Genomic DNA, 288,358 nt, shown 5'->3' with positions numbered 1-288,358 from the left:
AGTATGTTTAGTGAATTGGTCACACTGCAGATTAGGATTGCTGAGAGAGAAAGGGAATGCGTGACCAAAAGGCAGAGAAAGAGCAGGAAGGCAGTGCAGGTGTCCTCTGTGGTCATCTCCCTCCAAAACAGGTGTACTGTTTTGGATACTGTTGGGGGAGATGGCTCACCAGGGGAAGGCAGCAGTAGCCAAGTTCATGGCACAGTGGCTAGCTCTGCTGTACAGAAGGGTGGGAACAAGAGTGGAAGGGCTACAGTCATAGGAGATTCAATTGTTTAGATCAGAGTGGTGCTGGAAAAGCACAGCAAGTCAGGCAGCATCCGAGGAACAGGATAATCGATGTTTCGGGCAAAGGCCTTTCATCAGATGCTGTCTGACCTGCTGTGCCTTTCCAACACCACTCTGATCTAAACTCTGGTTTCCAGCATCTGCAGTCCTCACTTTTGCCATAGGGGATTCAATTGCAAGAGGAGTAGTTAGGCATTTCTGTGTTCGAAAACGAGACTCCCGAATGGTATGTTGCTCAGGTCAGGGATGTCTCGGATCGACTGCAGAAAAGTCTCAAGGAGGAGGGTAAACAGTCAGTTGTCATGGCGCATGTAGGCACCAATGATTATAGGTAAAAAACAGGATGAGGTCCAAAGTAAAAACATAGAGAGTGAGGAACCAAGTTAAAAAGTAGGACATCAGAGGTAGTAATCTCAGGATTGCTACCAGTGCCACGTGTGAATCAGAGTAGGAATGATAGAATATTCAGGATGAATGTGTGGCTTGAGAGATGGTACAGGAAGGAGGGGTTCAGATTTTTGAAACATTGGAACCAGTTCTGGGGGAGGTGGGACTATTACAAATTGGATGGTCTACACCTGGGCTAGATTGGAATCAATGTCCTTGGGGGTGCTTTTGCTAATGCTGTTGGGGGGGTGGGGTTAAACTAATGTACAGGGGGATGGGAACCAAATGAGGAGGTTAGTGGACACAAAAAAAGTAATAATTAAAGCCTGTAAGGAACTAGATAATGAAGTTAGCGTGACTAAGATGAAGAGTAGGCAGGAAGTGCAGATGAATACAGAGGGACTGGTGGTCTGAGGTGCATTTGTTTTAAGTATGTACAATAGGTAAGACAGATGAACTTAGGGCTTGGATTATTACCTGGGAGTATGATGTTATTGCTATTACTAGGACTTGGTTGAGGGAAGGGCATGATTGGCAACTAAATGTCCCAGGTTATCGATGCTTCAGGCAGGATAGAGAGGGAGGTAAAAGGGGTGGAGGAGTTGCATTACTGGTCAGAGAGGATATCACAGCTGTGCTGAAGGAGGGCGCTATGGAAGACTCGAGCAGTGAGGCAATATGGACAGAGCTCAGAAATAGGAAGGGTGCAGTAACAATATTAGGATTGTACTACATAGAAAGATGTAGGAGCAACAGCGTGCTGGTAATAAGAAATTGTAATTTTCCCAACATTGACTGGGATTCACTTAGTGTGAGAGGATTGGAGGGAGCAGAATTTGTAAGGAGCTTACAGGAAGGTTTTCTAGAGCACTATGTAAGTATTCCTATGCGTGAAGGGGCCATTCTGGACCAGGTGTTAGGAAATGAGCCCGGCCACATGGTTGAAGTTTCAGTGGGGGATTACTTTGGAAACAGTCATCACAACTCCATAAGTTTTAGGATATTCACGGACAAAGAGAGATTGGTCCTAAAGGAAGAGTGCTAAATTGGGGGAAAGCCAACTCTACCAAAATTTGGCAGGAGCTGAGGAATGTAGATTGGGAGCAGCGGTTTGAAGGGAAATCCACATTTGATAGTGGGAGGCTTTTAAAGAGAGGTTGATTAGAGTTCAGGAGAGCTATGTTCCTGTGGAAAAATGAGGGATAGAAACGGCAAGATTAGGGAACCATGGATGACAGGTGAAATTGTGAGACCAGCTAAGAGAAAAAAGAATGCATACATAAGGTCTCAGCGACTGAAGTCAGACGAAGCTTTGGAAGAATATCAGAATATAGGATTGATCTGAAATGAAGAATTAAGACGTCTAAAAGGGGACATGAGATATCCTTAGGGGGCAAGGTTAGGGAAAACCCCAAAGCCTTTTATTCATATATAAGGAGCAAGAGGGTAATGAGGGAAAGGGTTGGCCCACTCAGGACAAAGGAGGAAAGAGTCAAGGTTAGAGTGGTGCTAGAAAAGCACAGCAGGTCAAGCAGCATCCAAGCAGCAGGAAAATTGACGTTTTGGGCAAAAGCCCTTCATCAGGAATAGAGGCAGGGTGCCTGCAGAGTGGAGAGATAAATGAGAGGGGGTGGGGGTGGGGAGAAAGTAGCATAGAGTACAATAGGTGAATGGGGGTGGGGGTGATAGGCAAAGAGGAGGGTGGGGGAAGGTAGCAAAGAATACAATAGGTGAATGGGGTGGGGATGAAGGTGGTAGGTCAGAGAGGAGGGTGGAGTGGATAGATGGAAAGGAAGATAGGCAGGTAGGACAGGTCATGAGGATGGTGCTGAGCTGGAAGGTTGGAGCTGGGGTAAGGTGGAGGGGGGGAGGTGGGAATGAGTCCACATTGATGCCCTGAGGTGAAGTGTGTCAAGGTGGAAGATGAGGCGTTCTTCCTCCAGGCGTCAGGTGGTGAGGGAGCGGCGGTGGAGGAGGCCCAGGACCTGCATGTCCTCGGCAGAGTGGGAGGGGGAGTTGAAACGTTGGGCCACAGGGCGGTGGGGTTGCATAGAGTCAGAGAAAATGGGTGATATTCTTAATGAATACTTTGCATTGGTATTCACTGAGGAGAGGGACATAGCGGATGTTGAGGTTAGGGATAGATCTTTGATTATTCTAGGTCAAGTCGGCATAAGGAGGGAGGAAGTGTTGTGTAATCTGAAATGCATTAAGGTGGACAAGTCCCCAGGACCAGATGGGATCTATTCCAGGTTTGTGAGGGAAGCGAGAGAGGAATTATCTGGGGCTTTACCAGATATCTTTGCAGCATCCTTGAAAATGGGGGAGGTCCCAGAGGACTGGAGAATTGCCAATGTTGTCTCCTTGTTTAAGAAGTGTAGCAGGGATAATTCAGGTAATTACAGCCTGATGTGAGCTGATGTCAGTGGTAGGGAAGCTACTGGAGAAGATACTAAGGGATAGGATAGATACCCATTTGGAAGAAAATGGGCTTATCAGTGATGGGTAGCATGGTTTTATGCAGGGAAGGTCATGTCTTACAAACCTAATAGAATTCTTTGAAGAGGTGACAAAGCTGATTGATGAGGAAAGGGATGTAAATGTCATACACCTGGACTTTAGTGAGGCGTATGATAAAGTTCCCGATGATAGGCTGATGAATCCAAACAAATGCAAGGTGAAGCATTTTGAAAGATGCAATTCCAGAGTGAACTGTATAGTAAATGGAAAAGTCCTGGGGAAAATTGATGTACAGAGAGATCGAGGTGTTCAGGTCCATTGTTCCCTGAAGGTGGCAACGCAGATCAGTAGAGTCATCATGAAGGCATACGGCATGCTTTCCTTCATCGGAAAGGGTATTGAGTACAAGAGTTGGCAGGTCATGTTACAATTGCATAACACTTTGGTTCGGCCACATTTGGAATACTGCATACAGTTACATTACCAAAGGATGTGGATGCATTGGAGAAGGTGCAGAGGAGGTTCACCAGGATGTTGCCTGGTATAGAGGGTGCTTACTATGTCGAGAGGCTGCATAGATTAGGATTATTTTCATTGGAAAGAAGGAGGTTGAGGGGTGACCTGATTGAGGCCTACAAAATCATGAGAGGTGTAGGCAGGGTGGATAGTAAGAAACTTTTTCCCAGAGTGGAGGACACAGTTACTAGGGCTCACGAGTTCAATGGGAGAGGGGAAAAGTTTAAGGAAGATATACATGGAAAGTTCTTTACACAGAGGGTGGGTGTCTGGAAGGAGTTGCCAGCGAAAGTGGTGGGGTGAGAACAATAGCGTCATTTAAGATGTATCTAGACAGAAATATGAATGGGCAGGGAGCAAAGGGATACAGATCCTTAGAAAATAGGCAGCGGATTTAGATAGATTATATGGATCGATGCAGGCTTGGAGGGCTGAAGGAACTGTTCCTGCCCTACAGTGTTTTTTATTCTTAAACATGATCAGTTGTTGCTCCTTAATGAGCGAACAGTTTATGATCTGGTGGGGTTATGGAGACTTTAATTTTTCTACGTGCTTATATCCTCAAGCCATTTGTCAATGTTACAGCTCATTTTCCTACACAGAGATCTTTATTGAAGTCTTGAGTTGGTTTAGAGGCAATTATTAATTAAATAATATTTCTTGAGAGCTCCCCTTCAGAAAAGATGTTCTCATTCCTTTTATTACAGCATCTGTTAATAAACTGATCAGTATACTCTTAGGGTTGCTGCTTGTTTGAAATGAAGTGAAGTCTGTTCGCCCTGAAGTTCATTTTCATCTGGAGCTGGACTTCAAATGCCTTCAAACATCTTTCTTGAGTTTTTCTGATCATCCACAAACTATAAGAACTAGGAACAAGAGTCAAAAATTCAGTCCCTCAATCATGCTCACTGATGACTGATCTCATCTCGGCCTCAGATCCTGCTCACTTACCATAACCCTTCAGACCATTACTAATTGAAAAGCTATCTCCTCTTAAATTTACTCAATGTTCCAGCATCCATGGCTCTCTGGGATGGTGAATTCCACAAATTCATGAAAGAGATAATTTCCCCTCATCTCTGTTTTAACTCTCCTACCCCTTGTTCCAAACTTCTCATTTTAGATTACCCCACAAATGGAACCATTCTTTCTACATCTACTTTGTCAAACCCTTTTAGCATCTTCTCTGCCTTAATTAGATCTCCTCATTCTTCTAAACTCCAGAGAGAGTATTGGCTTAAACTGTGCAATCTCTTTTCATAAGACAAGCCCCTTATCTCTAGAATAAATACAGTAAGCCTCCTCTTAACTGCCTCCAAAGCAACTACATTGCTGGTCAGGTAAAGGGACCAAAATTGTATGCAGCACTCCAGGTGCAGTCTCACTAATGCCTTGAACAGATGCAGCAATACTTCCCAACTTTTATAAACTATTCCTTTAGTGATAAATTCCAAAATTCCATTTACCTTCTTCATTACCTGCTGTACCTGAATTTTTCTGCAATTCATGGATGAAGACACCCAGTTTCCTCAGCACCAAAGCACTCTAAAGATTCTCTATATTTAAATATAATGATAATAATTTAGAATGACCAGATGTATCAATTCTATGAAGCCTTTCATGCCCACGGCAAGCAAGATTTTCAAATTAAGATTATATATTGTTTAATCTATTAATAAAACTATATGTGTGTTGCCATATTTAGAATACAATAAAGATATCAATGGTTGCCCAGTTCATAATTTAGTGTTTGAATTCCATTTTTTGTTGAAGGTACTTGCTTCTTTTTAAATGAAGTAGAGTGCAATGATTTGTTTGTTCATTCCTTTTCCTGGTTTCACTTCTCTTTTTTTTCTTTTCCCCTGCTCCTCTTTCCATTTCTTGTTTTAGATTAGATTACATTACAGTGTAGAAATAGGCCCTTCAGCCCAACAAGTCCACACCGACCCGCCGAAGCACAACCCACCCATACCCCTGCATTTACCCCTTATCTAACACTACGGGCAATTTAGCATGGCCAATTCACCTGACCTGCACATCTTTGTGACTGTGGGAGGAAACCAGAGCACCCGGAGGAAACCCACGCAGACACGGGGAGAATGTGCAAACTCCACACAGTCAGTCGCCTGAGGTGGGAATTGAACCTGGGTCTCTGACACTGTGAGGCAACAGTGCTAACCACTGTGCCACCGTGTTGCTGTTACATTGCTGGATTTGGTCCATTCAAGAGTGTTGTTTTGAGAATTCAGTCCCAGAGTTTAAAAATTACAGACTAGTATCTTCAGATTTCAGCTTCCAGAGGGCAATTGTGCCACATAAGGAGTGATGATATCAAATAGGCTTCCCTCTGCTTTGGTGCTGATTTGGAAAAGAAATGGCAGATTTGACTGTGTATTAAACAACTTTTTCAGTCTTTTAAAAGCTGTGATTTGTAGATGCCGGTGAGGGACTGGGGTAGACAAAGTTAAAAATCACACAACACCAGGTTATAGTCCAACAGATTTAATTGGAAGCACTAGCTTTTGGAGCACTGCTCCTTCATCAGGTGATTAAACCTGTTGGACTATAACCCGGTGTTGTGTGATTTTTAACTTTTAAAAGCTGTGTCTTCTTTTCAAAAACCTCTCCAGCTATGCTATCTTGAGCATCTATTGGACTTTTTCTAAGTCAAAACTACAGGCACTCAGGTTATTTTTTTAAAGGTATACAGATCTTCTAAACTGAAAAATATTTTAGATTTTAATCAGAAGGAAAGTAGCACTACCTTCTTGCTTGCATGTGCTCTATTTACTAATCTGTACTCACAGGAACTGATTTTTCTATTTATCTGGATATTTTTATGTCCAAGGCTGTTGTCTAATTGATCGTTAGTGAGATTTCAAACATCTACCTTGGAGGTATTGGAGTTTTGTTTTAATAGATGAACACCACTATTAACCAAGATAGGGGTTTTGCCTCCAGCAGGGTATCTTGTGGCAATACAAATTTTATTCCTGGTAACATAAGAAACTAAATTGTATGTAATGTGGTACTGAAACATCCAATAAGCATTTGTTATGGCTCACTAATATATACAAATATACACACAAACACATCCGTGTCTGGGCTAACATTAAGCTATTCAGTTACAAAGAAGAACAAGCTTTTGTCAGCATGTCATGCTTCATGTGGCCCAAGTTAAGATAGAGTTTGTGACTTCTATATCTGAAGGTTACATACTACGATACAGTGATGATGTCATGAGCATGTCTCATTAAGGTATATATTGAAGGTATATGAATTGTGTGATATAACATAGCAATCACAGGAAATGCACAGTTTCTGGAATTGCATTAAATGAGTCTCTATAAAAGTAGGGAACGCCTCACTTAAACATCAAAAGACGAATTTCATCCTAAAGTGTTGTCTGATTGTCAAAATCAACAGCTTAGACCAAAGTAATAAAACAGAGCTGCAGCGCCATCTAGTGGTGTCTGAATATCAGTGAAATGTCATCACTCAGAAAGACGTGAGCAAAAAGCAACACATTAGTATCCACATAAATGATTCAAATGATCCAGAAAAACACTTGCATATTTAATTCTAATTGCTGCCTTCTGGAAGGTTCTTATTTGTACTGCGATTCAAACAATATTATAAGGACATGGTGTAATGGTGATATCCCTGGACCAGGATCACAGAAGGCTATGTTTGTTGACATCAGTGCATTTGCAACTAAACAGGTGTGGGTTAAGGTTTAAAAGGGATGCAGCTTGTAACAAAGGTGGGGCTGGGCAATGACCAGGAGATGCAGAGCAGGGGAGGGATGGGTTAGGGTGGAACCAGGAACCAGGGGCCAGGGACTGGGTTGAAGTGGAGTGGTAAGCTGGTGGAGTGCAATTCGAGCTTTTATCATACATCTGAGAGGCCAGACAGAGTCCCAGTTTAAGTCTAATTCAAAGACGACACCTCTGACAGCACAGCCTATCCTTGTGTACTGCCCTGGAACCTTCGAATGTTGTACTCAAGTTCTGGAGTGGGATTTAAACCCAAAAATAGAGTCATAGAGATGTACAGCATGGAAACAGACAATAGACAATAGACAATGGATGCAGGAGTAGGCCATTCAGCCCTTCGAGCCTGCACCGCCATTCAATATGATCATGGCTGATCATTCCCAATCAGTATCCTGTTCCAGCCTTATCTCCATAACCCTTGACTCCATTATCTTTAAGAGCTCTATCCAATTCTTTCTTAAATGAATCCAGAGACTGGGCCTCCACTGCCCTCTGGGGCAGAGCATTCCACACAGCCACCACTCTCTGGGTGAAGTAGTTTCTCCTCATCTCTGTCCTAAATGGTCTACCCCGTATTTTTAAGTTGTGTCCTCTGGTTCGGCACTCTCCCATCAGCAGAAATATGTTTCCTCCTGCCAGAGTGTCCAATCCTTTCATAATCCTATACGTTTCAATCAGATCCCCTCTCAGTCTTCTAAACTCAAGGGTATACAAGCCCAGTCGCTTCAGTCTTTCCATGTAAGGCAATCCTGCCATTCCAGGAATTGACCTCGTGAACCTACGCTGCTCGAGGTCAATTCGGTCCAACCCGTCCATGCCGACCAGATATCCCACCCCAATCTAGTCCCACCTGCCAGCGCCCAACCCATATCCCTCCAAACCCTTCTTATTCATATACCCATCCAAATGCCTCTTACATGTTGCAATTGTGCCAGCCTCCACCACTTCCTCTGGCAGCTTATTCCATACGTGTACCACCCTCTGCGTGAAAAAGTTGCCCTTAGGTCTCTTTTATATCTTTCCCCTCTTACCCTAAACCTATGCCCTCTAGTTCTGGACTCCCTGACCATTCAGAGGCATAAGTGAGCACTAGTGAAATAATTGGTGAACTTGTTAGTAGCGAAGAATTGCTGATGCTTGGAGGAAAAGCTGAACAGAAATTTCCAGGAACATTATTACTTCAAATGTTAAGTTTAATCAACTCCTTGAGAAACTCTCAAGTACAATCTTTTAAAGAAGTCATTAAAAATAAATCAATTACAACTTTTCCTCTTGGGTTTTGCAGCTCATGTGTTTTAGTTTTACATCTTTCAGTTTACATTAAGAAAATTCTGCAATAATCATTTCCTTTTTTCATCAGGTATGATAGGTTGGGTGGAAATCTCTGTTACAGAAATGGCCCTTGCTGGCTGCGAAGAGGGCAAGAAATTTCTGCAAAACATTTGAGCACAAACAAAACCTATGCACTTTCCTGAAAAGCTGTTTCAAGTGAAGATTAGTGTTGCCTCATCTGGCCTACACATGCACCAGACACACACTTCTTATTATTCACCTCTGCTGCCCAGAGGTCCCACCTAGTTCCATATAATTTGCTGTATTTCCTTTAAAACTGAAGCAAGACTTTTGAACTCAATAATATTTCAGAACAATTTAAATCCAGTGTCACATGAGTTACCTCTGCTTTGTTCTGACTTTTTGGTTGATTTTTCAGTTGACCAACTGTAATTAAAAAGACAAGAAAATTATAAAAAAAAAGATCCTCACCCTCATGGAAGCACTCTTCTTAGATAACAAATATGTCCCTTGCACTTTTCTTCCTTTCACGGGAAATAATTAGCCCCAAAAAGAAAATCAAATTAACCAGGTTCCTGCTCTTGATTGTCCTTTCTGTAAAGTTATCACAATGTCATAGAATTCAACAGCACAGGAATTCATTCAGGCCTATTCTAACTCATTAAAATAGCAACTCAAGAGAGTCCCTCTCTCTTTTTTGGGCCGAAGGACCTGTTTCCACACTTTGGGGACTCTACAGTGAAAGAGAAAATCCCCCCTAAGAGTGCTTAACCTTGATGACTGTTAAAGCTGAGTTTGATCTTGCTATGCTATTGTTTTTATTGTATATAAATACCCATGATACTGGGAATGGAGTAGAAATTCAAAATTTACCAGTGAATCTGAGCTAGGAGGAGTCAGAAACAGTGAGAACATAGCGTCCAGCAAATTTTGACTTTTCTAGTATAGATCTAAATCCTCTTTGAACTATTGAACAATGCCATTAAGTCTATAGTTCCTGTCAATATCCCTTCTGGCAAAACACATCACATCAAACCTCTCTATGTTACATGCCATCTGCATTCATAACTGGCCCATCAATGTTGTGCTGCAGGTGATAACATTCGCACTGTTTGTGACTCCTCCTAGCTCAGATTCACTGGTAAATTTTGAATTTCTACTCCATTCCCAGTACCATGTGCATTTATACACAATAAAAACAATAGCATAACAAGATCAAACTCAGCTTTAAAATTCATCAAGGTTAAGCACTCTTAGGGAGGATTTTCTCTTTCACTGTAGAGTCCCTAAAGTGTGGAAACAGGCCCTTCAGCCCAAAAAATCCATACCGACCCTCTGAAGAGTAACCCACTCAGACCCCTTCCCCTACCCTATATTTACACCTGACTAATGCTCCTAACCTACACATCCCTGAATACTATGGGAAGTTTGTCATGGCCAATTGACCTAATCTGCGCACCTTTGAATTGTGGGAGGAAACCATGGCACCAGGGAATGAATATCATCCTTCAAAACTCACCTCAGTACTAAGAACAGAAAAGTAGAGCTAATAGACAGATTTTAATGATAAAATGTAATTGTCTGTTACTAGCATTGTCCCTCTGCCACCATACATAGTGCAAATAAATGCACATCTGTCAAAAATAAGTTCAGGACTTCAGTATTCTAATTGCTATAACAACCCATCATCTTGCAATGTTAGCATCACAGTACTCTCCTGCATGTCTTCTAGTAAACTACTTCTCTCAGTAATAAGCAGGAAATATAATAATTTAAAGCATTTTATTAGCACAATAACTCCTGCTGTGGTCTCTCTCCAACTGAAAGCATCTTCCTAAGGTGAAATATTTGCCTCCCTGCGTTTTGCATTTTACGAGATAAAAAGTAACTTGCAATTAATTATGTAGCACCTTCATGACCTCTAGACCATAGGCAATGAATTGCTTTGGAAATGTTCTTGAGGGTGAGCACAGTGCCCAACTTGCATAAAGCAAGCTCTCAGAGATCAAGCAATTACACTGATTGAGAGTTAAATATTGACCAGGACATTACTCCATTTTCTGCTTTTAATAAAGTTACAGGCTCTTTCACACCCACTGAGAAGGAAAACATACCCTCAGACTGACATCGGATCCAAAGGCAGTGCTGCCAACAGAGAGGCCTCCGTAATGTGATCAAGTCTCTAGTTTGAATCTGCAATCTTCTAATGCAGTGACAAGAGTGTGGCAAAATTGACACAATGTGGGCAACAGCACTTTGTACAATCATATCATATGCATCTGTAGACAAAAACAAATTATTATCTTTGTATGTGTGATTTAAAGGCTATTCCTGGCACATAAAATGAGTAACAAAACGTTCAAACCTAGGTTGCTATGAAATTGTGTATAAATGTCATATTGATGGATTGACATGTATTTGGTGCTCCCATTTAGGAGATATAACTGGACACATAACATGCCAAATGTCAAGACTAAGTATATTCAAACAAGTTGAATCAAAGAGTAAGAAACAGAAACGAAAGTACAGCTGAACTAATTATGCCTCCTGCTTCATATTGCCAGGTTGTGGCTTCAATAATGCACATTGCTGTGGCTTGATCACTCCTACCATACTTGCTCCATTGGTTTTGATTGGTTAGAAAATGCAGAATCAGAGCAAAACCATAGATATTCACAGCTTTGGGCTCTATGGAAGAGGAAAATGAACTGCACCAAGATCCAAAAGGGAGCTGATACCTGTGTGGGCATTTGTGTTAAAATCCATTGACACTTTACATCTGAGCCAGGTGACCAGATTTCAAGTCTCACCTATTCCAGAGGTATGTATTAACATCTCTGGATATATTGATTAGAAAATATCTGGACACTGGGCGCAACCTTTTTCAACCTATATTCTCTAGATGTTGACATAATTAGAAAAGTGGTCATATTGACCTGCTGTCCTGTTGAGTTAAAAATCAATCTTATTTAAGTGTGACTGGACTCACACATGGAACTTTCTAGATAAAGGCAGCAGGATGGCATCCCAACATAACCAGTAACCTTCAAAACAGGAAATGGAAATACATTCCTGGACAACAGTTTTAGGACTGTTTGACAACTTCTTGAGGCGTTCTGTCTTACAAAACCTGAGGCAAGCTCTTCACTTCCTGATATTGTTTCAAACTGAATTCAAACATATAAGATCCTGAGTGGATTTGGAAGGTTAGATGCTTAAAGGATGCTTTCATTTGAGGTATAGACCAGACTACGGACATACAGTTTAAAAATAAGATAATTTAACGGAAAGAGGATATATTTTCCTGTCATTGAATTCTCTTACCCAGATGACAGTGGAAGTGGCCTCATTCAACATCGTTGAGGCTGAGATAGCTGGATTCTTGATCAAAGAGGAATCAGGTGGTAAATGGGTTCATTCAGGAAACTAGAGTTGAAGCCATGGTCGGATTGTCCATAATCTTATTGACCTGTAGAACAAGTGTGAAGAGCCAAATGGACCACTTTAGCACTGATGGTTCTGAACTCTCACATCAGTCCAGTCCTGTACATCACCAATCTAGTAACCAAAGATTGATTTTTAAACAGTTAAGGCACAGAAAGAGGCATCCAGTACACTGTATCTGCACATTATCATCCCATCATGCAGGACTGAGTGCACTACATTTACATGGCATTCTTTTTGATTGCGAGCTTTATCTATTAAACCTGAAAAACCTAATTAGTAGCGTGTGTACTATTCACTTTGTCCCTGAATCTTCACCACTTCCTTCTTGATTTCAATCATTTCCAGCTTAACATGGTTCCACCTTCTCCTCTCCTCTCCAACTCCAAAGGAATATTTAATCCCTTCCTAATTTATTACAGTTCTCGCTGATAAACTTGGTGGGAGGGAAGGATAATAACACTGAGCTTCATGGATAAAAGGCAAGAATGAGTTGAGGAAGTCAGCCCGAGACAAAGTATTTCCTCTCAAACACTTCAAACAAAAAGCTTCCTGAGTTAGAAGTTTATATACAGTATAAGGACAATGCCGTGGATATATGTTATATCAGAAATGGCAAAGGCTTGTAAGCTTCTAACTGTTAAAGCAGTGAATCCCACAGATTCACCTTCCCAGTGTTCAGCAGTCAGATCGCAACAATTCGTCATCGAACTCTTAAACAGCCTGTTGCCCAAAACAAGTTTTCTCCTCAATGCAGTAAATTTCTTGTGTTTAGTTTCTAATATCCAGCAGCGTTATCTTTCACCAGGCAACTGGTGTGGCCAAAGCTGTGTAATCAGTTGCTTGGAGTTGGAAAGTTTTTTTTTATTTGATGAACAGCGGGTATCAGGAGGAAACAATGCAAGGACCAAATACGTGGAACTTAAATGTCAGAGCTTTTTAAAACCAGGGCACAGAGAGGTAACCTCTCACCTACTCCCACCCCCAAAGTGTAAATATCAGGCAAATGACCTCAATAAAGAGAAACAAAGGTGTCTTTTCACTGCAGATTTTAATAATTGACAAGTCTACAGGATAATGGCAGCAATGTGACCAGAGCTGGATTGCTGTGGCTGATGGAATTAGCTCCAGACCGGAAATAAATGAGTAGCGCAACAGAAAAAAAACTTCAACGTAGAAATAAAGCAGTGAGTAAAAAACATGAACAGTACACTGCACAATACAACAAAATATTTAATTCAAAACACTCCAAAACAAATTGTCATAGTTTAATATTCTTAAGCATTAGAAAATACTACTAAATACGGACAACAAACAAAGTATTTTTGGATATTTCCCAATTTTTTTTGTTAATTTTAAAACTGTTCAGATATTGTTACGGTCTCATGTATACAGATTGCTTTGGATCTTATTCATATCAACGAGCTGTTTCAGTATTTCTGCACTTCGGGAGGTATCCTGCAAGGAAACAAAGAAACCATTCAATAATGCTGGAAAATGCCAAAGCATTTTAGACTTGAAGAGTTCCAGGACTGTGCACGGTTACTCAGAGTGGAGGACAGAGAAATCGTCCAAGGTTCCCATTCCCAGTGACCCTTGCCCAAAAACTGTAGTGTTCTGTCCCACAACAAACCCAATTTATCCAACACCCATGTCCTCATTGATTAACACTGGCAAGTGCCTGTGCACTAACAGCCCAAATCTACAACTCATCGCCTGATGGGTTTCCCTCATGGCTTTCCACTTCCCGATCTCTCTAACTGCCACCACTGCTGCAACTCATCAAGCCATCACGCCCAAGTCCTCTGCTTCCAGTCCCATATTCAACCCATGGCAGGTTTTTCTCAGTAGTCAAGATTATACAATTAAATCCTCTCCTGCTGCCTCTCCACCTTTAAGACATTTCTTATGGCCACCTACTTTTAAGCAAACTTACAATTACTCCACCCAAAACTTGACTTCAGATCCCTGTTACCTTTATGCCTCTGTGAAGCTCCTTGGGATGTTTTCCAACATGTGAAGTGTAAGATTAACACATGTTACATGGAAATTGTAGCACCAAAATAGGCCATTCAGTCCAAATGCTCCATTCTGCACCGCGTGAGTTAGATGTTGTTATGTCTGCCAGGTCAGGTTTGAGTCTGATCCTTTCTATGGTAAAGTAGCTTATTAATATTCATTCTCTGAACTCACCCTGGACAAACTTCTTAAGGAAACAGTCAGGTCACTGTCAAGAGTCCAATCTTTCCTCAACAAAACAAGGACTGTCGTCAACTTTAAGAAGCAAAATGGAGGAAATGCCCCTTTCTGTATCAATAGAGCTGAGATAGAGATGATCAAGAGCATCAAATTCCTAGGAGTAAATGTCACCAACAATGTCCTGTCCCTTTCAATTCAATGCTACAGTCAAGAAAGCACACCAACATCTCTACATCCTCAGATGGTTAAGCAAATTTGGCATGTCCACAATGACTCTTATCAATCCTTATAGGTGCGCCATAGAAAGCATCCTATCTAGATCCATTACAACTTGGTATGGCAACTGTTCTGCCCAAGACCGCAAGAAATTACAGAGTTGTTAATGCAGTCCAGTCCAACATGCAAACCAGCCTTCCAATCATTGACTCAGTCTACACTTCCCACTGCCTTAGGAAAGCAATCCTCTCAGCCCAGGTTTAGTCTCTTCCACTCTCTTTCATCAGTAGGAAGATACAAAAGTTTGAAAACACATACCATTGGATTCAAGAACAGCTTCTTCCCCACTGTTATAAGACCTTCGAACAGATCCATCACGTATTAGGTAATATTTCACTGCACCTTCTCTGTAGCTATAACACTATATTTTGCATTCTGTTCTATTATCCTGATATACTTATATAAGGTATGATTTGACTGGATAGCATGCAAAACAATACTTTCCACTGTATCTCAGTACACGTGACAATAATAAATCAAATCAAATCAAATCAGAATATGATACAATGACAGGCTGCACTTTGTTGAATAGCCTGTTGGAACACCTTCATAATCTCACACAAACAGACTGATGAGCTAGCCTGTTTTTACAGGACTGCAGACTACACAACCATAACCCTCCAACAATCAATTGGATTGATTCAGTCCAGCAGGATTAAGTAAGGGAGAAATGGGATCAAATTCTGGTTTTGAAGTTAAGTAATGAAGATGAACTTTACTTAATTATTTGAAAATGGATCACTAGTCTATTGCTATAAATAAAAAAAGGAAATTAATGCCATGATGTACATACGTACGTATATACGTACACACACACACAAAATTGTCCTTACTTTCACAAAGGAACTCAGACCCTTGCAGGCGAGCACTGGCCGAAAACCTTCTATCGTCAGAGAATCTATTGTAGTCACATCACTGTAACAGTGATAGAGGACAGCAGGTATTTGCTTAACCTGGCAGTAACTGAGGACTGGAACAAAGCAAAAGAAAATTCACTCATTAAAGCAAGCAATCTCTAGTGATGATGTATGTATATAAAGATTTTTTATGAATGAAGTACACTTTTGAAATTAAAAAACGGACATGATTCGTGAAGTAAACTCCCACCCCTCAGCCCCACCCCCATCCCAAAAGTTTGAAGGTTCAGGTACATTAATGAAGCACACAAGCCAGAACCTTTCAGTTCTTCATTGTTTCATGGGATGTGCGGATCACTGGGAAGGGTGATCATTTATTACCTATCGCAGATTGTTCTTAAACTGCATGCCACAATGGCAGAGTGGTTAGCATTGCTGCCTCACAGTGCCAGAGACCCACAGTGTTCAGGGATATGTGCAGGCTTAGGTGGGTTAACCATGGCAAATGTGGGGTTATAGGAATGGGTGGAATGCCTTTCAGAGGGTCAGTGCAGACTCGATGGGATTCTATGAATGGCTTGCCGGGCCATTTCAGAGGGCAGGCAAGTCAACCAATTTCTGTCGGTCTGGAGTCACATGTGGGCCACTGCTAAACCAGATTAGTGACCAATTAACAAGTTATCATGAGACTGGTACCTGCACCTTCATGGGATTTGCACCCTCTTTCCCAGGGCATTAGTCTGGGCAGTTAGATTACTAGCCCAGTGAGGTTACCACTCCACAAGATACCTTCCCACATTTCTATACTACATCCTGGTCTGAGTTGACTGAGCTCACACAGGTTGGTGGTTTATGGTCACAGTTGGCCTTCGTACTATTTCCTGGCGAGGCTAATACATGAACAACAGCCACATGGTGGAAGTCTTTCAGGAATGCACCTGTTTCCTGAAATCAAACCCTTTGAGCTACAGCCCTTTATCTGGGGAATTATGAAAGAAAACTATGGAGTCTGAGAAAAAAGAAGAATATATGTGAAACAAGTTTTGGGGTGGGAATATTTGTCCTTGGGGAGTTCCCATAAACACAGGATTTAAATAGGAACCAAACTGAAGCTAAATCCAATTGCAAAGAGAAGCAGTAATTTTCTGTCAACAAAGAATGGTGATAAACTAACACCAAGATTTTAAAGGATATTATGAGTTCAGAAGGTTAGGCATGACAGACAGAAACACCTCATCCAAATCTAAACTCCATAACCTGAAAAACTGGCATTGGTTATGAGTATCTAAATCTTACTTCAGACCAGTTCTAAATGTGCTTTCAAAGCCTGTTCAGAATAACCTCACTGTGAAAGTGATGCCAGTGCTTTAATATCATACACAGGTCCCTGTGAGGAAGGCAAGTGACAGCAAAAGGACCAGGTAATAGTACGGCAGTTCCATAAGGAAAAATTTTACAATTCTTAGATAAAAAGGGGCTTTGTTGATGCTTAACTAAGAAGAATTAAGGTTTTAAAATAGACAGCATAAGGCGAGGAGAAATGTTTATCAGGATGTCAGAACACAAGCAAATCACTTCACCCAGCGTCAGTGTTCATATTGCAAAAAGGCACAGAATATAGCTACAAGAGGAAGCCATTTAGCCCCTGAAGATTGTTATGTGATTCAATGAGATCAAGGCTCATCTCTGACCTAACTATGTACCATTTTTCAAATATCCCTTAATACATTTGGTTAACAACATGTTATCAATCTCAGTTTAATTACTAACAATCAATTTATTATCAATTGCCATTTGTGGAAGAGAGTTCCAAACTTCTACTTCCTTGTGTATATTTTCTACTTTCACTTCTGGATGGTTTAACTGAGTTTTAAGTTATGCCCCCAATTCTAGACTCTCCAACCAGCAGAAACAGTTCTTCTATCTATATCCTATCCATTTCTCATCAATATCTTGAAAACTTCAAACAAATCATCCCTAATCTTCTAAATTCCAAGGATTACAGCCCAGGTTAGTGTGATCTCTCCAAGTAACATAAATCTTAGATGGTGATTAATGTCATAGAGTCATAGAGATGTTCAGCACGGAAATAGATACTTCAGTACAACCGACGTGTCTTTTTGAACAAGTAGAAGGCAGTGCTGCTGGAGGTCATCCCTACTGACCCACTGGCACAAGATCCAAAATAAAGGGGGGGAAAATATTCTTGGGATGAAAATATAAAGAAAAACTAAGGGCAAAATGATCAATAAATTGTAAAAGAGTCAGTAGGTATCCTGGTTGAAGAGTGCGGTGCTGGAAAAGCACAGCCAGTCAGGCAGCAGCTGAACAGCAGGAGAATCGACATTTCGAGCATAAGCTCTTCATAGTAGGTATCATGACTATTTATGAATTAACCACTTGTGAAAGGAAAACGAAAACTAATCCATCAAAAATGGAAATACTATGCCTGATGTAATAACAAGAATTTGTAACTTCCAAGCCTGAAAATTTAATTTAAACCCCTTTTACTATGCAACTCTAAGACATTTCAGCATCGTTTGGGATTGAAATCCTATAAATATTGTTCTTTGATAAAGATAAGGTTATCAATTGTTAATTCATGGAACTTCCTCCCCCTCTCTTACAGAAACACTTACGGCCCATACCTGCTGCAGGGAGACCGGAAAGTACATTTGGCTGCTCAAGTAACACACAGTGGGGTGTCTCCTGGAATGCACTGGTTTTCAAAGCTCGGAGGAAAGGCACAGAGATGTTGGAAGTAGACCTGGGTGTTTTATATTCAGTCACAGAGCAGCTTGATAATACTATCACATTTAGGTTCCTTTTCTGGATATTTCCAAAAACCTGTAATGGAAAACAAACATTCATTTCCTTTAGTCAACCAAACACACAAGAAAACTAAATGAAGCTCATATTGAAAAAAGTATGGTTTCTAGCAGAGCTCATTACCTCATGAGTTGTCAACTGGGCGTATACCTACGTCTCATGACCTGGGCTTTCCACACAGCAGATTGTGACCTACTTTCATGTGGCACAAGTTCTTAGAAACATAGAAATACTTACAGCAGAGAAGGGGGCTATTTAACCTATAATAACTGTTCTAGCTGACAAACAGCCATCCTGTTTAGTCTTTGTAGACAACCATACCTCAGAAGCAAAACCAAGTGACGCAAAAGCTTGTGGTTTTTAAACTTTGACTCCATCACTCCTGCATTTTTGTTTCTGATTGGCTAATCATCACTACCACTTATTGATACATCAATCCAATGTACTGACAGCTTTGACTGACAAACCAGTAGCAACAGAGATCCCCAGCTGCAATAAAACAGTGTGAAGGGCTTTGTGGTCACAACTAAGTGACAGTATAGCTCAGCTCACATATGAACTGGGAATATCATCCAGTCATATTACTTTAAGAGCAGACAAGATACAGTTCATACTAAATGTCAAGATCTGTTTATAATCTTAGATAGCCTTCTTCACTGTCTACTATACCACCAATCGCTGTCTCATTTGCAAATTTATTAACCATGTCTCCAATATGCTCATCCAAATCAAGCAGAAGCAGAACCAGTTCAGATCACACCACTGGTCTCAGGCCTCTAATCCAAAAAAAGACTTCCACCACCACCCTCTATCTCCGACCATCAAGCCAATTTTATATCCAATTACCAAGCTCTCCCTGAATCCCATGTGATCTAACTTTACTAATTAATCTACCACATGTAACTTTGTCAAAAGCCTGACTGAAGTCCAAGTAAACAACATCTACCACTCTGCCCTCATCAATCTTTTTGGTTACCTTCTCAAAAAAACTCAACAAAGTTTTTGTGAGGCACGATTTCACTCGCACTAAGATGATGTTCCCTAATCAATCCTTGCCTCTCCAAATGCATATAACTCCTCTTTTTCAGAATCACCTCCACAAATTACCTACCACCAAAATCAGAGAACTAAAGTTCTCCTTCTCCTTACTCCCTTTCTTAAATAAAGACACAATATTAGACACCGTCCAGTCCTCCCACACCTCGCATATTGTTATAGACGATACAAGTATCTCTGCTAGGGACCCGCAATTTCTTCCCTAACTTCCCACAACATCGTCGAATACACTTATGGACCAGGCCGGACCCCCTCAAAACATTTCAAGAAAGTTGCCCAGACCCTAACTCTGCTAGCTGTTTTATGCAGGTGTAAGACGGATAGGCCAGGAGCGATGCTGCTGGTCAAACCACTTAGTTTCAAACAAAGCAAAATTGACTTCCAAGATTACCAAATGAAATACAAACAAAAGAGAAAGGAATACTGAACAACTTAACCTATCCGAAAACCCAACAGATCATCCCAATTCAATGATGTTGTTCCAAATACTTGCAACTTTCCCCACATAAGACCCCTTGGAACAAAAGGAAAAATCAAACACAGGTTAGAATCATAGAGTCATAGAGATGTATAGCATGGAAACAGACCCATCGGTCCAACTCGTCCATGCCGACCAGATATCCCAACCCAATCTAGTCCCACCTGCCAGCACCCGGCCCATATCCCTCCAAACCCTCCCTATTCATATACCGATCCAAATGCCTCTTAAATGTTGCATTTGTACCAGCCTCTGCGTGAAAACGTTGCCCCTTAGGTCTCTTTTATATCTTTCCCCTCTCACCCTAAACCTATTCCCTCTAGTTCTGGACTCCCCGACCCCAGGAAAAAGACTTTGTCAATTTATCCTATCCATGCCCCTCATAATTTTGTAAACCTCTATAAGGTCACCCCTCAGCCTCCAACGCTCCAGGGAAAACAGCCCCAGCCTGTTCAGCCTCTCCCTGTAGCTCAGATCCTCCAACCCTGGCAACATCCTTGTAAATCTTTTCTGAACCCTTTCAAGTTTCACAACATCTTTCCGATAGGAAGTAGACCAGAATTGCACGCAATATTCCAACAGTGGCCCAACCTATGTCTTGTACAGCTGCAACATGAACTCCCAACTCCTGTACTCAATACTCTGACCAATAAAGGAAAGCATACCAAATGCCTTCTTCACTATCCTATCTACCTGCGACTCCACTTTCAAGGCGCTATGAACCTGCACTCCAAGGTCTCTTTGTTCAGCAACACTCCCTAGCACCTTACCATTAATTGTATAAGTCCTGCTAAGACTTGCTTTCCCAAAATGTAGCCCCTTGCATTTATCTGAATTAAACTCCATCTGCCACTTCTCAGCCCATTGGCCCATCTGGTCCAGATCCTGTTGTAATCTGAGGTAACCCTCTTCGCTGTCCACGACACCTCCAATTTTGGTGTCATCTGCAAACTTACTAACTGTACCTCTTATGCTCGTATCCAAATCATTTATGTAAATGACAAAAAGAAGACAGCCCAGCACCGATCCTTGTGGCACTCAACTGGTCACAGGCCTCCAGTTTGAAAAACACCCCTCCACCACCACCCTCTGTCTTCTACCTTTGAGCCAGTTCTATATCCAAATGGCTAGTTCTCCCTGTATGCCATGAGATCTAACCCTGTATTCCATGAGATCTAACCTTGCTAATCAGTCTCCCATGTATCATTGTCTCAAACACATTAGTGATAACATAAACATTGGAATGTTATAATGCCAACACCAAGCTTGTCGAATGTCTTACTGAAGTCCATATAAGAGAGAGGTCAGAGAGAGAGAAGACCAGCATGGGCCTGCTTCTTTGCGTCCAACAGCTTCAAAACTGACTGCCTGCTTTCAGTGAATAGCCAGACTGCCTAAACCGAATCAAATCAGAGAAAAGCTGAGCTGGGAGAACTGGCCACTCCCCTTTCATTGTACAAGTGTTTTTTTCTAAAAACCTGAAAGCCTTTTTTCCTGAGGCAGTATCTGTTAGCTATAATCAAATTGGTCCTAAAACTCTTCAAACTTAGACTTTTCGGAGTCTGTGACTTTGGATATTGATGGTTCATTTTCATTACGCTGGCGTTGGGGGGGGGGGGGGGGGGGGGGGTGTTTGTGGTGATGCTGCTCCTTTAACAAAACCGTGCTGCCCTTGTTTTTTTTCTGAGAGGTCGTAACAGACACAGACTGCAAAAGGTCTACGTTTGAAGAGTTTTAGGGCCAATTTGATTATAGCTAACAGATATCCAAAGATGGCTTCATTTTAAAACTCCGTAATCTTAATCTGTTAGTACATGACAACATCAATATACATTACATTGACTACAAACACGCAAACATGTACAACTACATTCTGTTTTACTCCTGCTACCATACACCTCCATTTCTCATTCAAGCCTCGACAATGCATTGGCAAACATGTTTTCTGGTCCTGCCACATGCACAACTTTCACATTGAATGGCTATAACAACAAGCTTTATCTAAATTTTTGTCCTTAAATCTCTCCATAAATCTCAATGGGTTATGATCAAAGTGTATCATTGTCTCAAACACATTAGTGATAACATAAACATTGGAATGTTATAATGCCAACACCAAGCTCAAAACCTCCTCCTCCACTCTTGAATATTTCTGCATATGAATGTTCAATTTCCTGGAGAAATACCCAACAGGTCTTTCTATCTTCTCGCTGTCTTCCTGCAAGAGCACAGCACCAACACCCACATCACTCGTATCGACAGCCACCTTGAATGGCTTTGCATAATTAGGTGTGGCAAATATTGGGGCAGTGGTTAACACAGCTTTTAGGCTGTACAATGCCTTCTGACAGTCCACTGTCCACTGAAACTTCTTGCCTTCCTTTAGCAATTCAATGAGTGGAGCAGCCACCCTGGTAAAATTTGTTACAAATTTTCAATAAAATCCACTTTATCCCAGGAACCATTGTACTGCTCTTTTTGTCAATGGGGTTGGGAAACTCACCAACTACCTTTGTTTTTGCATTCTGTAGGACCATCTGTTCATGTCCAATAACATGGCACAGGAGAGTGACTGGTCTTTGGCAAACTGACTTTCAACCAGGTTTATCACCAAGCCTGCCTTCCGAAGTCGATTGATCAAGTCTGATAAATGTTGCAAATGTTCCTTCTATGTGTGACTAAAACTCACCAGGTCATCAATATAGATGACATAATTCAGTAATCCGACAATGACCTTGTTGGTTAATCTCAGAAAGGTGGCTGCCGCATATTTCATACCAAATGGCATAACTTTAAACTGATACAGTCCATTTGGCATCGCTCTTTCTGACAAAGGTACCTACCACTATCCTCTGAGTAAGTCCAACTTAGAAATATAAGTTGCTTGTCCCACCTTCTCAACACAGTCTTTCAAACAGGGAATCTGATATGGATCAATGTTTGTAACTGCATTGACTTTGTGAAAGTCCACACATAACCGTTGGGTATCATCTGGTTTTGGCCCGTTACTATGGGTGAGCTCCAGTCACTTCAATTATGTCGTCTTGGAGCATGTGTTCACAGTCCATTTGAACCTGTGCCAACTTTAGAGGATTATGCCTATAAGGATGTTGCTTAATCTGAACAGCATCTCCTGTATCTACATCATGCATAATTAGGTTCACAGCTTATTTCCACATATCTCCCTACTTGATAGTAATAACTCTCTCAGGTCATTTTTACTTTCCTCTGGAAGGTGACTCAATAATTTATCCCAATTCTTGATACCTTCCTCATTGTCCAATTTAGTTTTGAGGAATGTCCAATTCAGATTCCTCTGAACTTAGTTCTTCCCTGTGTGTTGTAACCAATAATACATTCTCCTTTGGCTTTCCTTCAAAGTCAAAATACCTTTTGAGCATATTCCCATGACACACTGTGAGATTTCTTTTTGTCTGGAGTCCTTATCAAATAGTTCACCTCACTCAATTTCCTGTTGACTTGATGAAGTCCACTAAACCTTACTGTTAACAGTTCACCTATCACTGGAAGTAACACTGACGCCTTATCTCTGATAACAAAATTGCGAGTTTTTAATTTCTTGTCTACTTCCTGTTTCAATGTACGCTGTGATACTTTTAAATGCTGTCCGGCCAACTACCACGCTCTGTTTAATCATTCCCAAAAATTTGGCACATAGTCCAAATATGTGCCCCTGAACTTTGACTTATCAATTTCTCCTTAATCAATTTCAGTGGTCCTCTCACTTCATGCCCCAAAACTAATTCAAATGGACTGAATTTGGTTGATTCATTTGGTGCATCTCTGATTGCAAAATGTACAAACAGAATTCCCTTCTCCCAAACATCTGGATAGACTTGACTATAAGCCATCAACATGGCCTTTAATGTCTGATGCCACCTTTCTAGCGTGCCTTGTGATTCTAGATGGCACTCAGTAGATTTGAATTGTTTTATTCCTAAGCTGTCCATAACTTCCTTGAATAGTTTTGATGTAAAGTTTGGCCCTTGATCTGATTGTAACTCTGTGGATATTCCATATCTAGTCAAAATTTTGAGTAATTTCTCTACAATCTTTTTAGCTCTGATTGTGCATCGTGAAATGGCCTCTGGAAATCTTGTGGACACATCCATTATTGTTAACAAATAATGATTCCACTTTTTGTTTTAGGTAGGGATTCTATGCAATCAGTTAAGACTCTTGTGAAAGGTTCCTCAAATGCAGGAATAGGTATTAAAGGTGTGAGTTTTATTACTGCCTGTAGTTTTCCAATTACCTGACATATATGACAAGTCTGGCAAAATTCAACTGCATCCTTGTGCAATTCAGGCCGGTAAAAATGTTTTTGTATTTTAGCTTGAGATTTTCTTACTCCTAAATGAGCCCCTAGTGGAAGTTCATGCGCCACTTGCATCACCTCATTCTATAACCCATTGGCAATATGACTTGATGATCTCATCTGCCTGAATATGTGATGGTCTCCATTTCCTCATTAAGACATCATTTTTAAGATAATAACATGCAGGGATACATTCCAATTCTTTTTCTGTGTATGCCTTTTGATACAATTGTTTTAAATTTTCACCTTTCTGCTGTAACTCAGTTAATTTATCTGAAATGAAGATGTCTGCTGTGTAATCTATCTGCTCCTGGTTTGTGTCAACCATCTGTTCAACAGAGTCTCTGCTAATTCCACTTCAACTTTCTTATCTGTACTCTATGATCTCTCCTGTTTCAACTGGTGACTTTGTGACCTCATTACCACCCAGTCAGGAAAAATCCCAGGATGTGCGTCCTGCAATAGTTCAGTTGCCTGAGTTTCCACAGGCTTTTCAACCACAGTAGGCAGCACTCCTACCTGTGAACCAGCTATATCATTAGCAAGGACAAATTGTGCTCCTGGAGCTGAGAGTTTGTCCAGTACTCTTACCATGACTTCTCTACTCTTCATTGGACACTGTAACCTCACTTTATATGGTTGAGTGCTTATTTTGTCTTACTGTGAATTCCTGTTACTAGTACCTTTTCTGGCAATAGTCCTTCAGAGGTAAATATCTCCTCATCTTTCACCATGACAGATTGAGAGGATTCTGTATCTCACAATATTGTATCCACTTTACCTGCTGCTCCTGGCCTATGCGTATAAACTTTACCTTCACAGGTTTACGGTTTAAGAAGATCTGGCACTTCCTCCTTAACCAACCTCCGACCAGGTTGTACATTCTGGTGCAGCTTTCTAGCCTCCACTGTACTTCCATTACCACTCCAACTAAATTCACTGGCTTATCCTGTTTTCCTACATATGGCTTCCCAGCGCTTTCCCTAACTCACCAACACTGTGATTTCATGTGGCCCCTTTCATTGTAGTGAAAACACCGGAGCTTTTCAACTTCTCTTTCCCCGTCAAGGATTTCTTTTTTATCCTGTGGTAAGTTACCCTTAAGAACTTCACCGAGATCTAACTTTCCTTTAACATGTGAGGATTTCTTTTTCCCCTAAATTCGATCCCTCACAGACTGAAATTTATTTTGGAAGCCAAACTTTGATTTATGAACCAACTCATAATCATCAGCCATTTCACTGCTAATCTCGCTGTTCTAACTCTCTGCTCTCCCAAAAGTTCTCACTACTTCAGAGAGTGAATTTTTGAACTCCTCCAAAATAATCATCTAAGAGCGTCATAAGTTTGCTCTATTTTTAATGCTCTTATCCACCCATCAAAATTATTTTGTTTGATCTTTTCAAACTCAAAGTAGGTTTGACCAGGATCCCTCCTTAGATTCCTGAAATGTTGTCTGTAGGCTTCTGGCACAAGCTCATCTCCACTTAAGATGGCTTTCTTCACCTCCTCATATGCCCCAGGTACCTCCTCTAATAGTGATATGAATACCTTACTAGCTCTACCTACAGGTTTTGTTTGGATCAACACAACCCACATGGTCATTGGCCACCGCATTTGTTAAGCCACCTTTTCAAATGAAATGGAAAAGGCTTTCACATCCTTTTCATCAAATTTAGGCAATGCTTGAATATATTTAAATAGTTTCTCACCAGGCCTTTGGCTATCATGGGTTTGCTCATGCTAACTTTCTTCCTCACTAAGCTTACCTCAGCCTTCATCTCCATCCTTTTAAGCTGACTTTGCTGTCTAAGTGCCAATTTCTGAAGTTCAAACTTTTTCTCTTTCCTTTCCTCTCTTTCCTTTATTATCTCTTTCTCTCTCTTTTCCTTTTTGTCCTGCTAAAGCAATTCGTTCTTTTTCTCTTACCTCTGCTTTTAATCCTAATTCAAATTGTTTCATTTCTCTTGCCCTTTGCTTGTCTTCTGCCTCGAACTCAAGCTGCTTCATTTTCAATTGAATTTTACCCAGCTCTAAAGATTCTGATGGCATTTCCAGCAAATTTTAATTCTGAGCTATTGCTGTAATTATCTCTCCTTTCCTCACAGAAGGGCAACTCCAACTCCAGTTTGTGTGCTAATTCCAGCAGCTTGGCCTTAATCACATTTTGTAAAACCCCCAAAGTCACTTCTTCCACCCCAAGAAAACTCCTGGTGATTGAAAGAGCCATTGCTATCCCAAGCACTGTTTAAACCAACCAAGTTCAACACCCAGAACAAAACATACTAACACCTACCACTCGCTGCCTTTGAATCCAACAATCCAATCCCAATTTGGAATTATAGAGCAAATCCCAGACGAGCTCCCAATCTGTTATAGACCAGGCCAGACCCCCTCAAACCATTTCAAGAAAGTGGCCCAGACCATAACTTTGCTAGTTGTTTAAATCAAGTGTAACGCAGATATTCTAAGAGTAATGCAGCTGGTCAAACCACTTAGTTTTAAACAAAACAGAATACTGAATAACTTAACCTATCCAAAAATCCAACAGATCATTCCAATTTAATGATGATGTTCTAAATACTTGCAACAATCACATAAACACCCCTTGGTATTAAAGGTCTCAGATCATGTTTTTGGGATCCTTGAGGGGGAGGGGAAGCAGCCCCAAGTCGTGGGCCATGTAGGCACTAACAACATGGGTAGAAAAAGGGATGGGTGTTTAAGGCAGAAATGCAGGAAGCTAGGGTGGAAGCTTGGAGCTCAAACAGAGTTGTTATCTTTGGTTTTTAGTCCGTGCCACGTGCTAGCGAGGCAAGGAATAGAGAGAGAGAGAGAGCGAGCAGTTGAATATGTGGCTACAGGGATGGTGCAGGAGGGAGGGTTTCGGATACTTAGATAATTGAGGCTCATTCTGGGGTAGGTGGGACCTCTACAAACAGGACGATCTCCACCTGAACCAGAGGGACCAATATCCTTGGGGGGAAATTTGCTAATGCTCATTTGGAGGGTTTAAGCTAATTCAGCAGGGGGATGGGAACCTAAATTGTAGATCCAGTGTCTAGGAGGTTGAGAGCAGTGAGGTCAGAAATATGGTTTCAAGGTCACAAGAGTGCCCCGGCAAGCAGTAAAGTGGTTTGAAGTGTCTCTACTTCAATGCCAGGAGCATCTGGTATAAGGCGGGTGAACTTGCAGCATGGGTTGGTACCTGGGACTTCAATGTTGTGGCCATCTTGGAGACATGGATAGAGCAGGGACAGGAATGGCTGTTGCAGGTTCCAGGATTTAGATGTTTCAGTAAGAGAAGAGAAGATGGTAAAAGAAGGGGAGGTGAGACATTGTTAGTCAAGGACAGTATTACAGTGGCAGAAAGGACATTTGAGGACTCGTCTACTGAGGTATTATGAGCTGAGGTTAGAAACAGGAAAGCAGAGATCACCCTCTTGGGAGTTTTCTATAGGCCTCCGAATAGTTCCAGAGATGTAGAGGAAAGGATAGCAAAGATGATTTTGAATAGGAGTGAGGCAACAGGGTAATTGTTATGGCGGACTTTAACTTTCCAAATATTGACTGGAAATACTATAGTTTGAGTACTTCAGATAGGTCAGTTTTCGTTCAACATGTGCAGGAGGGTTTCATGACACAGTATGTAGATAGGCCAACAAGGGGCAAAGCCACATTGGATTTGGGACTGGGTAATAAACCTGGCCAGGTGTTAGATTTGGAGGTAGGTGAGCAAAGTTTGGTTATGTTTAATTTAGCAATGAAAAGGGATAGATATATACCGCAAGGCAAGAGTTATTGCTGGGGAAAGGCAATTATGATGTGATTAGGCAAGATTTAGGATGCAGACGATGGGGAAGGATGCAGGTGATGAGCACAATTGAAATGTGGAGCTTATTCAAGGAACAGCTACTGCATGTCCTTGATAAGTATGTACTTCTCACGCTGGGAGGAAGTGGTTGAGTGAATGGGCGATGGCTTACTAAGGAAGTTGAATCTCTTTTCAAGAGGAAGAAGAAGGCTTATGTTAGGATGAAACGTGAAGACTCGGTTAGGGCGCTTGAGAGTTACAAGCTAGCCAGGAAAGACCTAAAGAGAGAACTAAGACAAGCCAGGAGGGGACATGAGAGGTCGTTGGCAGATAGGATCAAGAAAAACCCTAAAGCTTTCTGTAGGTATATCAAGAATAAAAGAATGACGAGAGTAAGATTAGGGCCAATCAAGGACAGTAATGGGAAGTTGTGCATGGAGTCCGGAGGAGATAGGAGAAGTGTTAACTGAATATTATTCGTCAGTATTCACACTGGAAAAAGACAATGTTGTCGAGGAGAATACTGAGTTCAGTCAGGTTACTAGACTAGAAAGGATTGAGGTTCACAAGCGAAGATCAATAAGTCACCTGGGCCAGATGGGATTTATCCTCAAATTCTCTGGGAAACCAGGGAAGAGACTGCAGAGCCTTTGGCTTTGATCTTTATGTTGTCATTGTCTACTGGGATATTGCCAGAAGTGAGGATAGCAAATGTTGTCCCCTAGCTCAAGAAGGGGAGTAGAGACAACCCTGGAAATTATAGACCAGTGAGCCTTACTTCAGTTGTGGGAAAAGTTTTGGAAAAGGTTATAAGTGATAGGATTTATAATCATCTCGAAAGGAATAAGTTGATTAGGGACAGTCAACATGGTTCTGTGAAGGGTAGGTCGTGCCTCACAAACCTTATTGAATTCTTTGAGAAGGTGACCAAACAGGTGGATGATGGTAATGCGGTTGGTGTGGTGTATATGGATTTCAGTAAGGTGTTTGATAAGGGTCCCCACTGTAGGCTATTGCACAAAATACGGAGACAAGGGACTGAGGGTGATTTAGCAGAAATTGGCTAGCTGAAAGAAGACAGAGGGTGGTAGTTGATGAGAAATGTTCATTTTGGAGTTCAGTTACTAGTGGTGTACCACAAGGATCTGTTTTGGGTCCACTGCTGTTTGTCATTTTTATAAGTAACCTGGATGAGGGCGTAGAAGGATGGGTTAGTACATTTGCAAATGACACTAAGGTCGGTGGAGTTGTGGACAGTGCTGAAGGATGTTGAAGAGGATCTTGAACAAGTACTTCTCTTCAGTATTTACGAACGAGAGGGACCGTATTGTTGAAGAGGAGAGTGTGAAACGGACTGATAAGCTAGAAGAGATACCTGTTAGGAAGGAAGATGTGTTGGACATTTTGAACAACTTGAGGATAGACAAGTCCCCCGGGCCTGACGGGATATATCCTAGGATTATGTGGGAAGCAAGAGAGGAAATTGCAGTACCGTTGGCAATGATCTTCTCGTCTTCACTGGCAACTGGGGTGGTACCAGGGGACTGGAGAGTAGCGAATGTTGTGCTCCTGTTCAAAAAAGGGAATAGGGATAACCCCGGGAATTACAGGCCAGTTAGTCTTACTTCTGTGGTAGGCAAAGTAATGGAAAGGGTACTGAGGGATAGGATTTACGAGTATCTGGAAAGACACTGCTTGATTAGGGACAGCCAGCACGGATTTGTGAAGGGTAGGTCTTGCCTTACAAGTCTTATTGAATTCTTCGAGGAGGTGACCAAGCATGTGGATGAGGGTAGAGCAGTGGATGTAGTGTACATGGATTTTAGTAAGGCATTTGATAAGGTTCCCCATGGTAGGCTTATGCGGAAAGTCAGGAGGCATGGGATAGAGGGAAATTTGGCCAATTGGATAGAAAACTGGCTAACCGGTCGAAGTCAGAGAGTGGTGGTAGATGGTAAATATTCAGCATGGAGTCCAGTTACAAGTGGAGTTCCGCAGGGATCAGTTCTGGGTCCTCTGCTGTTTGTAATTTTTATTAATGACTTAGATGAGGGAGTCAAAGGGTGGGTCAGTAAATTTGCAGATGATACAAAGATAGGTGGAGTTGTGGACAGTGAGGAGGGCTGTTGTCGGCTGCAGAGGGACTTAGATATGATGCAGAGCTGGGCTGAGGAGTGGCAGATGGAGTTCAACCCTGCCAAGTGTGAGGTTGTCCATTTTGGAAGAACAAATAAGAATGCGGAATACAGGGTTAATGGTAGGGTTCTTGGTCAGGTGGAGGAACAGAGGGATCTTGGGGTCTATGTACATAGATCTTTGAAGGTTGCCACTCAGGTGGATAGAGTTTGTAAGAAGGCCTATGGAGTATTATCGTTCATTAGCAGGGGGATTGAATTCAAGAGTCGTGAGGTGATGTTGCAGCTGTACAGGACTTTGGTTAGGCCACATTTGGAGTACTGTGTGCAGTTCTGGTCGCCTCACTTTAGGAAAGATGTGGAAGCTTTGGAGAGGGTGCAGAGAAGATTTACCAGGATGTTGCCTGGAATGGAGAGTAGGTCGTACGAGGATAGGTTGAGAGTTCTCGGCCTTTTCTCGTTGGAACGGCGAAGGATGAGGGGTGACTTGATAGAGGTTTATAAGATGATCAGAGGAATAGATAGAGTAGACAGTCAGAAACTTTTTCCCCGGGTACAACAGAGTGTTACAAGGGGACATAAATTTAAGGTGAAGGGTGGAAGGTATAGGGGAGATGTCAGGGGTGGGTTCTTTACCCAGAGAGTGGTGGGGGCATGGAATGCGCTGCCCGAGGGAGTGGTAGAGTCAGATTCATTGGCGACCTTTAAGCGGCATTTGGATAGGTACATGGATGGGTGCTTAATCTAGGATAGAAGTTCGGCACAACATCGTGGGCCGAAGGGCCTGTTCTGTGCTGTATTGTTCTATGTTCTATGTTCTATGTTCCAGAGGAACACAGATAAGCTACAGAGCTGGGTGGGCTGAGAGGCAGCAAATGGAGTTTAATGTGGAAAAGTGTGAGCTGATCCACTTTGGAAGGAGCAACAGGAATAAAGAATACTGGGTTAATGGTAAGATTCTTGGCATTGTAGATGAGCAGAGAGATCTTGGTGTCCATGAATAAATCCCTGAAAGTTGCCACCCAGGTTGATAGGGTTGTTAAGGAGGCATACGATGTGTTAGCTTTTATTCGTCAAGGGATTGAGTTTCGTAGCCACGAGGTCATGCTGCAGCTGTACAAAACTTCGGTGCGGCCGCACTTGGAGTACTGCATATAGTTCTGGTCACCGCATTATAGGAAGGATGTAGAAGCTTTGGAAAGGGTTCAGAGGAGATTTACTAGGTTGTTGTCTAGTATGAAGAGAAGGTCTTTTGAGGAAAGGCTGAGGGACTTGAGGCTGCTTTCATTAGAGTGAAGAAGGTTGAGAGGTGACTTAATTGAGACATATAAGATAATCAGACGATCAGATAGGGTGGACAGTGAGAGCCTTTTTCCTCAGAGAGAGAAGATCAGCATAGGCCTGCTTCTTTGGGTCCAATAGCTTCTAAAGTGCCTGACTGCTTTCAGTGAACAGCCAGACTGCCAAAATCAAATCAAACCAGAGAAAATCTGAGGTGGGGGAACTTTCATTGTACAAGTGTTTTTTAAAACTTTTTCTAAAAACTTGAAAGCCTTTTGCCTGAGGCAGTAACCATTAGTTATAATCAAATTGGCCTTAAAACCCTTCAAACTTAGACTTTTCGGAGTCTATATCTTGTACAATCTCTCTGAAAAAAAACCAAGGACACCATAACCTTGTTAAAGAAGCAGCAACACCACACCAGAGATGTATCCACTTTTATGTTTTCTAAGACCTCTCGCACTTTCTCTTCTGTAATGTGAACGGTTTTCAAAAATTCAACATTTATTTCCCCGAATTCTCGAGCCTCTATTTCTTTCTTCACAGTAAAAACTGATGTGAAATATTCATTCAGTATCTCTTCCATCTGCTGAGGGTTCAGCACATAGACAACCTCGTTCATCTTAAGGGGTCCTATTCTCTCCTTACTTGTGCTTTTCCTCTTAATGGAGTTGTAGAATCTCTTTGTATTATCCTTAACCTTATCTGCCAAGGCTATTTCATGTCCCCCTGCTGCCCTCCTTATTTCCCTGAGAATATCCCTACACCTTTTATACTCTTCAAGACATTCACTGGATCCCAGTAGTCTATATCAAATATATGACTCTTTCTTATTCTTGATCTTTATTCATCCATTGTTCTCTACTTGTACCAGCTTCACCCTTAACTCTAACAGGAACATAATGCTCTGAACTCTCGTCATCACACTTTTGAAAGCTTCCCAATTGTTAGTCACTCTGTTACCTGCAAACAGTCTACTCCATTTAACTTTTGGCAATTCTTCTCTCATGCCATTAAAATTTGCCTTATTCCAATAAACTTTCATATGGAAGGCCTTTCCTTTACTATAACTATTTTAAAACTAATAGAATTATGATCACTGATCCCAAAGTGTTCTCTTAATAACACGTCAGTCACTTGGCCTGCCTTATTTCCCAGGAGCAGGTCAGGTTTTGTTCTTTCTCTAGTAGGTACATTTACATATCCTTCTGCCATATACAAAAATTAAAAATTCAGCTTCACAAAAGAGGCAGTGAAAGGTGTCTATTGGTATTTTGTTTCTTTATTAGTATACAGGATTTGGGTGTCAGTGGCAAGGTGTTACTTGGATTTCTACTTTGTAGAATTCAGTGGAAGACAAATAAGCAGCTCCACATTAATATGGAACTAGAGTCACCCAGACCAAGTAAGGACAGTAAATTCTCTATCCTAAAGGTTATTAATATACTATTTAGGGCTTTCTGACAATCTGTGTATTTCATGATCACTTTATAAACATCAGCCTTTTCTTCTGAGATTAATTTAAACTGAATTCAAATTCTCAAACGGCCCCAGAGAGATGCACACTCAATTTGTTCTAGATTATCAGCCAAACTCCAGGATAACGCTACATATTCCCAATCTGTTGCTGTTCCATGAACAAAAACGTAAACCAATATATACAGCATTAGTCTTGTGCCATGCATCTTACAAAAATTCCAGTGACACTGCTGCAAAAGTAGAACAGTCAAAGCAACAGTCAAAAGTACCTTTTCAGTCCACTGGAAGAGTTGATCCTCAGCCACGTAACAGTTACAATGGCAGGTTAGAATCTGTAAGAAAAGAGACAGCGCATTAAAAGACAATACCTGGGCATTGCTGAAAAATGACACATTTTGTGGAAGATTTTGTCTTGCACTCAGGACCTTCACAAAACCACTACTTTAAAGCAAATAACATTCTATACTATATGACACTCTGTTCATCCTGTTGTAAATATCCTGATGAGTGCAAGATGAAAAGCTTTGACAAAATAAATATTTTTTCAGCAATGTTTCCTGAAGTATAGAATTTGAGCAATGTACATTTCTATGGCACTTTTTAAGATCTTAGGATCTGTTTTGAAAGTGTAGATACTGCTTCACCTTGAGGAATTTTAATAGCTTGATAGCAGGAATTACTGCAAGACATAAACATGAAAAACAGCAACATTCGCAGACAAAACAGGAATCGATACTGATGAAGATATTAGTTCATTCACAACTTTGACCAACTTAGGACCGAACTGCTGAGTAGGTTTTGGGATTCTGCTACATTTATCAAAGAGCAGAATAGTGCAGCTTCTAATGAAAACACCACAGAATAAATCTATTACCCTGGGGTGACATGGGATTCTGCACTCTCTGTGCCTTACTTCCATCAACTTGCAATATCCTTCACATAGAACAGGAATGAGAGTTTGAAAAGGTAAATTGTGGCACTGAACCCAGGCAAACATCAATCATTGTTCGCCCAGTATGTGGTTCACAGGACTATTCAGACTGAAGAAAAAGCCACCAGGTCTCCCACTGCTCATCACCATCTGTGATGGCGACATGTCTAAATATTTAGCAAGGTTCCGATCAAATTGCACTATGATTCTTGAAGGAAGCCAGTCTGGCAGCATCACGGTCAGTCCACTTGCAACAGTCTTACCCATCAGGTCAGACTGAGCTTGTGAAGGCTGAATTTGAAGTTATATAATCATACAGTACGAAAACAAATCCTTCAATTCAATCAGTCCATGTGGACCATAATCCCAAACTAAACTACTAATACACTGGCCCATATCCCTCCAAATATTTCTTATTCATGCATGTCAAAATGTCTTTTTAATGTTGTAACTGTACCTGCATCCACCATCTCATCTAGAACATCATTCACATATAAACCACTCACTGTGTAAAAGACTTCCTGTCAGGTCTTTTTAAACTTTTTCTCCTCTCACCTTAAAAATATACCCCTTACTCTTGAAATCTCCCCACCCTAGGGAAAAAACACCTGCCATTCACCTTATCTATACTCCTCATAATTTTATAAATCTCTATAAGGTCACCTCTCAATCTCCAATGCTCTAGTGAAAAAAATCCGAGCCAATCCAGTCTCTCCTTATAATTCAAACCCTCCATTCCTGGCAATATCCTGGTAATTCTTTTCTGAACCCTCTCCAGCTTAACAATAATAAGCACTTGAACAGGAATGAGAAACGAGTCAGTAGCTGGGGCAACTGTCTCTTCCACACACATTTTAACAGATTGCCAGATATCCAGACACACTCAACAAATCAGTGAACAGACCATTGGATTGGATGTCAGCCGGTAGAGAAGACATGATGTGTCAGTGGGAAACTGCTGATTTATGGTATCTGTGCCTTTAACTCTCTCATTCCACAGTGTAACTGCTCCAATTATTTCCCAGCTCCCCGAGCATTGAACAAAGGAGTTCAGAAAACCTGTTAAAAGGAACAGCAGAAGTCAATAACAGAATTAATTTACTCATTGCTATATATTGAATCACTGAGGGTACAACAGCAAAGTAAATGGAGAAGCAATCAGGGAAATCAGCACTTACATTTTAATAAAGAGAGGAGTGTAGTGGTTCAAGAAGGCACCTCACCACCACCTTCTTATTTAGAAATAATTAATAATTAAATATTGGAAACAATTCTAAGGTATAAATGAATGTGCATTTGGAGAGGCAGGAATTAATCAAGAACAGGCAGCACAGCTTTGTTAAGGGAAGGTCATGTCTGACCAACATGACTGAATTTTTCAGAGATGTGTAGATGAGACCAACGCTTTTGATGTTGTCTACTCGGACTTTCGATAAGGGCAAGACCTTTGTTAAGCTCCCACACAGGAGACTGATAGTGAAGGTAAAAGTCCATGGGATCAAAGGAAATTTGGCAAATTGGAATTAGAATTAGCTGAGTGGCAGAAGGCAGAGGGGTGTTGTTGTGACTGGAAGATGGGGCCCTTGCTCAGCCAGTTTATGAATGATACAAAAATTGGTGGGGGTGGTAAAGAGTGAGGAGGACAGCCTTAGGTTACAGATGGATATAGACTGGCTGGTCAGATGGGCTGATCAGCGGCAAATAAAATTCAATCTGGAGAAGTGTACTGTGATGCACTTGGACAGGACAAACAAGGCAAAGGAATGTGTGGTGAACAGTTCCACCTCGAGAAGCGCTGAGGATCAAAGGGACCCTGATGTGCATGCACATCGGTCATTTCAGGTAGTGGGACAGGAATATAAAGTGATGAAGGAGGCATATGAATATGAACCTTTATTAGCTGAGGCACAGAGTTTATGCTGGACTGATCATATCAGCTTGGTTTGGCTACAGTTGGAGTACTATGTGCAGTTCTGGAATCCACATTATAGGAGGATTGTGAGTGCACTAGAAAGGGTGCAGAGATTTACCAGGATGTTCTCCAGGCTGGAGAGTTTCAGTTATGAAGAGAGATTGGACAGATTGAGGTTATTTTCCTCAGAGCAGAGGAGACATGATAGTGATGTATACAATTATGAGGGACACAGATCGGGTAGATAAGAAGAAACATTTCTCCTTGACATAGGGATCAATGACCAGGGGCACAGCTTTAAGGGAAGGGACAGAAGGTTTAGAGAGGAGGTAAGGACAAATGTTTCCACACAGAGGGTGGTAGGAATCTGGAACTCACTGCTTGTAAGGGTGGAGAGGCAGAAACCCTCATCCCATTGAAGTAGTATTTAGAGGTACACTTCCAACGCCAAGGCATTGGTGGTTGCTTTTGATCAGTTTGATGGGCCAAAAGGGCTACTTCTGTAGATCTCTGTGACTCTAAATGCTCAGCCAGCCAGTTTGTGGATTAATAAATACTAATAAGATTGTAAGAAAACAGACCAGGAGAGACAGACCAAGGGAAGAGTTAGGGACAGACCTAGGGGAGAGAGAGTGACAGACCTAGGGGAGAGTGAGGGACAAACCGAGGGGAGAGGGACAAACTGAGGGGAGACAGAGGGACAGACAGAGGGGTGAGAGAGACAGACCGAGGGGAGAGAGAGGGATAGACCAAGGGGACAAAGAGAGACAGACCGAGGGAAGAGAGAGAGAAACACAGATTGAGGGGGGAGAAAGAAACAGACAGACAGACAGACCGAGGGGACAGAGACAGGCAGAACGAGGGGAGCTGAAAGTTTGCATTGTTCTGGAGCTACTTGAATTCTGAGAAAGCCTGGCCATGTTTGATTGCAGTAGAGCAAGGATACAGTACAAGGTGGAGGTGCATGCAATGTGAAATGTTTCTTTTAAAACGAATGGAAGACAATCATACAGATCAGCACATAAATCAGATCATCAACAACGTGATATTCAAACAATGTGATCCTAGACTGAAGGAGAAACATCATCTGACAACAGTTCCCACCTGGAGACCCCATCAGCACCTTCCTCACTCACCTACAGCATTCTGTCCAACAGCAATCAGAAATGTAGAGCAAGGCAATCTCTGCTCTGTTGTGCTTTCAGTTGAAGTTCTGCTCTCTGGACTCCACTGAATATTTATCTTTCTGGTGAAGAAGACACAAATACAATTAAACTTCAGTCTGAAGAAAATCCACATCACAGGGAAATGTTTTATCGAACTTCTGGTTAGTTCCTGAATAAATACCAAAACTATTAGTGACAAGTTGAGGAAAAGATCATCAGGAATATAAAGTCAATGCAATTCATCCGCATGTGAAGAAAGCTGGCCAAGTCTGGTTGATAAGGGTGCTCTGGCAGTTCGGACTCCCCCAGACAGAGCTGATCAGAAAGCAGGAAGAAACAAACTGGCAGAGGCTTGTAAATCAGCAAAAAACATAAAGCTAGAAAAAGTGAGCATCTGAATGGGAAGAGACGATTAAGTGATTTCCATGTGTAATCTGACTCAGTCTGCCAAAGAGTTGCCAGTTGAAATGTTAACCTGCTGTTATTTTTTCCAAATAAACTGTATCACCTGGAACTGTACCAATGGAACGCTCAGAATTTCTGATCTCACCCCATCTAACATGAGTTGATACTTTACCACAGAAACCATCCAAAAGATGTGCAGATCCTGAAGATTCAGAATGTTGGTGTTTCACCTCCGATAGGCAAGCTTCAACTAAATGTGTTGGTAATCCTGGTCGTTGGTAACTCCCCGTGCTTTGTGTCTTGCCTTTATGACTGCAAACTTGCTTTTGGTATTACATTAGGAGAAAGTGAGGACTGCATTGGTATTACATTGTGCATTATTGTGAATTATAAACCCCCAACCTCATTATGGCATCCAATAAACCCAAGGGAAGTGGAAGAAGATGCACATCAGAGTTGTGTTTACGTTAAAATAGAAAAATGGCACTTCTGGAAGTACCGCAAAGAATAAAAATTGAAAAGTTTGATGAACGAATGTAATGTTGCCTCATCCACAATAAGGCCCCAAAAGAATCAATGCTGAAGCCTGAATCAAACAAAGCTGTTAAAGGCATTCTGCATTAAATACACAATATTAGAGAAGCTAAATTACTTTGCTGGATAACTGATGAGTTGACCCAGTGAACATAACCTCATTAATTCAACTGATGGACCAGGGTGTCAACCAGAATTATGAAATGTTATTGAGCAAGAAATTTTACAAGAAAGTTCATCAAGCATGAAGGCACCGCACCTCTTTATTAGAGAGTTATAGATATATCCCCATGTAGATCAGTGCTCACTTGCATATATTAACTCTAGAATTACCACAGATATCCAAGTAATGTTTGGAGTGATCAAAGGTACCATAACTGATTTAATGAGCCATTTGCAGTTTCACTATTATCAGCCATGTGTACTCAGACATGGTCAAGCACATGCTACTGGTAGGATCAATCAGGTAGGTGAACCAAAGGCAAGTGGGCAATGAGGGAAGAACCAGCGCAGTGGTTGTGTGTGTGGGGGGGGGGGGGGGGGGGGGGGGGGGAGAACTGCCAACAACAAAGTGGCAATATCTCGGCAGAATACAGGCAGAGGGAGATACGCAGTATGCACTGGCGTCACACAATGCACTGTACCACCCAAACACACACCACCGATCACTCCCTTTCATTGCGCACCACGAGAGTACAGAAGTCCCGGCCTGAACCTCAGGTGGGATAGACGATGGGGTACATGGATGTGTGTGGACTGGCTGCAAAGTCAAGCTACCATTACCACCAAACTTGGAACCGTTGCCCACAAACTCATGCCTGGCCTTCCCAGAAAGGGAATCCTGGCACAGCGTCCATGTCCCTTCTTGTCTGACCAAAAGCAAGTCCTGAACTTCTTAATGTCTTTTCTATTTTAACCTGTTCATAGATGCTATTACACACTCTCTAGAGCAGGGGGACTTGAGCTCAGGCCTCCTGGTCCACAGGAAGGGACACTACCACTGGGCTCCTAGCAGCGCTTCTTAAACAATTTCTCCCTGACTCCTTTCAAGTTCATCTCAGAGAAAGAGCTGTGGGTGCTGACTGTCGCTGAGAGAAAACCCGTCAATCTGATTTTCTGAAACCTTTCTCAAGAGTCTAGAAGACCTTCCAGGAGGTAATGAGATAGGTGTTCCTTGGTGGCAGTCCAACAAGATGACCCACTGCTAGAAACATAAACTTAGAGAGCACACACCAAAGCCAGGGTAATGGCAGCCCCTGAATGCTACTGTGTTAAAAGTGGTGTGCTGCTGAACAAATGGAGACACCCCAATGAACCCTGCAAATGAGGAATGGGCAGTGATCTACCAGGTAATGACTCTGCTGAGGAAATATTGCAACTACACCTTCAAATTTCAACAGCTGGCCATGATGCGAACCAACTTCATAGGAGAGTTGGTTAGCTCAGTTGGTTGGATGGCTGATTTGCAATGGAGAGTAATTCCAACAGTGTGGTTCAATTCCTGCACTGTCTAAGATTACCATGAAGGACTCTCCTTCTCAAGCTCCCCTTTGTCAAAACTGTGGTGACCCTCAGGTTAAACCACCACCCGCTATCTCTTCTCCAATGAGAGAGCAGCCCTGTGGTCTGGTAAGACTAGAGCGACTTTACCTTACTTGATGCAAACTTGCAGAAAACCTCACTAAAGTCCCCTCACAATCTTATACACCTCAATCAGTCCCCCCTCAGCCTTCTCTGCTCTAAAGAAAACAACCTGAGCCTATCCAGCCTCTCTTCTGAGCTAAAATGCTCCATCCCAGGGAACAGAGAGTCATAAAGATGTACAGCATGCAAACAGACCCTTCAGTCCAACTTGTCCATGCTGACCAGATATCCCAACCCAACCTAGTCCCACCTGCCAGCACCTGGCCCATATCTCTCCAAACCTTTCCTATTCATATACCCATCCAAATGCCTTTTAAATGCTGTATTTGTACCAGCCTCCACCACTTCCCCTGGCAGCTCATTCTAATCACCTGTTGCCTGAAAAAGTTGCCCCTTAGGTCTCTTTTATATCTTTCCTCTCTCATCCTCTCCAGCTCTGGACTCCCCCACTCCAGGGAAAAGACCTTGTCTATTTACCCTATCCATGCCCCTCATGATTTTATAAACCTCTATTTTATAAACATCCTGGTGAAGCTCCTCTATATCTGCTCCAGGGCAACTACATCCTTCCTACAGTGAGGCAATCAGAACTGCACACAGTATTCCAGCTAGTCCAAGAGTGTGGTGCTGGAAAAGCACAGCAGGTCAGGCAGCAACCAAGGAGCAGAAGAATCAATGTTTCAGACATTAGCCCTTCATCAGGAATTCATCAGATGAAGGGCTTATGCCTGAAACATCAATTCTCCAGCTCCTCAGATGCTGCCTGACCGACTGTGCTTTTCCAGCACCACACTCTTGGACTCTGATCTCCAGCATGTGCAGTTCTCACTTTCTCCTATTCCAGCTGTAGCCTGTCTAGAGCTCCAACATAACCTCCTTATTCATAAAATATATCAGTCATGGCACAGATTAAAGTGTCCCATATGCTTTTTAAACACCCTATCAACCTGTCCTAGAAGACACATACAACACAGGAGCAGAACTCTGCCATTTGATCATGGCTGATAGCTTTCTCAACCCCTTTCTTCTCCTTTCTCCCCATAACCCTTGATCCCATTACTAACCACGCACCTCTCTATCTCTGTTTTAAATACACTCGATAATCTGGCTTCCACAGCCTTCTGTGGCAGTGCATTCCACAGATTCACTACCCTCTGGCTGAAAACATTTGTCCTCATCTCAGTATTTAAGGGTCGTCCCTTCACTCTGAGGCTGTGCCCTCAAGTTCTAGTCTCTCCTGATGGAAACACTTTCTCCATGTCCACACCTTTTGGTATTCTAGAAGTTTCAATCAGATTCCCCTTCATCCTTCTAAACTCTATTGAGTCCAGACCCAGAGTCCTCATCTGCTCCTCTTACAACAAGCCCATTCTCATAAACTCCCTCTGGACTGCTTCTAATGCCAGCACATCCTTCCTTAGATACGGGGCCTAAAACTGTTCACAATATTCCAAATGTGGCCTGACCAGGTCCTTACACAGCATCAGCTGTATATCCTTGCTCTTCTACTGTAGCCCTCTTGAAATGAACACTAACATTGTATCTGCCTTCCTAACTACCAACAGAACCTGCATGTTAACACTGAAAATATCCTGAACTCAGAGTCCCAAGTCCCTTTGTGTTTCAGATTTCTGAAGCCTTTCCCCATTTATGCCTCTATTTTTCCTCTAAAAGTTCATAACCTCACACCTTTCAACATTGCATTCCACCTGCCACTTCTTTGCCTTCAGTTTCTTCATCCATATCGTTAATGTATAATGTTATAACTATGAATAGTTGTAGTCCCTACACTGACCTCTGCGGAACTCCTCTAGTCACCAGCTGCCATCCTGAAAAAGACTCCTTTATCTTCACTCTCTCCCTTCTGCCAGACAGCTAATCCTCCATCCATGCTAGTAACTTGCCCCTAACACCATGGGCTCTTATTAAGAAGCCTCCTGAGCAGCACCTTGTCAAAGTCCTTCTGGAAGTCTAAACAGATCATGACTGTTGCCTCTCCTTTGTCTAATTTGCTCGTTACCTAGAGTCACAGAGATGTACAGCATGGAAACACACCCTTCGGTCCAACTCGTCCAGATTTCCCAACCCACTCTAGTCCCACCTGCCAGCACACGGCGCATATCCCTCCAAACCCTTCCTATTCATATACCCATCCAGATGCCTTTTAAAAGTTGTAATTATACTAGCCTCCATCACTACCTCTGGCAGCACATTCCATACACGTACCACCCTCTGCGTGAAAAAGTTGCCCCTTAGATCTCTTTTATATGTTTCCCCTCTCACTCCTAAAACTATGCCCTCTAGTTCTGGACTCTCCCCGCCCCCCCCAGGAAAAGACTTTGTCTATTTATCTTATCTATGCCCCTCACGATTTTATAAACCTCTACAACATCACCTCTCAGTCTCTGACGCTCCAGGGAAAACAGCCCCAGCCTATTCAACCACTCCCTATAGCTCAACTCCTCCAACCCTGGCAACATCCTTGGAAATCTTTCCTGAACCCTTTCAAGTTTCACAACATCTTTCCGATAGGAAGGAGACCAGAGCTGCACACAATATTCCAAAAGTGGCCTAACCAACGTCCTGTACAGCCACATGACCTCCCAACTCCTGTACTCAATACTCTGACCAATAAAGGAAACCATACCAAACGCTTTCTTCACTATCCTATCTACCTGTGACTCCACTTTCAAGGAACTATGGACCTGCACTCCAACCTCTCTTTGTTCAGCAACACTCCCTAGGACCTTATGATTAAGTGTATAAGTCCTGCTAAGATTTGCTTTCACAAAATGCAGCACCTCGCATTTATCTGAATTAAACTCCATCTGCCACTTCTCAGCCCATTGGCCCATATGATCAAGATCCCGTTGTAATCTGAAGTAACCTTCTTCGCTGTCCACTACACTTCCAATTTTGGTGTCATCTGCAAACTTACTCACTATACGTCTTATGCTCGCATCCAAATCATTTATATAAATGACAAAAAGTAGAGGACCCAAGAACGATCCTTGTGGCACTCCAGTCTGAAAAACAACCCTCTACCACCACCCTCTGTCTTCTACCTTTGAGCCAGTTCTGTATGCAAATGGATAGTTCTCCCTGTATTCCATGAGATCTAACTTGCTAACCAGTTTCCCATGGGAAACCTTGTTGAATGCCTTACTGAAGTCCATACAGATCACATCTACCACTCTGCCCTCATCAATCCACTTTGTTACTTCTCCAAAACACTCAATCAAGTTTGTGAGACATGATTTCCCACACACAAAGCCATGTTGACTATCCCTAATCAGTCCTTGCCTTTCCAAATACATGTACATCCCTCAAAATTCCCTCCAACAATTTGCCCATCACCAATGTCAGGCTCACTGGTCTATAGTTCCCTGGCTGGTCCTTACCACCCTTCTTAAACAGTGGCACTACGTTTGCCAACCTCCAGTCTTCCGTCACCTCACCTGTGACTATTGATGATACAAATATCTCAGCAAGAGGCCCAGCAATCACTTCTCCAGCTTCCCACAGAGTTCTAGGGTAAACCTGATCAGGTCCTCGGGATTTATCCACTTTTATGTGTTTCAAGACATCTAGCACTTCCTCCTCTGTAATATGGACTGTTTCAAGATATCACCATCTACTTCTATACATTCTATATCTTCCATGTCCTTTTCTACTGTAAATACTGATGCAAACTACTCGTTTAGTATCACCCCCATCTCCTGCAGCTCCACACAAAGGCCACCTTTGAGAGGCCCTATTCTCTCCCTAGTTACCCTTTTGTCATTAATGTATTTATAAAACCCCTTTGGATTCTCCTAAACTCTATTTGCCAACGCGGTCTCATGTCCCCGTTTTGCCCTCCTGATTTCCCTCTTATGTATACTCCTACTTCCTTTATACTCTTCTGAGGATTCACTCGATCTATCCTGTCTATACCTGACATATGCTTCCTTCTTTTTCTTAACCAAACCCTCAATTTCTTTAGTCATCCAGCATTCCCTATACCTACCAGCCTTTCCTTTCACCTTAATAGGAATATACTTTCTCTGGATTCTCGTTATCTCATTTCTGAAGGCTTCCCATTTTCCAGCTTACCTTTACCTGCGAACATCTGCCCCCAATCAGCTTTTGAAAGTTCTTACCTAATACCATCAAATTTAGAACTTCAACTTTTAGGTCCAGTCTATCTTCTTCCGTCACTATTTTAAAATGAATAGAATTATGGTCACTGGCCCCAAAGTGTTCCCCCACTGACACCTCAGTCACCTGCCCTGCCTTGTTTCCCAAGAGTAGGTCAAGTTTTGCACCTTCCCTAGTAGGTACACCCACACAAAGAATGAACTGAAAGAATTCTAACAGATTTGTCAGGCATGACCTCCCCTAGACAAAGCTGGGCTGATTCAGTTCTATTTTATCATGCACTTCCAAGTATTCCACAGTCTCAACCTTAACAATGCACTCTAAAATCTTATCAATAACCAAGGTCGTGCTAACCAGCCTATCATTTACTGGCTGCTGCCTCCTTCCCTTCTTAAACAGAAATGCTACATTAACCATTTTCCCGTCCTCTGGGATCCTCCCTGACTCCAACAATTCCTGAAAGATCACCACCAATGCCTCTAAAAAATCCTCAGCTATCTCTTTCAGAACTCTGGGGTGCAGTCCATCTGGTCTGGTTGATTCAGATCTTTCAGCTTCCCCAGCACCTTCTCCTTAGTGATGGTTACTACACTCACCTCTGCCCCCAACTCTCTTCAAGTTCAGGTATGCTGCTGGTGGCTTCCCTGTGAAAACTGATGCCAAGTCCCTATTCAGTTCCTCCACTGCTTCTTTGTTCCCCATTACTACTTCTCCAGCCTCATTTTCCAGCAGTTAATCTTGCAATTGTCTGTTATATTATGTGGTAGCTTACCCTCATACTTCATCTTCTCCCCCATTATTTTTTTTTGTAGTTCACGTCTGCTGGTTTTTAAAGGCTTCCCAATCTTCTGGCTTCCCATTAATATTCATCACATTGTATGCTTTTCCTTTTGCTTTTATGCTGTCCCTGACTTCCCTTGTTATCCACAGTCACCTTGTTCTCTCCTCAGTATATTTCTTCTTCCTTGAGATGAATTTCTGCTGGACCTCCTGAATTACCCCCAGAAGCTCTTGCCAGTGCTGCTCCATCATCTTTCCTGCTATGCTCCCTTCCAATCGACCACGCCAGCTCCTCCCTCGTGTCTTTGTGGTTACTTCACTCAATTGTAACACTGTTATATCTGATTCCTGCTTGTCCCTCTCAAACTGCAGGATGAATTCTATCATATTATGGTCACTGGCCCCAAAGGTTTCCTTCATTTTATGCTCCCTAATCAAATCTGCCTCATTACACATCACCAAATCCAGAACTGCCTGTTCCCTAGTGGCCTCGACCACAAGCTGCTCCGAAAAACCATCTCATGGACATTCCACAAATTCCTTGGAACGTAATATCCTGCAGCCTTCGGGAATCTGTGGAGAAGAATCCCATAATCCTTCAGTTCCTCTGAGCTTCATCGTGTCCTACCATTCATTGAGTGTTCACTTGTCTTGTTACTTTTTCCAAAGTGCATCACCTCACACTTTTCAGGTTACATTCCATCTCCCTCTGATCTGCCCATTTGACCAATACATGTGTATCTTCTTGTAATGGCCTTCCTCACCATTAACTGTTCAACCGATCTCCTTGTCATCCACAAACTTACTTATCATAACCCGCCCCGACACTCTCATTTATATTGTTCAATGAACTCCAATAAATTAGTTAAACTTGATTTCCCTTTGACAAAACTATGTTGGTGCTTCCTGATTAACGTAAACCTTCCCATATGCCTTTATGTAAAATCTTTAATAACAGGTTCTGAGATTTTGCTTTAAATGTTCAGCTAACTGGCCTGTAACTTCCTGCTTTCCAGCTCCTTCCCTCTCTGAATAAAGGAGTTACATTAGTTATCTCCTAACCTAAATGAACATTCCCTAAAGCTGGTGAGTTTTGGAAAATTAAAGTCAATGCACTAACCTTCTTACGAATGACTTCTCTGAAGACCCTCGAATGAGATCCAGCAGGACCCAGGGACTTGTTTACTCGCACGTCCAATAATTTGCTCAGCACTACTTCCCCGGTTACTGTAATTTTCTTGAGCATTAGTTATTTCTGGGATGCTATTGTACCGTCTAGATTGAGGATCAATTTTAAAATTGTTCAACTTCCATCTCTTTATTCTCCATGACTAAAGCCCCAGACTGTTTTCAATAGGACTAACACTTACTTTGTTAACTCTTTTCTTTTTGAAATATCTGTCAGTCCCAAAGTCAAACCAGAATCAACTGAAATGTCAAACCAGAGTCAAACTGGAGTCAATCCTTGAGTTAGTCCCAGTGTCAATCAGAGATAGCTCCAGAATGAATCTTGGATCAACCAAGTCAGTTCTCAAGTTAAACCAAACACAATCCCAGAGTCCAAGCACAATCAATCCCAGTCTCAAACGGGAGTCAGTTCCAGAGCCAATCCTGCAGTCAGTCTTGGAGTCACACTTAGTGTCAAACCAAAGTCAGTCAACATCAATCCAAACTCAATGCAGGAATCAGTACAGAGTCAGTCCAGAGCCAACCTAGAGTTAATTCAGAATTAGTCTCAGAGTCAATCCAGAGCCAGTGCAAAATCATGTCCGCAGTCTACCCCAGAGACATTTCAGAATCAGTCCAGGAATCAATCTGGAGTCAGTCCTGGTGTGCATCTGGAGTCACTGAACATAGGCCCATGATGCTGTGCTGAACATGACCCCAAGTTAAACTAATCCCTTCTGCCTGCCCTTGGTCCAGATCCTTCTATTCCTTGCATATTGATGTGTTTTATCTAAAAGCCAATTAAATGCCCCTATCGTGTCTGCCTCCATCATCACCCTGGCAGCACGATCCAAACTCCTACCACTCTGTAAAAAAAACTTGCCCCTCACATCTCCTTTGAATTTCCCCCTCTCACCTTAAATGCATACTCCAAGTTTTAGATATACCATCTTCTTCCTCTTGTCAAGCAAATGTTGTTCCCTTGTTCAAGAGGGGAGTAGAGACAACCCTGGAAATTATAGACCTGTGAGCCTTGTCAAGAGGAAAAAAAAAGGTTTATGATAGGATGAGATGTGATGACTCAGTTAGAGCGCTGGAGAGTTACAAGTTAGCCAAAAGAGCAAAAGACCAAAAGAGAGAACTAAGAAGAGCTAGGAGGGAACATGAGAAGTCATCGGCATACCACGAATAAAAGAATGACTAGTGTAAGATTAGGGCCAATCAGCCATAGTAGTGGGAGGTTGTACATGGAGTGAGAGGAGATGGGAAAGTGCTAAATGAATACTTTTCATCAGTATTCTCACTAGAAAAAGACAACATGGTTAATGAGAATACTGAGATACAGGCTACTAGACTGGATGGGATTGAGATGCAAAGGAGGGCGTATTAGCAATTCTGGAAAATGTAAAAATACATCAGTCCCCTGGGTCGGATGGGATTTATCCTAGGATTCTCTGGGAAGCCAGGGAGGAGATTGCAAAGCCTTTGGCTTTGATCTTTATGTCATCATTGTCTACAGGAATAGTGCCACAAAACTGGAAGATAGCAAATGTTGTTCCCTTGTTCAAGAGGGGAGTAGAGACAACCCTGGAAATTATAGACCTGTGAGCCTTCCGTCGGTTGTGGGTAAAGTGTTGGAAAAGATTACAAGAGATAGGATTTATAATCATCTCGAAAGGAATAAGTTGATTAGGGATAGTCAACACAGTTTTGTGAAGAGTAGGTCGTGCCTCACAAACCTTATTGAGTTCCTTGAGAAGGTGACCAAACAGATGGATGAGGGTAAAGCAGTTGATGTGGTGTATATCGATTTCAGTAAGGCATTAAACTTAAGGTTCCCCACGGTGCGTTATTGCACAAAAGTATGGGATTGAGGGAGAGTTAACAGCTTGGATCAGAAATTGGCTGGCTGAAAGAAGACAGAGAATGGTAGTTGATGGGAAATATTCATCCTGAAGTTCAGTTATTAGTTGGGTACTGCAAGGATCTGTTTTGGGTCCACTGTTGTTTGTCATTTTTATAAATGACCTGGATGAGGGCGTAGAAGGGTGGGTTAGTAAATTTGTAGATGACACTAAGGTAAGCAGAGTTGTGGATAGTGTCGAAGGATGCTGTAGGTTACAGAGAGACATAGATAAGTTGCAGAGTTGGGCTGAGACGTGGCAAATGGAATTTAATGCGAAAAAGTGTGAGGTGATTCACTTTGGAAGGAGTAACAGGAATGCAGAGTAATGGGCTAATGATTAGCTTCTTGGTAGTGTAGATGAGAAAAGAGATTCAGTGTCCAGGTACATAGATCCTTGAAAGTTGCCACCCAGGTTGATTAGATGCCCTACAGAATGAAAACAGGCCCTTCAACCCAACAAGTCCTCACTGACCCTCTGAAGAGTAATTCACCCAGACCCCTTCCACTTCCTTATATTTATCCCAGATTAATGTACCTAACACTAAGGGCAATTTAGCATGGCCAATTCACCTGATCTGCACATCTTTGGACTGTGGGAGAAAACCCATGCAGACACGGGGAGAATGTGCACACTCCACACAGACTGTCGCCAGAGGCAGGAATCGAATCTGGGTCCCTGGCGTTGTGAGGCATCAGTGCTAACCATTGAGCCACCATGTCACCCCAAAGGTTGATAGGTTTGTTAAGAAAACGTACAGTGTGTTAGCTTTGATTGGTAGAGGGATTGAGTTTCAGAGCCATGAGGTCATGCTGCAACTGTACAAAACTCTGATGCAGCCACATTTCGAGTATTGCGTACAGTTCTGGTCACCACACTATAGGAAGGATGTTGAAGCTTTGGAAAGGGTTCAGAGGAGGTTTACTAGGATGTTGACTGGTATGGAGGGAAGGTCTTACCGAGGAAAGGCTGAGGGACTTGAGACTGTTTTCGTTAGAGAGAAGAAGGTTGAGAGGTGACTTAATTGAGACATATAAGATAATCAGAGGGTTAGATAGGTTGGACAGTGAGAGCCTTTTTCCTCGGATGGTGATGGCTAGCACGAGGGAACATAGCTTTAAATTGAGGGATGATAGATATAGTTGAAAAATGTGGTGCTGGAAAAACACAGCTGGCCATGCAGCATCCGAGGAGCAGGAGAATCGACGTTACAGGCATAAGCCCTTCTTCAGGAATGAGGCTGGTGTGCCAAGCAGGCTGAGATAAAAGGTAGGGGGGAGGGGAATTTGGGGGAGGGGCGCTGAGAATACAATAGGTGGAAGGAGGTGAGGGTGAGGGTGAGGGTGAGGGTGATAGGCCGGAAAAGGGGTGGAGGCGGAGAGGTCGGGAAGAAGATTGCAGGTCAAGAGGGTGGTGCTGAATCCGAGGGTTGGGACTGAGATAAGGTGGGGGGAGGGGAGCTGGAGAAATCTACATTCATCCCGTGTGGTTGGAGGGTTCCTAGGCGGAAGATGAGGCGCTCTTTCTCCAGGTGTCGTGTGGCCAGGGTCTGGCAATGGAGGAGGCCAAGGACCTGCATGTCATTGGCGGAGTGGGAGGGGGAGTTAAAGTGTTCAGCCACGGGGCGGTTGGGTTGGTTGGTCCGGGTGTCCCAGAGGTGTTCCCTGAAACGTTCCACAAGTAGGCAGCCTGTCTCCCCAATGTAGAGGAGACCACATAGGGTGCAGCGGATACAGTAAATGATGTGTATGGAGGTGCAGGTGAATTTGCGACAGATATAGAAGGATCCATTAGGGCTTTGAAGGGAGGTGAGGGGGAGGTGTGGGAGCAAGTTTTGCACTTCTTGCGGTTGCAGGGGAAGGTGCCGGGAGTGGAGGTTGGGTTGGTGGGGGGTGTGGACTTGACAAGAGAGTCACGGAGGGAGTGGTCTCTCCTGAATGCTGATAGGGGTGGAGAGGGAAATATATCCCTAGTGATGGGGTCTGTCTGGAGGTGGCGGAAATGACAGAGGATGATACGATGTATCTGGAGGCTGGTGGGGTGGAAGGTGAGGACCAGTGGGGTTCCGTCCCGGTGGCGATTGGAGGGGCGGGGTTCAAGGGCGGAGGTGTGGGAAGTGGAGGAGATGCGGTGGAGAGCGTCGTTGACCACGTCGGAGGGGAAATTGCAGTCTTTGAAGGAGGAGGCTATCTGGGTTGTACGGTATTGGAATTGGTCCTCCTGGGAGCAGATGCGGCGGAGGCAGAGGAATTGGGAATATGGGATGGCGTTTTTACAGGGGGCAGGGTGGGAGGAGGTGTAATCTAGGTAGCTGTGGGAGTCAGTCGGTTTGTAGTAAATGTCTGTGTTGAGCCGGTCGCCCGAGATAGAAATGGAGAGGTCTAGGAAGGGGAGGGAGGAGTCTGAGACGTTCCAGGTAAATTTGAGGTCGGGGTGGAAGGTGTTAGTAAAGTGGATGAACTGTTCAACCTCCTTGTGGGAGCACGAGGTAGCGCCGATACAGTCATCGATGTAGTGGAGGAAACGGTGGGGTGTGGTGCCAGTGTAGCTATGGAAGATGGACTGTTCCACATATCCGATGAAGAGGCAGGCATAGCTGGGGCCCATGGGGGTGCCCATGGCTACTCCTTTGGTTTGGAGGAAGTGGGAGGATTGGAAGGAGAAATTGTTAAGAGTGAGGACCGGTTCAGTCAGTCGAAGGTGGGTGTCAGTGGAAGGGTACTGGTTGGGTCGGCGGGAGAGGAAGAAGCAGAGGGCTTGGAGGCCTTCGTGATGGGAGATGGAAGTGTATAGGGACTGGATGTCCATCGTGAAGCTAAGGTGTTGGGGGCCAGGGAAGCGAAAATCATGGAGGAGGGGGAGAGCATGTGTGGTGTCCCGAACGTAGGTGGGGAGTTCTTGGACTAAGGGGGACAGGACAGTGTTGAGGTATGCAGAGATGAGTTTGGTGGGGCAGGAGCAGGCTGAGACAATGGGTCGGCTGGGGCAGTCGGGTTTGTGGATTTTGGGTAGGAGGTAGAAACGGGCAGTGCGGGGTTGTGGGACTATGAGGTTGGAGGCAGTGGATGGGAGATCTCCTGAAGTGATGAGGTTATGGATGGTCTGGGAGATGATGGCTTGGTGGTGTGAGGTGGGGTCATAGTCAAGGGGGCAGTAGGAGGAGATGTCTGTGAGTGATAGATATAGGACAGATGTCAGGAGTAGTTTCTTTACTCAGAGAGTACCAGGGGCATGGAAAGCCCTGCCTGCAACAGTAGTAGACTCACCAACTTTAAGGATATTTAAATGGTCATTGGATAGACATATGGACGAGAACAGAGTGGTGCTGGAAAAGTACAGCAGATCAGGCAGCATCCGAGGAGCAGGAGAGTCAATGTTTCAGGCAAAAGCCTCATTCTTGATGAAGGGCTTTTGCCTGAAACGTCAATTTTCCTGCTGCTTGGATGCTGCCTGATCTGCTGTACTTTTCCAGCGCCGCTCTAATGTTGACTCTACTCCAGCATCTGCAGTACCCACTTCTGCCAAACGAACGAGGATGGAATAGCGTTTGGCAGACGGGCTTCAGATTCCTCACAGGTCGGTGCAACATCGAGGGTCGAAGGGCCTGTATCGTGCTGGCATGTTTTGTGTTTTATGTTCTAACCCTATCTATGAATCTCATCACTTTATATTTTTCCATCAAGGTGGTAAAAACAATGACTGCAGATGCTGGAAACCAGAGTCTAGATTAGAGTGGTGCTGGAAGAGCACAGCAGTTCAGGCAGCATCCGCGGAGCTGGAAAATCAACGTTTCGGGCAACAGCCCTTCATCAGGAATAAAGGCAGTGAGCCTGAAGCATGGAGAGATAAGCTAGAGGAGGGTGGGTGTGGGGAGAAAGTAGCATAGAGTACAGTGGGTGAGTGGGGGAGGGGATGAAGGTGATGGGTCAGGGAGGAGAGGGTGGAGTGGATAGGTGGAAAAGGAGATAAGAAAGTAGGACAAGTCCGGACAAGTCATGGGGACAGTTACTGAGCTGGAAGTTTAGAACTAGGGTGAGGTGGGGGAAGGGGAAATGAGGAAACTGTTGAAGTCCACAGAGGCAGCCCTCAGCCTCTCCTTTTAGCTGATACTGTGTAATCCAGGCAGTATCCTGGTAAACCTCAGTCTACCCTCTCCACAACATCCCTGTAATGTGGTGGGAACCACAACTTACCACAATCCCCCCTCCCCCTCCCTGTGTGTGTGACCTGACTGACCCTGCTGCTGCTGACCTCTAACCTCACTGACCCTCCCTACAATCCCCAATCACCCCCTCACCCCGGCTACACTCCGGAGCTCACCCCCTCCCCCCTCACACCAGTCTCAAGCGGCCCGGCCTCACCTCTGGCCCTCAATCTCCCTCCGGATCTCCACATCCTCATCATCAGCGTCGTCGTCTTCCACCGCCCGCGAGAAAACCGGCACAACCTCCCCGAAAAACGTGGCCATCACCGAGAGGCCTGTCCTCACACTCCCCCCCGGGCTGCACCGATCCACTCCCACCGTCAGAGGGAGCTCGTGTCCATCTGTGCTGCACCGATCCACTCCCACCGTCAGAGGGAGCTCGTGTCCATCTGTGCTGCACCGATCCACTCCCACCGTCAGAGGGAGCTCGTGTCCATCTGTGCTGCACCGATCCACTCCCACCGTCAGAGGGAGCTCGTGTCCATCTGTGCTGCACCGATCCACTCCCACCGTCAGAGGGAGCTCGTGTCCATCTGTGCTGCATCGACCCACTCCCACCGTCAGAGGGAGCTCGTGTCCATCTGTGTTGCACCGACCCACTCCCACCGTCAGAGGGAGCTCGTGTCCATCTGTGCTGCACCGATCCACTCCCACCGTCAGAGGGAGCTCGTGTCCATCTGTGCTGCACCGACCCACTCCCACCGTCAGAGGGAGCTCGTGTCCATCTGTGCTGCACCGATCCACTCCCACCGTCAGAGGGAGCTCGTGTCCATCTGTGCTGCACCGACCCACTCCCACCGTCAGAGGGAGCTCGTGTCCATCTGTGCTGCACCGATCCACTCCCACCGTCAGAGGGAGCTCGTGTCCATCTGTGCTGCACCGATCCACTCCCACCGTCAGAGAGAGCTCGTGTCCATCTGTGCTGCACCGATCCACTCCCACCGTCAGAGAGCTCGTGTCCATCTGTGCTGCACCGATCCACTCCCACCGTCAGAGGGAGCTCGTGTCCACCCGGGCTGCACTTACCCTAATTTACCATCAGAGGGAGCTCCTGTCCACCTGGGCTGCACTGACCCTAATTCACCGTCAGAGGGAGCTCCTGTTCCCTCCCGTGCTGCACTGACCCTAATTCACCGTCAGAGGGGGCTCTTGTTCACCTTTGCCGCACTGATATACTCCCATCGTCAGAGGGAGCTCCTGTCCACCTGTGCTGGACTGATCCACTCCCACCGTCAGAGGGAGCTCCTGTCCACCTGTGCTGAGCTGACCCTAATTTACCATCAGAGGGAGCTCCTGTTCCCTCCCGTGCTGCACTGACCCTAATTCACCGTCAGAGGGGGCTCTTGTTCACCTGTGCCGCACTGATATACTCCCATCGTCAGAGGGAGCTCCTGTCCACCTGTGCTGGACTGATCCACTCCCACCGTCAGAGGGAGCTCCTGTCCACCTGTGCTGCACTGACCCTAATTTACCGTCAGAGAGAGCTCCTGTCTACACGGACTACACTGACCCTAACCCACCATCAGAGGAAGCTCCTGTCCACCTGTACTGCACTGACCCACTTTCACCGTCAGAGGGAGCTCCTGTCCACCTGTACTGCACTGACCCACTCTCACGGTCAGAGGAAGCTCCTGTTCCCCCGCCCCGGGTTGCACTGACCCACTCTCGCCGTCAGAGGGAGCTCCTGTCCACTCGGGCTTCACTGATCCACTCACCGTGGCCTACACCTACCACCAGAGGGCGAACCTGTCCGTGCTGCACGAACATGATGTGGAGGAGCTGGTGTTGGACTGGGGTGGACTAAGTTAAAAATCACACAACACCAGGTTATCGTCCAACTGATGTATTTGGAAGCACTAGCTTTCAGAGCAATGCTCCTTCATCAGGCTGATAGCCAGGTTTGGTACCCATGAGGATGGCCTCAACCGGAACATTGGGTTATGTCACACTGCAGGTGACATACAACTGAAACAATATATTGAAGAAACCAAAATTGCTGTTATGTCTTTGATCTTTAAGAATGGATTGTGGGTTTCGGTTCATTAATATGTCAATCCCAGAACCTCTTTTAAGTCACATTTTCAAGATAACTTAAGGTTTTATAGAAAACAGCAACATCTCAGCTCAGACAATGCATTAAATGTATGAGATGAGAGTCTGTCCGTATCCAAATCTTGAGTTAGAGTGGTTCTATTTCTAAAGTGGAATTTACAAAATGTTACATGGATTGACTGACTGCATTGACTGCCTGCAAACTGTGTGCTTTTTGAGCAAAATAAAATGTATCTAAAAATATAATCCTGTAAATACAAATTCACCCAAAATTTTGTGTGTCCATGAAAGAGAAAGTGTTTGCGTTTGAGTGTGAGTGTGTTTGCATGTGTGCAAGCTTGGTAAAGTGTATGTGTGAGTGTAATGGAGTATAGGCCTGTGAGAGTTAGTGTGGGGGGTACTGCTTGTGTTTATGAAAGAGCATTTCCCACCTTGGGCAACCGTCTGTGTGGAGTTTGCACATTCTCCCCATGTCCACAAGGGCTTCCTCCGGGTGCTCCGGTTTCCTCCCACAGTCCAAAGATGTGCAGGTCAGGTGAATTAGCCATGCTAAGTTGCCCGTAGTGTTAGATAAGGGGTAAATGTAGGGGTATGGGTGGGTTGCGCTTACGGCGGGTCGGTGTGGACTTGTTGGGCCGAAGGGCCTGTTTCCACAATGTAATGTAATGTAATCTAATCTAATCATTCAAAGCATGTGTATGAGAGAGGTCTGCAGGAGTGTGTGAATTTCTAAGAGTGTGTGTGTGTGTGTGTGCATGCGCGAAAGAGTGTACAGTGCAGTGGGGTCACCTGCAGTGTGACATAACCCAATGTTCCGGTTGAGGCCATCCTCATGGGTACCAAACCTGGCTATCAGCCTCTGCTCAGTCACTTTGCGTTGTTGCCTATCCCAAAATCTGCCTTGGAGGATGGTCATCCAAAGATACAAGACTAAATATCCCTGACCCCTGATGTGTTCCCAGACTGGAAGGGAACATCCCTGCCTGGTGATTGTTGAGCGATGTCTATTCATCCGTTGTCGTAGCATCTGCTTGGTCTTGCAAATGTACCATGCCCCGGGGCAACGTTGCCTGCAGAGTATGAGATAGACCACGTTGGCAGAGTCACATGAGTACCTGCCATGTATATGGTGGGTGGTGTTCCCATGTGTAATGGTGGTCTCCATGTCAACACTCTGACATGTCTTGCAGTGGTTACTATGACAGGGTTGTACGGTGTTGAGATCAATGTTGTCCTGAAGTCTGAACAGTTTGCTGCGAATAATGATCTGTTTAAGGTTTGGCGGTTGTTTAAAGATGAGAAGTGGAGGTGCGAAGTGGTCTTGGCGAGATGCTCATCCTCATTGATAACATGTTGCAGACTACGGAGAACATGGTGTAGTTTTTCGGCTCTCAGGCAGTCAGGGACATTCACCCTCGGACCTTCAGGTGACCATCCTCCAAGGCAAACTTCAGGATATGCAACAACACAAAGTGGCTGAGCAGAGTCTGATAGCTAAGTTTAATACCCATGAGCATAGCCTCAACCGGGACCTTGGTTCATGTCACACTACAGGTGACACACTCACACAGACCCTCACACACACATACATCTCCCACACCCACACACAAACTACCAAGCTCGTGCACATGCAAACACTCACTCTCACACGTACACTCACAAGCACACACTTATTCTCTCTCTCTACTATGCCTGCACACACAGATAGAAGTCTATGAGATGAATTTGTATTTACAGATTTATATTTGTAGATACATTCTATTTTGCTCAAAAATGCACAATCTGCAGCCAGTCAATGCAGGCAGTCAATCCATGTAATAGTTTATAAATTCCTCTCATTATTAGGTTTCTGGGTGATGAGGAATGAACTGGCTCCTCTTTTTGTGAATCTGCCCACTCAGTTGGATGAGGGGGGCAGATTAATAAGATTAATTTTTAAAGGATCTGTTCATTGGTGGATACCTTTCTCCCAGAGCACATGGATTAATGTTTGCTTTCACTAATCTTTTTCTTTTTACATACTTATGGAGGTCTTACAACGCACTTTTATAGAAATGTAGAAACTAGGAGCAGAAGGGTCAGTATGGACTCAATGGGCCAAATAGCCTGCATCCACACTGTCAGGATTATAAGATACTAAATGGGGGACGATAGTTATCAGGGCTGGAACCAATGCTATTCACTACATATATCACCAATTTGAGTGAGGGAATCAAGTGTAATATTTGCAAGTTTGCTGATGATGCAAAACCAGGATGGAATGTGAGTGGGGAGGATGTAAAATTTGGTGGGATGAAGAGAATATAACCAAGTTGAGTGACTAGACAAATGCATGGCAGATGCAATTTAGCTATGTTATATGTTAGGGTGTCCTTGATAGTAGGACAATAGAATGACAGTATTATTTAAATAGTGATAGGTTGAGAAATGTTCATGTACAAGGCACCTCTGTGTCTTTGCACAATGATCATTAAAAGGAATAATGTAGGTATAGCAAACAGTTCAAATGTCAAATGGCATGTTCACCTTCATGACAAGATTAAAAATCTTACAACACTAGGTTATAGTCCAACAGGTTTATTTGGAAGCATTAGCTTTCAGCGTACTGCTCCTTAATCAGGTAGCAGTGGAGCAGGACCATAAGACAGAATTTATAGCAAAAGATTAGTGTCATACAAATGAAACAATATATTGAACAAACCTAGATTGCTGTTAAGTCTTTCATCTTTTAGAATAGGTCTCAGGTTTTGGTTCATTAATATGTAAACCCAGAACTTCTCTTAAGTCATATCCTCGTGATAAATGAAGGTTTTATTTTTTAAAAGGTGACATCTCAACTCAGGCAATACTTTAAAGGTTCAAAGTTTGTGAGAAGATTTGTAGCTTGGGTGCTCGTTGTTGTGGTTGTATTCGCCAAGCTGAAAATTTGTGTTGCAGACGTTTCGTCCCCTGTCTAGGTGACATCCTCAGTGCTTGGGAGCCTCCTGTGAAGCGCTTCTGTGATCTTTCCTCCGGCATTTGTAGTGGTTTGAATCTGCCGCTTCCAGTTGTCAATTCTAGCTGTCTCTTTTATATTTTTCCCCTCTCACCCTAAACCTGTGCCTTCTAGTTCTGGACTCCTCCACCCTAGGGAAGAATCTTTGTCTATTTATCCTATCCATGCCCCTCATAATTGTATAAACCTATAAGGTTACCTTCAGTCTACGATGCTCCAGGGAAAACAGCCCCAGCCTATTCAATCTCTCCTTATAGCTCAAATCCTCTTACCCTGGCAACATCCTTGTAAATCTTTTCTGAATCCTTTTAATTTTCACAACATGTGTCTGTACGAGAGAGAGGGTGTGTGAGAGAGAGTGACAACATGAGTGTGAGAGTATGTAAGAATATATATTATGTGTGAGAGAGAGTATATCGTGTAGTCGGGTAACCTATAGTATGACATGAACCCAAGGTCCCAATTGAGGCCATCTTCATGAGTACCGAACCTGGCTATCAGCCCCTGCATGGCCATTTTTCGTTGTTATCTTTCCCAAAGTCCACCTGGAAAGTTTGGTCACCCATAGATTCAAGGCTGAATGTCCCTGACCGCTGAAACTTTCCCCAACTGGAAGGGAACACCCCTGCCCAGTGATAGTTGTGCCGTGTCCATACATCCATTGTCGTGGCGTCTCCTTGGTCTTGCCAATGTACCATGTATCAGGGCATCCTTGTCCACAGCGTATAAAATAGACAACATGGCCAAGTCACATGAGTACCAGCCATGTACATGGTGATTGGTGTCCACACGTGTAACGGTGGTATCAGTGTCGACACTCTGACATATCTTGCAGTGATTGCCATGACAGGGTTGTACAGTGTTGTGGTGGATGTTATCCTGAGGCTGGGTCGTTTGCTGCGAACAATGGTCTGTTTAAGGTTTAGCGGTTGTTTAAAGGCAAGTAGTGGAGGTGTAGGACGCTACTTCGACTGGGACAACACATCCATCCTAGGATAAGCCAAACAGAGACACACATGAGAATTCCTAGAAGCATGGCATTCCAACCGGAACTCTATCAACAAACACAGTGACTTGGATCCCATTTACCACCCACTGAGAAAAATAACAGGAAATGACATCACCATAGGAAATGATGTCACCACAGGAAGTAACATCACCAACCCAAAGCAACCTAAATTTATAAATAGAAAGCTGGTTTCGCCACCAGTGCTTCAACTGGAGGCTCACTGAAGATGTTACCTAGTATGGTGATGAAACGTCTGAAAACAAACCTTCCAGCTCAGTGAGCAAACTTACATCCATAGGAGGTATAGTTAGTAAGTTTTCAGATGACACCAAAATTAGAGGTGTAGTGGACAGCAAAGAGGGCTACCTCAGAGTATAACAGGATCTTGATCAGAAGGGCTAAGGGGCTGAGGAGTAGCAGATGCAGTTTAATTTAGATAATTACGAGGTGCTACATTTTGGAAAAGCAAATCAGAGCAGAACTTATATATGCAATGATAAGATCCTAGGGAGTGTTGCTGAACCAGGAGACCTTGGAGTTCAGGTTCAGAGTTCCTTGAAAGTGGAGTCGCTGGTAGATAGGATCATGAAGGTGGCGTTTGGTATGCTGTCCTTTATTGGATAGAGCATTGAGTATAGGAGTTGGGAGATCATGTTGCAGCTGTACAGGACATTGGTTCAGCCACATTTGGGATAGTGTGTGCAGTTCTCATCTCCTTCCTATTGGAAGGATGTTGTGAAACTTGAAATGGTTCAGAAAAGATTTACAAGCATGTTACCAGAGTTGGAGGGTTTGAGCTACAAGGAGAGTCTGAATAGGCTGGGGCTGTTTTCCCTGGAGCTTCAGAGGCTGTGAAGTAATCTTATAGAGGTTTATAAAATCATGAGGGGCATAGATAAGGTAAATAGACAAGGTCTTTTCCCTGGAGTGGGGGGAGTCCAGAACTAGAGGACATAGATGTAGAGTAAGGGGGAAAGATATAAAAGGGACCAAAGGGGCAATTTTTTCACAGAGGGTGGTCCGTGTATAGAACAAGCTGCCAGAGGAAGTGGTGGAGGCTGGTACAATTACAGCATTTAAAAGACATCTGGATGGGTATATGAAAAAGGAAGGGTTCAGAGGGATATTGGCCAAGTGTTGGCAAATGGGACTAGATTAGGTTAGGTACGCCTCATCTTCCGCCTTGGAATACTTCAACCCCAGGGAATCAATGCGGACTTCATCAGTTTCCTCATTTCCCCTTCCCCCCCACCTTACCTCAGTTCCAACCTACCAGCTCAGCACTGTCCCCATGACCTGTCCTACCTGCCTATCTCCCTTCCCACCTATCCAGTCCACCCTCCCCTTCCCTTTGACTTATCACATCCATCCCCACCCCCATTCAACTATTGTACTCTTTGCTACTTTCTCCCCAGCCCCCCCCCCCCCCAATTTATCTCTCCACCCTGGAGGCTTCCTGCCTCTATTCCTGCCCGAAATGTTGATTTTCCTGCTCCTCATTTGCTGCCTGACCTGCTTTCCTTTTCCAGTACCACTCTGATCAAAACGGTGGTTTCCAGCATTTGTAGTCCTCACTTTTGCCTAGATTAGGTTAGGATATCTAGTCAGCATGGACGAGTTAGACCTCAGGGTCTGTTTCTGTGCTGCTCATAGATACACATATCAAGTCTATGGGGTGAATTTGCATTGCAGATTTGTATTTGTTGATATATTCTATTTTTGCTCAAAAAGCACACAATCTGCAGGTAGTCAATCTATATAACATTTTATGAATTCCTACTTTGGAAAGAGAACAATTTCTGATTTAATATTTGGATACAGACAGACTCTATCACTTTTTAAAAATAAAACGTTTAAGTTATCTCAAGAATGTGACTTAAAAGCAGTTCTGGGATTTACATAGAATGAACCTAAACCTGCAACCCATCCTAAAAGATGAAAGACTTAACAGCAATCTAGGTTGTTCATTATATTGTTTCAGTTGCATGACACTGTAATCTTGTGCTATAAAGTCTGTGTCCCCTGATCCTGCTTCACATCTACCTAATGAAGTAGCAATGCTCCGAAAGCTAGTGCTTCCAAATAATTATAACCTGGTGTTGTGTGAGTTTTAACTTTGTCCACTCCAGTCCAACACTGGCACCTCCACTTTATTACAAGAGAAGTCGAGTACAACAGCAATGAAGACTTATTGCAGCTCTATAGGGCCTTGCTGAAACTAAGCCTAGTTTGCTGTTTTTGTCTCATTAGCTAAGATAAGTTATATTCACCACAGACTGAGTGCAGCAAGGTTCACCAGACCGATTTCTGGAATGGCAGGTTGTCCTATGAGAGGAGATTAGGTTTACTGGTCCTGTATTAATTGGTGTTTAGGAGATGGAGAAGAGATCTCATTGAAATGTATAAAAATCTGACAGGCTGGACAGACTGGATGCAGGGATGATATTTCCTCTGACAGAGAGACATATCCTCTTGCTACAGGCCAGTTTGGACTGAGATAAAGAGACAGTCATTCATCCGTTCCACCATCCTCTCCGACCTATTACCTTCACCCCAACTTCATCTACCTATCATCTTCTCAGCTACCTTCCCATCAGTCCCACCCACTCCCATTTCTCTCTCAGCCCCCTTGGACCACAAGCCTCATTCCTGATGAAGGGCTTATGCCCGAAACATCAATCCCCCTACTCATTAAATGCTGCCTGACCAGCTGTGCTTTTCTCGCACCATACTCTTCAACTCTCTAACATAGTTTACTGCATCAGGAGCTCCTGATGTGGTCGTCTTTACATCGGGGAGATCAAACTAAACTTTAGGAAATGGTTCAACGAACATGTTAGCTGGGCCTGCAGGGGCTAACTGGTCCTCCCAGTCACTGCCCATTTCAATTCCCCTACCCACTTCCTTCCGCCATGAGCACCCTCTGCCTCCTCCATTGCCACAATGAACCAAACCACAAATTGAAGGAATACCACTTCATCTTCTGTCTGGGCAGCCTACAACCCAGAGGACTCAAACATTAGTTCTCCAATTTCAAATAACCTCCCTTCCATCCCCTGACTCTCCAACTCCTCTCCCTCCCTTCCCACTACTGGATTAATTCTTCCCATTGACCAACCAGGTCATACCCTCTCCATCTTCACCTATCCCCACTTCACCACCCTGCCCCCATCACCCCTTTATCTGCTGCTCCCCTGACACCCACTCCTGGTCCCCAAGAAGGGTTACACCAAAACCTTGACTTCTCCATCTCCTGATGCTGCCTGGCTTGCTTGTTCTTCCAGCCTCCTCCTTTTCAGCCAGCATTTGTTGTCCATCCTTCATTTTCCTTGAGAGAGTGATCACCTTCTGTTCTAGAGATGTGGGTGTTGCTGGGAAGGCAACCTTATTGTCATCAGATTTTTCCCAACCCAACCTAAAAGGCACAGTCCAAACCTGTAATCTCTTGGCACTGAAGGACAAGGACATTAGATCCTCGAGAATCCAGTATCTGAATTTCACTTTGAGTCATGTTCAATTCCTGACATGGACCTCTACTGCCTTTCATTATTGTTGGATCAAAATACTGGATTTCCCACCCTTACAGTTCAGTAAAGTGAACCTACAGCAACATCCATGGGGCAGCATGGTGACTCAGTGGTTAACACTGCTGCCTCTCAGCATCAGGGACCTGGGTTCAATTCCATCCTTGGGCGACTGTGTGGAGTTTGCACATTCTCCCCACATCTGCGTGGTTTCCTCTGGGTGCTCCGGTTTCCTCCCACAAGCCAAAGATGTGCAGGTCAGGTGAATTGGCCATGCAAAATTGCCCATAGTGTTAGGTGCATCAGTCAGGGGTAAATGTTGGGGATGAGTCGGTGAGTTACTCTTTGGAGGGTCAGTGTGAACTTGTTGTGTCAAATGGCTTCCTTCCACACTGTATGGATTCTAATCTAAAAATAAAGAATAATCAAAAATGAGCCAAGGTGAGAGGAGAAGGTTTTCTTCTAAACAGCAGGTTATGAAGAACAGGAGTGGATTGCTTGGAATGAGCAGAAGAGTTGCTTTTAAAAACAAATAGAATAAGCACCTGAAAATGAAAGATCTGTGGGCCAATTTGAAAGGGGGGGGGGTGTAGTGGGACTATCTGGATAGCACTTTCAAAAATATAACAAAGACATGAGTAGCCAGATGGTCCCCTTGTGCAGAGTATGATTTGTCAAATAATACAAATCACACACAATTCATTCATGTATACTACCATATACATGACAAGTGTCAAATCAGCAAACCATTTCCCCAGTTAAAAGACTGCCATTATAGCTAAAATTCTTTCAAATATTCTTTCGAGCAAAGGCTTAATCTTTATCAGGTAATAACTGACAGAATACCAAGACAAACTCATATATATTAATAACAAAATGACTGAGTGAACCATTTCCAATTCTTCTTCAAAGCTGATCAATTTTTCACCTTTGGTTTCCCCATTCACAGAATCTCAATTGTTACAGCACAGGAGGCCATTTAACTACGTGCCTGCATTAGTTCTTTAAATTCAATTAAAAATGCAAAACACTTTCATAAACTTCTGTTTCCAATTTCAATAACCAGTTCTTCGACTTTTGCTGTTAGCCTCAGCACACTCAAGGTTCAACAACCTCACCTTGGATTCTGGAGGGTATATTGATAAACCCTATTCCCAATACTCTGGCACGGTGCTTCAGTGCAGTTCTAATAGGAATGCTGCACAACCAGAGATCTCACTTTTCAGATGAAATGCTAAACCAAGCCTTTTCCCATTTTCTCAATTGGGGATAACAAAAGAGGTTGGATGCTCTCCTGGTCAAAATTCATCTTCGGCCAACATCACCAAAAACTGAAATCAATGAGCATCTTACTGAAACTATATCCTGCAAAACTAATGTTGCATACCAAATGCCACAGTTACATTTCAAACAGGTCATCTTTCAGTAGGATTAAATGCACAATTTGCACCTCAGCACAATTTGTAACGGCTTTCATCACTAAGGCTGTAAGAAAAGAGTGGCATTTTAAGCTGCAGAGATTTATTTTGCATGAAAGACTAAGCTTGATAATAAGGGACACCCCTGCTGGCCTCAGTGTAGAGAAGGCACATTAAATCATGTAGACATTAATGAGTAGATTAAAAATACTCAAACATACATGCCATTTTCTGGTTAAAAAGTGTCTGGGAGGTAGCATGAGAAAGGAAGTGACTGGCAGGATACCTATTTTGTTTCACAGATGTTACTCCCAACATAGTAGAATGACCATCACTAGGTTGGAAAGGTGGATGGGACCTTCCAAAGAAATCCTGGTGAAATTCATTTAAACAGAACCTTCAAGAATAGGACACCAGCAGGAGATGGAGCCAAGGAGATTGTGATGGATAGGTTAGTTGGCAGAGTATTGCAGTCCATCATAGCTCCAGTTCCATGTGGTATAAAGTCTGAGTAACTACATGCCAACTTAGAATACAAGCCAGAATGTTTCTAGCTGTTGAACAGCTTTTACAACTGCAACTGCTACAGCAAAAGGAGTTTGAATTGCTTTATGGTCATTGCTGCTAGAGTTGTGAAGACGTGCCTCTTAAATGTACTGGGAAACATTTGTTCTTTTTATAAAGGAATTCAGTTAAAAAGTAAATGCTGCACAATACCAATTTACTTGAGTTCCTCGCATGTGGGGAGTACTTGTTCATTAGGTACTTTGGTCTGTGAGAGAAATGTAAAGACAACAAGTCCAGCAGGTACAGCAGGGAAGGAGAGGATGGAAGACACCTTCAATCTTCTTATAGGTACAGAAACTTCCTGATCCATACTTCAATATGAAACAAAGACTGTTACCTGCTTAGATTAGAGCACGAAAGGAGCATACACATTCTGCTTCACAAAAGTTGTGTTTGATTATGAATTTTCTGGTTTAGCTCAAGCAAGGACTTTCAAATCATGACATTCATCAATTAATCCCAAATATTGCATATTAAATTCAGACTTACTTTTTTTATTCTCTTGTGAAATGTGGGTGTGACTGGCTGGCCAACATTTATTGCCCATAGTGAGTTTTGAGAAGAAGATTTGTAGCTCAGGTTGAGGTTCTGGATGTAGATTTGCTCGCACAGCTGGAAGGTTTTTTTTAAAGACGTTTTGTCACCATACTAGGTAACGTCATCAGTGAGCCTCCGGATGAAGCACTGGTGACATGGCCTACTTTTTGTGTGTGTTTCAGTTTCCTGGAGTTGGTGACGCCATTTCCTGTGGTGACATCATTTCCTGTTCTTTTTCTCAGGGCATGGTAAATGGGATCCAAGTCAATGTGTTTGTTGATAGAATTCTGGTTGGATGCCATACTTCTAGGAATTCTCGTGTATCTGTTTGGCTTGTCCTCGGATAGATGTGTTGCCCCAGTCAAAGTGATGTCCTTCCTCATTTGTATGTAAGGATACTAGTGAGAGTGAGTCATGTATCCTGGTGGCTAGTTTTCTGCTTATTTGTCCAATGTAGTGTTTGTTACAGTTCTTGCAAGGTATTTTGTAAATGGCTGCAGAATGCTTAGAGAAATGATTAAAGATGTCCACAACAGATTTTGTAAATACAACTGGGAAATTTCATGCCAAAAATCTTTACTCACTAATGCAACAGAACATGAATGGACAGACAGTACTTCAAGCCATAGACATTAGACAGCAACAACACTAAAAATGAAAAAAACTAGACAAACTACACAAAATAACAACACAGAAGCATGGATAAAAAAAACTTATCTGACCGATCCTTAACAGACACCGAGAAAGCCGTCTTAGTAAGAGGGCTAAATTACAACTTATAGGATGTGGACAAGAAAGATTTCTTAGCACTTTAGAAACAACACTGAAAGACAACCAACTCACAGAAGAAACCCAGCAAACCATCAACCATTAAACAGGAAAAAAGGAACGAAACACACTTAATACACAAGAAAGCACTAAAAAAAACATTGTTATCCTACCTGCAGACAAAGGACGCTTGACAGTGATGTTCAATCAAAGAAACTACATTGAGAAAGTGAACCCATTACTTGCAGATTACAACACTGATCAATAAGTGGCAACAAATCTGACCCCACAACTAGAGAATGGAATCACAGCTCGACTCAAAACACTTCAGAAATCTGGAGAAATAAATAAGACCGACTTCCAAAAAAATGAAACCAGAGGGATCCAATACACTACGCTTCTATAGATTACCCAAAATTCATAAACCAGCAGGTCCCCTCAGACCAATAGTCACGCTACCTGGAACACCAACGTACAAGATAACCAAGAAGCTACACCAAACACTAAAACACTTAGCAGAAGACTCACGCCACTCCATCCACTCAACCCAAGAATTCTTGAAGACATCAAGACAGAAGAGGATGAAATAATGGCCTCCTTTGATGAAACAACCCTGTTCACATCCAACATCAATCTGGCCAAGGAAACACTGATTATATTATTAGAAGAACCAAAGACACATACACCAAACACCACCAACTTCATCAGCAAGGGCAATGTCGTCAAGCTAGTGGACCTATGCCTTACCACTCACTTCACCTTCAACAAAACCTACAGCCAAACCATGGGTTTTCCGATATCAAGGTTCTTTGCAGACGCTGTAATGCAGAGACTCGAACAAACAGCTCTGCCAACCATCCAACCTAAACTTTGGGTCTACCACATGGATGACACCGTTGTCATCACTAAATAAAACAAATTAGAGGACACCTTCAAGACCATCGATAACACCCTTACTGGCATAAAATTCACTCAAGAGGAGCAAAACAACAAACTGCCATTCCTAGATGTTGTAGTAGAGAGAACAGCCAATGGGGAACTTCAAACCAGTGTCCAGGAAAACACCACATACCGATTAAAAACTGAACTACAGAAGCAGTCACCCACAAACGAAGCTGCATTAGAACATTGTTTCAATGAGCCACCACACACTGCATCACAGAGGAACTATGCAGAGCAGAGAAAAATCACCTATACAATGTATTCAAAAAGAACGGGTACCCAATGAACACAGTCCACCGATTTCTCAGCAACAAATCCAAACAAGCAGACAAAACATGGCCAGAAACTCTAGCCACTCTCCCATACATCAAACACATCTCAAAATGACTGGCAGACTACTCAGACCTCTTGGCATCATGGTAGCCCACAAACTGACCAAGACACTAAAACAGCAGCTAATGAACTTGAAAGACCCTATACAGACAACAAGCAAAACTAATGTCATTTACAAAATACCTTGTAAGAACTGTAACAAACACTACATTGGACAAACAGGCAGAAAACTAGCCACCAGGATACATGAATACCAACCAGCCACAAAAAGACATGACCCACTCTCACTAGTATCCTTACATACCGATGAGGAAGGGCACCACTTTGACTGTGACAACACATCCATCCTAGGACAACCAAACTGAGACATGCATGAGAATTCCTAGAAGCATGGCATTCCAACCGGAATGCTATCAACAAACACATTGACTTGGATACCATTTAGCACCCCCGAGAAAGAGAACAAGAAATGATGTCATCAACCCAAGGAAACTGAAACACAAATAAAAAGTGGGCCATGCCACCAGTGCTTCATCCGGAGGCTCACTCATGGTGTTAACTAAGTATGGTGACAAAACATCTGAAAATGAACATTCCAGCTCAGCGAGCAAATCTACATCCATTTATTGCCCATTTCTAGTTGCCAGAGAAATTGGTGATGAGTTGACTTTTTGAACTGCTGCAGGTAGAGCTTTAGTGAGGGAATTCCAGAATTTTGACCTGGCAACAGTGAAAGAACAGCAATATATTTCCCAAGTCAGAATGTTGAGTGGTTGGAGGAGAATTTGTAGGTGGTGATGCTCACTATATTTGTGCCTCTGGCCTTCTAGATGGAAATGATTGTGGGATTGGAAGGGGCTATCTGAGGATCTTTGGTGAATTTCTGTGGTGCATCTTGTAGATATTACACACTGCTGCTACTGAAAGTCTATGGTCGAGGGAGTGGATGATTGTGAACGTGGTGCCAATCAAGCAGGCGGCTTTGTCCTGGATGGCATCAAATGTCTTGAGTGTTGTTGGAGCTGCACCCATCCAGGGAAGTGGGGAATATTTCGTTACACTCCCAAGTTGTGCCTTTCTGATGGTTGACAGACTTTGGTAAGTCAGGTGGTGATTTACTCTACAGTATTCCTAGCTTTTGACCTGCTCTTGCATCCGTTGAATTTACATGTCAAGTTCAGTGGAGTGTCTGGTTAATGGTAAGCCCCCAAACGTTGAAAGTGGTGAATATAGCAATGGTAACACCATTGAATGTCAAGATATGGTATATCTTATTGAAAATAGTAATTCCCAGTATTTGTGTGGCACAAATGTTTCTTGAGTCATCAAATCAAGCCTGGTTATCTAATTCTTGTTCCATTTGAAAATGGTCTCCATCAGTATAAGGGGAGTCACGAATGGCACTGAACATTGTGTAATCATCAACATATCTGATCCTCATTCCTGACCTTATGATGGAGGGAAGGTCATTGATGAAGCAGCTGGAGATAACTGACCATACAACACTCAAGGAATTCCTGAAAAGATGAGCTGGAGCAGAGATGACTGACCTCGCAACAAACCATACCATTGCTGCTTGGCGTTTCAACAGACCTCTTTTGTAGTCCCTGAAGACCATGAGCATTTCCTGTTAGCCAAAGGGTTCAAAATGAGTATGATGCTGTCTTGGTATATATTTACAACTCCAAACATTTCCTCCCTTCACCAATTTCTCCATCTGTTTAGACACCATTCCTGATTCAAATGTTACATACAACAGAACACAGAATGGTCACAGGATATTTGAGGTCAGAATACAAGAACAGAACTTTCAGAATGCCTTTTATTTTTAAAGAAGGAAATTTGTAATTTTACACAGAATTTGTTTTTCACAAACCTGGAAAATAGCATCATCACAACCACATACATTAATTTGTACAATATGCTATGCAGCTAATGCAAAAATTGCAAGTTTTCTGAACTTTTACATATGTACATTTTACAATAAACTGCCAGAAAAATGACAAAATAAACTGCCAATGTTTTTCCTTGCATATCAAAGAAAACTGAAGTCTGCCATTTTGGCAAACACCTCTCCCTGAATAATTTGATTCTTCAGTTTGTATATATAAATGGTCCTGAGCTCAAAATAGAAACAATTTGGCAAAAGCAATGTCCCAGGAAAAGGAATAAACATTCTTAATTTTTAAGTGGGGGACTGGAAGATTATTCTAAACTTCACAATTTTATTTGTACAATTTCAACCCATTTATTTCTTACACCTTCCCCACCCCACAAACATGCCATTTTTGCCTTCAGTCACAAATGAGTTATAGTCTGATCCTTGGACTGGTATAATATATATATACCTGCAGTTATTTCTGCTGCTCCATTGCAGTATAATGGTAGGGTGTTTTCCTTTAGGCATGGTTAATGCAAAAACTACTTTTCTCTGCAAAATCAACCACTAAGCGTCTTACTTAGAGGTTCAACATTGCCCACTGAAATAAGTTATAGGCAAATTAGGAAGCAGACACACTAATTTGGCAATGAGAATCATACTTCCGAAATTATGGGAATGTTCTCCTCCCCAAGTAAAACTTCTTAATGGCATAATCACATTTTTACAACATTGCTTCTGTATCTCTCAAGTGGACTGGAAACCCTCTGCAAGTGTCTACAACTTTACGTTTGGCAGTAATCCCAAAACCAATATAACTGTCAGCCTGTATTAAATCAAAAATCATTTTTAAGTATATAGTACTTAATTCTTCATAAAGTTTCAAATTTTCTTTTCTCTATTATACTCTAAATTGGAAACTCAAATGCATAGTCACTAACATTATTTCTCAAGTGTTTCAAAGTTGCTGATCAGGCTAACCAGTATAAAATGTTTTACAATGTCAAGTATGTAAAATTTTACTCTACTGATTTTTTGTTATTTTCAAGGATTGTGACTTGAACTATTGACGGTGTAACAATTTAGATGGATATTATATATTGAAAAATTAACTTTAATTTTAAAAGAATTCCTCAAATCTTTAAGGTAAGTCATTTATAACTCTCAATGGTTTCAGAACATGCTTTGCAGTCAAATTAAGTGGTCTTAACACTCCTGTGCCAATGTAAGATAATCTGAATGAATTTCTAAACATAAAAAAGGAAAACAGAAATGCTGCAAATGCACAATAGGTTTACGACATAAATAAAAAATTCATGCTTTGGGTGGCAGTCTTTGGAAAACCAATCTTGCCTGAAAATAGACCCCTTTATAAAAGAGATAAGTTGTCCAAATAAATTACAATGCAAACTATAGGTGAAAATCTCTTATTGGCTACTTTTCTACCCTTTAGTCCATCAGGCTGAGAAATTTTTTTAAAATGTCAAGTGACACATTCAAGAAAATTAAGTTGCTGCAACTAATATTTCATTGGCTGACAAGAGCAAACACTTGTTACAGTAATTCAAATGCATTTTTGGGTGAGTGCATTTTTAATATTATGTTCACAGAAAAGTCAAGAATGCTGATAACTCAGCCAGAAAGAGCTAATGTTGTCATATACAAGTTATCGTGAACTTATTACACAGTGACAAGGCAGCATGTGATTGTGCAACATTTGTTTTGAATCATTAAAGAATAATTTTGACTGTACAACAGAATGGGATAAACTTGTGCAAATGCTTCTATTACAAATTAAAAGTTCAATTCTTGTGTTGTTAACTGATAATAGAAGGCTATTATACAAATGGTCACAGCATCCCTGGGCAATGGGAAAAAAAAAGTCAGCGCTCGTTTGTGATCTGGCATACCATCATTTCACCAAGTAGACTGTGCCAGTGCCTCCCACTGGCCAACCTTCTGATACTAACCGCCCAAGTATACATCTGAACTATAGATCATTGTAGTGAATAGTATTACAAAGTAAATTTTCAGGATCACTCTTGGCTCTGTTCAACCCAGCCAAAAAGCCTTGCTGATACTCAAAATTAAGGAAGATGCCCAGAAGCTGTGAAACTGTAGCTTGAACAAGTTATCATCTTAATACTTGGATGTCATCACAATTTTGCTACAAATGTTAACTTAAAATGTTTTGACAAACTGTATTTTTTATCTTTGGGGATGCATTGATATTTCATATTATGACACTTTTCAAACAAGATTGATTACCTAAGGTAGTAAAACCTTGCCTTTACAAACTTTAAACTGGTAATGTTAAACTAAATTCATGTGTTTAAAGGCCAGTTTTACATGTTATACAAAATTAAAAAGGATAGCTCAGTCACAATACCCAAGTTTGCTCTTTGAATTATGGAATGATAGGAATGGGAAGTTTTGGAAGGCAAATGTTAGTCACAAATAATGATATCAAACATTCAGCAAATTTGTTCGTGGTACTAGCAACATCCTTAACTAGGAGTTAACTCTCATGAATTTCATTGTGAATCACCTTCACAAGTGGTCAATTTTAAGGATATAGTTTTCCCTGTAGAGCATGGCATACTATTTCTGAGTATTGACAAGTAACCTATTCCTATGATACTTTCATACCTATGAGCCACACAAGAACAGCATACGTGTTGTGCTTCTCAGATAATTACTGGAAATGAAGATAAAACAAAATCTTGGTAATAAATTAAATCAAAAGTAAACTATATGCTTTGTGATCCAAGGTAGATCTACAAAGTAGATATATGCAATGAGCATAGGTTAATAATTGATGCGCGTAAAGACGAATTCAGAAACTTTGCCATTTTTGAAAGTGCCATCTGCACATTCATTGGAATATAGTTGGAACAAGGCAGAGAACCCCCTGCATCTCCATTAAGTTTATTGCTGTTATAAGTACTCAAAAATCTATTCTGTCAGTTTTGTTCAAAATCATATTTTTGCAGATACTCCAAATACTGGTATTTAAGTTCACCAACTGTTGCAGAATTAGCACCATTTTTCATACATCTAAACAATATTCACTTTTATTGGATGTTTAAACCATAATAAAATTCTAAATGGAAGACAATTCACATATTTAGAATCTCAGCTAATGCAAAGAAATAAAAATCAGAAATTATAGTGCCAGTTTTTAACATAACTTGCCTACCTGAGCATTGATGGAATTGGCTGCAATGTCAATTTTTCGATCACATCAATTTTGTTCGCTAGTAGTTATGATTAATTTTATCTCAAGCTGAAAATTAGAGTTTTATCCAATCCTGAGAGTTTCCTGTCTAGGCATTTAGAGGAAAACGACCCCTTCCGTTTTACATACACCTCACTAAAACTACTCAATTTTGGTGTGGACATTAGATGTACAAAGTCTAACCCATGACCAAATGTTCTGCAATACTCAAGATGGTTGCTTGGGGGTAGATGGGCTGAGGGAGTGGTCGCGAGGGTAAAACTTCTGATTTTCATGTGTTCCTGAGGACAACCACTTCAAAGATTACAAATAAGATCTAGCATCATTGTAGGCACAGACAACACTGAAGGCACCAATTTCTTTTCATAAATGCAATTCCACATTGTGGATGAGCTAAAAGGTCACTTACTGTTACAGATCTTTAAAAAGTTCAGACTGACCAATGCTGTAGATGTTGAACTTCAAAAAAAATCAAACTCTCTCACTCAGGTAAGTTTACAAATATTTCAACTGTCTCCTCTCCTGGGTGATCATGTGGGAACCATAAAACATTCTGCACAAGACAAATATAAAGATTCGCTATGACTTGCTTTAAGTTCAATTTTTAAAAGACTGAACAGCATTAAAAAAAAACACTCAGGTCACTTGTTCAGTCTCTAACTCATACCTGCACCCCCATCCAAAAATGTAGGTGGTAAAATGTGAAATTGTGTCAATAACCTGCCCCAGTATAACAGGATCACATCTTTAAAGAATGGTCGCCAATGGTCTTGCTGTGCCAAAAATGTTCGCAACTTTGTAGATTCAAGTTTTAATAGGATTTGCTGTGTCTTTTAAAAGTTAAATGCATAAGGTTAAGGTGTTTAATTATACTATTACATGCAGATGTTTGCAAAGGCCAAAATGGAATAAATGAAGTAATATGGCAAACTGTAGATTTCTGAAGTGACAAAACTAAATACAATTTAGGACTTTTGTATAAATCTGAAAATAGTAAATAGAAGCACTTATACCAAGATTTCCTAGAACATAATACATATAGCAGGGGATGGACATCTGATCTAGTTTTAATATCCAACTTTATAACTTGAGGGACACGCTATAAACTTACAGATAATTATTCTATAAAGAGCTAGACAAGTTTTACCCGGCCCAACGCCTATTAGCAATTTGGAAATTTATTTTGATATGTTGCACTGTTGTCACTACAAAGAAAAGTATGTATTTGGTCGGGGTGGGGGGGCTCTGATTTACAAATACTCACACTTATGAACGAGATACCATACCGGAGTGCACTAGTATTAATTTCAATGTTCTGATGTGAACATTTCCTCATACTTATGAATGGTTGTTTTAAATTGTACTGTGTTCTGACTTGTGTATACATTGACTTACAAACGTACTCAAGAAAGGGGCCCTCATACAATCCGGGGACTACCTGTAATTACTTTCCTTGTAGTATTTATTTTGCAAACTGCAATTGATAATGAAGTTTAAAAACTTCTTTATCAGAATTTTCTAAACTTTTTTGTACATAACTGATTTGCTGGAGATAGAGACAGAAAATGTATTCTGTCTTTCTCCATATAGCCTTTTGTCATGGAAGTTGGCAAGAAACTTGGAATTTAAAGTTATGTGCAGGAACTCCTCCAACGGCGTTAGATACCCAAGAGGCCAAAAGCCTCAATTTTAATTTCTGCTATTTTCTGTCAGTTCATACCAGTCTGACCAATAGTTAGGGGAGCGGGGCTTTAGTTAACCACAATGTCTCCAGAACACAATGGAAATGTTCCTATGTTATCCATTGATTTTTGTTAGAAATGGTATGCATATGGTGAGTGGAGTCAACATCAGGCTTTGGTCAAATAATCTTATTCTTTGGATATGCCTGTGAATATTCACTGCCTTGACAAGCATACGGATACTTGGACAAGGCACTAAACGACTGATGAAATTGCAACTCAGTGTGAATCACATCTTGAGATAGACGGTGGGAAGAATGCACTTCTGAACAAAATTTACAAACCGTGAAACAATTCTAACTCCAGTTTAAAAGTACAGATTGATAATACAAATAATGTACTCTACATTAGCACACTGATGACCCATTGTTTGAAAAACACTTTCTACTTCCTAGTGTTATTTTGGAATATCCACAAATGATTTATCATAACAGAAGAGCATTTTAAAATTAATCCACACTTGCTAATTCACTCAGATTCTTAAATATGTAAAAATATTTGAAATGGTTTTCAACAGGTTATTTGTTTTATTTTAAAAAGACTCCATATGCTGCTAAATTTGACGGTGAATGTTAAAAAAAAGATTGATGTTGCAATATTTACAAGAACCAATTTAGTAAACCAAACCTGATTAACCAATAACTAAGTGTAAATTGGAAAGTAATTTAAAACAGGGGTAAAATTGATGTGAAACCAGCCCATGTTAATTAGATGTATTTTTCTTGCAAAAAAAATTCAAAGTTATAACTCCTTAACTTTATTCCAACAAAATCTGCACAATTACAGTCAGTACTACGTAAAATCTGATTTTTTTCTTTCCTTTCCACTTTTTAAATAAATGGGCAAAGGAAAGAAATTATGGTCATTAAGCCGTTAGTATTACATTATTCTTGTCCTTTACTGAAAGGCAGGAATCAGCAAATTGATCAGATACAGGTGAGATCAAATGCTGACATGACAGAAAATATAAGGGATCAGAATTATCCAACTTATTACAAATTTAGACTATTTGTTAAATGTTAGGGCTAGGACAAAGAAGGTTATAGACATTTTAGCAATATTGTACTTACATGTAAAGAAAATCTGGTCTTTTTATCTTAACTTAAGATATCCTTCATTTCTACCCTGGCCCTCCAAAAAAAACTAATCTGGTTATAAAATATACAAGCTTTAAGCAAAATGCATTGATTGAATTTATGTTGAAGACAAATAAAAGACATCATGAAAAGAAGGTGGGTGTAAACTTGTGTTTCTTCCTGCTGCCACTATCCATTGCGTAAATGTGAATAACTGCTTCATTCACTGGTGAGACAGAGATACACTGTTTAGTTGGCTTAAAATACATGCAAGGAAGCAGAAATAAATAACATTAGCTGTAGTGCTTAATTATCGAAAAACTAAGTTCACACTTTTCTAGCATGGTCCAGGACATTGCTAGAGTTACCTTAAGTACTATTGAAGTTTTTTTGTGCTGTTACCACATATTCCTAAATGGTTACAATATTGATCATGATTTTGTGTCCAAGCACAGCCAGCAGCATCCCCCCACTCCCCAGAAAATAAATCCAGAAAAATATAAATATAATCCCTGAAATTTTAGAGAAGACAAATTCACAGTGGTACAATGCCAATAAATGGCTGCATTTCAGTCTCTCACTCTCATGGGTATTCGTCGTACCCGTCCAGACCTCGATACTCCATGGTTAGGTATCTCACTATATAAAAGGCTGTCTGTATCGGAATCATAATCATCATATCTTACAGTCCTTCTGCCTTGATTTCTGGTCCTTATTGCAGATGGTCTACAAACACAATCTCGTTTTACATAATCAGAGTCATCATCATCATCATCATCATCCCCATCTTCATCAGTATCCAAGATTTTTTGTTGCTTCTTATATTCTAACCTACTGGTAACTTTTTTGGAAGCAGTTACTTTGTTTTTTCCTCTCCCTTGAATTTTTCTCGGTCTCCCTCTCTTCACCTGTGTCTTTGCTTTCATTTTTATCTTGGATTTCACTTTTGCCCTAGCGTTCACATTGTAATCGCTGTCCAAATCAGAAACTGATTGGGATTCAGAGTCTGACTGAGATTTTGATTGAGAACTGGAGCATGAGCTGTTTTCAGTCTCAGAACTGGTACTGCTACCAGAACGGTGTTTCTGGGCTTCCCCATCCTCATGCTGCTGTTGGTTCTCAGACAATGAGTCATCTTCCAAAACACAGGCATATTTTCTTCGCTTAACAGCACTTAACATCTCCTGCTCCCTCTCAGAAATGGAGTCTTCTTCATCAGAATCACTCAAGATCTTGCGTTTCTTAGCTGCCATATTCTGACGGACCAATTTCCTGTTGTCTCCATTCACCTGAGTACCACATGGTTCTGAATTTGAAACAGAAAATAAAAATTAGGTTTACCTTTTGAAAATTTCCAATTAGAAGAGGGATAGTTATAAACTGAAGACAATTCATTTTTTAATCAAAATAATTCTGGCACGTAGCCTCCCTCAATATAACACTGAAATATCAGCCTAGCACACAACAACCAAGGTACTTTATGTACTCAACAAGACTGTGCTTACGAAATCCATAACACTGTACCCAACATTAGATGTGATTCTGCAATTGGACAACATACCCTGGATAATCCTGTAAGTGCAAAGTTTTATGCTGAAAATCAATTTAGGATAGTCCATGGGCTTATAGCATGCATATTTGAACAGAAAGAATATGTATGTACACCGCCTGCTTCAAATCAATAAAATAGCTGATAGTCATTTGCTAATTCATTTCTCACAGCAATGCTCTGATTAGAGTCAATCTGTCCGGTTTAAAATGAAACAAAACTTGGCTGTTAACTGTCAATCAGTGTTATTACATGCATTCTCCATGATAATGTCCCTACTAATTAGCCTCCACTTGACAAACATACAATCAGCACTTTCCTCTATGAAGTATGGTAGTCAGCGATTTATAGCACAGAAAGAGGCCCTTCAGCTCAAAGTCAGTTTTTTCCTTTGAATTTGTATTCTTGCAATATGTCCCACTGATCAAATCAAGAATCGTTTTCAGCAACACTCAAGTCTCAAAAACAGGCAGGGAAGATGAACAAGATGGTGTGACTAACTTCAAAGTTAGTATGAGAAAAGTTCCAGAAGCAGAACATTTTAATGTGTCAGACATTAAGACATCCTACAAGACTGTTAAATGAATGAATTTAAGAAACAGATGTTAATGACTAACTGAGCTGCATTAGCAATTAAAGATTTCATCGAGAGAGAGGCTAACTAAATAAGACAGTAGCGTGCCAACCGAACAATAAACTTTGAAGTGGAAACACAACAACAAGACATTGATTGTTGAGGGCAAAATTGCTAATACTTTATTTCTGATATTTGTAAGAATGTTTCAGATTTTTCCGCTTTTTCTCTTATGAGTAGACTGATTTGTTTTGGTACATCTTCTGAGTATGTTCAGTGACTGATCATTACGATAAACAAACTGCTAAAATAAAATTTTGACTCTCAAATCAGCTTATATTTTGGAACTTGACTTGTCCAATATTATCACCAGCTAAGGTCATAATATTCAACCTATGATAACCTTGTACACCTCCCCCCCCCCACGCCCTTCCAAAAATTGAAACATAAATCAACTTCAGTAACAAGCTAAGCACACCAAATAGCAATCCATGGCACACAGAAATGATATAATCAGATTGTTTCAAATTAAAATTGCTAGGATTACTGAACCATTACTCAAAAGCAAAATGTCAAAATGACAGTAAAAACTTCAGAGATACTTTTCAAAGTGGATTTAAACCAATAAATTACATAATTAATTCTTTTAAAAGAAAACGATCAAGCTCACCTGTTTTTTGATTTGGTGATGCATGCTTTCTTGCTGCTTTACTGCTGCCAGCTGCAGGCTCTGTCCAAGCACCATTCGGAGAAGAGGCTGTAGACTTCATGGTACTTTCATTCTCTTCAGCAGAGCTTTCACTGCAGTCTCCATAGTCTGATGCTAAGAAACACAATATCAAAGAAAGAGATTTCTTTTAGTCTTGCACAACTTTCTAATTTGGTTGCACTCTTCTTACATTTAAACATATCGCCTGAATCCCAAACACTGCATCTTCACTCAAACGTTAGAGATTAGGGTGGAGTTTGTCTCCAGAGGGTCAGTGTGGACTTGTTGGGCCGAAGGGGCTGTTTCCATACTGTTCTTAATCTAATCTAATCTTTCCAGTAATTCTGAGTATCAATTCACTGTTTTCAACTCAACTTACAGTCATGATGTTTTAAACTTTGAAGAGATCATTAACTAAAGATGATAACATTGAGTGAGTGTAAGTGTTTGCCAACAAGAAACCAAGTACAGCTGCAACAATTCACCAAGGAATTTAAAAATGGAAACAGGATTATCCCTGAGAAGCTTGTGTAGCTTTAAAATTGTTGAGAGTAAACGTGCTTAAGCTTTATTTCTGATATTTGCAAGAAGAGTATTTCAAATGATTTGTAGTTTTTCCCTTGTGTGTAATAAACTTGATGTGTTTTGTTACAAGTACATTTGTAGCACCTTGAGATCTGATGATCTAAATACCTCAAAACCTGTTAAATTCACACAGACCAACTCAGTCAGGAACTATGCAATTGCTCAGAACTCTAATCTTGTGCTGACCGGTAAAAGTAAAAATTGGCAGAAAAATGTTGGATTACAAGCACGTTGCCAGGACCAGAACATTTTCTACTAATTGGAGTCATATTTAGTACGTGGAACGTTTGAGGCTATGGTTGGTGGAGGTCTGTCATCTCAGCTCCAGAGTATTACTACAAGAAGTTCTCAGGGTAGTGTCCGAGACCCAACTGTCTTCAGCTGTTTCATCCATGACCTTCTCACCTGTCATAGCATCAAAAATAAGGATGTTTGCTAATGATTGCACAATATTCAATGCTATTTTCAACTTCTCAGATGGTGAAGCAGACTATGTATAAACGCAGCAAGACATCCAAGTTTGGGTTGACAAACAAGTGGCGAGTAACTTTCGCATCCCACAAGTGCTGCTCCAACAATACACAAGAAGCTTGACACCATACAGTGCAAAGCAGCTGGCTTGATAAGCACGTCATATTCACTGCCTCGATCATCAAAACAGTAGCAACAGTGTGCACTATCTACTAGATACAATGCAGTAAGAAGGTCCTTGCATATTCCCTTACAAACCCATGGACATTACCACCTAGATGGTGTTTCGAAGTTGAAAGATTGTATAGTCACTAAGTTAGAAAGTGCTTTTCTGAATTGCAGGTGCCACAACGGTTGCCAGTGTACAGAGCAGGTAGGAAACGGGCTATTCCAAAATGAATACATGTAACAATTGGCTGTTGAATAAAAACCTCAGTTTTGGTTGCTGTTTTGACAATTCAATCAATTAATTTAAATCTTGCCCAGGATACCAAAACCCAATTGAGTTTGAATTTATTGTATTGACTACATCAGACCAATGAGATGATATGATGTTGGGGTATATAAAAACCAGGGCATATTGAAAATTGGTCAGTGCAACTGCCATTGAACCAGACAGTAAGCACCATCCAAAGAAATAAACATCTCACTCTCAAAGAAATCTTAGAAGGCACTACCAAAGATACATTTTCCCAGTAAAAGCAGCAAAAAGAAAGATGACAACCCGGGGAGAAGACAGCAGAACAGACTATGTGGACTTTCAGAGACAAAGTAAAGTAATGCTTAATAATTGTGTTATTGGAGCAGCAATTTTATCGAGTTGGGGTCAGACAGTAATTACATAAGAGAAAAGGGATCTTGGATTTGTTAATAGTTTTTATTTAGTGTTCACTGTTCGAGTTAGGAAAATAAAATATTTTTTCTTTAAACAGTGGAAATTAGAGGTACTCTTTCATTCATTCACAATTTTAGCAAACTACGAGGCGAAGCTAGCTTTTCTGGTTTTACATGCCCTGGTTTTAGTTTTAATTAGCAGAGGGGTCCAACCTCCATGGCGTAACAATGGAAAGGGAAGCAGATAAATAGGAAGACCACCAATTGTAAAAGTTTCCCTCCAAGCCACCCATTATTCTGACACAAAAATACATGACTGTTCCTTCTGTGTTCTTGAATCAAAATCCTGGAACTGTCTCGCTAACAGCAATATGGATGTACTATGCCAAATGGATGCAGCTATTCAAAAAGACAGGTCACTATCACATTCTCAAGAGCAATCAGGGATGGTCTTGCCAGCTACACCCACAACCTATGAATTAATTTTACAAGAAAGAGGGTGAACAGAGATTTGAGTGATATGCGTAAGATTATGACAGGCTTAAAAGCAGTTAATCTTTCTGAGCTCAGTATTTCTCCAGCGAGTTTCAAGAAGATTTGTAGCTCAGGTTGAGGTTCTGGATGTAGGTTTGTTCGGTGAGCTGGAAGGTTCATTTTCAGACATTGCATCACCATACTAGGTAACATCTTCAGTGAGGCTCCGAATGAAACACTGGTGGTGTAGCCCACTTTCTATTTATATGTTCGCATTTCTAGGGTCATGATGTCATTTCCTGTAATGACATTTCATATGCTGTCATTTCCTGTTCTCTTTCTCAAGGGTTGGTAAATGGGATCCAAGTCAACGTGTTTGTTGACAGAGTTCCGGTTGGAATACCCTGCTTTTAGAAATTCTCGTGTGTCTCTCGGTTTGGCTTGTCAAAACATGGATGTGTTGTCCTTCCTCATCGGTATGTAAGGATACTAGTGAGAGTGGGTCATGTCTTTTTGTGGCTAGTTGATGTTCATGTATCCTGGTGACTAGTTTTCTGCCTGTTTGTCCAATGTAGTGTTTGTTACAGTTCTTGCAAGGTATTCTGTAAATGAACATTAGTTTTGCTTGTTGTCTGTATAGGGTCTTTCAAGTTCATTAGCTGCTGTTTTAGTTTGTTGGTGAGTTTGTGGGCTCCTACGATGCCAAGGGATCTGAGTAGTCTGCCAGTCATTTCCAAGATGTCTTTGATGTAGGGGAGAGTAGCTGCATCGACTTGGATCCCATTTACTACCTCCCCTCAGAAGAAGAACAGGACATGATATCACCATAGGAAATGATGTCATCATAGGAAATGACATGACCAACCCTAGGAAACTCACATAAAAACAGAAAGCAGGCGTCACCACCAGTGGCTCACTAAAGAGGTTACCTAGTATGGTGACAAAACATCTGAAAACAAGGTAAAAACAATGACTGCAGATGCTGAAAATCAAATACTGGATTAGTGGTGCTGGAAGAGCACAGCAGTTCAGGCAGCATCCAACGAGCAGCGAAATCAACGTTGCGGGCAAAAGCCCTTCATCAGGAATAAAGGCAGTGAGCCTGCAGCATGGAGAGATAAACTAGAGGAGGGTGGGGGTGGGGAGAGAGTAGCATAGAGTACAATGGGTGAGTGGGGGAGGAGATGAAGGTGATAGGTCAAAGAGAAGAGGGTGGAGTGGATAGGTGGAAAAGAAGATAGGCAGGTCGGACAAGTCAAGGAGACAGTAACTGAGCTGGAAGTTTGAAACTAGGATGAGGTGGGGGAAGGGGAAATGAGGAAGCTGTTGAAGTCCACATTGATGCCCTGGGGTTGAAGTGTTCCGAGGCGGAAGATGAGGCATTCTTCCTCCAGGTGTCTGGTAGTGAGGGAGCGGCGGTGAAGGAGGCCCAGGACCTCCATGTCCTCGGCAGAGTGGGAGGGGGAGTTGAAATGTTGGGCCACGGGGCGGTTTGGTTGATTGGTGCGGGTGTCTCGGAGATGTTCCCTAAAGCGCTCTGCTAGGAGGCGCCCAGTCTCCCCAATGTAGAGGAGACCACATCGGGAGCAACGGATACAATAAATGATATTGGTGGATGTGCAGGTGAAACTTTGATGTATGTGGAAGGCTCCTTTAGGGCCTTGGATAGAGGTGAGGGAGGAGATGTGGGCACAGGTTTTACAGTTCCTGCGGTGGCAGGGGAAAGTGCCAGAATGGGAGGGTGGGTCGTAGGGGGGGTGTGGACCTGACCAGGTAGTCACGGAGGGAACGGTCTTTGCGGAAGGCGGAAAGGGGTGGGGAGGGAAATATATCCCTAGTGGTAGGGTCTTTTTGGAGGTGGCGGAAATGTCGGTGGATGATTTGGTTGATGCAAAGGTTTGTAGGGTGGAAGGTGAGCACCAGGGGCGCTCTGTCCTTGTTACGGTTGGAGGGGTGGGGTCTGAGGGCGGAGGTGCGGGATGTGGACGAGATGCGTTGGAGGGCATCTTTAACCACATGGGAAGGGAAATTGCGGTCTCTAAAGGAGGAGGCCATCTGGTGTGTCCTATGGTGGAACTGGTTCTCCTGGGAGCCTTCCAGCTCAGCAAGCAAACCTACGTCAGCATTTCTCTTTCTGGTCTCGAGTGAAATCTCACTTTAAACTGAAAGAAAATCTGTTAATCTTTCCTTCAACAGTTGCTGCGACTTATAATTGATTAAATCAGACGTTACAAGTGAAGCAGCCCTTTGCAAAGTAATGGAGCATTTGAAAGGAATTTTCACATTAGCAAAAACCAACTCCATAGAACTTTAGAACAGACTATTGAACTGTTTTACGGTATTTCCCCTCTACCCATCCTTTCTTCCCCCAGTCTATACATCGGTGAGTAAGGTGGATATACAAAGGGAATTAGAGTTTTATTTTGCAGTGCTATATGCAGACATAACGGTTTACCTGTCGCTAGAGCCTAATTACTCGCAATACGTAGTAATTCCTTTAGTACAGAAATCTGTTTTTTTTAATCAAATTGAATCAGAAAATCAGGTAAATTGGGGAATTTTGTGAACTTATTTTGAAGTCTTTAATGTCTGTGACTACTCCAGAAATAGCAGGGTTTAATTTCCAGTGTGCTACCCCAGTGAATCATAAGATTCATTTTACTTTAGTGATAATCAAGTTATATTAATCAATTAATCTCAAGTTATTCTTAAAATAAAAGTCTGGATTTTCTTAAGCATGGCAATCCAGCACAACTTTTTCCAGACAAAAGAAGGGAGCTCTGCATTTTGAAAGGAGATTTTGACTAGAGCTCCTTCAGAAACGCAAAACCATACTTCTATTCTGACAGTTCTTCTATAGTTCTTTTTCACAACTGTCAGTTGCAATATTCTGATCAGGTTTTGGTGCAGTTTAGTTCTTTTTCACTTTTGCATTTAATTCATCATGCTGGATTTATACAGTATTTCACTGTGTAAGTTTTAACTTAACTATTTTAAATGTAATGATTTTTTATATACACTGTACATATCAGACATTATTTCGACTAGTGAGTGTTCAAGAATGTCATTATTCATGCACATTGGTTGTAGCTTGGAAAAGTTTAATAAGCACCAGTTTTGGAGCCAAAGTGTATGCTGAATTTGAAACTGAAGATAAGTATTTGCTCTCTAGTCAGAAGATCAGAGATGTAAGAGAGATGTTTTTTGCTGTGAGACCTTGGCTAAATCAGGAAGCAAGACCTGCATTAAGCTAATAAAGCTGTTGCCTTATTCCATTAAGTATTATCATTGTTACTGAATGAACATTTCCTGATATCATCAGCCCATCACCCACTGCTTGAATGGTTAAATACTCAAATAAATAAATCAATATTCTGAATGCAGTCTCTCAAAATTTAAGCTAAATTTGTACAAAATATGGAGCTTTCTTTGAGGTAATTGGTGAGCAACCTTGCAAAGGTCACACCAATATTTTAAAACCTATATACCAATAATTCATGACGACCAAGAAAGTGTTTGCATATGCCCATGAAACCTGGCATATGAAAGTAAAGAAATGGATACAAAACTACACTTTCCGATGACCTACTTATTAAACAACTTGCATGGAGGTAGCATCTTAGACACAGTAAAACTTACCACAAAAATATTAAACAGAAATCTGTTTACTCACCTGTTGTTGATCCAACTGACCCATTGGGCAAGTCTACTTTTCTATCTTTCTTTATGGTTAGGACAGTTGTCTTAGCCTTCATGTTCCTTATCCTGGCTGATGTCGAAGAATGCTCAGAAGCATCACTGCAGGCACTATCTGCAGTACTACTTGTGCTGTTCTGCGATGAATGTAATGAGGTAGATATTTTGGAAATATGCTCCACTTTTGCCTGAGGCTTCACGGGCTTCCATTTTTGTTCTGGACTAAAGATTGCAGAAACACAAATAAATTCAAGATGATTGCAAGTAACTTTGAAGTTATAAATGGTAACTAAACTATTGTACCAGTGAATAGCACTTTAAAGAACGCAGTTTTCATTGATATAAATATATATTATATTTTCTTTATTTTCTGAAGTTCTGCTGTCCAGCAAACGTGCTAGGTTACGCAATCTACACATACTAGTAATTTGACACTATAATTTTCATGCCTAGCCTGCATAACATTAACTACAAATTTGCAGTCAGTTATATTGGAAGCATCCAACACTCCCATGCTGAACATGTTTCATCATTCCATTTAATTTCTTTTTTAAACAGAAATGCCCTTTTTTTAAAAAAAAACTATCCTGCAAATATGTTTTGAATAGAAACTTGTTCATTCACACACTAAGTAATCTAAAATCTAAAATCTCCGCCTGTCTCCCACTAATGTTTTCAAGGTGTTGGATACACTTTTCAAGACCAAAGGGATCAAAGGGTATGGGGACCAAACAAGAATGGGGTACTCAGCAGGAAAATCAGCCATGATCAATCATATTGAATGGAGGAGTTGGCTTGAGTGGTTAACTCCTGTTCCTATTTCCAATGTTTCTATGTTTCAAAAAGAAGCTAGCGTACACAAAAAATAGACCGAGTTGCAGGTTTGATGAGGTGCATCATAGCTGGTATTACAGCATTATGCCTACAACTCTTCAAGAGTGAGTCTCCCCAAGTACAGTTTGCAAATTTTCTGACAATTTACAACCAGCTCCATTAACCCTCCCTATCCACAGTATGAACATACTAAGTACACTACGAAGGTCAACTTAATGACACGCACTGGCTTAAAAACAAAGTGTACAAGTCATTTAAAGCAAATAATGCCCTGCAAGGTAACATACCTGGAAGCTCTGCTACTTGATCTGGAGGCTTCAGAGCTACGGAGGCATTTCTTATATCTTTGTTTGTGCTGACTCCTTTTATTGTATTTTAGCGCAGTTTTATAATCAGAGACAATTGTTCGAATTTGGTCCTCAAAAAATGCAGACAGCCTCAGAGTCATGCTGTATATCTAATTTTTTTTTAAGAAAAAACATAGCTGTTCAGAATATAGTACTGCAATTCATTGCACAGCAACATTCTCATGGAATCATTTTAAGTCCCCACATAATCCATTTGAAATTAACAGCAAGAGTTTTTCTATATCATTTTCTCACTTTCTTGATTGTGATAAGCCCCATCTTCAAATTCTTTTCTAGATAGGTGATTTGGGAGAATAAGCAAGATGGTGACAAGACAAGGAGCAGGCAAGAGAAAGGAATGGAGGGGGCAAAGAACAGGAGGGATGAAGAGGGCCAATGTGGGAGGGACAGAGTGTGAAAGACAGGAGGTAGAGATGAAATGGGGATAGGAGTGAGGGAGAATAAGGGGACAAGGAGATTACTGATTTTTATTTCCATTGACTTCAAAATGCATACACAAGTTAACACATTTCCAAAAAAGTATGAAATGTTCATATGATTTAATACTTCAAGAGTGATCTATTCAGATTACCTTAGACTTCTTGTTTGGAGAATAAGCTTTAGCATTGCTGAAAATTAATCGCACATCTTTGCAAAGTTCAATGGGACTTTCATAATTGTCTATTTCTAATGCATGTTTTATTGTTGCCAGGTCCATTGGAGTGTGTATAATATCCCTGTAATCCTACAAATGATCACAGATCAAAAATAAGCATTTAAAATCATGTATAAAATCCCTCTTTACTTAGAGGCACCCTTCTCCACAAAGGAGGGTCCCAGTAGCATTTCTAATTTCAAATCTATGACATGTGCATAACCAAACTGAAGTATTTTGTTACCATTTTTTCTTTCAAATACAACACAAATTTGCAAAGTTGCAGTTTTGCATAGATATCGAAACCTTGCATTATACGTCAGTTCATCTATAATCGTACTCTCAGGATTTGGAGCAGCACTGGTTAGTACTCACAGCAACAGGGACCTGGGTTCGATTCAGCTTTGGGTGATTGACTGTGTGGAGTTTGTATATTCACTCAGTGTCTGCATCAATTTCCTTCAGTTTCCCCCTTTAGGTCATTGATGTGCAGATTAGGTGGATTGGACATGCTAAATTACCCTTCACTGTGCAGGTTAGGAGGTTGGTCATTGTAAGACCTGTACATGAAGTTACAGGGATGAGTGAGTTGGTGCAGACTCGATGGGCCAAATGATCTCTTTCTGCACTCCAGAGATCCTAAGATTACCTTGCATGGTAGAGATTCTTTGTTCAATAAAAACTGTCGAAGGGGTCACCAGTCTATTTACCTGTGCTATATTCTGGACGTTCAAAGCAATGTAAAAGTTGAATCAAAAAACAAAGGTTGGAATTCTGCATAAAGTCAGAAAAATCTCATTCCTGTCTTTACAAAATTACTGACTTTGGAACCTGTAAGACTCCATAATTTTTCAAACTTTTTAAATAACCCATGGAAACACCAATGAAGACTTTCATGATAAATTCAATCATTTAAAAATTAAAAATTATCTTTAGAAAATTGTGTTTCAGATATCAACCTGGTGGCAAACTGATATAAAATGGCATTACTAAAAAATTTGCTCCGTATAATAAATTTTAATATTGTTAATTTAATATGGTCTATAATTTCATTGAGCATTCAAGAGGAGTTTATGTTGATCCCCATGCAGCTTGACTGGAGAATTCTGGAAAGGCCTTTTCCCCCACCTTCCCACTAAGCTTCCTGTTCTCCTATTTGGCCCTGTTCTGCTTCCCTCTCCAAGATCCCAATCTGATGTCAGAGCTCTTGGCTTGTGAAAATGCAAAACTAAATGGTGCCGATATATTTGTTTTAAATGACTGTCAAAGATACTCCTTCCTCATAATGGTGTCATTAATCTAAAGAGCCCTCATTCTCAGTGAGGGTTCAGAAGAGAGTAGTGGTGGCCGGAACATTTAAATAAGACATGGATTATAACATTCCAACTTGGCATTTCTGGAATATTGGGACTTTCACTTTTACAACTCCAGAGTGTTAACATCGGATGAAGATCTTAAACAGGAACACGGGTTCAAGACAGGCCAGTTAAGGATTAGGAAGTTCAGTGAGCTGGTGGAGGGCAGAGGCTGTGAAACACAGTATCAGTGTCCGAAACAGGGAGAGGCTAGGGAAGGGCAAAGACCTCAAGTCAGAAGATCAGTGTGAAAGGACACATGTCAGAAAGTCAGGGAGGGAAGGATTTGTAGTGACCAGGAAAATCATGAAGTATGAAGTTTAGGAGGCAGTGAGGAGGTACTGTAAATAGTTACATTATTCATTGATTAAAATTTATTTTAAAAGTATTTCCAATGTCTGAATTTAGCAAAGCTCAGTGTTTCAATATGCATGTATTCAAATAAAGTCCTACAGAATGCACCTTCAGAATTTGCATTAGTTTTAACGAGAAAACATGACTTGCTTAAATTTGATTCATTTCAGCAAAAAACAAACCACCCGCACCGTAGAGTAAATTCACCGAATTGCCTGTCAATCAGGTTATTAAGAGTTGACAGGCAAGCAAAGACAAATATTTTCCCTTATCACAAATCTCAGTGTATCACCAGAGGCACTACCAATCAGAGGCCAGCAGTTTCTGGGAGTTAAAGTCCATCAGTTGCGGTCTACTATTAATGGAGGGTGGTCCTTCAGTGGCCAGTAGCCAAGTGTTTTTCCTCCTCCTTGCAGGGCTGGGGACAAGGGCAGTCAGAGGCAAGGGCAGGTAGGAGGCTTAAAGAGGCAACCTCCTTATCTATTATCCTTTCAAAACTGATTTTCATAATGACTTTTAACATTTCATTAACTTTATGATCAAAACAAAAGCGTGTCAAAAGAATCTGTCAGGGAGGGAATATGACCTACCTTTTCTGCTTCAACTGTTAAAGGAATTGCTTTTCTTTCCAAAAGAAAACCTGGACTTGCTTTTAGTTCAGTAAACTTTTTCTAGTTTTTCATGTTTTTTTTAAAATTACTCTTACCTATTTTGGAAACAATGTCAAAATTCTAGTGACTGTCATCTCTAGCGGAAAGAATGAGGAGAAATAAACCTCAAACAAAAAAGAAGTTTAACCAACTTTTTGTTTTTAAACAAAATTTTACCAAAATCGACAAGTCTATCAGTTAATACTTGTTTCAGAAGAGTCCAAGAATTCATTTGAAAATAAAATGGAATATTCTACAGAATGTGTGTAATTGTTTTTTGTTTGAAGTTGTCTCATACCAGAATATTTGCATTAAATTAACAGGTTAAAAGAAAGCAGTTGGGCCTCCTCACAAAAAAGCCAGGGTTGGAGGATTTGAGCAATAGGGAAAGGCTGAACAGGCTGGGGCTGTTTTCCCTGGAGTGTCGGGGAGTCCAGAACTAGAGGGCATAGGTTTAGGGTGAGAGGGGAAAGAGATAAAAAGGGACCTACGGGCAACTTTTTCACGCAGAGGGTGTACGTGTATGGAATGAGCTGCCAGAGGAAGTGGTGGAGGCTGGTACAATTGCAACATTTAAGAGGCATTTGGATGGGTAAATGAATAGGAAGGGTTTGGAGGGATATGGGCCGGGTGCGGGCGGGTGGGACTAGATTGGGTTGGGATATCTGGTCGGCATGGATGGGTTGGGCCAAAGGGTCTGTTTCCGTGCCGTACATCTCTATGACTATATAACCAAAACACCAACAACACTGCAAAGTTCAAGAATTTCACTTCAGCTTTCCCGGTTCTCAAACATACACTTTTTGGTTTCATGTTAAACACTCAAGCACCTGTGATTTTTTCTTTACGTAAACCATGCCTCAAAAGAATTATCCTTAATACGTTTACTATGTTTATTGAAAGAAATGGTAATATTTTACTTAATTTTTTCATCATTTATATAAATGATATGAATGTGAACATAGGAGGTATAGTTAGTAAGTTTGCAGATGACACCAAAATGGAAGGCATAGTGGACAGCGAAGGAGGTGAAAACGAAATCTTGATCAGATGGACAAATGGGCTGAGGAGTGGCAGATGGAGTTTAATTTAGATAAATATGAGGTGCTGCATTTTGGAAAGGAAAAATCAAAGCAGGACTTACACACTTAATGGTAAGGTCCTAAGGAGTGTTGCTGAACCAAAAGACCTTGGAATGCCAGTTTACATTTCCTTGAAAGTTGAGTCAAGGTAGATAGGATAGTGAAGGCGGCATTTAGTATGCTTTCCTTTATCGGTCAGAGCACTGAGTAAAGGAGTTGGGAAGTCATGTTGCAACTGTACAGGACAAGGGTTAGACCACTTTTGGAACAGTGCGTGCAATTCTGGTCTTCTTCCTATCAGAAGGATGTTGTGAAACTTAAAAGGGTTCAGAAAAGATTTACAAGGATGTTGCCAGGTTTGGAGGATTTGTTCTATAGGGACAGGCTGAATAGACTGGGTCTGTTTTCCCTGGAGCGTCGGAGGCTGAGGGGTGACCTCAGAGGTTTATAAAATCATGAGGAGTATGGCTAGGGTAAATAGACAAGATTTTCTGGAGGTAGGTTTGCTCGCTGAGCTGGAAGGTTGTTTTTATGAAGGGTGGGGGAGTCCAGAACTAGAGGGCATAGGTTCAAGGCGAGGGTGAAAAGATATAAAAGGGATGTAAGGGACAACTTTTTCCCGCAGAAAGTGGTGAGAGTATGGAATGAGCTGCGAGTATGGAAGTGGTGGAGGCTGGTACAATTACAGGATTTAAAAGGCATCTGTATGGGTATCTGAATAGGAAGGATTTAGAGGGATATAGGCCAAGTGCTGGCAAATTGAACTAGATTAGGTTAGGATATCTGGTTGATGTGGACGAGTTGGACCAAAGGGTTTGTTTCCGTGCTGTACATCTGCGATTCTATTTCCCTAGAAAATAGTCCAAATTAACTTACTGGGTATTCAGCAAGGTCCACTGGCTGCCTAAAAGGTTCAGAGTCTTCACACTGAAACAAGATCTCCAACAGTTCCCTGCATTGAGTTTTCCAAGTGGTAACATCATAGCTCAGATTCCGGCCAAATATGCGGCCAACACGGCTCTTCATGTGGAAATAAAATAGAAAAACAGAACTTCAAAGTATATAGCGACTTCAAGGATGGAAATATATACTATAAATAAATTTCAGACTTGACATTAGATTTTTTTTTAGATTACTTAATGTGGAAACAGGCCCTTCGGCCCAACAAGTCCACACCGACCCGCCGAAGCGCGACTCACCCAGACCCATTCCCCTACATTTACCCCTTCACCTAACACTACGGGCAAATTAGCATGGCCAATTCACCTAACCTGCACATTTTTTGGATTGTGGGAGGAAACCGGAGCACCCGGAGGAAACCCATGCAGACACGGGGAGAATGTGAAAACTCCACACAGACAGTTGGGGAAAAAATTCATGAATGGATGCTCATAAAGCCTTTATGAACAAGAACATTAAACAATTGGATGGAAAATTAGTCTCATCTTAAACATTAGATTAGATCATTTACAGTGTGGAAACAGGCACTTCAGTCCAACAAGTCCACACAGAATCTCCGAAGAGCAACCCACCCATACCCATTCCCCTACATTTACCCTTTCACCTAAACACTGCAGCAATTTAGCATGGCCAATTTACCTAACTTGCACATTTTTGGACTGTGGGAGGAAACCGGAGCACCCGAAGGAAACCCATGCACACATGGGGGGAATGTGCAAACTCCACACAGACAGTTGCCCAAGGCGGGAATTGAACCCGGGTCTCTGGTGCTGTGAGGCAGCAGTGCTAACCACTGTGCCACCGTGCCGTCCCGTTCCCAAGCTTAAATACTTTATGCTTGGGAAAAAATGTTCTTGAATTATAAACAAAGTAGAGAACTGCTAAAATTTTGATTTTTTTTCCCCAGTTGCCATTTCTATTTTACCTGGTTTATTCACCATTAACTTTCACTGCTTATGCAATGCCAGAGTGATAACTGTAACCTTCATCGTCAAGTTGTGTTACCACAGAACAGTGCAGTGCCAGAGCATTGGCACAACGAAAAGTAACAAATTTTGTGTACTATTGGCAAAATACTCAAGTGGAACTTCGAACTGGACCCACAGTGGAAGTCAAGTGCGGTAAAACCTACAGCATGACTAATAATTATATAGTGCGTTAGGTAGGAGAATATTTATGCTACTCACTCTTCTAGCAGTAGATGTCCCTGCAACAGCAGCATTCACTGTCTCGTCATTTTCCTAAAAGTAGGTAATACTTAGGTTTACATATTATTTATTCATCAAAAGGCTTTACAATGTGCAGCACTGTGTTAACAAATCAATCAAGCTAACTATATAATTTACATGGAGCGTTTTGATTTGTTTCTGTACCTCATCCTCGCCTTGAGAATCCAATGAACAGTTCTCCATTGTACTCCAAATTTCAAAAATATCAATGCAGTCTTTACTCCTGGAATTAAACACAATGCATTTAACACACTGTCGTCTAAATTTCATTTTAAAAGCAACACATTAAAATCTTGAAATCATCAGCAACCATTCATTCTGCTGAATGTATTAAGGCTGTGAAGCAAAAATGCAGTGTTCATTAGCCAGGTTTTCTGATGGCCACTTGTTATTTCAGCATAGATGGGAATTACACATGGGGATCCTTGGGAACTTCCATTGTAGCAGATTCTGAAGGCATTACCAGGGAAATTGTAGGTTCTGCTGGCCAATTTCTAAAGCCTGGAATCATCCGATACTCTCTATTTAAATCTTTTCATAATTACTGACAATCCCTTTAGCTGAAGCTCTAGAATTCCCTTCCTAGAGTTCTTTATCTGCCTTTAATACATTCCTTAGAACCTATATCTTCGTTTTTGGTCACCTGTCCTAATATCTCTAGGATATTTTGTTTTGATATGACACATGAAACATCTAGGGATAATTTACAACATGAAACATTCCATACAAATGCATGTTGCTACTCTTGCTACTCAAATGTGACCTGCTAATCCAGGTCTTACCTGTCCGTTTGGATAACTTGGGTGAATATGAAAAACCCCAAGCTCATATTTAAAAAGTGCAGAGCACTCACCTAATATCCTGATGCAACAGAAAATACTTTTCACATGTCAAACACAGTTGCCTGCATGACAATCACTTGCAAGACATAAAGCACATTGAAACTTCAATATATCACAGTGTGGGGGGTTGCGGTCAGGCAAATACAAGATACAAACATTAAAATAGTCAACAGTATGCCTTTGTTTATTAAACGAAGATTAGCAATGTTTTCTGGTGTTTAAAACAAATTTTGAAGAACAAGTGTCAGCCAAATCATGTTCTGCTCCTGGAATGTGCCAAACCCCAGGCTAATTAGCCCAGTAAATAGCTGGTGCAAGATTGGAAAGACTTAAAACAGCACAAGAATGCAACAGAGAGTTTGAAACAACACGAGTGAGGAGGCTTAAAGTGTAAAAGCATGCTGAAGATTGCAGAAACAGCACAAATGTGGAGAGGTTTAATACTGCACAAGAGATCAGAGCGTATATAAATGATTCGACTGTGAATGTAGGAAGTATGGTTAAGTAAGTCTGCAGATGACACTAAAATTAGAGGCGTAGTGGACAGAGAAGGTTACCTCAGAGTACAATGAGATCTTGATTAGATGGGCCAATGGACTGATGGAGTTTAATTCAGCTAAATGTCAAGTGCTGCATTTTGAAAAGGCAAATCAGGGTAGGACTTTACACTTAATGGTAATGTCCTAGGGAGTGTTGCTGAACAAGAGACCTTGGACTGCAGGTTCATAGTTCATTGAAAGTGAAGTCTCAGGAAGATAGGATACTGAGGGTGGTATTTGGTATGCTTGCCCTTATTGGTCAGTGCATTGAATATAGGCATTGGGTCATCATGTTGCATTGTAGGGCATTGGTGAGGCCACTGCGTCCAATTCTGCATGAAATTCTGGTCTCCCTACAATAGAAAGGATGCTGTGAAACTGGAAAGGGTTTGGAAAAGATTTACAAGGATGTTCAAGGGTTGAAGGGCTTGAGTGATCAGGAGAGACTGAATAAGCTGGGGCTGTTTTCCCTGGAGCACCAGAGGCTGAGGGGTGACCTCAGAGGATTATAAAATCATGAGGGGCATGGTCTTTCTCCAGGGTAGGGGAGTCTAAAACTAGAGGCCATAGGTTTAAAGTGAGAAGGAAAAGATTTAAAAGAGACCTAAGGGGCAACTTTTTCACACAAAGGGTGGTGTGTGTATGGAGTGAGCTGCCAGAGAAAGTGAAGGTTGGTACAATAACAACATTTAAAAGGCTGGGTATATGAATAGGAAGTATTTAGAGGGATATGGGCCAAATGCTGGCAAATGAAACTAGATTAGGTTAGGATATCTGGTTGGCATGGATGAATTGGACCAAAGGATCTGTACCTGTGCTGTGTACCTCGAAGTCTCTGATTCTACAGGAATGACAGAATTCAGTCTCAGCACATGAGTGGGGGTGGTAGAGTTCAGACTGAGCTATATTACAGGGTTGGCAGAGAGTTCAGACTCAGGGAAAGTCGGGGGACAGCTGAGAGGTCAGAGGATGGGGCAAAGATTTTCAGGTTTGAGAGACAGAGAAAATCATAAGTGGGAGACAGCCTAGAGAAGACCAAATGTTGAAAAGCTGCATGACAGGAGTGAGGTTTGAAAATATATAAGAGTAACATCACAGGGAAAATAAACTCAAGTGGACTGTGAGCCAGCATGGGATGAGTGGTGACATTGGTAAGTAAGAGCAAGTGTATATTTCTAAAGTCCAGCATTTCAAGTAAAACGTGGTGCTACTTGGGTTACAAGTGTTTAAAGTATAAGTAACAGGGTAAGGTTCTAAGCACATATTTTAATCTCCTTCAAGCCAGAGGAAGCAAGCAAAGTAATTTGAGTGTAGGCCATGGCAAAGCATCTCCTGTGTAATGCGCAATGTCAGAGACACTACCGGTATACAGAGTAATTAAGTGTGCTCAAGCTACAGGAAACCCACATTTTGGATCTGAAGCAACAGCTTCATTGTGATGTAACTGCAAGGAATGTGATCTACCTGGACAGTGTGCAGAGTGACGTGGTCACACCAAAGTTAAAGGGGCAGAAAGGGAACAAGTGACTGCAAAACAGTAGAGATACCAGAGAGGTAGTGCAGGTGTTCCCAGGCTGCATCTCTCTTCAAGATTGTGTGTTTGGGGTACTGCTGAGAGAGATCATTTCTCAGAGGAACGCAGTGATAGCCAAGTCTGAAGCATCAGGACTTAGGGCAGTGCTGTTTTCTTCTTTTTCTTTCACTGCTTTAGTCTCCCTGCTGAGGTTACCGTCCCCATGCCACTCAGGTTAATCCCTCCCTCCAGGGAGAGTGAACACCCCTGTGAAAATTTGTGTCCTGGTCCTGCTGAAGTCCAACCTATCCAGCTTGTATTCGTGCCATCTTCCCAAAATTGGTTCCACTGCCTCAAGAATCAAAACCCCTCCCAATTATATCTTCTCTGTTCAGCATCAATTAGGTTGATTCTCCTGTTCTTCACCTTACAAGCACGAGGAGTAAACTGAGTTTAGTATCCATTAAGTTGTGATTTTTAAGTTTATTTCCTAACTTCCAAGATTCTGCTTGTAGGACCACATCTTTATTTTTAAATCTACATCATTAGAACTGACATGGACCAAGACCTCTGGTTGTCCCTCCTATTTCAGAATATCCTGCAACTGCCCAATGACCTGGCACCAATGTCACATCCATGACCACAAAAACATCTAAAAGCCGCAGGTAAGAATTCACTACCTAAAGAAAAATTAAGCAAATCAATGCTCCTTACAGTCTGAAACAAAAGACATGATATGGGGAAATTGGGCACTTATTATCTACGTCCAGGCGGTGCCACTGACCATAAACTAACGGCCCTCAATGATCCTTGACACCTCCCTGACCCCGCATGATCAGTTGTACTCTTCAAATGGCCACTCACCTGTTTTCTCCTAACATGGCATGAGACGAATTATGTCCAGTACCCACCCAACCTTCCTGCCAGTCTTGGCCCAAGTTATGGGAAATCCTATCCTGCACTTTAACAAAGGGAGGGATGGAGTAATTTGGAGGTGGAAGAGCAGTTCATGTTGATGCACAAACAAGAGAGGAAGTAGAATGTCTTCAGCAAGTAGGAAGCACAGAAGTCAGGGAGGTATCGTAATTTGGATGAATAAGGTGGATGACAGCCCTTGAGTGGACAAGTTGCATGCAATGGTTAGAATTGTAGTCTGAGCTTCGATGAGAATTTAAGCAGTGTCAAAAGTTGTGATGAGGTGGATTGTCAGACCTTCCTTCTGCACTATGCATTCCATTTTTTACCGATACAGTACACTGACCCGGGCCACTATCTGGGTCCAGAATGGTGAAGTCTGCTGTGGTCACAGGTAAAACACAGCGCCTTTATCCATCACCACCTCCAGTTTCCTGCAGGATAAGTAGGAAGCCAAGTTGTCTCTCTGGGCCATGTCACCTCTGTTCATGATGCAGCACCACACACTTCGAAGATGACGTGCAATGTCTGAAGGGGTGTGCGGCTGGGTTTTAAGTAATGCCACCAGCAGTATGAATGAGGAAGATCCTGGGAGCAGTTAGCATTTCCACCTCTCCTGTGATTCAATTCTATGAGGAAGGTGCCACATGGCCCAGATGCATAATTAATGAAGTGAAGAATAAAAGATTGCATGAAAAAAGTAACTCAGTCATGACAACTTGGCATGAATCTCACTAAAGTACTAAACCACCTTGGGAAAATTCAGCCCACCCATCGTCGAATAATTTCAGAGAGCACATGATTCAGTCTGCAAATGTAATAAAGCTATTGGAATGGAATAGAATCTGAACTAACATGTCTCAGCAGCAACAGCTTTTGCTCTCTCCCCTTCTCCAAAATACCTCAAACTTTTTAAGAGTTGAAAATCCATTTGAGGACCTCATTTGTACAAGTGGATAGTTCCTAAAGGAGCATTCAAAATCTATGCAACCGCCTCAAGAAAATAAAATTCCACAAGCTGTAACTGATCCAGGAAGAATGCCAACAGCCATGTCAGGTGACTTTCACTGCAGACTAACATTTGGGCTATCTGTAAATAACTTTTTTCTTTGAGTTTGGTAGTTACTTGGGAACAGTACATTTAAAAACACCTTAGTTCAATATTTTATGTGAGAGACAGAGATTTTTCAACAGAAGCAAGCCTGTAAAACAATAGCAAACCTGCAAAATAAATTAAAATAGAAGACTTCAAAGAACCCAAGGTAGTCCTTAACAATTAGTTGATTGCCAAACTCTCAATCTCCAGTCACCAGGATCTATAATGAATTCAATGTTTGCTTGGCCCTGAAGTATGTTATATTAAGCATCTATCAAGATATCTTGACCTCTCAAATGGAAACATAACTGATTTGGCAAAAATGATCAAGAGATACTAAGTGTACGTGGGAAGCCTTTGACAATTGGAAGCTTCACCGCAACTCAATAGAATAGCAGTAGTATGGGTGCTTAAAAACAATACAGAATAAAATCAGTGACAAAGAACAATGGTGGGTAGAAAGACTACAGGAGATGCCCCAACTTAGACAGACTGACAACATGCACGATTTCCTCAGCACTGTTGAGATTATCTGGAGACTCAAGTATTGAAGGGCGCAAAATGCTGAGGGGAGCACAAACCACACAGGGTGAGGTTGCCAGCAGTCATGAACAGGGCATTTTGGAAAATACTTCAGCTAAGATTTGGCCTTTTATTTGAATGCTCTCAACTCCATTCTTCACTACCCAATCATGATCTTCAGCACAGTTGAAACCATTGGTCAAAGCTGAGAAACAAGGTGCTGGATCAGGTAGAATCCCTGCTGAATTTCTAAACATGAAGTATGACTGTACAACACTACATTCCTCATCTGGGAGGAGAGGGAGTGTTGAGAGATCACAGGGTGACCACATTCAGGAAGGGAACTAAGTCCAATTATGATAACTACAGAAAAGATAATTGCCACAGAGAAGTTCATTATAAAGGAGCTTATTAATCAAATTCATCTAGTGGTCGAAGATGGTCTTCCAGTTTTATAGTCATGTTTTCGCACACTGCTAAGGAAATCCAAGAAAAATGCTCAACATAATAGCAACCTCTGTACATAGCCATTTTCAATCTCTCAAAAGCTGTGAATCATGAAGGTTTTTGGAGCATCTTCCACAAATCTGATTCTCTACGGAAATTTGTCCTTCCTCCACCTATTTCAAAGACATAATAACTGAGATTATCACTAATGAAACCAGAGACACTAATTCGCTGAAGACTGGGGTAAATAAAAGCTGCACCATTGCATCAATGACAAGAAAACTAAACAGGCATGGAGATAATTTATAGGACAGAGGAGAAATTGTTCAATCTATACAATCTTCAATCCAAACCGAAGTCACCAGCATGTCAGTAACTAAACTCCAGAATGCAAGTGGTAGTCATGTACTGAGCTCCAAGTCACCATCAACTCATTTGCTGAAGCATACAAGAAAATGTATGCTAAAAACCCAGAAAACAAAGATCCTCTTCAAACCAGCTCCAACAACACTGCACCTTACTCTCAAAAATTAAAATCAATGGCATGATCCTGAGAGCTTTCTTTCAATGAAAGATGACAAAATTCACAATTACCTCCAATGTGTCAGCTCAGCCTACAGCCAACAGAAAGGCTATCACCAGAATCTCAAATGCAAGATCAAAAATGGTTGACCAGACAGCAGCGATTTCCCACATTTTCATATGCTTTGAATCTACAGCAGGCACATCAAAGCACTGGAGGAAGTACTATCATTTGTGCCTTCATAAGACCTTCCAAATCCAGTGGCTCAACTGCAGCAAGCCAAAATACTTCACACTGAGGTGCTAATGATTCACTTGATTGGAGAGGACTGTAATTTTTGTTTGCCTCACACTAGATTCCTGAAGCAAGTATTCTCCTCAAATCTTAGATGCAGCAGGAGACTCCCATAGGGAGAACAGAAACATTTTATGGATTATCTCAAAGGTTCCTACAAGTGGTCAAACTTCACTGTTAATAAATGACGGTTGACCGGTGTCTGATCAAAACGGCAAAGATCATGGGCGGCACGGTGGCTAGCACTGCTGCCTCACAGCGCCAGAGACCCGGGTTCAATTCCCGCCTCAGGCGACTGACTGTGTGGAGTTTGCACGTTCTCCCCGTGTCTGCGTGGGTTTCCTCCAGGTGCTCCGGTTTCCTCCCACAGTCCAAAAGATGTGCAGGTCAGGTGAATTGGCCATTGCTAAAATTGCCCATAGTGTTAGGTTAGGGGTAGGGGTAGGGGTATGGGTGGGTTACGCTTCGGCGGGGCGGTGTGGACTTGTTGGGCCGAAGGGCCTGTTTCCACACTGTAAGTAATCTAATCTAATCTAATCTAATCATTCAGGAAGGCAAACATATTATGAGAAAAGCTAAAGTTGAGGCATCCAAGAGAAAGCACAAATCTCCAAACCACTCGTCTACCCGACCAATAAGCACCCACTGCCCACAAATAGCAGAGGCTGCAGATCCCACACTGGATTTATCATCCATCTCAGAATGTACTGAACTGGAGTGGAAGCAGGCCATCCCCGATCCTGAGAGACTGCATAAGAAAATGACAATCAGTAGTTTTCAGAATGTTTTTCCTGGGGTTAGCCCCCAGACTACAAGATTATTGAATTCAATTTCTTACATCCTACGGTAGAACTTAAACTTTTCTCTTTTGGGGAAAGAGAATGTGCATACTCACTCAATGAACTTGAGAAGCAGATCAGTGATTCGCCTGGCCGATGAAACAATAGGACTATCTGGTTCATTGAAAGTTCTTGCATTGTGCTCTATGTACCTCACCTCCCATACAAGTGCACTGATCCTCCTGCAAATTATACCACAATGCAGACATAATGCAGCAGCTTCAAAATCTTGGTACTTAACAGCACTGCAGAATAATTTTTTTTTGCACGATACAAATATATATTACAAAAAGATCAGTCCCCAAATACTTTTCTTTAAGACACAGAATAGCAATATGGAACCACAGCCACTGAATAATTTCACAAGTGTGACTAATTGAAGATTTTGCAATAGCAGCAACCATAAATAAATTTGAATTAATTCTTTGTTAATCATAGAACGCCTCAATGCTTCTCTTTGACTAAATATTGTGTGTAAAGCATTAAACCCATCTCCCTTAATCTTAATTCAAACCTGATTGAAAGAACGCAATTATGCATTGCATCTGTTTTAACTCAAAATACACGACAGCCATTAATTGGCTCATTTCTTAGAGCAACGCCCCAACCAATCAGGATTAACTTGCTTGGTTTTGAATTTTTAAGAGGTTTTCATGGGATATGGGCATCACTGACTAGGCCAGTATTTATGCCCATCCCTAACTGCCCGGAGGACAGTTGAGAGTCAACTACAAGGCTATAGGTAGTTGACATCTTGGCCAGACTGGATAAGGATGACAGATTTCCTTCCCTAAAGGACATTAATTAACCAGATGAGCTTTTTGACAATTGAAAAGTTTCATGGTCAGACTCTTAATACTCAGATTTGTATTGAATTCAAATTCCACTTGTCATGTCAAAATTTGAACCCAAGTCCCCAGAGCATTACCTGGGTCTCTGGATTAATAGGCTAATGATAATGCCACTGGGCCATTGCCTCCCCTTTAAACAAAGCCTGACTCTTAACTGTCAGCATTAATGGGTGCCCGCCTCATGGCAATTTCTCAACTTGAGTCCACTTGCCAACCAAACAACACTCCTCTCCTGCAGCATATATGTTGGCTTTTCCCTGGAACTGTATTTTTGTAAAATGTCCTGATCTATGCAAGACAAAAAAAACTTCAATAGCAATAAGCATAGCATCTTCCAGTTTATCATTTATTGGCTGGGATAACAAGTTCAGACACACTCAATTATGTGATTCTTACAAAAGCTTTCACTCATCTTTTCTCTCCTTCCCCTTATCCGATCTCACCTAAAAGAAACATCTGATAGATAGTTGACTGCCAGGAGGGGCAGGCAGGCAGTGCAGGAGTCCCCTGTAGCTAGTCCTCTCTCAAACAAGTTTAGTGTTTTGGATACTGTGCAACAGCACCAGCCAGATCAACAGCACCATGATTGGCTCTGCTGTACAGTAGTGAGTGTTGAAATGTAGGCAAGCAGTATTAACTGGGGATTCTATATTCCAGGGCACAGACAGGCATTTCCTTGATAGAAAATGAGACTCCAGGATGGTCTGTTGCCAGACGTTGTGGTCCATGTTGGTATAAATGAGATAGGCATGAAGAGAGATGAGGGAAAGGGATGCAAAGGGAATTTAAGAAATTAGGCAGAAAGCTGAAAAGCAGGACCTATAGGGTTATAATCTTTGGATTACTCCCGGTATCGCATGTAGTCAGGCCAGAAAACAATAAGGTTAAATACATGGATAAAGAACCAGTGTGGTGTTGGTTACATTTCCAATATCTGGATCATTGGTATCACTTCCAGGTTTGGAGGGACCTGCACAAGAAGGATGGGTTGCACCCAAACTGGAAGTGCACCAACATCCTTGCAGGAAGGTTTACAACAGCCATTTGGGAGTTTAAAACTAGTGTGTTCGTGGGGTAGGAACCACAGCACTAGTTCATCATTTGGAGTGATCGAGAAGGTAGAAATTGATCGTCAGTCTAACTGGAAGAACAGGTTAATGAATATGGCAAAACTGGCATTTATTTTAATGTATGGGGTATAACAGGTAAAGTAGATGTGCTTTGAACCTGGATTAGTACATGGAACCACAATGGTGTAGCCATTCCAGAAACTTGATTAAACGAAAAGCAGGACTGGCAGCTTTGAGGTTTCAGGGTTTAGATGTTTGAGGCAATGTAAAAGGGGTGAGGGATTTGCATTACTAGTTAAGGTGCGACAGATGAATGCACAGCTTTAAAAACTGTATGGGAGAGGGGGCTTTAAATTCTTGGGAAAGTTGATTCCTGGCTGTGGAGGGCATGGCACTTGTACAAACCAGATGGATTTCACCCAAAACAGAGCCACAACTGAGTTCCTCAAAGGGCATTTTATTGATGCTGATGGGTAAGCTTTTAAACTAACTCAGGAGGGGTAGCAATAAAGACAGTATTTGACAGAGCAATATCAGGGTACACAAAACAATCGAAGATACATTATTCTCTGTTCTAATTTTGTCTAATTTAATAAGTGGAGTGGCAGAAGGGAAGAAATAAAAAGGCTAACTCAGATCTATACTGCACTGATGTGAATGCATGGAGAATATTTAATAAGATTGGTGACTAACAAGTACAGATTACCATACAGAATTATGATGTAGCAATAACAAAGACATGGCTCAAGGAAAGGCAGAACTACATGTTCAAAGGTGGACTTGTGGACAGTGAGGAAGTGTCAAAGGATACAGCAAATTTCTGATCAGTTGGCAAGTTGGTCAGACAATTAGCAGATAGAGTTTATTCTGGACGAGAGTAATTTGACCCAGTTTAGGAGGTCAAATGCAAAAGTATTGAATGTATGGCAAGTCCCTTAGAGGCACTGAGAAACACAGTGATCTTGGGTGCAGGTCGATAGCTCCCTGAAATTGGCAACACAAGTTGATATGTGGTAAAGGTGGTGTACAGCATGCTTGTCTTCATCAGGCAGAACATTGAGTATATAAGTTGGCATGTCACGGCACAGCTGTATAAAACTTTCGTTAGGCCACATTTGGAGTATTACACAGTTCCAATTGCCACATTATAGGAAGGATGTGGAGCTGTTGGACAATGATGCCTTTCTAAACTAATGCCACTTGAATTATTTGCAAGAAATATTAATAACATGGATGAGGAAAGTCAATTCTAACTAAGGTCTGAAAATGACAACCAGAGATAGGGAGGTAAGTAATTCAGATGACACCAAGTCTGTAGAAGTACATAATGTCAGAAAATGTGAGGTTATGCACTTTGGCAGGAAGCATAGAAAAAATAAATATTATTTAAATAGAGAGAGGCTGCAGAAAGCTACAACCTAGAGGGATTCGGGAGTCCTCTTGCATAAATTACAAAAAGCTAGTATTTAAGTTCAACGGGTAATGGGAAGACACGTGGAATGCTGCTATTTAGTTCAAAGGGAATAGAATATAAAAATAAGGAAGTCCTGCTAAAACAATGCAAGGTACTAATCCAACCATAGTGGGGATACTATGAACAGTTTTAGTCTCCGTCAACTGACACTGGAGAGATTCCAGAGAAGGTTCACATGGTTGAACCTAATATGGTGGGATTGTCTAATTTATAGAGTTTGAATATGTTGGGCCGGTACTCATTGGACTTCATAAGTTTGAGAAGTGACGTTATTGAGACATTGAACATTTTTAGGGGACTTGAAAACGTAGATTTGGAAAGGTCGTTTACCCTGTGGGAGACTCTGGGTCTAGAGAAACAGGAGATGTAAACACATACAGATTTTTGAAAATGGATCATAATTATACAAATGGATCGATGGGACTATCAATACATGGGACTATGATGGTGTGGCCATTACGGAGATTTGGTTGATACAGTGACAGGACTGTCTGCTCAACATTCCAGGGTTTCATTGTTTTAGACGAGAAGGAGGTGGAGGAGTTTTGTTACTCGTCAGGAAGAATGTCATATCTGCACTGAGGATATACTGGAGGGCTCATCCATTGAGGCAACATAGATGCAGCTCAAAAATAAGATGGATGCAATCACTCTGTAAGGATCATACTATAGGTCCCTCAACAGCCAACATTGAGGAACAAATGTGTAGGCAGATTATGGAAAGATGCAACAACAGGGTTGTCATATTAGGGGACTTTAATTTCCCCAATATTGACTGGGACCCCCTCACAGCAAGAGACTTAGACAGGGCAGAATTTGTTAAGTGCATCCAAGAGGGTTTCTTGAAACAGAATGGAGGTAGTCCAACTAGAAGAGGGGCCATACTGGACCTTGTATTGGCTCATGACCCTGGCTAAATGACTGACATTTTAGTAGGACAGCATTTCGGAAACAGTGATCACAACTCAAGTTTTAAGATAGCTATGAATAAGGATAAGTCAAGATCTTGCAGGAAGATACTAAATTGGGGGAGGGCAAATTATATTAGTATTGGGCAGGAGCTAGGGGCTGTTAATTCAGAGCAGCTGTTATCAGGGAAGTCCACATTTTGCATGTGGGAATTGTGTGAAGTCCCGCTGATCAGAATTCAGGATTTGTCATTCTCCAGGAAGGAGGAAGGACAAGGATGGCAAAGTAAGGGGACCCTTGGATAATGAGGAAGATTATGAATTTAGTCAAAAGGAATAAAGAAGCATATATAAATGTTTAGGAAGCTAAATTCAGCCAAAGCCAGTGAAGAATGTAAAAGAAGTAGGGAAGAACTTCAGCAGGGAATTAGGAGAGCAAGAAAGGACCATGAAATGCCGTTGGCAAGTCAGGTTGAAAATAATCTCAAAGCATTCTACACATACCTTAAAAACAAGAGGTTAGTGAGGGAGAAGGCAGGACCACTCAGGGATAAAGGAGGAAGCTTGGAGGCAGATGATGTGGGCGAGATCCGTATGGAGTACTTTGGTATTCAATGAGGTGACTGATATGGAGAATAGTGAGATTTATGTGAAGCATGCTAATATGCTCTGGCATTGAGATCAATTTAAAAAAAAAGTGTTGGTTCTCTTGAACAGCATTAAGGTGGACAAGTCCCCAGGGCCCAAAAGTATCTATCCCCAAGTTATTGAGAAAGGCAAAAGGGGAGATTGCTGAGGCCTTGACCAAGATCTTTGTATCCTCACTAGCCACTGGAGGGGTCCCGGAGGACTGGCAAGTAGCTAATGTTCCTCATTCCACAAGAGAAATAAGGATAATCCAGCGAAGTACAGAGGAAGCTCGATTATCCAGTTTTCAATTATCCAAATTTTGGATTATCCAGAAAGATCGAAAGGTCCCAAAATTTGGCTGAACTATGTTATCCAACATTCGATTAACCAAATGAAGTACTCCCTGCCCGTGTCCTTCATATAATCAGGTTCCTCTGTATACACCTGTAACACTCACATCAGTAGTTGAGAAGTTAATGGAGGGAATTCTTTAGGGATAGGATTACATGCATTTGGAAAAGCATGGCCTAATTACGGACAGTCAGTATGGTTGTGCGTGGGGCAGGTCACATTTTATTGAATTTGATTGAATTTTTTGAAGAGGTGATGAAGGGAGAGATGGGGTTGCAACAGTGGATGTTGTCTATATGGATTTTATTAGGGCTTTCGACAAGAACCATCATGGTAGGCTCATTCAGAAGATTGAGATGCATAGGATCCGTAGTGACCTAGCAGTGTAGATTCAGAATTGGCTTGCCCATAGAAAGAAGAGAGATAAGAGTGTTTTTTTGGCTGGAGTTACATGGCTAGCAGTGTTCCATAAGGTTCTGCACTGGGACCTCTGCTGTTTGTGATACATATAAATGACTTGGATGAAAATTAAGATGAGTGGGTTAATAAGTTTGCAGATGATACAAAGATCAGTGGAGTTGTGGATAGTGTACAGTGGAAAAGAATACAGCGGAAAAGAGATCAGTTGCAGATATGGGCAGAGAAATGGCAGATGGAGTTAATCTCCAGAGAAGCGGAGGGTAAGGGGATACACGATAGAAGTCAATAAATGTATGAGGTGTATGGATAGGGTTGACGGTCAGAATCTTTCTCCTCAGTGTTGAAATGTCTAAAACTAAGGGCATACATTTAAAGTGAGAGTAAAGTTCAAAGAAAATGTGAGAGGCAGGTTTTTTTTAAAAACAGAGTGGTAGGAATCTGGAATACGCTGCCAGGTGATGGGAGGCAGATACGATGGGGGCATTTAATGGACTTTTAGATGAGCACATGAATATGTGAGGAAAGGTGGGATATGGACCATGAGCAGGCAGAAGAGATTAGCTTAATTTTGGGATTTATGGCCCAACACGTGGACCGAAGGACCCATTCCTGTTCTGTGTTCTAAATGTATATAATTCTTACTATTTCTTGTGTACACATCCACATTTAAACATTCATTCCTTAGAATCTTGTTGAAACATACCTATTTACATCTAACATAGCTATATAATTAGCTAGATGTGAGATTGAAACACTTAATGACTAAAAACTTTGAAAAATTCATTTATTATTTATGGTAACAAGCACATTTACATATGTTTGGAGGAAGCACACAAACCTGTAAAATCTATTGACGAGTCTCATTCTAATGGTGCTCAGGTCTGTAAGGTAGGAAACCACCATACAATATACAGGATATGCACGAAGATCCACAGGAGCATTGAATGGAGTTGCTATATCTATTATTAAAGGAGATGGAAGAGACATCAAATTAATATTTCATGTCAGTTTTACCATAGAGAAAGAAATGGAAACTGGCGAACTCAGGAAAATAAACATTGATGTTTTGAACACAGTTCACATTACAGAAGAGGAAGTGCTGGAGTTCTTAGAAAACATAAAAAGGTACATAAGTCTCCAAAACCTGATCCAATGTATCCCATGACGTGTGGGAAGTTAGGGAGGAAGTTGCAGCGCCTCTAGCAAAAATACTTGTATCATCTATAAACACGTGTGAAGTGTTATAAAGTTGAAGGAGTGTACGAAACCTTTGAGAGAGTGAAAGCTATTTTGCACTGAGTGTTTGTAGACACCTATTATGCGACTCACTAGCATTCTCAGATTGTACTGGAAAATTGAAAATATGTAACATTTGGCTGTGAACTAGATACCAGAGTTGTTTCGACAATAATTCGAATCAAACTAGTTTACGTAATGCCCCAGGATACTGGAAACCAATCTATTTTGAATTTATTGTTTTGCCAACATTGAACCAATGAGATGATCCCATGCTGGGGGTATAAAATAGAAGACATTTTGACAGTTAGACAGTGAGACCAACAGCCATTGAAAGGTAATTGCCAGCAAAACTCACTCAAAAAGGTACTTATTTCATATGAAACATCTTTATTGCAAAAGACCGAAGATGACCCAGGGAAATCTTCAGTCAGAGGAAGACACCGACAACTGCCGCTATATGGTTTTGAAATTAAGTTGATGTAATTTTAATGCGAGCTTTTGTAGGAACAGTATATTGTTGCAGAGTTGGAGGCAGATAACAAACATTTAAGAGAAAGAAGGTATAGAGTTGTAAATGGTTGCTGTTTAATGTCCATTTTTAGAGTCAAAGAATAAATTGATTTTTTTTCTTTACATAGTGGAAGTTGGGAGCTGTCTGTCACTCGCACTGTAACAGATAACGGGGCAAGGTAAGTTTTCTGGGTGTTTGGTTTAATTAGCAGAAAGGTTCACCACTGTGTCATAACAGAAATATCAGAGGACTGAAGCGTGGTTAATGTTGTGCCATTGTTTAAGAACAGATGCAAGGAAAACTCTGGAATCGATTAACCTGTAAGACTGACCTTGGTGGTGGTAAATCTTTTAGATTAGATTAGATTACTTACAGTGTGGAAACAGGCCCTTCGGCCCAACAAGTCCACACCAACCCGCCGAAGCGCAACCCACCCAGACCCATTCCCCTACATTTACCTCTTCACCTAACACTACAGGCAATTTAGCATGGCCAATTCACCTAACTTGAACATTTTTGGATTGTGGGAGGAAACCGGAGCACCCGGAGGAAACCCACGCAGACACGGGGAGAATGTGCAAACTCCACACAGAGAGTCGCCAGAGGCGGGAATTGAATCTGGGTCTCTGGCGCTGTGAGGCAGCAGTGCTAACCACTGTGCCACCGTTCCGCCCACATTTGTTGGGAGATGATTCTGAAAGATAGGATTTACATGCTTTTGGAGATGCAAAGACTAATTAGGGTAGTCAGCATGGTTTTGCTTGAGGAAAATAGTGTTTCACAAACTTAACAAAGTAACTAAAAAGACTGAGGAGGGCAGAGCCATAGCATTATTTACATGGACTTTAGTAAAGCATTTCACAAGGTTCCGCCTGGTATACAAACTGGCAAAGTTAGGTCACATGAGATTCAGGGCAAATTTGCCGATTGGATACAAAATTGGCTTAATGGTAAGAAATAGGTTGGTGGTGACGGATGGTTGTTTTTCAGACAAAAGGGTTGTGACCAGCAGTGTTCCGCAGGGATCGGTACTGGGTGCACTTTTGTTCGTCATTTATGTAAATGATTTGTAAGAGCATATAGGAGGGGTATGGTAAGTACGTTTACAGATGGTAACAAAATTGAAAGTATAGTGGACAATGAAGAAAGCTAAGATTACAAAGAGATCTTGATCAATTGGGTCAATGGGCTGAGAAGTGGCAGATGGAGTTTAATGTCAATAAATGTGAGGTATTGCAATTTGGGTATCGCAACAAGGTCAGAACATATACAATTAATGGTAGGGCCCTGGAGAGTATCGTACAACAGATTGACCTAGGAGTTTGGGTACATGCTTCTTTGAAATGGTAGATAAAGTGGGTAAGAAGGCTTTTAGCATGTTTGCCTTCATGGCTCAGACCTCTGAGTATAAGATGTTGGGATGTCAGGTTGAGGTTGCAAGGACATTGGTGAGGCCTCTTCTGGAATACGGTGCGCATTTCTGGTTGCCCTGTTAAAGGAAGGACATTATTAAATTGGAGAGGATTCAGAAAAGATTTACTAGGATGAGAGATAATAAGGAGACACTGGAATGGCTTTTTTCATTGGACATAGGAGGTTGAGGATGTAGTTTGCTCGCTGAGCTGGAAGGTTTATTTTCAGAAGTTTCGTCACTATACTAGGTAACATCTTCAGTGAGCCTTCAAATGAAGCACTGGTGGTGGTAGCCCACTTTATATTTATATGTTTGAGTTTCCTTGGGCTAGTGATGTCATTTCCTGCGGTGACATCATTACTGATGGTCATGTCATTTCCTGTTCTTTTTCTCGGAGGTGGTAAATGGGATTCAAGTCAATGTGTTTGTTGATAAGAGTTCCGGTTGGAATGCCATGCTTCTAGGAACTCTCATGCGTGTCTCTGTTGGCATGTCCTAGCATGGATGTGGTGTCCTTCCTCAACCATATATAAGGATACTAGTGAGAGTCGGTCATGTTGTTTTGTGGCTAGTTGATGTTCATGTATCCTGGTGGCTAGCTTTCTGCCTGTTGTCCAATGTCATGTTTGTTACAATTCTTGCAAGGTATTTTTGTAAATTACATTAGTTTTGTTTGTTATCTACATAAGATCTTTCAAGTTCATCAGCTCTGCTTAGTTTCTCTGTGCTGCAGTGTTTGGTGGCTCGTTGAAATAATGTTATAATGCAGCTTCGTTTGTGGAGGCTCGGATAATACGAGGTTGAGGGATGACCTTACTGAGGTTTATAAAATCATGAGGGGCATAGATAAGGTGAATGACAAGGGCCTTTTCCCTCGGGTGAGGGAGGTCAAAACTAGAGGGCACGTGTTTAAGGGAAGAAGAGAAAGATTTAGGACTATGAGGGGCAAGTTCTTTTACATAAGGAGGGTAATCAATGAACTGCCTCACAAACCTTATTGAGTTCTTTGAGAACGTGACCAAACAGGTAGATGAGAGTAAACCGGTTGATGTGGTTTATATGGATTTCAGCAAGGCGTTCGATAAGGCTCCCAACAGTAGGCTATTGTATAAAATGCGGAGGAATGGGATTGTGGAAGATATAGCAGTTTGGATCAGTAATTGGCTGGTTGAAAGAAGACAAAGGGTGGTGGTTGATGGGAAATGTTCATCTTGGAGTCCAGTTACCAGTGGTGTACCGCAAGGGTTGGTGTTGGTCCACTACTGTTCGTTATTTTTATAAATGACTTGGATGAGGGTGTAGAAGGGTGGGTTAGTAAATTTGCAGACGACACTAAGTTGTGGATAGTGATGAAGGATATTGTAGGTTACAGAGAGACATAGATAAGCTGCAGAGTTGGGCTGAGGGGTGGCAAATGGAGTTTAATGTGGACAAGTGTGAGGTGATTCACTTTGATCGGAGTAACCAGAATGCAAAGTACTGGCCTAATGGTAAGATTCTTGGTAGTGTAAATGAGCAGAGAGATCTCGGTGTCCAGGTACACAGATCCTTGAAAGTTGCCACCCAGGTTGACAGGGTTGTGAAGAAGGCATACAGTGTTTTAGCTTTTATTAATAGAGGGATCGAGTTCTGGAACCGTGAGGTTATGCTACGGCTGTACAAAGCTCTAGTGCGGCCGCATTTGGAGTATTGTGTACAGTTCTGGTCACAGCATTATAAGAAGGGTGTGGAGGCTTTGGAAAGGGTGCAGAGGAGATTTACTAGGATGTTGCCTGGTATGGAGGGAAGGGCTTATGAGGAAAGGCTGAGGGAGTTGAAGCTGTTTTTGTTAGAGAGAAGAAGGTTGAGAGGTGACTTAATAGAGACATATAATCAGAGGGCTAGATAGGGTGGACAGGGAGAGCCTTTTTCCAAGAATGGTGACGGCGAGCCTGAGGGGGCATAGCTTTAAATTGAGGGGTGATCGATATAGGACAAATGTCAGAGGTAGTTTCTTTACTCAGAGTAGTAAGGGTACGGAATGCTTTGCCTGCAACGGTAGTAGATTAGCCAACTTTAAGTGCATTTAAGTCGTCATTGGACGTACATGGAATAGTGTAGGTTAGATGGGCTTCAGATTGGTATGACAGGTCGGCGCAACATCGAGGGCTGAAGGGCCTGTACTGCGCTGTAAATGTTCTATGTTCAACTGGTAGATGTAGATACAGTTACAGTTACAACATATAAAAGACATTTGGATAAGTTCATGAATAGGAAAGATTTGGAGGGATATGGACTGACTGCAGAGATGTGGGACTATTTCAGTTTGAGAACATGACATGGATTGGTTGGACTAAAGGGTCTGTTTCCATGCTGTATGACCCCATGATAATATCCCATTCAGATTATTTTCAGTACTACTGAACATTAACTGTACTGCATTGGCAATAGTGATTGCATCAAGTATCAAATACATATCTCCAGAAAACAAATGCAGTTTGTGAACCCACCTAGTGTCACAAGGTCATCAATGCCCCTTATAATACGCTCACATTCTTCATCTCGTGATTTTTCTCCCCACTCTCCCTCTTGGGGTCTGTATAACAGAGCTTCTAGCTCTTCCACGGTCACAGGAACACCAGCACTAGGATCAGCAGGAAATTCAGCTACAATATGAACAGAAGCATAAAAAACAGTTAACTACATTTGAGATGGAAGAAAATTAGTTAAATTAAGATAATATTTGGGAGAGTTATAAGAAACTAAAGGTTTGGTTAGGTCAGCTTTCATTTGTAAACCTTGACCTTATTTATGTTTAAGCATAGTTATTTTGTTACATTGCCTCCCAGTCTATTTGGGTGCAACAAGGGTGCAAGAATGACTTGCTTTAACTTGTATAATCTAGCTCATGGAGTGAACAGATTTAGTGTGAAACAGAATGAACAGGCAACACTTTCAAAAATACTTTACATGGAAATCATTCATTATATCCATGCTAGCACTAAGGAAGGAAACATGTTACAGTCAAGGTTGTGTACTTGAGGGAGGATTTTTACAGAGTTTGGAAGATTGTATGAATCTTTAAATATGGCACTTATAAGTAAACACCATTCCTAATTTTCACAGATCCAATTTTTTGTTTTTTTTTGTTTTCTTTTTCCCTTGGGAGGCACAGGAAAGATAAACCATTCAGCAAGAAACCTGTTTTTAGCAAGGTTAATTGACAGCACGAAGTTCAAACAGACTCCATTCTGGCTTGTAGCAGGGCCTTAAACCACTTTTGAAGGGCAGATAAAATCTACTTAAAAATCATGATCCACAGCTTTCAAAAATCCACTCATGTTTCAACTTAAACAAAAGGCTTAAGTAGTCAGTACAGTTGTAAAAAGAAAAGTCTTTTGACTGCTTTGCATCATAGGTGGTCTAACGTAGGCTACAAACAGTTAAACCATTTAGTCATCACATACTTAGGAGTGCACGGGTAAGATTACACCAGACTGAGATGAGACAGAGTGACTATTTGGGAAGTTTGATTGTGTGTTTTCTGTACACAGAGGAAAACAAAAGTGAGTTAAACAATGTTTATTAGAAAAACAAGCAAACATACAAAAAAAAAGAGCATAAGTATGATGTTCAGGTAGTTGAGCCTGCTCTGCCATTCAATAAGATCATGGCTGATCAGTTTCTTTCAAATTCCATATTGCCAGCTATCCCAATAATCCTGGATTCCCCTGAGAAGAACCTATCCACCTCTTAAAAATATTCAATGACCGCTTCCCCCCGTCCTCATTCTGAAGCAGTGCTCCAAATTCACATAATCCTCAAAAATATTCCTCATCTGTCCTAAAAGAAATATCTCTTAGTTTGAAGTGTCCCTTAGTTCTGAACTAACTTATCTTCTCAAGATCATTCAGAATCTTATACAGTTCAAACAAATCAACTTTCACTCTTCTAAAATCCAATGGAAACAAGCTTGTGTCACCCATCTTCACGAAACATCCCACTCATTGCTGATATTAATCTAGTAAACCTCTTCTTAAATGAGGAGGCCAAAAGTGCATATAGTACTCAAGAGGTGTTCTTACCAATGCCCTGTGTCTCAAGAATACCGACCCCACTTTTATGTTCATCACCTCTCAGTATAGGACAGTATTCCATTGGTTTTCTTGATTACACACTGTACCTGCATACTAACGTTTTGTGAATCCTGCATCAGAACGCCTAAATCTCTCTGCACCTTAGAAGTTCTGCAGTCATTCTCTGATTAAGAAACACTTTTTTTTATTCCTCTTACCAAAGTGAACAACTTCCCATTTTTTCCACATTATATTGTATCCAGGCTTTTGTCCATTCACTTAAACCACCTACATCCATCTACAACTTCCTTTTGCTGTCTTCACAGTATACTTTCCTACTTATCTTAGTGTCACCTATAAATAAATTTTCATGCCTTCATCTAAGTTATTGATAATTAGACGAGATTACTTACAGTGTGGAAACAGGCCCTAACGGCCCAACAAGTCCACACCGACCCTCCGAAGAGCAACCCACCCAGACCCATTCCCCTACATTAACCCCTTCACCTAACACTATAGGCAATTTAGCATGGCCAATTTACCTAACCTGCACATTTTCTTTTTGTATCGTGGGAGGAAACCAGAGCACCCGAAGGAAACCCATGCAGACATGGGGAGAATGTGCAAACTCCACACAGACAGTTGCCTGAGGCGGGAATTGAACCTGGGTCTCTGGCACTGTGAGGCAGCAGTGCGAACCACTGTGCCGCCCAGTGCAAAAATGTTACAGCCCCAACAGACACCTGCAAGACTTGATTAATATCCTGCCAATCTTAAGTTAAGCTCTGGAAGTAGTTGGGTAGCTCGTTGAAATATGTGGGGCAGTAAGGTGTTCTTTCATGAGCGGCTGCAGATATAGCCTGCGTCTGAAAATCAGCTAATTTTGAAGAACTTGAGTCTGAAAAGCAACCTAGCAGAAGAAAACAGTTTAAAATAAATACAAAAGTCACTCAGTAAAAAGTAGGTAGAATTCTATCAAATTTAATCAATGGAGTTGCAGAAAGAAAAATGGAGTCTAAATCATGGGGATACTGCACGTATGTGAATGCACGGAGTATGGTTGATAAAATTGGTGAGTTACAAGTGCAGATTGCCAATTGGATCTGATGTTGTGCTAATATAGAAACATATTGTAAGGAAAGATGGAACGGGATGTTAAATACTCCAAGTTGCAAGATTCTCCGAAAAGCTTGGAAAGCCACAAAAAGGAAGGATGGCAGTACTGCTTAAGGATATCATTGCAGTGCTAGAGAAACAGGAACTCCCAAGATAAGAATTAAGTCAATTTGCCTTATAACTAAGGAACAAAAAGGAGGCAGTTTCATTGCTTAGTTTATACTGTAGGCTTACTAACAGGAGGGAATGTAGACCAACAAATCTGTAATAAAATTACAAAAAGGTGCCTTCATCAAAGAGTAGTTACAACAGATACTTGATTTCTCTCTCAGCCTATAGTTATAGATAAAGATGAGACTGGTCCTTGGGTGAAAGTGCTAAAATTAGTTTAAGGCTAAATTACAATACTATTAGGCAGGAACTGGAGAAATTGGATTGAGAGCAGCTATTTGAGGATAAATCCACATCTGACAGTGGAATCTTTTAAAGGCCAGTTGATTAGAATTCAGAACCAGCATGTTCCTGTGAGGATGAAAGCTAAGAATTGCAAGATTTGGGGATCCTGGATGACAAGAAGTATTGAAAGCTTGAAAATAGAAGCATATTTTTGGTTTAGAAAACACATCAAATACAGCCCTCAACAAAAATAAAGAAAGCAGTAAAGAACTTAAACAATGAATTAGCAGGGTTAGAAGATTGCTTGTTTGGGCAGTTTTGACATGTTTTTCCCACCGAAGTGTTATGACGATGTCACTATACAATGTTTGGCTGAGTTTCAAAAGTTACAATTATATCAAGAGGTGGTTCTGAGTTCACTGATTAACTATTACGTTAATTCAACGTAACTGATAAGCTTCTAGACATTTTTAATCAACCTGTTCAGAGATGTTATATCCTTCTGGAGCAGGTTGAAATTGAATATCGGTCTCCTGACTCAGAGTTATGGACATTACTACTGTACCACCAGACCTTTTTTAAAACAAGGTCCGGACTGCATAAATAGTCACAAGTGTTCAAATTTTTAAAAGTTTGCATTTTGTCAAGAGTGGACTTTTCCACCATCAAGTGTGAACAAGCTAGAGCAGTAATAGATCATGAGAAAGTTTTTCTTCGATTTCAGATGGTTGAAGTGTGCCTTACCCAACTGTCAGGTTCGATATTTCCAAAACCCTCCAAAATATCCAAATTGTATTCGATGACTTCTGTGAAGTATCTTGGGACCTTTACTATGCCGAGTGTATTTACAATAAATACTAGAAGTCACTAACAAGCATGTAGATGTATTGGCATTAATTTTCCAAAATTCACTTGATTCTTGAAAGGTTTCATTGGCTTAGAATGTACAGAGGAGAAAACCTCTAGTCAGGGAGGGAGGGCAGCAGTAAAAAGGAAACTATAGGCTAGTGACCGTGACTTCTTGGCAAGATGAAACAATTGATCATCAACATGTTATATCTGGGCACTCAGAAGAAATCAGAAAGGCTTTAGCATGGGTTAATGAAAAAGAAATAATACTTAACTAATTTATTGGAGTTTTTAAAGCAGCAATGCGCTGTGAATAAAGGGGAGGGTGTAGACACAGTGTACTTGGATTTGCAGAAGGTATTTGACAAAGTGCCATATAAGGTTGCTGGACAAACAGAAGTGCATGTAGTAAACAGTAATATATTAGTATGGATAGAAGACTGGTTGGCCAGTAGAAAACAGATGCAGACAGGTGTAAGTGTTCTCGTCCACGAGTCACAAAATGTGATCATGCAAGTAAATACAAAGGCTCATAATATGTTTTTTTTCCATACAAGAGGAAATGATAATGAAATCACGTTGAGCTTCAGTTATACAAGGCACTGGGAGACCCATCTTGAACATGGTGTAGAGCTTTGGTTGTCTTATTTAACAAGAAATGTAAATACATTGATAACAGTTCAGAATAAGTTTACTAGATTGATACTTAGAATGAGCAGGTTGTCTCATGAGGAAAGGTTGAACTGGGCTTTTTTTCCAATGGAGGGAGAGGTGACTTAATTGATGTATATAAAATTCTGAATTATCTTGACAATAATGATCTAGATGTGGACAGGATGCTTCTTCTTATTGGTATCTAAACTAGGGACACTCTTTCTAAATCGGGGTCACCTTTTTCAGACAGAGGTGAGGAAAAACTTGTCTTTTCAGGGTTGTGACACGTTGGAACTCTGTCTCAGGCAGCAGGGACATTAATTATTGTTAAGGTTAAGTAGATTTATTCCCTTAACTAACATGGAACAAAGGTCAACAGAGGTAAATGGGAACACTGAATTCAAATCAAGTAGATTTGCCTTGATCTAACTGAATAGCAGAGCAGGCTCAACAGAATAAAATCTGCTCCCAACTTGTTTGCTTATAAGTTGTTTTATTTAATGTGCCGCCATGCCTATTAACACTTTACATCCACTTACAATATGAAAATATAGTCTGAAGCACGGAGCACGCCTTTATTGCTGGAGGAGAAAATTAAGTTGAAGTCCTCCCTTCCCTTTTGGGAATTTGCCATAAGAAAACAGAGCAGAGAAATTCTTATGGTGTTCCAAACAATATTTAACCTTCAATGAATACCACTAAAAATGGATTACAATAATTGATCTCACCATTGGCAGGACTTTACTCATACTTGTGGGTATCATTCAAAAGACCAGCACATTTTCCCATCTCTAACTGCCCTTGAACTGAGTGCAGTTGATAACCACATTACTCTGTACCTGGAGTTGCACATAGACCAGACTAGCAAAAAACAGATTCTCTTCCCAAAAGCACATTAGAGAACCACATGGTTTCACAATGGTTTCATAATTACCATTAGAATAGCTTTTTATATTTTAGATCTTTTAACTGAAATTAAGTTCTACTAGATTGCATGATTTTAAACCTTTGTTCTTACAGCATTAGCATGGGGTGTAGATTACTAGTCTATTGCATCACTGCCTTCCCCTCTGCAAACTGGGTATTACATTTTGGTTCTTTTTACTTATACTATAGATTGGTTACCACAAAGAAAATATTAACAGTACACCTAGAAAATAACATCACCCTGAAATTGATCAACATTTACCTTCAATGGAAATAAATCTCAAATAATTTTGTGCAGATTTGCACTCATTTTTGTACAAAATACTTCAGCTGCTCACCATTTTCAGATATAGGTTCCATGTCCCAAGGACTTAGCCTTTCAATTTCATTGTTCTCCCAGCTGTAAGGACAAAGGGAAAAAGACAAATTATAAATCCTGGATTCTGGTATATTCTAATGACTCAAGAATCTTAATTCACTCCCGGACAAGTACAAACGAAAATAGTAATGAAGGATGCATTTTCAACAAGTACAGAGCAACCTCAGTTATCAGAACATCGATTATCTGAACAAGATCGCAAGGTCCCATAAAAAATGTTAAATCATTCCACTCCTACACATCTCCTTCTCTAAAAGATTCTTTAAAACCAACCTTCTTGATCATGCTTTTATTTCCTGACCAAATGGTTCCTCAAGTGACTCAGTGTCAAAATTTCTCCTGTTTAGCGCTTTTCATCATTTTACTACATTAAAGGGGCTATAAAAATGCTAGCATTGTTGCTTGATCTTCACTTTTAACTTCTAAGGAAATCCTGCGACCAATGAGCCAGGCTCAGAAACAAGGGGACCACCAGGGTGCAGATAAAATTGGAACTGTGGAGAAGTGAGGCACCAGGTGGTGGCATCAGAACTTACAGAGCGAGAAGCCAGAACTTGGACCACTGTGGAGACACGGTCACAAAATGGTGGTGTGCCTGCAGCAAGAGGAATACACAACACTGTCTGACAGCGGGAAAACAAAACATGTCAGTCTAACCATTTTTTTATCCTGCTCTCCCTACAGTTGGCCACTCATACTCAACACCAAGCTGAGAACACAGGCTCACACAACTGTACCAGGGTGGGGTGGAAGGGAGGGGCTGATGAGTTCCAGTTATGAGAAGAACAATCGCAGAGGTATATGGACAGAGTTGGAAAGTGGGACTCAGGTGAATTCTACTATTCTACAATTTTGTGCTGGAGAAGCTAGAACTGCTCTCAATCGGGGAACTGCAACCTAGTCTCTCACTTTTCAGTATACTGTGTTGTTAATTTTGGATGAAACATTTAACCATGACTTTTCAATTGCAGGAGGTTCTCCTAATAATGTGGCCAACATTCAGTTAACTACCAAAACTAATTTTGAACAATTCAGAAGGGTCACTGAACCCAAAACCTTAACTCTGATTTCTTTCGACAGGCAAAATGGGAGGATATTTAATTGGGGAAGAGGAAACTATGATGCCATTAGACATGAGTTAGGAAGCATGGACTGGGAGCAATTGTTCCATTATAAAGGCACTATAGACATGTGGAGACTGTTTAAGGAACAGTTGTTGCGAGTGATAAATAAATATGTCCGTCTGAGACAGGCAAGGTGGTCTAAGATAAAGGAACCTTGGATGATGAGAGCGGTGGAGCGTCTCATCAAAAGGAAGAAGGTAGCTTACAGAAGAGGGAGGAAGCTAGGGTCAAGCTCAGCTCTAGAGGATTACAGGCAGGCAAGGAAGGAGCTCAAAAACGATCTGAGGAGAGCCAGGAGGGGGCACGAGAAAGGCTTGGCAGAACGAATTAGGGAGCACACAAAGGCATTTTACATTTATGTGAGGAATAAGAGAATGGTCAAAGAAAGAGTAGGGCCGATCAGGAATAGCATAGGGAACTTGTGTGTGGAGTCTGAGGTGGTAGGGGAAGCCCAAAATGAGTTTTTTGCTTCTGTCTTTATGAAAGAAACAAACTTTGTAGTGAATAAAACCTTTGAAGAGCAGGTGTGCATGCTGGAATGGACAGAGATAGAGGAAGGTGATGTGCTGAAAATTTTGTCAAACATTAAGATTGACAAGTCGCCAGGCCCAGACCAGATTTGTCCTCAGCTGCTTTGGGAAACAAGAAATGCGATTGCTTCGCCACTTGTGAAGATCTTTGCATCCTCACTCTCCACAGGAGTCGTACCTGAGGACTGGAGAGAGGCAATGTAATTCCTCTCTTCAAGAAAGGAAATAGGGAAATCCCCGGCAATTACAGACCAGTAAGTCTCACGTCTGTCGTCTGCAAGGTGTTAGAAAAGATTTGGAGGGATAGGATTTATGACCATTTGGAAGAGCATGGCTTGATTAAATGCAGTCAACATGGCTTTGAGAGCGGCAGGTCATGCCTCACAAACTTTATCGAGTTCTTTGAGGATGTGACTAGAAAAGTTGATGAGGGTCGAGCTGTGGATGTGGTGTATAGGGACTTCAGCAAGGCATTTGATAAGGTTCCCCAAGGTAGGCTCATTCAGACGATCAGGAGGAATGGGATACAGGGGAACTTCGCTGTCTGGATACAGAATTGGCTGGCCAACAGAAGACAGCAAGTGGTAGTAGAAGGAAAATATTCTGCCCGGAAGTCAGTGGTGAGTGGTGTTCCACAGGGCTCTGTCCATGGGCCTCTACTGTTTGTAATTTTTATTAAATGACTTGGATGAGGGGATTGAAGGATGGGTCAGCAAGTTTGCAGATGACACAAAGGTTGGAGGTGTCGTTGACAGTAATAGAGGGCTGTTGTAGGCTGCAGCAGGACATTGACAGGATGCAGAGATGGGCTGAGAGGTGGCAGATGGAGTTCAACCTGGATAAATGCAAGGTGATGCATTTGGAAGGTCAAATTTGAAAGGTGAGTACAGGATTAAGGATAGGATTCTTGGCAGTGTGGAGGAACAAAGGGATCTTGGTGTGCAGGTACTTAGATCCCTTAAAATGGCCATCCAAGTGGACAGGGTTGTTAAGAAAGCACATGGTGTTTTGGCTTTCAGTAACGGGGGATTGAGTTTAAGAGTCGTGAGATCTTGTTGCACCTCTATAAAACTTTGGTTAGACCGCACTTGGAATACTGCGTCCAGTTCTGGTCGCCCTATTATAGGAAAGATGTGGATGCTTTGGAGAGGGTTCAGAGGAGGTTTACCAGGATGCTGCCTGTACTGGAGGGCTTATCTTATGAAGAGAAGTTAACTGAGCTTGGACTTTTTTCATTGGAGAAAAGGAGGAGGTGAGGGGACCTAATTGAGGTATACAAGATAATGAGAGGCATAGATAGAGTCGATAGCCAGAGACTATTTCCCAGGGCAGAAATGGCTAACACGAGGGGTCGTAGTTTTAAGCTGGTTGGAGGAAAATATAGAGGGAATGTCAGAGGCGGGTTCTTTACACAGAGTTGAGAGAGCATGGAATGCATTGCCAGCAGCAGTTGTGGAAGCAAGGTCATTGGGGACATTTGAGACACTGCTGGACATGCATATGGTCACAGAAATTTGAGGGTGCATGCATGAGGATCAATGGTCAGCACAACATCGTGGGCTGAAGGGCCTGTTCTGTGCTGTACTATTCTATGTTCTATGCTGCCAGACCTGAGATTTTTCACTAATTTCTGTTTTTGTTTCAGATTTCCAGCATCTGCAGAGCTTTCAGTTTTTGACCAAAACTAGTAACTGGCTGTTTAATTACCAAGACTTTAGTGACCTTATTGTGCTATATTAAAAAGAATTAACTTGCTCTGCTGACCTGCAAGAAATTGAATGTCCCGGGGATACGGTGGTGTGTTTTTGTCTTATAGGTGGAATATGGGAGGTCTACATTCCCATCCCTTGCCATTCAGGGATGGTTTACATTTTCATCCCCTATTCAGGGATCAATAAGAACATGACAGCTGGAATTTGACTACTCCCCTCCAGTTATAAAAACAAAAATACAATTCACACCAGATCTGGCCATTACGGAATGATTTGCATTACATTATTTCTGGAGGTGAGGTGGTCAGTGCATTGTATCTTGAGTAGCAGGTGAATATGAGAGTGTGACGGAGTTGTTTTGTCAGCATTACTAACTATAATGTAAAAGATTTTGTATAAAGGAAGGACTGTTTCCTTTATTCAGAGACAGACCCTTAGATACGCCTCGCAAGCATGGCAAGGATCGTTCAGAGTTCCTTCAAAGCTTATGTTGCGCTGTGTTTAATAAAATTTGGTTGTTGCGCACAGATGTTGGCATAAAGAAAAAAAGAACTCAACATTTGGTGGCAGAGGTGGGATTCCAAAATAGAGTTTTCAGGTGGACTGAATAAGTGATCGTCTGACTGTCCATTGTGAGAGATGGGTGGGCCTGTCAGGTAAGATTTACCTTGATTTCTCTCCTTTACCTATCCCTCAGACTCTGTAGTAATGGAATCTCTGAGGTAACTTATGCACTTGCATGCTAACGAGTTCACTTTCACAATCATAAGTTACTGGGTTTAATTGGGGTTTGAATCCCCTAGAAAAAGGAGGTTGGAATCCTGTTGTGGTGGGGTTTGCGGCTCAGGAGCATGTTGTTAAAAAAAAATGACTGTGCCTGTCTTTACCAGCCTGCCTTAGACTGGTTGTGAAGAGGGGAGATGCCCCGCACAAAGGTCAGGACCATGAAGTGGGTGTGGACACTATAGACACTAGGTTTGAGGTTCCGGATCATTAAAAAAGAAAAGTTAGTAATTAGGAATTTCAAAGAAAAACATCTGAACAAAATTTGGTACTACTTAAAGTTATCATGTTTATCCTCCACACCTCCCCTTATATGTACTTTTAAGACCACATGGCATCACTGGGAAAAAGGGGAAGAAAGTGGATCCAGTCCTTTGTCCAGGTTTTTATTGTGGGAGTCACAGTTTCTGGGCTGTGGACTCGACTCTGAGTCTTTCCTCTGGGGGAAGGATCTGGCATGGACTGCAGCGCCATATGGTCTGCTGCGAGGGCTTTCTCTTTTTATAAGTGTAATTTTATCGAGAGGAAGCAAAGAACGAGAAATGCTGAAATTCAGGTTGTATGACTACTTGGGTCGAAAAAGAACAGAATAATAGTGAAGAAGAGGCCCTTCAGCCCTCGATGTTGCATCGACCTGTGAACTAATCTAAGCCCATCATGCTACACTATCCCATCATCATCCATATGCTTATCCAAGGACTACTTAAATGCCCCTAATGTGACTGAGTTAACTACATTGGCAGACAGGGCATTTTATACCCATACTACTGTGTAAAGAACCTGCCTCTAACATTTGTCTTAAATCTATCTTCCCTCAATTTGCAGCTATGCTCCCCTCGTACAAGCTGACGTCATCATCCTAGGAAAAAGACTCTCACTATCCACCCTATCTAATCCTCTGATCATCATGTCTCTATCAAATCCCCTCTTAGACTTCTTCTCTCCAATGAGAACAGACCCAAGTCCCTTAGCCTTTCCGTGTAATACCTTCCCTCCAGACCAGGCAGCATCTTGGTAAATCTCCTCTGCACCTTTTCCAATGCTTCCACGTCCTTCCTGTAATGGGGCAACCAGAATTGTACACAATATTCCAAGTGAGGCTGCACTAGCCTTTTATATAGTTGCACCATGACATCATGGCTCTGGAACTCAATCCCTCTACCAATAAAACCTAACATACCATATGCCTTTTTAACAGCACTATCATCCTGATTGGCAACTTTCAGGGATCTATGTACATGAACACCAAAATCTCTCTGCATATCCACACTACCAAGAATCTTTCTATTTACCCAGTATTCTGCCTTCTTGTTATTCTTTCCAAAGTGAATCACCTCACATTTATCTGCATTTGCTACCTCTGAGCATAATTCTGCAGTTTATCCAAGTCCCTCTGCAACACTATTCCACACTGCCTACCACTTCACTGACTTTATCGTCATCTGCAAACTTACTAACCTATCCACCTATGCCTGCGTCTAAGTCATTTATAAAAATAACAAACACAAACAGCAGTGGTCCCAAACAGATCCACTAGTGACCCACCACTAGTAACCATACTTGAGGCTGAATATTTTCCATCAACCACCACTCGCTGCCTTCTTAAAGAAAGCCAGTTTCTAATCCAAACTGCTAAACTACACTCAATCCTATGCCTCTGCATTTTCTCCAAAAGCCTACCATGTGGAATCTTATCAAAGGCTTTACTAAAGTCCATGTACACCATGTCAACTGCCCTACCCTCATCCACATGCTTGGTCACCTTCTCAAAAAGCTCAATAATTTTTTTTTATTTAAGAAGGTGGACTTTCACTAAAATCCATCACGCAAAAGCCGTTATGCAAAAGCTAAAGTAAACTAAACTATTTATATATTGCACAAATTGACAAATTTCAAAACACAGTAAAATACATTATCTATTCCAACATCATCTTAAACACCTGAGTCTTTGCATCTACACTGCATCTACTTAATTTTTTTTAATTCACCAAGTTGAGAGTTTGGTAACCTCTTCCCTTATTATACATATAAATGACCTTAGATTTCCTCAGGCACAAATACCTCCTTCAGGTGTTCTAACCAAACACTTTTGGTTTGGAATTTTCAACTAAAACTCTGGCATTGCAGTTCCAAACTATTCCTTTTGTTCAGAAGAAACTTATAAGTATATCTAAATTCAATCAGGATTTCTGCAAACTGGACAGAAACGTTTTCCAATCTATAGGGAAAAGCAAAATCCTGATCTTTCTAAATAGAAAGTAAAATGATGTTTTTCATTTTTACTTTTTCTGCATTGGGAGAATTTTACAAGCAAACATATCTCCATTACAGGACCTCCCTGTCTCATATTGGTTGCAACAAAAAAAACTCACGACTTTTCCTCATCCACAAGACGAAAACCTACAAGTCACTAGCTTAAAATCCAACCTCGAAAATAAATTATATTGAAATATAGCAAACATTTATTAACTGGTACCTATAGGGCCAGGAGTATGACACAGTTGATCAAGGCATCCACATAATCAATGTAATAACACAAACTAAGTAATAGAAACACAATGCAGGGGATACACACGTCACTGTTATATTTCACTTACAGCATAACATACTTCAATAATAATGCAACTTTGCCTTAGATAAAACTGACTGGCAGAGAGTCTTCTCTCACTCTCAGCTGACTACTCAGACATCAGAGATCCCCTTCCCCTGCCTGATTAATAGTCACATGTTTCTTTCCTTAAATTATGTTTGCACATTTTTACTTCAACGAGGTTAAAATCTAGGAACTTCCTCCCGAACAACATTGTGGTTGCACTTATACCATATCAGCAGTAGAATTTACCATCCATTTCACAAGGGCAAGTAAGGATAGCCAGAAATTACTTGGTCAGTGACACAAATGATTGATTTAAATGTGAGCGTTCGGACTACTTCAATGACGCAAAGGGCTACCAAAGCCAGAGGATTCTGCTTATTTTAAAATAAAGTATACAAAAAAACCCCACTAAAAATAGCTGGTGTTCGACAAAGCAAGACAAGTCACATTGGAAACCATGACACACAATAACTTTGGCATCAACAATTCTTCAAAATCAATCAAGTAAATGAGGTACAAATCAAACTACATTGTGCTGTGTATACTTGACATAAAGAACCTATATGTAATAACTGTCGCCAAGGTTGAAAATGTTCTCCATTTTGCTAAAAGGAGGCTATAGCCTAGTGGCATTATTGCTGGACTATTATTAATTCAGAAATCAGAATCCAGAGAGGAAGGGTCTGAAGGTAATTTCCTGGCAATACTGCAGATGTGAAGCAAGGGTCATTATTGGATATGGATGGCAATTTTGCTGACCTGGACAACAATGAACAGATGTTAGAGAGGATGACCGTACAAAGATGTCACATATTTTAGCATCAGGGTGATCAGCAAATATTGTTACAGTGCATGCACAGATGTGATCAGAGTTACGATATGGGGCAAGGGAGAAGTGAAAGCGAGGGTTGACAAAGCAAACCTTCACCTCCCAGGTAGAAGCAGGGAGACTGTGCTAGGAATGGCATCAATGAGGGAGGGAAGGCTAGCACAAGAAACTAGTTTCTGGATTAGTGGTGCTGGAAGAGCACAGCAGTTCAGGCAGCATCCGAGGAGCAGTAAAAGCGACGTTTCGGGCAACAGCCCTTCATCAGGAATAAAGGCAGAGAGCCTGAAGTGTGGAGAGATAAGTGAGAGGAAGGTGGGGGGTAGGGAGAAAGTAGCATAGAGTACAATAGATGAGTGGGGGAGGGGATGAAGGTGATAGGTCAGGGAGGAGGGTGGAGTGGATAGGTGGAAAAGAAGAAAGGCAGATAGGACAAGTCATGGGGACAGTGCTGAGCTGGAAGTTTGGAACAAGGGTGAGGTGGGGGAAGGGGAAATGAAGAAACTGTTGAATGCCACATTGATGCCCTGGGGTTGAAGTGTTCCGAGGCGAAAGATGAGGCGTTCTTCCTCCAGGCATCTGGTGGTGAGGGAGTGGCGGTGAAGGAGGCCCAGGACCTCCATGTCCTTGGCAGAGTGGGAGGGGGAGTTGAAATGTTGGGCCACGGGGTGGTGTGGTTGATTGGTGCGGGTGTCTCGGAGATGTTCCCTAAAGCGCTCTGCTAGGAGGCGCCCAGTCTCCCCAAATGTAGAGGAGACCACATCAGGAGCAACGGATACAATAAATGATATCAGTGGATGTGCAGGTAAAACTTTGATGGATGTGGAAGGCTCCTTTAGGGCCGCGGATGGAGGTGAAGGAGGTGGTGTGGGCACAGGTTTTGCAGTTCCTGTGGCAGGGGAAGGTGCCAGGATGGGAGGGTGGGTTGTAGGGGGGCGTGGACCTGACCAGGTAGTCACAGAGGGAATGGTCTTTGCGGAAGGCGGAAAGGGGTGGGGAGGGAAATTTATCCCTGATGGTGGGGTCTTTTTGGAGGTGGCGGAAATGTCAGCGAATGATTTGGTTTATGCAAAGGTTGGTAGGGTGGAAGGTGAGCACCAGGGGCGTTCTGTCCTTGTTATGGTTGGAGGGGTGGGGTCTGAGGGCGGAGGTGCGGGATGTGGACGAGATGCGTTGGAGGGCATCTTTAACCACGTGGGAAGGGAAATTGCGGTCTCGAAATGAGGATGCCATCTGTTGTGTTCTGTAGTGGTCCTCCTGGGAGCAGATACGGCGGAGGCGGAGGAATTGGGAACACGGGATGGCATTTTTGCAAGAGGTAGGGTGGGATGAGGTATAATCCAGGTAGCTGTGGGAGTCGGTGGGTTTGTAAAAAATGTCAGTGTCAAGTCGGTCGTCATTAATGGAGATGGAGAGGTCCAGGAAGGGGAGGGAGGTGTCAAAGATGGTCCAGGTAAATTCAAGGTCAGGGTGGAATGTGTTGGTGAAGTTGATGAATTGCTCAACCTCCTCGCGGGAGCACGGGGTGGCGCCAATGGAGTCATCAATGTAGTGGAGGAAGAGGTGGGGACTGTTGCCGGTGTAATTACGGAAGATCAACTGTTCTACGTAGAACAGTCAATCTTCCGTAATTACGTAGAACAGTCGATCTTCCGTAATTACACCGGCACCTCTCCCCCCCCTCTTCCTTCGCTACATTGATGACTGCATTGGCGTCACCTTGTGCTCATGCGAGGAGGTTGAGCAATTCATCAACTTCACCAACTACCTGGATTACACCTCTTCCCACCCTACCTCTTGCAAAAATGCCATCCCGTATTCCCAATTCCTCAATCTCTGCTGTATCTGCTCCACCACAGAACACACCAGATGGCCTCCTTCTTTAGAGACCGCAATTTCCCTTCCCACGTGGTTAAAAATGCCCTTCAACGCATCTCATCCACATCCCGCACCTCCGTCCTCAGACCCCACCCCTCCAACCATAACAAGGACAGAACGCCCCTGGTGCTCACCTTCCACCCTACCAACCCTTGCATAAACCAAATCATTCACTGACATTTCCGCCACCTCCAAAAAGACCCCACCACCAGGGATATATTTCCCTTCCCACCCCTTTCCGCCTTCCACAAAGACCGTTCCCTCCGTGACTACCTGGCCAGGTCCACGCCCCCCTACAACCCACCCTCCCATCCTGGCACCTTCCCCTGCCACCGCAGGAACTGCAAAACCTGCGCCCACGCCTCCTCCCTCACCTCCATCCAAGGCCCTAAAGGAGCCTTCCACATCCAAAGTTTTACCTGCACATCCACTAATATCATTTATAGTATCCGTTGCTCCTGTTGCGATCTCCTCTACATTGGGGAGACTGGACACCTCCTAGCACAGCGCTTTAGGGAACATCTCCAGGACACCCGCACCAAGCAATCACACCGCCCTGTGGCCCAACATTTCAACTCCCCCTCCCACTCTGCCGAGGACATGGAGGCCCTGGGCCTCCTTCACTGCTGCTCCCTCACCACCAGACGCCTGGAGGAAGAATGCCTCATCTTCCGCCTCAGAACACTTCAACCCCAGGGCATCAATATGGACTTCAACAGTTTCGTCATTTCCCCTTCCCCCACCTCACTCTAGTTCCAACCTTCCAGCTCAGCCCTGTCCCCATGACTTGTCCTATCTGCCTATCTTCTTTTCCACCTATCCACTCCACCCTCTCCCTGACCTATCACCTTTATCCCCTTCCCCACTCACCTATTGTACTCTTTGCCACTTTCTCCCCACCCCACCCTCCTCTAGCTTATCTTTCCACGCTTCAGGCTCTCTACCTTTATTCCTAATGAAGGGCTTTTGTCCGAAACATCGCTTTTACTGCTCCTCGGATGCTGCCTGAACTGCTGTGCTCTTCCAGCACCACTAATCCGGAATCTGGTTTCCAGCATCTGCAGTCATTGTTTTTACCTACAAGAAACTAGTCTCCATTGCCTGGAGTCATAAAACTTAGAGACGTTTTATAGAAATACCTGGTGGTCTTTTTTTTTAAAAAAGAGGAAGGATTATTGAAATGCCACAGTAGATACTGTAGATTATTTAAAAGGCTGTGCTTATAGTTACTGGCTGCAGCTGCACAACAGGCCATTTGTGGAATCAAGACAAATGTCCTCAGTCATCCTGCCCCATCTTCCTGTTGGTCTGGAGCTGCCATCATTGTGAATGGAGTAATCGGTGGTGACATTGTTTCTCCTCAGCCAGCTACATGACCAATTTGATGGATATTATTTAGGACTAGACATGGATACTATTTAATTGGCCAATTCTGAAAGTAGGAATTATAACTTTATTTTTTCTTGTGACTGGTGGAATGGAGGGGCTACCTTGACAGCACACTCCTGGAAGTTGTAACAAAGAGATGATCAAATCTGTCAAAGGCAAGAGAGAATAATATAGGATAATGATTGAGCCAATTTGTGAATTTGGGCCATTTCATTATTTTGTGAAAGGCTAATTAGATTGGAGAAATTTAGAGAGGGAAAGATGGGTCTCAGTTTGGATGATGACAATAAAGTGCTGAATTCTCTCAGCCCATGACCAACGTGACCAATGGCAAGTTAACTGGGAAACCATGGTGTGATTGGTAAAATGAGACTCTCGACTTGAAAAAGAATCTTATTCTGCAGTCGTGATTTGAATGATGAGACAAGAATCTCAGTACTGAGTGACGAGAAGCATAATTTCATGCATGAACCCCTCAGTATTATTAATAATGTTGACCTTGTTTACGTGTGGTTTATTATTCTCCCACACACTAGAGAGAAACAAATGGCAACAATTCCCAACATGGAAGTCGGTAGGAGAGAGGGTTGATGAAGGGCTTATGCCGGAAACGTCGATTCCCCTACTCTTTTCATCTATGGGATGAAATAAGGAAGCACTGTTTTAAAACTAGTGTTTTAAAGAATTGCTGCATGTTCTGACGAGCAAGTAAGCTGTGACCTGACACTCATGGCAAGCATCAGGTAAACACTTAATTAATCAAGCAGCACAAACTGGAGCTGATGGGTTGTGTATAGATGCAGCTGGGTAGAAACTAAAACTTCATTGATAACCAGTTGCTAGTCTATAGATCAGCTGCAAAACCTAAGCTCGGTCTCAGTAACTGAACAGTATGGAGCTGTGGACCAAATAACGAAGTGATTTGATCTCGAGCAGCTTAGGTGCTGACTCTGCTCTCTGGAGTCAAAACAGCTTTGAACTTGAAGAAAACCAATGTATTATGCATTTAGCAACTTTGCAAACTGTGACACTTAATTGATAAATCCACCCTTTGAAAGTGGAAAACTTGTCTCTTGAAAGTGAGTTATTTGAGGTGGTGACGAGACAGGTCAATGAAAGTCGAGCAATGGATATGGTGTATATGGACTTCAAGGCATTTGATAAGGTTCCCACAGTAGGCTCATTCATAAAGTCAGGACATATGGGATACAGGGAGGTTTGGCTGTCTGGATTCAGAATTGGCTGGCTAACAGAAGGCAGACAGTGGTTGTAGATGGCAAGTATTCTGCCTGGAAGTTAGCAGTGAGTGGTATCCCGCAGGGCTCTGTTCTTGGGCCTCTGCTCTTGGTTGTTTTTACAAATGACTTGAATGAGGAGGTTGAGGGGTCAGTTAGTAAATTTGCCGATTACACAAAGGTTGGAGGTGCCATTGATAGTATCGAGGGCTATTGCAGGCTGCAGCGTGACAGACAGGGTGCAGAGCTGGGCTGAGAAATGGCAGGTGGAGTTCAACCTGGATAAATGCGAAGTGATGCATTTTGGAAGGTCGAACTTGAATGCTGAAGATAGGATTAAAGACAGGATTCTTGGCAGTGTGGAGAAAGAGGGACCTTGGTGTTCAAGTGCACAGATCCCTCAAAGTTGCCACCCCAGTGGAAAGGGTTGTTAAGAAAGCATATGGTGTTTTGGCTTTCATTAACAGGGGGAATCGAGTTTAAGAGCCACAAGGTTTTGCTGCAGCTCTACAAGAGCCTGGTGAGACCATACTTGGAATATTGTGTCCAGTTCTGGTCGCCCTATAATATGAAAGATACGGAGGCTTTGGAGAGGGTGCAAAGAAGGTTTAACAGGATGCTGCCTGGACTGGACGGTTTGTCTTATGAACAGAGGTTGACTAAGCTCAGACTTTTCTCTCTGGAGAGGAGGAGGAAGAGAGGTGACCTGATCGAGGTATATGAGGTAATGAGAGGCATGAATAGAGTGAACAGCCAGAGACTTTTCCTCAGGATAGAACTGACTGGCACGAGAGGTCATATGTTAAGATATTAGGAGGAAGGTATAGAGACGACGTCAGAGGTAGGTTCTTTACACAGAGAGTTGTAAATACATGCAATGCGTTGCCAGCAGTGGTGGTGAAAGCAGAGTCATTAGGGATATTTAAGGGATATGTGCTGGACATGCACATGGACAGCAGTGAATTGAGGGGTGCGTCGGTTAGATTATTTTATTTTAGATTAGGAATAATCCTCGGCACAACATCATGGGCCTAAGGGCCTGTTATCCGCTGTATTTTTCTGTGTTCTAAAATCAGTGAAAACATCTGGAGAAAGACAACTGAAAAGCAATGTTTAACAAGCATAGGAATCATAATGATCATCTCAGCAATCCATGAATAGGAACGACTGAAGTGCCTTTGCAGTTTTCCTCCATCAATAATCTATGTTTCCCTGTCTGTGTGTGCACAAGTGTGTTTAATGGGGTGTTTGATTTGTAGTATTATATGTCAATGTTTTGTAACTATTTAGCTGCATCTAGAGTCTAATTACTTAGAATAAATTGTAACTCTTGTTATCGCAAAGATGTTGGGAAGATAGAGGAAAGAAACTCGAAAGGGTTCAGTGAAGGTTTACAAGGATGTTGCCAGGGTGGGAGGGTTTGAGCTATAGGGAAAGGCTGAATAAAATGGAGTCAAGGTTTTTTCCCCGGGTAGGGGAGTCCAAAACTAGTTGGTACAGGTTTAAGATGACAAGGAAAAGATTTAAAAGGGGCCTAAGGAACAACGTTGTCACACAGAGGGTAGTGCATGTATGGACTGAACTGTCAGAGAAGGTCATGGAGGCTGGTACAATTAGTTAAAGGGCGTTTGGATGGATATATGAACAGGAAGGGTTTTGAGGGCTGTGGGCCAAATGCTGGCAAAAGGGAGGAGATCAATTTACAATATCAGGTTGGCATGGAAGAGTTGGACCAAGCCTGGTCCAGTCAAGTTGGGTTTGGAAACCAGGTAAATCAGAACGTTTTATGCACTTATTTTAAAATGTTTAATTTTTGTGACGACTCTGGGAATAGTGGACTCGACTTCCAGTGTGCTACCCAGAGTTAAGACAACAGCATAATCCCAGTTGGAGCAGAAATGAGGAGGAATTGTTTCACTGAGGGTAGTGAATCTGTGGATTTTTTTTAAACCACCAGTGGCTGTCGAGGCTTGGTCGTCAGGTATATTTAATAACAATATAGACAGATTTTAATTACTAAGGGAATCAAGGATCACGAAGCAAAGCCAGAAAATTGAATTGAGAATTATCAGGTCAGACACGATCTTATTGAATGGCAGAGCGAGCATGAAGGGCCTTCCACATCCAAAGTTTCACCTGCACATCCCCACCTTACCCAGTTCCAACATGTCAGCACAGCACCATCCTCATGACCTGTCCTACCTGCCAATCTTACTTCCCACCTATCTGCCTCACCCTCCTCTTCGACAACCTATCACCTTCATCCCCACCTCCATCCACCTATTGTACTTCTAGCTACCTTCTCCTCAGCCCCACCCGCCTCCCATTTATCTCTCCACTCCGGAGGCTCCCTGCCTCATTCCTGATGAAGGGCTTTTGCCCGAAACATCAACTTTTCTGCTCCTCGGATGCTGCCTGACCTGCTGTCCTTTACCAGCACCACTCTAATCTGGACTCTGATCTCCAGCATTTACAGTCCTCACTTTCGCCTATGAAGGGCCAAATAGCCTAATTCTGCACTTTGGTCTTGTGATCGTATGGTAATCACTACCCGCACCCTCTATCACAGGCTTTGCATTGGACACATGCCAGACATACCTCCAATTCATTTCAAAAACAGTTATCCATATCAAGGCTGCATGTTGGAATGCCATGGCACCTTTCAGTACAATGCTGCTGCTAGGCCATTTTGCATGTACCAATCTCACGCAATGGAGCAGAGTGCACCTCGGGTCCTGAGCTTACTTTTTTTAGGACTCACTGATTTCACATCTGCTAAGCTGCTTAGCCTTGCCTAGCCTTTTTGTGCTTGCCATATTACTCACACCTCACAGGGGCACAGTCTTGCCTTGCAACAGAGACACAAAGCCAAACAGCATGTCATATTTGTCAGTAGTGATCAATCAAGTGTGTGGGCATGCTTATGTACAGTTCAGTATCAATATTACACATGCAGGAAACACAATGTATTTAAACTAAATGGCGATGTCTCCAAATATAAAAGGAACAGTTCTCAGTCAAGGAGGACTGTTGTCAAAGAATCCACACCAGTCTTAGAATCACAGACTCCCTACAGTGTGGAAGCAGGCCATTTTGCCCATCAACTCCAGGAGGGTGGAATTGAACCCAGGTCCCCAGTGCTGTGAGCTGAGCCGTTGTTCCACTCCCCGACAGTCAAGGATAGCGTCTGATCTCAAACTACAGGCATGGACACAGACTCAGTTGACCTCTTGGGGCAGTCAGGGTTAGGGGTTACTTATCACTACAGTCTTGGGAGTGAACCACAGTCAGTCCTCCAGGTCCACTGCAATCAGTCTGGCAATTACTGGTTAGTCAGTCAGGGAGTTGTACAGAGATCAAAATTTACAGAGTTTCACAGACATTGAACTATTGTGAATTGGGAGAAGGATAATGATGGACTTTGAGACAGCATACAGATTGGTGGAATGGGCAAACATCTGATAGATGAAATTCCATGTTGAAAAATGGGAAGTAACGTATTTTGATAGTATAATGGAAGGAAATACAATCTAAAGTCATAATCTAAGTCGGGGTGGGGGTGGAGGGAGGAGGTGATGGAGGAGCAGAGCGATAGGGATTATATTTACACAAATTACTGAAGGCAGCAGTTGAGAAAGCAGTTAAATCAGCATGTTAGAATCCTGGACTTTATAAATAACAGCAGAGTACACATACAAGGAAACTAAAATGGACCTTTTAATAATAACGATTCAGCTTCAAGTAAAATATTACATCTAATTCTGGAAACCATACTTTGCAAAGATATGAAGGTTCATAGAAAAGGCACAGAAAAGATTTTAAAAATTTGTTTGAGGAACAAGAAACTTCAAAAACAACACAAGACTGTAGAGGTTGTGAGTCAGAGAATAGAACATACTTTGAATCGGAGATTTGATTGGTATTTAAAATAACCTGGTCATTAGACAGAGTAGATAGTATTATGATGGGAATACTGGATAAGTTAGATCCTAGAATGAAATCTGGCTTCATACGGTTAATAGGTTTGTTTTGCTTGTTTTAGTAAGTTATTGTAGTGGGTAATCACAGATATTTTCACATGAGGCTGCAGACTTCCTATAACAGCAAAACAGAACTTTACAATAAAAAAAATGAAAAGCATGCCGAACTATATAAATTATTGAAGATGGTTAGCAAGGGAACCATAAGGCCATAAGACATAGGAGCCGAAATTAGGCCATTCAGCCCATCGAGTCTGCTCCACCATTCAATCATAGCTGAAGCATTTCTCAACCCAGTTCTCCTACTTTCTCCCTGTAGCCCTTGATACTCAAGACCCTATCAATCAGTCTTAAACATACTCAATGGCCTGGGCTCCACAGCCTTGTCGCAAATTTCATAGATTCACTATTCTCTGACTGAAGCAGTTTCTCCTTATCTCCATTCCAAAATGTCTTCCCTGTTCTTTAAGGCTATGCCCTCAGGTCAGAGTCTCTCCTATCAATAGAAACATCTGCCCAAAATCGACTCTGTCCAGGCCATTCACAACTCTATGTTTCAATTAGATCCTCCTCATCCTTCTAAATTCCATTGAATATAAACCCAGAGTTCTCGAGCATTCCTCATATGTTAAGCTTTTCATTCCTGGGACCATTCTCATAAACTTCCTCTGAACATGCTCTAGGGCCAGTTCATCCTTCCTGAGATGTGGGGCCCAAACCTTCTCACAATACTCCAAGTGTGGTCCGACCGCAGCCTTATAGAGTGTCAGAAGTACATCCCTGCTTTTATATTCAAGTCCTCTCAAAATGAATGCTAACGTTGCATTTATTTTGAAAGACACGGCAAAACAATGTTTCATTCTCTGTCTCAATAATATCTATGAAAGACTGAAAACCGGAGAATCTTTCAATAACTTTAAGTTTTAGAGTGCTGCTTAACAGTTTCTTGGCCTTTGACTATGAAAACAAATCAACAACTTTTCCAAATCTGCCAACATGAATATTTCCTCAAATTTGACTGGTTATATTTCTAACAACCTGCACATTTTAAATCAAACGCTCTTCATTTAGAAGTTTCACAAAGTCTACTTTTGCTGAGGTAACTGCCCTGAATTGTATTTTGGGAACAAAAATTCAACTTGCTTTTGAACTCAACATGATGCCTTCTGAGCTGAATTCATAAACGTACTTCAAAATTGCTGATGACACAAAGATTGGAGGTGCCGTTGATAGTATCAAGGGCTACTGCAGGCATTACTCCTTATTTTATCACAAATGTTGAGTTGCAATTAAGTATTTATGAAAAATTATTGCTGTAAATCCAAAACACAACTTAGTGTTCAGATATAGCTGTCGAACTTACCGAACAGTGTAGCACTGGAAATGACTATCTGGATATGCTGGCTGGAATGGCTCTTGAGTTAATACTGACCCAAACCACCAAACATCGTCTATTATTGATCGGAATTTGTCACCTGCAGCAACAGAATAAATAGGAGTGATGATTAACTAATTGAATGGTGTGACAGTTATCTAACTTCAGAATAGCTTTCAATACTCAATGATTGGAGTGGCAGATGGTATTTAATTTAAGAAATGTGAGGTGCTGCATTTTGGAAAGGCAAATCAGCACAGGGCTTACACACTAAATGGTAAAGTCCTGGCAGTTTTGTTTTATTTTATTTATTCATTTTGTGGAATGAGAGCATCACTGGCTAGCTCGATTTATTGCCCATCAGAAGGTGATCATGAGCTTTAACTGCTACAATCCAACTGCTGTGGGTTGACCCACAATGCAACTAACGAGGGAATTCCAGGATTTTGACCCAGCGACAGTGCAGGAATGCCGATATGTTTCCAAGTCAGGATGGTGAGTTGCTTGGAAGGGAACTTGAAGGTGGTGGTGCTCCCATATATCTGCTGCCCTTGTCCTTCTAGATGGAAGTGGTTGTGGGTTTGGAAGGTGCTGCCTGAGGATCTTTGGTGAATTTCTGCTGTGCATCTTGTAGATAGGAAACATTGATGTTACTGAGCATCGGTGGTGGAGTGAGTGGATGTTTGTGGATGTAGTGCCAATCAAGTGGGCTGCTTTGTCCTGGATTGTGACAAACTTCAAGTGTTGTTGGGGCTGCACTCATCCAGACAACTGGGGAGTATTCCATCATACTCCTGACATGTGCCTTGTAGATGGTAGACAGGCTTTGAGCAGTCAAGTATTCCAAGCTTCAGAACTACTACTATCATCATTGTTTTATGTGGCAAGTCCAGTCGAGTGTCTGGTCAATGATAACCCCCAAGATGTTGTTACAGGAGTTTTGTTGATGGTAACACTATAGAATGCCAAGGGACGGTGGTTAGATTGTCTCTTGCAGTCAAATGTAGCCTTGATTTCAAGGGTTATCACACTCACCTCACCTGTGGGATTCAGCTCTTTTGTCCATGTTTGGACCAAGGCTGTAATGAGGTTAGGAGCGGAGTAGCCTTGGTGGAATCCAAACTGGGAATCACTCAGTAGGTTATTGCTGAGCAGGTACTGCTTGACACCACTGCGAACAACACCTTCCGTCACTTTACTGATGAGAGGAGACTGATAGGAATTTGTCCTTTTTTTTATGTACTGGACATATTTGGGCAAACTTCCACATTGTCATTTCGATACCAGTATTGTAACTGCATCAGAACAGTTCGGCTAGGGGTGCAGCAAGTTCTGGAGCACAAGTCTTCAGTACCATTGCCTGAATGCTGTCAGACCCTGTAGCCTTTGCAGTATCCACTGTCTCCAACCGCTTCTTGATATTACATGGAGTGAATCAAATTGGCAGAAGACTGCTATATGCATTGCTGGCAACCACTGGAGGAGATTGAGGTGGACCATCCACTCGTCACTTCTCGCTGAAAATTGCTCGAAAGCTTCAGACATATCTTTTGCACTGATATGCTGGGTTCTTCAATCATTGATGTTGAGGATATTTGTGGAGTCTCAACCTCCAGTGAGTTGTTTAATCATCTACCATCATTCACAGCTGGATGTGGCAGGACTGCAGAGCTTATATTTGATTCACTGGTTGTGGGATTGCTTAGCTTTGTCTATCACTTGCTGTTTGACATGCAAATAGTCCTGTTTGTTGGCTTCACCAGGTTGGCATCTCATCTTCAGTCATGCCTGGTGTTGCTCCTGGCATGCCGTCCTGCATTCTCCATTGAAACGTGGTTGATCCCCTGGATGATCGCAATGGTTGAGTGTGGAATATCCACGAGGTTACAAATTGTGTTGGAGTACAATTCTGCTGCTGTTGATGGCCTGCAGCACCTCATGGATGGCCAGTCTTGAGTTGCTAGATCTGATCGAAGTCTGTCCCATTTAGCAATGGTAGAACCACGCAACATGATGGAGGTTATTCTCAATGTGAAGGTGAGATTTTATCTCCATAAGGGCTGTGCGTTGGTCACTCTTACGGATATTGTCCTGGACAAATGCATCTGCAGCTGACAGATTAGTAAGGATGAGGTCAAGTATGTTTTTCCCTCATTTCTTTTTCCCCTGCCGCGTCTAGCAGCTATATCCCTTTGAACCTGACCAACTTGATGTGTAGCTCTGCTGCCAAGCCACTCTTGGTGGCCGACATTGAAATCCCTCACCTAGAGTACATTTTGAGCTCTTGCTATCCCAAGTGCTTCCTTGAGGTGTTGTTCAGCATGGAAGAGTACAGATTCATGAATTGAGGGAGGATGGTGCGTGGTAATCAACAGTAGGTTTGCTTTCCTGTGTTTAACCTGAAGCCACAAGACGTTGTGGGGTCCGGAGTCAATGTTGAGGACTCCCACAGAAACTGAGTGTTGCTGAACAATGAGATCTTGGAGTGCAGGCTCATAGTTCCTTTAAAGGGGAGTCACAGGTAGATAGGATGGTGAAGAAAGCTTTTGGTATGCTTGCCTTTATTGGTCAGTGCATTGAGTAAAAAAGTTGGGAGGTCATGTTGCATTTGTACAGGACATTGGTTAATCCACTATTGGAATAGTGTGCAATTCTGAACGGATTCAGAAAAAAAATTAGAAGGATGTTTTCAGGGTTGGAAGGTTTGAGCTATAGGGAGATGCTGTACAGACTGGGGATATTTTCTCTGGAAGTGTCGCAGGTTGAGGGGTAAGCTTATAGATGTTTATAAAATCGCAAGGAGCATGGATAAGGTAAATAGACAAGGTCCTTCCATGGGTTGGGAGAGTCCAAAACTCAAGGACATAAATTTAAAGTAAGGGGGCAAGTTTTAAAAGGGACACCTGTTTTACACAGAGGGTGGTGCGTGTATGGAATAAGCTGCCAGAGGAAGTGGAGGAGGCTGGTACAATTACAACATTTAAAAGACATCTGGATGGGTATATAAATAGGAAGGGCTTAGAGGGACGTGGGCCAAATGCTGGCAAATGGGACGAGATTTATTTAGGATACCTGCTTGGAATAGACGAGTCTGAGCAAAGGATCTGGTTCTGTGCTGTATACTTCTATGACTCCATGATTAATCATAAAATGCAACAACACATTAAGTCCTCAATTGAGAAAGAGATGACTTGTACTAATGTTATTTTCTTGTAAGCAACAGATTCCCACGGCCAAGAGAAAAAAAATTGAAGAGAATTCACAGATCACGTACAGTGGTTTGGCTGCAAGTGAGGTGGGAAGAAGGGGAATATCAAAGAGGACGTCATTTGTCCCCAGAAGTATTTTTAGAATAATCTTCAGGATGTGGATATTGAATCCAAGCAGAGCTGCTGAAAAACCATTTCTAAAAAAACCGTACTCTGCGCAACATTTCACCATATTATTACCACTATAATTCTGTAATTTCCATCCTCTGAAAGCAATCACAACTACAGAACCATAAACTGTCCAGCTAAGAACAAAAAGAGACAGCATTGTTCAATAACATTGACCAATGATAAAATACACTGTGGGTCTACTAAATTAATAGAATGTGCCCATAACTCTTACATTCTGAAGAAGAATGAAGCTGGAGGAAGTAATTTGAACAACTTCATAAGTAGATTGCATCACTTGTTAAAGTTAAGGAGCTACTCTCAAGCCCATCTTCCAGAAGAATTTCAAATAATTGCAGTGAGTGACCCTCACTATAATAATAAAATTGAGATTTAGAACAACGTTTGAGAAAAATGTTTAGCCTCAGTTTCTTTTAAAAATCAAAAATTTAAACTTTGAAACATAATGAATTAAAACTTACCAGCTTTCCAATTCCTCTCCCTTGCTTCATCATAAAACTGACGTAATACAAGAAAATCAATTACATCAGGCATGTCATGATATCTGAAACATAGAACAGTACATAACTTATCAGAATGATGTGCAAAAGTACATTTGATACAGGTAGTGCTTAACCAAAATTGGGGCTGACTGGAGCAGAGTGAAAGATATCTTGGTTTGCATCTGACAGGATCTGAAACACAATAAATAATCAAATATATGAATTAGAAACATGAGTAGGCCACTCACGTTTTCAAGCTGCTCCAAACAGTCAATAAGATCATGGCTGACCTAATCACTTCATAAACCCCACCCCACCGTCACAATAACCTTTCATTCCCTAAATTATCAAGAGCTCAACTCCCCCCACTTTAAAAATATTCAAACTCCCTGCTTTTGATGTTAAGCTCACTACCTTTTGGGGAAAAAAAGTCCCATAGTCTTTCAATCCTTGTGAGAAAAAAATTTTCATCCGTTTTAAATGGGCAACCACTAATTATGGACTATCAAACAAGTGGAAGCATTCTTTTCACATCCACCCTTCAGGATCTTGTTTTTCAATCAAGTTGCCCTTTTACCCTTATGAACTTTCACAAGTCTGGCCTATCCCATGTTTTCTCACAAGATAACCTGTACATTTCAAGCTGTCATCAGGCAGACCTTCACTCATGGCCTTTCCATTCCTGGCGCAACTGAAGCATAACCAGCACAAATTTGTATTCATTTCCTATTACAATAATCAATAGGATTCTATTAACTTTCCTAATTATTTGTTGTACCGGCAAAATGAAGCCCCAGCACTGAATCCTAAGGCACACCATTCATTATACCTGGTCAACCAGAAAATGATCTACTTATGTCTATTTTCTGTTTTTTGTATCTGGCCAACCTTCTATCCATGCCTTTTATTCTAAACAAATATCTATGATGTGACACCTTACCAAATTCCTTCTGAAATGTAAGTACAGTACATCCATCAGCTTCCCTTTATCCACAGCACACATTTCCTCAAAGGTGTCAATAAATTAGTAAACAATGTGTCTTATTCAAAGCCCACTTGATTTGCTTGAACTTTTATAACTGATCTTCAATAATAGTTTTATCAACTCTTCAACAGATGTTAAATCAAATACAAGTATAGTTTAATTAAAAGTGACAAATTGTCATAAGTTAGAGATATTAACTTCAGAAAAAGGATTACTCAAACAAGTAGATTTTACATATAGACAACATGTTGGTAAAATATTACACTAAACCAGGGGTGGAGAACCTGCGGCCTTAAGGCTGCATGTGGCCTTCTAGGCCATTGTGTGTGGCCTTTTGAATGGATCCAAATTTTGCAGAACCAATCTTTTAGTTTTTATTAATATGTTTTTTCGTCCTTGATTATTTTTATTTTAATCTTAAAATGAATGTATTTAAAATACCAGAGAGTAAAAGAAAATTAAATGAAATAATTGTGACTGACCGCCAAAATTTAAAAATTGGTAAGTCATAAGGGCTGAAACTGCAGACCTCCATGCAGCAACCAAATGCTTCAATTAAAATGCTTACCTACAAAAAGCAGTCACAACAAAGTCATTAAAAGGTTAGTTAACTTTAGAATTAACTTTTTTTTTAGTTAGTACATAGTAGCTAGATGCTTACAAAATAATGTGAATTTTGAATATATAATTGAAGTTTCTTGGATGTGACCTTATTAGATTACAATATAATGCAGCCTTCCAACATGAAAAGGGTCCCCACCTCTGCACTAAACCAATGATCTAGATTTTGTGGCAGGATTGAAGAGACTAGCAATATTCACTGTTACTACAGAATAAATCATACAACTGTTTTCAAAGTCAGTATATGTTCACTTAAACACCAAAATCAAGTAGTTATTGGGTGATTTCCCCTACTTCTCGACAAAGTTTAGTACACTGGTATGTCACTAAAGCATGGACACATATGAAGGGAATCAAGATGCAGTGTTAAATCACCGGCAAGTCAAGAAATACTGAAGTAACAATTCAAGTTAAACTCTAGCCATTTAAGTTTAAGTGAATTCTTAGCACACATATGAACAGGAAAATGGCACTCAGTCCTCTAGCTTGCTCTGCTACTCAATACAATCATGGCTCGACACTATATTCCTGCCATTCCTACTATTCCAGGACTGCCTTATTAATCAAGAATCTACCAATCTTGGCCTTAAAAAGATTAATCAACCACGCCCCTGTCACCCTCTGGCAAGAGTTCCAAAGATTTGCAACCCTTTAAGAGAAAATAAATTCTCATCTTCATATTAAATCATATACTTTTTATTTTTATATTGTGCTCCTCTTCCTCGTATCTCCCACAAGGGGAACATCCGTTTAGCATTCAAACTGTCAAGTTTCCCAAAGATCTTGTGTGTTTCAGTAAGGTCACCTCATTCTTCTCAAACCTCCATGGATACAGGATCAACCTGTCCAGCCTTTCCTCATTCAAGGCAGAAATCTAGTAATTGAACCTCCTTAGTTAGGTTGAGTAACTTGACCAGAATCTGGAGAATAAGGTGGGGAAAATATGAGATTGTTAACTTTGGCACAAAGAATGAAAAAGCAGAGTATTATTTAAATGAAGAACGACTGCTGAATCTGAGGTGTAGAGGGATCTAAGTATCTTGGTGTATAAGTCTCAAACGTCATGCTTCAGTTACATAGGGCATTGGTGAGTCCACATCTCAGGAACAATACTGGCATCTATGCAACAATAAGGAAACTTGCCCCGGTAGCCCCCTGGTCACAAAAACAGGATGAATCCAATCTGGCTAATTACCATCCTGTCAGTCTATTCATGATCATTAGTAAAGTGATGGAAGATACCATCAACAGTGCTACCAAGAAGCATCTGCTTAGCAATAACCAGCTCAGTGATGCCCAGTTTAGGTTCTACCAGGACCACTCAACTCCTGACCTCAATAGAGCCTTAGTTCAAACATGGACAAAAGTGCTGAATTCCAGAGATGAGGGAAGAGTGACAAACTTTGACATCAAAGCTGCATTTGACAGAACGCAGCATCAAGGAGCTCTAGCAAAATGGGAATCAATGGGTATTTGGGGACAAACTCTCCTCTGCTTGGAGTCATTCTTAGCACAAATTAAGATGGCTGTGGCTGTTGGAGATCAGTCACCTCAGTTCCAGGACATCTCTGCAGGAATTCTTCTGAGTAGAGTCCTAGGCCCAACCATTTTCAGTTGCTTCAACAGTAACCTTGCTGCCATCACAAGATCAGAAGTGGGGATGCTCGCTGACAATTGCACAATGTTCACCACCATCACAACTCATCAGACACTAGAGGTAAAAACAATGACTGCAGATGCTTGAAACCAGATTCTGGATTAGCCTTCATCAGGCTTTTGCCCGAAATGTCGATTTTGAAGCTACTTGGATGCTGCCTGAACTGCTGTGCTCTTCCAGCACCACTAATCCAGATACTGAAGCAGTCCATATTCAAATACAAGTCTTTGGGCTGACAAGTATAAGGTAACATACGCCCCACCGAAATGCCAGGCAAAGACCATCTCCAAAAAGAGATAATCTAACTACTACCCATTGACATTTAATGGCATTACTATCATTGAATCCCCCAACAATATCATTGATCAGAAACTCAACTGGAATCACCATAACAAGAGCAGGCAAGAGGTTAGGAATATTGCAGCAAATAATACCTCCTTACTCCCCAAGGCCTGCTCACCACCTATAACGCACTGTCAGGAATGTGATAAAATACTCCCCACTTGTGTGGTTGAGAGCAGTTCCAACAACATTCGTTAAATTTGACACCATCCAGGATAAAGTACCCTCAAATTGTAATAGCATCCACAAACACCAACTCCTTTAACCATAGACATTCAGTATCAGCAGTGTTCTATCTACAAGAATCACTGCAGAAGTTCACCAAAGATACTTTGACAGCACCTTCCAAACCTACAACCACTTTAATCTCAAAGGACCAGAACAGCAGATACATTAGAACACCAGCACCAAGTTTCCCCTCCAAGCCACTCACCATCCTCACTTGAAAATATATCAGTGTCCCTTCGCTGTAGCTGGATAAAAAGCCTGGAATTCACTCCTTAATTGCAATGTGGGTCAATCAATAGCATGTGGATATGAGCATTGTAAGTTGTAGCTTACCACCATCTTCTCAAGGGCAACTGTGGATAGGCAATAAACATCTGACCAGCCAGCAATGCCCACAGTCCCCAAAGAAAACAAAAACATTTCAGTTACCGCATTCAGTTTTAGTCTCCTTACTTAAGGAAGGATGGGAGCTTTCCAGAAGCATTAGGATTTTGGAAAATTAAAAGAAGTGCATTTACTGACTAGGTAGCCAATTCTTTTAACACAGAAGTTTGGAGTACAACAGGACTAGCAGACTGGTCAGCTTTCAGTTCTATTTAATTTCTCAGTGGCCTAACAATCACAAGGGAAATTGTTTTAAGTTTTTTTGCATCATTTTAGATTCTGATTCACAATTATTTCTAGGATGCTATTGTATTCACTGCAGTGAAGACACCATATTCCATTAATTCTCCAGACTAGCTCTCTCAAGTATCAATATTCACTCTACTCATTCCTTTCCTTTCTGAAAATTTGTAGAAACTTTCATTGCTTTGGTATTTTTAGCTAGCTTCTTGAATTCTGATTTATCCCTCCTCATTAATATTTTGGACTTGTTTGCCGTTCTATTATAGCCAATCATTTGACAGACTGCTCATCTTTGCTGAATGTTTGCTACTTATTTTCAGTTTGATGCTATTTTAAACTTTCTTAATTAGCCACAGATCGTGCATCCTTCCCTTAGGATCACTCTCTCGCACTGGAATGCACGTTTCCTGAGTTTTCAGCAATCTCCTTAAATGTCTTTCACTGTACCTCTACCTGAACTATCCCATCACTTTGGCCACTCTGTCTTCATGCTGTTCTAATTATATTAATTTAAAGCACCCTTCTCTCCCTGTAACGGAGTGCAAAATTCAACTGTTTGTTTATGATCACTATTACCAAATTATGTTTTGTGTCAATGCACATTACCAAATTTACTAAGCTTGTCATCTGCTTGCCTTTAGAATACATTGCTCCTGAAAACAAACTATAAATCTGTTATTCAGGCAACCTGTGCCATTCTGATTCATCCAAACAATAGATAGTTTAAAATCACTTGTGATTGTTGCCATGTCTTCAAGTCCTCTTTTATTCTTTCCATACATCTTTCCCTGTATTGTGATTGCTGTCAGGGTACTACGAATCACTTCCAAAATTGACAACCTAGCTTTACTATTTCTGACCTCTACCCAATTGACTCCATAACCTGATCTCCATAATTGAGGCAATTATACAGACATCCTCCTTAATTAGAACTATCTTCCCACCTTTTCCTAGCATGTATCTTTGAACATTCAAGTCATAGTCTTGGCCAACCTCTCTCATGATCACATTATGCATTCATTCATGAAATAATTAATTTTAATACACAGAGAAACCTCTCTGGCACTGAAAAGTTACTTCTAAAATAGTGAATTCTCATAACTTGGTACTTTTTCTGTCAACTTTCTTGTATTATTCTCCTTTTCCCTTTTTTGTGTTTGCTTTCTATATATAATTAGGCATAGAATAAAGTGGTCGAACATATACATTGTGATATAGAATCAGCAGGACCTCCTACAGTTCCTATTTTCTTTTGAGTGCCTTAGGGTTCCAAAATAGAGTTAACAGAAATAAGCGCATGCTTTTGATCCAAAGAGATCCAGACACATCTTGTTAAACAAATTGGCTTCTGTCTAAAGCACAGATTAGACAGACATATTGAATGCAGATCTGAATCCAACACTGCCATTTTAGACCTCAATGCTCCAGGTGAGAACCTCTCTTAACTGAAAATACTTTAAGCAATATGAATTTCCCATTCCACAAAGACAACTGTTGCCATTTAAAAGAATTATCCCTACTCAAAGTTTAGTTGCTGTTTGATTAATTCTGGCTGATAATGCTTTACATATTTTTGATGCTTTCTGTAGCTGTTACAAGTTTCAAAATTCTCAAGGGGACGGTGGACAATGGCAGGTACATTGAGCAAGATCAGACATCACCTATGACTTTATGGCATAACAAAATTGAGAACTAAATGACCTACTCTTATTCTTGAGTTTCGATATTTCATATATGTAGATTTAAATGTACAACAGTAATTGCTGTTTTCTCAGTTTTCCTTTTGAAGCAGCATCGGAAGACGTTGAACTGGCACAACTTCTTCAACATATGCATGGTGCATATTGAAGGAAACTAATAGTCAAAACAAAACTGGAAGGAAAATTCTACATCTTTAAGGATTAATGCTCTTAAGTAAATTTCTAGACATGTTCTTTAATAAAACCATGGAAAAGTTACAGCCTAAGAGGAGGCCATTCAGCCCATATGTCTATACTAAGCAACAACTGTTTTAAAATCAAGTTAATACATTTATTTAACTAAAATATTCTTAACCAAAAATATTAAGCACACTGAACGTACTTCAGAGAAAACGACTTATCCACAATTTTGCCTGTGTCCTGATCTATGAAGGCAAGTTTGAGACAACACAGTGTAGGAGGGCCAACTTCATATTTTAGTCCAACAATTTTTAAAAATTCTTGATCCTGTTGGAAACAAAATTAAAGTAAAGTTAAAAATAAATTTCGAGTTCTAGGAAGTTCAGAGTAACGCCTGACCGTAGAAAGTCACTGAAACATTTAAAACCTAGTCAATACTCACTAATCAAATGTTACTTTACCTGGTTAGTAATCTGCTATCTTTATACAAACACATCTACCATTAGTAAACTGAAACAAACTTTCAGATTTAGCAATTTATTCATTGAACAAATATAGTGAAGTATCAGAGAAAATGGAATGGAAATGATGATTTATTTTAATGTTCTGACGGATAAACATAGCATCGAGTCAGACTTTTTTTTTCATTCTTTGCATAGCTTGCAACTTCAACATTTGAAGGTGGAAGAGGAAGAGAGGAAAAAATAAAAATTGTTCCTACTGGTGACCATTACCCAGCACACTGTCACTAAAACAGTATAATGCACAAATCAGCTCCCAGAATAAAATCTGGTTTGATATATCATGCTTTTTAAAAAAAAAACCAGTGACCATTCACTGAAACACTGACACATAAAATTGAAGATTTTCTTTAACAATACAGAAGTTTACCACACCAAAGGAAAAGGAAATAAACCAAATCAAGCTACTTAGACAGAGTTTTAAAGATCTTAAAATGGAGTATTAGCTATTCCACAATACCATCTCTTCAAAACGATTCAAATTCTTCGATATCAAATCTTTAGGTTCAACCTAACTGCTTCCTTCCAGTTCTCTACAGTGAATTATGAAGTCTTCTTACAAGAATATGCACAAAAGTTTAAGCTTCCTCAGTAATTTTTCCAATAATTTGCTAATTTGAAACCAAACACAAAATTTCCAAGCTAAACCTTTAGACCAAGGTAACTTTGTTTTTCTCTGCACTATCCTACACTCTTTTCTTATAAAAGAATTATGTAGGGTTCTGACCCCATTACATTTCCTCCAAGCTTTCCATTTCTGGGTTTTCTAAACTAAAATCAATCCTTAATTCTTCAAAGGAGAAAGCGAGGACTGTAGATGCTGGAGATCAGAGTCAAGTGTGGTACTGGAAAAGCACAGCAGGTCAGGCAGCACCCGAGGAGCAGGAGAATCCATGTTCCAGGCATAAGCCCTTATAAACCAAGAAATGGAGGTGCCAGTGTTTGATTGGGGTGGACAAAGTTAAAAATCTCACAACACTAGCTTATAGTCCTACAGATTTATTTGGAAGCATTAGCACTAGCTAAAAGATAAAAGACTTAACAGCAATCTAGGTTTGTTCAATATATTGTTTCAGTTGCATGACACTTACCTTTTGCTATGAATTCTGTGTCTTATGATCCTGTTCCACAGCTACCTGATGAAGGAGCAACGCTATGAAAGCTAGTGCTTCCAAATAAACCTATAGGACTTGAACCTAGCATTGTGATTTTTAACTTCTAAAATAAAAGGAAGCTAATGCTTCAATACTCTGTTGGAAACTTCACAATACGATTAAATCTTCCTTTAACATTCAACAGCATTTGAAGACATTTGCTCTATGATGCAATCTGGATTAGGCCACAGTTCCTGACGTTTGCTTTCAGCCCTTCACAAAAGTAACCAATAGCCATAATCCACCAGTTTGAAATCTAAACTCAAAAAAATTAGCACATATATCTCACACCTTTCAACATAGTTAAAAGCAACATTAGGGAGTGAAATGGAAGCTTCCTGGTACAGATCGACGCTCAGACAAGAAAAGTAACATAGGCAGAATAACTACCACTATCCATGGTAGTATGCCTAGTTGGTATCTTCAGTTATGAAAATTAAACCAAAAACCTTTAAAGTTAAAGAAAAAAATACATACAATTGTAATCCTTAAAATGTCACCCTGATGTAGCAATAATGAAATATCAGCATTTATTGATAGGTTTTAAAACAAAACAGATTTGTTTAACACGAACACGAACACAACATAGTTGCGTATGCACAGTATCACTAATTGTGAATTTAACAACTGAAATTGCTGAAACTAAGTTGCTCACATTCAAGCTTTATAAATTCTTGAAGTCAAAGATTAGTTTGTAAATTCATGAATCAATCTTACCCTAATTTCCAGTTTATGCCACGGCTGCTTGCGTAAGCTAATGGTGTATATTTTTGCCTTTTTGACAGCTTCTACATAGGCTTCATGGCCTTGCCTAAAGTAGACAACCTGTTGAAACAAATTCTTTTCAGCTCAAAAACAACTGTAATTTTGTATAAGTATAAAAAGCAATAGTCCAAAGCGAATAACCTTTAAGTGTCACTGAATGATTAATATCTACATTTCCAACAGGAGTAAGCGCTATTACCAAATGTTTAAAACGCGAGGGAGACTGAAAGCAAGTAGTATCAAGCCAGTGAGGTTAACATATGTGAAGAGAAAATGGTAGAACTAAAAAACTTTGCAGCAGTGCACTTGTTCAATCTATTGTAGTTCTTTGAGGAACTAACACATTGTGGATAAAGGGAAACTTAATATTAATCTTCAAAGACTATCATGGAAAAGCTCATGGCAGAGACTGTTGCATATTCATATGGAAAGGTATTTGGGTGGCTAACAGGAAGCAGAAAGTAGACATAACTGGATCTTTTTCAGGATGGTAAGATATAACAAGTAGTGTGCCAAAGGGACTGTGCTGGGACTTCAATTGCTTACAATTTATACAAATGTTTGAATCAAAGGACTGAAAACATGGCTGACAAATTTGTTCATGACACAGCTAATTTGGAAAGTGGGTTGAAAAGTGGACATGAGGCCATTGCAAACATAGACAGACTGACAAAGAAGTGGCAAACAGAGTATAATTTGGAACAATGTTAAATTTCCATTTTGATAGAAAGCTTTAAAAAATTATAACCAAAGTAGTAAGGATTGCAGAGTAAAGTTAAACGATTAAATTGGAATCTCTCTAGACATTAATATAATGTTAAAGGGTAAATCTTCACTGACTGCACATTCTGGAAGTGGGTGAGGTTGACAGTCATGCAGGAATGCGGATGACTCCAACTCCATTTAGACAGTCATTTTCCATTACTCCCCCTACATTTAGCATCTTCCATTCAGAAATACTTTCCTAGTCATCCCCCAGCCAATGAGGTTCGCTTGTGTGATCTTGCCCCATGTTGAAACCTATCACACTTACCTTGCCTGGGGAAGTAGCGGAGCCAGAACTCATTTGCAGGGCCACCCCAAAGCTAGGACATATCACACCTACATTGTCAGGAAATTGTCTACATAACGGTTCCCAGAATTAGGGCATTTACAGTTGCATTATCTCCAAGGATGATCTCAGCCTACCACTGTACCTAGGTTAACGTGATAATGAAGGTGGAGTGGCCAGAATCTTGGTGAGCATTACCAACTGATCTGTATCAAGAGGGTGTGTTTTCTTTGTTTGGGGGTGGTCTCTCTGACTCAACTTTGCACACCTGCAAAGAGTATCAGAGGGGTCACCTAGAATCATAGAGATGTACAGCATGGAAACAGGCCCTTCGGTCCAACCAGTCCATGCCGACCAGATATCCCAAACCCAATTTAGTCCCACCTGCCAGCACCTGGCCCATATCCCTCCAAACCCTTCCTATTCATATACCCAAATAAATGCCTCTTAAATGTTGCAATTGTACCAGCCTCCTCCACTTCCTCTGGCAGCTCATTCCATACAGATACCACTATCTGCGTGAAAAAGTTGCCCCTTAGGTCTCTTTTATATCTTTCCCTTCTCACCCTAAACCTATGCCCTCTAGTTCTGGACTCCCCCACCCCAGGGAAAAGACTTTGCCTATTTACCCTATCCACGCCCCTCATAATTTTGTAAACCTCTATAACGTCACTCCTCAGCCTCCGACGCTTCAGGTAAAACAACCCCAGCCTGTTCAGCCTGTCCCTATAGCTCAAATCCTCCAACCCTGGCAACATCCTTGTAAATCTTTTCTGAACCCTTGCAAGTTTCACAACATCTTTCCAATAGGAAGGAGACCAGAATTGCACGCAATATTCCAACAGTGGCCTAACCAATGCCATTTACAGCCGCAACATGGCCTCCAAACTCCTGTACTCAATACTCTGAACCAATAAAGGAAAGCATACCAAACGCCTTCTTCACAACCCTATCTACCTGCAACTCCACTTTCAAGGAGCTACGAACCTGCGCTCCAAGGTCTCTTTGTTCAGCAACACTCCTTCGGACCTTACCATTAAGGGTATAAGTCCAGCTAAGATTTGCTTTCCCAAAATGCAGCACCTCGCATTTATCGGAATTAAACTCCATCTGCCACTTCTCAGACCATTGCACATCTGGTCCAGATCCTATTGTAATCTGAGGTAACCCTCTTCGCTGTCCACTATACCTCCAATTTTGGTGTCATCTGCAAACTTACTAACTGTACCTCTTATGCTCGCAGCCAAATCATTTATGTAAATGACAAAAAGTAGAGGACCCAGCACCGATCCTTGTGGCAATCCACTGGTCACAGGCCTCCAGTCTGAAAAACAACCCTCCACCATCACTCTGTCTACTACCTTTGAGCCAGTCCTGTATCCAAATGGCTAGTTCTCCCTGTATTCCATGAGATCTTACCTTGCTAATCAGTCTCCCATGGGGAATCTTTTCAAACACTTTACTGAAGTTCATATAAATCACATCTATTGCTCTGCCCTCATCAATCCTCTTTGTTACTTCTTCAAAAAAACTCAAATCAAGTTTGAGAGACATAATTTCCCACCCACAAAGCCATGTTGACTATCCTGAATCAGTCCTTGCCTTTCCAAATGCATCTACATCCTGTCCCTCAGGATTCCCTCGAACAACTTGCCCACCAGAGGTCAGACTCACCGGTCTATAGTTCCCTGGCTTGTCTTTACCGCCCTTCTTACACAGTGGCACGTTTGCCAATCTCCAGTCTTCCGGCACCTCACTTGAGATGCAAATATCTCAGCAAGAGGCCCAGCAATTTCTCTAGCTTCTCACAAGAGTTCTCGGGTACACCTGATCAGGTCCTGGGGATTTATCCACCTTTAACCGTTTCAAGAACTCCAGCACTGCCTCCTCTGTAATCTGGACATTTTGCAAGATGTCACCATCTATTTCCCTATTGTCTATATCTTCCATATCCTTTTCCACAGTAAATACTAAATTCATTTAGTATTTCCCCCATTTTCTGTGGCTCCACACAAAGGCCGCCTTGCGCTCTTGTACAAGCTTTAATAAATTTGAACTGCTTGCAGAAGTTGGTGTTTGCGAATTGCACATCGTGTGCAAAACCTCAGGAAAAGAACCTAACATATGGTCATAGCAGTGAGATTCCAACATACACAGAGCTGCCAGGCACACTGAATAAGGAATAGTCAGTGTTGGTTGCGTGAGACAGATTGGCCGATAAGGTAAGCTTCACTTTGATCTCTCGCTCTCTACAGTCTCCTGGGACTCAGTGGTGTCAGAATCTTTGAAGTAACTCGCACACCAATGAGTCAATTTGCACAAACTAGGGTGAAATTGGAGTGAGAGTACCCTAGGAATCCGGGAGTTCAGAGCCCTGGGATACACACACCAAGTAAAGCAGAGTCACTGTGTCTGTCTCAGCACCCTGCCTTGGACCAGTTGTTAAGCGGGGAAATCCCCCACGCGATGGTCAGGAACCTGAAGTGGATGCAGAGGCTACCATTACAATTGCAAAGATGTCAGCTAGAGAAACAAATATAACCACACAGGGCAAGCATTAGCTAAGTCAGGAGCTGTAACCCCTTTGTATCGATTATGCTGGGATGATCCTAAGAATAAGGAACGACTCAGCCAATCTCTCAAGATGTTTAAATAAGAAACTGAGCAATCAAATCTGGCCACTAGGAAGGACGTGGGACATAGGGAAATGTTTAAAGGCTGAAGAGGCAACCTGGAAGCGCAATATGGGCACTCAGTGGAAAACTTGAATAACTGCCTGGCGAAAAGCAGCTGAGGTATTAAAAGACAAATCTAAGTAGAACAGCTGGGAGAACACGTGCCGGAGAGCAATTCGATTATGTGATAACGAGGGTGACCCTAAGCCTTAGCGACTGTTGAAGACTCAGCGCAAAGACTATGATCTAAATGCAAGAAACCAAGAAAAGCTAAGAGCCATTCGACAGACTAACTATCTAGGATTAAAATGCCAAACCCAGCTACCGGCCGAGTGCAAAACGGAGGTACCTCCGGACATGTCTGGTCTGGTGTTGTTCCAAATTGCTGACATTGATGAGCAGGAGGAGGACTGACAAATCCCAGCTAGCGCCCCGCCCGTGCCCCCACATTGGTCGCTGCACCCAACTATCCCCGCTAGAGACATGACAACACCACCTCAACCTACCAGCCCACGACCACCACCCCCACCATAACCTTCAGTGCCATCTGTCCCCCCGCACTCTCTCCCTCGGCAACAGCAAAATTCCGAGCCTCCACTTTCTGACCACAATCAAGCTCCTGAAAGCGTCGCTGACCCAATCGCTATCAGGAAGCAATTAAACACTTTTTCAGACTCAGAGAACAGGGCACATTGTCCTATAACTTCAACACAGACAGTGGTAGCAAACGTGACGGGCCCCACTAATATGACGTTGACAGCAAGGATGGGCCCAGAAAGGTCACAGATGGAACAGCTTACCCAGCCTGCCTAACCGAAACTGAAACAGCAACACTGCCCATAAATGCAAACAAAGACAATTCCCTACCTGGACAGTGCCTAACCCAAACCCTGGTGCAGCGGAAGAGGCCACTACACCCCCTGGAAATCCCACACACACCTCAGGGCCTCTTCAGTCTGTGCTGCAAGGCTTTGACCCCAAGTGAGGGTTCTAGGTGGAAAACCCAGTTAGGGAGTTACAACGATTGGTAGGCCTTTTCCAGAGCTGTTCCCCGGGGACCAACTCCAAACGATTGGGGTGCTCTCCAGAGAACCCTGCAACCACCGGTAGATGTAACTAGGATACTGGGGCTGCCCAAAGCAAGAGGATGCCGGTTCAGACTTTTAGGATTGGTTTTGAACCACATACTCCATTTATGCATGGGACACGGCTTATAATGCAGGAAATCCCTCACCCCAGTTTAATGCCCTACTGCTACAATGTATCCTGGAGGGTGTAGCTACTGCTATTAGAACCAACAATATGGATTGGCCAGATAACACCCATCCACAAATGAGAAGAGCGCTCACTTATTACTGGCATAGTCCTGAAGACCCAAAACAGGCTAAGTTCAAGCATGAAATGATACAGCGATGCATGGCCCCTCACAAAGATTCATCCTAATGTCCCTGTTGCAGGCCCTGACGCCCTTAGATACCACCCGATGGAACCCCACCATTGTTCCCAGGGTGGGTCAATGGATATGACCACACATATGCCATTCACCTGAATGGCTCCTCTAGTGCACCGTTTCATCGTTCCCCTTACACTCTCCATCCCCTTTCCGCAACTACCACCATCACCCTCGACCCCATGGTGGGCCATCCCCATGGACAATGACACAACCAAATGCAGAACAGTTTTCACTGTGGCATGGATGGTCATTGGCAGAGTGCCCACTGTTGAACCCACAATACGGATCTCCAGCCAGGGGTGAGCTCACTACACTGGAGACCCCTTCCCAGCCTGATCAACCTCCCTTCTGCTTTATCCTGCCCTCACTAAAGACCCAAAGTATGAACCAGTAATCCGCTTAATTGTTTTGGGTAAAGAAATCCCCTTCATGATTGATACTGGCACCATTGCCTCAACACTTAAACCTCCTGTGCTCGCCAACACAGGTTTGGGCTCTCACCCAGCTCTATGCACCTTAGTGGTCTAACTGGACAGGATAGGCAGTATCCCCTAACAGAACCATTCGCGGTTCAGTTTGGCCCCCAAATCTGCACTGTCCAATTCACTCAAACCACTAATGTAGGCATTAACCTGGCGGGGAGGGATTTGTGGTGTGCCCTTCAGGTCAAGATGCTCTGCCTTGATGAGGGCATTACAATTAGACATCATTCTACCAAGAGACAGTTCTGGATCTATTGTGCACCCCAAATTATTGCCAAAGGATTTTACACCTCCTCTATGAGTCCCTGATCCCCATGTAACCCTTTTGCCATGATTTCATGGAGCCTCCACTGAGCTGGCAGCCACCTTTATCCCCTTCCTGGAGTCCGCTGTCACTGTTACAGTCACGGGACACACTGACGGGAAACAGGGATCCACCCTGTTAGCAGACACTCCTGCCCACCTCTGGAATCAACCAGGGTTGGTTTCTCCCCACATTGTATTCCCTGTTCACAGGTAAGGTAAAGCAAAGGCGCTGGGATTTTTAGCACACCAGTTACGCAGCAGTCAAACCACAGTATCACTAATCAGACCCAAATGCTGACCAATGAGCAGTTAACTTTTTTTCTCTAGCCCTTACACTGTGGCGGGTTTACTTCGCCACTATTAACCCTGACACGACCCATCAGAAGAATCCTTTCCCGACCTCTGATCAGCCTCTAAGCATGAAGTGAAGTGCACTCCTGTGGATCCTCTCAAGATCCAAATTACACCAGGAGCCGAACTGCCTTCAATACCCTCTAAGACCAGAAACCATAGAAGGGATATGAGCTTTGATAGACTTGTTCCTCCAACAAGTAGTTTAGTCCCCTGCCAATCGCCCTGTAACACCTTCATTCTACTGGTCCCGAAGCCAGGATGCCCAGATTGGAGGTTATTACAGCATCTCCGACAGAACGACAGTAGTGCAGCCTCTACACCTGGTTGTGCCGAACCCTGCAACAATTCTCAGCAATACCTCTGCCAGCACCTGTGTTTTCACCATAGGTGACCTGCAGCATGCCTTCTTTCCTCTCCCCCTGGCAGCGGAGTCTCAATATTCGTTTGCTTTCACCTTTAAGGGTCAGCAGTACCCATGGCCGCACTTGCCCCAGGAATCTGCCCATTCGCTCACTTTATTCTCCCAGGTACTGCACCGACAGCTGACGGTTCCACAGTCGTTCAGTATGTGGATGACTTACTCCGAGCTAGCCCCTCGGAATCTGCTAACATTGCAGATACCAACCATCTCCTAAACACCACCACTCTTGGGGATATGTTATACCATCCAACAAGGTTCAGCACGCCCAGCGCATTCAGCACATTCCAGGGACATTGCACAACGTTTCAGATCGGTAGTTGACCCTGGACTGCATCGTGTCCATCCCAGCAATCCCTTCCCCCATGAGCAAATGCGTGCCTATTTAGGTTTGGTAAACTACTGCCGGCATAAGCTCCCCAATGTTATGTTACTTACTAAGTAGCTAACCCCTTTAGCCTCTCATACACCCTCAAAGACTTTCACCTTAGTGGAAGCCCAGAAGTCAGCTTTCAATTAATTAAAAACATCCCAGGCTAGTGCTCTAGTCCTCGGAAGGTCATTGTGTGACAGACACTCCAGCTCTATGCCAGTATCCTAGCAGACCGCTGTTTTAGCCCAGACCTACGGAGCTCGCAAGAGGTCAGTGGCCTATTACTCAACATGCCTTGACCTCGTCGCCACAGGCTTTCCACTTTGCTCTCAAATTCTGCTGGCTACCTATTCCCTTGTGACAGCCGTGTCTAATATAACCCTCCAGAAACCCTTGACCGTCTATTCATCACCCGCGATTGTAGCCCTCCTGACTTCCCACCAAACCCAACACCTTACACAGGCTCGACTCAGCTATTAACAACCCCCTCATGACCTTCTCCTACTGCTCGATTGTTAACCAGGCGACTTTCCTCAGTGTCCCTCCAGATGAGCTTCCTGAGCAACCCCATGACTGCCTTTTGCACAACCACTCCTTGACAACCCCCTGACTAGACCTCTCAAGACACTCCATTGCCCACATCAGATTTAACTCACTTTGTAGATGGCAATTCATCATTATCACCCTTAGGAGTGCCTCTTTCAGGATATGCAATCGTAACCCTCACTGACACATGAGAAACAGCCTCCCTCAACCCCCCAGTTTCCACTCAGAAAACAGAACTCTTCACGCTGACACAAGCCTGTGTCCCAGCCACAGGGAAAACGGTCAATCTCTACACAGATTCACGATACACGTACGGAGTGGCCCACGACTTTGGCCAGCTTCGGTCCCAGTGAAGATTCTTGACCTCTTCAGGCACCCTTATTCACAACACAGTGTATGTCCAAAATCTCCTTAAAGCGATTCTCCTCCCCAAGCAATTGGCCATACTCAAATATGCTACCCATCTCTTGGACAGGTGTGCGCCATGGCATGCCAGAGCTGACCAAGCCTCCATGGAGGTGGCAAGGGCTCGCAATTCAATCGTGTCCACTATTAACTGGCAGGCATCCAAGTGAAAATCTGCTTCAAAAACAAAACGGCATTCAAGATGTTGTCATGGTGCAGCATTTACAGGGGGACGCCCCTGATTCAGCAAAGCAGATATGGAAGACACATGAGTGTTCGCACTCTGTCAGGAAGCCTTGACTAAGCTAACACATGAAATAGGCCTGGTTGAAGGTCTTACCTTTGGCCCTGTATCACATGAGGATTACCCCACACTCGACCACTGGGCTGTCGGCAGCTGAGATAATCTACGACAGACCCAGTTGGACCCCTTGGGATGCAGACACAAACCCACCCACCCGAATAGATCTAAATATTATGGGAGAGGAAATGCAGGCATTCTTTCGTCAGCTAACCTCGTCTCTAAAGTTCCTTCATTCACAGGTCAGGAATGCCTTTCAATCACCACCACAAGCAGTCAACCATGATTCAAACGATCTGAACGAACTTCCCATCCTACAGATAGGAGAGCTTATGCTGACCAAAACCAGGGACAGCCCCAAGCTCAGACACAGGTGGAAAGGACCGAACCAGGTGCTCCTACGAATGCAGACTATGCCAAAGTCCAAGGACAAAGCAAGTGGGTCCATTTAAGTGACTGCAAACAATGGTTCCCTCAAACAGCCTGATAACTGTACTCGCAGTCTATGGCACCATAGTTGCCATTGAAGCATACGGCCTAGAGGACAACTTGTTTTATAAGAATCATATTCGCGTTTGCATGGTAATCGGACTGTATGTTACCCACTCAGTCAGTAGATGCGTTGTTTGTTGCCATTCCTGGGTGGGATCCTCTTAACTTATACACAGTAGATACCTCAGACACCCCCTGTGTAGGCCAGAGCAGGAGGCTTAGAAGGATGGCTTCAGGTCGGTGAGTAAAGCTGATAAATTCAACACTCAGTCCCCCAACTCCTTGGGAGCCTGGGCAAGAGAAGGTACTATTCCTCATGATCCCACGAGATAATCCGCTTTGCTTCTCAGGACGGGGGTGAGGTTGTGCCTCTGCTTTGGTCCCCATGAATGCCTCTTGTGCCAAGCATCAATGTGCCCGCAGGCATTGCCAGGTCAGCCAAGGAATGTTCACCTGCACTTAGAATGAACAAAAGTGCTTAAATGTTATTCCAGGACAGCATTGCAACGGTATCCAGGTCAACTCAGCTTTAGTCATATCCTTTTTCTGATTACCAGCTGATCAGATTGGGGGAGACTCCAGCCAGAACAATAGCTGGCGGGACATGCAGTTTGCAGCTGACAGCCACACAGCAATTCAATGCCACCAGGCCAAAAGAGAGTTTGTGTTCGTTTTCAAAAGGACCTAACAACAGCCACTCCAATTCTCCCCGTCCTATTTGCTATAAGGACAGTCGGACCACTCACTGTCCTGTGCCCACAAAATGCCCTTACCTGCCGCAGGATAGCAGCCCTGGGGGAGAATCGGCAGAACGATCATGGCAAATATCAGAAATTACCTCATTTGTGGGTTGGCCATTCTCAGAAACAGTACCGTAAGAGGACTAAATGTAGTTAATCGCGAATTGGCAGAACTAAGGCTCTATGCACAACAGACCAGATATGCCGTTGACGATTTACTGGCCAAAAGAGGTGTCTGTCTAATTGTGGGGAATAAATGCATTACCCACATTATGGGCGAATCATACAACATAACACATGCCATTCAGTCCATTCAGCACCATTTAGATGATTTCAGACATAGCCCTCAATGTACAAGACTGGCTCGGTTGGCTGTTTGGGGGATCCTGGGAATTCTATTTGCTTCACGGGCTACTAACTTTTGCTGTCCTACTCACTTATGTAGCGTCTCAATGACTTGTTTAAACACTGGCTGTGGGATCATTATGAATGAGCTGCTAAGACCCTTCTCAGCTCCCATTTAGGAGAGTTATCATGGAATGATAAAAGGGAAGAATGTAATGTTGAAAGGTTAAACTGGAATATCTCTCTGAACATTAACATAATATTAATGGGTCAAACTGCACCAATTGAACATTCTGGAAAGTAGGTTGGGGACAACAGTCATGCAGGAATGCGGATGATTCCTACTCCATTTAGACAGTCATTTTCCACTACTCCCTCTACTATTATCTAAGTAAACTATCATTTAGCCCCTCCTATTCAGAAATACCTTCCTACCAACCCCCAGCCAATCAGGTTCACTTGCGCAATCTTCCCCAGTACTGAAGCCTATCTTGCCTGGGGAAGTCGCGGAGCCAGAATTCATTTGCAGGGCCATCCCAAAGCTAGGACATATCACACCTACATTGTCTTGGGGAATCACAGAGTCAGGAAATTGTCTGCATAACGATTCCACAGGACTAGGGCATTTACAGTTGCATTATCTCAGAGAATGATCTCATCCTACACCTGTACCTGGGGTCACGAGATTATGGGGGTGGAGTGGCCAGAGTATCGGTTAACATTACCAAATGACCTGTATAAAGGGGATGTGTTTTCTTTGTTCAAGGTCTCTCTTCTGACTCAACTTTGCATGCCTGCGAAGTGTGTCAGAAGGGTCACCTAGCTTGTACAAGCTTTAATAAACTTGAACTGCTTGCAGCAGTTGGTGTGTGCAAATTGCATCTCATGTATGAAACCTTGGGAAAAGAACCTAACAGCAGAACTCTGGAATGCAGAGGCAACCTAGTGTACGAACCTCAAGCAATTAATACACAAGTACAGCAAGAAATTAGGAATGCTAATAGTGTGAAGGGAAGTGAATGCCAAAATAGTAAGGTTATGTTCCAGTTATACAGTGCACTGAGGAGATCATATTTGGAGGCCTGTAACACAATACTGATCACCGATGGTCATATGGAAGGATTAAATGTATTGGAGACAATTCAGAGAAGCTTTACTACACCAATTGCTGGAATGGATAGGTTGTCTTATGAGGAAGGATTGAACAGGCAAGGCTTGTATCCATATGAGTTCAGAAAAGAAAGACATCTTGATTGATACATAAAAAAAACCTCAAGGGTCTCCAAAGTTAAAAATCACACAACACTAGGTTATAGTCCAACGGATTTATTTGGAAGTACTAGCATTCAGAGCGCTGCTCTTTCATCAGGTGGTTGTCAACTCAAACTCAAGGATCTCTTCAGGGTAGATTTGGAAAAGGAATTTCCTCATTTGGGAGAATTCAAAATGAAAGATTACTGTTTTGGGGTCACCAGATTGGGTGAAATCTTTTCACAGAGCTTTTTAAGTCTTGGAAACTCTCTTCCTGAAAGGGTGGTGCAGGCAGAGTCTTCGAACACAATAAAGGCAGAGCAGATACATTTTTATTAAGCAAGGAGTTGAAAGGTTATCAAGGGTGTGCAGGAGCATGGATTTGAAGTTACAATCAGATCAGCCTTGAACTTACTGAATGCCAGAGCAGGCTCGAGAACCAAATAGACCGTTCTTGTTCCTGAATTGTATATTTGTACTTTTCCAACAATTAAAAATGAACCTAATCATTGGTTTTAATCATACTTTATTCTATGCCTCAGTCAACAGAAGAGCAAGGAGATTATATTAGAACTGTATACACCGCCAGTTAGGCCACGGTGAGAGTCCAAAGTTTTGTTTGGTTCTCTCAATTCAAGGAATTAGGAAAATGGAGAGGATGCACAGGAAATATTCAAGAATGTCCCCAGAAATTGAGATTTTAAACTATGGGTAAATATCTAATAGGTTTGGATTATTTTCTTTGGAACAGAAAAACCTGGGAGATGATTGTTGACATCCATAAAACTCTGAAGGGTGTATTAAAAAATTCAGCTTCCCTTAACAGAGACAGCAACAACTGGAGGGCATGTATTGAAACAGAATTGGCAGAAGGATTAGAGGAGCTGTAAACAAGATATATTCAGCCAGGGCAATTGGGGTCGGAAACTCATTACCTGAAAGATCATAGAGAATGTCTAACTTGATGGCACAGGAACGGGCCCTTTGCCCACTATGTCTGTGTTAATCCTGATGCAATTCTAAACTAATCTCATCTACCTACACATGATCCATATCGATCTATTCCCCGCCTATATGCCTCTAAACAACACTCGTTGCATTTAAGAACTATTTGATAGCACTTGAAATGCTGTAACCTACCAGGCTGTGGACCAAAATTTTAAATGTAGGACTAGGATGTATTTTTTTTTAAACCAGTCGCCACAGATACAATGGGATGAAAATCTTCTTCATGCTGTAAATCAGGGGAGATAGTAGGGGTAATGGCAACATCACTGGACTAACAGAGGGGCTCAGGCTAATGCTAGTGGAACTTCGATTCAATTAATTGAGCTGGACTACTAAAATACTACGAGTGGTATCTCTAATCTGTACAGTTACCATTAGTTCTTGTAAAATCCAATAACCTTGAGGCAAATAAATCTATGATCTGTCATCCTGCCTCCATTTGGCCTATTTGTGACTCGAAATTCACAGTAAATGGTTGACTCTTGATATTGCTTTTGCCCCACCCCAAAATAGCCAAGCTAGCGTCTCAGTCCAAGGGCAATTAGGAATGAGACACTCATGCTGGCCTTCCCCATGGCACTCCTATCCCATAAAGATAAACAGTCCATGTTTCCATAATCTATTAAATAAGTTGAATATTTCTACAATGCATTCACAATTGACAGCAGCACTAATTACAAAGAATGGTGTACATTTTGGAAAAATCAGATAACAAAATGGAAGGAATATAGAAAAAATGCAAGATATTCTAGAAACACAAATAGCCAATGAATAATCACAATTTGCAAGGACGCAAAGTAGTATATAAAGATAGATAAATATACAGGTAAAGAGAGTGAAATGAAAGGTAAAATTCCCCCATTAGCTCTGTGAATTTGAACTCAGTATTAAAAATATGGCAATTAAGTGTGGCATCAGTAAAAATTACTCTTAATATGTTGAATAATCAGAGAAAACCCAAACAAAATTGCAGAAGTATCAGTTCAAGATTGGGGTTACAGACAATATTGATATTTTACTCCACACAGTAAGATTTAGTTATTTTGCAGAAACCAAAAGAATCTTCATAAAATTACTTTGTTTAAACTATGGTCATTTCCTGAAGTACAAACTTTGTGACAGCATATCATGCATAGAATTCCTGGTACGCTACTGTTTGTAACTGAATGCCAGTTTTCTTACCTCATCACCCATCTGTGGAACATACGGTGACCTGCGTGGTACAGTATCTGTGATCCACTTTGGGGGATGCCATTCCTCTAAAATTGTACCTTCTCCAGTTGGCACGGGATTTGGTCTCTATATTGCAACAGAGAAACAAAATTACGTAATGCACACAACAAAACTATTCTCTCCCCAACTTAAAAATGTTTATATGTTGAAAGCAGTTTTCACACGAATTATAACATACCATGCATTAGTATGGCATTACAAAGCAGGCGCTTGTTATGTCACTATTATCTGAGAAAGGATTTAGATGATCAAATTGAAGACTTTATGAATGCTAGCCATTTTCAGCTGTTGTATAACTCATTCCATCCAAATAGCCTCATTCAGAGGACAGGATAAGAAAATCAGAAGAACCTTTACCATGTGAGCAAATAAAAACAGAGGATCCCAAAGGTACCAAGCACACAAAGCATCTTCGTGCATAGAGAAACAGAGTGGGTTTTGAGAAGATTTGTAGCTCGCTTGAGGTTCTGGATGTAGGTTTGCTCGCTGAACTGGAAGTTTGTTTTCAGACGTTTTGTTGCCACACTAGGTAAATATCAGAGAGCCTCTGGATGAAGCACTGATGGCACCGCCTGACTTCTATTTGTGTGTTTAGGTTTCCTTGGATTGGTGATGCTATTTCCTGCAGTGAAGTTATTTCCTGTGGTGATGTCATTGCCAGTTGTTTTTCTCAGGACATGGTAAATGGGATCCAAGTCAATGAGTTTGTTGATAGAGTTCTGGTTGGAATGCCATGCTTCTAGCAATTCTCATACGTCTCTCTTTGGCTTGTCCTCGGATGGATATGTTGTCCCAGTCAAAGTAGTGTCCTTCCTCATCTGTATGTAAGCATATTAGTGAGAGTGGGTCATGTCTTTTTGTGGCTAGTTGATGTCCATGTATCCTGGTGGCTAGTTTTCTGCCTGTCTGTCCAATGTTGTGTTTGATACAGTCCTTGCAAGGTATTTTGTAAATGATGTTTGTTTTGCTTGTCGTCTGGATCAGATCTTTCAAGTTCATTAGCTGCTGTTTTAGCGTGTTGATGGATTTGTGGGCTACCACGAAACCAAGAGGTCTGAGTTGTCTGGCAGTCATTTCCAAGAGGTCTTTGATGTAGGGAAACAGTGGCTAGGGTTTCTGGACTTGTGGTCTGCTTGTTGGGGTTTGTTGCTGAGAAATCAATGGACTGTGTTCATTGGGTACCCGTTCTTTTTGAACACACTGTATAGGTGGATTTTTCTCTGCTGAGTAGTTCCTCTTTGCTGCAGTGTGTGGTGGCTTGTTAAAACAATGTTCTAATGCAGCTTCATTTCTGGATGTTGGGATGATTGCTTCTGTCGGCCAGTATTTGGTCAGCCACTCTCCCCTACATCAACGACATCTCAGAAATGACTGCTAGACAATTCAGACCTCTTATGGTAGCCCACAAACCCACCAACACGCTAAAACAGCTGCTAATGAACTTGAAAGACCTGATACAGACAACAAGCAAAACTAATATCATTTTAAAAATACCTTGCGAAAACTGTAACAAACATTATTTTTGACAAACAAGCAGAAAACTAGCCACCAGGATACATGAATATCAACTAGCCACAAAAAGATATGACCCTCTCTCACTAGTATCCTTACATATAGATGAGGAAGGACACCACTTTGACCGGGACAACACATCCCATCCTAGGATGAGCCAAACAGAGAGACACATGAGAATTGCTAGAATCATGGCATTCCAACCAAAACTCTATCAACAAACACATTGACTTGGATCCCATTTATCACTCCAAGAAAAAGAACTGGAAATGGCATCACAAGAAATTACGTCACCACCAGAAATGACATCACCAACCCAAGGAAACCTAAACACAAATAGAATGCAGGCCTTGCCACCAGTGCTTCATCCAGAGGCTCAATGATGATGTCACTCAGTATGGCGACGAAACGTCTGAAAAAAAAACTTCCAACTCAATCACAAACCTTCATCCATAGAGAAACAGAGTTTATGTTTCCGGGTGATGGTCTTCAGCAGAAATCTTTGTCTCAGCTCATTCTAATGAAGGGTCATTTACCTGAAATCCAAATAGGCTTTCCCTCTCCACAAATATGAAAACACCTGAGCATTTAAAATGTTTTGCACTTACTTCAGGTTTATAACATGTAATATTTCGCTCCTATAACATCAGTGCAGCTGTGTTCAAGTAAAGGCGGTGAACAAATCCTAAAAAATTGGATCTCTCAATGAAGATTCCAGGAGCATGATTGCACTTTGGAACCTTAACCAAGTTAATTATTTGTCATGCAAAATCTGAGCAAGTGTCAGGTGGCTAAGATTTATCACAGGCAAAAGTAGGGACTTGACTGTGATAGAATGCCCCAACACAAAACTAAAAAAAAATGTAAGTTACAACTACCTTCCGTGGTCTTCCTTTAGGTTTCTTCAACTTTTGATTCCATGATGCTTTAACTTTATCATCTTGTTCATCTTCTGAGCTGCTCATAATGAGTGGAACTCGCCGTCTGGTTGGTCTTTTCGGTGGCTGAAGATTAATTCCTGCATTTGCTGTCCAATCTGAATATTCACTTGAAGAATCACTAAACACAAATAAAAACTAATTAATCTCCCATTCATAGCTAGAACGGAAATTGCAAATAAGAACAAGTTCAACTTCCATCCACGTCAGAGAAGAAATAGTTTATTTCTTGTAATATCTTTTTGCTATAATGAAACACAAATTTCCTTGAACACTTACAAAACAGATGACTGTTCATATATAGGTGTATGTGTATATATCTTACACGTTCCTACTGATACATGTCTTCCAAGCTTCCTAGATTTACAAGTTCAAGATAAACCATGTAATTATTTGCGCATAGCAATGTGGTCAGAATGTTGCACATAAATTGTACTTGGACACCAATAAAGCCTCAGGATTTGCACTAATCTAATAGATTGTTTTGACCTGAACATAGTTAATAAGTCCAGCACAAAAACATGTTTTCAACAATAAGGGCTGGTTGGGTCAGTTGATGGATACTGTTATAAAGAGGATACATATTTTGAGAACAAGTCTGCATTCCAAGCATGTTATCTTCCACATTTCCAGCAAATACACTCTCCTCCAAGTATACCAGCAATGTGGATGAGGTATTATCTTCAAATCCACAGATATGCACTCTTAGTACTCTTTAGGTAGTAAAGACTACAGGTAAATCCAGATATGGGTATGGGTCCCGCACCTAACAAGATAGCTTTAATATTAGCAAATATATAGGTGGGTACAATGGCATACATATATTTAGAAAGTTGGACTCATAATTAAAAACTATTGAAAAGAACAGTCGTTTTGAATGAGACCTTTAACCAGGTCTCATTCAAAAGATCCCATGATACTATTCCACAGAATGAGTTATTACCATCAAAAAACATGAAGGGATGTTTCCTTCTGCGATACCTTGGTCCACTCCTCAGTAAACCCTGAACGCTCTATCCCTTTCCCCTGGCACTTTTCCGTGTAAACAAAGGAGATGCAACAGCTACCTTTTCACCTCCTCTCTTTGCATCATCTTTGGTCCAAAAGCCTTTCCAGGTAAAGCAGCAATTTACACAATTTGATTTATCTGGGGATAACAAGTGTCAACTAGCTGACTATGTGGAACACTTCCATTCTGTCTGCCAGCATAAATCACAGCTTCCAGTGGCTTATCATTTTAATTTTTCACCTTGCTTTCACTTTGATACTTGCCTTCAGTCTACAACACAGTAAGAATTCACTGTAAGAATTCACTGTAAGAATTCACTGTAAGAATTCACTGTAAGAATTCACTGTAAGAATTCACTGTAAGAATTCACTGTAAGAATTCACTGTAAGAATTCACTGTAAGAATTCACTGTAAGAATTCACTGTAAGAATTCACTGTAAGAATTCACTGTAAGAATTCACTGTAAGAATTCGGAAACCACCTAATTTCAGACAAACATATTTATTTCCTGTCTTTTGCTCGTTTAGGTTTGTTCTTTCAGTTATCAGCACACTGACTAATATCACATCATCTGTTTCTTTGTTGCCCCATCTCCATTCACTTCAGACCTGAAGGACTAACCTTTTAGAAACACAGACAAGAGTATGATATTTAGCCCATCAAGTCAGCTTGGCCAAATAAAACTGAATAATCAACTACTTCAGTATCTCTAACCAATACCATCTTTCGAACCCTTCATGCCATTATTAATCAGAAACATATTAGCCGCTATCTTAAACATTCTCTAAGGTGAAACTTCCACATCCTTCTTCGATAAAGAATCCCAAAGACTCTCAACTGTCAGAGTTAAAACAATTTCTCTTACTCTTAGTCCTAAATGGCATCCACTTTATGTTTAAATTATGACCCTTGGTTCTAGACTCCCCAAACAGGGGAAAACAGCTTAAATGCATTTATCCTACCTAAACCCTTCACGCATTTTATCGACTTCAATGAAATCACTTCTCAATCTTCAAAACTCTATAAAATACGACCTAGTTTGCCCAATCTGTCATAAACCAAGCTTCCTGTTATCCACCAAATTACAAACCTTCCTTTTATGATTTTCCCATCCATTCTTTGTTCAAAACTTATTACATCCTTACCTTTTCCCAATTCTTATGAGGTCATGTGCCTGAAATGTGAACACTCTCTGCACAAATGCTGCATAAGCTGTGAGAGCTTTCCAGCATTTTCTGCTTGAGTTATGCATAATTTCCTGGTTAATAGTTCACACTCAATCAACATTATCAAAACAAAAAGTCTACTGTTTATTATCAGATTTCCATTAGTGCGAGATTTTCATATGCAAATTCGCTGTCAACTTTCCTAGATTACAACAGAGACTGCATTTCAAAAGTGCTTAAGTGACTCTAAAGCATATGGGACATATTTGACGGTGAAAAACAATATAAATGCAAGTCTTCCTGTTTTACTTTAGTAGGCCAGCTGCCAAATGTCTTTGATTAATGCGAAGAGATTAAATAGAAAGCAAATAGGTATCAGGATTTATAACCATATGCCACAAACGTGGAGTTATTGAATCACTCTCGTAGCTTCCTATCTACTTTTCTCTGTAAATCAAAATGCTTTCAAATGTCTGCTACCAAATCTTATTTTCCACAAATGCACCCGTGTCTCCGCATCTCAATTTTAAAATCTTGTTCTTGTTTTCAAATTTCGCCATCGTTTTCCCATCTGTACTTTCGATACCTCATTCAGTACTACAGACGTTCAAGATCTTTGCGCAATTTGAATTCTGCCCTCTTGCACATCCCCAAATTTAATATGCCACCACTGCAGCTGTGCCATCAATTCCCTACAATTGAAGTTCTGGAATTTCCTCCCGAAACCTCTCCACCGCTTATCCTCCTTTAAGGTACTCTGTAGAAGCTGGCTATCTCTCATTAAATATTTGGCTGTATGTTCTAATATTACGAAGTTACTTAATGTGAACTTTATTTGCTAAATCTATTGAAGCAGAGCAGGTGTTTTACAATGTTAAACATATAATTTAATGCAAGATGTACGTGGTCACAAAGGATGTCCACATAAAGCAGCATTTTACAGAAGTAATCATGGTGCAAAAACTTTTTTTAATCCATCCTGTGTTTGGTGACATTACAGTACATTCTTGATTCCAATGCCAACCCGGAACATCTGAAACAGATGCAGTCAAGATCTGCAATAATGTGAGGCAGCAACTCACTGCCACCTTAAGGTCAACTATGGATGGACAATGTATGCTATTGTAGCCAGCAAAGCCCACAATTCCACAAAGAGACAAAAATATAATTGAAACAAAAACAGAAATTGCTGGTAAAACTCAGGACCTCTGGCAGCATCTGTGGTGAGACAGCAGACTTCACATTTCAAGTCCAGTGACCCTTCTTCAGCAGTTCACTTCTTTTGTAAATTTTGAAGTAGTTAATCCTGTTGTCAACACAAATAGATGCACAGGGGGACCTCAATTATCTGAATAACAAGTATCCAAAAATCAGATTATCTGAAGGAGATCTCAAGGTCCCGATAGAAACATTACATCAAAGACGCGTTTCCAAGTGATCGTGTCTTTTGTTTATTGTGATTAAACAGGCACAATCTCCAAATGACTGACCTCCTGCCCTCTCTCTCTCTCTCTCTCTCTTTCTCCCCCCACACTTTCACTGGAGTTGCACAGAGGGGTGTACCCTAACCCCACCCCGCTTCCTTCTCAGGAATAATCTCTCCAAAATTGTCCTGTGCAGGGCAAACATGGCACCTGTCAAAAATTTGCAGTAAGAAGTTGTGTTTGTGGCTATGGCTATGTTCGTGCGCTGTTTGGAGACTAACCCCACAAAGGCAGCTGCAGCAACAGCAATCTTGCTGTTGGTGTGCAGTCTGGATGCCCTGCCCCAGAGAGGGGCCTGGGATGGAAGTGTTTGTATTGGGGACAGGAACTCGCACGCTTTGTGCTGGAGAGGGGGCACGGGACGGGGTCGGTCCGGGGCAGGGACTTGCGAGTTTTGTTTTTTTGGGGGGAGGGGGGGTGGTGGTAACCAGGTTGGGGGCTGGATGGCTGGGCAGCAGCGGGGCTGTGTTGGGGTCAGGGCTTGCGCGCTTTGTACTGAGGGGAGGGGTTGGACCAAGTTAGGGGGCTTTGTTGGACGGGGGCGTGGGCAGCAGGGGGCAGAGTCTTGTCCATTGTGTGCTGCCTTGTCTCATGAATGGAGAGCAGACTTTAAAACTCCAAGCCCTAGAGGAAAGGCATTTAATCGATTTTCCGAATAATCGACTATCCGAACGAAATAGTGCCCACCCATCTCATTCGGATAATCGAGTTTCCACTGAACACCTAAAAGACAAAAGTGTACTTAAAAACTACAGCGAAGCAGTTGCCTTACCTTGAGCTGTTAGTTTCACTCTGCCATTCCTCTGAAGAGCCGCCACTGCCCTCTGCTGAATTGGTTTCCTATAATTCAAGAGACACATTTATAAATATTGCTTCATTATTTCAATGTAAATTTTAAAATTTGTTTAAATTTTATCACCTATATCTCCCAACATGCTAAAGCTCTAATAGGACCACAGAATTATAGAATCCCTACAGTGCAGATAGAGTCCACTCAGCCCAAAGTCTACACCAACACTCCAAAGAGCATCCCACTCTCCCCTATCCTATTACCATAATTCCGCATTTACCATAGCTAACCCACTGGCCCACACAACCCTGGACATTACAGACAAATTATGACCAATCCACCTAACCTGCACATCTTTGGTAAACAAGAAACCCAAAGAACTGCAGATGTTGGAAATCACAAACAACAGAAATTACTCTGCAAGTCTAGCAACATCTGAAGAGAAAGCAGAGTTAACATTTGCATCATCCTGGTCAATCTTTTCTGCACCCTCTCCAGTGCAGTCACATTCCTCCTATATGTGGATTCCAGCACTGCACACAGTACTCTAGCTGTGACCTAATCAACTTTTCATACAGTCCAACACAATTTCCCTGCTCTTAAGCTCTATTCTTTGGTTAATAAAAGTATGCTATTTTAACCACTTAACCTACCTGTGCCACTACCTTAAAGGGCCGGTGGGTACGCACATCAAGATCCCTCTGATCCTTGGTGCTTCCCAGGGTCCTTATGTTCATCATGCATTCCCTTGCCTAAGTATATCTTTTCACACTTATCCAGATTGAATTCTATTTGCCACTGATCAGATCATCTGATCTGTATCCTTCTCAACTTTATTACCCCCAAATTTACGGAACACCCACAAACTTACTGATTGGTTTCTTTGCTGTGAATGCCAGAGGTGAGATGAGAAGCACAGTCCTTGGCATCAAGGCCACATTTGACCAAGTGCGGCAACAAGGAGCTCTCACAAAACAGAAATCAATGGGACTCCAAACTCGCTGCAGGTTGGAGTCATACATGGCACCTAAGATGATGATTATGGGTATTGATGATCTTTCTGAATTAATTGAGGATTGGCTGTCTGGCAGAAGGCACAGAGTTGGGATAAAAGGTTCTTTCTCAAATGGCAGCTCGTGATAAGTGGTGTCTCATAGGGTTCAGTTTTGGGGCTGCAGCTGTTCATTTTATCTATTAATGATCTGGATGAGGAGACTGGGGGCAAAGTTTGTCGATAATACGGACAGGCAGGAAGTTCTCAGGTGGTGATTCTGTGATTCGTGCACAAGGACACCTAGATCCCTCTACATAGCAGCATGCTGCAACTTTTTACTATTCAAATAATAATCCTTTTTACTGTTACCAAAATGGATAACTTCACATTTATTAGCATTGCATTCCACCCGCCAGACATTGGCCCACTCAAAGTATTTATATTCCTCTGCAAAGTTTCGCAGACTTTGCTCGGCCACTCAGTGTCATTTGCAAACTTTGACACACTGCATGTGGTCCCCAACTCCAAATTATTTAAATAAATTGTGAATAATTGTGGTCTCAACACCGATCCATGCAGCACACCACTAAGTCACTGATTGCCAGCCAGAATAGCACTCATTTATCCCCACTCTTTGCTTCCTGTTAGTCACCTAATCCTCTAGTATGCTAATAATTTACCTGTAAAGCCATGCATCCTTATCTTATGCAGCAGCCTCTTGTGTGGCACCTTCTCGGAGGCCTTTTGGAAATCTAGGGACACCTCATCCACTGGGTCCCGTTGCCCATCTTGCTTGTCATGTCTTCATAGAATTCCAAAAGATTTGTTAAGCAAGACCTGCCCTTCATGAACCCATGCTGTGTCTGTCTAATGGGACAATTTTTATCAAGATGCCATGCTAATTCTTCCTTGATAATAGGCTCAAGCATTTTCCCCACTACAGAGGTTAAGCTAACCAGTCTATAATTCCCCATCATTTGTTTACCTCCCTTCTTAAACAGTGATGTTACATTTGCTGTTTTCCAATCTGCTGGGACTGCCCCGGAGTCCAACAAATTTTAGAAAATTACCACGAATACACTTGCTATTTCTCCCGCCATCTCTTTTAGTAGCCCAGGTTGCATTCCATCAGGGCCAGGAGACTTGTCTATCCTTAGTTCCATTAGCTTGCCCAACACTACCTCTTCCATAATAATGGTTGTTTCCAGGTCTTCACCTACCTTCGTCTCTCTGTCAATTACTGGCAAGTGATGAGTTTCCTCCACTGCGAAGACCAATCCTGTGATGTCAACAGTAGATGGGAAGAACCTTTTCCCCTTGAAGGGCCCAATGACCAAGGGGCAGGATGCTTCAAAGAGATAGGAGAAAAATTTCCTTCCACCCAGAGGAAATCCAGAACCCTTTGCCTGCCAGAATGGTGGAGGCAGAAACCCTCATAACCTTTAACAAGTATCTAGATGGACATTTGCAATGGCAAGGTATACAATGCTATAGACCAATCACAGGTAAATGTGATTAGAATAGTTAGAGGTGATTGGTTTTAACCAAGGCAGGTTTGATGGACCAAACAGCCTTTTCTCGTACAGACCTCTAAATTATAAGGAGTCGGTTAAGTACAAACTTGAGGTGTTGAGATAGGGGTGTTATTTCCCTTTCGTTCTGTGATGGAATGTTTTAGAAAACAATTTAAAATTTCCTTGTGCTACATATTCAGAGATCTTTCTAACTGTCTTTTATATTCCATTTTTCTCATTTCTTTTGTGACAAACTTCTGTTCTGATACTCAAGAAAACCTGCAGCTCTTACAAATGCGTTCTCAGTGACTAACTATCTTACTTAGGAAATGAAAATAAATTTTTCAATCCAGGTTTCACTTGATTTGACTTGTCCAGTCATAAACAAAAAAACAAGGAGATGGCGGCCATTCAGCCCATTGAGCCTATTCCATTATTCGATATGATATGGCTAATGATATTTCAATACCATATTCCTGTTTTCTTCCTATACCTCGATGCCTAAAGAATATACACATTTTAATCTCTTTCTTAAATATATTCAGTGACTTGGCCTCTAAAACTTTCTGGATTTGGCAATTCCACAGGTTCACTACCCTCTGAGTGCAGACATTTTTCTTCATCTCTGTCTTAAATGGTCTATCCCATATTCTGAGACTGTGATTCCTGATTCTAGGCTCCCCAAACAGGGAAAGCACTGTCTCTGCATCTTGTCTGTCAGCCCATTGAACTTCATATGTTTCAATCAGATCCCCTCTCATCCTTTTCAACTCTAATGAATAAAGGCCCAATTGAACCAACTTTTCTCATAGGACAGTCCTGCCCATCAGCACAGTGAACCCTCCACTGCACTCCCTCTGTAGCAAGTATACATTTTCTTACATAGGGTAACTAAAACCAGAAGCAGTTCTCAAGATGTGATATCTCAAAACCTTGCATTAAGACATCACTACTTCTAAATCAAATTCTCTTGCAGTGAAAGCCAATATACCATCGACTTTGCTAATTGCTTGTTGCACCTGTCAGTCTACTTTCATTGATTGGTATCAATAAAACCAAGGTCACCAAGATCACATTATCTTGGAATTTGGAATACAGTAAAATTTCAAAACATGCCAACAGTACCAAACTTGAGGAGCAGTTAACAGTGAGAACGACATGAATAACCTGCAATAAGTATAGTAAAGCTAGTAAAATGGGTGGCCAAGTGGTTGCTGTAATTTAATATGAAAATAGTACTGGAGAACAAGAAAATGGCAGAGGAACTGAGGAGATGCCGTGTATCAGTTTTCACAGAAGGCACAAGCAGCATACCAGAACTTAAAGAAACTCAAGGGCCAGAAGTGAGTGCAGTGGCCATCATGCATAAGGAGGTGGTGGGGAAGCTGAAAAGTCTGAAGGTTGATAAATCAACCAGACCAGATGCACTACAGTCCAGGTTTCTGAAGGAGATAGCTGAGGAAATTGTAGAGACATTGGTGGTGATGTATCAGGAATCACCAGGGAGGGTCCCAGAGGACTGGAAAATGGCTAAAGTAACACCCTCTTTTGGAAGGAAGGCAAATGACAGCAACTATAGTCAGGTCAGCCCAACCGTGGTCATTGGTAAGGTTTTAGAGTCCATTCTTAAGGATGATATTGCTGAGTACTCCGAAATCTATGGTAGAATAGAGCTGAATCAGCAAAACCTCTTGAAGGAGAGGTCATACCCGACAAATCTATTAGAATTCTTTGAGGAGGTAACAAGCAAGTTAGATAAAGGAGAGCCAGCGGACATAATCTATTAGGATTTCCAGAAAAACTTTGACAAGATGTTGCACAAAAGACTGCTAAATAAAGTAATGGCTTATGTTGTTAGGGGCATGTTACTGGCAAATTACAGAGGACTAGCTGATTGGCAGAAGGTAGAAAGTAGGGATAAAGTAACCTTGTTCAGTATAGCAGCTGGTGATCAGTGGAGTACCACAGGAGTCTGTGTTGGGACCACAGCTATTGACATTATACATTAGTGATCTGGACAAAGGAACTGAAAGGATAGTAGTAACAGGATAGGACAGAGTCAGCATGGATTTATGAAGGGGAAATCATGCTTGACTAATCTTCCGGAATTTTTTTGAGGATGTGACTCTGAAGATGGACGAGGGAGATCCAGTAGATGTAGTATACCTGGACTTTCAGAAAGCTTTTGATAAAGTCCCACACAGGAGGTTAGTGAGTAAAATTAGGGCGCATGGTATTGGGGGCAAAGTACTAGATTGGATTGAAAATTGGTTGGCTGATAGGAAACAAAGGGTAGTGATAAACGGCTCCATTTCGGAATGGCAGGCAGTGACCAGTGGGGTACCGCAGGGATCTGTGCTGGGACCGCAGCTTTTTACAATATATGTTAATGATATAGAAGAAGGTATCAGCAATAACATTAGCAAATTTGCTGATGATACAAAGCTGGGTGGCAGGGTGAAATGTGATGAGGATGTTAGGAGATTACAGGGTGACCTGGACAAGTTAGGTGAGTGGGCAGATGCAGTTTAATGTGGATAAATGTATGGTTATCCACTTTGGTGGCAAGAACAGGAAGGCAGATTACTACCTCAATGGAATCAATTTAGGTAAAGGGGCAGTACAGAGAGATCTGGGTGTTCTTGTACACCAGTCAATGAAGGCAAGCATGCAGGAACAGCAGGTAGTGAAGAAGGCTAATAGCATGCTGGCCTTCACAACAAGAGGAATTGAGTATAGAAGCAAAGAAGTGCTTCTGCAGCTGTACAGGGCTGGACCACACCTGGAGTACTGTGTGCAGTTCTAGTCTCCAAATTTGAGGAAAGACATTCTGGCTATTGAGGGAGTGCAGCGTAGGTTCACGAAGGTCAATTCCTGGAATGGCGGGATTACCTTACGCTGAAAGACTGAAGCAACTGGGCTTGTATACCCTTGAGTTTAGAAGACTGAGAGGGGATCTGATTGAGACATATAAGATTATGAAAGGATTGGACACTCTGGCAGCAGGAAACATGTTTCCGCTGATGGGTGAGTGCCGAACCAGAGGACACAGCTTAAAAATACGGGGTAGACCATTTAGGACAGAGATGAGGAGAAACTTCTTCACCCAGAGAGTGGTGGCTGTGTGGAATGCTCTGCCCCAGAGGGCGGTGGAGGCCCAGTCTCTGGATTCATTTAAGAAAGAGTTGGATAGAGCTCTCAAAGATAGTGGAATCAAGGGTTATGGAGATAAGGCAGGAAGAGGATACTGATTAGGAATGATCAGCCATGATCATATTGAATGGTGGTGCAGGCTCGAAGGGCTGAATGGCCGACTCCTGCACCTATTGTCTATTGTTGCTAAGTTTGCATATGACACAAAGATAGATGGTGGGACAAGTAATGTTGAAGAAACAGAGAAGCTTGTAGAGGACTTCAACAGGCTAGCAGTGTGGGCAAAGTAGTGGCAGGTAGAAAACAATGTGGCAAAGTGTGGGGTTATGCACTTTGGTAGGAAGAGAGAGACACATTATTTTCTAAATTAGGAAAGGCTTCAGAATCTGAAGCACAAATCCAAGTTCAGGATTTGCTGAAGGTTAACATGCTGGTCCAGTTGGCAGATTTGAAGTGCAACGTCAACATTCATTTTAAGAGGGTTCGAATGCAAGAGCAGAAATGTTCTGCTGAGACTGCATAATGCTCTTGTTAGACCGCATTTGGAATACTGTGAAGAGTTTTTGGGCGCTGTATCTAAAGAAGGATGTGCTGGCTTTGGAGTGGGTCCAGAAATGGTGTACAAGAATGATCCTGGGGATGAAGGTTTTGTCATATTAGTTGAGGATTCTGGTCTGTACGTATGGAGTTTAGAAGGATAAGGAGGGTGTCTGATTGAAACTTAGATTGCTAAGAAACCTGGACAGTTGAACGTGGAGATGATGTTTCCATTGGTAGAAGAGAGCAGGATCCAAGGGCACACCCTCAGAGTAAAGGGATGACCCTTTAGAACGGATATTAGGGTGAATTTCTTCAACTTATTGCCAAAGAGGCCTGTGGCGACCAAGTCCTTGAATGCATTTAAGGTAGAAAGATAGGTTCTTGATTGGTAAGAGGATTAAGGGTTACAGGCAAAAGACAGAAGAATGAGGTTAAGAGACTCATCAGCCATGATTGAATCACAAAGTAGATCCGATAGGTCAAAAGGCTTTCTTCTGTTCATATATCTTCTGGTCTTACAATGTGCCAAGTTTTAGTGGTTAGCTAGGGGATGGAAAAAGTTTTAAAAACCAAAAGACTATCAAAAAAATAAGAATGAGAATGAAAATAAACCTTGAGAGTAAACTTGTAAGTAATATAAAGATAGATAGCAAGAGCTTCTTTAAATATATAAAAAGGAAGAGAAGACAAAAACAAGCATAGACCCCTTACAGAGAGGGGTTGGGGAAATAATAATGGGGAACCAGGAAATGGTAGAGGGAGTTGAATATTTTATATCAGTTTTCATAATAGAGGAAATAAGTAGCATGTTGTGGTTCTGTTCGCCGTGCTGGGAATTTGTGTTGCAGACGTTTCGTCCCCTGTCTAGGTGACATCCTCAGTGCTTGGGAGCCTCCTGTGAAGCACTTATGTGTTGTTTCCTCCGGCATTTATAGTGGTTTGTCTCTGCCGCTTCCGGTTGTCCGTTCCAGCTGCCGGTATATTGGGTCCAGGTCGATGTGTTTGTTGATAGAATCTGTGGATGAGTGCCTTGCCTCTAGGAATTCCCTGGCTGTTCTCTGTTTGGCTTGCCCTATAATAGTAGTGGTGTCCCAGTCAAATTCATGTTGCTTGTCATCTTCCTGGAAGACAGGTCAAACAGGAAGACAGCTAACGATCCGTAGACATGAACACCAACTAGCCATGAAACGACACGACCAGCTATCTTAGTAGCCACACACACAGATGACAAGCAACATGAGTTCAATTGGGACAACACTACTATTATAGGACAAGCCAAACAGAGAACAGCCAGGGAATTCCTAGTGGCATAGCACTCATCCACAGATTCTATCAACAAACACATCAACTTGGACCCAATATACCGGCCACTGCAGCGGACAGCTCGAACTGACAACTGGAAGCGGCAGAGACAAACCACTATAAATGCCGGAGGGAACAACACAGAAGCACTTCACAGGAGGCTCCCAAGCACTGAGGATGTCACCTAGACAGGGGACGAAATACCTGCAACACAAATCCCCAGCTCGGCTAACAGAACCATAACAACGAGCACCCGAGCTACAAATCTTCTCACAAACTTTAAACAAGTAGCATTCCAAAAATTACTAAATACTCAAGGGGCAAAAGGGGAAGACAAAATAAATATAGTAACTGTCACAAAAGAAAATGTCCTGGGAAATGAGTCGGACCAAAGACTTATAGGTTCCCTGGATTAGATGGGAGGCATCCCAGGATAAAAGGAAGCAGCTGCAGTGTGTATGAATGCATTGGTTGTAATTTTCCAAAATGCTTAGCTTCTGGAAAAGTCACAGAAGAATTGAAACTAGCCAACATAGCAGTAGCATCTTTATTTAGAAAAAAGAGGAAGAGACAAAAAAAAGGTAACGGGAGGCCAATTATTATTTGGAAAATGTTTGAACCTATTATAAAGTATGCAATACAATAAACTCACCATAGTACTACTAGACCAAAGGGTAGCTCTCTCATTAGAGAGAGACAGCTGTTAGTGGCTTAACCAGAGTTACCATAGCTCAAGTGAGGAAAGGGGTTGAGATAGAGAGGTATCAGCCTGTGCAGAAATTGAATCAGCTCATTGGCATTAATCTATATCACAAATCAGCTGCCCAGCTAGCTAAGTTGACTGATCCTCACAGGGATGCTATGGCAGACCATTTAGACACATGTATCATCAGCATGGTTTCATGAAGGATAAACATGACTGCCAAATTTAATACAATTATTTGAAGAGGTAACAAACAGGATAGATATAAAGGGAAACAGTGAATGTATTAAGGTGGGATTTTCAGAAGGCATTTGTAAAGGTACCACACTAGGCTATTTAGTAAGCTAACAGCCCAAGATTTTGAAGTAGTATATTAACACGTATAGAGCATTGTCTAACATAGGAGACAGAGTTGGAATAACAGGGGGCATTTTTAGGATAGCAAGATCAGAGGTGTGTAACAGGGACCAGTGCTTGAGTCATAATTATTTACAATATATACACGACTTGAATGAGCTAAGTGAATGTACTAGAATCAAGATTAGAGTGATGCTGGAAAAGCACAGCAGGTTGGCAGCATCTGAGGAGCAAGAAAATTGATATTTTGGGCAAGAGCCATTCCTGCTGTGCTTTTCCAACATCACTGTAATCTTGACTCTAATAACCAGCATCTGCAGTCCTCACTTTCACCTAAACGTACTCGAGCCAAGTTTGCAGATGACAAAGAGAGGTGGGAAGGCAAATGCTGAAAACGTCAGAGTCTGTAGAGGGATACAGACAGGTTAAGCGAGGTGGATGAAAACTTGGAGTACAGTACAGTGAGGAAATGTGAGGTTATGCATTTTGGAAGAAGAACAGAACATTATTTAAATAGAGAAAGATTGTACCAAACTACAGAGGGGTTTGAGAGTGCTCTAACATGAATCATAAAAAGCTAGCATCCAAGTCCAGTGGGTAATAGGGAAGGCACATGAAATGTTGACTTTTATTTCAAAGGGAATGGAGTACGAAATAGGGAAGTTTTGCTGAAACTATACAATCAGACAACAGCAACAAGACTGAATGGTTTTGTGCCCTTATCTGAGGAAAGATTTACTGGCACTGGAGGCTGTTCAGAGACATAAAAGATTCTTAGGGACAGGATACATGAAGAAAGGTTGTTTCCCCTTATTGCAGAGTACAGGACCATGGACATAATCTCAGAATAAGGTTTTGCACATTTAAAACAGTGACGTGGAGGAATTTCTTCTTGCAGAGTTGTGTGTCTGTGGAATTCTTTACCACAGAAGACCATTAAAAAGACCATTCATATGTTTCAATAAAAGAAAGAATTGCACGTACAGAAGTTCTGGAACAAAAACAGAAATTGCTGGAGAAACTCAGTAAGTCTGGCAGTATCTGTATAGAGAAAGCAAAGTTCACATTTGAAGTCCAGTGACCCTTTTTCAGAAATGACTGGGATTCACTGCACTTCAAATGTTGATTTTGCTTTCTCTTCACAGATGCTGCCAGACCTGATGAGTTTCTCCAGGAATTCCTAGTTAAGGAATTTCAAGCTGAAGTAGACTGATTTTTTTTATCAGTAAGGGAGTCTGAGTTATGGGGAAAAGGTAGGAAAGTAGAGTTGAAGATGATCAGATCAGCCATGAATTCATTGAATTGGAGAACAGATTTCATAGGGTGACTGACTGTTTTATAGTGTAATTAGTAATCCACATAATCCCAATATTTTGGAAAATACTGTTCCATGTTACCTGTTTTTCAAAGGTTTTAAAAAACATTAGCTCTATAGTCTTATTAAATCAGACAAGCTAGAATGTGCAGAATTATGAAATGGATAATTGGCAGAGTGGGATTAAAAGGCAGCCATGCACAATGATAAAGGGTGTATAGTAGTATTCTACAGTGATCAGTGCCAGGTAAATGTTGTTCATAATTTATATTAAAAACAAAATTTTAAAATTTGTGAATGAAACCACCAAGTTGGGAGTGATAGCCAATCCCATGGAAGACTGCAACAAATTACAAGGCATTAAGTACATTGCAGAGAAATGTTAGGTAGGATATTTTGATAATAGGGATCTTATATTACTTGAAGCTTGGTTACAGGTATAATACAGAAAAATGGTCTCAAAGTGCAAATAAACTAATTGTTAACAATGCCCCACAAGTTAGCAAAGCCCTCAAAACACAGGTAAACCAATCACTAAGATTTATTCCTAGAGATGACAACTGACAAGGAAGGAAGAAAAGTTATGCTTAGTATGCTTCAAATCTTGGTTATACCAGAAAGAATACTGCATGCAGTTCTGGCTACCATATTATAAAAATGATACACAGGCACTAGAGTGTGTGCAGAAAAGCTTTACAAGGATGATAGCAGATAGCAGAAATATTCTTAATAGCAAAGTCTGAAAAGACTGGGTTTTTCAGAAGACTGTGGGCTAAGCCAATGAGGTAATTAAAATTGTGAAAGATTTTGATTGTGTTGTAAAGAGAATGCTTCCTTCTGAGGGGAAACAATTAACCAAAAGGCGAACAAATAACAGTCACCAAGAAATCTAATAGGTCATTCAGAAAAATACTTTAGCCAAAGAATAGTGGGAACAAAGAATGTATTATCACAGGAAGTGGGTGAAGCAAATTCTACTGATTTATTTAAGGAAACAAACAAATTAAGGGAGAAGAAAGTAGAGGGTGACAGTGATACATTAGATGAGGAAAAAAAAATGGGGCTGGCTCAAGCAGAACACAAGTGACAGCAGAGACAGATTGGGTCAATGGCCTACTTGGCTTTCTTCAACTCTCTGCCAAATATCCACTGACAAATAGCAGTATATTTTACATCTGCTTTCTTCTGTCTCAATAGATAGACTTGTTATTAATTCAATCAACTTCTATGTTACAAACATAGAGATACAGAAAATACAGTATGACATTTGGCCAGTTGAGCCAATAACTCAGTACCCTATTTCCACTTTCCCATACCTTTTGATCATTTTAGCCCTAAGAAATATACCTATCGCTTTCTTGAAAATATTGAATGTTTTGGCCTAAACTGCTTTCTGTGGCAGAGAATTCCACTGTTTGACTGAAGAAAGTTTTCCTCACCTCAATGCTGAATGGGCTATCGTATATTCTCTCACTGTGACCCCTGATCAACAGGAGCATCAGTTCCTTTGAGGAGCCCCACTGATTCTTCTAAACTCCCAAGAATATAGTCCTCACCGATTCAGTTTCTCTTCATACATAAGTTCCTGCCATCTCAGCAATCAGCCTGGCAAACTTTTGTTGCACTCCCTCCATAGCCAGAATATCCTTAATCAGATAAGGAGACCAAAATTGCATACAATACTCCAACTGTGGTCTCACCAAAGCCCTGTACAATTGCAGCAAGACATCCCTGCTCCTGTAGTCAAATCCTCTTGTTAGGAAGGCAAACACTCCATTAGCCTTCTTCACCTCCTGCTGCACCTGCATACTTACTTTCAGCAACATCTAGTTCTAGGTCTTGCTCCACCTTTCCTAATCCATGCCAGATAATCTGCCATCCCAAAGTGAGTAACTTTATATTGACCCACATTATGTTTTTATCTGTCATGCATTTGACCACTCATTCAACTTGTATAGCCATAATGAAGGGATCTCTGCACCCCCCTCACAGATCACCCTCCTACTCAGCTTTGTTGTCTACAAACCACTTTTAGTTCCCTCATATACGTACTATATGTGAATAGTTGGGGTGTGAGTACTGATCTCGGTCATACCCCACTAGTCACTGCTTACCTCGGAAATACTCTACTTCATGTCTGCTAACCAGTTCTCTATCCATGTCAGTCTACTATCCACAATCCCATGGGCTTTTATTTTACATGCTAATCTCTCTTGTGGGATCTTGTTGAAAGCCTCCTAAAGTCCAAGCAAACCACATCCATTGACTCCCCCAATCAACTGTACAAGTTACATATTAAAGGATTCCAGAAGATTTGTCAAGCATGCTTTCTTTCTCGTAAATCCACGCTGACTCCATTTGATCCAGTCACCTTTTCCAAGATCTCTGCTGTTAAATGTTAAAATATATATAAATGGACTAACATTTTCCCCACTACCAACATTAGGTTAACCTGTCTATTTGTTTTCTTCCTCAATTTTCTCTCAACTCCCATTTTTAAATAATATGGTTACATTACCCACACTCCAATCCATAGAAACTGTTTCAGATTCTCTAGAATTTTGAAAGATGATCACCAATGTATCCCTTTCTAGGACCACTTCCTTAATTACTCTGGAACATAGATTATCAAGGCCTGGTTATTTTTTTGGCCTTTAATACCAATTTTCCCAACATAATTTCTCTCGCTCATTAGACCCTGTGTTTCCCGAAGGTTTGGAGTCATTATTTGTGTCCTCCTTTGTGAAAAAAAGAACCAAAATATGCTTGTAAATTGATCTGCCTACTCTTTGTTCCCCATTATAAGCTCCCAAGTCTGACTGTAAAGGACCTGACACTTGACTTAACCAACCATTTTTTCTTCAGACACCTATAGAAGCTTTTACCATCTGAATATATATTCTCTGCAAGCTTACTCTCTCACTCTGGTTTTTCTGTTGAATCAATCATACTGTTCTCCCTTGCTGAAAGCTAAACTGCGAGCAATCTTTAGGCCTGCTGCTTTCTTTGGCCAATTTGTGTGCCCCATTCCTCAGATCTGATACCATCCTAATTGTCCTTGTTTGCCTTGCTTGGGCCACCTTTCCAATTTTATTTTGGTGCCATAAGAACAAGGAACAAGGGTCGGCTACTCAGTCCTCAAAGCCTGCTCAGTCATTCAATAAGGTCCTGGGCTATCGGATTATCTTTCCTCCCTTTGACAAAGAATAATTTACTTCTGCCTTAAAAATGCTTAAAGCTTCTGCATCCACTGTCTCGAGACAGGAGATTCCAAACACACACAACCTTCAAAGAAAAAATGTTGACTCATCACAAATATTTCACATTTTACATGACAAATTACAATGCAAACTGTTTTTGACAGGTCAAATATGCATTCAAATATATATTACTTAACATTCATCACTATTGAATAAATTTTGCTTTATGCTCAATCTTCTTTCTTCTATCGTTTCCTGAATTTCAATATAGCCCTCCAGAATTTAGTACAAATCAAATTTTGCAATGACTTAAACATAAGCTACTGTATTATACTAAATCAGAGAGGCAAAGTATGACTTGTATCACTAACCTCTTCAGAACTAACTTCCTCTGCTTCTTCATGAAAAAACTGAGCTAGTTCCTCCACAGCAGCACGTGTTCTGTATTTGTGTTGCTCACGACGCTGCGCCCTCATTTTCCTTTTGGTGTGTTCAGACAGGTCAAAGGAGTCATTCTAAAATGAAAATACCAGAATGAAATCTTTTCAATCATAAATCAAACTACTTTTTAAAGGCTACTCGAATACCAGACCAAAGAGAATGGATCACACGAGGTATAATAAAACTATTTTTAAAAATTGCACACCGTATTAGGAATATAGGAACAATAGCAGTCTATTTGGCCCTTTGAGCCTGCTCCAACATTCAATAAAATCATGGCCAACATGGTTGTGGTCTCAGCTCCTACCAAAAAATAAATCAAAACTCTGCCTTGAGTAAGAACAAAAGAATAAGATTAAGATTATTGGGCCAGTGACAAATCAGCACATCAACAGAAAGGTCAGATAAAGATTAGAAAGCAGAACAGAAACAATTAGAGGTAATACAGACAACTGAAGAACTGGAAAAATGGGCAGGACATACCTGAACTATTCTCTACATTGTTGGGTAGTTACTAGCATTGTAACTATAATGAAACAACTTGATTAGGGAAGTAACTAGTTTTGGAGTGCAAGTCTTCATAAATATTGCCAAGATGTTGCCACGGTGCATAATCTTTGCAGTACCCAGTGCCTTCACCCATTTCTTTATATCATGGGAGTAAAGACCGGGCACATTAGGAAGCCAAGATAGATTGTCCATTTTTGATTGTAATGTTTGATTAGATTAGATTACTTACAGTGTGGAAACAGGCCCTTTGGCCCAACAAGTCCACACCAACCCTCCGAAGAGCAACCCACCCAGACCCATTCCCCTGCATTTACCCCTTACCTATGAGCAATTTAACACGGCCAATTCACCTAACCTGCACATTTTTGGACTGTGGGAGAAAACCAGAGCACCCAAAGGAAACCCATGCAGACACGGGGAGAATGTGCAAACTCCACACAGTTGCCTGAGGCGAGAATTGAACCCGGGTCTCTTGCGCTGTGAGGCAACAGTGCTAACCACTGTGCCAACAAGCCATGTGCAGAGCTCCACCGTGATTAACAATAGGGATATTTGTTGAGTCTCCTTCTGAGTTATTTAATTGTTCACCATCATGTGTGACTTGATGGAACAGGAAAGCAGAGCATACTTCTGATCTGTTGATTGTTAACATCACTTAATTATGTGCGACAGCATATTGCTTTTTGGTATGCTAGTAGTGTTGTCTTTCAGCTTCATTTTTAGATATGGCCACTGCTACTCTTGGTGCACTCTTCTGCACCATGGTTGATTTCCTGGCTTGATAGCAGCAGCAGATTGGAGGGTATGTTAGGTCTTGAACTTCTAGATTGTGTCTGAATACAATTTTGCTATTGCTGATGACCCGCAGCACCTCAAGGATGTCCAGCTGCCAGATTTATTTGAAACCTATCCCACTCAGCACTGTTGTAATGCCATATAACACAATGAAGGGTATCCTCAAATGTGAAGGCAGGACTTCAGCTCCACAAGGTTTGTGTTGTGGTCACTCCTCCTCGTACTGTCACAAACATCTGAAACAGATAGGTGGGTTTGGACAAAGTCATGCACATTTCTTTCTCTTGTTCACTCCCTCACCATCTGTCATAACCCTGGTCTAGAAGTTGTGTCCATCTTGATGATGGACAATGATGTCTGCATTGCAAAGTGTGTTATGTGCCCTCAGCACCCTCAATGTATCCTCCAAGGTGATTAACGGATAGGTGCACTGAATCAACTGCTGGGACGGTTGGGGGTGGTGAATATTAATCAAGAGAAGGTTACCTTTACAACATTTTACCTGATACTGTAAGTCGTCATGAGGTCTGAAGTTAATGCTGAGGACTTCCAAGACAACAAACAACTCCCTGACTGTCACTACAATACTGCAGCATTTTTGTAGTTCTGACCTGTCAGCGGGACATGACAAACTGAAGGATATTAATTGTGGTGTGTTGAAAATCCTTATTCTCAACCATACCTTACAATTTATGCCTGTTGCCCAACTAGTCGGTGGGATAGTTGTTTGAATTTTGGCACAGGTCCACAGAAGCAATTTGTAGGCTGCATATGCTATGATCGTTTCCAGTGCCTTGATCAATGCCAGCAGACTTGGTATAAGTTACATATAAATGAGTGGTTTGCTATGCCATTTCAATGAACATTTCAGGGCCAAACATATTGCTGTGGCTCCGGAGTCACACATAGATCAGACCAGCTGAGGATAGTGGAGTTTCCTCCCCTAAACGACATTAAGGAACTTCATATGCTTTAGTGACAATAGCCAATGATTTCATGGTCACTATTAGGCTAGATTTTAATTCCAGGCTTTTTTATGAATTGAACTCAAATTTCATCATCATCTGTGCTGAGATTCGAACTCCAATCACCTGACCATTGCCTCAATCTGAGTGTAACTGGAACAGTAAATAACCCTACATCACTATCTTTCCCCTGAACCCAGTTGATAGGACTCAAATTCATCACACAAAGTCTGCACATAATACTAAGATATGAGCAACAATAAGTTCTGAAGGTGGAAGTTATAAAATTATAAAAACAAACTAGTGCAGATGCTGGAAATTTGAACTAATGAACAGAAGATGCTAGAGAATCTCAGCAAGTGCGGCAACATTTGTGGGAGAGAGAGAAACAGAATTAACATCGAGTCTGATAATGACTCAACTCTTTTTTTTTCTCTCCACAGATACTTCTCGGCCTCCTCAGTTTCTACAACATTTTTCTTATTATAGACAGAATGTATGTGTGCGCGTGTTTGTGTGTGGGGGAGGGGGAATGATGGTTGAAACCGACAGATGGTGGTCACTATAAGCAAGCAGGAGGTGATCCACTTCAACTGCAACAAAGACATCAGAGTATTTTCTGAACAACACGTTGACAGAGATTTTAACACAAAGATATATTTTGTCAAGCTTTTCATCTTGGATTCATTAGGACATTTGCAAGAACAAATTTGAAGGAGAACTGCATTTCATACAGTATAAAAAGTGCACTGATTGCTTGGCAATGGAGCTTTCATTAGTAGAGGCATTGCCACGAATAATGCACCACTTAGATGACGACTGACAGCTAAATACCAACCTTGGCTTAAATTTAAAGCAGGTAGGTTGACTGTTTAGTTAAGGAGAAAGTGAGAACTGCAGATGCTGGAGACCAGAGTTGAAAAGTGTGGTGCTTGAAAAGCGCAGCAGGCCAGGCTGCATCCGAGGAGCAAGAGAATCGACATTATGGGCATAAGCCCTTCTTCAGGAATGAGGCTGGTGTGCCAAGCGGGCTGAGATAAAAGTGGGGGGGGGGGGGGGGGGGGGGGGGGGGGCACTGGGAATATGATAGGTGGAAGGAGGTGAGGGTGAGGGTGATAGGCCAGAGAGGGGGTGGGGGCGGAGGGGTCAGGAAGAAGATTGCAGGTCAAGAGGGTGGTGCTGAATCCGGGGGTTGGGACTGAGATAAGGTGGGGGGAGGGGAAATGAGGAAGCTGGAGAAATCTACATTCATCCCGTGTGTTTGGAGGGTTCCTAGGCGGAAAATGAGTTCAGGCACTGGTCCGAGGAATGAACTGAAAATGGCTATATTGTTAAGTTGAAACAGGTACAACATGTATATATGTTATTTCTGCCTGTAAAGAACAGGGCTGTATGTATTAACATATGTAGCTTCAACAATGTGCAAGGATATCATAATGCAAGCCAGACCAACAATCTTAAATTAGTTGTCAACATAATTTTTAGCACATTTGGAGGTATTTAGCAAACCCTGCCCAATCTCAGAATCACATCTAATGTTGGAGAACATGTACTGAGTTTTGCAAGTATAGGCTGATTGGGTATACAACTATGTATCCTCTTGCAACCAGCTGAAGTAAAATGTTTTGGGATGTAGGGCCAACATAGCTAGCATCAGACTTGAACTGAAATTTATATACTACATTACTCATTGCATGATAAACACAATATTGTACTGTCTTGACATCAATATACTGTTAGTGGCAAAAACATCATACATATTGCTACTGCATAATAGCAGAACAAAATTATTAGCATCATCAGTTTTTTTGAGATACCTCATCTTCCCAAGATAATCAGAGGTACACTGGGCCATAGGCCTCTATGAGAGTTTGTGCGATCTGAAACAAGAAATGATCAGATCGAGGTGGACATTATTTCACCAGATTAGATTAGACTCCCTACAGTATGGAAACAGGCCCTTCAGCCCAGCAAGCCCACAATGACCCTCCAAAGAGTAACCCACCCAGACCCATTTCCCTACCCTGTATTTACCCCGACTAATGCATCTAATACTATGGGCAATTTAGCATGGCCAATTCACCTGATCTGCAGGTCGTTGGATTATGGGAGGAAACTGGAGTACCCGGAGGAAACCCACGCAGACACAGGTAGAATGTGCAAACTCCACACAGACAGTTGCCCAATGAGCTACCAGCGGAAGTGGTTAAGGTGAGTACATTAATAAAAGGTATTTGGATAAATTCACAAATAGGAAAGCTTCAGAAGGATATGGGCCAAGTGCAGGGAAATGGGGTTAGCGTAGATGGACATTTTTATCAACATGGACCAGTTTGGTCTGAAGGGCCTGTCTCCATGCTGTAGCACTGTATGACATCCACGCAACAATCCCTAGACAGAAATGTTTCATTCCAGTCAGGGAACATTCAGCGGTCAAGGCCATTCAGCCTCCGATCTGTGGGTAAGCATCCTCCAAGGCAAACTTCGAGATACACAGCAATGCAGAATAACCAAGCAGAAACTGATAGTCAAGTTCCTACTGAAAACGACAGCCTCAACTGTGATCTTGGGTTCATGTCGCGCTATATGTGACCCCATCATACTGTTCTGTGAAATCTTCCTACTGTCCTGTTTTGACACCATCACCTTAATAAATTGTAATGATCTCTCTACCTTAATTAATTTTTGCAGTTTTGGATACAATTAGCTTGATGGTAGCAAGTATAGTTGGATCCTCAGCATATGACTCTTATACCTATCATGTATTCCTGTCATTTAGCTTGTCTCTAGAACCACATTATTTTGTAATTATCTCTCTGCCACATTTAATTGGATTATAAGTCATCCCTTCACTTGTTACTCAACTGTTGACACTTTACTTACACCGTCTGATACTCGGTCACCTGCAGAGATTTATTATTCAACACTCCACACATACCAGTTATATAATCTTTTGATCTCTCTACCCTTAAATTGTCTTCATGCTTTTCTCTCACTTCATCTGATCAAAGGGCTGCACTCCGAAAGCTTGTGATTTCAAATAAATTTGTTGGACTATAACCTGGTGTCATGTGACTTGTGACTTTGTCTACCCCAGTCCAAAACTGGCACCCCACATCAGAGTTACATGAGGCGGTGGGATAGACGGGGTAGATGACCAAAGGCTGAGATAAAAAGCAGGTTTAAAGGCCCATATTCAGAGAACAGAATGAGAGAGTAAGATGGAATTCCAGAGCTTAGCGGTTTGACAGGTGAACACACTGACTAATGCCGCAACTGTACAAACATAAAATTTGCAGGAGTAGGCTATTCAGCCCTCAACACTGCTCCACCATTCTAATGTGTGACTGATGTGTTTGTATTTTGAATTCCACATTCCCACCTATTCCCAATAACTTTGAATTTTGTTGCCTATCAAGAATCAATCCAAAATAAAAAACAAATTTCTGATACAACTTGGGAGGTCTGCAGCATCTGTGGAGAGAAAGCAGAGTTAACATTTTCAGTCCAATTACCCTTCAAGAATCTATCCACTTTTGCCTTAAAAATATTCAATGACCAAATCGACCACCTTCTGAGATAGTGTTCCAAAAGTTTCATGTCAAAAAATTTTCATCTCTTACCTAAAAGAGCAACCATTAATTTTAAAATATTGACCTTTGCTCTAGAAACAACCACAAGAGGAAACAGAGGAGAAAGTGAGGACTACAGATCTTGAGATCAGAGTCGAGTGTGGGGTGCTGGAAAAGCACAGCAGGTCAGGCAGCATCCGAGCAGCAGAAGGATTGACGTTTTGGGCAAGAGCCCTTGAAACTTCGATTCGCCTGCTGCTCGGATGCTGCCTGACCTGCTGCGCTTTTCCAGTACCCCACACACAACACAAGAGGAAATATCCTAATCATGTTTACCTCGTCAAGACCACTTAGGATCTTATACGCTTCAATCACCTAGACTTTACTCTTCTAAATTCCAGAGAAAATAAGCCCAGTCTGTCCAACTTTTCCTCGTGAAACAAACTGCTCAATCTGGTTAGCTAGTAAATCCCGTGTGAACTGCCTCCCTTAAATAAGGAGCTCAAAAATCACACAATATTCGAGATGTTATCTCAGCAATGTCTTTACAACTGCAGCATAAAAGCTTTACTTTTATGTTCAGTTCCTTTCAGATCACTCCACTCGCCTCTTTAATTAATTACTGTACCAACATGCCAACATTTTGTGGCTCAAGCACAAGAACACCTACATCCTTATGACCCACAGAATACTGTAGTCCTTCTCAGTTTAAGTAAACTCTGATTTTCCATTATTAGAATCATACAGTGCAGAAGAGGTCCTTCAGCCCAAGTCTGCACAGACATGTAAGAAACTAATCACATTTAACAGCGCTTTGCCCATAGCCTTGAATTTATGACTTGCCAAGTGCTCATCCAGGTTTTTTTTTACCTCTACCATCCTGCCAGGCAGCAAATTCCAGACCTGGCTATAAAGACTTTTGCTTTCACTCTACCTAAATCTCACCTTGAGCCTATATCCCCTTGAGACTGAATTCAATTGAATTTATTGTCACGTGTACTGAGGCACAGTGAAAAGCTTTGTTTTGCGAGCAATACAGGCAGATCACATAGTTCAATAGCACAGATAAGTAAATAGTAGGTAAACAGTGACAAAACAAAAACACAGGTATTGGCAAATGCTAAGAGTCTGAGAGTCCAATCAGTATTCTAACAACAGTAGGGTAGAAACCGTTTCGAAACTGGCTGGTGCATGTGTTCAGGCTTCCGTACCTTTTTGTACTGACCCTCTGTACTTCTGTACTGACCCTTCAACTAAGGGGAACAGCTGTTCCTTATCCACTCTGTCCAAAATCCTCAATCAGATCACCCCTTAATCTTCTCCGCTTCAATGAAAACAACCCAAGCCTATTCAACCTTTCCTCATAACTTAAAATTTCCAACCAAGGCATCATCCTGGTGAATCCCTGCACCCGCTTTGGTGCAATCACATTATTCCTGTAATGTGGCAATCAGAATTGCACACAGTACTCTAGCTGTGGTCTCACGAAAGTTATACATAACTCCCCTGTTTTTGTAATCTATGCCTTGACTGATAAAGGCAAGTGCTCTATTTGCCTTTTTTTAAACTAACATGCCTGTCTGCCTTCAGAGATCCATAGACAAGCATGCCAAGGTCCCTTTGTTCCAAAGAACTTCCCAGTGTCATGTCATTCATTGAATACTTTTGTCAAATTACCCCTTCCAAACTGTATCGTTTCACATTTTTTCAGGGCCAAATTCCATCTGCCACATACCTGCCCATTTGACAATCCCATTTAGATCTTTTTGTATCCTAAGACACTCAACCTCATTGTTAACCACCTGACCAATCTTTGTGTCATTCTCAAACTTAATAATCCATACTCCCCACCAACAGCCGCCAATATCATTTAAATAAACAGTAAACTATCGAGGACCCAGCAAGATCCCTTTGGTATTCCAGTCACTAAAGCGGCCTTCGATCATCACCTTCTGAATCCTACAACTAAATCAATTTTGAATCCACTTTATCAAATTACCCATATCCCATCCATGTGTATTTGGCTTCTTGATAAGCCTGGTCAAAGACTTTGCTGAAATTCACATGAACTACATCAACTGCACTAACCTCAAATTCACTTCCACAATGGAGGAGATGGATGTAATGTATTAGTTCAACACTCTATCAATGTCCTCAGCTGCACCTACAGACTGCTCCTTTGGTCCCTCCTCTTTCCCTGGTTATCCTCCTCTCATTAATATATTTAAAGAATTTTCCCAACTTTTACCAGCCAGAGCTTCTTTGTATCTGCTCTTTGCTTTCCTAATTGCTTTCTTAAGTTCCAGCCTGCACTAAAGTCCGCTAATTTGTTCCTCTTTTAAGTACTAAAAGCTTCTGTTTTCTTTACCCTATCCTGATTATTGCTGGTTTTTCCATGGTTCTCTGAGCTTATTACTATTGCCTATCATCCTAGAGGGACCATGCTAGTCTTGTACCCTCCCTATTTCCTTTTTGAACACACTGCACTACTCTTCTATAGATTGCCCCATTAGTAGCTGTTCCCAGTCTACCTTGGCTAGATCCTGCGTTACTTTACTAAAGTCCACGCTCACCACAAACCAAATCCATTTTTTGGAAACTTGTCTATTTATTTGTCCATAAGCAGCTTACATTGTACCATTTTATTCATGACAACACAAACAACTTTCCATTTCCCCACTCTATCTGCCATCTTTTGTCCATTAACTCAACCTATTGATATCCATCTGTAACCTCCCAGAGTTTTTTACGTTAGCTTACTTTCACATACCCATCTTTGTGTCATCTGCAAATTTAGATACCACGTTTTCGTTCCCCTCATCTAGTCACCGATGTATATCAAAAAAACTTGAAACCTGCAGCACACAGCCCTGTTGAACCCACTCATCACATACTTCCACTCAGAAACAGACGCATTTACATACACTGCTTTTCACTGGCCAGCTAATCTTGGAGCCACGCGAGCATATTACTCCCAATGTCATGAGCTCCTACTTTTCACAATAACCTTTAATGTGACATCTTTTGAATGCTTTTTGGAAATCCTCCAATGTCAACAGACTCCCCTTTATCCACAGTGAATATTGCTTCTTCAAATGCCAATAAATTGGTTAAACGTATTTCCCTTTCACAAAACCAGACTGACTCCTAATTAAAATGAGTTTGCCAAAGCACATAGAAATAAACTCCTTAATAGTTGATTCATCCTGACGACAGAAATCAAGCTTACTGGCCTATAGTTTTTTGATTTCTGCTTCCATCCTGCATGAATAGCAGGGTTATACAGAGGAACATCTATTATCCGAAGGCCACGGGCGAGGACTTCCGTTTGGTAATCACTTTAAGGTGAAGGGTGGAAGGTATAGGGGAGATGTCAGGGGTGGGTTCTTCACCCAGAGAGTGGTGGGGGCATGGAATGCGCTGCCCGTGGGAGTGGTAGAGTCAGATTCATTGGCGACCTTTAAGCGGCATTTGGATAGGTACATGGATGGGTGCTTAATCTAGGATAGAAGTTCGGCACAACATCGTGGGCCGAAGGGCCTGTTCTGTGCTGTATTGTTCTATGTTCTATGAATGCTGGATAACAGTTTAGCCATGTACTGGGGCCCTGCAATTTTGTTGAGATAATCTGAAGTTCAGATAGTCGAAGGCCAGACAAATCGAAGTTCCTCTGTATTTGCTATTTTCCCAATCTGACGCAACATTCCCAGTACTTTGTGAACTTAAAAAATTAACACTGCCATATCTACTCCATGTTCTGAAGTCACAGCAGACTCAAACTGTTAACTATTTGCTTTCCACAGACACTGCCAGACCTGCTGGAAGAATCAATCAGGATCCAAGGATGTATCAGTCCACAACCACTTGCTCAGCATGGTTTCCCTGATGAGTGGCACTTTTTAAATGCCAATAGAAACATTTACTATCCATTGTTCCATTTATAGCTGCAGCTTCTTCTCATTCTCTTACTTCGGTCTTCAATCTCTGTAGTTCTTGAATTGTGTACAGATCTTTGTACAATGAAATGCTTTTCCCACGAGTTTAGTACTTTCTTTAATCTCTCGTTAACCAGATGGTGAGTCCTCTCCTTGGAATATTTCTTTATAGTAGGAATATACTTATTCTGTGTATTCTGAAATAGCTATTTACATGGCTAGCACTACTTTTCCATTGATCTCTTTACCCAAAATGCTGCGCCAAAAAGCTCTTGAAAGCTTTTTACAAACTACTCACTCACGCTATGACTGCCAATCAGATTTCACTACTTCTTACATAGATTAAAATCACCCATATCCCTCAGCTACAAACATCCAATATTTCTTCTTGTATATACAAGTACCTTGATTATCCAAATATCCGATTATCTGAAGGAGATCTCTCAGTCCCAATAGAAACATTACATCAAAGAGGCGTTTCCAACACTGATCGTGCCTTTTGTTTACTATGGTTAAAAACAAAATTGGCTTAATGAAATGCTGCCGAGAACAGTCCTGCACTTCGATGGGAACCTAGGCACCATCTCCAAATGACTGACTGCCCGCCTGTTCTCTCACCACACTTGCCCTGGAATTCTACATTAGGGTGTACCCTGAACTCTCCTTCCCCAGATAATCTCTCTAACACTGTCCTGTACAGGGCAACGGTGGAACTTGACAAAAAGTTGCAGTAAGGTGTGTGTGTCTGTCTGCGTGCACGTGCTGCCCAAAGGCAGCAGTCATACTGTTGGTATCCAGTCTGGCTGCCGCGGGGGTAGGAGGTGGTGGCCAGAGTGCGCACGGGGGCGGAGGTGGGGGCACAGGTCAGGACGGGCAGGGGCTCACGTGCAGTGGTTGCTGCCTAGTCTCCTGAATGGGGAGCTGTGTCAGTCCCATTATACTGATTGGGGGCAGGGGTGGGTGGGGAGTGGGTGGGGGCAGAAAGGCTTTAGCAATGCTGGAGATCCCTTACACACAAGTGTGTGTCTGCTCAGAAACAATCCCTGAGACAGAGAGGGAGCAAGGCAGGCAAACCGAGGAAAAAGCAAACTTCAGTAAACTCCGAGCCCCAGAGGACAGGCATTGTATCAATTAACCAAATAATCAACTATCCGAACGAAACACTGCCCGCCCATCTCATTTGGATAATCGAGGTTCCTCTGTATTTTGTCCTACAACAAGTAATCCTATAGATTACATCAACTAAGAAAAGCTAAGTGATCGTACAAGCTAAGAGTAGGAGAAAACGGGTGAGCTACTGAAATCAATCTACATAAAATGAGAATTGACCTATAAGTAAATGAGAATGGGTGACTGTGCGATGTTATAATAGGACTAGGTGTGGGGTAGGTAAAGAAAACACGGAAGGATGGAATCGGGCTTTCAAGTTAGTGACCTTGATGTTGAGCCCAAGAAGCCGCAGGATCCTCAAGCAGAAAACGAGATGCTATTTTTCAAACTTTTGCTGAGGCTCACTCGAACACTGCAGAAAGCCGGTAACAGAAATGTTGGCATCGGATACGGTGGTGTGAAGTGGCAGGCAATTGGAAGATCAGGGTCATTTTTGCAGACAGAACATCATCACTCTGCAAAGCAGTCACCCAGTCAGTGCTTCATTTCCCTAATGTAAATAAGACCATACTGTGAACAGAGAATAGTGTAGACTAGATTGAATTAAGTACAGATAAATGACTGCTTCAACTAGAAGGTATGCCTGAAACCTCCTGAGGAGGGAGAGGTAAACAGCCATGTGTTATATCTTCTACAACTGCATGGGATGCTGCTGTGGGGGTGTGAGATGGTATTGATTAGATTACTTACAGTGTGGAAACAGGTCCTTCAGCCCAACAAGTCCACATCGACCGTCCGAAGAGCAACCCACCCAGACCCATTCCCATTCCCTTACATCTCCTTCAATTTAGCATGGCCAATTCACTTAACCTGTATATTTTGGACGGTGGAGGAAACCGGAGCACCCGGAGGAAACTCACGCAGACACAGGGAGAATGTGCAAACTCCATACAGACAGTGGCCTGAGGCGGGAATTGAACCCGGGTCTCTGGCACTGTGAGGCAGCAGTGCTAACCACTGTGCCATCCACTGTATTGAGGTGGTATTAGGGGGAATATACTAGAGTGACCCAGAAGGAACAGATCCTGAGGATTGCTGCTGGAGAGGGGGTAGTGGTGGTGTGTGGAGAAGATAGGAGGAGAGAGACAGGTGTCTGGTTGTGGCATCCTCTTGGAGATGCCAGAGATGTCAGTTTATAATCCTATATATTGCAGAGGCTGGTGGGGTGGTAAGTGAGGATAGGGGGAGCCCTATCATTGTTATGGGAGGAGAAAGGATGAGGATAGAAGTGTGGGAGCTGGGTTCAGCTTGCCTCGGGTGACTGTGTGGAGTTTGCACATTCTCCCCATGTCTGCATGGGTTTCCTTTAGGTACTCTTGTTTCATCCCATAATCCAAAGATGTGTAGATCAGTTGAATTGGTCATGCTAAATTGCCTAGCTTTCTATCCTTCTTCAGTGCCATACAACTGAATGCATGTATGAAAGAAAAGTCAAGGATGCTAACCATGTCAAAATTATGAGCCATACCGACAGTTTTGGGTCTGGAGCAGATTAGAGATAGGGAAAAATGAAACCATGAAAGAACTTGAAAATGATTAAATGCTGTTTTAACTCTGTGTCAGCACATAGGTGGTGATGTGAGCACTCCATAGGATCAAGTGATGGGTCCCGGGAGCAAATAAATAAAACTCAGCATAAATAAGCAGCACTCCAGTTAAATCACCCACCCTTTGTGCAGAGTGCACTGGTCGTCTTTTCTTCTCCCTTGTATATAAGGCAATTTCCTCTTCACTTTTCGCAATCCTAAAATCTTCCTGAATCCTGAGTAAAAAGGAACAAAAAAAAATCCGCATCAGTAAAAAAAAAGGAAAATTCCACAACAATTTCATCATAATGCAAAGGTAGGATGACAGAACGAGAACGTCAAAGCAAGAGTGACACTGCAAAACAAAATATTGCATTTATGCACCACCATAGACAAATATATAATACCCCAAAATCAGTTAAAACCAATGAGGAACTTGAGACTGCATTCCAGGAAATGAGGCACACACAAAAAAAAAATCAATATTCCAATCTTTTGGTACCTCCTACAAGAGGAAAGACAAAGATTGTGGCTAGTGCATCTACAATTTCCACTCTCATTTACTTCAGAATCTTGGCATTCATCTCTTCTGGTCCTACTGCATTGTCAACTTTGTACCAAACGTTCAGCAAAATACGTCCTCCATCATATTTGAACCCATCTCGTCCTCCACTGTCATTAAGACTTAAGCAGCATCTCTGTCTTTGGTGAAAACAGATGCAAAGTATTCATTTAACACCTCTAGCATGTTTTTTGCCTCCAGGTGTATACCACCTCTCTGGACTCTAACTAACCGTACTTCTTTTAACACACTTTTACTATTTATTCGGCCATAATGACCTTGGGAGACCTCTACTGGCTACCTGTCTTGCCTCAATTTCAAAATAGTTTTCATTTGCTTTTGGACCTTGCCACTAAACTTTCTATATTCCTCTTGGTTCTCAATTTTATTTTCTACTGGCCACTTGTCATAAGCACACTTCTTCATTATCTTAATTTCTATCTTCTTTATCATAAAGGAAGCTCCAGATTTTTGTTCTACTTTTCCCATTTGAAGGAATATATTGATGTCCCTGAATGATTTCCTCTTTAAAGGCAGTCCATTAGTCAGTTTACATGACCAGGAGCATCCAACATAAAATCTATCATACGAAGATGGACTCAAATCCATTTCTCAATACACTCTAACAGTCTTAAACGACAACTCAAGTAAGTTCAGTCCACATCTGATGACTACCCATAGCTCGAAAATTATTCTTATAATAAACACAACAAACACGCAACAGAAAATAATACACTATAAAAATCAAAAGAACTGTGGATGCTGTAAATCAGAAACAAAAATACAAATTGCTGGAAAAGCTCAGGAGGTCTGGAAGTATCTGTGGAGAGAAATCCGAACAAACATTTCAGATCAAGTGACACTTACTCAGAACTGAGGAATTGCTTTTCCAGCAAATCCTACTTTTGTTTCTGATAATACATTGTACCCTGGTTTATGTAAGCAAAGAAAGTGGAACAGGTCATACTGACACCACAAGAAAGCCCTTTTTAAGGCACTTTTTCTTCCTGCCAAGGCACAGAACAACTTACTATTACACTTGACTAGAAAATGAGCAAAATAATATTTAATAACAGTTTCAGATATTTGCTTTAAAACCATACCTGTTCACACTATGTTGTATTTCAGGTACTACTACTCTTCGTTTCCAGGCCATGATGTCACCCTCTGTGGCTATTTGGCTACGGGGAGCATTGTTATGCATCTGACGAACACCTTCAATCTGTCCACTACGGCGCAGTCCTACATTTGGTGGTGACAAAATATCGGAGCTGGGGATCCTTAAAACTTCAAGCAGAACAAAATATAAAAGTTAAGACAAAAAATCTTCAGCCTCTTAAAGGATCCAATTTTGACTATTTACTGTGTAATATATAATGGTAATCTTGCAATATCTGCCTTTTTGCTATTCAGTTGGCTGAAAATATATCAGAATATAAAGTAGGATCCAGAAATAGCCACTTCAAAGTTGAATAATGCAATCCAACTACTACTTTTAGTAATTACTTGTTTCATTGTGTAGCCCATCGCACCTTTTCCATGAAAATTAGGATTGGGGAAAAAACACCAGAAAAGATTGAGAAATAGCTGCAGATACAGGTGGACTTTCAAGGAAGAGTGCATATGCCCTAATTAATTTGCTAATGAAAAGCATATTCTTCAAACACTGGAAACAATAAGCAACCAGATCTAACATTACAAAATTTTATAAAAACACAGGTGGTCAGGTAAATCTATTTAGAGAAGAACAATTAACGTTTCATGTCAAAAATGTTTTATCAGAACTCATGCACTTAGCTTGTTTTAATAATTGCATGACCACTAGGGATAGACTGTGTGTGGTTGCTCTAGAAAATCAACACTTGAAAGCGCTGAAGCAGCTCGGCATGTCTGGCAGCATTTGTGGACATAGAAATAGTGTTACTATTACGAGTCTGATGTGACATTTTCATTTTCAGACTTCCGCACCTTAATTTATAGCTATTTAATGTTTATTTCTTTCACCCGAAAGAGCAACCTGTGTTTCACACAGGACCTCCATACCATCTGCTCCCCTTGTGCCTCCTCCACTTCTTTCAATAGTATAAAAACCGCTATTTTCCAATCCCTTTCAGTTCTGAAGAAATCTTACTGAACTTAAACATTTAACTCTATTTTTCTCTCCACACTAGCAGGCAGATCTGCTAAGCTTCTCCAGCATTCTGTGTATTTCAGAAGCCCAGGCAAAGTTTCTGGGGACATTGATTCAAATTCCACAACGACAGCTGGTAGAATTTAAACTTGGTTAATAAATCACAAATCAAAATCTCGCTTCAAAAATCATGACCATGACAATTGTTATTGATGATCATAAAAGCCTTTCAGAAAAGGAAAGAAAATTTGCCATCCTTATTTAGTCTGGGTTACATATCATTTCAGATCAAAAACAATGTGGTTGACTCTCAACTTCCCTCTGAAATGGCTTACAATACCACTCAGTTCGTTGACAAGTATGGATAGATAACAAATCATGTCCCTACCAGAGACGCCTAAATCATATGAAAAAAAATCAAAATACTGTGTATACTAGATATCTTAAATGGAAAAAGTGACGGAAAAACTCAGCCATTCTGGCAGCATCTGTGAAAAGAGAAACAGGGCTCATCTTCTCAGTCCAATGTTTCGTCTCTGGAACCTGAAGTGGGTTCAGCTTGTCAAGCCTCTTCTGACAGAAAAGTCAGTGGATTCAAAAGGTTAACCATTTTTCTCTCTCTTCAGATTCTGCCAGACCTGCTGAGTTTCCCCAACCCTATGTTAATCCCATGAAAAACTGATTACACTTGATGTTCTGGCTCCCTGCGTTTGGCAGAGGTTACAGTAAATAAAGAGAGAGTGTTTTTGAAAAAAAATTATCCAAGGCCAAAATAGAAAATTATCTATAACTAGGTCTGTAAAAAGAGTATTTTATTAAAACAGAAACCTATGCAAGTTGTTGTACACTGAGGAGAATGATGCGTCAACATTCATTTAACATTACCAATTGGTGCAGGCAACATGCAGGCATAATGTTTTGCAATATTATAAGTCAAGTTATGCTGACTGAGGTAAAACAAGAAATTCAACTAATGCTCAGTTCAGTCATTCCTGTAAAATCAAGCAAATTATCTCAGTGCCTATCAATGGCTCATTAGGTATACAGAAGCATCTGGCCATTCAGTCCATCAAGCATTCATCATTCTACACAATCATGACCAAATGGCCGCTTCAATGGCTTTATAACAATCTTAGAGCCATAGTCATTAACAGCACAGAAACGGACCCTTTGGTTCAACTGGTCAATGCTGAACAGATATCTTAAATCTAGACCCAATTGCCAGCACTTGGCCCATATCCCTCTCAACCCTTTCTATTCATATACCTATGCAGATGCCTTTTAAATGATGTAATTGTATCCTTCTCCACCACTTCCTATAACAGCTCATTCAATATATGCACCACCCTCTATGTGAAAAAGTTGTCCTTCAGGTCCCTTTTAAATCTCTCCCTTCTCACCTTAAACCTACATCCTCCAATTTTGGATTCCCCCAGCTCCAAGAAAAAGATACTAGGTAAAAACAAGGACTGCAGATGCTGGAAACCAGTGTCTAGATTAGAGTGGTGCTGGAAAAGCACAACAGGTCAGGCAGCATCTGAGGAGCAGGAAAATCAACATTTATGGCAAAAGCCCGTCCTGATGAAGGGAAAAGATAGTCTATTTATCCTATCTACGCCCCTCATGGTTTTACAAACCTCTATAAGGTCACCCCTCTGCTTCCAATGCTCCAGGGAAAACAGCCCCAGCCTACTCAGCCTTTTCCTATAGCTCAACCCCACCAAGCCTAGCAACATCCTTGCAAATCTTTTCTGAATCCTTTCAGGTTTCATAACATCTTTGCTATAACAGGTTCTACACTATCTCCTTATTTCTTTACATTATTGGTAGTTGGAAATGTGTCAAACTTGACTTTAAATATACTCAAATACTTAAGTTTCCTGTGAACTGAAGAAAGCCAGAGATTCACAACTCATGTCTCCTCTTCAGTCCAAAGTAGGTTCCCCCTCATTTTGTATTTCTCTTCCCTGACTGTAGGATTCCATGACCAGAGATCTATCTTACAGGATATTTAAAGACACAGGTATGTTCAATTAGATTGAGAGAACCAGAAGTCAAGAGTTTAGATATATTGTTGAAGCTGTATAAGGCTCTGGTCTGACCGCATTTGGAATACTGAGCAGTTATGGGCTCTGTATCTTAGGAAGAATGTGTCGGCATTAGAGGGGTCCAGAGGGAGGTTGACAAGAATGATCCCACGAATGAAGAACTTGTCTTGAGAGGTGGTTGAAGACTCTGGGCCTGTACTTGTTGGGAATGGAGGAGGATGAGGGGGTATCTGATTGAAATTTATGAAATACTAAGCAGCCTGGACAGCTTGTACATGGAGAAAATGTTTTCACCATTAAGAGAGACTAGAAACTGAGTGCACAGCCTCAGAATAAAGGGACAACCCTTTAGAACGGAAATGAGGAGGAATTTCTTCAGCCAAAAGGTGGTGAAACTGCAGAAATCATTGCCACAGAAGGAAGTGGAGGCAAATGATTGAGTGTATTTAAGACAGCGATAGAACAGAGGTAGATAGGTTCGTGATTAGTAAGGGGATCAATGGACATGGGGAGAAGGCGGGAGAATGGAGGTTGAGAAATAAATCTGCCATAATTGAATAGCAGAGTAAACTCGATAGGCCAAATGGCCTAATTCTGCTTCTGTCTCTCAATCTTCAAGCTCAAAAAAAAAACATCTACAGGCCTAGTTTGCCCAATTTTTCCACAAAGAGCAGTTCCACTATTGTGGAAACAAGTGTGGTGAACCTTAGTTGCTTTAATTCTTGGAAATAATATCCTGCCTGAGGTAAGATCACCAAAACTGATCACAACACTCCAGATGCAGTGAAACCCAGATTCTACACAATTGAAGAAAATCCTCATGTGATAAAAGCTAATATACAATTAGCCTTCCTAATTGTTTGCTGTACCTGCATTTTCATGTTTAGTGATTTATTCATAAAGACACCCAGATCTTTTTGTACATCTGCACTTTCTAATCTCTTAAAATTCACAAAATACTCCATATGGCTGCTCTGCCTACAAAAGTGAACAATCTCACACTATTCCACATTAATTTCCATCTGTCACGTACTTGTCCATTTACCAAGTCTGTCCAAATCTTCTTGAAGCTGATTACATTTCCTTCACCAGAATACAGTTGCGCCTAACTCTGTCTCAGCTACAAAATTAGAATTATTATATTTGACACTGAACATGGATATACAGTATATCACTGTCTGCCAACATGAAATTCCCTGGTCATTCCGTTAGCCCTTTTCTGCTTGTTTACTAATCCTTAAGACATCCAGTAGATTACCTCCAATCCCATGTGATTTAATTTTGCGAAGTAACCTCTTGTGAAGGACTTTATTAAAAGCCTTTTAAAAATTCAAGTATATTATGGCCACAAACTCTCATCAATTCTGTTTGTAAAATGCTGAAAAAGAAATTAACAGGCCTAACCGACATGATTTCCTATTCACAAGTCCACGCTGTGTCAAAGCAGATCATCAACCATTCTTTATTTTGCAATCAACATTTTTCCCACCAGTGCAGAGAGTTTTATTTTCTCTTGCCCTCTCTTCTGAATAGCAGGGAGGTAATTGCAAACTTTAATCTGTAGAAGCCATTCCAGACCATTAGAATTTTGGAAGGCGATCACCAATTCATCCAAAGCTACCTTTTTCAGCATTCTGGGACGTAGAATATCAGGTTCCAGGGACTTGCCAATATTCAATACAATTACCGTATGTACTCATGTAAAAGTCAAACGTTTTAGAGTTTTTTTAAAAGGTTAAATTTATGGGGTTGACTATTACCTGGATACTACTTTTGAGGGGCTGAAATTCATGCTATAGTCCAAAATACCATATCGTTTACCAGAAGCCCAATTGACCTCTCAATGAATAAGTGTGCTTGGATGCTACAGGGGAACTGAGCTCAGCTAAACTGCACACAAAGGGAGGTTGTCACTTGACTCTGCCCTGATGCATGTTAAACTTTTACGCCAAATTGATGAGAATTGTATATCGAAACACAAGAGCATTAAAAAAAAGTTTCCACATTGTAACATTTGTATACAGGATAATACTTTGACTCACAAATATTGATTTGTGAAGAACCAAGTTTGACTTTAACATGAAATACATGGAAAATCCAGATTTTTTGGCCAAAAGGGGTAAACGTTTACTCGAGTACATATGGTAATTTCCCCAACACAGCCTCCTTACTGGTGCAGGCAGAAGGGTGTCAAATTAGTCATAATTTTGGATCATTGGGATCTCTTCCAAGGCAGTTGGGATCTGTTAAAAAAAAGGGAGTGTTGCATCTTAACTAGAGGGGCACGAACATCCTGCTGGGGAGATTTACTCGTGAAACCCAGGTGGATTTAAAATAATAAGGCAGAGGGAACCAAAACAGTAAGTCAGATTGTGAGCAGAAGGTAGAGGTTAATAAGATAATCAGGTAGGGCTGGTCCAATAACCATGGTGAGGGAAGTAATCATAAAAGATCAAAATGTGAGTTGAAAGTTGAATTCAAAGATTGTGATGAGGCTCAGTATTATCAGGGATTAAGAAAAAAGGATGGAGTGTGTCAAAAGCTGTACTGCACAAGAAAATATTAAAAGAGAAATACAAATCAGTAGAACTTATTTAAAATCAAAACTAAAATAGAAATTGCTGGAAAAGCTCAGTACGTCTGGCAGCATATGTGGAGAGAAATCAGAGTTCACATTTCAGGTCCAGTGACCCTTCCTCAGAACTGCATTTTCAACAAACAGGTCAAGTGCAGGTAAAAGGCCAGAGGGAAGGGTTCAGGTGGAGGGAGTGTGTTGGAGGTGGGTGAAGGGATCTGTGGGATGGGAAGAGGACTCTTCTCCAAAGGATTGAGCACAGAGCTGAAGGAGGAAGAAAGTTCAACGTCATGTCGCACCCAAAATTCATTAAGGTGGGGGTGCAGAGGATTAAAATTGAGATCTTTGAGTCTGTTAACTCTGATTTCTCTCCATTGATGCTGCCAGACCTTGTGTTTTCCCAGCAATTTCTGTTTTAGTTTTTGTTTCTGATTTCCAGCATCAGCAGTTCTTTTGAGTTTTCTTTTTGAACTTATTTCAAGTCCTTGCACCTAAATGCATGTGGTATTCAAAATAAAGTTGATGAGTTAACAACAAAAATAGAAAAATAGGTATGACCTGGTGGCAGTTTCTGAAATGTGGCTACCAGAGGAGCAGAACTGGGAGTTAAATATCCAAGCATATCAGTATTCCAAAAGGAGAAGCAGGAGGTAACGTTGCTTTACTGGTTAAGGATGACAGCAAAGCTTCCAACGTAAAGTATAGCATAAGCCATGAAATAATGAGGGCTTGTCAGAATGGCACAACAGTAATTGTAGGTGATTCTAATGTGCATATTGACTGGATAAATGAGCTTGAGGGTAGCTTTGAGGAAAGGTTCATAGAGTGTATGAGAGATTGTTTCTTGCAGCAACATGGCATGGAATTAAGCAGAGAACTGACACTATCCAACAGGGAAGGATGAATAAATGGTCTTGTAATTAACGATCCTCTGAGAAGGAGTGATCAAAACATGCTAGAGTTCCAAATTCAGATTGAGTAAGTGAATACAGGCACATACAAGAGTTTTAATGTTGAGGAAGGAGTTGGCGCTAGTGGACTAGGCAAACAATCGAAGGGCAGGGCGACCAAATAACATTATCAAATGCTTCGGGAGACACTAAATACCTCTCTACTGAAGTATATTCCCTAGAGGAAGAGGAATTGTAAAAAGATGAAGAATCATTCATGTCTTAATAAGGAAGTCAAGGATAACAAAGGCAAGAATTTGGCAGATGGGGTTGAAAGTGAATAAGTATGAGGTTATGCATTTTGGCTGGGAAAATAAAAGGGAAAATTATTATTGAAATGGGAAGCAGTTCAAAGTGAGTCAGTGCAGAGGGATACGGGTGTCCTTGCGCATGAATCGTGTTAAGTGGCTCTGCGGGCGCAACCTATAACAAAACAGACAAATGGGATCCTTATAATCCAGTCCTTTTGCAATAAATGTAAAAGTGGTGTTGCAATTGTTTAAGATGTCATCGGGATGACACCTAGAGTTTTGTCTCCAATTTTGGTCTCCTTGCTTGAGCAAAGATGTGGTGGCACCAGATTGATTCCAGGATGAAATGGCTGTCGTATGAAGAGCTTTGAATTGGGCTTGTACTCACTGGAGTTCAGATGAATTAGGTAGGATCTGATTGATGTATGTACAAGGATGAGATCAGCCACGTTCATATCAAATGGCGGAGTGGGTTCAAAGGGTTGAATTGCCTACTCCTGCTCCTATGTTCGTAACTAAGATAATTTCTCAGAATTCCTTATTCTCTCTAGTCCTGTAGACCTCTATTACTGGATGATTTATTGTATCATCTTCATCATAAATATCATTTATCTCTAGTCCACATCAACTCTGCTTGCCATGGATCCCCATTTGTCCTGTTAAAAATTTTCTTTATACATATTTCTTGAAGCTCTGAACAGCTCATTTATGTTATTTTGCTAGTTTACAGTCCTATTCTATTCTCCCTTCCTTTATCAATTCCTTGGTCCACCTTTGCATATTCTAAAAACCTCCCAATCCTTAGGTATACTACTATTTCTGGCAACTTTATAGGCTTTTCTCTTTTCATTTCATACAGTTAGCTACAGTTGGCTGACATTTTTGAGGTTTGTGGACCTTGAAGAAATGTGAAGTTGCTGCAAATTGCAAATTATTTAAAGGCTATCCATTGCTTCCGTCTCTTCATACCTTTGATGTATTTTGCTAATCAACCTCAGGTAATTTGAATCCATTCCTTCAAAATTTCCTTCATTCAAATTTAACATTTTACCTTCAGAATGAATTACCCGGTTGTCAAACATATTGTAAAATTCTACTGTGCTATGGTCACTCATTCCTAAAGGTTGTCTTACAAGAGGGTTACTTCACCCTCTTTGGTGCATAATGTTAGGTCTCAAAATGCTTGTTCTGTAGTTCATATCTCCTTACATTGATCTAGAAAACCATCCTTAACTCACTCCAGAAACATTCTCTACAGTATTAGTGTTCGTCAGTGTATCGTGAAGTCAGCTGCAATTACAACTACCAATGCCTTTCTATCACCTGCTTAGTACTACGATCCACACCATCACTCCTGTTTGAAGTTACATAGAACATTACAGCGCAGTACAGGCCCTTCGGCCCTCTATGTTGTGCCGACCTGTCATACCAATCTGAAGCCCATCTAACCTACACTATTCCATGTACGTCCAATGACGACTTAAATGCACTTAAAGTTGGCTAATCTACTACCGTTGCAGGCAAAGCATTCCGTACCCTTACTACTCTGAGTAAAGAAACTACCTCTGACATTTGTCCTATATCGATTACCCCTCAATTTAAAGCTATGCCCCCTCAGGCTCGCCGTCACCATTCTTGGAAAAAGGCTCTCCCTGTCCACCCTATCTAACCCTCTGATTATATGTCTCTATTAAGTCACCTCTCAACCTTCTTCTCTCTAACAAAAACAGCCTCAACTCCCTCAGCCTTTCCTCATAAGCCCTTCCCTCCATACCAGACAACATCCTAGTAAATCTCCTCTGCACCCTTTCCAAAGCCACCACACCCTTCTTATAATGCTGTGACCAGAACTGTACACAATACTCCAAATGCGGCTGCACTAGAGTTTTGTACAGCTGTAGCATAACCTCACGGTTCCACAACTCGATCCCTCTATTAATAAAAGCTAAAACACTGTATGCCTTCTTCACAACCCTGTCAACCTGGGTGGCAACTTTCAAGGATCTGTGTACCTGGACACCGAGATCTCTCTGCTCATTTACACTACCAAGAATCTTACCATTAGGCCAGTACTTTGCATTCTGGTTACTCCGATCAAAGTGAATCACCTCACACTTGTCCACATTAAACTCCATTTGCCACCTCTCAGCCCAACTCTGCAGTTTATGTCTCTCTGAAACCTACAACACTTCATCACTATCCACAACTCCACCGACCTTAGTGTCGTCTGCAAATTTACTAACCCACCATTCTCAGCCTTCATCCAGGTCGTTTATAAAAATGACGAACAGCAGTGGACCCAACACCAACCCTTGCAGTACACCACTAGTAAGTGGACTCCAGGATGAACATTTCCCATTAACCACCACCCTGTCGTCTTTCAGCAAACCAATTATTGATCCAAACTGCTATATCTTCCACAATCCCATTCCTCTGCATTTTGATGAATAGACTACTGTGGGGAACCTTAATCGAACGCCATGCTGAAATCCATCAACTGGTTTACTCTCATCTACCTGTTTGGTCACCTTCTCAAATAACTCAATGTTTGTGAGGCACAACCTACCCTTCACAAAACTCCCCTGCAGTTTTCTTCCTCATCCGATGCTTCCTAAATCTTGCCTAATCACATTGTAATTGCCTTTCCCCCCAGCTGTAACTCTTGCCTAGTGGTATACACACCTATCCTTTCTATCACTAAAGTAAAGAAAGTTTAAGTCTTTGTCGCCCCACAGAGGGATTTACAGAATGGTCTAAGTAGAATATTGCATATATTGACCCATCCTCTCCCTCTCATTTCTTTTTAAATGCTCAACTTGCTGTGATCTGGTTTGGGGACCAGACACTCAAACTGAAACTTAACCTTTAATAGATAAAACTGTGCCACATTATTTCATTTTTTTTTTAAAATCAACAAGCTGCAAACTTGCTTTACTTTGCTCTGTATTGTTCTATATAAAGTAAACATGAGTTAAAACTAAAATTAATCAGTTAATATTTTATGCACTCAGGTTTGATCCCTAATTACGTCATCATTTCTGCTACAAGAATTGAATTTATTGTCACATTTATTGAGGCACAGTGAAAAGCTTTGTCTTGCAAGCAATACAGGAAAATCACTTGATTAAATAGCATAGTTAAGTAAATAACAGGTAAACAGCAGCAAAAACCAAAACACAGGTACAGGCGAATGCTAAGAGTTTATTTCTGAAGGACTATACACAAATATGCCTTCTGGATAATTTTCCTTCATTCCAGGTAATATCTTCGACTTTCATTTACGCTCTCGATTGTGAAGGCCTCAGTCCCTTGTGGTTACTTTTCCAATTCTTGGAAAATAATCTGCCAATTATTATCTTTTTGCGAGAAGGTACTGTGAGACTCACTGTAGATTCTCCCAATAGCTTCAAATTAGGCAACCTTCTATGTTCATGAACTTCAAACTCAGGTTAAGCCTTATCCGTCTTCCATGTAGTCAATGAGGTTTACAGAGCAGTCTCTGTCATTTATAACAACTAACTTCATTCAGCAAGCTGCAAACTACAAGGTCTAATATAGAAATAACCTGTCCAAACAAACACTCAGACACCAGAAAACTTGACTAAGTTCTAACCATGTCCAAGATAATACATCCGGTTTGGGGTATTCTAAAAACTTGATATTTTGCGTGATCATAGCAAATAAGCATACACCTCATCGGAGCAAGTTAACATTAGGTATTGCATTGTCAAACTATAGAATGTTGTAGCACCATACTGTTCAGTTATACAAACCAAAATTGCTCTCCATGTCCAGGTGATTAAATAGATAAGGCATACAATTTTTAACACTCAGTGCAATTAACATTTCTCTAACATTGCAGCTTGCTGATTGCAAACAAAACTCAAGGAGCAATTACTCAAAAACAAAATTAGTACCTCTTGAAGGTGTATTGATCCTGTGGGGAGGATTATTTGCCCCACGTTGCTCAGTTCCTAAACGTTGGTCTTGTTCCTGTTGTAAATTTCGGATTATGCCATCCAGCACACTCACTTCCATGTTTTGTTCATCTTGATCACTTGTTTGCTGCCCAATTACTTGTTCCACAACATTACCATCACCTATTAACAGATCAACATTAAGATGATATTTCAAACAATAGTTTTTCATAAGGCTGAGCTGTGACTGGGAAGAGGAAGGGGGCAGGGAGGAGCAAGTGGGCAAGGGAGGAGATGGAGCGAACAAGGGCAAGGGTGAGAGAAGAGGAGGGGGCAGGACAGGAGAGTGGGGGCATCAGGAGGGCAATGCAGGCGACGACCACTAGGCAGGGGAGCAGGGCAGGCATGAAACAGGACAAGGAGAGAGGGAATGCGAGCATGAAGATTTGGAACACAAGCATGAGTGAGCGAGAGAAAACAGGAGCGAGAGAGTGAGTGAATGAGAGGTATGAAGAATGGTGTAAAGATAGTTGTGATAATGGATCAAAGTGAACGTGGATTAGTAATGGCAGACATGTAAGCATATTTGGATTTTCAGAAGGCATTCAATGAGGTGGCATATAAAAGCTTGTTGCACAAGGCAGGATCATATAGCTTTGAGAGTAATATATTAGCACGAGTTGAGGATTGGTTAACATGGACAGTCAGGAGCTTTTTCATGTTAGAAAGGCATAACTAGTAAAGGGGTACAAGGACCAGCCTCAGTTCTCTACTGTCCATATCAATGATTTAGATGAGGGACAATGTGCCAATATAATTGGAAGCGCATGTTATGAAGTAGATTAGAAGCACAGAAGCCCTCCAGCACAGAAGCAGACCATTCAGCCCATCGAGTCTGCAACAACTCTCCGAAGAGCATCCTACCCAGACTTATCCCCCTACCCTATCCCTATAACCCTATATTCCCCCTGGGTAATCTCGCTAGCCTGCATATCCCTGTACACTATTCAATTTATGCAAACTTCAGAGACAGTTGTCAGAGGCTGGTATCAAGCCTGGGTCCCTGGCATTGACAGGCAGCAGTGTTAACCACTGAGCCACTGTGTCATTCAAGTTCAGTGAGTGGGGAAAAATACTTGGCAGACAGAAATATAGTGCAATAACTCAGGAAGACTGACTGGAAAGGAACATCATTTATTGGTGAACACCAAAATGGAGCCGCTACTTGTGGCATTCATAGGCTAGTCCCAGCCCAGGGCAAGACAGTTCTGCAGACATCTTTTTAATATTCTTAAATGCTATTACACAAACTGAGCAACTTTGTTACCACTAAATCACCATAACTTATTTGTCCCCTTTTTCCCTTTTAACGATGGCGGATGTGTTTTTTTTAAACCCCTATTCAACTTGTTCAGAGTTATCACTACACATCTCTGAAGGAAGTAGGACTTGAACCTAAGCCTCTTGCCAGGGGCAGGGACACTATCACAATGCCACGAACATTCATATCTGCTTTTTGTTTCTCTCACCTACCCCCTGGACCAAAGGGTCTGTTTCCATGCTGTACATCTCTATGACTCTATGCTTTCTTTTTCCCCAAGAAATGTTATTACTCAACTGAGCAACACTCTTTCTTTTTTAGGTAACTACTTTTCTCATCAACCCAGTCAGTAATGTGACTAGACACCTCTGGAGCAAGTGGGACTTGACGTTCTGAAGTCTTGTTCTGAAGGGTCACCTGACCCCAAATGTCAACTTTGATTCTTCTCCACACATGCTGCCAGACCCGCTGATACTTTCCACCAATTTCTGTTTTTTTTTAATAAAAAGGTAGCATGACAGTGCAGCAAGTCATAAAAAAGGAAAACAAAATTATTGCTTGGCAGATCGAAGTTTAATATTTGCCAAGTCTCGTTACTACTGTACAGGGTGTTGGAGAGACTGCACTTGCAGTACTATGTATAGCTTTAGACTTTGCATTTTAAAAAATAATATAAAACTTACTATAGGGGAGTTTAAAAGACATTTAGATAAGCATATGAATATGCAAGGAATGGAGGGAGACGGACCAAGGTCATGAAGAAGGAATTAGTTAAATTTGGCATCATGTTAGTTATAAGGATCCATTCCTGAGCTATATTGTTCTATGTTCCACGATACACTGGGATTGGAGCTGTTCAAAACAAATTCACCACACTGATTCTTGGGATGAAGGCAGTGACATATCAATAATAGCTAAACAGGTTAGACATTTATTCACTGGAGTTTAGAAGAATGAGGATGATCTTACTGAAACAAAATTCTGAGAGGGATCTCAAATTTGGATATAATTACAGAATAAGGGGACTCTCATAAAAGATGCAGAGGTGTTTCTTCTCCTGGAAGGTAGGATCGTGGAGGCTAGATCACTGAAAATATTTATAAAGGATGTTAATAGACTTTAGAAAGAGCAGGGAGTGACATCAATACTCCTCTGGTACAAAAGAGAAGTTGATGCCTGGGGCAGACCAGGTTCAGATCTTACTGAATAGCAAGGCAGGCTTGATCAATCAAATGACCTATTCCTTTATTTCTTATATTTAAGGTATACAGGCTCTGAAATGCACTTACAACAAGTGTATATGACTGTTTCTAATTTCTAGCATCCACAGATCTTTTGTTCTTTTTTAATAATCAGGGAGCATGACGGTGCAGCAAGTCATAAAAAAGCAAGTTTCTAGTCAAACGCTCCATAACGATGCTGATGGCTGGCATTCATCAATAATAATTCCGTTGAGCATCAAGGAGAGGTCATTAGATTCTCTCTGAGAGAGCATGGTAACTTTGTGGCACAAATGTTACTTGCCATTAATCAGGTGCCAATCCAATCTTCTTGGAGTTCGATTGCTTCAGTATCTGAAGAGTCACATAGTACTGAACACTGCAATTATGAGACATCCCTGCTTCAGAACTTGTGGAAGAATCATCATTGATGAAGCAGTTGAAGACGGTTGAGCCGAAGGCATTTCAGAGGAACTTGGATTGAAATGATCACCAATATCAGTCACTGTTTCTTGATATTACATGATATGAACTGAATTAGTCAAAACCCAGCATCTGTGATGACATGGCCCTTAGGTGATGGTTGAAATGGATCAGTGAACCCTGCTGCTATCTTCTCCATTGAGGTTGGGAACGTTCATACAGTTTCCTTGTCCTCCCATGTGATGTTTAATTATCCAACTCCTTTCAGGCATAGATGTAGCAAGGCTACAGAATTTTCATTCTGACCTGCTAGTTTCGCTTTATCACATGCAACTTCCAAGATTTAACATGTCCAGAGGTCTATTATGTCACTTCACCAGGTTAGCATCCTATTTTAGTTATTCCTGGTGCTATTCCTATTGCGCTATACTGCATTCCTCATTGAAATTATATCATTTCAACTATAAGAAAGTGAGGACTGCACATGCTGGAGATCAGAGTCAAAAAGCATAGTGCTGGAAAAGCACAGCTGGTCAGGCAGGATCCGAAGAGCAGGAGAGTCAACGTTTTGAGCTTAAGCTCTTCATCAGGAAGGTGAGGCCCCCCCATTCCTGATGAAGAGCACTTGCTCGAAACATCAACTCTCCTGCTCCTCAGATGCGGCCTGACTGGCTATGGTTTTTCCAGCACCATACTTTTTGATGCTGATATAATTTCAAGACAGGATAACGATAGACTTCGAGGAGTGTTTTGGTGGTACTCGCATGCACTTGTTACACTTATTCTTCTAACTTAAAAGTCATTGGTTTTAATAATGTTTGTCATAAAACCCAGCGAAGTCTCTGCAGTCAATTCTGTAGGTGGTACATACCACGGCAATCATTTTATGTTCTTAATCATTTAGTTTTTAGAAACAATAGTGAAACACCATTTTTAAAGACCTTTATAAGATTTGGGTCTAAGCTAAGCCACTTACTTGTTGCCACATATCCAAGTTGTGGTATGAGCTGCTCATCCAGACATTTCTCACGACCCGGCACCAATCGCTGGTATTCCGTTCGATGAGGATTTCCATCCACATCCACTAGGAAAGGTGGCGGCATGAGATGGGGAGCCTGTTGAGTTTGCTCATCCAAGACAAAATTGTTCCCATCACGAATTAAGGGACGATAGTCAGTATGGAAAAACATTTGTTCCGGAATCTGCAAGCAAGCAAAGCACATTTTTACCTTTTGAAGAAAGGTCACTGGGCTCTAAATGTTAACTTTGCCTTCTCTCCACAGATGCTGCCAGACCGGAGTTACTCCAGCAGTTAAGTTTTATTTCATGTTTTTATGTATTTGTTTCTGTACAGAGCAAAGTATAGACTCTACTATTCAAGTCAAACACATGATGCTTTGATAAACAAAACACTTTGGTAAGTACTACAATCATTTTCCAATTGGTTTTTATTTTAATTATCCAGTTTTGCATTTCATGATCCTTTTAGGTTGAACAGAAGTGAGTGTATTTAAATATATGGCAATTCCCAAATATGTTGGAACAAAGTGTTGTCCAAACCAAATTACTTAATTCAATCAGCATTCATGTTATAAGTTATTGATAGCCATTTTCACATTAACTACAAAACTGCGATTGTCAAATTTTTATCTACCTTCTTCAGAGGAACTCATCAAGAAATATAATCAAATAAACATATCTAAGAGGCCATTCTTGGTTTATAAATCTAGACAAATTTCAACTTCCTCAAAACTATGCCACCTAAACCCCAGGATTTCATTTGTTCAGCAATTCTTTATGCAGCGCTGGCACCTTAAAGTAAAATTTCTTGCCTATAAATGCCTCCACAGCTCACACAGAGATTTTAACTATAAACTATGGATTCATGTGCAGTTCCTTCTGATATTATTGATTTGATATCAGAGCTTTGACCTATTTTAGCGCCAGAATCCTTTGGCCTCTTCATTGTAACTTACTTCCCTGCTTCTACAAAACTACAAGACCTACCTTTCTTCATGAAAGTCTTTTAAATCCTCTGATTCTTGTATAGTTAGTTCCTTCATGAAGCATTCTGTTATATTTAAAGTTTTAAACTTTGTACCAATGGAAGCTGTTATTGTAGATATATGCAAGTATAAAATTCGAGCAGAGCATCACAAGCAAGACTTATCTAGGTCTCACCAGAAATCAATGTACATGCATCTTCCAAATATGCTTAACAGTCAGCATTCAAAAACAAAAATACTAATTAGCGAGTTTTGAGAAGATTTGTAGCTCAGGTTGAGGTTCTGGATGGAGGTTTGCTCGTTGAGCTAGAAGGTTCATTTTCAGACATTTCGTCACCAAGCTAGGTAACATCTTCAGTGAGCCACGGACGAAGCACTGCTGTTTTTTTTTAAAGATGACATTACAGTGCGGAAACAGGCCCTTCGGCCCAACAAGTCCACACCGACCCGCTGAAGCGCAACCCACCCATACCCCTACATTTATCCCTTACCTAAAACGATGGGCAATTTAGCATGACTAATTTGGTGTTTCCTGTTTTCTATTTATATGTTTGAGTTTCCTTGGGTCGGTGACGTCATCTCCTGTGGTGATGTCATTTCCTATGGTGTTGTCATTTCCTGTCCTTTTTCTGGTGGTGGTGGTGGTTGGTTGGTAAATGGGATCTAAGTCAATGTATTTGTGGATAGAGTTCCATATGGCATGCCTTGCTTCTAGGAATTCTCGAGTGTCTCTCTGTTTGGCTTGTCCTAGGATGGATGTGTTGTCCCAGTCAAAGTAGTGTCCTTCCTTCATCTGTATGTAAGGTTACCACTGAGATAGGGTCATGTCGTTTTGTGGCTGGTTGATGTTCATGTATCCTGGTGGCTACTTTTCTGCCTGCTGGTCCAATGTCATGCTTGTTACAGTTCTTGCAAGGTATTCTGCAAATGACATTAGTTTTGCTTGTTGTTTACATGGGGTCTTTTAAGTTCATTAGTTGCTGTGTTGGTGGGTTTGTGGGCCACCATGATGCTAAGGGGTCTGAGTAGTCTGGCAGTCATTTCTGAAATGTCTGTCATGCAGGGGAGTGTGGCAAGGGTTGCTGGATGCGTTTTGTCTGCTTGTTTGGGTTTGTTGCTGAGAAATCGGCAGACTGTGTTCATTGGGTACCCGTTCTTTTTGAATACACTCTACAGGTGATTTTCCTCTGCTCTGCGTGATCCCTCTGTGTTGCAGTGTGTGGTGGCTTATTGAAATAATATTCTGATGCAGCTACGTTTGTGGGTGTTGGGATGATTGCTTCTGTAGTTCAATTTTTGGTCAGTATGTGTTATTTTCCTGTACACGCTGGTTTGTAATTCCTCATTGGCTCTTCGCTCTACTGCGACATCTAGGAATGGCAGTTTGTTGTTGTTTTCATCTTCTTTAGTGAATTTTATGCCAATAAGGGTATTATTGATGGCCTTGAAGGTTTCCTCTAATTTGTTTCATTTCGTGATGACCAAGTCATCCACATAGCGGACCCAAAGTTTGGGTTGGATGGTTGGCAGAGCTGTTTGTTCGAGTCTCTGCATTACTGTCTCTGACAAGAACCCTGATATCGGAGATCCCATGAATGTTCCATTGGTTTGTCTGTAGATTTAGTTGTTCAAGGTGAAGTGGGTAGTAAGGCATAGGTCTACTATGCTTGACGATACGGTCCTTGCTGATGAAGTTGGTGGTGTTTGGTGTGTGTGTGTGTCTTTAGGTCTTGTAATAGTGTAGTCAGTGTTTCCTTGGCCAGATTGATGTGAACAGGGCTGTTAAGTCAAAGGAGACCATTACTTCTTCCACTTCTATATTGGTGTCTTTGATAGTCTTCAGGAATCCTTGGGTGGAGTGGATGGAATGGCATGAGTCTTCTACTAAGTGTTTTAGTCTTTGGTGTAACTCTTTAGCCAATAGTTGGTATTCCAGGAAGCGAGACTATGGGTCTATGGCGGGAAATCCTGGTTTATGAATTTTGGGTAATCCGTATAGGCATGGTGTGTTGGATCTGTCTGGTTTCATTTTTGGAAGTCGGTCTTATTTACTTCTCCAGATTTCTGAATTTTTTTTTGAGTAGGGCTGCGATTCAGTTCTCCAGTTGTGGGATCAAGTCTATCGCCACTTGTTGCTAAGTGTTGGTATCTGCAAGTACTGCGTTCGCTTTTTCAATGTAATCTCTTTGATTTAAAATGACTGTCAAGTGTCCTTTGTCTGCAGGTAGGATAACAATTTTTTTAAGTCTTTCTAGTGCTTTCCTTTCTTGTGTATGGAGTGTGTTTCCTTCCATTTTCCTGTTTAATGTTGGTCTGATAGTTTACTGGGTTTCTTCTGAGAGTTGGTTGTCTTTTAATGTTGTTTCTAATGCTGCTAAAAAATCTTTGTCTACATTTTGGAAGTTGTAATTTGATTTACGTAACAGCCCTGCTTCAATCCATCAACATCAACCCAAGGAAATCCAAACATATAAATAGAACGCAGGGAGCACCAGCAATGCTTCATCTGGAGGCTCACTGATACTTAGTATGGTGATGAAACATCTGAAAATGAACCTTCCAGCTCAGTGAGCAAACCTCCAACCAGAAGAATACTAACTTCTTCCTTTGCTAATTGTAAAATTGATTGTCAATAGGCAATAAATGCAGGAGTAGGCCATTCTGCCCTTTGAGCCAGCACCACCATTCATTATGATCATGGCTGATCATCCTCAATCAGTATCTTGTTCCTGCCTTATCCCCAAACCCTTGATTCCACTATCTTTATGAGCTCTATCCAACTCTTTCTTGAAAGTATCCAGAGACTTGGCCTCCATAGCATTCTGGGGCAGAGCATTCTATACACCCACCACTCTCTGGGTGAAGAAGTTTCTCCTCAACGTTGTTCTAAGTGGCCTGCCCCTTATTTTTAAACTGTGTCCTCTGGTTTGGGACTCACTCATCAGCAGAAACATACTTCCTGCCTCCAGAGTGTCCAATCCTTTAATAATCTTATATATCTCAATCAGATCCCCCCTCAGCCTTCTAAACTCAAGTGTATACATGCCCAGTCGCTCTGATCTTTCAGCGTAAGATAGTCCGCCATTCCGGGAATTGACCTCGTGAACCTATGCTGCACTCCCTCAATAGCCAGAATGTCTTTCCTCAAATTTGGAGACCAAAACTGCACACAATATTCCAGGTGCAGTCTTAGCAGGTCTCTGAACAGCTGCAGAAGGACCTCTTTGCTTCTGTACTCAATTCCTCTTGTTATTAAGGCAAGCATGCTATTAGCTTTCTTCATTGCTTCCTGTACCTACATGCTTGCTTTCATTGACTGATGTACAAGAACACCTAGATCTCATTGTACTGCCCCTTTACCTAACTTGACTCCACTTAGGTAGTAATCTGCCTTCCTGTTCTTGCCACCGAAGTGGATAACCACACATTTATCCACACTAAATTGCATCTGCCATGCATCCGTCCACTCACCTAGTCTGTCAAGGTCATCCTGCATTCTAACATCCTCCTCACATTTCACCCTGCCACCCAGCTTTGTGTCATCAGCAAACTTGCTAATATTACTTTTAATACCTTCATCTGTATCATTAATGTACATTGTAAAAAGCTGCGGTCCCAGCACTGATCCCTGCGGCACACCACTGGTCACTGCCTGCCATTCCGAAAGGGAGTGGTTATAGAAAGAGCACTTGATTATGTTGCTTTTATATTAAATAAAGAAATGTTACTTCGCTTGCTTCATCTGACAGAGGGCAACTGCAGATTTTGCCAATTAAAATTAAAGAAATTGGAAGATTAAAAAACAGACCAACTCAAAATAGTACCTTTTCATACAGTTTACTGCATCCAAATCCAAATATAAGCAGATGTCCATGTGAATCTGTGCAAGCAAAGTGTTGGCCATCTGGTGAAAATTTGCAGTCAAATACAGCACCATGACCTTGGCCTTCAATCTATGAAGGAATCATACACAAGTAATTTAAACATTTATTTCAAAATTTATAAAACTAGAACAATCAAGAATAAGTTAGACAAATAGAGTATTGCCATTTTATAATAAGAATGGAATATGAAAATCAAAAGTTCTCCTGCAGATGTACCAAGTCTTAGTGAGAAGAAATTAGCATTTCATTGAATCTTAATCCCCTTGTTGACAAACATACAATTGTGTTAGAAATGGTTTAATGAAAGTTCACTCGACCCATTCTCATGATGACTATCTTATCTTATGAAGGTTGAATAGGTTGGGCAATACCAGTGGGACTTAGATAGGGTGAATACCAAGTGGATGTTTCCTGTAGTTAGGAACACTGGAACAAAGGGACACTGTTTAGGATTACAAGAACTCCTTAAGACAGTTGATCAAAAGATTTTCTCAGTGTCACCATGGAGACTCACTCACTGAAATTACTGAAGGTAGGGTTTGTTAGATTTTTGATAGACAAGGGAATCTAGAGTAAGAAAACCAGGGAGCAAAGTGAAGTTCAGACCACTAACAAATCAGCCATGACCTTACTGAATAGCAAGACTATTTAAAACATCCTACTCTTCATCTCATTTCCTATGCTCCTATTATCAAAAGAGATTCTACTTAGCAAAAAATAATCTCACTTAGATGAATAAATTCAAGTTCATCCAAACTGAATATAAATGCTGAACCCCTCCCGCATCTGCTTAACACACCTACCATGTTAAAGTAATTGTGAGATTTTATGCCTTTAGTGATGTCCCAAATGAAGATATTGCCATCATGGCCAGCAGACAAAATAATTCTGGAGTCAAATGGATGTGGCTCCAAAACAAACACCTCATCTTCATGACCCTAAAAATATGGAACAGAAGCTTATCAGCATATAATACCATTTAAAATGAAATCATTTATGACTGACAGCTTTTGCCAATCTTTATATTTCATAAAGACCCTGTGATACATCTTAGCTCAATTAAACTAGATTCTCCTCCTCTACCATCCAGATACACAATTGTTATAATTTTAGGGTTCTGACACAAGCAATATTGTTTTGTTGTATTTAAGGCATTTGCAGTTGTTGAACAAACTTCTTGCATGCCTACAATGCATGTGTTAAAAGTTTCTAGCACAACAATACTGAATGCTCAAGAGCAGATTTTCTCAGCATAAAAACCCATGATATTTAAATATTTATTTCTGTGAACATTTGTGTGCTAACTCTAGCTCAGGATGTTAGATCTAGAATTCATTCTAAATACTAAACTGCATCATGCACAACTGTCACAGCATATCACCACCTTTTGGTCAATCAGTATAAATAGAGTAAAATGGTAGAAATAAAAAGGTGTTCAAATACAGATGCAATGCAGAAATTAAAAACATGATTATTCATAAAAGTCCTGCTGCTTAGTTATTTGAAATAATCAGATGGGGAAGAGTGGGAGGTGCGGGCTGGGGTGGCACTGCTTTTCGAAAGACACCACAGAAATATAAAAGCAGTGTTTTAAGTATATCTAGCCAATATACAATGCTGCTGTAGTTACAATTTAGTTTTTTTGGATTATCTTAAGTTTTTTTAAAACACCTTTAGTAATTGTGCCTCAATTGTTTACACCCAGATTAGATATCCGAATGATCTTTCAGAATCTTAGTGAAGATATTTCATGTAAGGTGATTTAAATAGATGTGGAAATGAATTCGGAAGAGTGGATTCATAATGGGATTAAAATGGGAGATTTTGTGGAGGGAGGAGACATTAAACTTTAAGATTATAGATTCAATTATGTACATTTCCTGACTTAACTGCAAAATGAACCTTATACTGAAGATGCTGATTCTGCTGAACTTACCATAGCAAATTAAACTTTTTTTAAAAAACATTTTGTCCATTTCCAGTTTCATCCTGGGCATTTTAGAACTTTCAACTTAAACAAGGAAGACTTGTATTTTTCACATCCTCAGGACAACCAAAGTGCTTTACAACCAGTGACGTTCAATCATTGTTGAAAAGCAACTAAATTGACAGGAAATTCACAGCATGCTCCCAGAAATAGCAAAGAAACCACGATCAGATAATGGAGCCAAATTCAAAAGCCCTTTAAAATAAGCACTGAGATCACAATGTAATATTAACATGTCATCATGAACTCTGATTCAGGCAGCAAGCCAATTTTGTACAGCCTGGTGAATCTTTGACTCCTGCAACAGTCAACATAAATGTATTGTCAAGAAGCAATGCATCTCTGCTGAGCGATGTTACTTGGTTGATCAAATCAACCTTGAACATTTTTTCTTCATTCTTTCATGGGAAGAAAGTGTCACTTTTGCCTATTCTCAACATTTCTCTCGAAAAGGTCATGGTGAGCCACTTTCTCGAACCACTGCACTCCATCAGGTGCACATTCATCAACACTGTTGTTAGGAAACAACAGTTTTAGGTTTTTACATAGGAATAATGACCAAGTTGCAACTTAGCACCAAATCAGAATAATGTGTGGCTTGGAGGGGAGTCTGCAGATGATGTTCCCATGTGTGGTACACTTTCCCTTTCAGCTAGCTGGGATCACAGGATTGGAAGGTGCTTTCAAATAATGATGATTTGCTGCAGTGGATCTTGCACTGCTACTACTGTGTCTTAGTGGTGAAGGAAATGGGTATTTAAGATGGTTCATGGGATGATGATCAAGAGGGCTGCACTGGATGGTGTTAGACTTGTTGAATGTAGTCAAGTGGACAGTATTCCAGCATCTGCAGTCCTCACTTTTGCCTAGTTGATTTTAACCTTACTGCAAATCCCTCTTGTAAGGATGCCTACCTTGAAGAAGTTCTCCTTCTCTCTCCACAAGAATCTGAGAGTCTCTCGCTCACTGCAACCCCTAGGTCATCTCCTCTGCCCTGAAGCTCTTCAACCGTGTTCTGAAACCATACCAGCTTCCTCATTTCACCTGCACCTTACCTCAGTTCCAACCTTCCAGCATAACACCATCCTCATGACCTGTCCTACCTGCCAATCTTCCTTCCCACCAATCCACTCCACCCTCCTCTCTTACCTATCACCTTCAACCCCACCCCCATCCACCCACTGTACTCTTTGCTACCTTCTCCCACCCTCCGCTCTGACCTATCACCTTTATCTCCAGCCCCATCCCCCAGTGTACTCTTTTCTACTTTCTCCCCAGCCCCACCCCCCTCCCATTTATCTCTCTACCCTGGAGACTCCCTACCTTCATTCCTGATGAAGGGCTTTTGCCTGAAACGTCTATTTTCCTGTTCCTCGGATGCTGCCTGACCTGCTGTGCTTTTCCAGCACCACTCGAATCTAGACCCCAGTATTTAATAAAGCACTCATAGCATGAAGATCATTGATACATGTTTTTGGAAGGTGGCAATGGTGTGGGTCAGGACTGGTGTGATTCAATTGTGAAAACCCACTTCTGACCTGCTCTTGCATAGCATTTATACTATTGAACTAATTCAGTTAATGGCAATCCCATATTCTGATGGTGGGGATTCAATAAATCTGCCATTGAATGTCATGGGGAGACATCAGATCCTCACTTGTTGGACATGGTCAGCACCTGGAACTTGTACGGCATAAATGTTACTCTCCACTGTGAGCACAACCCTGAACCGTGTCCAGGTCTTGCTGCAAATGAACACTGCTTCAATCTCTAGAATCCTAGCAGTACTGAACACACTAAACATCCACACTTGGGATGAAGGAAATGTCAGCGATGAAACAGTTGAAGGATAGTTGTTGGTAGGATACTAGCCTAAAGGATCCCAACAGCCCCAATCCAGCAAGATAACTGGCCTCCAACAATAACAATCAACTTCCTTTGCACCAGATATGGCTCCAACAACTGAAGAGTTTTTCAAAATCATTAGTGAGTTTAAATTTGAGGCACCCCACACTCTATCAAATGTTAGTTGATGTCATGGGTCACTCACTTCCTGATTCAACTCTTTTGTCCATGTTCGCACCAAGACTTTAAAGAGGTTTAAAAAAAAACCAAGCAGGAAGAGCAGAAACAAATAGAGCATCGGTGAACAGATTATTGCTTTTTAAGTGCCACACGTGCCAATGCATTTTCCACCACTTCGCTAATGATGCATAAGGTGGTAATGGGATGGTTTCAATTTATTCTGCTTTTTGTGAACAGAGCAATACCAAGAAAATTTCCATTTTGTCATGGAGGTGGCAGTGCAATTAGCTTCGCTATAAGTGGAATTTCTTCTGTAGCATAAGTTTTCAACACTTGTGCCAGGATGTCCAAAAATATGTTGTCATGTTCCTTTGCTGGGTTCACTGCCTTCATTCCTTTCTCAATATCACACAGAATCTCATTTCAATGTATAAAGCTCTGACCAAGCCAGACAGACTGGATATAGCGATTTCCTCCAGCTTGGAAATTCAGAAAAAAAAGGGCTATGGTCTCATGATAGACAGTCGGCTATTTAGACCTTTCATGGGGAGAACTTTCTGCTTTCAAGAGCATGGTGAATCTGTACAATTTGCTATCGCAGAAGGCCATTAAAGGGAGGATTACTCAGTATATTCAAGAAAAAGAACTTTCAGACATTCAAGGCATTGCAGAGTTGGAGAAAAAGCAGCAATATGGTCTTGAGGTAAAGGATGAGCCATGATCAAGTAAAATGGTGGAGAAGGATGGAAGGGCTGAATTGCCTACTTGTAGCCATTGTTTTTCTATATTTCCAGAAACTATTGACTTGAATGGATATGGGAAGAGAATAGAAGTATAGCTTTGAGAAGCTCCAACAAGCTAATGTTGAACAGTGCAGTGGACTCAATTAACTGAATGGCTCACTGCTACTCCTATTCAAAAATACTGAGATACCTCCATTGTATTTATTCCCAACAGTATCGCTCTCCAGTTCCAGTAACATTGGGTTAATTAAACACTCACCCACTGTTCTAGCAAACCCACTCCCCGGCCAAGACTCAGACCCTTCCAGTCAACACTCGGACCCAGCACCCCTCCACCACTCCCTTCAATGAAGGCAGATGCCCTGCTCCCACTGGGACTTCAGGGGTAACCACTGACCAACGCCATCCCTTGCCCCAGCAAAAATTCGGACCCACAAAACCCCTCCCCCACTGACTGAAACTTGGATTCCTCAACATCTTTCACCCAACAAAACCTGGTTCCAGGAACCTATTGACCCCCTCCAGCTGAGAATTGGGCCAAGCACACACACGCACACACCCCCAAACTCCCCCAATTTGCATCCAGCACTCCCAACACCCTTCCTCCTTCAGCCAAAACTTCAGGTATGGTCATCACCTTATTCAGAATCACCACAAAAGCGAAAGGTCCCTTTTTTTAAAAAAAAGTTTACATTTTCTTTCCCCACAGTCACTCAGAGGATTTCTAACAATCGGTAATGATCAAAGTCTCCTGCATTATCAGTGAAACCATGAATAGATTGTCCAAACACAGGATCCTTTTCTCCTTCCCTTGTTACTCCTCCAATCTCAGATTTGGTAAAGACAGCATCTGCGACTAGAAATGAAGCTCCTCTCAGATTTTGTCTCTTTCACATACGGAGGTGAACTTTATCTGATCAGTCATCCAGTGACTGAATCCTCCCAGGTAATTTGAAGGGTTGAAAATGAATTTTCTCACCACCTCTGAAGTTTGAATGTCACATCTTACCCCCTCACACTGGGTATTGTTACTGACTTCAATATCCAAATTACACAGAGCTTGCATATACAGCCATTTATTCAAATCCATTAAAAGTCATCCAAACAGATCACATCACATTCTTTGGCACACTTCCCTCTCCCTTGTAGGGCTTGATGCTGTTAATTTATGTCCAACAGGTTGATGCACTGTGTTTAATGTATGGGTGAAGAGAAAAGGATTCTTGCTGCTTTCAGATACATTACTAGTTAGCAGCAATGCAAAACAGACAGTCAAATGTATACACAAGTCTCTCCCAGTCAGTCTAGAGTCAGAGTCAGCATGGAAACAGTCCTTCAGTCCAAATTGTCCACACCAACCAGATATCCTAAACTGATCTAGTCTCATTTCTCAGAATTTGGTGTTTATCCCTCTAAGCTTTTCTAATCCATGTACCTGTCTAAATGTCTTTTAAATGCTGTCATTATACTCACCTCTGGCAGCTCTTTCCACACACTGCATGGAAAATGTTGCCCCTTAGGACCCTTTTAAATCTTTCCCCTCTCACCTTAAACCTCTACCCTCTAGTTTTGGACTCTTCTACCCTTGGGAAAAGACCTTTGCTATTCACCTTATCTATACCCCTCATGATTTTATAGACCTCTCAGCTTCTTCGGCTCCAGAGAAAAAAGCCCCAGCCTATTCAGCCTCTTCCTATAGCTCACAACCTGCAGTCCTGTCAGCATCCTTGTAAATCTATTTCTGAACCCTTTCAAGTTTAATAACATCCTTCCTCTAGCAGGGAGACCAGAATTGAATGCAGTATTTCAAAAGTGGCGTCACCAATGTCCTGTACAGCCACAACATGACGTCGCAACTCCTGTACTCAATGCACTGACCAACTAAGACAACCATGTCAAATGCCTTCTTCATTACCTTGTCCACCTGTGACTCCACTTTCACTGCACCACTAGGTCTCTATTTGACAACACTCCCCAGGACCTTAGCATTAACTGTAAAAGTCCTGCCTTGGTTTGCCACACCAAAAAACAATATCTCACATTTATCTAAATTAAACTCCACCTACCACTCCTTGGCCCATCTGATCAAGGTCTCGTTATATTCTGAAGTAGCTTCCTTCACTGTCCACTGTACCACCAAATTTTGGTGTCATCTGCAACATACCAACTATACCTCCTATATTCACATCCAAATCATGTATATCAATGACAAATGGATCCAACACCAATCCTTGCAGTACAGCCCTGTTAAAAGGCCTCCAATCCGAAAAACAACCTTCCACCACTACCATCCTCTGTCTCCTACCTTCAAGCCAATTTTGTATTCATTTGGCTAGCTCTCCCTGTATCCATTTGATAAGCTTGCTAACCTGTCTTTCATTCAGAATCTTGTTGAAGTCCATATTGACAATGTCTACCACTCTGCCTTCATCAATCTTCTTGACTTTGAGAAGTCACAAGTCAATGTAAATGCCAAACACAATTGCCATTTTCAAAACAACTCAATTGGATTCTTCAGTATGGTGACATGCAGAAGCTGGGCCTGTGACTACAGGCTGAAGCTTCAGAAGAATTTTGTGGTGGCTTGGCCCCCTGAAATACAGTAAACGAATCCACTAGCACATGGACATATAGCCTGACAATCATGAACCAAATTTGTAATTCAGGACAAACACTATTTTTTGGGTACCTCAGAAGTTGACACGGTGCCACATAAAGGTTTACAATGTAGGATCACACAAGGCTGCAGTAACATTATTTTGGATGGAGGATTGAATAACAAAGTAGAATGTCTTTCTCTTGTTGGCAAGCTGTAACCAGCCGTGCCACAGGGTTCAGTCTTCGGGCCACAACTATTTACAATCTGTATTAATAACATTGGATAATGATATTGGATGCACGGATAGTGCTTGTGGCGCAGAGGTAGTGTCCTTACCTCTGACCCAAGAGGTCTAGATTCAAGTCCCACCTACTCCAGGGGTGTGCAATATTGATTGGAAAATACCTAAAAAGTAGAGTAGCCAGATTTACAGATGGTACTAAAATAGCTGATAACTAAGTTGCAATGAAGAAATAAGAAATTTACAAATACATATGGATAGGTTAGACAATAGGTGCAGGAGTAGCCCATTCTGCCCTTCGAGCCTGCACCACCATTCAATATGATCATCCTCAATCAGTATCCTGTTCCTGCCTTATCTCCATAACCCTTGATTCCACAATCCTTGAAAGCTCTATCCACCTCTTTCTTAAATGAATCCAAAAACTGGGCCTCTACTGCCCTCTGGGGCAGAGCATTCCACACAGCCACCACTCTCTGGGTGAAGAAGTTTCTTCTCATCTCTGTCCTAAATGGTCTACCCCGTATTTTTAAGCTGTGTCCTCTGGTTCGGCACTCACCCATCAGCGGAAACATGTTTCCTGCTGCCAGAGTGTCCAATCCTTTCATAATCTTATATGTCTCAATCAGATCCCCTCTCAGTCTTCTAAACTCAAGGGTATACAAGCCCAGTTGCTTCAGTCTTTCAGCGTAAGGTAATCCCGCCATTCCAGGAATTGACCTTCGTGAACCTACGCTGCACTCCCTCAATAGCCAGAATGTCTTTCCTCAAATTTGGAGACCAGAACTGTACACAATATTCCAGGTGCGGTCTCACCAGGGCCCTGTACCGCTGCAGAAGAACCTCTTTGCTTCTATACTCAATTCCTCTTGTTATGAAGGCGAGCATGCTATTAGCCTTCTTCACTACCTGTTGCACCTGATGCTTACCTTCATTGACTGGTGTACAAGAACACCCAAGATCCCTCTGTACTGCCCCTTTACCTAAATTGATTCCATTGAGGTAGTAATCTGCCTTCCTGTTCTTGCCAAAGTGGATAACCATACATTTATCCACATTAAACTGCATCTGCCATGCATCTGACCACTCACATAACTTGTCCAGGTCACCCGGTAATCTCCTAACATCCTCATCACATTTCACCATGCCACCCAGCTTAGTATCATCAGCAAATGTGCTAATGTTATTACTAATACCATCTTCTATATCATTAATATATATTGTAAAAAGCTGCGGTCCCAGCACTGATCCCTACGGCACCCCACTGAAATGGAGCTGTTTATCACTACTCTTTGTTCCCTATCAGCCAACCAACTTTCAATCCAAGTTAGTACTTTGCCCCCAATACCATGCGCCCTAATTTTGCTCACTAACCACCTATGTGGAACTTTATCAAAAGCTTTCTGCAAAGCAGACAGTCAAACGTATACACAAGTCTCTCCCAGTCAGTCTAGAGTCAGAGTCAGCACGGAGACATCTTTGCCTCCTGATAGCCTTTAACTTGGGTGGATGTGAACAACAAGCCATGGCCCTCCAGCCTCAAACATCAAGGATAAAGAATAAACAGATTTCTTAAGTTTTACTGCTACAAGATGGATAGAGCCAAATCCTTGTTTCAGAATAACTATGCTGGAGAGACATCTAAGATCGAGGTATTTGCAGCAGTTAAACCTGATCCTCACCAAAAGTAACTCTGAACAGTTTGCTCAATACATAACACTTACTATAATAAAGTTCACTCCCTGAAGGCCAGGGTTAAAAGAGAAACATTGAAACTTCGTCATTCAAAACAGAAATATCATCCTAGAATTGTCAGCCATACTTTGGGCCCAGATTAAAATAGAGAATACCTTAACTCAATTTACATGACACATTCTGACATTACCCTCAATGTGTAAAATCAAAGTGGAGCATACTTTGAGGCAGCGCTTACAATACCACGCTTTTAACATCTGGCAAGCAAGAGCAGTAAAATGCTGACTGGTTTAAGGCTAATATTAATGTGATGAAAACTCATTAAAGCCAAGCAATTGCTTCTCAAATTACAAGAGTGATCCAAGTGTGAATAATATATGCCTTATGCAGAGTCAACTCCAAGCACAAAAGTGTGTTCAACAGACTGATGGGTGGTGCACCAATGACTACTAGCTACAACATTTGCCAGAATATTCACGTGCCCTTTGATACAGGGCTCATACTAAGGACATGTAAAAAGGGTCGAAAAAGGCAACAGTTCAAAGTGAACAGATCTATGAAAACAAAGAAAGTCACCACAAACTACAATAAACAGTTGGACAGATGGGTGAATCACTACTGCAAATTGTAATCCATGGAGATTATCACAGAATGGAGGAATTTCTGGATATTTTCAAAAGCCTGCCTGTCACAGTTGAGCTGGATATCAAACCTACAGCTAAGGAGCTTAGCAAATATTGATTTGATTGTCGCAGGCATAGCTCCACGTGGTGATCACATAGAAGTTGAATAAATCGAAGGATTGCAGCAGGCTCATCTCAAGCAGGCAGAAATCTAATTGCATCACTCCCAAAAAGATGTTTACCTAGATACTGCATTTAAAAGCATTGGCCTTTGGAAATTGCAGAGCTTCAGTAGTTATCAAATTGCTTATCTGAAATAATTTACATACAATGATCAGAGTTAACCTCAAATGTTGTGCAGAACCATCAATGCAATGGAATATTGTGGCTTAAGCATTTCCAGATAAGATTTGTTTATTGGATTGTTACATTTATTCACTTATTCTCTGCAGTAGACAGTCAAGACATAACTGCAATTTCATTAAGTGGTCAAAATGCCATTGCATCACAGTGACTGATGAATTCTTTGAGTTGACATAGTCAGGGGACCTGTATACATTGTTATTGAGTCAGAGATTTACAGCATGGAAACAGACCTGTTTCCAGGCTGACCAGATATCCCAACCTAATCTAGCCCCACCTGCCAGCACCCAGCCCATATCCCTCCAAACTCTTCCTATTCATATACCCATCCAGATGCCACTTAAATGTTGCAATTTTATACAAAGAGGGTGTTCTTAGAAGATTTTCAATATCAAGCATAATTGATCCCTGCTCTGAAGCATCATCTATTCCAGCATCTTTTAACAGCAATGCATTGCTTGATTTCAAGTCACAACACTATTTACTCCTTTTTCTTTCCAGGCATAACAATCGCCACGATGTAAAATATCACCATCCTTCTTTTATCAATCAAGCTAACTGTTAAAACAGTTGCTCGATTGCTTGCAACTGTGTCTCCATTGTGACAGCATTCAGTACCACACTTCTTGCAAAGGCAGTCCCTTAAATAACTTCAGATTTTGGTCAAAGTGATGTAAAAAATCAATACTTGTCGCACTAAACATCAGATTTTTGTCTGAGTGAGTCAGCAAGGGGGTCGGTTAGCTCAGTGGCTGCTTGGCTGGTTTGTGATGCAGTAACAGTACCAACTGAGATTACTGAACTTTTCAAACTCTCACCCCACCTGAGATGTAGGTCTCACCTCTGTCTGAGACCAGCCCCAGAATGTGGTAGTACTATAGTGACTTCACTTTCATCTAACATAAGGAAACTCGATTGGCACAAGTCATCCAGAAATTGTTTCTGTAATGACCTAATTAATGCACTCTACAAATGTAAATTCTTGCTGTACCAGCTAAGTAATGGTGCACACTTTGCCACATAATCATGAAAGTTTTGCACAAAAATGCAGCAATGCATCAATCTTTACTCCAAGTATGGTATAAATTAGAACTGCTAGTAAATCAGAACTGGTCTTTTTGCTGAGAAGATGAAGAATCATGCAATCACCTGGTGGTTCAGTAAGCATTTGTAAAATTCCAAGCTGTTGTGGTAAACTAATAACGTAATATGCATGTCACTTTAGATAGCCCACTTCCAATCTTACCATGTCTTTTCCAGTGCTGAACTCACTTCTAACATTTCACAAAATAGTGCATAAGACATCAACTTTACAGCGAGTGAAAATCTCACTGATTTGTACTTTCTGTTTGTGTGTTGAAGGTCATGTGTGGTTTCAATGATCTCAGCAAAGTCATTTACATTTGAAGATTTCTTTAAGGTGTCTGAAGAATATTTTGCTTCCTTTTGGGCATAATTTAAACTTCTGATCAAGAAAACAAAGTTGAAAATCATCAAAGAAAAATTTAACCTACTACTTTGCATTTTGTCCTTCTGGAAAGGCTGCCTACTTCCTAGACCTCATGCTGCCTGATCACTACAAATTATAAAAGCTCCACTCCTAGTACTTTCAATTTTTGGTCTGGCCTCTTCCTCTGTCTTGAGCAAGGCTTAGCTCGGTTTAGAACATAGAACATTACAGCACAGTACAGGCCCTTCAGCCCTCAATGTTGCGCCGACCTGTCATTCCAATGTGAAGCCCATCTAACCTACACTATTCCATGTACGTCCATATGCTTGCCCAATGATGACTTAAAAGTATTTAAAGTTGGCGAATCTACGACCTTTGCAGGCAAAACATTCCATACCCTTACTACTCTGAGTAAAGAAACTACCTCTGACATCTGTCCTATATCTATCACCCCTCAATTTAAAGTTATGTCCCCTCGTGCTCGCCATCACCATACTTAGGAAAAAGGCTCTCCCTGTCCACCCTATCGAACCCTCTGATTATCTTATATGTCTCAATTAAGTCACTTCTCAACCTTCTCTCTAACAAAAATAGCCTAGCTCAGTTGGCTGGATGGTTGCTTTACAGAGCAATGTAATTCCAACAACATGGCTTCATTTCCTATTACCTGTCAAGGTTACCATGGTCATCTCCTTCTCAAGCTCTCCCCTCATGTGAAGTATGGCAGCCCTCAGGTAAAGTCACCATCGACTGTTTCTCCCTGAGAGAGCAGCCCTATGGGTCTGATAAGACTATGGTGGCTCAACAATATGAATATGGACAAACAAGAAGTGAAGACGACAGATGTTAACACTGACAACTGGGAAACGGTCACCAATGGCTGTGAGCAAGGGGCTCAGAAAAAGAGATAGTGAATTGTGCACCTTCTCCACCCAATATCTTCCTCTACAGCAAATAGAACAGACTTAGCCATTCCAGAGTTAATCACTCCTGAGCCAGATTACACAATGACAGGCATCTAGTTGACCACTACAGCAGAAACTATCATTTTGTGATACGTATGGCTACCAACATAGCGCAGAAAAGAAATGCATAATTTAAGACATGATCTAACCAGCTGTGAGCATGTTCTTGCCCCAGAAAACAGTGGTCAGCAGTGAAGCGACTAGTTAGGGTCTCTTCACCTATTCGGATGCTGCCTGACTTGCTGTGCTTTTCGTGCGCCGCACTTTTGACTCTCTTCAACTACAGCCTGCAAACTGGGTAAGCATGTACCTATTCCCTCCCATCACCATAATCTTGCTCATCTCTTCCTCATTTTGAATGCTGAAGGAACTCCAATCTGTCTAAGCAGTTGTAGAATGGTAAAAGGACTAGGAGGTGAAAGAGAAAAACACTGAAGAATCCTCATCACATACAATTTCAGCCAGCAGATCATATACTGACACCACACACACTTTAGAGGAAAATATTTAAGCAGGATCTGCGAAGTGTTAACTCGCAGCTTGCAGCCAGGGCAAAATGAAGGGTAGTATAGTGTCAGCTGGATGGAGGGCAAGATCACTGAGCATTCTGTTACAGTGAATTCAGATGAATACTTAATGTGGCAGGCCACAGAAACAAAATGATGGGTCTGTGCAATCAAATACAGACTTGCCATAAAATCTGGGTCTAAAACAAAAAACATGAAGGGTTTACACACCAACGTTTCACAGGGCTTTGAAGAGAGACTGACTGCTACGTTTTTCAGCTTTGAAATTGTGCTCAAATTCATTAACCCTGTCAGAATATATCTGATGGCTGGCACCTCATCTTCCATTGCAAAATGAGAAGAAGGCACCAGACACCCATGCTATAATGCAAGTAGAAACATAAGTTATACAAGATCAACTTACAGCCATGCAAGCTCAGACTGCAAAAAAAAACAGCACTCATTCTCATGTCACTACCACATACCATTTCTTGACACAAGTCATGAGCTGGGTGGAATATTCTGCAAGCTCAGCACCTTCCACTTGCCTGCAACTCATGCGACCAAGGTGTGTAAAAGCTGAACTTTCTAGGGCCAATTCAAAGGTAACTGTAGCCTCCCGTAAGGGAGAGGAGGACAAATGTCTTCACCCAAGTGTGGTGAGCCTGTGGGATTCTTTTCCACAAAAAACAATTGAGGCCAAACATTTATGGATAGCAAAACACACTGGCCTACACAACACTTACATCCAGTGAAATAACAAAGTAGGATACACAAGTTCCCCCTCCCCAGCACTACTCTTGTTAAGACCATCTCACACGTTTCAAATGTCTTGGAAATATCAGTCTGTTGATTGAAGAGATCACTGACAAATGCATCAAGCAGCACTTGCTCCGCAATAACCTGCTCATACATGCTCAGTTTGGATTTCACCAGGGCCACGGAGCTCCTGATGTCAATACACCAAAGAAAAGAAGTGAGATGAGAATGATAGCCCTGGACATCAAGGCAGCATTGACTGAGGGAATCAATTATATCTAACAAAGTCAATGGAAAGTAGAAGGGAGGCCCTTCACAGTTTGGAGTCCTACATAGCCCAAAGGAAGATAGTTGTGGTTATTAAAGATCAATCAATTCAGTCCCAGGATATCACTGCAGGAGTGTCCTACGTCCAATGACCTTCAGGTGCATCAATGACCATCCTCCATCAGAAGGTCAGAAGTGGAGACATTCATTGATCACAATCACTATTTGTTACTCCTTAGACAATGAAGCAGTCCATGTTCATATCCATCTCGACCAAGAGAAAAGAGAGGCTTGGCTGATAAGTGGCACCAAACTGCCAAGCAATGACCATCTCCAACAAGAATCGAACAAATCCCCTCAATATTCAGCAGCATTAGCATAATTAAGTTCTATCAAAATCCTGGGATTACCATTGACTAGAAACCAGGATATAAACACTGTGGTTTCAACAGCAGCTCAGAGATGAGGAATCCTGCAGCAAGTAACTCACTTCCCTTCTGTCTAATGCCAGTCCATCAACTACAAGGCACAAGTCACGAGGGTGACAGCATATTTTTCTATTCCCTGGAAAGCAGTTCCAAAAACACCATCAAGAGCACAACAGCCCACTTGACTGACATCTGCTGCAACTGTAGGGGCATTTGTCAGAGCGCACTGAGCACTGTGCAGAGTTTTTGGTCTCCTTTTAAGAGGATGGATATTCTAGCTATTGAGGAGTGCGAAGAAGGTACACCAGACTGATTCCTGGGATTGCAGGACTCAGGTCTACATTTAATGGAGTTAAGGAGAAGGAGGGATCTCAGAAATCTGTAAAATTCTAACAAGATGTTTTGATATAGCAGATGCAGCAAAGATGGTCTCAATGACAGGGGTGTCTAAATCCAAGAATTACAATCCAAGGATAGGCCTTTCAGGACAGAAATTATATTTCCTTACCCGGAAAGGGATGAGTTTACAGAATTCTCTGCCACAGGAAACTACTGAGGCAAAAACATTGAAGACTTTCAGGAAAGATGAAGAACGTAGCTCCCATGGAGAAAGAGATCAAAGGAAATAATGAGAAAGCAGGAAATAATGAGAAAGCAGGAACTAAGTACTGAATTGGATGATCTGCCATGATGATATTAAATGGCAAGGCAGGTTTACAGGGCACTGAATGTTCTGCTCCTATTCCCATATTCTATGTTTCTATAACACCCAATCCATCAACTTAAAAATGGACCCCAACATTGGTACACAGTGGCAGCAGTTTGTAGAGTCTTCAAGAAGAATTGCAGCAACTCATCAAGGTTCCTTTGACAGCCTTTTTCAAATGAATGACTTTGACTATTCAGAGGGACAAGGGCAGCAAATTCATGGGATCACCCCTTCCTGCAAGTTCCCGTCCAAGCCACACACTATCCTGACTTGGTCCTATATTTAGGGTGTCGGTTTGCTCGCTGAGCTGTAGGTTTGATATCCAGACGTTTCATTACCTGGCGAGGTAACATCAGTGGCAACCTCCAAGTGAAACGAAGCTGTTGTCTCCTGCTTTCTATTTATATCTTTCTCCTGGATGGGGTTCTTGGGGTTTGTGGTGATATCATTTCCTGTTCGTTTTCTAAGGGGTTGATAGATGGCATCTAGAGCTATGTGTTTGTTTATGGCGTTGTGGTTGGAGTGCCAGGCCTCTAGGAATTCTCTGGCATGTCTTTGCTTAGCCTGTCCCAGGATCGATGTGTTGTCCCAGTCGAAATGGTGGGTTTTTTTCATCCGTGTGTAGGGCTATGAGGGAGAGACGGTCATGTCTTTTTGTGGCTAGCTGGTGTTCGTGTATCCTGGTGGCTAACTTTCTTCCGGTTTGTCCTACGTAGTGTTTGTGGCAGTCCTTGCATGGAATTTTGTAGATGATGTTGGTTTTGTCCATGGGTTGTATGGGTCTTTTAAGTTTGTTAGTTTTTGTTTGTTGCTGTTCCTTCCTGCTGTGGGTCAAAATCCTAGAACTCCTTTTCGAACAGCAATTCAGATGTACCTACACTCCACAACTGCACCAGGTTCCAAAGACAGCTGTCACATTCTCAAAGGCAATAAGGGATAGACAGTAACTGCTAGCCTTGCCAGCAATGCCCATATCTCATTACAAATAAGAAAATAGATCAAGATATCATGACTCCTGCCAGGATACCAGACACTAACCTGCATGACAGGCTGTGTATGGTTGCATACCCCAGCTGGATGTTGAGGGACAGGAATTCCTTTCAGTAGCAGTACATCTCAAAGTTGACAAACAGTGCACAGAAAGTGACCTATGTGCAGTAAATGGAACCTGCACATTTTTGTGAAGCCATATGCTTGTTCCCTTGCTTCTCTCTGACAATGGAGAATGAAATATATTCAAGTCACAAAACACAGGGGCTCAATTATGCAACAGTGGATCAGAAATGGGAAAGATGTTGCTTATATCATGTCTTCCAGCCTGAAAGGAGCCCAACGTTTTCATGTTCATAATCACATTCAACTTCACAGCCATCAAAAAGTTGTTTTCTCCCTGTTCTGTAGTTGTAACTGAAACAGTTGACAAATTTCATGTGATGGCAGAATACAACTCATTAAGGAGAGGAATCATTCCATGGATTGGTTTCCTGCTGAGATCTCTCTCTCACTCTCTAGCAGCTTGAGATGTGCGGTTTCACCCCTCTCTTTTCTCCACACCATATTGTAGTCCAAGGGAATTGGATACTGCTACAACTGTGCCTAGAACCGTAGAACTGAAATCAGGGCAAAGTCCTTCAGCATTTTTGTGGACTTCAGCAACTTTAAAAGAACTTGAGAAATCAAACACCTCTGCAATTGTAGCAAAAGCTAATGAAAATAAAACAGTTACTAAGTTGAAAAAGTGGTTCTTCAAATAACACTGGTGGGTTGGTCTTTCATGTTAGGATATGCTTATTGGGTTCAAGTAGTGTCAAGTTTGCATTATACACTGTTGAGTATATAATTTGCCAATTCTTATGTATTTCCTGTAGACTCTTCCTTCAAGCCCGCCAATCACTTACCAAAATGACATGCATCATAGATGCCAATTTTGAAGTCAAAACAGCTCGCAACTTTTAAAGTCTAGATGACAAGCAGCCAAACTTGTAACCAATCTGCCTTGTTGATAAATATTGGCTTGGTGTTGAGAAAACTCCCCGATCTTACTTGTACAGTGTCAGCTAAGCGTTTATCTTCTCCTGAGTTAGCAGACAGAGCTTGTGCTTAATATTTCAAATGACAGACAGCAGCTCTGATAGTGCCTGTGAAATGTTAGTTTCAATACGCTTAACAGTTTGAGGGAAATTTATGCCCTCAACCTAATGCTCACAGATGAATGCTATCAAGTAAGCCATTGCCAATATCTACTATTCAGTTGAAATGTTACATTAAACCCTGACTATGAAAAAAGTTACTTTCTGCAACTATTGGGGTGGTCGCATGAGAGAAATGCTTGAAAGTAAAAATTAACCCAGTCAAATCTGTATGGTTAATTAGATTAATCTTAAAACTTCTAATAATCAATTGAAGAACAAGCAAAAAGCTTCACTTTTTCAGGCTAATTTATTGTATGCTTCTCCCAACATCAGAATGAAAGCTTCATCAAGAAGGAAATATATTTTGAAGAGACAGAAAAAGAACTGTTACTAAAGAAACAGGTTAGATTAGAAATAAAGCAAAACCAAAAATTAAAAGCTTGAGGGAGAAAATGTGCAAGAAGAGATGGATAGAGAGACAGCAATAACAGTATTTCAGTATCCCTTGCTCAGGAGTATAGGATCATTAAAGCACTCAAATAACCTATCACAAGTGATGTAAGTCAAGATATTTACATCATTCATTGTGACAATATTCTAGGCTTTCCAAATAAGGTAATTTCAGGCACACATGTATAGGCTTGATCATAGTTTTTGTTCTGTGGTTTTTGAACACAGGCTGTGTTTCAGTTTCTCCTCAGGTTTACAAATCATGATTCCAAGGACGACGTCAATTAATTTGAACTGGCCATATAGAAATTACCAAATTACCATTGCTCTTGCAGTGAGACAGCAGGCCATCAGATTCCAACTATCCAACAGCAGAGCTAAGACTGCAACCTCAACATGTTTATATCTACTAAGTTGTAGAAGACCTCATGTTCTTGATCTTAAACCAAACTGAAAAGATTAAATTTAAACAAACAACCTAATAAAATGAAATAAAAACAAAGTATGGATAAACTCAGCATGTCATTTCTGTGGAGGAAGACACAAGAGTTTATATTTTGATCCTCTTATGACTCTTTCATTCAGAAGTGTTATATTGGGTTAAATTGTTAACATGGGTTTTCTCTCTCCACAGACCTGATCAGTTTCTCCAGTGTGCTGTTTTTATTTCACATCTTCAGCATCTGCAGTACTATGCTTTAGTTTATCTTAGGAACACAAGCCAACAAACGGGCTTTAGTTTCAAAGCTTCACAAAAGCATGGCAGCATTTATTCATTCCACTTTGGGTCAGTGATAGTAACTTCATATCTTAAATGATGCCATTGTCAGTTGTTGAAGAGTGTGGTACTGGAAAAGCACAGCATCCAAAAAGGAGAATTGACGTTTCAGGCATAAGCCTTTCTTAAGGCACACAGGCCTCAATCCTGATGAAGGGCTTATGCCTGAAACGTCGATTCTCCTGCTCTTCAGATACTGCCTGACCTGCTGTGCTTTTCCAGCAGCACATTCTTAGACTCTGATCTCCAGCATCTGCAGTCCTCACTTTCTCCTTGTCAGTTGTTGGATACCACTTACCATTAAGATGTGTAGCAACTGTCCAGTATATGAATTCCACACCTTTAGTGTATGGTTATTCACTGCAGTGATAACATTGTCATCAAGACGATCCCATGCAACCATTGTCACTTTAAGTTTTGTGACCTTATCATCCCCTGGACAGGAGCTGATTCTAAAGAACAGACAACAAGCAGTTGCACATTGAGAAAGGCAAAAATGAAACATTTTGGGGAAAAAGGTAACACACAATGACCAAAAATCAAAGAAAAATGGCAAATCTAGATATTAGATGAAAACAAAATTCAGAAAATAACAGTCACTCTCTTATCACAAGATAATCAACCTTTTTATGTTTTTGCCATTTGCTAAAGATCTGTACGAAAACCATATCTTCAAGATCTTCTACAGACCAGACGAAACCCCCTCAAAAATGTTAAAATAGTCGAGATCCTAACCTTTTCTTATTTTAAAGCAAGAGTAAGGTGTTGTGGTCCAGATGCAATTTGCTTGGTCAAGCTTCTTGATTTTAAGCAAAACACTTTTTACACTACAATTAAATTACAGATAAAATAAAAAGAAAATTGGTTGAATTGCAATTATATTAAAATGCCTAACAAAATAATATATATTAACTATTACAAATTAACTGTTCTAATATTATAACATCCTGTAAACACACACTTAGCAAAGACAAATTCAGTAAAATAGGTTGCCGCCCATACAATTATAGCAGCAGGAAGTGAACGCCAGCTTTTAGCTGAGAGAGAGAGAGAGAGAGGGAGGGAGGAATAAGAGCTTCCATCTTCAAAGCCCCAGCAACTGCAGAAAGTTAAACTAAAAATCCTGGTTCTGTGGGAACTTGACTCCACCCATTCAGGCTCTTCTATTATTCCAACTTTGTTTTTAAGCAGCTCAAGGGCCTCATAAGCTGTTTATTTTAATAGCTTTAAGCAGATTGCTCTGGCACCTCTGTCTCAAACTTTCTTCAAAACAAAAACCAGGACAAAATATACCTCAAAGCCACATGACATACTGTAAAACAAATCACCCAACATTAAAATATGAAACCATCTTTGTAAGACCTTTAGCTGGAAGCTATTAGTACACCACAATGCACATACATTACATTGCATGCTAGGAGTCAAACATGGAAAACTACAGTCCATTTTTTCTGCCACCGAACGCCTCATCGTCCTTTGAAGCCACAACAACGCATCAGCAATTATGTTCTCTTGTCCTGCCACGAGTATCATTTTCAAACTGAATGGCGGCAATAATAAGCTTCATCTAAAGAGTTTTGAATTTTATCCTTAAATTTTCCGAAAAACTTTCAAGTATTATGAACAGTATTTACACAACTGTCTCAGACACATTGCTGGCAATATAAATGTTGAAACGTTGTAACACCAGCATTAAACTCAAAGTCTCCTTCTCAATTGTGGGAATACTTCTGTTGATGATTATTCAATTTTCTGGAAAAATATCCAATAGGTCTATCTTCTCCTTGTCTTCTTGCAAGAGTACAGCACCGACACCCAAATCACTCAAATTGATAGTCACCTTGAATGGCTTTGCATAATTAGGTATTGCGCACACTGGGGCAGTGATTAACACAGCTTGCAGGCTATCAAACCCTTCTGACACCCCTCGGTCCACTGAAAATTTTCTGCACTTCAACAAGTCAGTGAAGCAACCACTGCAATATGAACTTCTGATAAAAATCACTCCAGAATCATCGTACTTTCCTCTTCATCGATGCAATGTGAAACTCCCCAATAATCTTTGTTTTCACATCCCATGTGGCCATTTATCCAAGTCCATGACATGGCCCAGGAATGTGACTTGGGCTTTTGTGAATTCACTCTTAGCCAGGCTGATCACCAATGCCAGTTCCCGAAGTTGATCGAACAATTCTTGTAGATTCGCCAATGTTCCTTCCACTTGTGACTAAAAATCACCAGATCGTCATGTACACAACACAATTGGGTAATCCTAAAAGGACTTTGTTAGTTAGTGTTGGAAATGTGGCTGGTACATTTTTCATATTTTAAAGTGGCATAACTGGGCGGCACGGTGGCACAGTGGTTAGCACTGCTGTCTCACAGCGCCTGAGACCCGGGTTCAATTCCCGCCTCAGGCGACTGACTGTGTGGAGTTTGCACGTTCTCCCTGTGTCTGCGTGGGTTTCCTCCGGGTGCTCCGGTTTCCTCCCACAGTCCAAAGATGTGCAGGTCAGGTGAATTGGCCATGCTAAATTGCCCGTAGTGTTAGGTAAGGGGTAGATGTAGATGTATGGGGTAGGGGTAGGGGTATGGGTGGGTTACGCTTCGGCGGGGCGGTGTGGACTTGTTGGGCCGAAGGGCCTGTTTCCACACTGTAAGTAATCTAATCTAATCTAATCTAATCTAATCTAAACTGCTACAGTCCATTCGATGTCATCAAAGACAAAATTTCCTTCACTCTTTTGGACAAAGGTACCTGCCAGTATCCTCTGAGTAAGTCCAATTTTGAAATACAAGTTGCTTGTCCCACCTTTTCAAAACAAACATTGAATAGAATACAAATCAGATTTTCTAATGGCATTGACTTTGCAATAGTCCACACATAATTGTTGGGTACTATCTGATTTTGGCACCATTACTATGGGTGAGCTCCAGTCGCTGCAACTCACTTCAATTAAGTTGTCTTTGAGCATACATTCAATATCTTTTTGAACTTGTACCAACTTTAGGGGCTTAAGTTACCTAACTGGAACACCATTTCCTCTATCTACCTTATGCATAATCAGAGTAGTACTTCCCAGCGTATTCCCATATATCTCTACATGTGATTCTAATAACTCTTTCAAGTCATCTCTATGTTCTTCTGGAAGGTAACTCAATCACTTATTCCAATTTTTAACAAGTTCCACATTGACGAAATCAATTTGAGGAATGTCCAATTCAGAATCTAAACTTGGTTCTTCACTCTGTGTTATAACCATTCTTATGCAGTCCAGGCCAAAAAAATGTTTTTGTATTTTGGTCGAATAGCAATTCACATGCTACCAGCAACACCACCTTTCCACAACCATCACTCAGATTCATCTTTGGTTTTAATACAACTGCTTCAGCTTTGTACCTTTGTTGTAACTCAGCAAATTTCTCTCAATTAAAAATATCCACTATGCCCTTCACCTGTTCTCATCTTTTCTCAACCATTCAATCAAACATGGTCTCTGATCATTCCACTTCCAACTTTGTTAGCTTTATTCTTTGACTTCTCCTCATTTCCACCTGTGGCTTTGTGAACTTTGTTATCACAGAGTTAGGAAAAAAATCCCAGGATGTTCATCTTTTAACACCACAGTTGCTTAATTTTCCACTGGCTTCACTCCCACCTGTGATCCAGCTGTATCATTATCAAGGATAAACCATCACTTCACTTTTCAGCAGACTGCCCAACCTCACTTTACATGTTCTTCTCACCATGAATTCCATATGATTTTTTTTCTGGCAATACACCTTCTGAATTACATATCCTCTCATCTCTTACCATTAAATATTGACTTACTCCCATATCGTAAAACACCTGATCTTTTTTACTTCTCTTTTCCATATCATGGGTTTCTTTTTTACCCTGTGGTAAACTATCTTCAATGGGCTCTCCTTTTCCCTTCTCACCCAAGAACTTCTCTTTTCCCCAATTTTTATCCCTTACAAATTAAAAGTGACATTGGAAGCAAAACTTTGATTTATGAACCAACTCAAATATCTGCGATTTCCATTGCTAATCTTGCGGTCTGAACTCTCTTCTCTTCCACAAGTTCTCACATCAGGAAGTGAATTTTTGAACTCCTTCAAAATAATCATCTCTCTAAGAGCATCATATGTTTGATATACTTTCTATGCCCTTATCCACCTATCAAAATTACTTTGTTTGATCCTTCAAACTCAATGCATTTTTGACCAGATTTCCTCCTTCGATTCCAAAAATGTTATCTGTAGGCTACTGGTAATAGTTCATATGCACTTAAGATGTTTTTTTTTAACACTTTATCATACTCCCCAGCTACCTCCTCTGATAGCGAATACCTTACTATCTCTATCTACCGATTTTGTTTGGATCACCAATACTCACATGGTCACCAGCCATTTTCTCAAATGAGATGAAAAAGGCTTCTAAATCCTTCTCAAACTTTGTCAACACTTGGACATAATTAAACAGATCCACACCAGACCTTTGGCTACATTGGCATTGCTCTCCAACAATGTCCTCATCACAACTATTCCCTTTCACCTCTACCTCTGCCATTTTAAGTCAACTTTGAGCTCTCAATGCCAACCTCCACAAGATCAAAATTTCTTTTTCCCTCTCCTCTGCCAGGGCTTTTCTCTTTTTCCTCTGCTAGTGCTATTCTCTCTCCCTGCTTTTCTTCTACTTTCAATCCTAATTCAAACTGCTTCATTTCCTTTTGATGTTCAAGCTGTTTCATTTGCAATTGAATTTTAGCCATCTCCAATAATTCCATTGGCATTTCCTGCAATCATAAACGGTGCGCTATTGCTGCAATTACCTCTCCTTTCTGCACAGACAAAGGAAACCAATTGCCAATTCCAAAAAGCTTTGCCTTGCCCATTTTCTGTAAAATTTCTGAAGAGACTTCCTCCACCCCAGGAAACACTTGTTGAAAGAGCCATTACTACAGAACGCACACAATATTTAAACCAACCAAATGCAACACCTGAAACAAACACCAAAACGCACCACTCAGTGCCTTAGAGTCCAATAATCTTAAACGCAACCTGGAAGTGGAGATTTTGATCCTGAAAAGAGCTTCTAATTTGTTCTTAACATGACCAAACCTCTTCAAAGCATATTTTAAAGTTATATCATTAATAAGAAAAGGTTAGCCTAGATACTAAGTGTAAGGTGTTGCATTCCAGATGCAATTCAATTGCTTAAGCTAGTCTTTAAGCAAAACACTTTTTTTTACACTATAATTAAAATAGAGAAAAATAAAAAGAATTGGCTTAACTGTAACTCTATTGAAATACCTAAGGAAATAACATAGCAACTGCTACCTATTAACTGTTCAATACAGTAACATCCCATAAACACACCCTTGATAAAAGCCAATTCAGAAAAACAGATGGTCTCACATGCAATTCTAGCAACAGGAAGAGAACTCCAACCTATCGCTAAAATGGAGATTACTAACAGCTTCCACAGCCAACTTCAAGACTCCAGCAAATTGCAGAAAGCTAAAGCTAAAAATCCTGGTTCTGTGGGAGCTTCACCCCACCCATTCAGCTGCTTCAGTTATTTCAAATTTAAAAAGCCCAAGGCTTCACAAGCTGTTTGCATTATTAGCTTTAAGCAGAGTACACCTCTGTCTCAACCTTTCTTCATAAAACAATGACAAAATAAATCTCTTAAAGCCATAATACCATCACACTGTACAATAGAAGTAACAAACTACTTATCACAGCATCAATTTTTTTGGAGAAGAATCAATTCAAATTTGTTACCACCAGTGAAAGACAGCAGCTTTTGAAGGGTTTAAGTCTGAGATTGAGATTTGTAACAAAGACAATTTCCTTGCATTTTCCTTCTACTTTTCAATCATTTGCAAATCTCCTTGAAGCTTCACCAAGTCCCTTTCTTCAAAACGGAACTATAAATCACTGCACAGTTACATTCTACACAAGATACAAATCTAAATATCTGGTCATTTCAGCTATGTACTTTAAAAGCACTTGCAAATAAGTTAACACATAGCAACAGTGGACAGAAATAGCACAAAACCCAAGCTTACCCTGGCAACTGAGCACCCATGTCCAGCAAGATACTTTTCCACTCCTGATACTGATATTGCCAGATCCGTGCTGTTCCATCTCTGCTACCACTGACCAATCTGTTTCATACAAAAAGAATACTAACATTAATAATATACAGGATAAGCCTCTTGAATAAATAAGATTTTAATTTTTAAAATGACACTTGTTGAAAAAGAATCTTACAAAATTTAACGCCTGAAAATCTTAGCAACTAGTTTATTTCAAAGAACAATTAAACAATTCAAAATCCACATGTACAAAACAACCGTAAAATTCAAAGCAGTGAATATATTTAGTTCCTGGGGAACTAGGGACTGCACGAGTCAATGAATGATTTCACTGCACCATTTGAAAATAGAGGTGACTGACTTAATGGAGCAAATGGCTACCTTAAATTAAAGTAACTAATTCCAAACAATACTATTAAATAAATCTCATTCACTATTGTACATGATAATTTCTCAATCGACTTTTTAAATCAAATTTGTTGATTGTTAAGTTCTAAGGACCCCTCTAAGTGATATCTTTGAAAATAATGGCTGAAATGCAAAACTTTATACATCTATTCGAATAGAGACATTTCTAACTTAATTATTTATAGATGACATGACGGTCTTATTTCAAGTTTAACCATTGCTCTTTTGAAATTAAACAACAAAGTAGCAGGCATGAAAAATACCATTTTGTTTGATTAATAAATAACAGTAATCAAAGCTCTCTAATAGAGATGTTTTGAAGACAGTTAAGAAATCTTAAATTTTAACTGACAGAAAAGAAATAAGTTTCGCTCATGCTCTTCTCTTAAAAGGAACAGCCAGTCTGAGAATTCACAGAGAGATGACAGCTATGGAGCATGCTTTGAAACTGCAGCAGAACCTGACCACAAAGCTCATGAATGACAGTTATTCTGATCAGGTAGGTAAAAACAATGACTGCAGATGCTGGAAACCAGATTCTGGATTAGTGGTGCTGGAAGAGCACAGCAGTTCAGGCAGCATCCAAGTAGCTTCGAAATCGACGTTTCGGACAAAAGCCCTTCATCAGGACTAAAGGCAGTGAGCCTGAAGCGTGGAGAGATAAGCTAGAGGAGGGTGGGGGTGGGGAGAAAGTAGCACAGAGTACAATGGGTGAGTGAGGGAGGGGATTAAGGTGATAGGTCAAGGAGGAGAGGGTGGAGTGGATAGGTGGAAAAGAAGATAGGCAGGTAGGACAAGTCCGGACAAGTCATGGAGACAGTTACTGAGCTGGAAGTTTAGAACTAGGGTGAGGTGGGAGAAGGGGAAATGAGGAAACTGTTGAAGTCCACATTGATGTCCTGGGGTTGAAGTGTTCCGAGGCAGAAGATGAGGCATTCTTCCTCCAGGTGTCTGGTGGTGAGGGAGCGGCGGTGAAGGAGGCCCAGGACCTCCATGTCCTCGGAAGAGTGGGAGGGGGGAGTTGAAATGTTGGGCCACGGGGTGGTGTGGTTGATTGGTGCGGGTGTCCTGGAGATGTTCCCTAAAGCGCTCTGCTAGGAGGTGCCCTGTCTCCCCAATGTAGAGGAGACCGCATCAGGAGCAACGGATACAATAAATGATATTAGTGGATGTGCAAGTAAAACTTTGATGGATGTGGAAGGCTCCTTTAGGGCCTTGGATAGAGGTGAGGGAGGTGGTGTGGGAGCAGGTTTTACAGTTCCTGCGGTGGCAGGGGAAAGTGCCAGGATTGGAGGGTGGGTTGTTTGGGGCGTGGACCTGACCAGGTAGTCGCGGACGGAACGGTCTTTGCGGAAGGCGGAAAGGGGTGGGAGGGAAATATATCCCTGGTAGTGGGGTCTGTTTGGAGGTGGCGGAAATGTCGGCGGATGATTTGGTTTATGCGTAGGTTGGTAGGGTGGAGGGTGAGCACCAGGGGCGTTCTGTCCTTGTTACGGTTGGAGGGGTGGGGTCTGAGGGCGGAGGTGCGGGATGTAGACGAGATGCGTTGGAGGGCATCTTTAACCATGTGGGAAGGGAAATTGCAGTCTCTAAAGGAGGCGGCCAGATTCACCAGCAGGACAAAGTTAATTTGCAACTGTTGTTAAATTTAAATTTGCCCTACATACGACATTTCTGACTTTTAACTCCACATCTATTAAAAAAAAGTGATAAACGGTTTCAGCTAGTATTTAACTGTAAATATTTAGAAATTGACATGTTTAGTGCACAGACAGTTAATATAATCAAAAAACCAAAAAGACCAGATGTTTACATGGATATATTTACATGGATATATTAAGGGTTTCCAAAGTCAGGTTATAAAACAGACTGCTTTAATATTATATTCATAACATTCACATGTTAATAATCCCAAGTCAATATTTACCTGTCACCATTGTTGGAGAACTGAATACTGTCTACTTTGTCCTGAAAGGGTGAAATTAAATATAAATGCAAGAAAATACCAAAACAGTACAAAAATTAATTGTTAAGTTTGTTTTAAAAATAGTATGCCACCTGCCATTCTCTTTTTACATACTGCCAAACATTCATTGTTTCATGTACTCACCATACATTGTCACCCTTAAACAACAGTTAATAAAGATTTTTTAAAAATGCAAGACTAACAGCAAATTTTTTGAAATATTTGTCAATACCTGGCAAAAGAATCTGTTCACCCATTTTCCAATCAGTCATTAGTTGACTCGCTTTGCACTTCAAGGATTTTGAACAATGGCTTAAAGGTCACATTTACACCCAAGCCAGAACATTATGGATTTCAGCATTATGGACTGCAGACAACCCTTGATAGCACAGGAAACGGTTATAAAATGTCTGGTTTACATCCAGCAAGGCACTAGCATTTCTCATCTTTACTTGTCCTCACCAATATATGACTCTTGAGTCACAATATTGTGGAACTCTCATAACTGCCTGCTGAAAGGACCAGGAAGCCACTTAATTCAAAGATATTTAGAAAAGGACAATCAATACTGATCTCTTGCTACTGACATTCCACGCAATAATGAAGAACAAAAACCTTGATAACGTGATCTCCCAACACATGCACTGGTCCACTCTGATAAGGTGAATGATCCTCCCACATTTTTTTTTTGGATATATGAAACAACCCAGATCACAATCTGCTGGATCTAAAATCTGGGATGAATTGGGCCTGTTTATGTGCCATGAGACATGGAACAGACGACCAAGCGCAGACATGCTCTGGCTATTTCATCACTGTTCTATATAGACAAGACACTAGGGTCTTTGCTTACAACTCCTTAATTAATAAATGCACTATTAGCTAGCATATACTTTAACATAATAAAAAAAGTCACATCACATTTATGTAAAACGATACAAACTATTTTTAAACAGAAAATCTACACGGTAATAAGATTTCTATTCAAACCAGATCTATTACAACAGCTTAAATGGTGAAACTGCATCTTGAATTTGAAATAGCCAAGTTTTTTCCTCCCCTTTTCTAGGGATCATTTCACTCTGCTCAACAGATAGAGATGAAATGTTAAATGTCAACTCAAACATCTAAGAATATCTCACCTCCTGAGACCATGAATATAGTGTAATCTAATTTAAGCAATGAAACTGAAATATTTTATAAAATATTCATTACTTTTATACTTGTGTCTGAAAACAATCTTAAATTTATTAGAATGACCATAGCTAATAAATGTGTGCACAGGCAATCCTCATGTTGCGAACAGGGTCATTCTCGAGTCCATTCGCAAGTTGATCTGTATGCAAATCGAAATACAATTCAGGACAATATAAAAAGAGTCATTCGCAATTAGAGGACATGTTCGTTTGATAAGGGTTGATTCATGGAATTCTGGCACCAGTACATTGAAAAGTTGCGAGATATACCGCCAAGACAGTTTTTACCTGAACCATGCTGGCACCAGTATGTTGATGAGTTGTATAACTAGGGCAATAGAGAAGGTAGCAAACTATAGAGTGTGGATGAGGGATCAAGTGCAGGAATATCTTATACATTAAAATAAGACAAGAGAGAAAAGCAACAATAAGGGAAATGCTAATCAGAGCATGACAAGAAGGGACACATAATAGAAACCTAAGAGTACACGAGCAGATAAGGCCAGAAACTGCAAAAAATGAGAAAATAACAGAGTTAAAGGCTCTGCATCGGAGTAAACCTAGCATTCACAACAAAACAGAAAAGCAGACAGGCCAAATGGAAATAATATATATGACCTGTCTGTCATTGTGAAACATGGCTGCAAGATTACAAAGACTAGAAACTGAATACTTAAGGGAACATGGTATTTCGGAAGAATTTTTTTTTTGCTTGGCTCCATAACACATGGAATTTGAGTTCAAGATAGTCTGGTTAAGAAGAAAGCAAAACCCAAGAACTGTCTTCATACTCAGACTTCAAAAGGAAGGCATTTTTTGTACATTAATACAAATTAGTGTCATACATAATAATCGTAACTACTCCAAACTCTGATCTTCGAGTTAGGAGGTAAGGACAAAATATTATTTTCCTGCATTGATCTCCATGTGCTCTCTCAATCTTTCTAATCTAGATTATTTGAACTCTGCCCATTCTTGGTTATTTCAGTCATGTGCCATCCCATGATTATGGTTAATAGATTTCTGTAGGATCCTGGCACCTTCACACAACAGTCAGGAAGCTAGGAACAGACACAAACGTTGCTCTGTCAATGAAGATTGACATTAGTGAAACAGAGAGAAATAAACTTAGAATCAGTTTGTGTAAAAATAAGAAAAGTAAAGCACGGAAGTAACTTGTGGTATTAACTTTGAATTCCTGAACAGTAATTACCTGGTAGGAAGGGCTACACAAGAAGAAATAATGGAAACTTCAGAGAAAGGTACAGCAACAATTATGAGTGGTTTTAAGTTACATATATAGGACGAATAAGATGTTTTGGGGTGGGGGGGCGATGGGTGGAGGGGGGAGTGGGTGGGGGGGGGGGGGGAGAGAGGGCGGGTGGGCGGATGGAGGGGGGGTGCGTGGATGGAGGGGGGGTGCGCGTGGAGGGGGTAAGCTGTCTCCTAGAACATCAGTAGCTCTTTTGATGTAGAGACACCCAAGGTGCTGTTGGAATGGACTTCTGGTAATTTGGCCTAGTGACAATGAAGGAACAGCAATATAATTCCAAGTCAGAATGGCGTGAAAATGAGGCAAACATGTAGGCAATGGTGTTCCCATGAATCTGTTGCCCTTAACCTTCTAGGTAGTAGAAGTTACAGGTTTGAACAGTACTAGAGAGATGAAATGAGTTTAGCAAAGTTAGCCTGGAATATGAATTCATAGACTGCATTCAGAACAGTACCTTAGAACACCACTTGCAAGAACCAAATTCTGGAACCAAATTCTGGATCCAATTGTACAACAAGACAGGATTAGCTCAGGACTTCATAGCAAGGGCATCCCTAGGTAACATTGGTCATAACATAACTGAACACTTAGTTTGAAAGAGAATTGAATTGAATTTATTGTCACGTGCAGCGAAGCACAATGAAAAGCTTTGTTTTGCGAGAACAGTGAACTGAAGATGAGTGCTTTAAAGTTAAGTGGAAGCAAGTATGAGCACAGGATTAAAGAACTGGTTAATATAATCTGGGAATTTAGATTAATGAACAGGTTCAATAAAAATGCAGTGACTGACACTTAAGGCAATATTTCATAACACTTAGCACTGGTACATCCCAGTGAGGAATAAAGGTTCTCGGCAAAGGTGATACCATCCATGGCTAACTAAAAAAGTTGAAGATGTATTAATTTGAAAGATAAAGCTGGCAATTTCACGAAAGTTAGTAACACGTCAGAAGAATATAGTCTTTTAGTCATTCGTTGCTTTGTTTTTAAATAAGAGGGAATCTAAAATACAGAAAGCTATTTAGGGATATAATAACAGACATTAAAACAATTTTATTCAAGTATAAAAAAGTTAGTGACTGTTGGTGCTATGGTGTGCAATCCAGGGAATTAATCATGGAAAGTTACAAAGATAAATCAGATGAACTGAACAGATATTTTGTATCTGTTTTGCCGTAGAGGATACAACCAACGTACCTGAAATAGGTTTTAAATGTGTCTTTTCCTTTCAACTACGATTACAGGGAATGGGTACCAAGGAAAATATTAGAATCAAAAGCTGATAAGTCCACAGATCCTAATGGACTTCATCCTAAGATAGTAAAAGAAGTGACTACTGAGATAGCAGATGCATTGGTTTTATTTCTTTAAAATTGTCTGTTCGACAAAGATGCCGTCGGATTGGAAAGTGAATGTGACTCTACTATTCAAGAAAGGAGGGAGACATAACCAAGAAACAATAGTAGTTATGGCTTAACATCTATCATAGGAAAAATGCTGAAATCTATTATTGAGATTGACTAATTGAGACACTAAGAAATTAGCAATGCAATCAGACGTAATCAACATGGGCTTTATGAAAGTGAAATCAGGCTTGACTAATTTAGTTCTGAGAAAGTAAAATATGTAGTTAAAAGGGAACCCATGATGTGTGTACTTACCATTTTCAAAAAGGCATTTGGTAAGGTGCCACATCACAGGTAACTACTAGAATAAGAGCTCATAAGTTTATAAAGAGATCTGTCAAAGTGAACAAAAATTTGGTAGATGAAGTATAGTGTAGGAAATGTGAACTTTTCCACTTGTAAGAAAAGATAACCACCTTATTCTCTATCTGGAGAGAGATTACAGATGAGGTATGAAGGTATCTGCATGCCTGAGTACATGAATACATAAATTAATAAGCAGGTTCAGAAGGCAAGTAGCACCTTGTTGCTTATTGCAAGGGGCATAGAACATAAGAGAGAGATGTTCTGCTAGAGTTGTACAGGGCAATGGTGAAGCTACATCAAGAAAGCTGTACAGTTTTGAATTTCTTAAGGAATAATGTAATTTGTACCCTGGGATAAAGGATTTAACTGATGAGGGAGGATGGATAGCCTGGGCCTGTATTGATTAGAGTTTAGAACAAAAGGCAATCTATTTAAAACATAAGATCCTGTGTGAAAATGATACAGTGGATGCTGAAAGGATGTTTCCTGTTGTGGGAGAGACTAGACTAGGGGAGATAGTTTAAAATCAATAGCACTCACATTTAAGACTGAGATGAGGGGAATTTATTTTTCTTTGAGGATCACAAATCTGTGAAACTCTATTCCCAAACAGCAGTGGGACATAGCATCACTGAATATTTTTTAAGACAAGAGGTGGATAGATTCTTGACTAAAATGGGAGTCAAAGGTTATCAGAAATAGGTAGGAAAATGAATTAAGGCCATAATCTGTTCAGCCACAATCTTATCAAATGGCAGAGCAGGCTTGAAGTGTCAAGTGGCCTACTCCTGCCCTTCATTCATATTCACAAATGTCTGATAAAACTGGTTTTGAGACTTTAATAACATCTTTACCAGATGCGATTCTAATTCAGAAATCTTCTCAGGGGTTCCAGATCCAATGTAATATATTCTGATCATATGATCACTGCTGCCAGCTGCTAGAAACATGCCACCTTTTAAAGACAAAACATCATTCTTCAGATCAAAATTGTATTCAGGAACAACAATTAACTGCAATGATTAAAAAAAAGCAAAACATCTTTATAAATATAACCACTCCAGCTCAAACAATACAGAAGTATACTAATCTCAAAACTGTAACAAAAAACTTAGCATCAAAACTGAACATCCTAAGACAACAGTTGACTATGCAGCATAGAAAATTACTAACAAAACTGAGAAACCACTACTTACAGAGCATGTGGAAATTAAAACAAATTAACATATACCCAATACAAGTAAATTTCAATGGCTATCTTTTCAGAAGATGGAAACTGACACCCAGATGAATTTCAGGTCCTGACATTGCAGCCAAACAAATATCCTTTAAATAGTTTAATTAGCCAAGAAGCACCAAATGCTCCTGGAAGGTGGGAGCTGTCTGCCTGAACAAGTGACAAAAGCAGATGAAAGCTTATATAAAGGCTTCTTTTCAGAGGAGGCAGCTCATCAGAAGGCCAGGAGGTGAAAAGCGAAGTGAAATGGATTCCAGCAAATTTGAGGTACAGTGCTAGATCTGGCACTAGCTGGCCCATTATAACTTATTTTGTAAAAAAAAAGTAAACATCACTGCAATAAATCTAACAGTATTAAATACAGTGACAAAGCAGTATTTTCAGAGTCATAGAGATGGACAGGACTGATACAGACCCTTTAGTCCAACTCGTTCATGCTGACTAGATATCCCAACCCACCTGTCAGCATAGCACCCACCTTATATCCCTCCAAACCCTTCCTATTCATATATCCAGCCAGATGCATTTTAAATGTTGCAATTGTACTAGCCTCCACCACTTCCTCTGGCAGCTCATTCCATACATGCACCACCCTCTGCGTGAAAAAGTTGCCTGTTACGTCTCTTTTATACCTTTCCCCTCTTACCCTAAACCTATGCCCTCTAGTTCTGGACACCCCCAACCCCAGGGAACAGACTTGGACTATTTATCAATCCATGCCCCTCATGATTTTATACATCGCGAAAAGGTCACACTCAGCCTCCAACACTCCTGAGAAAATAGCCCCAGCCTATTCAAACTCTGCATATAGCTCAAATCCTCCAACCCTAGCAACATTCTTGAAAGGGTTCAGAAAAGATTTACAAGTTTCACAACATCCTTCCAATAGGAAGGAAGCCAGAATTGCACGCAATATTCCAAAAGTGGCCTAACCAATATCTGTACAGCCACAACATAACCTCCCAACTCCTGTACTCAATACTCTGACCAATAAAGGAAAGCATACTAAACACCTTCTTCTCTATCCTATCTACCTGCGACTCCACTTTCAAGGAGCAATGAACCTGCACTCCAAGCTCTCTTTGTTCAACAACACTCCTTAGGACTTTACCATTAAGTGTATGAGCCCTGCTAAGATTTGCTTTCCCAAAATGCAGCACATCACATTTATCTAAATTAAACTCCATCTGCCACTTCTCAGCCCATTGGCCCACAGGTCCTATTCTCTCCCTAATTACCTTTTGTCATTAATGTATTTGTAAAAACCCTTTGGATTCTCCTTAACTCTACCTGTCAAAGCTATCACATGTCCCTTTTTTTTTGCCCTACTGATTTCTCTCTTAAGTATACTCCTACAGCCTTTGTACTCTAAGGGTTCATTATATCTATCTTGTCGATACCTGGCATATGCTTCCTTCTTTTTCTTAACCAAACCCTCAATTTCTTTAGTCATCCAGCATTCCCTAACAGCCTTTCCTTTCACCGTAACAGGAATATGCTGTCTCTGGACTCTTGGTATCTCATTTCTGAAGGCTTCCCGTTTTCCAGCCGTCCCTTTACCTTCGAACATCTGCCCCCAATCAGCTTTCAAAAGTTCTTGCCTAATACTGACAAAATTAGCCTTCCTCCAATTTAGAACTTCAACTTATAGATCTGGTCTATGCTTTTCCATCACTATTTTAAAATGAATAGAATTATGGTCGCTGGCCGTGCTCTTTTATCTCGCTTTTCACTTGTTAAAGCAGTTATTAGGAGCATATGAGTTAGAATCAGGAGTAAATCATTTGGCCCTTGATCTGCCATTCAATATGGTTATGGCTGATTTGTTACTTGAACTCCACATTCCTTCCTAACCCTGATAACTTGAGACTCTTTTAATACTGGGAGAGGTCTTTACAACAGGAGCCATCCAGTGTCTGTCTCAGTGCGCCCTTTGTGTAAATGTTGACAATAAAAAATGTCAAGAAATTAATCAAGATATTTCCATATGTAGTTTCATACAGACAGACAGACAGACTTTGCTAATAGAACACTGTTTAATGATTAGATCAGGGAATTTTAGCAATTTCTTCCCTTGTCCAGACTCTCAAAGTATCAATTTATGCTTGTATCCCAAGAAAATCTCTGCAAAGTCAATTCCAAAGAAATTCAGCAACTTATTTACTTGTCTGTGGTACTTTTTATAAACTTAATTTAAATTAGCAAAAAAAAACAGAAAGACTTTGTCACTTACCAACACTGAATGAGGAACAAATCATTGGAGAACATGGTCTTGAGCGCTCCGTAAACTTCAACGGCTGATTCCTTATACAAAGGCAGGTGATATTGAGTAACGCATTAAAACAATAAGAAATTGCTTTAAAGAGAACAGACTTGCTCACTGACTAAATTCTACCACTACTTTGTTTTCAAGTTAATTACACGAATGATTTATATGCCAATGAGACAATCCAAGTTTGAATATTCAATGGTCAGCTGCATTACTGTGAATATTTGTGGGAACCACACTATTGAAAAGATATGAATACATTGCAAAGAATCATAAATGATTTGATTGTGGTTCCATGGATGAGAAACTTCAGTTCTGAGGATAAATTAAAATAGTTGGCATTCAAAGGAAGGTGGCTAAGAGGAGATCTAACACAGGGTTTCAAAATCACACGCAGGATAGAGTTAATAGGGAGAAACCGTTGCCTCTCATAAAATGAAGTATAATAGGGCAGAGATTTAAAGTGATCCACAAAAGAACTAAGGGTGAAATGAAAAAAAAATCTTTTTTACACAGCCAATAGTTAGGATATGGAATGCACTGCCTGGAAGCATGGGGAGGCAAGTTCAATTGAGCCATTCAAGAGGGCATTGGATTATTACTTGGATAATAGTTAACATGTACAGGGAAAAAGCACGGGATTGATGCTCATTCCACAAGCCATTGCAGACACTGTGGGCTGAATGGCCTCCTTCTGGGCAATAGCAATTCAATAATTCAGAGGTAATAGTGAAAGAATTTACATTATTCACAATTACTCCAACTCTTATTGAGTTTAGGAACCTGCTAATATGAATAATAATGCAGAAACCCAGAAGGTGCTGTAGAGAGAGGACACCCCTCCAAAGGGCACACTGTTGAACAATCACTCCAAACTACAATTAATTAGAAATTATCAAATTAGAAAGAATTTCCACTCGTACACTCAGACTTAGTGTAAAAATGCTCTCAGTATACAAAATTCACAATTCCTGCTAAACACCCTCAGCAACCCAGTAAAATTAATTTTGTGTTTATGGAATGTCGATCTTCTCCATATTCCAAATTTTATTTATTTTGTTGAAATATATTCATTTTAAGCTATCATATAAATCCAATCAGTCACATGTTCCATCACCTTAATAAAAGTGAAGCAATTCAATGCTTTCAAATTGTCAATGTACTGCCTGCAAGATGACTTCAACGGGTTACTTGCTAACAGCACTGCAGCTGATGCCTGGAAATACCACTGACATGACATTAGTTTTAAATTGCCTCAGGAATATTGAGAATCATGCTGCTGAAAACATAAAACCTTTTTAAAAAGCTTTCGTCAAGGTTGGCTGTAAATGACAATACTTCATACTGATTGCAAAATGTCGCCCAATGCATTGACACCAACATGTTCATGACAAGTTACATTAGTATGTGCTCAGACATAATTTTTTTTTAAGCATTCGATTTAGCAAAGCTACCACTACAAAGCTCACAGATGTCATCCTATACCTTAGTTATGAAGATGAATGGAAATCATCTTTTCAAACATAACATTTAAAATCCTAACTTCAAAATATAACTATTTGAAACAGAACATTTTTACAAGTTAGGCCACTAAATACGAAGCTTTAAAAAAGGACTGGAAAGTCCACATTCTCAAATAGCAAAAATTAAACTTTTAAAGAAATTCAAGTAGAACTTGATTCACAAACGTTATTTCTGCATGCTTAATGGAACAAGTCTGCATTCTGAAAACAGTACTTTGCAATTTTATTTCTGTACTTAAAGAATTGGCAAAAAGCAACTGTAAATATAGTTTCACTCAAGTGTTTAAATCACTGAGCAATATTTATGAAAACTTACTTAAACTTCAGGGTATTTGGATCCCATTGCCAAAAACAAACACTCCCATCAGATCCTGTGGAAGCCATGTACCGGACTGAACCTTTACCCATAGGACTAAACTAAAATAAATGGAGAGAGAGGCAAAATACCGGTACCATTACATTTTCAATCAGGTTTTAAAAATCTACATTAGAAATTGATCTATCAGCTCAAAATAAATTTCCTTCCATTATTTATTGAACAAGAGATTCATATAAATATTCTTAACCACACTAGTTCACAAGTCTCAAATAAAACAGTTAACTAAATTTCTAATTTTGAGAGAAGATAGCTGCATTCAATAACATGTATATACAGAAAAATTGAGTTTAAGCACAAATAAGACCTGGTCTTAAAAATAGTTATGGTAACAATTATACAGAGCAGTAGAGTCAGAGACCAGAAAAAAAAATAAAGTGTGCACACATGCAGAAGCCTACATTTAAAATACATGCATAATGTTCAGGCTCCTTCACTATCAATTAGCTTTCTAAATTTATTCAGCAGAAACAATAGTATTTAAAACATATCAAAGTTTTAAACATAAATAATGCACTCTTTGTATCACTGCATGGCAGAACTTAACTCTTTCAGAGGTCAAATATTTGTGCTAACTTGCTAAAATCAGTATGTATGAGCTCAGGTCAATAAAGCAACATTGTTCCACAACTCTGCTAAAATCTAACAACAGAAGTGCAATAGTAGGATTCAAGACAGAGTTAAAATCTGTAAGAACATGAATGAACACAGATTACACATACAGCCGGGCCCTGATTTTCGAAGATCTTACTCATGAACTCCTCATTGTTCTGAATGAGATCCCATGAAGGGGTGTATTATTATTAGTTTTAAAGATTTGACATGTGAACGTTTGTCTGTACTTATGAACAGCCATTTCATACCATACAGTATCATGTTTGACTTGTGTACAAATCAACTTAGAAACATACTCAATAACAGAAACCATTTGTAACCTGGGGACTGCCTGTATAAGCAAGAAAGTTTACACCTGTTGAAGTTGCATAATTTTAACAATATAACATTTACCTGCAGAGAAGTAATGGATCCTGTGTGCCCTTGCAGCACAGCTACTGGAGCACATGTTCTCAAGCACCAAACCCGAATCAGTTTATCACAGCTGCCAGCAGCTAGCATAGTGTTCTCATAATTTACAGCCATGTCAGAAATCTCAGTGGAGTGGCCACGTAGGGTGGACAGTAATCGACCAGTATGTGTGGCCCAAATTTTCACCAGACAGTCATCAGAGCCCTGGAGCATAAACAAATTTTTATTACATATTTTATAATCTAAATACTTTTGAGTTTTCTAACTCTCCTGAATATAACATCACTAAATTTTCCATCCTTGTAATTTTGAACAATTTTAATCTACTGCAGTAATCTAAATTATTGAAATAATATTTGAATATTACACCTTACAAGGTAAAACCTGAAGCAGGGCATGAAACATTTGAAAAAAATAAATACTTCAAAATTCAATGTATTTATAATATGGTGTTCAAATCAAACCTTAGCTGAGGAAGTAGCGATGGTGTAGTGGTATTACTGCTCGGCTATTAACCTGGAGACTAGATGATGTTCTGGGATCTGAGTTCAAATCCCACCATGGCAAATTGTCTAATTTGAATGCAATAAAAATCTGGAAGAGTTTAATGACAACAATGAAACCATTGCTAATTATCAGAAAATCCCTTCTGGTTCATTTTATGAAAACTTCTTTCAAAAGACGAAATTATTGTTTATACAAATGTCCAAAAACAAGTTTGGAGGGAAATATTAAAAGATGACTTCAGTTAACAAGAAATCTCTATCAGAATTACCATGACTGGAACTCAAATTAAAAGGGACTGGACTTGTATGTCTCTTTCCAATTAAAGGGTGGAGGGGTTTGCTTGTTAATCAACAACTTGTGGTGCACGGGCATGGCAACCCTGGGCAGTCATTGCTCCCCAAACCTTGAATTTCTCACCACCAAATGCCGCCCCTTCTATCTATCACGGGAATTTACCACTACTATACTAACTGCTGTGTACATACCGCAAGCAAAGGTTGAGAAAGCTCTGGATGTGCTATACTCCACCACTAACAGCCTGGAGACGGAACACCCCGAGCCCCTGTTCATTGCAACTGGTGACTTCAAACAAGCCAATCTAAGGAAGATGTTGCCCAAGTACTACCAGAACATGACGTGCCCCACCAGGGGCCCGAACATTTTAGACCACTGCTATACCACTGTGAAAGATGCCGACCGCTCCATCCCCCACCCTCATATCGGGAACTCCGATCACAATGCCTTGTTTCTTCTCCGCGCCAACAGGCAAAAGCTCAAGCAGGAGACCCCCCTCACAGATATAGGTCCAGTGCTGGTCGAAGGAGGCAGAGGATCAATCCGGTGCTGTCTGGAATCAGCTGACTGGACCATGTTCAAACAGTCCGCAGGTACCTTGGACGAATTTGCCACCACCGTCACAGACTTTACCAGCAATTGTGTGGAGGACTGCATACCGAGGAAGTCAATCCAGTTGCTCCCAACAGGAAACCCTGGATGAACCGGGACATACAGAACCTGCTAAAAGCCAGACATAAGACCTTCAGATCAGGAGACCCACTCAACTATAAGGAATCCAAGTATGACCGAGAGAGCCAAGGACCAATACCGACTCAAACTAGAGACCCAGACAGACACCCAGGCAAGGTCCGAATGACATCACAGGTTCTCAAGAGAGACAGTGCAAGATAGCAGACGATGACACAGCCCTCCCAAGATCGACTCAATGCCTTCTATGCAGAGAGATAACACCTATTCCGACAAGCCCTGACAAACCTATCCCAACAGTCACTGTATCAGAGGTCAGATCAGTTTTCCTTCGTGTGAATCCAAGCAAAGTGATGGAACCAGATGGAGTACCAGGCCGTGCAATCAGAGCATGCGCAGATCAACTGGCAGAGGTCTCCTTGGACATGATCAACCACTCCCTGCAGCAGGCCACTGTCCCTGCCTGTTTCAAGAGGGCCAACATTAGCCCTGTGCCTAAGAAAGTTCACACAGCATGTCTCAATCACTACCACCCAGTGGCCCTAACTTCGATGGTCATGAAGTGCTTTGAAAGGTTGGTCATGGTATTAAATCAACTCCAGCCTCCCCACTACTCTTGATCCACTTCAATTTGCCTATCAGACTAACAGAGTCATGTCAGATGCCATAATCACTTGCCCTTCACTCCTCCCAAGAACATCTTGACACCAAGAACAGCTATGTAAGAATCCTACTCTGACTACAATTCAGCCTTCAACATTATCATCCCCTTGAGACTAATTACTAAACTTTGTGATCTCGGACTAAGCCCCCCTCTCTGCAACGGAGTCCTCTGTTTCCTGACCCACAGGCCACAATCAGTGAAGATTAGGCACAATATTTCATCTGCACTAACACTCAACAGTGGAGCCCCTGGGGGTACATACTCAGCTCCCTACTGTACTCGCTGTATACCCATGACTGCGTCACCAAATACCAGACTAATGCCATTTACAAGTTCGCAGGTGACACCACCATAATCAGTCGAATCTCAGCTAGTGACTAAACAGGCTACAGACGAAAGGTGGAAGACCTGGAAAAATGGTGCACTGAGAACAACCTAGCTCTCAATGTTAACAAAACCAAAGAACTCATCATTAACTTTCAGCGCGATGTTACTCATGCCCCCCCCCTACACATTAACAGCACAGAGGTGGAACAAGTTGAGTGTGTCAAGATCCTGGGAGTGGTCATCAACAAGCAGCTTTCTTGGACTCATCATGTGGATGCAGTGGTTACAATGGCCCAACAATGTCTCTTCTTCCTCAGGCAGCTGAGAAAATTTGGCATGTCTGGATGTATCACTAATCTATCATTCAAGATTGGAGACACTTAGAGTGGTGAATTCTGCTGGCAATTACAAAGGCCAATCTCCCATCTATAGAATCCATCTACTAGGCCTGCTGTCAAGGAAAGGCTGCCAGCATTCTCAAAGCCATCCCATCCTGGCAATGCTTTTCTACAATTTCTATTATTGGGGAGAAGGTACAGAAGCCTGAACACATGCACCAACCAGTTTCGAAACAGTTTCTACTCTACTGTTACTGGAATACTGAATGGACTCAAACTCTTAGCATTTGCCTGTATCTGTATTTTTGTTTTGCCGCTGCTTACTTATTATTTACTTATCTATGCTATTTAACTAGGTGATCTGTCTGTATTGCTTGGAAGGCAAAGCTTTCCACTCTGCCTCGGTACACATGACAATAAATTCAATTCAATTCAATTCAATTCAGATGTTCAGACATTCTTGTTATTAGATACTGGGAACATATCTTCTAAAATACTCTCCCAAACAACAATCAGCAGAGAAATCAGGCAGAGTTCAGATGTTAACTTAAGGATTCAGGAAATGCAGCTATTTAAAGCAAAAATGAGACAAGGTTCAGGCCAACCATTCAAATTTAAATATAAATTCCATCAACTAAATTATAGAATTAACTTAAAACAAATAGCATTCAGTTCCTTGTATCAATGCAAGTTCTCCATAGGAACGACTCAGTTGGCCCCACTCAAACAGTTTTCTTAAGAACTTGCGGTGCAGGGATACTGGGAAAAGGCAGGAGATGGTCATTAGGTAATAGAACCAGTGCAGATGTGAGGGGCAAAATGGTCTCCTTCTGCACAGTAATAATTCTGTGATTCTACGAATCAAACACACAAGTCGGTCATCTGGCTCTCAATCCAAACGTGATATTCTCATCACCCAAGTTTCATTAATTTGATGTGCATTTTGTCTGACAGATTCACAATTAGTAGACATCTTCTATATAGCTCTCAGTTATATAGACGCAGTTCTGGTTTTACATTTATTTCAACCTTTAGCCCCATTTTACTTTTGTCTCCATAAGAAATATCATGCTAATTTTAAGTTGATTGACAGTTCAACATTTGAGCAACTAATTTTTCTCATTTGCTAGAGAAATTGAAAATACATTTTAATTTCTTTATGTGTTTCACACTATAGTGTCTACATCAGTTTCTTTAAAATTCATTTATGGATGCAAGTATGAAATGGTTTTCCATCTCCCCAATTACTCTTAAGGTGGTGATCACGAGGCATATTCTTCAACCTCTGCACATATGGTGCAGGGACACCCACAGTGCTGTAAGGAAGATGCAGGGAATTTCAGAGTTTAAACCCAACAACTGTAAAAGGAAAGGCAAGAAAATTCAAATTCAGGGTAGCATGTTAAATGGAGGGGAAATTGTTCTGAGTGACAGATGTTGCAAATTTGGAAGGGGTTGTTGAAGGTGGCTTGGCGTGTTACAGTACTGAATCATGCACTAGCACTTGTGTAGTGTGAATGTTACCCATCACTTCATCACAAATTTAAATGTTGCTGGCATTGCTACACACAGCATAGAACATTTTGCTGTTTAAGGACGTGCAACTGGTCAAACATCATCTCTGGTTCTGATCTTATGAAGACGACAGATGAAGCAGGTGAAGATGGTTGAGGCTAGGATGCTACTGAGGAACGCTCACAGCAATGTCGAGGCTGAGATGATTGGCATTCAGTAGTCACAGCCATCAACGTTAGTGCTAGGTAACTATAACTCCAATCAGTGGAAAGAGTTTTACACGAATTCTAACGGACATGAATTTTGTTAAGAATTCTTGATGCTACAAATGGTCAAATGCTCCCTTAATGTCAAGCAAGTCACTAACTTTGCCTTTGGATTTCAGCTCTTTTATTCATGTTTGGAACAAGGGTGCACCTTAATGAGCACCACAGAGTAAATCCCTTTGGATAGAACGGTCAATGATACTTCCATTACTCTTCTGATTATTTTGCTTTTATTCACTCACGGAGTCTGAGCATTGCTGCATAAAGTATTCATTGCACATCCCTAAAAAGGGAGAGTAAGGTTGTGGTGAGCTGCCTTCTTGAATGCAGCAGTCCATGTGCTGTAGATGCATGCAGTGTCGTAAGGGAGGGATTCCCAGAATTCTGACGTAATGACAGCGATAAAAAAAAAATACAGCAATATAGTTCCAATTCAGGATGATGCATGGTTTGGAGGGGAACTTGCAGATGTTCTCAAGTATGTGCCATTCTTGTTTTTCTACATGGAAGTGGTCACAGGTTTGGAAGACATCACAGGAGCTTTGATAAGTTGTGTTTATCTCGTAGATGGTACACATTGGTGCCACTGTGTTGATGCTAGAGGGAGTGAATGCAAGACAATCGTGCAAGTTGCTTTGTCCTGGATGGTTTTGAGTTTCTTGAATGTTTTTGATGTGACACCTATCCAGATTGATGGGTCAGAAATTGGCCTAACTGGATTTGTCCAGTTTCTTGTGAAAATTAGATGTCTGGTATAAATTTACAGGATCCCAACAGCATGGAAGCAGGCCATTTGGCCCATCGAGTCCACAGATCCAAACCCCCCACCCTATCCCAATAATCCTGTATTTCCCATGGCTAATGCACCGAGACTGCACATTTTTTGACTAGATCAAAAGGCACATGACACCAGATGATAGTCCAACAAGTTTATTTGAAATCACAAGCTTTCATAGCGCTACCCCTTCATCAGGTGAATGAAGAGAGCACCCAGGCACGGAGTTTATCAGAGAGATCAAAAGATCACACAAATGGTGTGAGTGCAATGTCAACAGGTTGAATAATATATCTCTGCAGGTGATCAAGAATATCACACGGTGAGAAAAGTGTCAACAGCTGACTAACAAGTGAAGGGATGACCTATAATCCGATCAAATGAGGCAGAGAGATAATTATAAAAAATTCAAAATAAGGTGGAAACAAACCAAATGACTGAAATAACATGCTAGGTATGAGAGTTGCATGCTGAAGACCTAACCAAAGTAATCCAAAACTGTACAAACTAATTAAGGTAGAGAGAGATCATACATTATCAAGGTGATGACGTCAAAACACAATAGTAAGGAAGATTTTACAGAACAGTATGGTGGGGTCAGACGTAGTGCGACATGAACCCAAGATCACAGTTGAGGCTGTCTTCATAGGTATGGAACTTGGCTGTCAGTTTCTGCTCACCAAATCTGCATTGTCTCTCGAAGTACACCTTAGAGTATACTTAACCACATAGGAGATTTCTAATACTCCAAAGATACATAAAGTTATAAAAGACAGAGAGAGGTGATGGAAGACTACTTTTCGGATTGGCGATCAGTAACTAAATGGTATTCAGCAGGGAAGAGTGCTGAGATCTTTGTTCTTTCTAACATATATCAATGATCCGGAGGAAAACGCAGGTGGCCTGATTAGTAAGTTTGCGGATGACACCAAAATTGGCAGAGTTGCAGCGTGAGGATTGTCAAAAGGATAGTGGGATACAGATAGATTGCAGATTTGGGCAGAGAACTGACAGACGGAATTTAATCCTAACAAATGTGTGGTGATGCATTTTAGAAGATCAAATTCAGGTCCAAATTATACAATAAATAGTAGAACCCTTTGGAGCATTGACCTAGAGGGATCTGTGCGTACATGCCCACAGATCCTTGAAAGTGGCAACACAACTGGATAAGATGGTCAAGAAGCATTCAGCACACTTGCCTTCATTGGCTGGAGATCGAAAACAAGAGTTGGCAAATTATGTTAAAGTTGTACAAAACTTTAGTTCAGCCACATTTGGAATATTGAGGGCAGTTCTGGCCACTCCAACAGAAGGACAAGAATGCTTTGGAGAGGATACAAAGAAGGTTTACTAGGACGTTGCCTGGTCTGGAGGGTTTTAGTTATAAGCAAAGTTTGATAAACTCTGATTGCTTTCACTGGAAAGATGGTGCTGAGTGGCAGCCAAACAGACGTCTACAAAATTATGAGGGACATAGATAGGGTGGATAGTCAGAAGATTTTTCCCAGGGTGGAAACATCAACTACAAGAGGGCACAGGTTCAAGATGAGAGGGGGAACACTGAGGAAAGTAGTGCAACGAAAATTTCTCACACAGAGGGTGGGAGTGCCTGGAATGCACTACCAGTGGAAGCAGTGAAAGCAGGCATGTTAGCACTGTTTAAGGCACACCTTGATAGACACATGAATGGCAGTCAAACAGAAGTACAGAAACCATAGCAGATCTAAATAAGGATTATGAATTGGCACAGGCTTGGTGGTCCGAAGGGCCTGTTCTTGTGGTATATTGCATTAGATTCATTGCCCAAAATGAATTCACCATCTACAAGGCTATCATTAAATCATTTACTAATACCTAGTATTCAATCATTTGTCGATTTACTTTTATGAGAACTATACTTCACCTTTGACAATGCATTAATTTGAACAATTCCAAAAATGGTTTGGTTGTAAAGACTTCTCTGTCCAAATCTGTTAGCAATCTTACAGAAGTGATTGATGATTAACTGTAATTTGTAGGTCACATGTACAATATCGAGTGACAAAATGCAAAAATGGTAATTATTTGTATCGATCCCAAATGGTACTTCTGCAAGATTTTGGGTAGCAGAAAATGCCCATTTAAGACATACTCAAAGTTTATAAACTGGCTAAGGAGGAGACCAGAGTTTAAACTGGCATGGACAAAGTGATTGACTTACTAAGTCAGGTGGCCAATAGGATGTAATTATGTAAGGACTGTAAAAGGTCAGGTACATAAGCAGATGAAAAGACAACTGGGTAGTGCCAGTAACACTGATCTTTGCTCAATTCTTCCAATAACCCCAAAAGCAGTCAAATTCCAGATGTCACAGCCACCAGCAACTGTCTTCGAGCTATCAGTGCCACAACCTTCATATATTAATTAAAGGTGCCTCTGTAGTGGAGGGAAGGGCACCCAGGATGTCACAGCAAAGGCTAGTAAACAGTACAGATCATCGTGTGACAAACATAACCAAACCAACATAGATATCATTGTCTTGGTAATATATACACGCTGATGTTTCGGAAGCTTCTCGAATTCTGGATTTGTGGCCAAGTGATGGCAAGGATACATCCTAGTCAGAGAAGATGGAAAACTACTCAGCCTTTTCTCCTTCCTTCATGTGAGACCCAGGCAACACTAGTACAAAGGTGTGCATTGAGGGCACACACTTGGAAAACTCTCAACTTACTATTTTCAGGCAGATTACTGTTACTGCATATTGTTATTCAGCTTGGATAGAACAGCTTGTACAATTCATGTGGCAATTTCAGAATCAAATGAAAGATTACTGGCAGCATATTGCCAATGCTGATGAATGAGGGTATTACAACTTTGACATCTGACCTTCTGCTGCTGACAGTCAAACTGTTTATGTTTGTAACTCCATCCATTTATCTTTGGATGGTCCATTAACAATTAGTATAGCATCAGCGTGAACTCTCAAAACAGAACTTGTTATACATTGATCGTGGATCTCAGGACCTCACATATAGTATGTCTAGAGATACCCTCTGTCGATGGAACAACGCACATGACAGCAAAGATAATAATATACCAATTTGTGTTTGTGACAGATCACAAATTTGTTTGGTCTCACTGCAAATCTCAAAAGGCTCCATAATGAACCATCATTGCTAATCCTGCCCATCATGTTGTAATGGAAAGAGGAGATCACATTGAACAACTTCAACAGGCAGCCAGATTTCTTCACCCACACGGTCCAATGTTTGGTGAAATTGATGAAAGCAAGATATGGATATCATCTGTATTCACTGCATTTTTCTTGTAGCTGCCAAGCTATCAAAATTGCGCCAACTTTAACACTTCTAGTTGTGAAACTCTGTTGCATGTGAAGAGGAAGATGACACAGGGCAGGGTAACACTAGGCACACGGACACACAAGATGGTCGCTGAGCCATCACTTGGTCAACCTGACACATAAGATGACCACCGGACCACAATATGGAGAGAAACAGCAAAGCAGATACAGACACTGCCTGAGGCCACAGAATGCCAGCACAATGCACTTGCTTCGTTTAAGGTAGATGGGGGAGAGAAAATACACATTAGTAATGAACACTGCCTGCCGAAGTGTCTGGGTCCAGCCTGCACCTCTTATAAAAATGCTAAAAACTTGATACAGATTCAATATGAAATGTTAATGACCAGGGCTGCAGTAAATACCCTTCTCAGGAAGAGAGATTAGCACCCATTACTATAGCAAAGAATTTCCATGCAGGCATTGAAACTGACGTTGTTTACACTGGAACTGACAATGACCGCACGAAAATTAACAAAGGCTGCGCTGGGACTGACAAAGACTGTATCAAAGCCATCAATAATTCTGTAACGGTTACTATAAACAAAGACAATCTCATCACTGACCTACTGTATCACAAGACGTAGAAAACCTTCTCGACATGTGCTCCAGGTTGAGAAGACTCGCAGCTGACTTGTGCGCTGTCGGTGTCTCTCTCTCTCTCTCTCTCTCTCTCTCTCTCTCCCCGGACCTCCGGTATTTCCTTGTGCAATAAATTCTGTCACGAGACTGGTGATTTTCCCCACAACACATGCCATACTATTTCATATGTCATAAATATTTCTAGTCTTCAAATGAAGAAAGTGAGAAGCAGAACGGGAACTAGATATGTCCTCATTTTGTCACATGTGGATGTCGCTGGCTGGCCAACATTTATTTCCTGTCAGTTGTTGCCTTTCAAAAGGTGATGGTGAGCTGCCTTCTTGAACTGCTGCAGTATATCTGCAGTGGACTGACTCACAATGTCACTAGGGAAGGAATTCCAGGATTTTGACCCAGCGGCAGTGATGGAATGGCAATATATTTCAACTTGGAGGGGAACTTGAAGGTGGTATTCCCATTTAACTGCTATCCTTATCCTTCTAGATGGAAGTAGTCATGGGTTTGGAAGGTGCTGCCTGAGGATTTGAGAGTGAATTTCTGCAATCCATCTTGTCGATAGTACACACTGATGCTACTGGATGTTTGTGGATGTAGTACCAATCAAGTAGGCTGCTTTGTCCTGGATGGTGTCAAGCTTCTTGCTGTTGTTGGGGCTGCACTCATCTAGGCAAGCTGGGAGTATTCCTGACTTGTGCCTTGTAGATGTGGACAGGCTTTGAGGAGTAAGGAGGGGAGTTATTCACCGGTGTATTCTTAGCTTCAGACCTGCTCTGCAGCCACTCTGCTTACATGCTGAGCCCATTTGAGTTTCTGATCAATGATACTCCCCAGGATGTCGACATATAGGTATTTCAGTGATGGTAACACCATTAAATACCATGGGGTGGTGGTTAGATTGTCTCTTACTTGTGATGGCTATAGCCTGACAGTTATGTGGCTGTTACTTATCACTTGTCAGCCCAAGCCTGGATATTGTCCAGGTCTTATTGCATTTGAACACGGACTGCTTCAGTATCTGAGTCGTCCCGAGTGGTGGTGAATATTGCGCAATCATCGGCGAACATTTCACTTCTGACCTTATGGAGGGAAGGTCATTGATGAACCATCTGAAGGTTGTTGGGCTGAGGACACTATCCTGATGAACCCCTGCAGAAATGCCCTGGAGTTGAGATGACTGACCTCTAGCAGCTACAATCATCTTCCTCTATGTCAGGTATGACTCCAACCACCAGAGAGAGTTTGCCTCAGATATCCATAGATTTGCTCAGGCTCCTTCATACCACACTCTGCCAAATGCAGCCATGATGTCAAGGTCGATCACTCTCACCTCACCTCTCGAATTCAGCTCTTTTGTCCTTGTTTGAACCAAGACTGTAATGAGGTCAGGAGCTGAATAACCCTGGTGTAACACAAACTGGGCATCACTGAGCAGGTTATTGCAGAGCAGATGCTGCTTGATAGAACTATTGATGACACCTTCCATCACTTTACTGATGATCAAGAGCAAACTGATGGGGCGGTAATTGCCAGGTTGGATTTGTCCTGCTTTTTATGAACAGGACAAACTTGGACAATCTTCCACATTGTTGCTTCAATATCAGTGTTGCGACCGTACTAGAACAGCTTGGCTAGGGGTGCTGCAAGTTCTGCAGCACTAGTCTTCAGTACTACTGCCATAAGGCTGTCAGACCCCATAGCCTTTGCAGAATCTAGTGTCTCCAACCGCTTCTTGATATTACATGGAGTGAATCAAACTGGCAGAAGACTGCTATATGCAACGTTGGCAACCACTGGAGGAGAGTGGGGTGGACCATCCACTCGTCACTTCTAGCTGAAAATTGCTCGAAAGCTTCAGCCTTACCTTTTGCACTGATGTGCTGGGCTCTTCAATCACTGATGTTGGGGATATTTGTGCAGCCGCTTCCTCCAGTGAGTTGCTTAATTATCCACCACTATTCATGGCTGGATGTGGCAAGATCACAGGACTTAGATTTGATCTGTTATGGGATTGCTTAGCTCTACCACTTGCTGCTTATGCAGTTTGGCATGCAATTAGTCCTGTTTAGTGGCTTCACTCGGTTGACACCTCATGGCAGATATGCCTAGTGCTGTTCCTGGCATGCCCTCTTGCACGCTCCATGGTAATGGTTGAGTGTAAGATATGCCGGGCCACGAGGTTACAGATTGTGCCGGAGTACAATTCTGCTGTTCTTGATGGCCCACAGCACCTCATGGATGCCCACTATTGAGTTGCTAGGTCCGATCAAAGTCTGTCCCATTTACCACGGTGATAGCGCCAAACGACATGGAGGTTATTCTCAATGTGAAGGCAAGACTTTATCTCCACAAAGACTATGCAGTGGTCACTCTTACCGATATTGTCCTGGACAGGTGCATCTGTAGCTAACAGAATGGTAAGGATGAGGTCAAGTATGTTTTTCCCTCACAACCTGCCGCAGACCCAGTCTCGCAGTTATGCCCTTTAGGAGCCAACCAACTTGATCTGTATTATTGCTGCCAAGCCACTCTTGATGAACTTTGAAATCCCTCACCAGAGTACATTTTCTGCCCTCGCCACCCTCAGTGCTTCCTCTAAGTGTTGTTCAACATGGAGGAGTACAGATTCATCAGCTGATGGAGGATGGTAGGTGGTTATCAGCAGGAGGTTTCTTTGCCCATGTTTAACATGAAACCACAAGACTTCATGGGGTCCAGAGTCAGAGTCAATGTTGAGGACTCAAAGGGCAACTCCCTCAACTGTATACCACTGTGCTGCTACCTCTGCCAGGTCTGGCCTGCTGGTGGGACAAAATGTACCCAAGGACGGTGATGGTGGTGTCTGGGACATTGCCTGTAAGCTATGACTCAGAGTATGATAGTCAGTCTGTTGCTTGACTAGTCTGTGAGACAGCTCTCCCAGTTTTGGACTAGCACCCAGATGTTAGAAAAGAGGACCCTGCAGGGTCGATAGGGCTGCATCTGCCGTTGTCTTTTCTGATGCCTAGGACAATGCCTAGTGATCCGTCCAGTTTCATTGCTTTGAAGCTTTGTAGTGATTGGTACAACTGAGTGGTTTGTTAGGCTATTTCAGAGGGCAAATGAGAGTTAACCACATTGCTGTGGTTCTGGAGTCATGATGGCCAGACCAGGAGAGGATGGCATATTTCCTTTCCTGAAGGACATTAATGAACCAGATGGATTTTTCCAACAATCAATAATGATTGAATAGTCATCAGTAGATTCTTAAATCCATATTTTTTTTTAATGAATTCAAATTCCACTGTTTGAACCCAGGTCCTCAGAATATTAGCTGAGTTTCTGGATTAATAACCTAGCCACTAGGATATCGCCTACCTGAAAATCATTACTTACAGTAAATATCCTGTGCCCTGTACGATCAAAAGCAACACAATAAACTGACGACAGATGTCCAAGAATTCTGCGGTGCATCTTTATGTGCTGGTATGCACAGGTTGGAAAAATCGAGCCAAAATGTCCACTTCCTGTCAATTGTCTGCCACGGACAATCTCTACTGCAATAATAATTTTACCAATTTTTAATTATCTGAGATATTTCAGGCACAAGCATGCAGCATTATCACAGCAAAACTGCTCTGATCTCACACTTACCAACACTAGGTGAACTCCCATAGGTTATGGGCATTTCTGGTGGCCTTCCTCTATGAAGGGCCGCAAAAGCAGAGCCTCTCCATACTACCTGTTTACAATCTGAAATGAAACATGACTTCATTATTCATAAAACTATAATTTATATAACAGTACAAAGTCATTTACAAGTTTTGCATTCCTTTTGTTCAAAGTACATTTAAGTATTCAAATGAAAATAATTACTTTTAATATAGATTGCAAACATTGTTCTCAACTAATTGTTATACTGGTTAAAATAATCAAATCATGATATATGCTGCAAGAGGGCAAACAGGCCAAAACAAGAGTAAAACTTTGGATCTTGACTAGTTAATTGCAAACTGACAAGAACAATTAAATATAAATGCAGTTTACCTTCACTTTAACAAGGACCAGTCGACACAAGTTACCAAGTTATCACATATCAAAGATATGAAGTCATATAAAATTCAAGACTACCAAGCCAATACTAAACAAATAAGAATATACTTTTTCAATATTATAAACAATTAATATTCAGAAGTGTAATACAAAACAGTGGCACGAAATTTAACATAAAATTGTTTAAGCAGAAAAACCAGCCTAGAGGTTGTTTGCTAATGAGGGAAAGGAATAAAATTTAGAACATGGTATTTGAGGAGTAAAGGATGTATTTCAAGCAGAATTAATTATTCCAGGATAAGCGATCAATTGAAGGAGCTCAGTGGCTGAACAACAGAAAGCACGACATTACAGATTTTAAACAACATGGTGTCTACCTAAGATGATGGCAGCAAGGCAGGGAATGGAGAATAGCATACCAATTGCTCCCATCATAGTAACAGAAACAGGACATAGAATCATAGAATCCCTACATTGTGGAAACAGGCCTGGCAGGTCCACACTGACCCTCCCAAGAGTAACCCACCCAAACTCATTCCACTACCCTTTTACTCTACACTTACCCCTGACTAATGCACCTAACCTGCATATCTGTGAACACTATGGACAATTTGGCATGGCCAACTCACCTGACCTGCATAAATTTGGATTGTAGGAGGAAACCCATACAGACATAGGGAGAATGTGCAAATTCCACACAATCAGTTGCCTGAGGCTGTTATCAAACCCAGGTCTCTGGCGTTGTGAGGCAGCAGTGCTAACCACCAGGTCATCATGCCACCAATACATCACCTGCAATCACACTTTCCATATAGCGCTTTTTTTTGAGATGTTGATAACTTAAAAGGAGTTAAAATAGTGCGGAAAGGGACCATTGGCCCAACTGGTCATTGCTGGCTCTACTACCTAGTCCAGACCTCCTACCTTTTCCCCTATTCCTGCACACCATTACTATCTGAAAGAAAATTCAATGCCTTCTCAAATGCCTCAATTGAACTTGCTTCCACCATATTTCCAGGCAATGCATTTTATCATCTAACAACTCTGTCCAAGCAAGTTTTTCTCACATAACCATTGCTTTGCCTGCACATCATTTTAAACATATACCCTCTCATTCTTGTTTCTTTTACAAGGAGAAACAGCATTAACTGCCCATCCAATTTGTGATTTTGCAAACCTCTATCAGATCTCTTCTTATCTTTCTTCTCTCCAGAGAACAGCCCCAACTTCTTCAATCTATCTTCACAGACAAAGTTTCTCATACCTGGAACCATTAGTAAATCAAATCTGCACTCTCTCCAATGCATTTACATCTTTCCTATAATGTGGCAATTAGAACTGCATACAACATTCCAGGGGTCTAACAAGCTTTTTCCACAAGTTCAATATCACCTCCTTGCTCTTGCACACTCTACCCTTTTTAACTGAGCTGACAACACAATGCTTTATTTTGGGCTCTCGCCACTTGCCACCTTCCATGATCTGGACACATACCCCCAGATTCCTTTGCCCTGCACACCCTATAAAATTATTTTTACATTTTCCTTGTGCTGTCTGACCAAAGCATAACATCTCATACCTCTCTGCATTGAATTTCATATGCCATCATATCTGACCATTCCACCAACTTGTCAATTTCCTTGGAATTTCACAAAGTCATAGAGATGTACAGCATGGAAATAGACCCTTCGGTCCAACCCGTCCATGCCGACCAGATATCCCAACCGCCAGCACCCGGCCCACATCCCTCCAAAACCTTCCTATTCATATATCCATCCAAATGCCTCTTAAATGTTGCAATTGTACCAGCCTCCACGACTTCCTCTGGCAGCTCATTCCAAACACCCTCTGCGTGAAAAATTTGCCCCTTAGGTCTCTTTTATATCTTTCCCCTCTCACCCTAAACCTATGCCCTCTAGTTCTGGCATCAAGTGCCTTCTGGAAGTCCATGCATATCACATAAGTATTATCCTCACCAACCTATTCAGTTTCCTCCTTAAAAAAACAAACTCTTAACAAGTCAGCACGGCTTTGAGGGGCGTCAGGTCATGTCACACAAGCCTTCCTGAATTTTTTGAGGATGTGACAAAACACATCAATGAAGGGCAAGCAGTGGACATGGTGCACATGGATTTTATAAGGTTCCCCATGGTAGGGTCATTCAGAAAGTAAGAAGGCATAGGATACAGGGAAATTTGGCTGTCTGAATACAGAATTGACTGGCCCATAGAAGACAGGTGGTGGTAGTACATGGAAATTATTCAGCCTGGAGCTCAGTGACCAGTGGTGTTCTGCAGGGATCAGTTCTGCGATCTCTGCTCTGTGATTTTTATAAAGGACTTGGATAAGGAAATGGAAGGGAGGGTTAGTAAGTTTCCTGTTGTCACATAGGTTGGAGGAGTTGTGCAAAGTGTGGATCGCTGTTGTAGGTTCAACGGGACATTGACATGATGCAGAAGTGGGTTGAGAAGTGGCAGATGGAGTTCAACCTGGAAAAGTGTGAAGTGATTCATTTTGCAAGGTCGAATTTGAATGCAGATTACAGGGTTACCGGCAGAATTTGTGGCAGTGTGGGGGAACACAGGGATCTTGGGATCCATGTCCATAGATCCCTCAAGTTGCCACCAAATTGATAGGGTTGTCAAGGAGGCATATGGTGTGTTGGCTTTCATTAGCAGGGGATTGAGTTTAAGAGCTGGGAGGCTATGCTGCAGCTCTCTAGAGCCCTGGTTAGACCACACTTGGAATACTGTGTTCTGTTCTGGTCATATTATAGGAAGGATATGGAAACTTTGGATAGAAATCAGAGATTTACCAAGATGCTGCATGGGCTAGAGGGCAAGTCTTATGAAGAAACAGTGAGGGAGTTTGGGCATTTCTCAATGGAGCAAAGGAGGATGAGAGGTGACTTCATAGAGGTATACAAGATGTTGAGAGGCATTGATAGATTGGATAGACAGAGACATTTTTCCAGGGCGGAAGGGGTATAATTTTAAGGTGATTGGAGGAAGGTTTAGGGAAGATGTCAGAGGTAGATTCGTTAGTGTGGTGGGTGCCTGGAATGCACTATTAGCAGTGGTAGTAGAATCAGATACATTAGGGACATTTAAGTGACTCTCTTGCATAGGCACATGGATGATAGTAAAATGAAGGGTAAGTTAGTTTGATCGTAACGTAGGATAAAAGGTCAGCACAACATCGAGGGACAAAGAGCCTTTGCTGTGCTGTTCTATGCTCTAAGTCAGTCAGACACAATTTATTCTTTAGAAATCCATGCCAATTCTTCCTAATCAACTTTTTCAAAGCAACTACTTAGTCTGTTAGGAATAATTGCTTCCAAAGAATCCCACTACCAAAGTTAAACTAATTAACTAATGTAGTTCCTGAACAGCTAACGCTCCCCAGTTCAAGGGAAATAGGGACAATTCAGGAAACCTCGGATCATCAAATCGCACATCGGTAGCTGGGAAGCTATTGGAGAGAATTCTTGGAGGTATGATTTACACTTATTTGGAAAAGCATAGCCTAATTAGGGACAGCCAGCATGGCTTTGTGCAGGGGAGATCATGTCTCACTAACCTAATTGAATTTTCTTTGAGGTGACAAAGGTGTTTGACGAGGCTCAAGGAATAAATTTGCCTCCATTGATTTTAGTAAGGCTTTCACCAAGGTCCCTCACGGTCAGCTCATCCAGAAGATTGAGATGCACAGGATCCACCGTGACTTGGCAGCACGGATTCAGAATTGGCTTGCCCATAGAAGGCAGAGGGTAGTGGTGGAAGGGTGTTTTTCAGGCTGGAGGCCCATGACTAGTGGTGTTCCACAGGGATCCAACTGGGACCTCTGCTGTTTGTGACTATATATAAATGACTTGGATGAAAATGTAGAGGGGTGGGTTAGTACATTTGCAGATGATATAAAGACCAGTAGAGTTGTGGATAGTGGAGAAGGTTGGCAAAGAATACAGTGGGATTAACATCAGTTGCAGATATGGGAGGAGAAATGGCAGATGGAGATTTATCTGGGCAAGTGTGAGGTGCTGCACTTTGGGAGATCAAATGTTAAGGAAAAGTATACAGTTAATGGCAGAACCCTGAACAGTATTGATGTGCAGGGTTCTTAGGGTTCAAGTCCATAGCTCCCTGAAAGAGGACACACATGTAGTTCAGATGGTAAGGTGCATGGCATGTTTGCCTTTATTCGTCAGGGAATTGAGTACAAGAGTCAGGATGTCATATTGTAAATTTATAAAGCTTTGGTTATGCCACACTTAGAGTATTGTTTCCAATGATGGTCACATTACAGAAAGGATGCGGTGGCTTTGAAGAGGGCAAAGAAGAGGTTGACCAGGATTCTGCCTGATTTAAAGGGTATGAGCTATAAGGCAAGGCCAACTCATGAATCGTTTCATAGAACATCTCTGGGACACCCGTACCAACCACCCCTACCGCCCCGTGGTCGAACACTTCAACTCCTCCTCCCACTCCGCCATGGGCATGCAGGTCCTGGGCCGCCTCCATTGCCAAACCCTCACCACTTGGCACCTGGAGGAAGAACATCTCATCTTCTGCCTTGGGACCCTGCAACCATACGGGATCAATGTGGATTTTCCCAGTTTCCTCATCTCCCCTCCCCTGACATTATCCCAGTCCCAAGTCTCCAACTTGGCACCACCCTGACCTGTCCATCACCTTTACCATCTATCCACTCCACCTTCCTCTCTGACCTATTACCACCTTTTCCATCTTCACCTATCACCTTCTGAACTACCTTCCCCACCCCCCACAAGCCCACCCCCCCCATCCCATTTATCTCTCAGCTCCTTCAGGCCACAAGCCTCATTCCTGATTCTCCTGCTCCTCGGATGCTGTCTGACCTCCTGTGCTTTTCCAGGATCTCACACCACTCTGAACTCCAGCATCTGTAGTCCTCACTTTCTCCTAAACACTCTCGTCCAATCAACTTTTGAAAGTTCTTGTCTCATACCATTAAATTTGCCTTACTCCAATTAAGAGCTTTAATTTTTATGGAAGACTTATCATTCTTCATAACAATTTTGAAACTAATAGCATTACGATTAGATTAGATTCCGTACAGTGCGGAAACAGGCCCTTCTATGGTTACAGCAATGTAACATCAAAGTATCCCCCTCCCCCGGGCATCCTTACCTGTCTTTTCTATAGAATCTAAAATCCAGAACATGGAGCTGCCAGTCTTGTCCATTTCTCAGCCAAGTTTCTGTAATAGCTATGACATCCCAACCCTATGTTCTTAATCATACCTGGAGTTCATCAGTTTTTTTTTAACTTTTAAGACCCCTTGTATTGACATAAATGTAATATAGTTCTTCAAAGTTACTATATATTCTGACTTTTAAACTCAAATTGACAAGTATTTCTTATTTTAATTTTGGTCATTAACAAGCAATAAGTGATCTTTAACATTTAGAACATCATGTTTCTGCTGTTTCAAGCTTTGTTTTAGGGCATATTCTTTTGGGTGATTTATCCCAGTGCATGAAATTCTGTGACATGTACACTTGACAAAAACTAATCACCAACAAAATGATCTAAATAATGACTGCATCGGGAGGGACGGATACAATAAATGATGTGTGGAAGTGCAGGTGAAACTTTGATGGATGTGAAAGGCTCCTCTGGGGCCTTGGACAGAGGTGGGGGGGGTGGGGAGGGTGGGGGCGCAGGTTTTGCAACTCCTGCAGTGGCAGAGGAAGGTGCCTGGAGTGGGGGGGGTGGGGGGGGGCGTGGACCTGACCAGCTCGTCACGGAGGGAACGGTCTTTGCGGAAAGCGGATAGGAGTGGGGAGGGAAATATGTCTCTGGTGCTGCGGTCCATTTGTAGGTGGCAGAAATATCGGCGGATGATGCGATGTGTGCAGAGTTTGGTGAGGTGGAAGGTCCTTGTTGCAATTGGAGGAGTGGGGTTCAAGGACCAGGGGGATTCAGTCCTTGTTGCAATTGGAAGAGTGGGGTTCGAGGGCGGAGGTGCGGGACATGGATGAGATGCATTGGAGGGCAACTTCAACCATGTGGAAGGGGAAACTTTGGTCTAAAGAAGGAGCCCATCTGTTAGGTTTTGTGGTGGAACTGGCCTCTCTTGGGAGCAGATGCGGTGGAGGCAGAGGATTTGGGAATACGGGATTTTTGCAGGAGGTAGGGTGGGAGGTGTAATCCAGGTAGGAGTCGGTGGGTTTGTAAAGAAAAATGTCTGTGTTGAGTCAGATTCGTGGATTCTGGATTAGTGGTGCTGGAAGAGCACAACAGTTCAGGCAGCATCCAAGTAGCTTCGAAATCGACGTTTCAGGCAAAAGCCCTTCATCAGGAAGCTCTCAGATTCGTGGATGGCAGTAGACAGGTCTAGGAATGGGAGGGAGGTGTCAGAAATGGTCCAGGTAAATTTAAGTTCGGGGTGGAATGTGTTGGTGAAGTTGATGCACTGTTCGACTTCCTCGTGGAAGCACGAGGTGGCGCCAATGCAATCATCAGGGTAGCGGAGGAAAGGGTGGGGGCTGGTGCCGGCGTGACTCTGGAAGACAAACTATTCTACATAGCTGACAGAGACAGGCATAGCTGGGCCCCACGCAGATGCTCTTGGCTACCCCTTTCGTCTAGAGGAAGTGGGAGGATTGGAAGGAGAAATTGTTGAGAGTGAGGACCATTCAGCCGAACTATTGAGTGTCAGTGGAAGGGTTCTGATAGGAACATCAGGAGAGGAAAAAACGGAGGGCTTGGAGGCTCGGTCCTTGGTGCTTTGGGAAGTGAGGGAAGGTGGAGGTGCGGGAATTGGAGGTGATGCGCTGGAGGGCATCAGCAGCCGTTTGGGAACGGAAATTGAACTCTTGGAAAACAGAGGCCATCTGGGATTTTCTACGGTGGAATCAGTCATTCTGGGAACAGATGCGTTGGAGGCAGAGGAATTGGGAATAAGGGATGGCATTTACACAGGAAGTAGGGTGAGAAGAGGAGTAATCTAGGCAGCTGTGGGAGCCATGGGCTTGTAGTAGATGTCCGTGGTTAATCGATGTTAGTGAAATTGATGAACTGTTCAACCTCCTCGTGGGAGCATGAGTTAGTGCCGATACAGTCATACAGTCATACAGTGGACGAGTGTGTTTGCAGGTAAAAGGACGTTTGATAAGTGGGAGGCATTCAAGAGTGTAAGGATGAGAGTTCAAAGGTACTATGTTCCTGTCAGAGTGAAGGGTGTGAGTAGTAAGATTAACTAACAATGGATGAATAAAGATATTGAAGTTCTAGTTGAGAATAAAAGAGAATCTTATTTTAGAAATAGACAACTTGGTTCAAATGAATCTGTTAATTCAATATAAAGAATATAGTGGCATTCTTAAATCAGGAAGGCAAAGAGGGAACGTGAGATAGCATTGGCAGATAAAATTAAGGATAACCCAAACAGATTCTACAAATACATTATGAGCAAGAGGGTAACTAGAGAGAGGTTACAGCCTCTTAAAAATCAAGGAGGTCATCTTTGTGTTGAGCCTGAGATGGGAGGGACACAATGAATACTTTGCATTAGTTTTTACTGCAGAGAAAGAAATGGAGCCTAGAGAATGCAGAGAAGTAAACTTTGATGTTTAAAACAGTTCACATTACAGAAGAGGAAGGTCAGGAGGTCTCAGAGAATATAAAAGGTGGATAAGACCTCCTGGACTTGATCTAATCTAAGCCAGAACGGTGTGTGAACAAAGAAAGAAAATTGTGAAATCCTGCAGAAATATTTGCATCACCTATAACTAGGGTGAGGTGTCTGATGATTGGCTAACGTTGTACCTTTGTTTAAGAAAGGTTGTAAGGATAAACTATGGAAGTTTCTTCCTTGACAGTCTGACTTCAGTTGTGCGTAAATTATTGGAGGTGATCATAAAAAGTAGAATTTATAGTCATTAGAGGGGCAAAAATTGATTAGGGACTGTCAGCATGGTTTTATGCAAGGAAAATCACATCTCACAAACTTGATTGGGTTTTTGAGGAAGTTACCAAAAAATTTTGATGGCAGACCAATAGACATTGTTTGTTTAGATTTTAGTAAAGGCTTTTACATGATAGGACATGGGATTCAGGATGAGCTTGTCAATTGGATACCTAATTGGCTTCACGGCAGAAGACAGCAAGTGATGGTAGAAGGTTGTTTTTCAGACTGGAGGCCTGTGACTAACAGTGTTCCACAGGGATCAGTTCTGGGTCTTCTTTTGTTTGTCATTTGGATGAGAACACAGAAGTCGTGGTTAGTAAGTTTACGGACTGCATCAAAATTGGTGACATAGTTGACAGTGAAGAAAGTTTTCTAAGATTACAAAGGGATCTTGATCAAAGGGGTGAATGATCTGAAAAATGGCAGATGGAATTCCATCTTTATAAATGCAAGGTATCGTATTTTGGTACATCAAACAAGGATAGGGCCTTGCACAGTGTTGAAGAACAGAGGGCCCGAGGGGTGCAGGTACATAATTCTTTGAAGTTTACGTCACGTATAGATAGATTGGCTAAAAAAAGTTTTGTAGTCTTGCCTTCATTGCTCAATCCTTTGAGCATAGGCATTGGGATGTTATGTTAATACTGTACAGGACATTGGTGAGGTCTCTTCTGAAATACTGTGTCCAGTTCTGGTCATCCAGTTGTAGAAAAGATATCATTAAGCTGGAGAGAGTTCAGAAGAGATTTACCAGAATGTTGCCACGTATGGAATTTTTTTTATGGGTTACTTACAGTGTGGAAACAGGCCCTTCGGCCCAACAAGTCCACACCGACCCGCCGAAGCGCAACCCACCCATTCCCCTACATTTACCCTTTTTACCTAACACTACGTGCAATTTAGCATGGCCAATTCACCTGACCTGCACATCTTTGGACTGTGGGAGGAAACCGAAGCACCCGGAGGAAACCCACGCAGACACGGGGAGAATGTGCAAACTCCACACAGTCAGTCGCCTGAGTTGGGAATTGAACCCAGGTCTCTGGCGCTGTGAGGCAGTAGTGCTAACCACTGTGCCACCGTGCCGCCCTTAATGTTTGAGTTATAAGGCTGGATAGGCTGGGACATTGTTCACCTGGAGCATAGGAGGTTCAGAGATGAACTGATTGAAGTTTATGAAATAACAAGAGGTATAGATAGAGTTAATGGTAATTATCTTTTCCCTAAAATGGGGAATTTCGAGACCAGAAGGCACATTTTTAAGGTGAGAAGAGAGATTTTAAAAAGACATGAGAGGCTAATTTTTTTGTTTACACAGAGAGTGATTCACTTTGGAATGAACTTCTTGAGAAAGTAGTGGATGTGGGTACAATTACAACCTTTAAAATACATTTGGATAAGTACATTAATAGGAATGGTTTGGATGGATATGGGTCAGGAATAGGCAAGTGGGATTGGTTTAGTTTGGGATTATGATCATCATGGACTGGCTGGACCAAAGGGCCTGTTTCCTTGCTGTATGACTGTGACATACCTAACAGCAACAAGCAAGCAAACAAAACAATTTAGTATTTTGGTAAAAACGACACAACAGAAAAGAAAATACATCATTTAGAAGTTACAAAAGGTTGGTATGAGAGAAATGAAATTTTAAACCACATTGCATGTGCATGCAAATAATTGTGCATTGTTAATCTCTAAGAACAAGATGCAGCTATAAGTATTGTATGCCTCTTTTAATTTTGATGAGTGGAACACTATATTAAGCAGCTAAACACCTGAGCCAGGAGTAAAGTCAACTGCAAAAGCAGTCCCATTTGTGAAGGAAGAGTCCCAGAAAACCTAAGCCTACTTTATTTTGGTTCAAATGTACAATTTAAAAATACACTCATTATAAGAACCAAAGAATAGAGAAGGTCTGTTCATTTTTGATCATCCAATGAAGGAATATAATTGATATTTTTGATAGCATAACAAGAGTTTGAGAGTTTCCAACCCTTCTCAGAAACAATGACTTATAAAGTGCATCATCTGTTTCAGACGTTGAGTACATAACTTAGTATGGCACTGGACAAACCATTTAAGTGTCAGATTGCAACCATAGCTTACCCTAGTCTATTTTGCTGGGAAAATAGCATAGTACAAAATAGGCCATTTGATCTCTTATAAACGTGCAGCCTCTTTGAAAGAGCTGCACAATTAATCTCGCTCTCCTGCTCTTTCCCATAGTACTACAATTTATTTTCACAAGTACTTAGTTGATTAAGCTTTGATATTGAATTAGTTTCCACCAATCTCAAACACAAAATTAAACCAACCCAGACCAAACAACTCAGGCTCCTTTAACATTAGTTTAATATTCTGTTCTTGATATACTATCCATTCCATGAATAGCACCACTCATTTGTTTTTTATTCTCAACACTAACACTGGCCATCACCTTAACGCAGGATTCTACATACATGTCCAGGTAGGTTTTAAACCAACAGATTGTTTGTGAAGAGTGACAGGCCATAAACAACACTGGGAATGAAGCAGTAGTAGCTTCCTCGACATAGGAGAGACTGATCCTTGCCATAATTGGTGTTAAAGTTACCATAGAACTTTGAGCCACACCAACCTCTCAGAATTAAGAAAACCAAACAAACAAAATGAACCCCAACAGTTCCAAGGCAGCTGCAAAGACCCCAGGAAGCAATTACTCAACTACGTGTACCAGTAGCAGCGTTGCAGCAATATTCCAAGGGGCCTCCACACACGAAAAGCAACTATCCAAAGTGGCCCCATGCTACACCAGCAACAGAGGGCCCCCAGACAGCAACTAAAGCAGTAACAGTTGAAGGGGACCCAGGCAGCACACAGCAATTCCCATTCAGACCCAGGTAACACCGCCAACCTTAACTCCAGGATGCAACACAGGTCCCTGTTTCCAAGTTTCAGCCTTCAGGCACATCTCCATGCTCTTCCCTCTCTTCAGTCTCCACTCTGGGCTCTCGCCTCAGGCAATAGACACCATTTTCCAATCTCCAAGCAGTAGCAGCCAACTCCACTTCCTCCACAGCAATGTATGGTCTAAACTCTCAAGCCTTCTGGGTCTAAATACTGGGACACTACACTGTGCCACAACCCTTTATTTACATTCAAAATACTTTGCAGTTTACACATTGTACACACCTCTGGAGCAGGTTGGACTTGAACCTGTGTCTCCTGGTTCAGAGATAAGGACACTATCAGTGTGCCACAAGAACATTTATTTGTTCTCAACAAAACCTTTCAATATTTTCAACACCTGCATCAAATCTTCCCTTAACCTCTTCAGTCTCACCACAATTTAAATCTTGCATAATCAATCATTTTGGAAATCTTCTTTACACCCCCTCAACAACCTTGACATCTTTTGTAGCATGATGTCCAGAATTTTCCACAATCTTCCAACTGAGGCATAACCACTGATTTATAAGTGATATGGCAAGTCTCTATGAAGCCAAAGAGTCCTTATGTGGTTACATTTACAAATTCTCCAGATTTTATTCTCCCTTGTAATACTACACTATTGATTTGATAATGCCTTTGCTCATGCTTCCTACAGAAACTAATCATTTCAGTGTCTTCAATTTAATATGCCTGTTTCAGCACTGCCAATAATTTCCTGACACATCAAGAATGGCATATTTCATATTATCTTCAAACTTTGAAATTATGTCCTGGTTGCTAATATATTTTAAAAATAGTAGTGGTCTCAATACCAACCCGAGGAACCGATGTACTACAAATGATATTTATATAGCATATTAATGAATAAAATACCCCAAGGTGCTTTGCAGACGCATGATGAGACCCCTGTGGAAGACATAACTAAACACTTCCCTCCAGGGTTAAAATCATTATTCTCTAACCTCGTTTTAATCCTTAGACAATTTGAAGCATAGATAAAAAAAAAGAGAAAGCCACAAAACAGAAGTCTACTGCTTAAAATTTTTTCCACCTTTAGTTACTAAATCACAATATGCATCAAGTTAGCAGCTCAGATTATTATTTTGTCTGGCATATTAAAAATGTAACTATTCAGCACCAATCAAATGGAACTGGGCAGAGCCAAAGCTATCCAGCACAATGTGTCAAGTGCCCTCTTACCCAAGTGAAAAGGGACTCCAAACATTTGTATACAGTAAAAGACCTGTGCAATTAAGTTTTATGAAATGGACGGGTTGGACCGAAAGGTCTGTTTTCATTCTGTACATTTCTATGACTATGACTCTATAATGGTTAAACCACCAGCAGTTCAAATCAGTTTTTCATTAAGAAACATACTGACACCTGGTTACTGTGTACTTAACCCTTGTTCAGTCCTCAAACAGCCAAGCATCTAGGCTGTGCATTGTACTCAAGGTAATAAAACTTGCCCCACTAAAACATGGATTCTGACAGAAAAATGTTCCATTAATATTATTCAACAACTTTTATAGAACTCCATAATGTCTTTAACAAAGCAAAAGAACTCATTGGCTTTACAGAATAATTATGAAACTAAAGTTTGCCACCGAATCACAAAAGCTTGGTCCAAACAAGCATTTAAAGGGGATTTAGACATTTCCATGGCACAGAAATGAGGCAGTTTAAGTTACTACTGCCAAAGGTGGAACAATTAAAACTGGTGATGCACAACAGGCAAAAATTGGAAGACGACATATCTTGGAGGGTTATAGGGTTGGAACTGTTTACAGAGAAACAAGCTGAGGGATTGAAAATCAATGTTTTTTTTAAGATCTTGTAACAACTGGATGCAAAGTTTATTACTTTATGAAGAACCACATCCCGTGTTTCTATGCCAATTCTTCTATCCAACAATTGTTGTTCAAAATATCTGTATGGTGTCACCTTTAAATGTCCTGCCAAATAGACTGCTAAAATTCTCAAAATGGCAACTATTTGGGCATTGCACAAAATCCATGAACATGATACTGGAAAGAGCATGTGATATTTTAACAGCCAAACATAAAGCCATACACAATAATTCCCATCTCTTACAGACTTGCTAAGTAGTACAATGCTATCAAAATGACAATGAATGGCTGCAGCTAACCAGCTAATTAACTAAACAACATTCATACTTCATGGCAATAATATCCAAAAGTAATATTCTGTATATGGAAGTTAACCAGATTATATACCTTTTGCAGTTCGAAGTAGGGACTGTCTGCCTGCACCAAGTAGGGACTGTACTCCAGATACACTTGAAGGAAGCTCCTTATCCAGCAACATGCCAATTCGCTGGCATATCCGTAAGAGATAATCAGGGGGCACATGCTGATTTGATGAAACCTGGAACAGCACAAAATAAACATTCACAATTAAGTTAAACAAAAAGAGGATGCAACGCATTGGAGTAGTCAATCAAAATTGTACATTTAGCCTTATCTGTCCTTCAGAATCTAACTTTCTATTTCAGAAGAATTATGTGCAGTGTAGTGGGCCCAAAGTCAGATAAATGACAAAGAAGAGACAGCAAAAGATATACCACAAACATGCTGAGTCTAACTTTAGTGTCTTGATTAGCACAATATTTAAGTAACTGGCGATATATGAATGAATGCAGATGGTGAAGGAAAGAGAGGACAACTAGATAAAATCTAACCTTGTTTCAACTTTTCTCACCTTTAGAATAGGTAATAAACATGTTAAGTCCAAAATCTGAATACCAATTTCAACAAGGTTGCTAATAATTTTAAAATACAGCATTTTGCACATTAACCAGAAGCAAGAGCATCTTAGATGTTCAGCATGCAATGTGTTGATTATTGAAGAATCTTATAACAATCACAAAAATGTCCCAATGCACTTTGTAAAAGTATTATAAAATAAAGATCACACCAAACTACGCATGATTTCAGTGCAAATGATGACAATCATGATAATAACACCTAGGGACTTGTGCCAGTTTCAAGATGGGGTAGCAGAGTTTTGGACAGCACAAATTTTACAGCATAAAACGTAAGGCAATGACCAAAGGATCACTGCAGTAGTCAAATCTCTGGGTAACAAAAACAACTATTTGTTTCAACAGCAGAATACTGTCAATTTGAAATTGGGGTGATATTCTTGCTTTGCAAGAATCTAAGCACACCGTGACTAACATGATTCTTAATATTGTGCTAACATGTCCCATTTCATTTTCACAACTTCTTCTAATCAACCTGCTGAGATGTGGAAAGAAGTCAGAGTCCAGTGATTCAAGGTCCTGAAAAAGGATCACTGGACCAGAAATGTTAACTGATTTTTCATATATGCTGCAAGACCAGCTAAACTTTTCCAGCAATTTCTATTTTTATTTCTGATTTACAGTATCCTTTCAATTTTTATTTTGTTATTACAAACCTCTGGAACAAGTTGGACTTGACCTCGGGTCTATAGGTAGGGGCACTATTACTACACAAGTGCCATTTCATTTTCAAAACTGCTCCCATTTGAAAAACACAATGATACGAAGACCCATCTGACAAAGCAAGCTGACGAGTCAGAAGGGTGCGCTTCGTTACAAACGCCATTCCCCTCTCCAAAGTTGATTGATTGGCTTGTTGTGAATTTCCAGCTTTGACATTTTTGTTTAACACTTTGAATTTCCGGCATAATCAAACCTATCTGACAGCATTTCTCTCCCAAAAAAGGAGCCAAATGACGCTCGGTGCATGCGCAACTTTAGAGGGCAGGGTTCTTTTCCTCTGAACCAATCCGCGATGATTTCACTAAAGCTGGGCTTCTCTCTCCCTCTTGCCGATGAAAGCGGAATTGTGATTTGAGCAGCAGCCTAATTATGCAAAGTAGTTGCATGGGGCTGCCTCCGAAAGCCGCGCCCCCTTCGAGAGAAAACGCAATTTATCATTTTTAACACCTTTTACCCCAAAAATAACCATCAAAATAAAAAAAATTCGGGAAACGCAGAAGTTACACAATCTATTCCTACTTATCAATTTTTTTAAAAAAGTATCACCATATAAAATTCTGGATTAAAACTTTTCTTCCAGCTTAACAATTATCTCATTAATTTTTTTATTATAAAATTACTTACAAAGTTTTCATAGCTTCTGTGATGTTCATTGCCCTCCCAGTCTAGACGCTTCGGGAGCAGCTGAAAGAAAAAAAAGGGAGGTGAGAACGGGGCAGGAAATATTACTAAAAGGGGTAAAATGCGTTAAGTCTTTAAATTTCTAGCTCAGGTGAGTTTTTTTTATTAATGCGGAGAGGGGGGAGAAAAAAAGAACCGTCAAATCAGATAGCATTAGAGTGACATAAGAGGCCGAACAGGAGCAGCAAACGGAGTAAAGGACAGAGAGGACGAGTTGAGCGGTCGCTGGCGTCTGCCTATACGTACCTCTTTCTCCTCAAGCTCGTTCACAAGTATCTGTCAGACAAGGAAGGAAAAAAAACAAGTTTAATCTCCGACATAATCACCGAAGACCGTTTGTGTTTTACTAAAGCAACTTTTTTTTATTATTATTGTTGTTGTTGTTTCGAATACTCCACTCACCTCCGCGGACTTTTGGCACGGACCGGCCGAGAGAAAGCGAGCGATTAGGAAGTAGAGTTCTGAGGGGAACGAAAAAGAATACAAACCTCGTTTTTAACGTTGCTTTTTTGTTTGTAGAATAAAACAATTTAGGTCGCCTTTTCCTGTTGTCCTTACCTGATTCTAATGGAGAGACTTTAGGAGAGGTAGCGGTTGTCTCGGCCATTTTTTTCCTTAATTTTGTTTAATTATATGCTTGGATTTCAATGATGGATTTTTTAATATATTATGTTCTTGTTTGTAATTTATATATGTATATTTTCTTTAGAATTTTTTTGTGTGTGTGCTTTTGTTTTTGAAAAAGAATGTTGTCCCCGCCGCTGTTTGTCTGAGCCCCGGGCCCGGCCGCCTCCGGTCTCTTTAATCAAGATTTTCGGTCGCCATTGAGTGAGTGCTAAGGCCGACCTCGAATCAAATGTACACATGCGCGGAAGGAAAAGAGTTCCAGCTTGTGGGTAGAAAGTGGGGGAGGGGGGATTGCTGGCAAGTTGATTAAGTTTAAGTAATTCCAAGTTATTTCACCTTTTGGACAAGGTGCTAGTTATAGAGAAAAGAATAGAAAAAGTGAAAGACGTGTGTTCATTCAGAGATAGTTTGACTTCTCTCCTTCACCCTTCCTACCGCGCAGACAGGTACAGCGTGTGATGGGTTGACTATAAAATGGAGTCGTGTTTATATTGATCCGCCCAAGATGGCGTCAATGGGTTAGTGGTTGTTTAAGGAATCGTTTTTAAACAAAACCGTTCGATTTTTGCTCTGCTTTCTATGTACTTTTTAAAAAAAGACTTTAAATGGATAACCAAGTGGCTAGTATTAAAATATTTTATATCCGGGACGCTGTCTTTATCGTGTGATTGTTTCTGATTGGACTTCCTAGCAACCTTTCAGACAACTGGAATGTTTCTAAATGTCTTCGTTTAGTGTTAGCTTCACAATGAAATACCTTAAAATGGGAAAAACACATGTGATTTTATATCCTGCGTAACACTTCCCGATTTCATATAATGTATGTATAGTTCGTAATCTTTTATTAATGATCAACATTGCATGCTCCTTTTGTTATTTTCCAGTGCTTTCGCCCTGCGAACAACTTTAGTAATCCTCGCGTACTTTTAACATTTCAACAATTAACCCTCGGGAAAAGACACCTGTCATTCACCTTATCTAAACTCCTCAAGATTTTAAGACCCTCCCTCAACTTCTCACCCCGAGTGTAGGACTAATTCCTATGCTGTATGAGTGACTCATCTGTTTTAAATCTGCCACCCCTTAGCCTAAAACCATGACCTCTTATTCTAGAACTGTGGTGGAGGCTGGTACAATTGCAACATTTTAAGAGTCATTTGGAAGGGTATATGAATAGGAAGGGTTTGAAGGGATATGGGCCAGTTGCTAGCAGGTGGGACCAGATTGGGTTGGGATATGAGGTTGGTATGGATGGGTTGGACCAAAGGATCTGTTTCCATGCTGTACATCTCTCTCTCTTTCTCTCTCTCTCTCTCTCTCTCTCTTTCTTATAAATCGTCATGGGTATATTATGAACTGCTCATAATATCTCGTCATAAGATAAGTACATATCCTATCTAGTGAACTGCTGTGTAAATTCAACTTTATGCTTTTTTGAGACTATTAGCAGTGATAATAAATGAGGAAAAAATGGAATGCACTGCCTGTTTGGTAGGGGCAGGTTCTGCTGAGGCATTCAAGAAGGCATTGGATAGATAATTTGGATTAAAAGAATGTGTGACACGGGGGAGATAAAAAGATTGAACATTACCTAATGCCATGTAACAAGCAGTTACAGTCACAATGGGGCTGAAGAACCTCTTGTGCCAAAACACTTCTGTGATTCAGTGAAAAAATGGTTGTAATTCCATGTTGATATTCTTTAAAGGGGTCATTCAGTCAACATAGTCAAACCGTATTAAATACAATCTACTTCTAATTAACAATAGCTACAAAACTGATTCATTATATTTATCAATATATTTGATATCCTGTAACCAGACATTTATAAACCTGTAGTGGAATTATTGCTATTTCTTTATGCCAACCGAAGTACAGAAACATTGATCTCACCTTAGAATTGACAATTTTATGTATCTTTAATGTAATTAAATGTATAAAGGCACTTTACAGGCTTGTTTGAAAACCAGCCTTAAACCATCTTTTTAAAATTTCTCATCATAGCTGTTCTGCTTTTTGAGTGAGACTACCAATTTTACAGAATTATGAATAGACATCTCCTACTGTTTCAGTTAACTTTTTATTTCATGTATTTAATCTTCGTAGCCTGGATTAAATGCCTCCAATGCAACATTTTTTTTCTCAGGAAATGGGACCAAAATTGTACACAGTACTTCTAGGGAGGAATCATGAATGCTAATACAGTTACAGCAACACTTGCCTATTTTTTACTTTATTCCTTGAGCAATAAATGTCAAAGTTCCATTTACCATCCTCGTTACCTGCTGTAGCTGCAGTTTGGTTTGCTGCGATTCATGCATGAGGACACCCAACTCCCTTTGCACTGAAGGAATCTGAAGTTTGTCTTCATTTAGATAATACGTTGCCATTCTATTTCTCCAAACAAAATGGAAAATCTCACACTTTTCAACATGAAACTTCATCGCCAAATTGTGGCCAATTTGCCTAACCTGTCTATATCCATTTCTATTTCTTTAATTTACAGTCATAGAGCTGTACAGCATGGAAAGAGACCTTTTGGTTCAAACTCTATGTCAACCATAATATCAAACTAAACTAGTTCCACCTGCCTGTGCCTGGCCCATATCCTTCCAAATATTTTTTATTCATGTACTTATTATCCACATTACTTATGCAAATATGTTGTAAACATTGTAACTGTACCTGTATTCACCACTTCCTCTGGAAGATCTTTCTACAAACAAAGCACTATGTTTTTAAAAAATTGTTTCCTCATGTCTTTTTAAAATCTTTCTCCTCTTACCTTAAAAATACCTCCCCTGGCCTTGAGGTCCTCCATATCTGAACTCCTCGAGATTTTATACACTTGTATAAGGTAACCCCTCAACCTCCTATGCTTGAGTGAAAAATATCCCAGCCTGTACAGCCTCTTCTAACTCAAACCCACCATTCCTGGCAATATTCTGGTAAATCTCTTCTGAACCCTTTCCAGCTTAATAATATACTTCCTGTAACAGGGCAACCAGAACTGGACACAGTACTTCAGAAGAAGCATCACCAACATCCTGTACAACCTCAACATAATGTCCCAGCTGTTGAACTCAAAAGGTCTGAGCAATGAAGACAAACATGCTAAATGCCTTCTTAACCACCCTGTCTGAATGTGATGCATACTTCAAAGAATTTTGTAACTGAACTCCTGTGTCTCTGTTCTATAACACTACTCAAGGCCCTACTTTGAATTGTATAATGTATAAGTCCTGCCTTGTGTTTTTTTTACCAAAATGCAAACAAATGCTGTTAGGTTTTAAACTAATGTGGCAGGGGGATGGGAACCAAATGAGAAGGTTAGTGGGCAGTAAGGAGATAGTAACTAAAGCCTCTAAAGAACTAATAAGGAAGTCAGTGTGACTAAGGGGAAGAGGAGGCAGGGAACAGATTGTGAATGCAAAGGGATAGGTGTTCTGAGGTGCATTTGTTTTAATGTGAGAAGTGTAGTAGGTAAGGTAGATGAACTTAGGGCTTGGATTAGTACCTGGGAGTATGATGTTATTGCTATTACTGAGACTTGGTTGAGGGAAGGGCATGATTGGCTACTAGATATCCCTGAATATAGATGCTTCAGGTGGGATAGAAAGGGAGGTAACAGTGGTGAATGAGTTGCATTATTGATCAGAGGATATCACAGCTGTGCTGAAGGAGGGCACTATGGAGGACTCGAGCAGTGAGGAATTTTGGGCAGAGCTCAGAAATAATAAGAGTGCAGTAACAATGTTGGGGCTGTACCACAGGCCTCCCAACAGCAAGCATGAAATAGAAGTACAAATATGTAAACAGATTATGGAAAGATGTAGGAGCAACAGGGTGATGGTGTTGTGTTAGAGGTCTAGACTGTGCAGAATTTGTAAAGACCATCCAGGGGGTTTTACAGAGCAGTATGTAAATGGCCCAACTCAGGAAGGGACCATGCTGGATTTGATGTTGGGGAATGAGCCTGGCCAGGTGATTGAAGTTTCAGTAGGGGATTACTTTGGGAATAGTGATCACAATGCTGTAGGTTTTTAAATTCTCATGGACAAAGACAAGAGTGAAGATTAGAGTGGTGCTGGAACAACACAGCAGGTCAGGCAGCATCCGAGGAGCAGGAAAATCAACATTTCGGGCAAACGTCCTTAATCAGGAAGGGCTTTTGCCCGAAACGTCGTTTTTTCTTTTCCTTCCCCTGCTCCTCTGATGCTTCCTGACTTGCTGTGCTTTTCTAGCACCTCTCTAAACTCCAGCTTCTGCAGTACCCACTTCCACAAAGACAAGAGTGATCCTAAATGAAGAGTGCTAAATTGGGGGAAGGCAAACTAGTGAAATTGAGCAGGTGCTGGGAAATATGTATTGGGAGCAGCTGTTTGAAGGTAAATCCACATTTGATATGTGGGAGGCTTTTATTAGTGTGCAGAACAGACATGTCCCTGTGAAAATGAGGGATAGAAATGGCAAGATTAAGAAACCACAGATGATAGGTGAAATTGTGAGACGAGCTCAGAGGAAAAAGGAAGCGCACAAGGTCTGGATGACTGAAAACAGATAAAGCTTTGGAAGAATATCGGGGAAGTAAGACTGAAACAAGGAATTAAGAGAGCTAAAATGGGTCATGATATATCTTTAGCAAACACAGTTGAGGAAAATCCCAAAGCCTTATATTCATATATAAGGAGCAAAAGGGTAACTAGAGAAAGGGTTGGCCCACTCAAGGACAAAGGAGGAAAGTAATGCATAGAGTCAGAGAAAATGACCTTCTTAAGAGTACTTTGCATCAGTATTCACTGAGGAGAGGGACACAAAGGATGTTTAGGTGAGGGATAGATATATGATTACTCGAGGTCAAGTTGACGTAAGGAATTGTTCGGTATTCTAAAAGGCATTAAAGTGGACAAGTCCCCAGGTCTGAATGGGATCTATCCCAGGTCACTGAGTGAAGCAAGAGGGGAAATAGCTGGGACCTTAACAGATATCTTTGCATCATCCTTGGACATGGATGAGGTCCCAGAGGATTGGAGAATTGCTAGTATTGTCCCCTTGTTTAAGAAATGTAGCAAGGATAATCCAAGTATTTACAGACTGGTGACCCTGATGTCGGTAGTAGGGAAGCTACTGGAAAAGATAAAAGGGATAGGATCTATTTACATTTGGAAGAAATGGGCTTCTCAGTGATAAGCAACATGGCTTTGTGCAGGGAAGATCATGTCTTACCAACTTAATAGAATTCTTTGAGGAAGTGGCAAAGTTGATGAGGGAAGGGCTGTAGATGTCATATACATGGACAGTAAGTGTTTGATAAGGTTCCCTATGCTAGGCTGATAGAGAAAGTGAAGTCGCTTGGGGTCCAGGTTGTACGAACTAGATGGATAGAGAACTGGCTGGGCAGCAAGAGACAGAATAGTAGTGAAAAGGACTTTCTCAAAATGGAGAACTGTGACCAGTGGTGTGCCACAGGGATCCGTGTTGGGACATTTGTTGGTTTTGATATACATAAATGATCTGGAGAAAGGTATAAGTGGTCTGATTAGCAAATTTGCAATGACACTGAGGTTGGTGGAGTAGCAGATAGTGAAGGGACTGTCCGAGAATGCTACAGAATATAGATAGATTTGAGAGTTGGGCAGAGAAATGGCAGATGGAGTTCAATCTGGGCAAATGCAAGGTAATGCATTTTAGAAGATCCAATTCAAGAGTGGATTATAAGGTAAATGAAAAAGCCCTGGGGAAAATTGATGTGTGGAGAGATCTGGGTATTCAGGTCCATTGTACCTTGAAGGTGGCAACACAGGTCGATAGAGCGGTTGAGAACGCATATGGCATGCTTTCCTCCATCAGACGGGATATTGAGTACAAGACTGGACAGGTTATATTACAGTTGTATAAGACTTTGGTTTGGCCACATTTGGATTACTGCATACAATTCTGGATGCCATTTACCAAAAGGATGTGGATGCTTTGGAGAGGTGGTTCGCCAGGATGTTGCCTGTTATGGAGGACACTAGCTATGAAAAGAGGTTGAGTAGATTAGATTCATTAGAAAGAGGTTGAGGGGGACCTGATTGAGGTCTACAAAATGAGGGGTATAGACAGGGTGGACAGCAAGAAGCTTTTTCCCAGATCATAGGACTCAATTACTAGGGGTCATGAGTTCAAGGTGAGAGGGAAAAAGTTTGGAAAGGAGAAATGCGTGGAAAGTTATACAGAGGGTGGTGGGTTTCTGGAATGCATTGCCAGCAGAGGTGGTAGAGGCAGGCACAATAGCATCATTTAAGATGTATCTGGACAAATACATGAATGGGCAGGGAGAAGAAGAATACACGTCCTTAGAAAATAGGCAAGAGGTTTAGATATTAGATCTGTATTGGCGCAGGCTTGGAGGGCCGAAGGGCCTGTTCCTGTGCTGTAACTTTCTTTGTTCTTGTTCTTTGTTCAATACCTAGCATTTATCTAAATTAAACTCAGTCTGCCATTCTTCAACCCATTGACCGAATTAATCTCTTTGTAATCTTAGATAACCTTCTTCCCTGTACACTATACCACCAATTTTGGTGTATTCCACAAATTTACTAACACTGCTGTCTATATTCTCATCTAAATCACTTATATAAATGACAAACCAAAGTGGAGCCAGTATCAATTCCCGTGGAATACTACTAGTCACAGGCCTCCTTTCTCAAAAACAAAACCATTACTCTCTGTCTCCTGCCATTAAGCCAATTTTGTGTCCAGTTGGCAAGTTCACTCTGAATCCCATGTGATCTAACTTTACTAATTAGTCTACCACGTGGAACCTTGTCAAAGACTTTACTAAAGTCCAAGTAAACAATGTCTACTGCTCTGCCCTCATCAATCTTCTTGGTTACTTCCTTTGCACTAGTTTTCTTTCAAAATTTACCTGAGCTCTTTTTATTATCTTTTTAGTCACCCTTTGTTGATCTTCAAAAGTTTCCCAGTCTTTTAGCCTGCCTCTGGCTTTTGCAATATAGAACATAGAACATAGAAGAATACAGCGCAGTACAGGTCCTTCGGCCCTCGATGTTGCGCCGATCAAAGCCCACCTAACCTACACTAACCCACTATCCTCCATATACCTATCCAATGCCCGCTTAAATACCCATAAAGAGGGAGAGTCCACCACTGCTACTGGCAGGGCATTCCATGAACTTACGACTCGCTGAGTGAAGAACCTACCCCTAACATCAGTCCTATATCTACCCCCCCTTAATTTAAAGCTATGCCCCCTTGTAATAGCTGACTCCATACGTGGAAAAAGGTTCTCACTGTCAACCCTATCTAACCCCCTAATCATCTTGTACACCTCTATCGAGTCACCCCTAAACCTTCTTTTCTCCAATGAAAACAACCCCAAGTGCCTCAGCCTTTCCTCATAGGATCTTCCTACCATACCAGGCAACATCCTGGTAAACTTCCTCTGCACCCGTTCCAGTGCCTCCACATCCTTCCTATAGTATGGCGACCAAAACTGCACACAATATTCCAGATGCGGCCGCACCAGAGTCTTATACAACTGCAGCATGACCTCAGGACTCCGGAACTCAATTCCTCTACCAATAAAAGCCAGTACACCATATGCCTTCTTCACTGCACTATTTACCTGGGTGGCAACTTTCAGAGATCTGTGTACATGGACACCAAGACCCCTCTGCTCTTCCACACTACCAAGTATCCAACCATTAGCCCAGTACCACATCTTTTTGTTACTCCTACCAAAGTGAATCACCTCACACTTAGCTACATTGAACTCCATTTGCCACCTTTCTGCCCAGCTCTGCAGCTTCTCTATATCCCGCTGTAACCTGCCACATCCTTCCTCACTGTCTACAACTCCTCCGACTTTCGTATCATCCGCAAACTTGCTCACCCAACCTTCTAACCCTTTCCCCAGGTCATTTATAAAAATGACAAACAGCAATGGTCCCAAAACAGATCCTTGCGGAACACCGCTAGTGACGGCACTCCAAGATGAACCTTTGCCATCAACTACTACCCTCTGTCTTCTTCCAGCCAGCCAATTCCTAATCCAAACCTCCAACTCACCCTTAATGCCATATCTCTGTATTTTCTGCAGTAGCCTACCATGGGGGACCTTATCAAACGCCTTACTAAAATCCATATATACCACATCTACCGCTTTCCCCTCATCTACCTCCTTAGTCACCTTCTCAAAGAATTGTTATGCCTTGGTTTTATCTTTATATTGTCCTAAACTTCCTTGCTTAGACCCACCTCTGATAATCTTTCTTCCTTTTCTGGAATTTATTTTAGTATGGAGCAATTGTCACAAAGCTGGTCCTTTTTTCTAAAAGCTGTTCCTTTTCTCAAGAATACTGTGTCCTTGGTTTTTTCAGAGAGGTCGTAAACAGTCCGGTCTCTGAAGCGATTAGTTTGGTTCAGAGATGAAAGGATTTACTGAGAGGCCTTTTTCTATATACCTAAACAGATGAGACCTTAGGCCAAAGCTTTCATGTTTTAGAAGTAACCTGTATAATGAAAGGGGAGTGGTTAGTCCTGGAAGCTGAAATCTTGTTTGAGGCAGTGCAGCAGGAGCTGTGTGTGAAACAGGCTGCTGAACTCTCTCTCCTTTTGCCCTTCTAACTTCGACCTGTAAGCCTGTGTTTCAGTTTTACTCTGTTTAAGGGCTTGTTTATTGGGACTGTTGTGTATTTTTAGTACAGCATAATTAAGTCTAGTTTGGATAGACTGAGTTCTGTGGGTATTCTTTATTCTGTTCTTGGTGTTTCATTCCATAATTTTATGAATAAATTTTTGTCTCTTTTAAAACCTGGCAGTCAACGTAGCCAACTTACTCCATGTAATTTTCACTGTACACTTACTGAAACAAATAG

The 288,358-nt window shown here is 41.3% G+C and overlaps 2 protein-coding genes across 3 annotated transcripts; both read right to left on the bottom strand.

The window, feature by feature from the left end:
* Window positions 1–13,198: 13,198 nt before the first annotated feature.
* Window positions 13,199–52,026, bottom strand: psmg1 (proteasome (prosome, macropain) assembly chaperone 1). The gene is made up of 7 exons (XM_072585658.1): window positions 51,852–52,026; window positions 36,887–36,996; window positions 34,743–34,897; window positions 33,177–33,239; window positions 18,145–18,343; window positions 15,473–15,609; window positions 13,199–13,622 (listed from the first exon to the last, which is right to left on the bottom strand). Exons 1-7 carry the CDS (start codon window positions 51,956–51,958, stop codon window positions 13,548–13,550), a joined length of 846 nt encoding a protein of 281 aa, XP_072441759.1. The 5' UTR covers window positions 51,959–52,026; the 3' UTR covers window positions 13,199–13,547.
* A 15,617-nt stretch (window positions 52,027–67,643) lies between these two features.
* Window positions 67,644–280,055, bottom strand: LOC140486459 (bromodomain and WD repeat-containing protein 1-like). Of its 2 annotated transcripts, XM_072585656.1 has the most exons (40): window positions 279,408–280,055; window positions 279,252–279,310; window positions 279,096–279,125; window positions 278,793–278,852; window positions 276,898–277,048; window positions 263,375–263,473; window positions 263,117–263,277; window positions 250,402–250,623; window positions 249,334–249,434; window positions 247,459–247,529; window positions 244,843–244,943; window positions 239,769–239,809; window positions 237,404–237,502; window positions 231,625–231,778; window positions 213,410–213,544; window positions 212,547–212,675; window positions 207,693–207,918; window positions 203,753–203,935; window positions 192,984–193,167; window positions 191,461–191,554; window positions 178,776–178,919; window positions 165,309–165,376; window positions 160,818–160,998; window positions 158,377–158,493; window positions 144,947–145,054; window positions 142,757–142,881; window positions 136,194–136,276; window positions 132,323–132,434; window positions 114,866–114,927; window positions 109,020–109,175; window positions 104,205–104,325; window positions 97,719–97,844; window positions 90,277–90,355; window positions 90,091–90,144; window positions 88,820–88,963; window positions 84,440–84,592; window positions 83,788–83,957; window positions 82,644–82,888; window positions 76,568–76,720; window positions 67,644–75,080 (listed from the first exon to the last, which is right to left on the bottom strand). In XM_072585656.1, exons 1-40 carry the CDS (start codon window positions 279,454–279,456, stop codon window positions 74,344–74,346), a joined length of 5,487 nt encoding a protein of 1,828 aa, XP_072441757.1. In that variant the 5' UTR covers window positions 279,457–280,055; the 3' UTR covers window positions 67,644–74,343. The 2 variants fall into 2 exon arrangements, with proteins under 2 accessions (XP_072441757.1, XP_072441758.1); XM_072585657.1 differs by lacking the exons at window positions 278,793–278,852; window positions 279,096–279,125; window positions 279,252–279,310; window positions 279,408–280,055 and adding an exon at window positions 278,102–278,257.
* Window positions 280,056–288,358: the final 8,303 nt, after the last annotated feature.

The sequence above is a fragment of the Chiloscyllium punctatum genome, chromosome 15 (assembly GCF_047496795.1).
Source record: "Chiloscyllium punctatum isolate Juve2018m chromosome 15, sChiPun1.3, whole genome shotgun sequence".
NCBI classification, from domain to species: domain Eukaryota; kingdom Metazoa; phylum Chordata; class Chondrichthyes; order Orectolobiformes; family Hemiscylliidae; genus Chiloscyllium; species Chiloscyllium punctatum.
The sequence above is the reverse complement of the archived record's forward strand: the minus strand, read 5'-3'. Positions and strand labels throughout refer to the sequence as shown.

Bases quoted from the DNA above. Each gene is read 5' to 3' on its own strand.
- psmg1 (XM_072585658.1), bottom strand. From the start codon at position 51,958: ATGGCCACGTTTTTCGGGGAGGTTGTGCCGGTTTTCTCGCGGGCGGTG. The intron at 36,997-51,851 runs GTGAGGCCGGGC...CTTCTTCACCAG, and splicing joins AGGGAGATTGAGGGCCAGAG to AAAGATAAATATTCAGTGGA. The intron at 13,623-15,472 runs GTAAGGACAATT...GTTTCCTTGCAG, and splicing joins GTCTGAGTTCCTTTGTGAAA to GATACCTCCCGAAGTGCAGA.
- LOC140486459 (XM_072585656.1), bottom strand. From the start codon at position 279,456: ATGGCCGAGACAACCGCTACCTCTCCTAAAGTCTCTCCATTAGAATCA. The intron at 277,049-278,792 runs GTAAGTAATTTT...GTGCTGTTCCAG, and splicing joins ACAGAAGCTATGAAAACTTT to GTTTCATCAAATCAGCATGT. The intron at 250,624-263,116 runs GTAAGTAATGAT...TTTATGCTCCAG, and splicing joins CAGGGCACAGGATATTTACT to GGCTCTGATGACTGTCTGGT.